This window comes from Aedes albopictus, chromosome 2, assembly GCF_035046485.1.
Source record: "Aedes albopictus strain Foshan chromosome 2, AalbF5, whole genome shotgun sequence".
Taxonomy (NCBI): Eukaryota; Metazoa; Arthropoda; class Insecta; order Diptera; family Culicidae; genus Aedes; species Aedes albopictus.
Genome location: NC_085137.1, coordinates 150522352 through 150740723, shown reverse-complemented (window position 1 = coordinate 150740723; position 218372 = coordinate 150522352). Strand labels below are relative to the sequence as shown.

Genomic DNA, 218372 nt, shown 5'->3' with positions numbered 1-218372 from the left:
ATTTCTCCACAAAATGTTTCCGGCATTCACCCAGAGTTTCTTAGAGGAATTTCTTAAATGATTCCTTTTGGAATGCGCCAAGGATTTATTCGAAAATTATTCCAAGTATTCCTTCAGGGATTCTTCCAAGGCTTCCTGGAAAATTTTCTCCAATAATTCCTGCAAAAATACCTCCGAAGCTTCATCAGAAATTTAGGCATTGCTTTAATTTTCAGATTTTTTTTTAAGAATTTCAGAAATTTGTCCCAGGATTTCTCCAAGAAATACAACAGAAATTTTCCTTTGGGTTCCTTCAAAGTTTTATCAAGAATTACTCTAAGAATTTTTCGGAATATCGTCATATATTCTTAAAAAAAAACAAATATTCCAAGGATTCCTTGGAGCTTGGATTGTCTTATAAATTTTACTAAGAATTCCTTCGAAGATTTCTTTAGAAAACCATCCAGTGATTGCTTCAGCAACTTCTCCAAATATTCCCTCTGGAATTCCTCCTCGGATTTCTTCAGGGCCTTCTCCAAAGATTTCTAAAGGAATCCTACAGGAATTCTTCTACAAAAACCTATTACTCAAAGTATTTTTTCTGAAATTCCTTCAAAGTTTCCATCAGAAATATTCTCATAGTTACTAAAAAAAGGTCCAACAATTTCTTATGTAACTACTGCGAATAACCAGAAGTATTGCAACAGTAATTCCTTCTAGCAAAAACTTCTTGCAAAAACTTTTCCAAGGATTCATTTAGAAATTCATTCAGGAATTTCTTAAAGGCCTACTTCATGATCTCTATCAAGAATGTCTTAAGTATTTTTTCAATGTTTCCGCCAGAAACTCTACCAGTAATTCCTCTCCCAAGCAACACACATGGTTACAAAACAGTAACGGCAGCGCATGTAATGGTTACACGTAATCCGCAACCCTTACATGCGCTGCCATGACTGTTTTGTAACCACCTGTGTTGCTTGGGTAGAGAGCTCCTCCATAAATGCATTCCGAAATTCTTCCTAGCGTTGCTTCAGTACTATTTCAAAAGATTTTTTAAGGAGTTCATCCAAATATTCTACCAAGAATTCCTCCAAGGACTGCTTCAGCAAATCCTTCAATTATATCTTCTGAACCAAAGCAACACACATGTCACCACAGAAGAGAGTTGCCGTGTCACATGTGTGTTGCTTGGTGAACTTCTCCAAGTATTCTCACTAAGGTTTAAATCAAGAATATTTCCAACAATTCCTCCGAGGATTACTCCATAAGTGTTTTATAAAAATCTCTCTCTTAATAACGGCTACGCAGTCTTGGGATTTAAAAAACGAGTTATTTTATTCACCCGACGTTTCGACACGGAGATAATGTCTTCCTCAGGGGTAAAGCCTGTATCCGCAATAATCGGGACACAGAAATACAGTTGTAAATATGTAATAGATACATTAAAATTGCTCAAATTTGGCCTAATAACATCTTAAGATGTGCTCATTTTACCGACAAAATTTCATGTGAATCGGTGCAGTACTTTTTGTTGTAGCAATGAAAGAGTAGAATGTGCGCCATTGAATGTTGTACAGCCCCTAGTTTTGCTTGCCAGCGCTGCAACTTTTGAATTTGGCAAAGTAAATGGCTGAAATTTTGAACACAAACCTCTCAATCTACATTCGTCGCATAGGCAAAATTTCAAAAAAATCGATGCACTATCAACAATTTTATAGTCAAAAGATGTATTGTGACTGAACGTGATTTTAGCGCCTCAGACAGCAATTAGTCAGCACCCTTTATTGTTTCGATTGTACTATTGAAAGTACTATACAGTCAGGTTTTTTTTTACGCGGGGGATACGTACCGCGTAAAAAAAAAACTCAGTTCAAATTTCGAAAAACCGCGTAAAAAAAGTCTCACCATTTCTCGACGAATCACGCAAAAATAAGACGATGAAATTTTTTTTTGTATGGAGTTTTCATTTACGCGGCCGCGTAAATCAAAACCGCGTAAAAAAAAACCTGACTGTACCAATAATCATCAATTTTTGCAGACATAAAATACCCATAATCAACTACCTTCTGTGAAAATTTCATGAAATTTGGCAGAGAAATTCAAAAGTTATGAATAGGCAAACATCGCATATGAAAAACCCGAAAAATTTTCATTAACAGTCACCTCTATCAACACCAGGAGCTTTCAAACCAATTGATAAAAGTTGATGAAATTTTGCAAGAAAGTGTCTCTATAAGTATCATAACTGCTAATGAAATTTCATAATTATCGTCACAGAACTTTGAACTGTAGCGTAAAAGAGCCATCTATCATGCGAATGAAAATTGGTCATGATTGTACAAAATGCCTAAAAGCAAGTCTGTTTGTTTTTTATCCACAGTTAAAAGTAATGCATCGATTTTAATGAAATTTGGCACAAATAATAAACATACACCAGAGAGTTCTCAGTCAATTATTTGACCAATTTTACCGATTCACTACAAAGCTACAGCCGTACTTCTGTGTCCCGATTATTGCGGATACAGGCTTTAAACGTGTCGAAACGTCGGGTGAATAAAACAACTCGTTTTTTTTTAATCCCAAGACTGCGTAGCCGTTAATCAAGGGAGTCAACCATACAGTCGTATTTCAATAGCAATAAAAAATTCTAAGGATTTCGGTGGAACTTTTTCCAAAAACTACTTCAAGAATTCCTCCAGTGATTAATTCTGGAGTTACTTTAAATGATTCTTCCAATAAGTCCTACACGAATTCCATAGTAAGTTTCTTCAGGAATTTCACCAAAGATTCTGTCAAGCATAATTCTCCCAAAGATTCCACAAGGTATTTCTTAAAAAATAACTCACGAATTTCAATAATCATTACTCCAATAATTCTTTTGAAAACTCCTCCGAAGACATGTTCTGAAATTCTCTCCAGAGGAATTTCTTAAAAAACATGTTTTAAGAAATAACTCCAAAATTGATTTTAAGAATTCCATCAAGAGCTGCTTTAGAAATTTCTTCAAGTATAACTACTAGAACTCCTCCAATCATAAGGATTTTTTCCAAGAATTACTTCCAGACATCTTTGAGAATTATTCCATATTTTTAGAACATTATCTTATGGTTTCTGCAGACTTTGTCCATAAACAACTTCGAAAAATGCCACGATTAATTCCAGAGTTACTTTTAAGGACTCCTACAAAAATTCTATTATATTTTTTTCAGGAATTAATCCAAACATTCGATCAAGAGTAAGCCTTCCAAAGATTCCTCAAGAAATGTTTTAAAAAGTTGTTCAAGAATTTATTAAAGGATTCTTCCCAGAATTCCTTCGAAAACTAATCCAGAAATAACTTCTAAAATTCTCCCTGGAGTTGTTTCCTAGAGGAATTTATTCAAAGAATTTGGAAGAAATACATTCAAAATTATTTTGAGAAATGCTCCAAATGGCTGCTAATGAAATTCTTCCAAGTATTAATTTTTGAACTCCTCCAAGGATTCATTCATCAGGATTTTTTTATAAGAATTCCTCCAGTAATTTTCCGAGGATTACTACATAAATCTTTCAGAAATTTTTTTAAGGAACTCTACAGAACTTTCTCAGAAAAAACCTCCGATGATTATTTCTGGAGCTACTTTCATCAAGGCTTCTATCAAATACTCATCATAATTTTATTCAAAGATTTTTTAGGAAACTATCCAAGAATTCAATCAAGAATTTCTCTAAAAATTTCTTCCAGTAAGTTTTCAATAGTTTATTCAAGAATTGCTAACTTCGATGAATCCTCTAAAGGCTCATTCCGGAGATCAGCACAAGGTTGCTTCAGAAATTCCTCATTTTTTGTTGGAGCCCCTAGAAAAATCTGGCGAAATTTGAGAAATTTCTGGCTGAACTTTTGAAAGAAATTTGGAAGTAGTGATAAAATTTCCAGCATTATTGAAATTGGGTGACTTCAATATTCTAAGCAGTTTTGTTCTCATTATTATAAATGGTTTTGCATTGACTAAATTACTTGAAAATGTGTTCGTATGATTCAGTTTTGTAGCCAATTTTGAGTTCAGCATATTTAAGAAAACACCTTATGGCGAAGAAATAGGAGCTGCTGATAATCTCCTGTGACAAATTTATACGGAACCTAGATGAAAATGTCCAAAATTTTCGACAACATTCTGACAGAATTTTTGATTGCATAGGTGGAACAATTCTGGAAATTTTTGTGCAATGCTGAAGCTGCTCCTCCTGACAATTTTTGTCAGTTTTGAAAATAAGTTCGCTAAATTTGCTAGTACAAAACACAAAAAAAGAAAGAAATTTAGAAAATTTGGAAGACCATTACAACTGAGCAGCTCCAGTCAAATGTCAAATACTTTTCAAAATTCTTTCAGGGTTTCCATTGAGACTTCAATTATATATTCAGATTAAAATATTCGACAAAAATCTATCGGAAATTCATGCTTGAATTATTTTGGGAAATCCACAATTTTCTTTAGAGTTCTTTCTCCTGTTGTTCATGAAATTTCGCCTCAAGTTCTTCCAATTATATTGTCTGGAAGAGACTGCTCTAGGATTTTTGTTAGATGTTTTTATGGGACTATGTTCGAAAAATATTCATATGGATCTAACAGACAACACCAGTTAAATCTTGTATTAACGTTGACAGATTTACTAGAAACTTCTCTAGCCTCCAGCAAGCGTTTTCAGAAATTACAATAGAAATACATACAGTTAGATTTTCTCTCAAGACTTTCCTGACAGAACCTTCAAAAAGAGCATTGAGAATCCTTTTCAGAATTTTGTCTTCAAGCAATTCAGAGATACCTTAAGAATTTCTCAAAATTCTGTAGAAATTGTCAAACTATGGGAACTCTATTAAAAAAATTCAGAAAATTTGCAAGAATTTTATAAAATATTAATTGCAAGCAATACAAGTTATTTCACCAGATTATTTTTAAGGTGAATATAGAACGAAGCCACACCTTGAACTTTTGAAAGCACAAATCTGAGGAACCAAACATCGCACTAAGCTGAAAAGTTGATCGATTGGTCACCCGCTGGTGGTGACCAATCGATCAATTTTTCAGCTTAGTGTGATACTTGGTTCTTCAGATTTGTGCTTTTAAAAAATCAAGGTGTGGCTTCGTTCTATATTCACCTTAAGGAAATTCATACTAATCGTCGAAGTTTTTGCTGAAACTTTCATATAATTTGTCCAGGTACAAGAATCAGAAAATCTTTACCGAATTATTCAACTTTATTACTTATCAATATAATTTTATGGTTGCCTTCAGATTATTCAAAAAATACCAGGATTGGTCATAGTAAACTAACAGGTTTTCCAGATTTGTGCAAGTAGTAGAAACTTTGTGGATTACTAACGTGTTTTAAAAATAAGACTGTATCTTGAAAATTTCTTTAAGAATTGCGCATTTACATCAGAAATGAAACCAAAAGCTTCATGGTTTCACCTAAATATTCCTGCAAGCTTTTCAACAAACACGTTTATGAAACTCTGCCTGAAACCATCCCAAACATTTGTAACGCAATTTTCAGGGATTTCAATAGGAATTTAACCGGTTTTTTGTTATTACAAAAACCATTTAAAAATGAGAAACAATTTTTATTGGAAAAACGAAAAACATTTTCAAAGAGGAAAAAAATCAGGACCTTCCTCTAAGTGTGTAAGGAAACTGACTTTGAAATTATTGCGCCGCTATTTTATAAAAAAAATCAATCACCATAAAGTGTCCCATCCGAGGACGAAGAGCTTCATTGGAGTGACAATAACTTTCTTAGCAACGTCACTCCCAACGATTTTGCTTCACATCTATAACACATACCTTCTACACTGAGCGGCAGACGAAATGTCGCCGATCTATGGTTTTGTTCATTGTATTCAATAACGCTGCACAGTAGGCCTGGCCATTTCAATACTTGTAAGGCATTTTCGATTAGTTGCAAGTATTGATAATGACAAGAAAATTCTCTCGACTTCCTGGGCATATTCTTTATTACACCAACGAACCTAACCTCAAAATGACTGACAATTCACAGGTCATTTTGACAGATGTAACATGAGCATGAAAAGGACGGCAACAAGATCGATAAAGTAGAATACATGATCCGTCTTTTTCATGCATGTGTGTGGTCTGTCAAAATGACCTCAGAAGTGTTAAACATTTTCATGGCTAGCTTTGTTGGTGTAATGAAGAATAGTGTATCATTGTGCTTGCCACACAATGTACATTATGGCAGGGAAAGGAAGCCCTTCAATTAATAACTGTGGAAGTGCTCTAAGAACACTAAGTTTAAGAGAGGAAGGCCAAGTACCAATGCGAACGTCGAGCCATAAAGAAAAGAAGGAGGAGAAGAAGAAGACGAAGAAGAAGAAAAAGAAACTTGATCGAAAATTTATTTGAAGTTCAGTTTCTCCAAAAATTCCTACTAAAAATATTGAATTATTGAATTTTTCTTCAGGATAAGAACATAAATATGATCTCATGCAATTGGAAAACTACAACAACAGTTCGAAGTTGAAACATAACCAAATTTCTAAATTCTTTTGTTGTTGTTGTTGTTTTGTTGTTCGACACATTACAATTCATTTAGAGTCATATTTTCAAATGTTATACTTCGGGAAACATTTCCCGTGTAAAACAAGACATCCAATTCAGGTATACTTCGACCTTATTTTACGTCCATATATTTTACATCAAATCGATATACATCCACATTTTAACGTCAAAAATTTGCAGAATGCAGCCAATGTACATTTTCAAGTGACGGGCCCGTGTATGCATTTTTTTTAAAGGTTGAACAACAGCTGCGAATACGGACCTGTCATCCACATCGAAGAACTGTTAAAGACCCAAAAAATAGTGGATTTAAGACGTCAAATGAAAAGGCCCACATCAGTCAAAATACATGTGAAAAACATCGCATCGCTTTTGATGTTTTGGTTCGATTGGATGGCGGTACGATAACTGCAAAATTGTTACAATTAGCGGACTTTCAGTTAAAAAGCAATGCAGTTAAAGCGTTTTCACCAAGTGAACGTACACTGTAGTTTGAATGAACGTAACACAAACATCCATTAACACGGATAAAATACCGAGCTCGAATGTTTAGTAAATGTAGATTATGTAGAAAACCGCGTGTAAAGTGTACGCATATCGCCTCCACTTTAGCACCCAATTCAACATCATATGCGATCGTGTGTTGGCTGTGTTCCAGTTAATTGGTGAATCACCAGAATGGTCTTATCCTTCTGAAAAGCTCTGCCGAAGACGACACATTTTATCTCCTTCAAACCCACAGATAAGGAAATCTAAAACTTCACTTCATAACTAGCGCCACCTAGCAGCGAAAGCATTATTTAATTTTTAAATCAACCAAATGATCTTGTTCTTCTGAACAGCTTTACCATCTGAGGTCACAATTCCAAATAGAGAATGGCCACACATGATAGCCCTTGGTCAATACTCTCTATGAATATTACTGTGGGGTGTGAACAACGATTAGTGACATTCCCTTTGGGTGTCCTTCCCCTAGCAAGCGTCAATGGTAGCCAGCATCGTGACAAGGTGGGCAGTGTGATGCTACCACCTTGATGAATGGGGCTTTGGCGGAGTAAGTTGCTTGGCATCGCGAGATACCGTATCATGACAAATGATTCTACTGTACTTTGCTAAGATGGCTGGATAAGGATTGTTTCCGATGAGTTACGCAATATTCACATTAGCGATTCTACCAGGAGTAATCAAAATTATTTTTTGAAAATTAAAAGAAGTGCAATGCAGCTTCAAAAATATTTCTTTGGTGGATAAAACGTTTTTAAATCTCTTAAATATTTGAGAGCGGTAAGGAAAGTCCGACGACTGTTGGGGTATTCCACATAGCCTCATGAATTTGAACATGTTATGCAAATCAATTGAAATTTAAAGTTCTGGCAATTATTTTGAAATACTAAATCAAATTTGCAAGTTCGTAGCATGTTCACTGAACAGACTGAAAACGGAAAGAAACCCACTATGAGTGCGTAACATGTTTCCTTCAAATTGTTCAAACTTCACTACCATTCAAGATGACTAGTTGAATGACTCGAAAGCTGACAGCAAAACATCATCTTGAAGTTGAATTAATCTACTCCATACACTCCATAACTGAGTACATACTTCCCCATGTCTTCATGCAAATGACCTTTTTTTCACCGAAGCGTGACCGCAATTTGTGAGATCATGATACCGGAAAAAACCGCACTCAACCGACGGAAAGCGCCTCCCTCCACATCGGATGCCAGGAAAACAAAAGAATCACACCTCTCTTGCGCTCCATCACAAATTGGATTCACTTCTAAGTTCAATTATCAACCCACGGTAATTGCACCATAATTCACTATCAAAACCACACTTCAGTTGGGGTTGGGGGCGTTTGATGGAAACAACCTGGCGAAACGCCACCACCTTCCATCAATGAATTCAACATCGCTTATCTCCATTTAAATGCACCACACGCTGAAGTATGGCACGGTGCCATAGTACAGTGCTGGAAATATGGCGGTGCAAAAGCGAAAACTTGCAATAATTCTCCCATTATATAATAACAACAACACCAAACCAACCCCTTGGAGAAGAAAACAATAAACTGCAAACATTGCTGTACACCCACACAGACAAATCACAACCGCTTCGATTCTATGCAAACATACAAACGGGTGTGGGGCGGTGAGAAAACAGGTTTTCTCATCTCCGTGTTCACTTGGAAGTTGTTGTTGTTGTTTGGGGAGCCCCGACCCAAGCTCCATAACTTTGCGAAGACGTCGACAAAAACGGTGGAAAACCACAACTACATTCATCCAGGTACCCGGGCGAGTGTTTTGATTGCGGCAACAAAAACCAGTTCTGCTCCATCGCACACACACATCGCCGGTCGAACCAGCAGCAATGCCCAGTTTGGTAGCGTCCCCCCTTTAACATCTTGGAAGGTGGTAGCTGCCGCTCTGTTCCGTTGTTGTTTGAAGATCGCGGCAGAAGAAGAGTTCACGTTACACGTCTACTACTAACTACCTATAGCGATGTGGCGGAGTGCAGCATTCCACTCTCGCAGGTGCAGGTGTAGTCGTGTGATGGAACATGGGTGGATACCTTCGGCAGAGGGTACTTCGAACCCCCCTGCCTTGCGGGAACCTCAATTACCCCGAAGAGTTTTCCATTTTCGGGGCGTTTTGGGTACGTGCAGTCCAATTCTACCCATTCATTGTTCCCATTGTATTCGAAGTGAAAGTTTTCAGCAAACTGGAATTGTCACATCGTCGTCCAACAATAATTGCGATGGAATCTTGATGTCTACCTCGCTCGGGGCGATGACGTCGTCAACATCGATATAGGCGTTCCTCCCTCTGTGGCACGTAATGGATCTGACTCATCCGACTATCGGTAGCAGGTCGTTGTATGCAAAATAGAAAACCACTTGCTGATTTCATTATTTAAAACCAGCGGCACATTTTTTTCCAATCCCGATTAGATCATACGACACTTCTTGAGATTGAGATTTTCCCAATAACACGCGAAAACTAGGTTACTCAAAATCGAGGATGGTACACACCTTAAAATCGACCTTATTCCAACTGAGCTTGCTCCGTACAGTTCCCCACTGCGACACTATCCACTGCGATGACTTTTACTTTGCATTCAGCATACCAAACCGCGTCCGTCCAACAGAAGCATAAAATCGACACACGTGAAGGGGGAAAGGCACAGGATAGATAATCACACGTTCATACACCGTCCAAAAAACTAAAACAACCGAGGTAGCTATTTAGATGCCTAAGGTGACGCGTCGTCGCGGCGAGCGTCGTCCACACGCAACTTGTAACGAACACGATTCTCTCGAAACTGACGGCACTGGTTGGCGCGTGTGGTGAGTTGAGGCCCCACCGTCGTCGTCGTCTGCAGCGGACGAACAGTTTTCCCGGAGAAGCAGCAAACAGCGCGGTCAAGCGAGCTCCCCACCCTCTACCATCACTCAATTCGCCTTGACGGAACTCTTTGAGAGAATTGCTCTGTGCGTGAAAACATTTTTTTTTAACATGGGAAAGGATAGGAGCTGCATTTTCAAATGCTTCTAAAATATTTTAGGGACTTCAGATTGAAAAAAGAGTTAATGTTTTGCAATATACTTTCAATTAGCTACACTATAACTGGTTTTAGACAAAATGTTTTTAAATCACAATGTTATGTCTATAATATTGCGTATCAAAATCTCATTCGATAACATTAAGAACGTTTTGCTTAAAAAAATTTCTATAAAGAATTAGAAGCATTTCGCCTTGACGGAGGCTCTCTGAGAGAATTGCGCTGTGCGTGAAAACAATTTTTTTTAACATGGGAAAGGATAGGAGCTGCATTTTCAAATGCTTCTAATTCTTTATAGAAATTTTTTTAAGCAAAACGTTCTTAATGTTATCGAATGAGATTTTGATACGCAATATTATAGACATAACATTGTGATTTAAAAACATTTTGTCTAAAACCAGTTATAGTGTAGCTAATTGAAAGTATATTGCAAAACATTAACTCTTTTTTCAATCTGAAGTCCCTAAAATATTTTAGAAGCATTTGAAAATGCAGCTCCTATCCTTTCCCATGTTAAAAAAAAATGTTTTCACGCACAGAGCAATTCTCTCAAAGAGTTCCGTCAAGGCGATTTGAAAATGCAGCTCCTATCCTTTCCCATGTTAAAAAAAATTGTTTTCACGCACAGCGCAATTCTCTCAGAGAGCCTCCGTCAAGGCGAATCAAACAGACCTCAGCGCGGTGCGGTGCGGTGTAGACGCAACAACGCCCGACAACACCCATCGCGGTGCGGCGCTCACCGCTCGCGCGCGACGCGCGAGTGCTTCCAATCAACAACGGAACTCACCAGGTGTGCGCGCTTAATCGCGGTGGGAGCGAGTGGTGAATTTCCAGTCGTTGACTGACTGATGAACTGATCGGTCATTCTCGCCGTTTGCTTGCGCGATCTTCCCGCATAAACTCTCTTCTCTCTTTGAATCTGGTTGTGGATCTCCATCGTCGGTCGGACGGACGGTTGGTGGACGATCAGCATCGGACTAATTTATGTGGAACCAACGACTCCGGCTGAATCAATGGATTATAATTATTCTCGCGTTTAATCGTTTCAACGGACACGGGTGCGAAACGTTCGTTCTGAGATATCTGTCTGTCTGTCTATACGATTTGTTGGAGTTGCATCGTTTCATTGGAGTCGACACAGATATGTGACTACATACAGTCAACTAATGCTGCTTAGCACGTTGGGGAAATTGGAGTAGAATGCGCACACAAAGGAAATACTCAATTTAGACACTTCAAACCTACATGGACATCGATTGGGAGAAAATCTCTTGGAAGATCGATTACCGATAATAACATCGAATACCTAAGAGGAAGGGTGAATAAAAAATCCAAGGGTTCTTTCGATGGAGAAGTAGATTTGTAGTACTGAATTGATTTTTTTATCGTGACAGTGTGGGTTGTGTATTATGCTTTCCTGTCTAATTTACTGTTGTTTGAATAAAATTTGATCACTTCATTGTAATCCCCATTTCTTGCTTTTTTTTAATACCATAGTGACTCATAGTTCTGCTCAAACAGCAACAATGACATGGGATTGGGGTTTAAAAATTAGACGAACTTGTTGGTCTAGTGGCTATCGCTTCTGATTCCTATGCAGAAGGTCATGGGTTCAAACTAAACTGGGTAATCCTCTGGGAACCCATAAATTGCCCCAGATATTCACTAAAACGCCCCTGAGACTCACTGAAGCGCACCTAAGACTCCATAGAACCCATTGAGAACCACTGGGGAGCCCATGAAACGCACATGAGACCCGTTGAAACGCTCCTGAGATCCCTGGAATTCCCCTGACACCTAGGACCCCCTGAAACACCCCTGAGATCCCCTAAAATGCCCCTGAAACCCTTTGAAAACGCTGCTGTGATCTCAATCATCCCTGAGATCTCATGGATTCCTCTAAGAACTCCTGAAACCCCCGTGAAAGCTCTTGGCACCTCTTGAGACCCCCTGGAACGCTCTGGGAACTCCTAAAACGGCCATGGAACCCCCCTGAAACCCCTTCTCTTCTTAACCATGGGAGGATAATCTACTCAACAGTCACCTAGTAACAGGGTGGTCCAGGTAGTGTGGGGTTAAGGACCGTATTCTACAAAAAAAGTAAACGCCAGGAGTACTCTTTCCTCGACCCACCTAACAACATTCCCATGGTCGCCAAACCCTTTGTCTCTCCGGAACCACCAAGAAGGCATTGCTTTAGAGAGGGGGTAGTAATAAACCTCCTTGGATTCCCTGAAATGTCCTCGAGACCTCCTGGACTCCACTCGAAACCTCCGAATCGCCCTGAGAGGACCCTGAGACCCCTTAAACGCCCCTTAGATCTATTTGTACCTCCTGAAGCGCCCCTACAACCTCCCATTATAAACGCCCCCTGGCAATCGGGGCTATAGCCACCGTTATTAGGGTCTGTCCATACGCTACGTAGACTCTGAGGGGGGGGGGGTCTTAAGAGAGGTTCAGAGCAAAGTCTACGCTCCATACAAATTTTCAAATGTTTGTATGAACAAAAGTCTGAGGAGGTGTAGGAAGAACAGGCTAGAATCCTTATTACTGAGCAAATGTTCCACTATCAGAATGATAGTGCTGCTAATGTTAAAAACCGGGTCCTAAACTTCTACTGGGGTAAGTAAGGTAGTTTCAACATTAAGGTTACTCTTTCAACACCTTTGCAAGAGTAAGTTTCAAGCAGTGTTGCAAAGTTCATCTCATTCATTTTTGCTTCTAGTCATCTTTTATTTAATTTATCATATATTAGTTTGTTTTATTTCAGTACTCTGCAATCTGCATACAAGCTCTTGAGACCTCCAGGTAGCCCTCTGAAATTCCTTGGGAACCCATGAATTGCCCCTGGGACTCCACAAACTCCTTGAAGCGGCCCTGAGACTCTGGGGAGTCCTGACATGCTTCTGAGAGCCTTTGATAAACTCCTGAAATCACTGGTACTCCCCTGGAATTCCCTAAAACGGCCCTGAGACCTCCTGGATCCATCTGAGAACTGATGCAACTCCCCTGGAACCTCCTAAATCCCCCTGATACCCCCTGAAACCACCGAGTTCCCTCTTTATCCCTCTGAAACCCCATGGAACAGATCCCCTGAAGCGTCCCTGAGATCTCCTGGTACCATCAGAAACACCCTTGGATCCCCTAAAATGCCCATAGAACCACTTCAAACGCCCATGTGGCCCCCTGGCTACCTTTGAAACGTCCTTGAGACTTCCTGGAACCCACTTAAAACCCTAGAAGACGCGGAGACTCCTCAAAGGACTCTTAGATCCACTTATACCTCCCTGAAACTCCGTTGGGACCCTCTGAAATACCCCTGCAAACTCCCATTGCACAATGGGTCCAGAGTCGTATTTACGAAGACAAAAATGTTTGTGCCTAAACCATAAGTTTTAGATACATGGTGTCTTCGGGAAATTTTCTTCTTATTTTTCGACCTTTTTTCTCATTATTGCGAAATTAGGGCGGTCGCTCTAGTTTCGCTGATCCAAACATCTGGTTTTTAATAGTTTTATGTATGTTCACAAAATATTCTACAAAGTTGTAAAAGAACTTATTTGGAGCAAGTTTGCCGAAGAAACCATTATTCTATCTATTCTGTTGGTTTTTGTTCTGGGCACTTTTAGAGCAGCCAAAAACTCACAATTTTGTCGAAGACGCCAAAGTTGTATCTAATCGATTTTCAAAGCTTCAACTGCATTTCCATGAAAAAAAATCGCATTTTCAAAATTCAATAAAAAGTTTTAAACAAAAAAGGTACCTGCAGTTTTTTCACCATAAATAGAACAGAGTACGATCTTTCCAATGCAACCGAGAGATTGAAAATCCATTTGCTCCTTTTTGAGATATGACATTTTGAAAAAAAGTGATTTTTCGAAGAAAAATGCCAATATCTTTTTAACTATGAGAGTTAAAACTTTGAGATCTTTGGAAAAAATATGCGTCGTTGATAGTGCTAAAAGTGCTCGGAACAAAGTATTTACTAAAAATGAACGAATTAAAAGATATTTCAGGAAAACTGCAATTCATGGATCACCCTAACAAGAATCTTTTAAAAAATTATAAGTTAGGAACCATAACAGATAGAATAATGGTTTCTTCGGCAAACTTGCTCCAAATAAGTTTTTTCACAACTTTGTATAACATTTTGTGAACGTATATAAAACTATTAAAAAACAGATGTTTGGATCAGCGAAACTAGAGGGACCACCCTAATTTCACAATAATGAGAAAAAAGGTCGAAAAATGAGAAGAAAGTTTCCCAAAGACACCATGTATCTAAAACTTATGGTTTAGGCACAAACATTTTTGTCTTCGTAAATACGGCTCTGAACCCATTGTGCATTGTTTTCCGTTGCCGTTGCCATGGCCACCCTTATTCCACAGACAAACAGACGTAACACCTTGAACGGTTTTCATGGAAATCCATCGCCCAGTCCACACTACCACCACCTGGTGGAAAAGTTGCACGAATCACTGTGTTGTGCAATATCGTCAACAGAAGGCGCTAGTGTGAAACGTCAAACGCATATAAAAACGATGCGCGCGCCTCTGGTTGTGAAAGTCACAACTATGAAAATTTAAAATGGTCGGTAAAAGCGTGGTCGATGGAAATTTCGCAAGTGTTACGTCTGTTTGTCTGTGCTTATTCTTACATTTTCTTATACTTCGGAATGTTGGCTTTTGGGGGAATCGAAAACACTAGCTTTTTTATTTTTCCCGACGTTTCGGTCCGTATGGGACCTTTTTCAAGGGTTCTAAAATATAATTATTCAACTATCAATACAAAATTTTTAACATTTAATTAGTTTTACAATTTACCAATCAGTCTAGGTTTCCTAGTCAAGATGGCTTTGCAAAACTCAAAAATGTCATGTGGAAGTTTTAGTCTAAATGGAAGACTCAAAGGTCAATTTTCATTAAATACATATTTGTTGTCCTGCACTGTACTCGAGTATTGTGTTGTCCTTTGCTGTGCATGCATCGCTCCTGTAAGGGGTGAGTATGGCAGCATAATCGATCGCGTTCTCACTTGTAGTTACTGGGTGGGCACAAACGCGAGTGTGTTATGGATTGGCATCTTAAGATTACAGTTGTCCTTAATCTTCCTCAGTGTCAGTTATCATCATCAAAAAATAATAATAATGTTTCACACTTCAAAATCATTGTAAGGATGATTTGAGAAATTGTTATGTCACTCATGAAATACAAAAAAAAATATTTGGGATTATTCCAAATATTTCCATTATTATTCCTACTGGAGTTCCTTGTAAAAGTTTTTCAGGAATTTCAGGAAAAGAATTCTTCAAAAGCGTATTTCTAATATTCATCAAAAAGATACGCGATCATTCAATAAGTTTCTTCTGCAATCTTGGAAAGTAATTGTAGAAGATTTCTGGGGGAATTCCAGAAGATGTCGAGGAGAAACCCCAGAAAAACCTATTCTGAAAAGATTCATTCAGTGCATTCTTCTGGGTTTAGAGCTCCTGGATTCTTCATAGGAATTGCTCCTGGTATTCCTCCAGATATTTATCCTGCGATTCTTCAAGAAGATACCTCTGAGATTTTCCAAAACTTGTTTGTGCTATTTCCTCTAGAGTTTCTTTTTGGACATTTTCACACTTCCTCGAATTATTCTAGGATTTGAGAATTTCTTTAAGGATCCTCAAGAAGTTCCTCCTCAGATTCTGCAAAGAATTCCTATTTCGACCCTTAGTTGCTTCGGGGATTTCTCCCGACGATCCTTCTGAAATTCCTTAAGGTATTTCTCAAGAAGTTACTTTTGGAATTTTGGGAGGATGTACAGGAAGAAAACACTATGGATCTAATGGAAGAGCCCCAAAACAAAATTCAGTGATTCTTGAAATTCCAAAAGAATATCCAATAGAAAGCAGTAGAAAACAATCTTCTTGTGTTAAAAATATTTTCAGAAAGAAGAACTTTCTTGAGGAATCCCACCACACAAATTGTGAAGAGGAATTGTAGAAGTACCGTAAACCGGGATCAAATTGATCTCAGGTTCGAAATTGATCAGATGTTTTTCAGTTAGATAGAGCATACTTTAAATAGTTTCATTTCAAGTATCGTTTACTATTTGATTCCAACAGCACGACACTTGATAGGGAACTACTAAAAGTATAAATTATCTAACTGGAAAAACTTGATCAATTTCGACCCTGAGATCAATTTGATCCCGGATTACGGTACTGAGATATCCCAAAGATAACTCATTGAAAAAAATAATAATAAAACTTTTGGAGAAATTCCTGCAGAGATATCCTTAGGAATCTTAGGAATTTCTGAACAAAAATCAGCGTCAGTATATGACTGGAAAAATTCCAGGCTCTTATTGTACAAGAATCTTTCAGAATAAACACGCTGCAAGCTTTATTAAGGAATTCCTAAAGCAATATCAGAAGCAATTCAGGAAGAATACTGAAAGAAAGTCCTGTAAATCCCAGAGAGAGCTCCCTGAGGAGTTTCAGACAAATCGTCTGCAGAGGCCTCAGAAGGAATTTCGAGGAAAAAATAACAGAAGGAACTCCATGAGGAATACTATAAGAAAGTCCAGTTGAAACTCCAGAAAGAAAACGTTGCAGTATCTGAGAAGGGTCTTCTGGAGGACTCCCACAAGAGTGTCTAGAGAATTTCCGAAAAAGTTTCACTGTAGGATTTTCAGGATACATAAATACATCCTAGGAGAAATGTTTAAAAGAACTTCTGAAGAAATCTAAGAAAATTCTTCTGGAGGAATTGCAAAAGAATTTCTTAAAAAAAAGTCTGGATGGATGTAATAAAAAATGGTCGCAATATCATTCGTAGCTTTGCTGCACGAATTAACAAAATTGGAAAGAGTGAAGATTTTTTTTTAGTTCACGAATAAAAAAAAGAAAAAAACGAAATTTAAAAAATGACAAGCTAGGATATAATACGATTGAACTCAAACCACTTCCCCGAGGGAATCAGATAGCGAAGATCCAGGACTAATGTGGCAAAAAAATGCACGAAAAATCCTTCAATGAATTTGTTTCGTAAATTTAAGAAGTTTGACATAACGCATGAAAAGTTACAAAACTGTTTAAAAACTTGTCACTTCTCTGGAGGAACCAGGTGGCCGGAAGATTCGGGAAAGTGACCAATATGACCAAAAATGCTCTGAATAGCCCTCAGTCAAATTGTAAATTCCCAAAGTTTCGCAGATTTCAAAACTGATCAAACACTGGTCACTTTCCGAGAGAACCAGGTGGCCAGGTGAAAGAAAGTGAAAATGGTCAAATAAAGTTTTAGCTAGATGTTCGACAGTTTTAACTACAAATTGTCTTCATCCCAGGATTCCCGGGATTGTCGCGATTTCTGAAACTATATCCCAGGATACGGAAAATCCCGAAATCACTCAAATCCTGGGAACCCGAGAATTCTTGTCCCAGGATGTTTCGGGATGGACACTCTAGTGATAATGCCAAAAATACTGGTTGATCTAAAGTATCATTTGAACTGAAGTTTCCTAGAACACCCATATTGAAGAATTCGCAGTGATGCTGCATATGAACTCATTGAGCATAAATAGATACGTGATACTGGTAAAAAAAAAAAATGTGAATGCTTTGGATGATATTAGTTGATCACTTGTCCTGAAGTTTCGGATGCTATAAATGAACCTAGAATGTGTTACACTGTCTCGTTGATAGGAGACATCTAAAAATAATCTGGTTGTTGTGGTAGATCATGTGACCTACATATCTAATGTGTTGGAAATTAAATCGGTTCTCTTCACAGAACCAAACTTGATAAATGAAATAGCTAAAGATACTACCGATAGATTGGTCGATCTAATAGACTATTTTGGCTAATGTTTCAGATTATTTGAAGAGTATAGAACATCTCATATCTACGTGACTACAGTATCTATGCTAATCTTGCATAATGGGATACATGTATATTTAGATGTAGACAATGATTAAAATGTTCGGTTTTCATCAGGTGCAAGAGTATTTTATTAGTGCTGAAAATTTCCGAATGTTCTGGATGCCTGGGATGTTATGGTGTAACTAAATAGGATCCATAATTTTCCGAATGGCAATCATCTGGTGATACAACTTTGTCAAAGAAACCATAGAGCTATCTAATGTCCCTGATTTTATACAGCTCATCATAGAAGGAGGGCTAATAAGATCCATCCGTCCTCAAAGAATTAAACCCTCTGAATATCCCCGTTAGCCCCCCAGGAATTCTCTCATAAATCCTCTGAAACCATCTGAAACACTTTGAAGCTCTCCTTAAACATTACTGAAATTTTCCTAAACCCCCTGAGCACTCGTTACGTAAACTCCCTGAAGCCTAGCTTAAACCCCCCAAATTCCTCCGGAAATCTCATTTGAACCCACTGAGGCTTTTTGACATCCCTATTAAACCGTTCAGCCCAAATGATACCCTCACAAATCTCCTTGGAAACTCCTTAGAACTCAGTAGGAAACCCTGACACCCCTTGTAATCTCATTTGACATTTGAGAATCCCCATGAACCCCCTGAAACCTTCCTAACCCATCCTTTCTAAAACCCCCTTTGGTTGCTTCTCTTGAGCCATCCCGTGTTTCTTTTTTGCCACCCCTTCCTTATATACCTTGAGACCCACTTTCCCAGCAATCAAAAACCCCTAGATGTTGAGGAGGCCGTTTATAAATCAAGTGGACCTAGATGTAGACTTCTATAGAGCAGCGGGGGGCTGGCTCATGTCTACGCTTCAAACGAAATTCAAAAGTTTTGGATAGACAAATGCCTGCGAGAGGCTGAGTCTGAGATGGCCAAATTTTGGTCAACATGGTCTATGAACGGTTCCTAACGGAGAAACGCAATTCTACACATGATTGGTGGATAAAAAGTAGTTAAGCTGGTCTTTATTTCGTTTATATTATGAAATAAGCTATTTCTGTGTAAAATATCAAAGTCATCAAAACATTAGACTCTTTGGCGAGCGTTCGTGCGAGACAGTCGCAACTTTTCGTTCGTCCGGTTTGTCTCCCGATACTATCCAGTTCGGTGGCTTTTTCCAGTGCTAGTTTTCCGAGTGATCAAGTGTTGAAGTGAAAATCCCTAGTGGGACGCGTGCGGTTGGCTAGGCCACAATTTTTGCCGCAAAAGTTCGTTTAGTTTGAGTAAAGTTCACGTTTTCATTTTATCACGTGGCGCATTGACCGATTATCGAGCACATCAGTGCAGCACCCCCCGCACACCGCGCCGCTCGCGCGGCCGTGATCAGCTTCTTCCAGTGAGTACCCAAGCTCATCGTCGTCGACAGCAGCAGCCCACCGAGAGAAGAGCAGAGAGCGTTCAACCGCCGCACACCAGCGCAGCGTCGGGCGCTCAGCAGCAGCTCGCTTCCTCCCTGTGCGGGCCATCCGATCGCTTGGACCTGTCGTCGTCGAGCCTGTGGCTAAACAGAGTGCACAAAGATAAGTACATAAAGTTACCTCTCGTTGTTCCACCCTCTCCACTGACTCTTTGATTAGATTTAATTTGGTACATAAGCAGTTTTTTTCTCACTTTTCCTGTAGCGTTAATTTTGTCCCTTGTTTTTTGATTATTTCTCGTCCCTGTGATAGTGGTAGTTTAAGATTTTTGAGTGACCCGTGGTGGTAGTTAGCTACCACAATGGGCGATGATGATGATGGCGGGGGAACATCGTACCGCATCAACGAAGCTTCGTTATTGGCATCGGACTGCTCGAGCCAACAAGGCGATGTAAATGCTAATCCCTTTGTCTCCCTTCACCCTGGTGCTTCTGCAATGGACACCAACAGTAAATCTGTTTCGACGTCCCCCCGCCTCAAGGCCTACCCTCCCGACTTTGGCGGGCCATATGTTGTTTTCTTCCGACCCAAAGGCAAACGTTTGAACACCGTTCAAATCAGCAAGGATCTGACTAAGCGGTATTCTTCCGTTGTCTCCATTGACATGGTCGGTACAGCTAAGCTTCGGGTGACAGTAGGCGACCGAAAACACGCTAATGAGATTGTGGCCTGCGAGTTGTTTACACTTGAGTACTTCGTTTACCTACCAAGCGCGTCGATAGAGATTTCGGGGAAGGTCGCCGACGCATCTTTGACCTGCGAAACGATCATGCAAGGCTGTGGTCGTTTCCATAACCCTTCTCTCCCTCCTGTCCAGATACTGGATTGCCGGCAACTGCATTCGGTGTCCCAGGAGGGCGAAAAGAAGGTTTACACACCATCTGAAGAATTTTCTGTGACCTTCTCCGGATCTGCATTACCAGATCTGCTGGTGATTGGCAAACTTCGGCTACCTGTGAGGCTGTATGTACCGAAGGTAATGAATTGCATCAATTGCAAGCAGCTGGGCCACACCGCCCAGTACTGCAGCAATAAACCTCGCTGTGCAACATGCGGGGAGAGACATGTGGACGGTGCGTGTAAAACGCCGCCCAAGTGTGTTTATTGTGGCAGCGACCGTCCACATGATCTGATTGATTGCCCAAGGTACATACAGCAGAAAAAACATCAAAAACGATCGCTGCAGCAGCGATCACGGCGAAGCTACGCCGAAATGCTGAAAAAAGCTGCCCCGACCGTTGAATCCCGTAACATCTACTCGTCTTTATCTCTCGATGATCAGGGCTCTGACTCTGAGGTCGGGGACGGGGTTCCCTTTGTTTTCAAGGGTGAAACGAGGAAACGGATGAGGCTCCAGAGACCCACCAAAAAACCACGGAATCTGCCTAGCAGCGACCCCCAACCCACCATGACAAATTTGAAGAGTGGTAAGAAAGCCACAAAACGTTCCCCTCCGGGATTCAAAATTCAGGACGAACGAGACTTTCCATCACTCCCGGGAACATCTAAAATCCCAGATGTCCCACGTTTTTCGAATTCTCAACCGGAAAGACAGCATTCGGAGCACCAGGAGCAACCTCAGGGTGCGCCATTGTTTACGCTCTCTGGCATTGTAGACATCATCCTCAGCTTCTTCAATGCTTCAGACTCCGTGAAGAACATTGTAAAAGGACTTCTTCCTTGCGTGACCCCTCTTTTGAAGCAGTTGGCTTCTAAAATGCCCCTCCTTGCGACAATCGTATCTTTCGATGGCTAATTTAACCACCGAGGTCGAAGATACGATTTCGGTTCTACACTGGAACTGTCGTAGTATTACACCGAAATTAGACGTTTTTAAATTTTTAGTTTACAATTTACAATGCGATGTTTTTGCACTATCCGAAACATGGCTGACACCTGATGTAACCTTACCTTTTCCCGATTATAATATCATTCGCCTTGATCGATCCGACTCTTACGGAGGGGTGCTTCTAGGGATCAAGAAGCAGCACTCATTTTACAGAGTCGATTTTCATCCGATGAAAGGCATTGAAGCCGTCGCATGTGAGGTGACTATCCGAGGTAAAACCCTCAGTGTTGCCTCCATATATCTTCCACCGAGAACTGCAATATTTCGCAGGGATCTCGCCCACATCTGCTCGGTTATGCCCGAGCCTCGGCTGCTCATGGGAGATTTCAACTCCCATGGTACAGGCTGGGGGGAACTGTACGATGACAGCCGTTCAACGTTGATATATGACCTCTGCGACGACTTCAACATGACAATTTTGAATACCGGAGAAGTTACACGAGTGGCACCTCCAGCTCAAGATGGCAGCCCTAGAAACAGCCGATTAGACCTCTCAATCTGTTCGAGCTCACTATCGCTGGAGTGTACATGGAAGGTTATCCAGGATCCTCATGGTAGTGATCATCTGCCGATTGTTGTTTCTATTTCCAATGGGTCACATCAACCTCCATCTATCGACATCGCCTACGATCTCACCAAGCACATTGACTGGGAGAAGTACGCAGAAGCAATTATCGACGGTGAACAATCGGTAGAAGTCCTTCCACCGCGGGAAGAGTATCAGTTTCTATCAGAACTGATCATCAGTAGTGCGCGTCAGGCACAACGTCGACCAGTGCCAGGTCCGTCGGTTCGCAGGAAACCCCCCAATCCGTGGTGGGATAGTGAGTGTACAGAAATATATCGCGAGAAATCCGCGGCGTTCAAAGAGTTTCGGAAACGCGGTTCGGTCGAAAACTTCAAGCGGTTCACTTCCCTTGAAAGCAAGTTCAAGAACTTGATCAAGGCGAAGAAAAGCGGTTACTGGCGTCGGTTCGTCGAGGGTTTGTCGCGCGAGACTTCGATGAGAACTCTTTGGAACGTCGGTAGAAGAATGCGTAACGCGTCGTCGGTCAACGAGGATCGAGAAAGCTCTCCTCGATGGATCCTCAAGTTCGCAAAAAAAGTTTGTCCAGATTCCGTGCCCGTGGAGCGAATAATTCGTGATGTTTCCGACGATAGGGACGACATGGATAGGCCGTTTTCAATGATTGAATTCTCACTTGCTCTTCTTTCATGTAACAATTCCGCTCCAGGAATGGATCGAATCAAGTTCAACTTGCTTAAAAACCTCCCCGACGTCGCTAAGAGGCGCTTGTTGAACTTGTTCAATCAGTTCCTGGATAACAACATCGTTCCGGATGATTGGAGACAAGTGAGGGTGATAGCTGTTCAAAAACCCGGGAAACCCGCGTCGGATCATAATTCGTACCGTCCAATCGCGATGTTGTCTTGTCTACGGAAGCTGTTGGAGAAGATGATTCTCTTTCGACTGGACAAATGGGTTGAATCGAATGGCATGTTGTCAGACACACAGTTTGGTTTCCGCAGAGGCAAAGGTACGAACGACTGTCTTGCGTTGCTTTCTTCAGAAATTCAGCTTGCCTTTGCTCAAAAGCAGCAAATGGGCTCAGTGTTTTTGGATATTAAGGGAGCTTTTGATTCAGTTTGTGTCGATGTTCTTTCCGACAAACTACACGACTGTGGCCTTTCCCCAATTCTTAACAACTTTTTGTATAATTTGCTGTTTGAGAAGCAGATGAGTTTCGCTCATGGTGACTTGACAGTTTCACGAATTAGCTACATGGGCCTCCCCCAGGGTTCATGTCTAAGACCCCTTCATTACAACTTTTATGTTAGAGACATAGATGATTGTCTCATGGAAAACTGCACGTTAAGGCAGCTTGCGGATGACTGTGTTGTCTCTGTAACGGGATCAATAGCAGTCGATCTGCAAGGACCACTACAGGATACTTTGGACAATTTGTCTACTTGGGCTCTCAAGCTGGGTATCGAGTTCTCTCCGGAGAAAACTGAGATGGTTGTCTTTTCTAAAAAACACAAACCGGCAAAGTTTCCGCTTGTTCTGATGGGTAAGACAATCACTCATAGCATGTCTTCACAATACCTCGGTGTCTGGTTCGACTCCAAATGCACCTGGGGGAAGCACATTGTGTATCTGATACAGAAATGCCAAAAACGAATCAACTTTATGCGAACTATTACCGGAACATGGTGGGGAGCACACCCGGAAGATCTGATCAGGCTGTACCAACCAATCGGTTTTAGAATACGGTAGCTTCTGTTTTCAATCCGCGGCGAAAACACACTTGCTGAAGCTTCAACGGGTTCAGTACCGTTGCCTTCGGATCGCGTTAGGTTGCATGAACTCGACTCACACAATGAGTTTAGAGGTACTTGCTGGTGTACAGCCTCTGACAGACCGCTTTGCGGAGTTGTCGTTCCGGTTCCTCATCCGATGCGAGGTTGTGAATCCGTTGGTCATAGAAAACTTCGAAAAGCTGCTCGAACAGAATCCCCAAACTCGTTTTATGAGTGTGTACTACTGGTACATGACGCTGGAGGTAAGCCCATCTCCGGTTAACACCAATCGTGACAACTTCTCAGACTTCGACAGCTCCTCTGTGGATTTTGATCTCTCTATGAAGGATGAGATCACCGGTATACCGGAATCTTTTCGTTCCATAGGTATTCCACAAATTTTTGCAAGTAAGTTCGGGCATGTTAGCGGGGCCAGACAGTTCTTCACAGATGGTTCCAAAACCGATGATTCGACTGGATTCGGTGTCTACAACGAATTTCATAGCGCCACCTTTATGCTTCAAAAGCCATGTTCGGTATATATTGCTGAGCTAGCGGCTATATACTACACCTTAGAGTACATTCGCACTCTCCCACCTGAGCACTACTTCATTTTTACCGACAGTCTAAGCTCTCTGGAGGCTGTTCGGTCAATGAAACCGATGAAGCACTCAGCGTACTTCCTGAAACGAATACGCCAAGTCTTGAGTGCTTTGTCCAAACGCTCATACATCATCACCATAGCTTGGGTCCCTTCACATTGCTCAATTCCGGGCAATGAGAAAGCGGACTCTCTGGCTAAGGTGGGCGCTAGCGAAGGCGATATTTATGAGCGTCAAATCGCCTTCGACGAATTTTTTGAATTGGCCCGTCAGGAGACCTTGATCAGCTGGCAACACAAATGGAGAGATGGAGAGATGGGTAGATGGTTGCACTCCATCATTCCACAGGTGTCGAAGAAGCCATGGTTCAAAGGGTTGGATTTGAGCCGCGATTTCATTCGTGTAATGTGTCGGTTGATGTCCAACCACTATTTGTTGAACGCACATACCTTCCGTGTTGGGCTCTCAGAAAGCAATCTCTGTGTCTGTGGTGTGGCTTACCAGGATATCGAACATGTCGTGTGGGGATGCAATGAGTATCGTGAGGTCAGATCTGAGCTACATGAAATTCTCCGGGTCCGAGGAAAACAACAGAAACCCGTTAGAGAAGTGTTGGCAGGACTTGATTTGGAATACATGAACCTGATTTACCAGTTTTTGAAACGTGTTGATGTCAGAGTTTGATGTAGTACGTTCCTTGTTTTCGTTGTCCGCCTTTTGGTTTTGTTGTTCGCCCCTGTCTGTCGTCACCCCCTTCCGTTTGTTCTCTTCTTCTTGTCGTTTTCGTTGTCCTCTTCTTGTCGTTTTCTACCGATAAAGTCCTTTCTTTTTGGTTCCGTTACAGATATGGACAATTTGTCCCATCAAAGTTTTAGTATAAGTTAGCAAATAATTTAGTTTTAAACCCATAAATCCGTCCTTCCCATTTTTTTTTTCTTCAATCCTTAACCTCGAAACAGCCGCGAGTACTTCGGCTTCCCAAACTAACATAGTTTTAAGGCAGTAATAAATTGTAAAAAGTATAACCATTGTAAAAAAAAAACAAAAGATTTCGGCTCAGTTATGCCCATGTGGCGCCCGAGCCTTCCAAATAAACGAATAAGTAAAAAATCAAAACATTCAGCTACACTAATTAATTTAGCCCGAAGGTGCATTCAACGCCGTTTTCCCCAATGTACGAACGTATGCGCCGAGGTCATTTGGTATGCATCGCAATGCATTTCCTTTGTGGTGGGTTGAAAACTTCAGGCTCAATCATCGGTATGTGGCGATGCGAAATGTCAATCTCTCTACTACTCCAGCAATAGTTAGCATGAGTATGTGAGAAATATTTATACATGTATTTCATTAGCATGGAATTATTAATTAGGAACAGTTGGTTCAACCGTAGGTATCAGCTGTCCGTAATAGTCGATCGCCGGTACATGGTTGTCAAACCACATACATACCTCGCGATCATTAGGCAACCACTTGGGCAACCACGATATGTGTTTAAGAAGCTAACACACAATGATAGCATAATTTCTGTTAGTCAGAGAACGACTGCAGCATAAAATTTTGGGAGCAACATTTTGGCAACGAAAATTGTGGGAAGCAAAGAAACAAATTCTGCAAACCAACAGCCAGAACGAACAGAACCTGTTTTCATGCGGGTTAATGACTATTCCCAGTCTGGACTCGTGTATAGGTTAAGCCAATATAATGAGTGGTTTGTAAACACATGCGTCATCATCGTTTGGTATACATACCGGGATGTTTGAATGTTATTGCAGAAATATTCAATAGAACGTAAGGTGAACTCAAGCATAATGCAGGCAAAACTGAGGTTGAGGAAACCAAGTAACCATATTCACTGTATTTTGGGCATGGGCTTTTAGAGCTTACCGGGATAATATACGACTAATATAGAGCGTGTTAGTTCTACAACAGCCCTATATTACCAAGCAAGGTGAATTACAGTGCCATTTGACTGCTTGCCATAAAAGCTACTGGCATATGTATATGATAACATTTCCCTAGTCAGCTCTCAATAAGTAGCAATGTGGAAATACTATTGTCATACTCAAGTTTGATGAATAAAGTTGTAATTACACAAGGAGTAGAAGAAAACTATGCACAAATATCATAACAAAGTTGTTAGGACATCCCAAGTTTAGTAATCATTTACACAATAGTTTACCTTTCAAAGCTTACTGGGATAATATACGACTAATATAGAGCACGTTAGTTCTACAACAGCCCTATATTAGAATGTATGGTGAATAACAATGCCATTTTATTGCTTGCGAAACTGACATATGAAAATGATGACATTTCTCTTATCAGCTCGCAATGAGTAGCAAATCAATGTGGGAATACAATTTGCATATTCAGTTTTGAGGAATAAAGATGTAATGTGAAGGAGTTATTTCACGACATCCCGAGTTGAGAAACTTCACTCACCATCACCTCACCAATATATTCTAGATGGTTATTTCTGACTTGACTTTATTTGTACGATAGTCTTTGCAGAAAGACATATTTCCTTATTTTATCGGCACACAACAGGAATGAAATTTAATAAAGAAGAACTAACAACAGAATGAAACTCTTGAAAAACACACCTAAACCTTCAATTTAATCCTCTAAAAGATTCATACCCATCGCCAACCAGACGGCAAATTGTTTACTTTCCTAACACTAATTGGCCCTCGGACGAGCGTCGAAGCCAGCAGCAACCATATGTGCGTCCGACACGGCGTCAAATTCGGCCACACGCCCATAAAGTGACCGGTTTAATTGGACTAGTGACACATTTAGCCGATATATTTATGTTGCAGCGTTCCATCCCATTTCGTTCCCCAAATCGAGCGCCACTTTCCTCTGGCTGTCCTACTGCTGTTGCTGCTGCTGGTGCTAGGAAGATCATAGTCAACACGTGTTGAAAAGCATCCATTTACAACACTCGTCGTTGTCGGTAGTATTTACAAGCGGAACCGACCGACCCATTGGGTTAGGTCAATTCGATTTTCTTGAAAGATTGCGTGATAAGTGCAGGGTTAGGGTACATTGGGGTGAAACTTCAAGGCTGATTGAATGAAACTTTGCTTAAAGAATACGCTTAGTTGAAGAAACAACCCATGTAACATATTTATGATCAATTCATCTTGTAGAGGTTTTGAGAACCATCGTAAAACCTTACACCTTTTTATATGGTTTTATGATGGATCTAAAGCGGCTCCAATCTATTCAGTCAAAAGGATTTTACTTGGGAATGATATTTCAAGAAAATAAAACTTAAAAAAAAAAAAAAAAAAATATATATATATATATATATATATATATATATATATATATATATATATATATATATATATATATATATATATATATATATATATATATATGTATATATATATATATATATATATATATATATATATTTCTAATTTATTTCGTTTTTTTTTCATTGTACAGGGGATGGCCAAAATGTTTGGGATAGGCAATTTTTTTTCTCCCTCACAAAAATTCAACATGCTGTAACTTTTCATAGAGTGCATCAAAAAATCTCAAATTTTGACTGTTTGTAAACCTATTACATGTGCATCATTGGTACAAATTTGGGCTCGATTGATTAATTTTTCGCGAAGTTAGAACCGTTCGGGTAAAACACTATTTTTAGACAATTAATTTTTGTACTGTCATATCTCGGAAACCAATGAACCGAATTGAATGAATTTTTAAACGTTTATCAACAATATATTGATACTTAATACGACGTTATATAATGTAATATTTTTTCACGGCGAATTAAGTTATACCGAGTTGAAGTTTTTACCCATATAAAGGAAAATAAGTCAAATTTACAATATCACACAAAAATTATAATATGTGTTCTTCCTTCAAACTAAATAGGCTCTAATATATCTGATAAGAGATAATTTGAGAACAGAAGTGGAAAATCTTTGGATATCAACACTAAAATTTATTGACATTGATGTAAAAAAATACATTTTTTCGAGAAAAATCCAAAAAGTGTCAAACCATGATAACTTTTTTCAACGTTCAAAAAGTATCTATGTTTTAATAGTTTGTGAAGCATTTACATAGTGTTAGTGTACGTTCAAAATTTCATTCAATATGGTTCACTGGTTTCCGAGATATGACAGCTCAAAAATGAGTTGTCTAAAAAATAGTGTTTTACCCGAACGTTTCTGACTTTGCGAAATATTAATCAATCGAGCCCAAATTTGTACCAATGATGCACATATAGTAGGTTGACAAACAGTCAAAATTTGAGATTTTTTGATGCACTCTATGAAAAGTTATAGCATGTTGAACTTTTTTGTGAGAGAAAAAAAAGTTGCCTATCCCAAACATTTTGGCCATCCCCTGTATATAAGAAAAATTACAAAATACAACTCTGGCTTACTCTTAAAACCTTCCCTTACGACGGAGTTCCCTCACAGAACAACGACATCAACAACTGAATGAATCACTGACCTTTCGATGTGATGCACGATACCAGTCACCAGTCACAGAGCGTAGTCGTCTGCTCAGCAGAGTCACGATGTGTAGTAATTGTTCTCGCCCAAGCAAGCTTTAATTAAATCAGATTACTTTAAATTGATTTAGCTCGTTGATGTGTGTATTTTTTTTATTTTGTTTCTTCGCCACACTCGTTATCTTGTTTCGTCGAAGAAGACAAATGAACCCATTCGCCAATTGGTGCCAGTCTACTAAGGCAATATGTAGTTTTATGACGATCACCAATTGAACTTTTTGAACTTTCGGGACTGCCGGAGATTAAAGTTGAGATTCGTCTCATAAGGCATTGCTGACGCAGAAGATAAACGGTTGTACTTTTCACGGCGAATTTTTTGCACAGTCTGTCCGATCAGTTGGAAATATCTGTATAGCTTTATAGAAATAAGAGCTAAAGTAGTGAAACCCTTTACCAAAAAGTTACAAATAGTTATCATTCAACTTATGTTATTACAATAATGAACAATGGGTCTGTAATGGAATGATCCACCTTGTTAGTGATTTGATATTTCGGAACACATTCTTGCTAAATTTCTGTAATTATACCTCTTATTACTAGCAATTTTATAGTTGTTTTAGGAATGTGTACTTTTATGTATAATTGTGGCACTTTCTTCTGATCGAGTACTGATTTTCCTCTGTTGCAGCGTCCGTATCGCACAGAGATGAGTATAGAGATGTATTCTGATTCAGACCTGGGAAGCACAATGTTAATGAAACTGTCTAGAGTGCCAAGTGCTCTAGACCGAGAAAAGACTGCCATTTACTTTCTATGCTGGCAATGGTACACCTAATGGTGCCCGAGGAAACATCGAGTCTGAAAGTGAAACCATGTACGAGGCTTGTTTCCAATAATGTCTGTCTGGGTCTGTCTGGTTTGGGTTTCTACCGAAACGGATGGGTCGATAAAAGGTGGCGGACTACGACATCGTTATACACGAAAGAACAGGTTGAAATTAGTTTCTTACTTTTATAAATTTCGTAGCCTGAACATTTTTGAGACATTCATATTATCATAAACATACAGAAAAACTTGTAATTAGAAGGCACAGATTGTTGGTAATTGACAAAATGAGAGATAAATTTGTGAGAAAAAATCCCGTTCTGGTGGGATTTGAATCCACGACTTCGTATTCGCTAGACCGACGCTTTAACCAACTAAGCCACAGAACAGGTAAGGATTTTGCGGAATAGAAAGCCAAACTGAACCCGAACCCTCACCATGAAGACTCTTTTTTTTGTCTGTATTAACGAGATTTTTAACCCTAGGCTAGTTCATCTCGGGACCCACGCTTTACTTCCCTTCCGAAGGAAGAACCCACATTTTGTGAGCATGTCGGGAGTGGGATTCGATCCCAGGTCCTCGGCGTGATAGTCAAGTGTTCTAACCACCACACCAGGTCCGCTCCACGATGAAGACTCCTTTTTTCACAAACCATTGCTCTTTCGGCTCTGATGCCAATCCACAACACACCTGTGTTTGTACCTACTAATTACAAGTGAGAGTTGATTGTTTATATGTAGAAGTTGTTTAAACTCTGTACACTCAACGACTTTTTCGTTCAACATGAGTTTTTATTGGGGAATTTCTTTTTCGGTCAAGTGAACCGCCGCCGGGGCCCGTGGCGTAGTGGCTACACGTTTGCTTCATAAGCAGATGGTCATGGTCATGGGTTCGATCCCAGCCCCGGCACTTTCGTCAGTTGCTCTTTACCCCCTGAGAGCAGCTGACACTGACCCTCTTCTGAGCCCATGGCTCAAATAAACCCGGATATTTGGACATCGGCGAACGACAACTCATAATGGACCCCCAATCGGACTGAAAAAAAAGGAACAGCCAACACAGCAACATCCTCGTGCTCATCATTCTACCATGATAGGGTAGAAAGTGAAAGCAGCGCAACACAACCAGTTCGATGTAGTATAATTGAAATAGAATACATTAAGGCGCTGTCCAAATTTGTAAGTACAGTTTCCAATTGGAATCGCTCACGCAGTGTCCTAGTGGACAAAAGAGCTGTGATTGAAGAATAAAAAAAAATGAACCGTTCGGTACCTGGAGATTTTAAGTACGAACAATTAAAAAAATGCAAATCGATCAAGTTTTTAAAATTCCGTGATCACCGTAATGACACTTTAAAAACCCTAATTTCGAGAAAATCACGTTTAAAGTTTAGCATTTATGCAATAAAAAAGATCAATTTGTCTATTCCCTGCAGGGTACGTAATCTCTTTCTCAATGAATATCTGGAAAATTAATCAAGTTTGGACTTCTAAAAAAATCTGTAGGAGTTCCTGGAGGATTTTCTGGGAGAATTCCTGGAGAAACCCATATAAGAATTTTCGGGGGAATGTCTGAGAGAACCATTTTTTTTAATCCTCCAAGAATTTCTTGGAAAATCCATGCTGGATTTTCTACCAAAAACTAGGTGCGGAAATTCGTGCAAGGATCACTGGAGGAATTCATGTACATTCATGTACTTCTAGAGAAATTTCTGAAAGAATTCCTGGTAGAATTCTTCAGGCAGGGGAAATTTCTCAATGTATCTCTGGAGAAATTCCTGGAAAAAATCCTGTATAAATTCCTGAATGAATCCCTGGAGTAATTTCTGAAAGAAGCGCTGGAAAAGATTATGTAGGAATTGCTGATGGAGAAAATCTGAAAAAAAAACACCTAAAGAAACTCCTGTAGATACCTCTGGAGAAATTGCTAGAATAATTTCATGATGAATTTCCGGAAGGAAATCCCTAAAGCAATCTCTGAAGTAATTTCTGAGGGAATTGCTAAAGAAAATTCTGCCAAAATGTCAGAAGAAATTCTTGGAGAAATTTGTGAAAGAATACCTGAAGGATTTTCTGTGTGCCTGCAGAAATACCTGAAAACCACTGGAGATATCTCTGGAGTAATTCCTAGAAGATGTTTTTGACAAATTTTGACAGGGTTTCCTGCTAAAATGCTGAGGAAGGAAGCATTGATGGAGAGATTGCAAAAGGAATCTATATAGAAACTCCTGGAAGAAATTCCTGCAAAATTTTCAGGAAATGTCCCTTAAGGAATCTTTGAAAAAAATTCTGAAACAATTCCTGGAGCATATTTTGAATGTATCTTTGGACGAACACCTGATGGAACTCCCGGTGATACCTCTGAAACAATCTCTTGAAGAAAATCTTTAGAAATTCCTCAAGTTTTGCAAAAAAATATCCAGGATTTTTAAGGGAATTTCCATATCAGTTGCCTGAGAAATTTCTGGAGATATGCTTGAAAAATTCTTGAAGTAATTTTCAAAGAACTCTTTTCAAGAATTTCCGAAGAAATCCCTGGAGAATTTTCATTTCATTTCATTTCATTTCATTTCATTTCATTTCATTTCATTTCATTTCATTTCATTTCATTTCATTTCCTTTCCTTTCCTTTCCCTTCCTTTCCTTTCCTTTCCTTTCCTTTCCTTTCCTTTCCTTTCCTTTCCTTTCCTTTCCTTTCCTTTCCTTTCCTTTCCTTTCCTTTCCTTTCCTTTCCTTTCCTTTCCTTTCCTTTCCTTTCCTTTCCTTTCCTTTCCTTTCCTTTCCTTTCCTTTCCTTTCCTTTCCTTTCTTTTCATAGAACGATTCATACATTTATCTGACTGTGTAATTGAAGAACAATCGCGGGCTAAACTGACGACACACAAAAAAAAGTGAATTGATGCACATCATTATAAGAAATAGTATGAAACGAGCTCACCAATTTATCTGAAATGACTCCATATAATAGTGCGCTTGTGCAATCCAATACAATCTATATATGTACTATAGATATGCCAGCAAATCTTTAGTGGTTTGGCAATCAAATTATCCCGAAACTTCCTTATATGTGCTGCTAGAAAACAGTAGCTAGCCAATAGTCCTGTTCAACGACGTAGGTTGAACTTGCTCGAACTTGCTCCATCTCGCTCTTTCCCGTTTGTTGGCAAATGGGTAAGAGTAGGATGCAGCAACTTCGAGCAAGTTCAACCTACGTCATTGAACAGGACTAATGTTTTCAGTCATTTTCCAGTAACGTGAAAAAAGTTAGAATAATGATCAAAATACACTCATACATCCTTTTATGCAGGTTTTTCTTATGCACCTTTTTTATGCCCTGCATAAAAAGAGGGAGATCTATTCAGAACCTATATTGAGCATAGGAAAATTTAATGATGACGATAACTATGGCTACGGTAGCTAGGGGGTGTTTATAAGGGAGGTTGCAATGGCGTTTCAGGGGGTACCAGGAGATCTAAGGGGTGTTTCGGAGCATTTCGGAGGGTCCCAGAGTTCCTTTTCGAAGCTTTCCGAAAGTTTTGATGACGTACAACTCGACATTAACCTTCTATTGACCTGTTTTAAGTTTGGCCACCAAACCCAACATAGTCAATTTGACCCGACGTCCGATAATTTTTCAGTCTAGCGTTTTTTTTTTGTGTTTCAAGCCGTGTAAGTCATTTGAGTGACCATTCATTCATATTACAAGGAAAGGCTTCTTATTTGAAGAGTACTCTTGTTGATTGAATTTGTTTTAAACATTTCTAGAAGCAAAAAAGACTTAAAACGCTTGTTGGACTGTTTCAATGAATGATATGAATTTGTGCAACACTGCGGCAAAGAGATTTCAGGGGGTTCTAGGGAAGTTCCAGAAGGTCTCCGAGGTGTTTCAGGGGATTTTAACAGGTACCAATAGATCTCAGAGGATTTTCAGACGGGTTTCAGGAAGTTACAAGGGGTACCGGGAGGTCTCTAAAAGGGGCGTTTATCTTTTTTGAGCCGGATATAAGACCCCTTGGGCCTCAAAGGGCTCAGGGGTCTCGGAGATTTCAAAAGCATTTTAGGGATTTCCAGAGGGTTTCAGGGGGTTCCTGGACGTCTCAGGAAAGAGTTTCTCAGGAGAGAGACTCAGGGACATATTCCAGGTGGCCTCAGGTGCATTTCATGGTAGCCCAGGGGGTTTCGGGCGGTGCCTAGAGGTATCGCGAGCGTTTCAGAGGGGAATCCCCCGCTGTTATTGGTCGTGTGCTTCCCATGACGATGAACAAGTAGGCCCTTTCATCGTCACAAGACAAAACGAGCATTCTCGCATTTCGTCATGTCATTTTGCTCTGATCATGCGTCACGACGGAAACATTCATATTGTATTGAAATTAAAATTTTCTCCTGGTCCAGGCAAATTTATGCTAGTCGTTGTATTTAACTGCGAGAGGATTTACAATTTATGCTTTGAAGAATTTGAACAATGACAAAATCCATGAATGTTGTAGTAATTGCCTTGTTTACAATTATGTCACGTTCCATCATGACCGAAAAATGAGCGAATATTGTTAGCCTCTCTTGGTCATTGGCTCCCGATTCGATGACATTGAGAGAGGCACTTCTGTAAAATTCGCGTGACGACCCGTATTGACGCTGACGTTTTCCAAGCCTGTTCAGGGCATTTCAGAGGGTTTCAGGGTGTCGCACGGCAACGTTTCAGGAGGTTTCCGAAGAACGCTCCTGAAATCTGCGTAATCTCTTTGAAATACTCCTGAATACCCTCTAACACCTGAGAACTCTCCAAAATAAAAAAAACAATGAAACCCCTGGAAACGCCCCTGAAATTCCTAGAACCGCCAAACCTCCATAGCCCCATTGAAATGCCCTTGAATTCCCCATAATCCATTTGTAATGTCCCTGAAACTCCTTAGAGGACCTTTAAAAGGTTCCTGTAACCCCCCTGAAACGACACTGGAATTTCAATGATGCTTCCCTGAAATTCGATCAAACGCTCTCGGAAAACCCTTAAATCGTTTTTGAAACCTCCTTTTATCATTTGCCAATAATGGGGACGTAGAACCACAAAGAAGAAGAAGAAGAAGAAGAAGAAGAAGATGAAGAAGAAGAAGAAGAAGAAGAAGAAGAAGAAGATGGATGACAGCCAAGCAGTGGAACCACCAACGTTGGGAAGACCCTTAAAAAGCTGAAAAACAGCAAGCCTGCTACGAAGGACGAGATCCCGGTTGAACTTCTTAAGCGAGCAGCGACTTCAATCAACCCACCAGATTCATGTAAAAAAATTGGGAGGATGAAGACATGCCCACCAGCTGCAGCTGTTTGGATGGCCTCAAATGCTAAATCTACAAGAAAGGGCACAGACTAGAGTGTGTCAACCCGAGCAGAGTAAAAAAGCTGAATAATAGCATATTTTGATACGGAGATCAAAAAGTGATATTTGTTTGTTTGAGATAAGAGGTAAAAGTACTGAAAATAATATCTCAATTTTACTCCTGGAACATCATCATCATAGCACATTTAGCTCTTGGTATGATCTAACCAATAGCAGTGAGCTATTTGATTGAACTTCAAATATCAAATTTTGCTATTGGTTAGATGGTTCAAGAACAAATTTTTGCTATTATTTTCAGTACTTTTACCTCTTATCTCAAACAAACCAATATCACATTTTGATCGTCAGTACTTGAACTCTCCCCGGGAACTACAGAAGGATTACCCTTTCAAATTCGGCGTATAAGATGCTGTCGCGTATCATGTTCAACAGACTGAGACCTCTTGAAGAGTCCTTTGTCGGCAAATACCAGGCTGGATTCGTGAGGCCCAATGATTTTAAAGAAGCGTATGATTCAGTAAAAAGAAATGAACTTTGACAGACAATGTCAGAACACGGTTTTCTGGCGAAACTAATTAGGCTGATTCGCACAACGCTGAATGGATCAAAATGAAGTATTCGGATCGAAAGTTCATTTCTTTTGTTTGTGACCTTGGATGGACAGAGGAATGGCACTATCATCAAAAATTCTTTAGAAAGTATTTTCTATGAATCTCTAAAATCAGCAAGGTGTTTCACAACATTACGGATCCCCCTCCAAATCTGCGAGAATAGTTTGAGGCATAACATTAATCTTTATAACGATTCTGGAGAAATCCTTCTTATGGTCGAGAAAACCCCTTTCATAATTCTAGCACATCCTTCTCGGGTTTCTAGGTTAGTCCATCTTTGAATTCCGATTTTTTTTTGTTCTGAGAATCCCTCTCAGGATTCTAATAAAATTTCCCTTAATAATGTGGCAGATCCCCTCTTGGAATCCCTCTCAGGGTACTGGGGCAATCTCTTTCAGGATTCTAATGGGATCAATCCATCACAGGATTCAGGGATCCAACTCAGAAAATTGAAGTAATTTCTCCCAGGATTGAAGGGAAATCCTTAATAGAATTCAGGGAGAATTCCTATCGGAGGAGTCTTTCTCTCTTTTCTTGGATAAGGTCTCTTAGGATGGTGATGTGATAATTTTCAGTATTTTGAAGGAATCTCTCACAGAATTTTAGAGGAATCCTCAGAATTATGGAAGAGTCCCTTTAAAAAATTTGGAGAAATTTTTCTCAGCAGTATTGTATGGGAATCCCTATGAGATTTCTAGGGGATCTCTGGATTCAAAGGGAATTCAGTTTAATTCCGTCAGAATTCTAAGAATTCTCTCAAGATTCTGGGGAATTCGTCTCATGATTCTGAAGAAATCCTTGGGATTCTGGGGCTATATTTTTTCAAGAATCTGCGGCACTTTCTTTCGCAATTATTGAGGCTGATACAAATTTAATTTTGACTTTTTGTCTCCCCCCCCCCTTCAAAATTTTTTGGCTGGATTTTGCATTTTGAGGGGGCAGATAAAAAATTATTTATCAAAACATCAGACTTTGGTGAAAATTCTTTAACAAAGTCGATGAGTTTTAAATATTTTTCAAATTAAATGCTTTATTATTTTTATCCCCCCCCCTCCCTCGACCCGTCAAAGAGTGATGGGACAAAAAGTGAAATAAATATTTGTAACCGCCTAATTATAGAAGAATCTTTCAAGAGATTCTGGGTAGAATTCTCTAGAGAAATTTGGATTTAGGAGAATCACCTGCATAGATTTTGTGATTCCTCTTAGGGTTCGGAAGAAATGCTTTTCAGCTGTTGAGAGTCGGTTTCTCTGGCTGAAGGGATACTTTTTGACGGCAGTGTTCCTTAGACACAGCTTCAAAGCTGAAATTTATTTTTAAATAATAAGGCTGATACAAATTTAATTATGACTTTTTGTCTCCCCCCCCCCTTCAAAAATTTTTGGCTGGATTTTGCATTTTGAGGGGGCAGACAAAACAATATTTATCAAAATATCGGGTTTTGCTAAAAATTCTTTAACAAATCCGATGAGTTTTTAATATTTTTAAGATTAAATGCTTTATTATTTTTATCCCCCCCCCTCGACCAGCCAAAGAGTGGTGGGACAAAAAGTGAAATAAATATTTGTAACGGCCTAAATACAAAATCTAAATACAATTCATTAAAACTTACATTCTAGTATACAATTCTTGCGGCCCAAAGGAACATACTCCCATCTTTTCACAGTCTCTTCTACTTTACAACTACCTTATCAATTATATCGTTCTGCCTGCAAAAGCAATTGTTGCAGTGTTGCCAGTTTCATCGCAAACTCGTCGCAACATCAGCATTCTACGAGAATTTCAGTAGAGTTCTGTTTTCTGTATTCTGGAGCAGTCCCTGACAAGAATCTGGAACAACCCCTTGTATGATCCACCTCATGATTCTGGGGGAATCACTCGTAGAATTGTAGGAATACCTTTCGGGATTTTGGCAGAATTATCCTCAGCATAGCATTCTAAAGAATTTCACCCAGGATTTTAGGGGAATTGAGGGAGAATACTTAAAAGTTTCTTTGGCAATCCCGCCCAGTATTTTGAGGGAACCTTCCTCATGATTCTTGAGTAATTCTTTTTGGGGTTCTAAGCTACCCTTTTCAGGATTCTTGATTATTTCTTTTAAGTTTCTTGGGGGATTCATCTTAAAATTCCGAAAATCTTTATTTGTGAGAATCTCTCAGTATTCTAGATGAAGTTATCTAAAAAATGTGGAAGAATTGCTCTTGGAATTTCTCTCAGGATTTTGAGATAAGCCCTTCTAGGATTCTGGAACATATTTGGAGAATCTCAAGGGACAATCTATCAGAGGATTCTGGGAGAATTCCTCTCGGACTCTGAGACAATCCGTCTCATAGATATGGAGTAATCTCTCTCAGGATTCTAGGAAAATTCCTAATAAAATTCAGAGGGAATTCCTACCAAGATACCGAGAGAGTCTTGCTTTATTTTCTAGGTAATGTCGCTCAGGATTCTGGTGTAATCATTTTCAGCATTCTAAAGAAACCTCTCTCATAATTCTAGAGTAACTCCATTCAGAATTCTTAAGGAGTCTCTTTAAAGATTCTGGGAAAAATTGTCTCAGCAGTCTGCGGGAATTTTTCCCGGTACTATATGGGAATACTTCTCAGAGTTCTGGGGAATCTCAGGATCTTAGGATTTTTCTTTGGATTCAAAAATATTAGTTTCATATTATTTTTCAAAACGCACTGTTTCAATGTTAAATTCGTTTTCGTATCAGAGGTGCGAAATGTTCGATGCGCAATCTCAAATTTTGATATTGAATTTATTTAGACAAATAAAACATACTATGAACTTACTACATGCAGCAAACGAATCATTTTATAGTTTTGTAATATCGAATCGATGTGAAAACATCGATTAAAAGCATTCGATTAAATCGGTGAATCGATTCTGCTGAACCAATTAAACCAATCACAAAAACCGATGCCTCAGCCAGATTTGCCCAATGCTACATTCACTTTTAAAGAGTTTTTTTATTGTATCTCATCATAATATTCCATTATGGCTTCACTCATAATTATATTATCAACAGAAGCTTTCCAAAAATCAAAATTATTTTCATAAATGTCATTAAGATCATCTCAAGAAAACGAATAAAAAATTTCTCAAATGTGTATAGGTTCATCAATAATCCCATAATTTATGGATCCACCAAATACTTAAAAGTAATTTAGTATTGTAATGGAACTGTGTTGTGTAATGTACCATAAGCGTATACCCGATTACTAGATAATAAAAAGCTGAGAGATTGTTTTGCCTTTCCAAACTTTCAAATTTCTAAGTCGCAGTTTGTTTCAAAAATCCTAGATATTCTCTTTGACGCGTAACATTACCTAACAAACAACAACACTAATATATAATTCAATTAACACATTTTGACACACATCAAACATCACCAGTCGCATTGAATTAACTCATGTGTGCATCGTCATCATCACTCTCGTCACTCGTCTGTAGCGAGTCATCTTCTATGTTTATGTATCGACTGACGACATGCTCCGTGAAACTCAAACTGTGAAACGACGTGGTTTATAAATAGTTCATAAAACTTCAAACCCAATGAATTGGACATGAATGTCAACACCAGTGGTGAAGTGTAACGATAATAATAACTTCAAATGACTCACCTTGATCATTTGCGTAACGGCGGGGTTCTGCAGTATGCCTTGCAGGAACACCAAATCCGTCTCGTTGGCTTCCGACTTTTCACTGAGGTCTTCCACATTATCCCGAACATGTTGGAAGGCGGCTGAAATCAAAGCAGAAGAACACGGAAAATATGTTAATGGCCTAATCGAAACGAAAACAAGTGAAACAATTGAACAACAATACTTTCACAATAAACATCTCGACAGAGAGATAACAATCAAACACTTAAAACATCATCGAGCTCTTACAATCGGAAGTATAGGAATAATAAAAACGAAATCGTTCGAATACATCAAAGCCCACCCGAGGAATGTTTACTCTTCTTGCTCTCGCCCTCTTACGAACGATGCGAAAAAGCATTTCACACCGAAGATCACCAAGCCGCAAGAATAAGAACATCATTGGCGCGAGATGCGATTGTTTGTTTACAATCGAATAAAAAGTAACTATAAACGTGCGAAGACCTAAATACATATCTACGAGCCAGCGCCAGCGGTGGCAGTAAAATCTAATGACCGTCCAATTTCCCCTAGGTATTTGATTCCGCACGGTGCTGCTGTTGCCGAAGGCAACTGAGACTCTCGTGATACGCTTAGAGATTCTTTCGAAGGTGGTCCTACTTACTCACTGCCACTTCCGGAAAATCTCTGACGGGAAAAGCCGCCGGCGGAGATTTATGATCGGCCATTTAGAGCGAGGGCATGGTGCGCGGTTGCGGTTGTTGCTTAGAGGATATATATGATTATGGTCTATGGGCAATAAAACTACACATATGATGACGGACACTGGATGCTCTGGAAACGAGAGTGGGAGTTCACCAATCATTTTTCATTGCGAGATAGATTCAGCTGTTGGCTACGAGGCTGTTCATAAATTTCAAATGAGCTATTTGGAGACTGATGATTGGTATAATCATGACTTCTTAAACAGGGGTTAGACCAAATGATCGGAACAGAAAAAATGTCACTTTTCAAAAAATGGTCAAAAAGATGTAACCTTTTTAACATTGCATCAAACAATATAAAATTTTACTGTAACGTATCAATGGTCCAAATTTGGAAACAATCGGACTATTCCATATGAATCGAATGCAATGAAATTTTGAGAGATAAACACTATGCTTTTAAAAACTTTTAACTTAACTTAAAATTGTTAACGCGGAAGAAAATTATAGAAATTATATTATTTTTCTAATAATCTAATATAACACCAAATTAGCAAAAACCTTAACGTCATGTCAAAATTTGAGATGATAACTGTAATTCAAAATAACCAAAAAAATGAAAAAAAACTAATGGAATGCATTATAAAAATTGGCCAATTTACTAAAAAATATCCTAAAATAAATTAAATAGCTAATACTTTTTTTCCTTATTTATAATTTCAAGTTAAACCTAACTTTTTTTAAAGTCTATCATAGAAGTCATAAATGGTCAAAATTTTATTGCATTCGGTGCATTGAATCCGGAGATATATCAGCTCATAGTTGACTATCTGATAGTAATGTATTGTTTTTGTCGAAAATCTTTCTAACACTTAGAACAGTCTGATCTTTCCCAAATTTGAGCCATTGATTGATTGACAACTAGTTGATTAACTTGCATTAAAAATTTGATTTTGTTTAATGCACTTGTCGAAAAGTTACAGCTAGTTGGCATTTTTATTAAAGTAACTATTTTGCCTGTCCTGATTATTTTGTTTATCCCCTGTAAATTTCCAGAACCGGATAGTTACAATAAGATGAAACATTAGACCAAAATCTAAAGTTGTTGTAAGTAGTTTTAACCGCTGCAAATCATCGTGACTATCACGACACAATCGTTAAATCACACCACATAAACTGAAAAACATTCAACTCTGACGCCAAATTTTCTGAATTTTGTGATAAAAATATATAACCAAGGTACCCCTTTGGGCTTGAGACGTGAAAAAATCTAATATATTTTCAATTTTGTTGCATATTCACACAATTTGGCTACTTCATCGATTTATTCCTTGAAGCTAGATATGAATAACTTTTAAACAAAAATCGTTGGTTCAAAAGTTATGATTTTTTGAAAATTTGTTTCAGGGACTACTTGATTTTTACCCACTTTTTGACTCTTCGAAAATAATAAGACCCGTATTTTTTTTTTTAATTTATCATTAGGGTGACCAATTTTCAGATAAGGTGGTCCTAAAAATCAAGGTTTTAAAAAACTAAAATTTCAAGCGATTTTAAACTTCTTTTTGTTTTAAAGCTATTGAATTGTATTTTTAAGAAGGAAAAATACGTTGAAGGGGTAAAATTGTGTTTTGGGTTAAAAAATGCATTCATTTATTTTTAACTTTTCATGGTACCAAATGACCAACCCTGGTTTTCCCAGCCAACCACATATCGTAAATCATTGTGTGGAAAAAATCGTATATTTTCATATATATTGAATCAGAATTGTATAATCATATGTATATTGGTTGACAATGATTGCGTAAAATCGCATTTCATGCCAAATTAAATTTCAATTGCGATTTTGTTTCATATAGTCGTCTCCGATCATAAAAGGTGCAAGATACTATCGGTAGGATCGCACAGAGTCGGATAGAATCGTGGAAAAAACATACATTCTTAGTGTCAAGCTGCAAGTTCGCTATCATCGTATGTATATATGATTTCTTTGAATCGTGGAAATCGTCGCTTCACATCGTATATGAATCTGCTAAATCGAGCTTGCTACCTAAAGGTATGATGAAAATCGGTGAAATCGTATACAACTATAACAACGTTTGCGTCACACTTGCGTCGTATACTAAGTGAATAAAATCGTAGAAATCGTATATTCATTTTTACAGTCGCTTATGATTGTTACTGCACTTTTAATAGTCGAATCTTAATCTCGGAAATCGTAAATGGTTTTGTTTACATATTTGTATGATGGATAAAAAGAAAAAATGGTATTCATAACAAATTTGTATTTTTGTTGTTGTTGACACATTCCAACCGCCATGGTAGCCATAATTTCAACCAATTATATAGGTTTTCATACTATTTATTTACAGCAGATGACTTACAATAAGTGATGTATAGATTCCAACAACGATGTGAATTCCGGGCCTCTTGCACGGCACCACCTTTGGTGCCACTCAATGCACAACAACAACGCTCCCACCACAAGTCTCGCACCGTATCATGCTAATTTTTATTCGTTTCATGTCATTCACTTTGAACTCTCTATTTTCAACTTGGCAATATAGCCAATAGAGATAACGCGCAGTTCTCAATCAAAGGACCTAAGTTCGATTTCCACTGAACACCAATTCATTTTTTTTTATTTGAAAATCTTGAATCGTATATTGGTACACTCAAACCTCCATTTAGGTAGGATCCATTTAGGTAAAATCTATTTAGGTCCCTCCATTTAGGTAACGTTACCTAAATGGAATTTGATTGTGTTCAAATCAGTTGGAGTACTTGAGATTAGGTATAAGACTGGTTTATGGGAAAGAAGTAGTGAAGTGTTAGGGGGTGGGTATGGGGGGAGAGAGAGTGCAATGTTGCCCCCTAAACACCCCCCCCCCCCATGCAGTGTTGAAAAGTGGCAGTAGGTATCCAGCGTCATTTCCAGCTGAAATTGAGATAATCAACCATCCTTCCATCATTCCATTGATATCAGCACCAGCATTGATGACGTCAAACCCGACATCAACCTATCATTCACCTGTTTTTATTTTGGCCACCAAACCCAATATAGACTCAACAATTGTTCGATGTTGGTCCAACAATGGCCCAACATACGATAAAAATTGACCCGACATTCAATATTTTTTCAGTCTGGCGGAATTTTTCAGGGTTTTTCACAAGGTTTTTCGTGTTTCGTGCCCAGCTAGTCATTTGAATGACAATTCTGATCTAAGACCCTCCAAAACCCCCGAAAACGCCCCTGAAGCCCCTCCCCTCCTGAAACTCATTGAAAGCCATCTGAAACTCCGCATGATCTCGTTTAAAACTCCTAGTAACTCTCCCTTGTTGAACTTCTTTGCAACCTTGTAATCCATTTAGGTAATAAACTGAATCCATTTGGGTAATGAATCCATTTAGGTAAAATTCTATTTAGGCAGTCCCGACTCATTACCTAAATGGAGGTTTTAGTGTACTCTCAATCGTAATAAGATCATGCATTATCGTATATTTAGACGGAGAAAATCGGCGGAATCGTAGAAATTTTTCGAGAAATCGTAAATCGCAGCAATCGTATGTATGTTTCGATATGGCCTCCACTTTAGTATGTATATGCCTGTTTCGTGCATTGAATACGATTTCTTTGGTTCTATATTCTGAATATTCTGATAAAAATAAAAAAAAAACCAGGGTACCCGTTTGGTACCAAGACCATGAAAACATAATAAATGTATATTTTTTAACCCAAAACACAATTTGATCCCTTAAATGTATTTTTTTTTTCCTAAAACTACAATTCAATAGCTCTCAAACAAAAAAAGATGTTCATAATCGGTAAACTGGTTCAAAAGTAATGATGTTTTAATTTTTTTTTCAATTTTTTAAAAACCTTGATTTTTAGGACCACCCTATCTGAAAATTTGTCACCCTAATGACGAAATAAAAAAATACGTTTCTAATTATTTTCGAAGAACCCACGATCCCACCAAGTCACTCAGAGTTGCACTATATCGTTGTTTCTATGGAATGGCTGTAATATATGACAAACAAATTCTTTTTATTTTACCCGATTAAGCTGACACAAATTTCGATTTTCTCTTATGTCACCCACCCACGCAAATTTTTTGTCGGAATTCAACATTTTGAGGGGGGACACAAATGAATTATTTAAGAAATTTAAACATTTTAAAGCGAAATTAGAGTCGCCAAGGAAATTTCTTAACAAATCCGATGACGATTTTGCCTAATTATTTCGGTAATTTTCCATCAAATACATTTATTATTTATCATCCCCCCCTTGACGAGTCAACGAGTAAAGTGACAAAAGAAGAAAATGGGATTTGTTTCGGCCTTATTTGCATGTGAAAATTATTTACAATAATGGACATTTTTTCCTGTGTTCTCCAAAAATGATAAAACTTTCTATTTTTTTTTAATGTTTCTTCCGAAACCCTTATCCCATGGCATGGTACGGTAGACCGGCCCACATTTGTATGAAGCGTAAAAATAGTTTTCAAAATTCACGGGGCACCCTCTAGAATCGTGCCTTTGGATGGGAAGAACAATCTGTGAAAGATTCAGCTCAATCGGTTGAAAACTGAGCTGGCGCAAATGTGTTGAAGGTTTGTATGGGATGTTCAGTCCAATTATATGGGAAATTGGATGACCTCCAGTCTCTCATACAGCACGCCGGTTTGGCAAGTTCAATTTGACTCAGAATTGAAAGAATAGCAGTTGATACCCTAATGAATAACTTTGTAGAAGACCATATCATGATAAAACTTAATTTAGTTGCGGTTTTAGCCAACGAAACCAGGATTAGGGCATCTTCCCCCGTTTACTCTCGGTTGTTATATGCAGCACGTGTTTGCCGTTCGAAACTTGCTCACTACATCATAGGCGGCTATGTTGTCCTTCATTTTCATTGCTCACGCATGTGGGTGAGTATCGAGACAAAGTAGAATTACATAGCTGCCTATGATGTAGCGCGCAAGCTACGACCGACCAACACGTGCTGCATATAACAACCAAGAGTAAACGGGGGAAGATGTCCTCATGCTGGTTTCTTTGGCTAAAACCGCAACTAAATTAAGTTTTATCATCATATGGTCTTCTACAAAGTTGTTCATTAGGGTATCAACTGTTATTCTTCCAATTCTGAGCCAAATCGAACTCGCCAAACCGGCGTGCTGTATGAGAGACTGGAGGTCATCCAATTTCCCATATAATTGGACTGAAAATCCCATACAAACCTTCAACACATTTGCGCCAGCCCAGTTTTCAACCGATTGAGCTGAATCTTTCACAGATTGTTCTTTTTATCCGAAGGCACGATTCTAGAGGGTGCCCCGTGGAATTTTTCGACATTTTTGTATTTGGGCCGGTCTAATGGTACGGCTATACGCTTGATGACGCTGACCGCACGGCCCCAAGGTTCCAGGCTTCCAGAAATTTCTTCAAAAATAAGATTAAGGATTCCTCCATATTTTTTTCCAAGGAGTCCAATATAAAATGTTGCACGAATTGATTTTACTTTTCAGAAATCCTTCAGAAATTACCCAAGGGGTTTCTTCTTAAAAATTTCAAGGCAATCTTTAAAAAAAATCTTCAATGTTTTACCATAAAAACTGCTCCGAAAATTCCTCCAGATATTCTTCTGCACAATCCTTCAGAACATTCTCCAACGAATCCTTTAGAAAGCTTGTCATTAATTTCTTCAGTAGTAACTCAAAGGATTTTTATGGAAATTTATTGATGAATTCCTCAACTAGTTCTTCCAGAGATTCGTTTAGGAATTCCTCTAAAAATTCCTCCAGATTTTTTCTAAAGATTCCTTCACAAAATCTTCCATTGCTTCCTTCAGAAATTACACCATAGTATCCTTAAGGAATATCTTCAGAAATTTCTTTATCCATAATTCTTACCCCTTCTATCTTTTCTCCGAAAACTTCATTACAGAATACATAGATTCCTTCCAAAATTGCAAAAAATTCTTTTGTTTTTTTTTTCAAAAAATATTTTATGGAAAGCTTCTGTAGAACTTCTTCGGAAATTCATCCAGAGTATCCTTTAGAAACCCTTCTAGAAATCCTCCAGAAATATATCCAAGAAACCCCTTACCAAAGCTATCATGGAGATTTCCTCCTTAACTTCTCCATTTTTTTTAATCCGGTGATTTTGTTTTGGAAAATCGTCCATGGATTCTTTTGAAAAATTATCCAGGTTTCTTCAGATCATAAATTCAGAAATTATTCAGAAGTTTCTCGTCGTATTCCTTTTAATTTTCTTAGAAATTCATCCAAACTTTCTTGCAGAAATTCCTTACAAAAATCTTCCCACAAATCAATAAGCAGTAGGCTGTCCCAAAAAAAACGATCTTCGAAAAGTCAAGGTGCACAACCCTTAAATGAAAGATATGCATATTTGAAGCATTTTTGTAGAACATTTCGATTTTTTTAAAAATCATTTAGAGGTTCCGCTAGGGCGATTTTTGAAAAAACGGCCTTTTTATGAAAAGTCTCAAAAAAATATTTTTTTTCGTAATATTTTTTCAACTTCTGAATTTTTCCAATATTTTTGTATTTTTTATGAACCTCTATACATTCTTGATGGGGATAAGTTTTTCAAAAAATATTGTATTTATAATGACGGCAGAACCGTTTTTGTGCTGATAAAAAGACTATTTTTTGAGAGTTTTTCATCTAAATTTGAAAACAAAATTCATGCACGTTTTTTTTATTTTCAATTTTTAAAGTTTTATTTGAGTACTTTTTGTATGCGTCATTTCTCTAAAAAAGATTTAATTTTTTTGTCTAGAAGCTGAGATATTACGCTTTAAGTAAATGAACAATATTTCAAATTTTTGTAAAACTTTCTATATTTTGTTCATTGTAAGGTCCTTGTGACACTCCAATGTACGTACAATATTAACTGCTTATTAAGCAGTTCCTTTCAATACATTTTTTAAAGGAATTCTTCCTTCATGAACATTTCCAAGGTTTTTTTTATTTTTTTTTTTTTTTTTCAGGGAGAATAAAATCCTTCAGGGCATTCTTCAGATACTGTTCTAAAATTTATTGAAATGAGTTACTTCAGACTTTCTCTAATGATTGCATTAAAAACTTCCACGGAAACAAAATTGCATTAAAAACTTCCATTGAAAACAAAAATGAGTCGGTATCGTAACAAAATTGGCCGTAACAATAGCCACCTTGTAAAACCAGACAAAAGCGTCGCCAGTCACAGTAAATAATACACAGAACTGAAAATTTCACTCATTGCTTGCTTTCTCTTTGTAAACATTCAGTAGAATTTCCAGCATCGCGGGTTCTGTGTTTGACGAAATTCGTGTTAATAAAAATGCACCTGGATGCTCTCCCGTTTAGCGTAAAAAATTTCACGCAGGTTTTTTTTAGAAAATCATTCAGTAATGCACTCTTTCAGAAATTCCGCCAACGATTCGTTAAAAAATATCTAGAAACGGGTTTTATTTGAAAATTCTTACAAGTTTTTTTGTACTAATCTTTAATTGATTTCGCCATAAACTGCTTCAACGATTAAAGTTTTTTTTCATAAAATTCCTCAGAACACTAAGAATTACTTTACAAAATCTTCTATAGATTTTTAGAATTTCCTCCAAAATTTTCTCAAACAATTCATTAGACATTCCTCTGGAAAAATTTACAAAATTCCTTTAGAAAATCCTCCAAAATTGTTTCCATGGATTACTTCCGAAGTTGAAGATGCCTTTAGAAAATCTTCCTGGGATTCCTTTCAGAAAATTGTCCTTGGATTTTTTTTTTGTTTTTTTTCATAAATTCCTCGGCGAAGATACATCTAGTGATTTCTCTAGAAAATCATAAGTTCAGAGGCTCTTCAGATTTTTTCACAAAAGTTCTTGTAGAAACTCTTTTATGTCTTTTATGCGAATTACAAAGATCCTCCAAAGTTTCCGTCAGAAATCCTTTCAAGAATTCCTTGTGAAAATTCTCCACAAATTTTATAAGAAAATCCTCTTGAGATTGCTCCGATTATTCTTTAGAAAATTTTCCTTCGATCCCTTCCCAAATAGCTCTAAGGATTCTTTCAGAAAATCTTGCAAGAATACTTTTAGACGTTTATCCAGCGGCTTTTATCCTCCACAAGTTCTTTTGGGGGTTCTATAAGAAATTGTGCCAATTCAGAAAATTATCCCAGGTCCAAAGTCTTCAATAGATTTATTCAAAAATTCCATCAAGGACTCCGTCAGAAATGTCTCCGGGCATTATTTCGGGAAATTCTTCCAATGTTTCTTTCGAAAATTCCCTTAGTGGTTTTCTCAGAAACTATTCCAGAGATTCCAGATTCCTATTTAGAGAGTACTTCTTCACAAACTTATACAGGAATTTCCATAGGAACTATTGGAATTAGCCCCAAGTTTAAATTCATGAATAAAAAGAAATAAAAAAAAGTCTCCAGAAATTACTGCATGAACGCCGTCACCGATTTTTTCATTATTTATTTCAGTGATTCTAGCAGAAATGTATTTAAGCAGAAATTCTTCCAGAATTTTCTCCAATGATACTTCCAGGAATTTCTTCAGAAAATCCTGCAGAAGTTTTATAATTATATTTCACCAAGAATTGTTTCAAAAGTGCCTCAAGAGATTCTTCAAGGATCTCCACCTGGATTTTGGCAAGGCTATTTATCCATAGAGGTATGGTGGTATTCCCTCAGAAATTTCTTCAGAAATTGATAATGGTACTAATGTATCATGTATGAGAAGTATGATAGAATTTCAATGTTTTATTTTAAAAATTCAACTTTTTCTCATGTTGAGATAAACTAATAAGGGATGATAACATAAGGCTGAATCTCAAAAGGCTGAAATTAAAAAAAAATTAACAAAAGGCTGAAATTACAAGTATTGGGGTGGTCTTAGCATTATTCTTTTCAGCTGGCGCCGTTCAAAAACTAGTCGAATCACTATTTCAGTCTTATGTTATTTCAGCCTTTCGATACATTAAGCCTGTCGTAATTTCAGTCTTTTGTAATTTTAGCCTTTCGTAATGCAGCCTTTTGTACGTAACCCACTAAAAAATTTTGCATGTTTTTTCAACAAAAAAATACACTTCAGAGAAATAAGTTTCACTGGGTAGTTTGAAATTTCAAATTACCCAGATAACCCAAAAACTACTTATTCTGAAACTGCCAAAATTTATCCTAAGTAAAGTGTACCGGAATTTCACTGTGCGTTTTTAATGAACCTATCCGAGCTTCCCAAGAAAGTATCCCTTAAATACGTTCATGGATAGCAAATTTTTGTAAACTTTTTGAAGACTTTGCAAATGAAACTCATAAGAACTTTTCATTTGAAATTCTTGAAATCTTGAAATAATACTATTATTGTAAGAAAAAGGAATATCTTCTGAATTTCGCATATTAAATCTTAAGAAATTGAGATTTTTCCATCCATAACTATTGATAATTTTTTAATCAAAAATCCTGGGCAAACCCGAAACAAATCTGGAGAAAATTTTGGATAAAATGAATAAAACTATTAAGATTATCAGGAGATGAACCAGCCATAGGCTGAAAATCTCGATAATAAAGATAAAAAAAATTAAGATTATCATTTATTTATGAAAACCCATGCAGGTTTTGTCGAGATTCACCGCATAATTGTTTCAAACTACATAAAAACCGATAGAGAAGCACTAAGACTTTTTTGTTTTTTTTTTCAAAAATGCACTTATGAAAAAAAATCCGAAAAGTTAACCTAATATCTGTTAGAAATACAACCCCTGTTAGTAAGTAGCCCGTATTTATATATCCTGTAGTGTACACCCTATGTGTCCTACTTTTTACTACCTTCAGTGTGACAGAGGTAAACATTAGTAATAAGAGATAACCCTGAATATATGTGACTAAGCGTTTTATCGAGTAGAGTTAAATCCGTGTTTTATCCGTGTTCTCGTGTCCATCCGAAACCATTTCAGGTTTTGGCCCCAGTACGTTTCGCGTAGTATCGGTCGAAGTGGTTCGCGCGATGGAGGAAAAGTCGGAACGGATGTTTTTGCCACTGTTCGACGGCACCAATGGATCACTAAAATAACTAAAACGGCCGCTATGAAATGAACAGATAGCGCCACCGTAGCCGTGTGTGTTTGACGTAACTCGACTGCTGTCACTGTGTTACCGTCCATATACGGAGGCGCTTTTGTTTTGATGCGGTGAGTAGCGGAAAAGTCGGCTTCAATGATCCATTATTCCGCATGGAAATTCCGAATGGAAATCCTGCTAGAAGAACACGAACTACAGGAATGTATCCAGACGCTAGCTAGTGAGGTGGAATCCCTGCAAGATGTGGTCGGTGATAGCCAGGACGTGAAGAAGCATAAGGAAGTTGAACGTGAAAAACGAGCCAAGCTGGATCGGAAATGCAAGTCACTGCTGGTGTCCCGAATTCATGACTCACAGCTCGAGTGTATTCAGGACAAGCAGTATCCCAAGGATATATGGGATGCCCTTCGACGAGTTTTTGAACGACGCAGCATCGCGAGTCGAATGCACCTTAAGCGAAGGATGTTGACCCTGCGGTTCGAACACGGAAGGTTGCAGGATCATTTTTTGCAGTTTGACAAACTTGTCCGGGAATATCGTTCGACGGGTGCAGATCTGGATGAGCTCGATGTCGTTTGTCACCTTTTGTTGACGCTCGGATCATCATATTCGGCAGTAGTTACGGCGCTGGAAACGATGCCGGAGGAGAATCTTTCCCTCGAATTTGTTAAGTGTCGGCTGCTTGATGAGGAGACGAAACGGAAGGGTGTCGAATTGGGTGCAACCAATAACGATGGGACGGCGTTCGCCGGTTCGAAGCAGCCCCAAAGGAGGACGAAGATTAAGTGCTTCGGATGTAAGAAGGAAGGTCATATCCTATCGGAGTGTACGCTGAAGAAGAAGAAGAAATCTGGTGGCGATGCAAAATCAAAAGCGCATATGGCTGGCGATGGTGGTGTGTGTTTTGTAGGCGTGAGCAGGGGTGAAAAAGTGCGGGATGAGTCCAGTCCTATACGATGGTATATTGATTCCGGATGTTCCGACCACCTTGTGAACGACAAGGCACTCTTCGAAGACCTGGAGCCGTTGCGTGATCCGATCGAGATTGCGATCGCTAAGGATGGCGAATCAATTGTCGCAAAGTGCTCTGGTACAGTGAAAGTGATTTCGTGCGTGGGCGGCAAGCGTACTGAGTGCACCGTTGAAAACGTTTTGTATGTTCCTGAACTACGGTGCAATCTATTCTCCGTTATGCGTATTGACGAAGCAGGTATGCGTGTAGTGTACGAAGGTGGAAAAGTGAAAATCTACCACCAATCGAAGATCGTCGCGTCTGGCACGCGTGTCGGAAAATTGTACCAGCTGGATTTCTGGAAAGCGGGACGAAGCAAAAGTGAATCGTTGTTGTCGTGCGGTCGAATTCCGAAAGACTTGGAGCTGTGGCACCGTCGATATGGACATTTGAACGCGAAGAGTCTGGACCAGCTTTTTCGTTGTGAAATGGTTACTGGAGTGAAATGCCCCGTTGGTGCGAATGACAATAACATTATCGTGTGTGAGCCGTGCGTTTTGGGGAAGCAAACTCGGAAACCGTTCCCGGCGTGTGAAACGAAAAGATCGTCGCGAGTGCTCGAAGTGATCCATTCGGACGTATGTGGACCAGTCACTCCAGTCGGACTAGATGGAGTTAAGTATTTTGTGACATTTATCGATGACTGGTCGCATTTTACGATGGTGTTCTTGATCGAGTCGAAGGACGAAGTGTTTGATCGGTTCCGAAACTTTGAAGCTCTGGTGGCAGCAAAATTCGGGAAGAAGATTAGCAAATTGCGCTGTGATAACGGCGGCGAATATCGCAGCAAGCAGTTCGAGCGGTTTTGCAAGGAGAAAGGCATCGAGGTAAATTGGACGGTTCCGTACACCCCCGAGCAGAACGGGGTGGCTGAGCGGATGAACCGCACTCTTGTTGAGAAGGCTCGTGCTATGATGTTCGATTGCGGAATCAGTAAGCGATTTTGGGGTCAGGCAGTGCAAACAGCGGCTTACCTCGTGAATCGTAGTCCGTCAACTGCGATCCAATCAGGAGTTACTCCGTTCGAATTGTGGGAAAGCAAGAAACCAAACATTTCCAAGTTGCGTACGTTTGGATGTAGTGTATTTGTGCACATTCCGAAAGAACATCGGAAGAAGATGGATTCCAAAGCTTGGAAAGGAATCTTTATTGGCTACGGCCATAACGGCTATCGTGTGTGGAATACAACCTCCCAGCGAATTGTTCACGCACGCGACGTTGACTTTGTTGAAGCTGAAGGCGGCTGTTCCGAAGAAAAGCTAGTTCGTTCGAGTGATGTGTTCCAGTATTCTGTGCCGGAGAAGTCTGGTGAAGAACGATCTGAAGAAGTATCAGATGAAGAATCAGTGGACGAGTTTGACAGTTTTCGAGGAGATAGCGATGCTGAGCCTGGAGCGGAAGACACTGCAAGCGGAGGACGTCGGGATGAACCAAGGCAGCAGCGTCAGAGGTGCCCACCGAAGTGGCACGAAGATTTTGAAGTGGAGTATGCAGCGTATGCGTTGAATGCTATGGGATACGTCGACGAGGTTCCGAATAACTTGGCGGAGGCGCGGAAGCGACCAGACTGGCTGAAGTGGAAAGACGCCGTAGAGGATGAGTTAGCATCGTTGCAGAAAAATAACACTTGGAGTCTGACGAAGTTACCCGAGAATCGTACTCCAGTCACCAGCAAGTGGGTATTCCGGATCAAGCGTGGAATTGACGGGAAACCCGACCGTTATAAAGCTCGCTTAGTGGCGCGCGGTTTCAGTCAACGACGAGGCTTTGACTATAGCGAAACTTATTCACCAGTCGCTAAATTGGACACTTTGCGGACAGTTTTAGCAGTTGCCAATCAGGAAAACATGGTCATACATCAAATGGACGTAAAAACAGCTTTCCTGAACGGAGAATTAACGGAGGAAATCTTCATGGTCCAGCCAGAAGGGTATGAAGCAGGTGAAAATCTGGTGTGCCGTCTGCAAAGGTGTCTATATGGGCTGAAACAAGCATCGCGAGCTTGGAACGAGCGGTTCCACAATTTTGTGAAGAAGCAGCTAAAATTTGAAAGAAGCAAAAATGACCAGTGCCTGTACGTGTGGAAGTCTGACAAGGGAACCGTATTGATGGTGATCTACGTCGATGATATCGTGGTTGCTGGTTCGTCGTTGAAACTTGTGGAAACGGTGAAACGCTGCTTGGCTAATGAGTTCGAGATGACTGACGGCGGGGAAATTAGGTGTTTCCTTGGATTGCGCATTGATCGGGATGTGAAAAATGGTTCGATGCGTATAAGCCAGAAACAATATCTCCAGGACATGCTGAAACGCTTCAAGATGGACGATTGTAAACCGATTTCGACGCCCATGGAGAATCGGCTGAAGCTCCACCATGGTGAGGAGAAGAACCGAACAACGCAGCCTTATAGGGAGCTAATCGGGTGTTTAACCTACGCAGCCATGACTACAAGGCCGGACTTGGCATCATCAGTAAACTTTTTCAGCCAGTATCAGAGCTGCCCGACGGATCTTCATTGGGCATACCTGAAGCGAATACTACGTTACGTGAAGGGATCGTTGGACGTGGGCCTGGTTTATCAAAGGAACCCGAATGCTGTAGCGGTAGAAGTGTACTGTGATGCAGATTGGGCCAACGATGTTGCAGACAGGCGGTCAGTAAGCGGTGCTATTTTTAAAGTGTTCGGTTGTACGGCAGCGTGGATCACACGGAAGCAGCAAACTGTGTCTCTCTCTTCGACTGAAGCGGAACTGGCGGCACTATGTGTAGCAGCTTGTCACGAGCAGTGGTTGGTGAGATTGATTCGTGACCTTGGTAATGATCCGGGAGAGCCAGTTGTATTCTTCGAGGATAATCAGTCTTCGATGCGCATTGCTGAGGAATCCAAGGACTTCGGACGCCTGAAACATGTGGATGTTAAGTTCCATTATCTCCGGGATCTGGTTCGACAGAAGAAGATCGTACTGCAGTACATAACAACAGTTGATCAGCAGGCAGACATGATGACTAAAAGTCTTCCTGTTTTGGCGTTTCGTAAGCATTGCGCTGGCGTTGGGCTGGCTAACTCCAGTGGTTGAGCAGGGGTGTTAGAAATACAACCCCTGTTAGTAAGTAGCCCGTATTTATATATCCTGTAGTGTACACCCTATGTGTCCTACTTTTTACTACCTTCAGTGTGACAGAGGTAAACATTAGTAATAAGAGATAACCCTGAATATATGTGACTAAGCGTTTTATCGAGTAGAGTTAAATCCGTGTTTTATCCGTGTTCTCGTGTCCATCCGAAACCATTTCAATATCTCTAGGGTTTTTCTTGAAAAGTTACTTAAACGCAACATATTTTTTCGCTATATGATTGCGTAAATAATTATGAGCACAAGAATATTGTTTGTTGTGATATTAAAAGTCGTGTTAGTTAAAAGTACAGCAGTTTAAATTTTGTGGGAGTTATCAAAATATGCTATAATTCAAATATTTAAAAATCAACTCCAGCGTGGTTCACATGATTACCGTACCAGAGTTTAACACAAGTTTTCTGGGCCAGATCAAAGAAAAAAAAACAAAAAAAAGAAATACTTTGGTGTTTTGAGCAATTGAAGCTTATACAATGTCAAAAAATAAAAAATAAAAACACAAATAAGGCTGATACAAATTTTATTTTCACTTTTTGTCTCCCCCCCCCCCCCTTCAAAAATTTTTGGCTAGATTTTGCATTTTGAGGGGGCAGATGAAAAAATATTTATCAAAATACCGGGTTTTGGCAAAAGTTCTTTAACAAATCCGAGGAGTTTTTAATATTTTTCAAATTAAATACTTTATTATTTTTATCCCCCCCTCGACCAACCAAAGAGTGGTAGGACAAAAAGTGAAATAAATATTTGTAACGGCCTAATAAAAATAAAGTTACCAGCTTTTCAATCCAGTTTCCCTGTCGTGTTGAAAATTAGGTATGAAAAATATTTGAAATTATATATTTTTTCGGATTGCTGTGAAAAAAATAGAATAAGCTATCTTGGCAACTTATGTTTTATTTAATTAGTAGTGAACTATACTATCAATATGATGAAAAAAAAAATATTATGATATATGTTCTACCGAAACATAAGAAATCCGCAAACCATTCCATTTGAATCCTGTAGCAAATGCCAAGTTATCATATGTCATCATATTTACCGATAAATCTTGCAAACCCACGACGGAAGCACGCACCACTCGCATGAAATCAAGAAGAGCCGGCGACATAGAGCACCTTTTCCTCCTCTTAAAAATAAACGGACTGAGTCAAGCGTATTTTGTTTCACTCGTCGTCGTCAATGTCACTCATACTCGGGGTACCCCTTTTCCGCCGTTTAACCTAGATACGCGAAATGGAGCTTGAACAACAAGGATTAGTTTCAGAACGACGGTAGACTGTTTTTGCGATCAGTTAAAGTTTATGTTTACTTGTACTAAGAAGATTTCTCGACAATTTCACGTCAATTTCATTGCAAAAAGTAACAAGGTGATGTCAATTTTTTGGTACAATTTAGGCTTTGACTTGAAAATAAATAATTACAAAATGTATGGATAACACATAAAAAATATACGAAAAAATAGTTTTTTCAATAGAAGACCAAACTCAATGCATTCTATGGGTGCCCTCACAGTTCCAAACCAAAATTGATGAGCAAAAACTTAAAAATAAACCACTTCAACTTCGGTAGTGCTTGTTCATGCAAGTTCCTTTTCCCATTTACTAATTGATGCTGGCTGGGAAAGTACTAGCGCATGATTTTATTTTGCTTCACTGCGTTAGCTATTCCAAGAAAATTAGAGAAACACACTTTTTAAAAACTCACCATTATCGATCTGCTTGGAGCTGTTGTAGTGCATCGAGCTCATACTGGCCAACAGCTGGCGCCTCTCGGCGCTTTCTTTCTTCCCAAATCGAACCATTATTTTCGGGGGAAAGTCGGGATATGGCGCGATGTCGTCGTTGTTATTGTTGTTCGGAAGTCGTCGTCGATTCAAGATAGATTTAGATCATTTTTCATTCACACGTTCACCACACAGAATAGCAGCATCACCAATGGATCAACAGATTCCGGCAACACGTGAGCATTTGATATGGTACGCACAAGAAAGAAAACAATTCACTATATCAGCTTCACACTTTATTGTGGCCTTGGTGGCGACGGTGGGTGGCAGCAATTTTCACTCTCATTTTCTCGTCAGTAGATAAACAGAATAACAAAAAAACGGCGCAAACTAAAACCGACAAAACAAAACTTTTAGCACAGCCCTGTGGTGATGACTATGAAATTTACACTAAAACACTTCAGGTTCTCCTTTAACCCATAAACTTTGTAAATATGTTTAAGCAATTCTTAAAATTTAGGAAAAAAAAAGTTCAAAAGTTGAGCATTAAAAAGATTTAAAACATTAATTTGTGTTCTTACATAACTTGCCCAATAATAATTATAGTATAGTAATAGTATTTATTCGCCCAACAGGAATTGAAATTCTTTGCAATAAAGTACCCAAGTGGCACAAATTTCCCAAATGGAGGAGAACGTGTCTCTGGAGCCGACCTACTGATACATAAGTAGCATATATTCATCTGAATCCTACATAGTTGAATTGTCTTCAAAGAATAAAACACTATCTACATATTCATCGTAAATTCTTGTACTCATGAGACGTTCTAGAGGAATACCTCAATGAAAATGTTTATGCAGTTTTTGTAGACTTTTGGGTAAAGTTTTTGTTGAATAGAATTCTTATCTTGAGACAACATAAATGGGAAGGTCGAGCACAATTTGTAAAACAGTTAAATGTGGATTGGTAGATAACACTCTTGAAGCAACTCTTGGTGAAACATACAGGGGATAAACAAAATGATCGGGAAAGGCAAAATTTTTAAATTCAAAAAATGGTCAAATAAATGTAACTTCTAGAAAAAGCATCAAAATTTCTCAAATTTTTACTTAAGGTTGATTGTGGTATCAGTTATCCAAATTTGGAGAAGATCGGGCTATTCTACACAAAGTTAGAAAGATTCTATAATAAGGTATAATTATCCGATAGCCAACTTTGAGCTGTCATATCTACAGATTCAATGAACCAAATCCAACAAAATTTTGAGATTTTGTTGAAATTCTTAACACGGAAGAAAATTATAATAATAAGATCAATTTTCGGATGTAACAACAAATTTTCTATGAAATGGTGCCAAGAGTAAAACTTAAATAACCCCCTCTAATCTGCACATCGTTCATACTAAAAATGGTTCAAACTCCATACTGTTCATGGAACGGGGTGAAACGGAACGCAAAGTCAAAACAAAACAGCAAAAAGAGTTACCATCAGTGTGTTTTTCGATGCCCACAGGGTTACTAGAAGTTCAAATTAAAAAATGAACCCCGTTGGTTTGCATGAGGTGTCTCAAACCAACGGGAGTGGACGGTAAACACTTTTGTAAAAAACTAGTGTTTTTTTTTTGTTTTCCCAAAAAAAAAGAATATAGATTTTTTTGTAAAATTTCGCTTGTAAATAGAAAAAAAAATAAACTATCAGAAACAAAAAAATATAGCACTCTGATCACGCTATGAGTTACGCCAGAATAAAATTGTTTTAAATAGGCGAGCACACTGATTGCCTTATAATCGTTCTTAACTCGTGCGTAGAGAAAGACCCACTGCGAACTTTTGCCCCTCATTACTCTAAGTGTTACACTTAGCGATGACCGCTCCTCGTCGCAGCTTTTGTATATCGGAGCATCTTCTTTGTATTCCTTCGTTAACCATACAACTCAAATTCGCACGTGGCGATTGAAACAGAACCAACAGAAGGGGAGAAAAACTGCCGATTGGTTCATTTATCACTTCGCCGTCCAAACACTGCCTTTCTTCTCAGAATCGTAACTGAAAAATCTCGAAAGTTTATAAAAAATATCCCAAATTGTTTGTAGAACGCCTAGCGGAATATTCCCAGGAATACTAGAGAAAGTTACTGCCTTACTAATGAGCTCCACGGTGATTTCTAATGAAGTAGCCTTAGTCACTCGACGTAGAGCTTTTCCATGACCTCATGTTTTTGCAAAGAAAACAAAACATAAACCGATAATCACATTTCTGGGCAACTAACTTAATTTGCAGCAAATGTGAAGAATAAGCCCAAGTTAAAATTCACGAATAAAAACAAATAAAAAAAACCAGCAAAATTTTTCGAGTATGATTAAGAAGCATTTTCATTTATTGTTTATTATCACACCTTTTTTGTTCTGGGCTAACTAGTGAATTTCTGCAGCGTTAATACAGTTTGAAAGTTGGGGTGAATGAAAGTGACCAATGGAATCAAAAAAAAAAGTCTTTGGAATTTGCATTAAAAATCCGGAAAATTCTGAAGTAAAATTCCCAGAAGGAAATTTCTAAAAATTCTCAAATATTTACCTGAAACATCCAGACTTTAAGATAGTTTTTTTGTTCTATGCATAAGAAAATAAGAAGAAAATGTCGGAATTAGAATATCTCGAGGTCTCGATAAAGCCTAAGGGTTTCCACGTCCATTTCATATTCTGTTAAAAAATAACATTTGAAATCAAGTGCAGAATCAGCCGTGATTCATGATCGCAAATGCGGCCTTACTTCAATAAAAAAAAATAAGTAGAACTTTTCACTCTGGGGGAGCGGACCTGGTGTAATGGTTAGAACACTTGACCATCACGCCGAGGACCTGGGATCGAATCCCACTCTCGACAAACTCGCAAAATGTGAGTTCTTCCTTCGGAAGGGAAGTAAAGCGTGGGTCACGAGATGAACTAGCCTAGGGCTAAAAATTTCGTTAATACAGATAAAAAAAACTTTTCGCTCTTTCAAAGTTGTAAAAAAATGGCAAAATTTTATTTGTTCCGGCGTTTTTATATTAAAAAAAAAATACAATGCGAAAAATGTGGGTGCTGGTTCATAAGACCTGAAACCTAGGGCTGCCTTTTGGCGATGGCAAGAACTTGTTCCAAGAAATGCTTCAGGAATTCCTTCAACGCTCACTTCAAAAAATTTTACAGCAACTTATGCAAGGAGGCATCGACGAATTCCTCCAGGAAATTTCCCATAGTTTCCTTCAGTGATTCCATCATGAATTTCTCCAGAGATTTCTTCAAGAATTCCTCTAAGGATTTCACCAGACAATTATCTGGGAATTTCCCAGGAATATCTTCAGAGGTTCCTCCAGCTATTGTTCCAGTGCTTTTTATGAGGATTCCTGAAGGAATTTATCCAGGGATTCCCAAAGAAATTTCACCAGAGATCCTTTAATGTTTTCTGCAGGTATTTCTTTAGAGATTTCGCTAGAGATTGCTCCAATAATTCCATATAAAATAATTCGAAATATTTGTTCAGGAATTATTTCAGAAAATTTTACCTGAAATTATTGGAAAATTCTGGAATTCCTTAAAAAAAACTTGTACAAAAAATATCCAGGAGTTCATTTGAAGGAATCAATAAGAGAATGGAGAGATTCCTCCAGGAATTTCTACAGTCATTCCTCCAAAAACTCCTCCAGGGATTCCTCCAGGGAATCCTCCGGCGATCGCTACAGTGATTCTTTATGGAATTCTTCCAAGAATTACTCTATGGATTCCTCTAAGAATTCAAACAGGGATTTCTCTAGGTATTCCTATAGATATTCCCCCTAGAATTTCTCAAAACATTCCTCCAGGAATTCTTACAGGCATGTCTTTAGAAATTTCTCCAGAAATAGCTCCAGGCATTCTTTCAGGAATTCAGAATAACGATAAGGATTCCTCCAGGAATTCCTCCAGGTTTTTTTCCTGGAATTCCTTCAGGATTTTTTCCAGGAATTCCTCCAGGGAATTCTATTAGGATTTCCAGGAATATTTCCAATCATTCCTCCAGGATTTCATCCAGGAATTCCTGCAGTGACTCCCCCACTATAATAGCTATACTAGTATATGTTACTTAACTTACATATGACTGAATTTGGTCGTATAAGAGTTTCATAGACTAATGTAGAATATGTGTGCTACTGGGGCAGGAATTCCTCCAAGAATTCATCCAGAAATTTCACAAGGAATTCCTCCAGAGATTTCTTCAAGATCTCTTCCAGAGATTTCTCCAGCAATTGCTTCACGGATTCCTTCAAGAATTCCTACAGAAGAAATACCTACTGGAATTGCTACAGGATTCCTCCAAGAATTCCTCTAGGGATTTCACCAGGAATTCATCCAGGGTCCCCTCTTCAAATTCCTCAAGGGATTTCGTTTGGAATTTGTTCAGAAGTTCCTCCAAGCATTCCTCTAGAATTTGCTCCAGAGATTTATCAAGGAATTGCTTTAAGGATTCCTCCAGAGATTAAAAAAAATCCTCCAGATATCCCTCCAGGAATTCCTCCAGAAATATCTCAAAAGATTCCTCCCAAAATTTCTCTAGGGATTCCTCCAGGAATTTCTTCAGGTATACATTCAGAAATTGATCAGAGATTCCACTAGGAATTCCCCCGGGAATTCTTTTAGAGGTTTTCTCCAAGAATTGCTTCAAGGTTTCCTCCAGAAATCTCCCCAGGGATTTCTCCAGGAATTCCTCAGAGGATTCCTGTAGGAATTTCTCCACGGTCTCCTTCTCAAATTTCTCTAAGGATTCTGCCCGGAATTTTTCCACAAGCTCCTCCAGAGATTCTACCAGGATTCCCTCATGCATTCCTCCAGAGATTGCTCTAGAAATATCTTCAAGAATTCCTCCAGGGATTCATCCAGGAATTCCTCAAGAGATTTCTTCTGTAATAGCCCCAGAGATTCTTCCAAGAATTCATCGAGTGATTTCTCCGGGAATTTCTCCAGAGTTTCCTGCAGGCATTCCTGCAGAAATTCCTCGAGTAATTCCTTCAGGAATTTTTCCAGGGGTTCATCCTGGGATACTTCCAGAAATTCCTCCTGGGAATTCTCCAAGAACTTTCCCAGGTATTGCTCCAGGAACTCCTCTGGTGATTTCTTTAGAAATTCATCTCGGGATCTCTTTAAAAATTTATTCAGTGGTTCCTTTAGAAATTTCAGAAATGCTTCCATCATCTTTATCAGGGATGCATCCAAGAAATTCTCCAGGATTACTTGAAGATTTCCAGAAACTCCTACAGCGATTTATATTTGAATTCAATAAGATAATTTTAGAGGGATGCATATAGAAGCCTGGGAGGATGCAAGATCTTCAAGAAGTCATCAAGGAAGTCTCACAATTATCTCCAAAACAATTTAGAGGTTCATCTATAGATTCAGAAATCAGAAATTCGTCCTGCGATTCTTTCAGGAATATATCCTGATATTCGTTTTTTCACCAAGAATGCCTTCAAGAAGTAATCCATTGACTTTTTTCAGGAACTCCTTCTGAGACCCCTCTAGGAGTTATTCCAGGGCGGTATTGAAGATGTTCCTCTGAAAAGTCCTTCAGGGATTCTTCCAAAAAAATGTCAAGGAACTCCTTCAGAAATTCCCCCGCAAATGTCCAACGGACTTATCCTAGGATTTTTTCAAAATTTTTATTAGGGATCTTTTTTCTTATTTTGTGTAAGAAGTTGCCTAAAAAATTTCCAGGGGTTCCAGCAGTTTTTTTTTCATGAGTTATTATTATTATTATTATTTCTTTATTAGTGAGGCTCCTATTCAGGAGTTTCAGGAGTTTATTTAGGGATTCCATCAGGAATTCTAATAATAAGTCCTCCAGGGATTCTTCTAAGCAACACACATTTCAAATAAGAGTCACGGCAGTGCAGATTTTGATTACGTAGAAATCACTGTGACTTAATTTAAACAAATAAGAACTAACATGCTAGAAGCGCTTTCAGACATTTCTCCAGGGAAGACTCTTTCGGAATTCTCCCAGAGTTTCCTAATGGAATTTATCTAGGAAATGCACCAGGAACGTCTCTAGGAATTCCTTATTATATTCTTCCAGACATTTATTTTTGAATGCATTCTAGCGATTTGACCAGGAATTCCTTCAGGTGAATTCCAGGATTATTTCTAGAATTCCATTATATGAGAGTTCTCCGGAAATACCTTCTGGAATTCTTAGTAGAGTTTCTCAAAAGTTTCTTCAAGTGATAGTTTCAAGGCTGTTACGAGGTATTCAAGAATTCTTAGAAAAAGATCCTTCCAAAAGTACGTCGATTGACATTTCTACAGGATTATGATCTGAAATTAGTATATGCAGTACATTTTCAAAAAAATCTCTGGACAAGTTTCCATTATGTTCTACAGTTAAACTAGAGAAAATGTTGCAGAAAATCATGAAGAAAATTCTGGGTTAGTCCAAAAAAATAGTTCGTAATTTCCAAAAGAGTTCAGCTATGATTTATTACGAAAGTTTTGTAGATTTTAACAAAAAAAAATATGAGCATAGCAGAAATTATGTACGACTAAAGAAAAATCCTTATTATTCCAGAAATTGGTCACCGCTACCAGCACCACACTGATTTATGTAAAACAAGCGAACTTTTTTCTACGCATTGTACAAAATATAATAAACGTGTGGCTTATTGAAGGTGAATCTTGCTGCGGAAATGTTGCGGGAGACGATTACATACAAAAGTACGTTTGAAAAATATGCGGAAAGTGATATTTTGATTTGTTTTGCCGTGAGGCGCCGGGATTTTTTTTTGTCTTTATTATCGAGACTTTCAGCCCGAAGCTGGTTCGTCTCCGTGCCGGGAATTGACGCGGATGCCCAAGTGGTTCGAAACTCTATTACATTCAATTTCACCGTATTGCGATTAGTTATATAAGAGGTAGTAGGTATAAATTTTCTAAGAGTACTCGCCCCCCTCTGGCCGAAAAGCTGGCTACGCCCTTGACCTTGCTCGATGTTTCGACACTAATTTTTCATTTGGGCCTAACTGACATTTTGGAGTTCTCTTTATCTCTTTGTGTTCTCCCAGAATGTATTTTGAGTTTTCCAAATATTTTTTGGTTGAAATGCGAAGAAGACTACATGTTGCTATAGAAACAAAAAGAATAATGATTTTGTTTGTTTTGATCAAGTTATTAGCGAAAGATAGGGATCTCCAGTTAGCCTAGTGGTTAAGGCTGTGGATCGCCAATCCGGAGAAGGCGGGTTCAATTCCTGTTCCGGTCGGGAACATTTTCTCGACTCCCTGGGCATAGTGTATCATTGTACTTGCCTCACAATATAAAATTTCATGCAATGGCAGGCAAAGAAAGCCCTTCATGTAATAACTGTGGAAGTGCTCAAAAAACACTAAGTTGAAGCGAGGCAGGCCAAGTCCTGTTGGCTTTACGCACAATTCTTCAACAAAACTAAACAGGGACTTGCGTTATAAGAAGAAGTACAAATCGAAACTACTGCGTATAAAACTTAAACTTATGTATTTCAACGTTTAAATAACCAAAACAACAATCTTGCTTCCGCAACACTCAACAACCTTGAACGAGCTAACGCACTGCTGGTGACGTTTCAATCTTCGGAGGGTCGGACACCTATCTCCAATTAAATGCATATCTGCGAGGGGTTGGACACTACCCAAACTCCGACACTCCTCCTTAATGTCAACACCTCGCCACCATTACTACTTTACTCCTCCTGAAACACAGCTACTCCTCCTCAATCCAGTATCCTTCTCCTCGTCGTTCTCCAACAAATACAGCTTCAGCTCCGTCCAGAACCATGCAACGTTCATGTCCGAAAGAAATGTTGTATCCCGCATCAACCATACGGCTCACCGACATTACGTTAGCTGCAAGTCCGGGTACATAGAGAACGTTTTTCAATTTCACGTCAATCTTCTCGCCAGTCACTCCTCGTTTCGAGAATTCACAGGTTCCGGTAGCTCTAACCGACGCCATCTTGCCATCAGCCAAGAAAACGCCTTTATTACACGGTACTACATCCTTCAGTTGTTCAATTTTCCCTGTCATGTGCATCGAACTGCCACTGTCAATCAACCATCCTTCCGTTTCGATACCTCCTTTCACTGTAGCTGTGAAGCACACATTGCGCGAGCCACTTTCCCTCGAACTGCTTCCGGTAACGGGTGCCTCCACATTTTCCATCCTGCCTTCTTCATCAGTTTGCCTGATTCCTGCCAAATGTGGACAATACCGACGAATATGTCCTTCTTCGTGGCAATAATAACATTCGCGTTTCCAATAGCCAGACCTTATTTGTTGCTGTTTCGCTGCTCTCAGTGCTGTGTCATGATGAAAGACCCCGTCATCATTGAACTCGCAACGCCTCCGCCATTCATCGAGTAGTTTGCCCTTAACGTATTCCAGCTTCAATTCTTCCTCAGATCGGCCTTCCAATGCGGTAATTAATGGATTGTACGTCTCTGGCAAACTTGACAAAAGTATTGCCACAACCCAGTGCTCTCCCAACTTCTCTCCCATTCCAACCAATCTTTGTACCAGTTCTGTAATTTCTGTTAGATGCTTCGACATGTCACCTCCCTCAGTCAGCCTCAAAGAGCATAGCTTTCTCAAAACATGAATCTTATTACAGAGCGACCCTCGCTCATGATATGCTTTCAGCCTTGACCACATTTCGTTAGCCGTTTCTGCGCCAATCACATGAGTTAATTGTCCGTCATCTAGTGTCAAACCAATCGTCGCCCGAGCAGAAGCATCCTTCGTAATCCAATTAGCATCTGCTGCTTCCGGTTTAGGCTCGCTCACTACTGCCCACAGTCCGTCCTTCACCAGCAACAGTTCCATACGGAACTTCCAGCTGGTCCAGTTAAAGTTGTTCAGCCGTTCCATCGCCACCTTCGTGTCACTCATTTTCACTAACTACGTTTTGTCCAGTTCTTCCAAAATGAATTTTCAGTCCGCCGAAGTAGCGCCAAAATACACAAACACAACACTGGAAAAAATGTCCCACGACTCTCACTTCCAAACTTGCAGAACCACTTTGACTTCTTCTCAATTCTGGGCCATAACCTGTTGGCTTTACGCACAATTCTTCAACAAAACTAAACAGGGACTTGCGTTATAAGAAGAAGTACAAATCGAAACTACTGCGTATAAAACTTAAACTTATGTATTTCAACGTTTAAATAACCAAAACAACAATCTTGCTTCCGCAACACTCAACAACCTTGAACGAGCTAACGCACTGCTGGTGACGTTTCAATCTTCGGAGGGTCGGACACCTATCTCCAATTAAATGCATATCTGCGAGGGGTTGGACACTACCCAAACTCCGACAAGTCCAAGTGCGGACGTAGAGCCATAAAGAAGAAGAAGATTAGCGAAAGAGAGAGTCGACGAAAAGAAATCGATCAAGTCAGTTAGACCCTTATGAAAATTCATTGTCGTTTTTTTTAGTTTTGCTTGTTGACAGAATGCAACAACTACGGGCGACCTATCTCATTGAACAGGACTATTATTTGCGAATTTCTTAGACGATTTTGGGATAGCTCTCTTCCATGATAAATTTTTGTTTCCGCGGTGGCTTGTTTTTAAATTTAGTTTTTTTTTTTAAGGAAACGACCTTTACGGCTCATCTGAATTTTTTTTCGAGAATAAGAATTGAAATAGCATCATATTGAAATAGCATCTTGCAGATTTAAAACCGTCCATATTTTTTTTCAGGCTTCAAAAACAGCTTTTTCGCGGCTATGGAAAATTTTGTTGGATTTTCGGTTTAATTTTACTTGGTTAAGATGAGTTATAACCCTGTTTGTGAATAAATCAATGATTCTGATACCCTTGGCACATCATCTGTACCAAAAAAAAACATATTTAAAATAATAATTTCAAACTTTGGTTACGAATTCGACGAATATTGTCTTTCTTTATGATTACTGTAAGGTCGTAACAATTTGAATTTCATGTAATATCGTCTTGATCATTTTCGTAAACACAGCACTGAATGGATGTGAAACCAACTTCCTACAATTAATTCAACAAAAAACACACTCGACTGACGGGAATAAATCATAATCTGTTTAACATCATCTTCAAAGACATCTCGCACCGTAAACGCTTGAACATAGTTTTCACTCATCCCTCCAATAAAGCAAAACACACACCCGTCAATCGCACATCAAACGAAACGTAAAAAAAAATCGAACGAACATATTTGCGTAAACCGGAGTGAAAATAGCTGAAGTTTGAGTAGAAATTTTCCTCTATAAATACAACCAACCAACCGCGGAAGAGAAACGGCACCAAAACCAACCACTTCAAATACTCCTCTTGATCTCTTAATTAAGCGCCACTTGTCCGGCACCGGGGCTAAATAGCTTCCACTTGGTCCACACTCCGACTATAGAATCCGTCCGACGACGACGATGACGAGGGGAAAAACTATCGGTCAGATTAAAACGCTTCCGCCCCCGGAAGATGAGCCCGTCCCGAACCGCACAATGAAAAACCCGCACTCGCGCGTGTTCTTCCTTCGTCAAAAGGGAAAAAGTCAACCCACACGCCCGAACCGGTCGAGAAAAGTTTGGATACTGACTCGACTAACTCTGGCTGAGATTGAGGGACCGAAGCCAGGCTGCTGGCGGACTGTTCACTGTTGTTGGTGCTGTTGTTGCTGCTGTTGATGATGCTGATGGTGCGTCAAATTTTTCGTTACACACGGTGGAAAATCACGCTTTTCCGACACCGCGCGCGGCGCCGCACACCAATGAAAGTCGTTCTTCCGATCGGCCATCCGACCGACCACGCTCGCCCGTTTGTTAGCCGGCGGCGACATGTTAAAGTACAGTGGTGGTTCCGAAGGTGCGAATTGTAAAATACACAGAAAAATCGATTTTTATACCAGGAATAATAGGTTTCATTTCAGCCAGTATTATCGAAGGGCTACAAAATGGTAAGTCAGGAAGGAGCACCCAACATAGCTCTGGTCCTTAGGAGTTCCTGCCTTATGCGTCCACGGGTCAAGCGATGACAACGACCGCCAACTAAGAGTTGTGTGCTTAGCTGGTAGTGCAGCCTGGGCACTGTTGTCCTTCAACTAGATTGAGAAGGTACGACCCGAGCGTCTGTTCACCAAGGAGGTGCGGCTCAAACAGCGTCTGTTCTGGCATCCAGCGGCTGAGTATGAAATGCTCCTCTACCGGAAGATATACCTAAGGTGGCAGCCCCACCACAGTGGATAGGAGACCTTAGGCCAACCCTACTGTTTCCGAAACCCAAAAAACTGGCACAACTAGCCAATGAGGCATGCCGTATGAAGCTTAAGATCCTAGGACTGAGCGAAGTCCGTTGGCTGATCTTTGGAGAACACAGATTGGCGTCGGGTCAAATTCTGCTAACTCTGGCCTACGAGGTGAACATGCTCCTCGCCACCGTGGAGTTGGTTTCCTGCTCAGCGCTCACGCCCACTTTGCGCTCATAAAGTGGGAGCCTATTAAAAGGAGGATAATTGTATCCCGATTCAGAACGCGGGTTCAAAACCTTACCATGATCCAAAGTTACGCGCCAACCGATGCTGCCGAACTGCAAGACAAAGAGAACTTTTACAGTCAACTGGATGCTGTCGTGGACAAGATTCCGAAAGGTGATATCAAGATCCTCATGGGCGACTTCAACGCGAAGGTTGGGTCCGACAACTCGGACTAAGAGCACGTCATGGGACGCCATGGTCTCGGAGAAATGAGCGAAACCGGAGAGCTGTTTGCAGAGTTTTGTGGCAACATTGACATGGTGATTGGGGGATTGCTCTTACCTCGTCGACCAGTGCACAAAGTGACATGGGTTTCCCGTGCTGGCGTCACGGAAAATCAAACCGACCACAACTGCATCAGCCGAAAAAGGAGACGGAGCCTTCTCGATGTGCGGAACAAACGCAGCTCCGGCATTGCGTCCGGCCATCATCTCCTAATCGGCGAGATCCGACTGCGCATTGCTAAGATCCAGCGACAGGAGGAGAAAATCGGGCACCGGTTCAACACACGCAGACTGGAAGACGCTGCGGTGAAAAGTCCTTCGTCGAGGAGCTAGAGAACCGTGCTGCGGATATTCCAGAAGGTGGAAGCGTAGATGATCAATGGAGCACCATCAAGAACGCCTTCATCGCCACCGGCGAGAATAATTTGGGTGAGTTACGCACCAGAAGAAAGCAGTGGATCACAGATGATACCTGGAGGAAGATAGAGAAACGAAGGAACGCCAAAGCCGCGAGAGAGCGAGCGAAAACACCAGGAGCCAAAGCCGTAGCCCGTCAACGCTATTCGGCTCTCGAGAAGGAAGTGAAACGCTCATGTAGAAGGGATAAAAGAGCGTGGGCGGGCTCCCTAGTCGACGAAGGCGAGAAAGCCGCAAACACCGGCGATATCCGTCTCCTCTACGATGTCTCACGTCGCCTTAGTGGGACCAAGATGAATGCAACACCCTAAAACGAAACAACACAGGCTTGTGTACAATGTACACAGATTTGTGTACTACTAGATCAGCCTCCACCCCTGTATCAAATGTACACAGTTACATTTCTGGCTTTAGCGCTGGTATGGGAGCAAAGTTCATAATTGTTTTTCTCTGAACGAAGACATGCATTATCAAGAATCGATCAGTGCAAAAATAATTGTTAATTTTGTTTTCATGCCAGCGCTAGAGTCGGAAAAGCAACTGTGTACATTTGACACAGCGGTGAGGTTGATCTAGTAGTACACAAATCTGTGTAACTTCTGTGACCGTGTACGGTGCCTGTGAAAAACACGTCTGGACAGTTACTGACCGACCCGGCTGATCAGTTGAAACGCTGGTTCGAGCACTTTGGAAACCTTTTCAAGTGTCGGCCACGCCATCAACACCTCAGCATGATCTGCCAGGGGTTCGACGCATTACCCGTGTCAATACCGAAGCTCCATCAGTGCAGGAGATAGAAACAACCATCCTTAGCATGAAATCGAACAGGGCCCCAGGGATCTATCGCATATCAGCTGAGATGCTCAAAGCTGACCCCGTAGTAGGGTAAGGGAGGTATTTTGGACCCCTTTAGGAAGTGAATGAACAATAGAGCGAAAAAAGAAGGTTCCCACTTCAAAATATGGATAATTTCAGTAGGCATTACTTAGAGCAACATGTTTTCTGTCGAAAAAGGCCAAACAGAACTCAAAATTGTTGTAGTATATACAAGAAAAATCAAAACTCCTGAAGGATCTCGGGCTTCTATTTTGGACCACCAAGTGCACATATTTTGGCCCACCAAATTTAACTTCAATTAATTGATGAAATGAAAGCCACCTCAGCAAAAATTCAAACATAGTTAAAACTACGTGAAGTTTACATCTTTTCTATTCATTTTTTGAGGCAGGGAACGTTTAAAAATTACGTAACGGTAAAACATGAAATTTTGCTGCAATTGCCAGTTTTTACGCATTGTAGTATGATGTTTCATAAAAAATGTTACGCAAAACGTGTATTTATTAACCAATAGTTACCAATAGTTGGTGACGTCAGTCACCATGCATAAATTACGTAACGCTTCATAGAAAGAGTGAAAGTCTAGTGATTTTGCTAAATATAAGGGCGATCCGCACATATTGTAATGAGTGGAAAGGCCATCAAAAATAATTTGAATGATATGTAATTTGTCAAACATACATTAGATAACACATTGTCTCAGTCATAAACTAATTGCCGAGAAGGGCAACTTTTGTAAACTGGATGACTGAACACCTGAAAATTTCATCGTTGTTAGTTGTTAGGACACAAATCGAATTGAAATTTTTAACTTGGCGAAAAGCTGTTGGAACAAATCGAACCAACAACAATCACATTGTAAAATAAACGTATAACAACCCAGATCACGGGAGGTCTCAACTTATTCTATTTATCTGTTTTCAGAGAAGGTACATTACATTGGCATGAATGTTTTCTCCCTTTAGAAGGAACTGGAGAGATGGATCTGACAGGTGGTCCAAAATATGTCCACATCTGATTATGTTGAACTTATTTTGGCCATACGTCAAACCACCATTTTAGTGAATATTACCGCTCCACCGAGGTCAAGAACAGTTTATTTTGAGTTCTTACAAGGTCTTAACTACATTCACATGAAATAAATATTTATTTGTAAAATTTAAGACCTCTTCGAAGCCGACTACAAATTTGTCACCTCCTTTGTTTTTAGTGCTTTTCCGTGCGTTTCATTGGAAGTGAAAACATTTTCTCTATTTTTGATACTAAACAGCATATTTAACTGACATCCAAAATAAAAGTCATCACATAGTTGAATACTTTTCGTGTTCCAATAAAAATGTACTAAGATTTAGTAGAGATTTATTTATTTATTTATTTATTTATTTACATATAATCCATCTGACCTGAAAGTCTTAATGAATAAAAACAACATAACTAAACACAATAACATTTACAATATGGACGAACGATTAATCTTATTTTTAAAGCTTTGCGACGATTCTTCGAATTCAAAAAGATCCTCAACCAACGTGAATGTTCGTATCATCTTCGACATCGGATCATTAAAACCATATGTTGTTCGGTGAAACCTGGCCGACAGTAATGCGCGTTGCCGGAGAGGTCGCTGAATAGCACGGATGTTCATCATGGAGAGGAGATCAGGAGAGTCAACTTCATTCCTTAGCAATTTGGCCACAAACATCGCTTGCTGAACTTTACGCCTTTTCTGTAGGGTGTCTATTCCAAGCAATTGGCAACGAGCAGAATATTCCGGAAGATTCAACGGATCACGCCACGGTAAATGACGAAGAGCTAGACGGATGAACCTCCGTTGTACCCTTTCAATCCTCAGTGTCCAGGAAATATCATTCGGCGTCCAAACAATAGCAGCGGTCTCCAGAATTGGACGGACTAGTGCGCAGTACAAAGATTTTAAACAGTAGGGGTCAGTAAAATCTTTAGCAACTTTCGAAATGAATCCCAATTGTCGATTGGCCTTGGCGATTACAGAGGCATAGTGGTTTTTAAACGTCAGCTCCGGGTCTAATACTACTCCGAGATCGGTTATTTCTAGAACTCTTTGCAGTGTTGATCCATTGATTTCGTAGTCAAACAATATTGGCTTCTTTAAGCCGTCATAACAGAGCACTTTGGAACACTGATAATCAATTTATTCCGTTGGCACCAATCAACGAACTGATCAAGCAAACTTTGTAGACGGTGGCAGTCTTCTACTGATCGTATTACCAAATAAATTTTAAGGTCGTCGGCATAGATCATTTTACAGTTCAAACCTAGTCTCGCAGCCACGTCGTTGAAATAAAGTACAAACAAAAGCGGACCCAAATTGCTCCCTTGGGGCACTCCAGGTGAGCTACAGAACGTCGACGAAACGCAGGAATCGATTTTGACTCGGAGTTGCCGTCCATTTAGATAGGAACTGAGCCATGATGTGAACGTGTTCGATGCTCCTAACCGCTTAAGCTTAGCTAACAGCATGTTGTGGTCAATTCTATCAAAAGCCGCTTTCAGGTCAGTGTAAATGACATCAACTTGCGCTCTGTCCTCCATAGCACTTATACAAGTATTGGTGAAGCAAAGCAGATTCGTTGTCACTGATCTCCCGGGCATGAAGCCGTGCTGATCGCTTGAGATGTAATGCTTCGACTGACTGAGAATTGCATCGCTAACGATGATCTCAAACAATTTCGATGTTGCTGACAAACTTGTAATTCCTCGGTAATTTCTAACATTTCTCCTATCACCATTTTTGAAAACGGGAAACATAAACGACTGCTTCCAAATTTCCGGAAATACGCCATCAGCGAGAGACCGTGTAAAAATGACAGAGAGTGGTTCAGCCAGAACAACAGCACAGCGGCAGAAAAGTACTGACGGAATGCCATCGGGACCTGGTGATAACGAGCTTTTCAACTTTTTAGCGGCAGCGATGACCATCACTGGTGTAACAGCAATTATGTGATAAATATCATAAAACTTCCTAGGTGGTCCAAAATACCTGCCCGGTCCAAAATACCTCCACTACCCTATCCGCACAAGTACTGCATCAATTATTCTGCAACATATGGGAAACCGCGATATTTCCGGCCGACTGGATGCAAGGCGTCTTAGAAAAGGCACCTAAAAAGGATGACCTGACTGTATGCGATAATTGGCGTGGCATCATGTTACTGTGTATCGTTCTTAACCCTCGAGCGATCGCGCTGTTGTATTTTGTACAACACGTTGAAAAAATCTCACTTTTTGTACTCAACATTAGCGTGATGCTGACACAGGTAGCCAACCGCGCGAGTCACGGAAGGTTAAAATCCTCTGCAAAATGATCCTTAACCGGATACACGAGAAGATTGACACAACTCTCCGACGGCAGCAAGCAGAATTCCGTGCCGGACGATCCTGTGTGGACCATATTGTCACGTTCCGTATCATTCTGGAGCAAATCAATGAAGTCCAAGAGTCTCTCTACCCGGTGTTCATTGATTACGAAAAAGCTTTCGGCCGTCTCAATCACGGAAACATGTGGGAAGCCCTGAGACGCAAGGGTCTCCCTGAGAAAATCATCGGCCTCACTGAAGCACAGTACAAGGCATTTTCATACAGAGTACTGGGCAACGGTGTTTTGCCGATCCCATCCGGGTTATTGCTGCACTTAAATGACTTCGAACTGGCTGATGACGTTGCTCTCCTAGCTCAATGGCGCTCTGATATGCAGAACAAGCTTGATGATCTTGCCAATCGCTCCTCAGCGGCAGGTCTTACCATCAACGTCAACAAGACCAAATCGTTGAATGTAAAGACGGACAACTCTTCCAGCTTCGCGGCAGCTGGGCAAGCAGTGGAGAATGATGATTAACCTGGGCTTGTTAGGGGAATATCTGTAAATAAAAAGAAAATCGCGTTAAGTACTGTTCCTTTGAATTCCACTAAGAATTTGCATCCTTTGACAGATACGTATTTCGACCTCAACTATAAGGTCGTCTTCAGTGTCTTGTACTTGACTCGACTGTCATTTTAAAATGAACTTCGCATACTACACAACAGGTATGGCTGTCTCAGCGAGTGCGTGGGTGGTACTGGTGCAAGAAATCCGACAACTTTCTATGGGTGACTGTAATCAACACTGACATTTAAGCGCGGTAGCAGCGTAGCCATCATCACCACATTCATTCTAGAACAGAAAGTGAACACCGACTCAAAAATGTACATACTTCATAAATTTAAGATCTCGGTTGGACTGATTTATTTTACTGCACACGAATAAAATTTGGTATGCAGTTAAACAGCAGAATATTTCTTGCAGAGGGAATGAATGTTGTTTTGATCACACTTATGGTTATAGGATTTTGAATAACCAATATACTGAATTTCCCGAGAATTGTGAGTTTTATTTTACTTGTCACAGGAATGAGTCTTTGTCCCTTCTTCTTCTTGACCATCTTACATATACAAAATATATGCTGTAACTATAAAACTTATAACAGAGTCTACATAATACCCTAGACAGCGGATTTCCTCAATAAGAAAGCATAAGCACAGTGCGTATCAAATTTCTTCTCCCTGAATCACTTGCCAACCAGTCGCCATAGACATCAATCCCACACCATCTGATGGTGACCTACTGCCAAGGCCATGCGACAAACAACGGATGTCCCATACAGCAGCAGCCAGCGTAGGTCGCCGTACACGTGCTACACTTCGTTTACCGTTGGCATCACCATCACTCGAATATCTTCCCGGCTCTGATCCTTGTCCGACCCGAACCAGGGTGACTGACAACATTGTATTTATCAGAGTGAAACACCATCGAAACATTTTTCATGAACAGGAAAAGATATGCACCTTCTACCTTCAGCGTGGTTTCTCGTGGTCTGACTCAGAACCAAGAAAGTGTTTGGCTCACATTGTCCACCGAGACCAAGACAATACAACCAGCAGCATGGCACAGAAAATGACAAAAATACTTTGCATAGGAAACGGCGACGACGACGCTCGCTAAGCGTGTTTACACCGCCGACGTCATTGTATAGTTTTTCCGAGCAAACACATTTTCCCACCGCCTTCGGGGATCCGGCGCCCACCACCGTCAACACTGCGTCGTCATCGCCGCGGCAAGCGATGAACGTGCATTACTAGGGATAGAGTTTGCATTGCTAATCTGTATGGAATACATAGTATATAATTCTTAAGTAGATATTTTGAATTTTTAATTTTTTCGAAAAAGTTTAAGTTGAAAATTCATATAAATCATAAAAGTTCTCTGAACATTTAAAAATGTTCATGGATTACTTACGCTAATACGATAAAACACTGCAAAATAACTAAAAAACGGTTCAGCAAGACACCTCCTGTTTTAGATCACACTCATGGAGGCGCATGCATGGTTCTTTGACCTTTTACCTACCTCATACCTGAGGAATCAAATGAAGAATGTACCTAATCTGTTCGTTGTAATGATATTCACCATATGTCGATAAAAAATGTAAAAATAACATTTTTTTTATTTTTTTTTTATTTCCTACGTAAGATTAAACTTTACAAATGTAACAATATTGATCGTCTTGGTTGGATTTGGGAAACACATATGACACATTCGTAAGACCCTTAAAGAGAAACTTCAAAGAATACCAATATGGCTGCCACAATGGCCGATTTAGACCCCTACTCACGTTTTCAAGAGTACAAATCTTAAAAATTCGAGCGCATTTGCTCGATTTGGAAAAGCTGACTCTTTTTGCAAGTGAGCAAAGCCAGGAAAATCAAGTGCGGCTTGGTTCGATGCTTCGTTCGTCAGATTTGTGCCTCTAAAGTTTGTATGCAAAATTGCAATGGGATTTCTTGATGTTTCACCTCAAGGTAAAGCTGCAGACATTGCCTCATTCTTTGTTTTATTTATGTTTTGTTATATAGCGGAGCAATATTTTCAAAATCAGTTTCCATACACATTAAGAGAAAAGATCCAGATTTTTTTCCAGGTGGCAAATGTTTATCAGTTATCCAAAAACATTTTTTACACTCGTTTAAAAATAGTTTCTGTTAAGGACAAGGTATTTGGAGTACATTGCTCAAAATTTCTAGCGCACCGTTTTTTAGAACCGTTGAACGGATTTGGATGAAAATGCATCAAGCTAATTGTTCAGTGGTTGTCAACAGCGTGATGCATTTTAATCCAAATCCATTCAACGGTTCTAAAAAACGGTGCGCTAGAAATTTTGAGCAATGTACTCCAAATACCTTGTCCTTAAACTGTAAAACAAAAACTGAGAAAAATCGGAAGATAAATTCATCCTTCCTCTAATTGTACATGGAAGCCGATTGAAAATATTGCTCCGTTATTCAATAAAAAAATCAAACAAAGCGAAAATGCATCCAATCTCGCATTATTGGATTGAACTTTTAAGAGAAGCGTGAATTCAAATGATTAATTACGAATTTGAATAAAGAAGAATCAAGCACCAGCTTCACAGTCGTTGCGTTCTGCATCGTTCTCCCCTCAATACAAATTCGATCAACTGAAAATTTGGGTAAACATCACGAACTGTGCTTCATACTCCCACACTGAGTTTTGACGTAATGGTTTTTCATTCATAATCACAATGCCCATTACAACAATATTGTATATGTATGATTGAACGACGCCCTTGAGACATCCCATTAGAATCCAACCAAGACAATAACTATATGTATACAATCATTCAAAGCAGGTCCTATTTTTAGCAAGTAACAGCTGCTTCGGCGAGTATGGATACAAAATGTAACAGATTTGAAAACAATAAAACCCAATAGTTACGCCCGAGTAGCCGACGACCCTTCAAGATCCACCCACAAAACGAACCAAACGATTCGGGGGAATGTGTGGTCGGTCCCAGTCGTCCCAGTCTAGCGAAGAAGTAAACTATAAATCTCTCTCCGCATTCCGTCATAAATTATAAACGAAATTCGGTCCCAGAAGAGTTTGTTATAGTTTGCAATTCTGAATGGGCGAAAAGGTTTCTGCGTCAATTGGAAAACCACAAATGAGTCAAAATCGATTGATAAATATGTATTTGATTGAATTTTACTTTAGGACTGATTGAATTTTACTTTAGGACTCTGGCGTAGTTTTGGCGATCATTTATGGTAGTTTTTCTTAAGTAACCAAAATTTGTTCGAAGTGGTCCTGGAGCATTCTAAAGCAGATTCATGAAAATATATATACCAGTGGTACGTATACAAATTGGTGAGTTCGTTTCATCTTACTAAATAACAAAAACTCCTTCTCGTGAATGACGTGAAGAAGCAGAGGTGATCTGGTCGCTAGTAAGCAACGCGCGTCACACTAATATTCCTTTTCTTCCGGGATGAGCGTAAGGGCGTGGCCAGCACCGTTATTGACTTAGTAAAGTTTAGAATTATCGAAGGCGCACATTAAGACCAGTCAGCTACTCCCAAGCTCCGTTTGTTGGATCTTTGTACGATTTCGATGTTCTGTTCAATCAATAATTATAAATTATTTTTCATATATGCTCATGCTCAAAGAGTTAATGGACGCAAAAAGTAATCAGTGCCGTGAGCGTGGTTAGTTGTGGAAGGTTCCATTCCGTGAATGCTTGAACGTAAAAACTGAAATAAATCGAGGCATGTACGCAATTGTACGACAAGGTGAAACTTGGTGAAATCTTTTCAAATATTCAAAAGAAAATCCCACAATCGTAATAGCAATAAGTAAAGTTTGTTTGTAAAAATAATTTGTACAATATTTGAACTTAAATTTATGTTTCTTTCGAAGAAGTACTCTGCAGAAAAACTGCTCAGGAATAAATGGCTCAGAAAACTCGTTTCTGTATTTTCAAAACTTATTATAAACAAAATCTATTGACACTTTAAAGTCACAGAAGAGGTGAAAGAGGTGAAACGCATCAAACCATGAAAGAGAAAATGTAATCATCCAAGTGTATTTGGTACCCAACCAGGAATCTAAATTATTTGAATCCACAGACGATTGCAAACCTGTAAACTCTTGTCCCGAAATTCCACGAAACATTCACAGAAAATAAATGACAACTTGAGCCTCAAATTATTTTGAAAATTTGATCGAACACATTAAAATTGAAGAATTTCAACCTTCTAGCGCCCATTTTTTAAAAGTTTGATCTAAATGTCATGCTTTATCATCTAAACGCGATTTGAGCGGGTTTCATCACCTTCCAGATGAAGTGTAGAATTAGCGTTTAAGTTAAAATACACATAAATATAAATAAAAAAAAAACCTTCCAGATTATTTCTAAATCGCGATTATGTGATTTTTTGGTTTTTATTTTTTTTTTTATTTAGATTTATGAACACTACACTTTTTCTTATCTTTTCCTGGAAGCCTATTTGCGCTACCGACTTTTCAGGAAGAGAACTATTTTTTATTTTATGATTTTTGGTAAAACATTTACATATTTCATGGAAAATTTTATTTCCGTGTACTTATTTTAAGAATAATAATATAAGAGTGTATTCAACTCCACTAAACTCTTCGTGGATCGGGTACTAAGGATATCCAGAAACTCTCTTAAGCATAGATCATTGGATCTATTTTGTTTATTTGTTTATTTGACTATGTCTTCAGCAGTAGCTGTACAAACTGAGTAATTATCCTATTACCTAATACTAGCTTTAAACCTATTTCTACTTATTACGAAATCAAACGATTCAACAGTGTTCAACAATTTAAAACATTTCTCTAAAGGATTGTTCTGACCAAAGAGCGTCCGATGTCCAGGGATCCAAAACGACAACCTTTGACGAGTACGGCGTACAGGTAGTAAGAAGTTAGCTTGTTCCAGTAGCGAAGGGCAGTCGATCCGGTTTGTTACAATATCGTAAGCAAACATTCTTTGCAGGAATACTCGTCGATCTTTGAGGGATTCAAGTTCGATCAGTTGGCGCCGCTGCTCATACGGGGGCAGCCTTAGCGGATCATTCCAAGGTAATCTCCGCAAAGCGAAACGGACGAAGCTACGTTGCACTCTTTCGATATGCATGATATGCACTTCATGATGTGGCGCCCAGATCTGGACAGCATATTCGAGCAAGCTGCGAACAAGCGCGCAATACACAGCTTTTAGGGCATACACATCGCGGAACTCGGAAGCATTTCGACGAATGAAGCCTATCACAGCAAAAGCTTTTGCCGTGGTCGTCGTGATGTGTTCATTAAAGCTCAGCTTACAATCCATTATCACGCCCAAGTCCTTAATCGTTGTAACGCGTTCCAATATGACACCGCTGGCTGTGTACTCAAAGTTTAATCGTCCCCGCGATTTGTTGAAACTTATTACCTTGCACTTCAGAGCGTTCATCTCCATTCCATCTACAATCATAACTAGTTGTCATTTGAAGCACCATGAACCAAGGTCATTCTCACACAGCATCACTATATGGTCGGCCAAGCAGTGAGTTCAATAACTGTTCAAAACTTCAAGAAGTATCGAATCTACAAAAGTAACAAGCGATATTTCACTGTATTTGAATAAGGTATGTACTCACTCTCTGAAATTTACAGGAACGCCTTGGAACGCCTTGAGCTTCCGTGAAATGTTACGAAACGCCTTGACACTCCCCCCAGTAAACCGCCTGAGATTCCGTTATACTCTTCTGAAGCCTACTGAAGTCCGCTGAAAGCCCCTGAAGTCAATGCAAATGGCTTGAAATCCCTCATAAAATTTCCTGAGAGACCCTAAGTCTTCCCGCAAACCCTACCTGATCCCTTTGAAATCATCTAAAACTCCTTGAAACGCCTTGAAACCCCCTGAAACCTGTCTAAACGACTTCAAAAGTCTTGAATTCTGTGATACTCCTCGAAACTCCTTGAAGGAAGGGAAATATCTATAGTTCTAGAGATGTCTATGAACATACGTTTAAACATGAGATGTACATATGAGTAGAGAAGAGAACATAGAGAAAGTTGATAGAAAGATTCAAGGTAGTAGGTAAGGGACGAGCCAGGAATTGAACCCAGGTCCTGCTACATATGAATAAGCAGCGGTAGTTACTAGATCACCAAGCCACGTCCGCTTTAAGACTTCCTAATATTTACAGAAAAACTTGTAGCTAGAAGGCACAGCATGTTGCTAATTGATAAATTGAGAGACAAATTTTTGTGAAAAAATCTCGTTCTGGTGGGATTGGAACCCACGATTCCGTGTTCGCTAGACCGAAGCTTTAACTAATCAATCCACAGAACAGGTAATGATTCTGCGGAATAGAAACCCAAACTGTACCCGAGCCCACACCATAAACACTCCTTTATTCACGATACGAACTATCTCTCTTTCGGCATAGATAGTTTAGGCATGAGGAACTCCTTGAGGAATTTTTGAAGGAATTCCTGGAAGAATTTCCGTAGGATTTTTTTTTTTGAGGAAAGAATTCATGGATGAATCAACGATGGAATTCCTGAAGAAATTCCTGGAGGTATTTCTGCAGGAATTCATGAAGCAATATTTGGAGGAATTTATGGAGGAATTCCTGGAGAATATTCTGACTCTTTGATCAATTTCTGGAGAAATGTCTCGAGGAACTTCTCGAAGAATTTTTCAGGAATTCCTGGAGGAAAATCTGGAGGATGTTTTGAGAAATTTCTGGAGACATTCATGGGTGAATCCTAGGAGGAATTCCTCAAGAAATTCCTGGAGAAATTTCTGGAAAAAATTCTTGAGGAATCCATTGAGGAATCCCTGTAGGAATTTCTCTAGGGATTCATGAAGGAATTTCTGAATGCGTTTCGGGAGGAAAGTCTTTAGGGTTTTCTGGAGGAATTTATTGATAAAAATATTTGAGGCTTCTTGAAAGAATTCTTGGAGGAAACTTTTCGAGGAATTTCTAAAGGATTTTTTCGGGAATTCCTCCGTTGATTCATCCATGATTTTTTCCAGAACTTCCTCAAAAAAATCCTACAGAAATTCGTTCAGTAATTGCTTCAGAAATTCCTCAAGGAGTTCCTCAAGGAAACCTCAAACATTTCTCCAGAAATTCCTCAAAGAATGCCTCCAGAAATTTCTCCAATAATTCCTCCAGAAGTTGTTCAAGGAATTCTCCAAAAATTCCTCCTAAAAATCCTTCAGGGATTCCTCTAGAAATAGTTCCAGGAATTCCTCCAGATAATTCTTCAGAAAATCCTATAGGAATTTTTATCAAAATTTCTCCAAGATTTCGTCTACGGATTACTCCAAAAAATCCTAAAAAAAAATCTCCCGGAGGTCTTCCAGAAAATTCTCTTGGAATTTCTCGACAAATTCTTCTAGGCATTCCTCCAGGAATTTCTCCAGGATTTTTTTTCAGGAATTTCTTCAGGAATTCCTCCATGGATTCATCCATGAATACCTTCTGAAATTCCACATCAATTCTTCCAGAAATCCATCCAGATTAGATTCTCTTAGAATCGAAAATGGCCGTTTCTATCGGAGATTCCAAGGTCCCCAGAAACTGTTACGGGTGACCAGAATCAATCAAAATCATTTTTCTTTGTTTTACTGAATTACGCGCGGCATTCTGCGAAATTTAATGTGTCGCATGATGGGATTCTTTTAGAATCGAAAAATGGCCATTTCTACCGGAGATTCTAAGATCCCCAGAACCTGCTCCGTGGCCACCGGATGACCGATTGACCTAATCAGGTCCGAAAATACATGTATAGAATAATCTGTCACAAACAACGACAATAACATGCTGTTTTCCAATCTATCTGATGACATGATAATATTATGGATCATGTCACACTTAGATCCGCCACGCAGAAAAGGAGAGAGGGTCATAGAGATGAGTGATATTTTAATACACGAACACTAGCGTAAGTTTTTTCTCACACAAAACTGCACGCCAATTCAAAGGCTATTCAGAATTCATACGCAAATATTACCCAATCGAATGTTTTCCTCGCAGTTTCACAACTACATCTACATTTGAACGTGATTACCACTATTCTTCATTACACCAACAAAGCTAGCCATAAAAATGTTTGACACTTCTCAGGTCATTTTGAGAGACCACACACATGTACGAAAAAGACGGAAAATATATTCTACATTATCGTTCTTGGTGCCGTTCTTCTCATGCTCATGTTACATGATGATAAAATCTATCGAAGCCCCCAGAAACCCCTGAAACCTTTCGAGATAAATTCTCCTACGTGAGTCTGCTGTCGTTACGCTGCAAAATGGTTTTATTCTCATATAGGTAGCATTTAGGACCTTCATCAGAGAAGGTCCGATTCATTCAGGGATTCATGGTGGAGGTTCCACCAAAAACTCCGGGGAATTGCTTCTTGGCATTCCTGAACGAAAACTTATCCCCCAGAATACTTATCTAGGAACTCGACCACGGCATTTCTCCAGAAACTCATGGAGAAATTCTCAACAGAACTAATGGAAGATTCTCTCAAGTAACTTCTGGAAGATTGCTGAAAAAACACGTTGAAGATTCCCGAGAGGAACTTCTGGGGGATTCTATTCCGTGTCGGGTATTTCCATCACTGCCACCATTTTTTTGATCAATTGTGAACTTCTGGGGGATGCTCAGGAGAAACTCCTGAATGGTTTTCAGAAGGAATTCTTGAAAATTTCTCAAGTAGAACTATTGAACTTAGTTATTATAGATAAAATTCTATAGAATTTCTATAGGGAATTATCTGAATGATCCAGCAAAACCTCTTGGAAGAATTATAGAACGAATTTATGAATGATTCCCAGAAAAAACTTCTGCAGAAATCCCAGAAGAAACTTCTGTAGAAATTCCTGAACGAGTTTCAGAAGAATCTGGGATTATTCCCTGTTTTGCAGTCTTTGGTGTGCAATCCCACGAATAATTCCAGAAGGGACACTTTGATTATTCTCAGAAGAAACTCTCAGACAAATCTCAAAAGGAATTTTAAGAGGACTTTTGGAAAAAAATATCTTGAAAGAATTCCCGTAGAAAATCCCGAAACCTAGTGTGAATTCCTTAAGGAGATTTCCAAATTCATGGTGAAACTTCTGATAGAATTTCCATAGAAATTCCGGAAGAAATTTAAAAGTTGGTTCCCAGAAGAAATTTCTACAGAATCGCATAGGTCAGAAACTCTTTTAGACATCCATACATAAACTTCTAATTGATTTCCATGTCACAACCAAGCATTATCGTAAATAGAGAAATCCCAGAAATATTCTTGAAGGAATCCTAGAAATAATTACTATGGGAAACAAAAAAATAGTTCAGGGGGAACTCCGGAAAATTACAAAAAAAAATCCCATGAGATATCCTAAATATATTTCAGAAAATAAAACATCTTAAAGAATTCATGCAAAAAAAAACTTAAAAATCTAAAAAACACATGCTGCAATTCCAAAGCCAAACCCAAAGAAACCTGAAGATTTGTTCTTCTTAAGCGTATTAAGGTGTGTTTCTGGTAGAGTCTAGGACCTTGAAAATTATGTTGGGGGGAGGTAATAAATTCTTGGACAAATTTTATGTAAAACTCAGTATCCTGAACGCTCATAGAAATTCTGTTAATTTGTTCAATAAAACTTTTCATGTAAATTTATGAGAACATATCAAAAACATTACGTGATGTGTTATATAGATGCATTGAACAGTCTGCCATTATAAACACAGAATAGTCTCTACTTGGAAACATCACCTCCATCTTTCAACCCTGCACCCAAGGAAGATTATGTTTATTTTAAAAGTCAGTAAATTTCTAGTGTCATAATTTATTCCACTCGTGCTTTGATGAACGCAGTTCTTCCGGGACCTTGTTTACGCTTCTCGGAATGAACTTTGGCCAACTTCAATAAGTCACCGCGTGACAACGAAATGTTTTGATTTCGTTGTGCTATGACAAATATTGGCACGATTCCGAAGAAAGCTGCTTTTTACTAGAGGGTTACGCATCGTTAGATACCGGAAAATTTTCCACACTACAGGTTGTAGTTTTGATGCAACTTACCCAACTACAACCGGACCGGATATGGAACAGTGAACTGGAAGAAGTTCAGATTTAGATGTATACCCAGCCAACACACGATCGCATATGATGTTAAATAAGATGCTAAAGTGGAGGCGATATGCGTACACTTTACATGCGATTAAATGGAAGCATGTACGCATATGGCCTCCACATTCGCATCCTATTTTACATCTTATACGACTTCGTGTTCGCTGGGTACCTGCTGCTTCTGTAATCCATCCACTTGGCCTGTGTGGGCTATAGAATCGGCAACTGTAAAACACGGCTGCTGGCTACACACACATTATGCTTGGCTGCACTCTCTCCCTTCGACCAGTTCAGTTATACCTAGACCCTAACGTGGCAGAGAGTGGTCAACGCCGGCCGGTAACTGTGAAATCATAGCAACATAAAGCTCAACAATCAGACCAGATCTGCATTTCATTATCTTTTATATAGATACTGTGTATTTATTTGCTGTAGTCTCAACAGGTGAGGCGTATACGCACTCCACAGTGTGGTATATTGCTGTGTTTAAACATGTTATCATTTTTTTGGTAATTTCCAACACGAGGATCATAAGTTTTTAGATGAGTGTCCTAAAAATATATAAAAAAAAATTTACTAGATAGACTTAAATAATTTAAACAAAATATTTGAGACATACTGATTTGTACATCAATTCAATGTTCATAAAGTGTATATAAAAATTACTTACGAGCAATACATCTTCAAATAGCTATTGTAACAGTTGAGGCTTCATAATAATCTCCTTTAACAAAACTATAACTCATAAATCAATAGAGGAAAAACATATCTTCTGTACAATAGAAGAAAAATCAGATAATATTTCTCTAACACTACAGTGCAGAACAAAATCCTCAAAATCGTTAAATTAGAATACAGTAATAGATGGACCTTCATATTGACATCTGTATTTTTCCAACGCAACAAGCATCTGATTTTATCCATGTATAAACATGTAAATTACTATTCTTCTCGCAACAAAAATCTGGAAAAATCTGGCCTCATTAGACCAGTGATAAATATCTTCCCGACACAACACACGCCTGCATAATTTCACCCGAAGAATCCCACACGATCCATTTGTCACCTCTCGAGGAAACAAACAGCCACCGCCCATCATCATCCCATAACGATAATCATTCACCACAAAGATGACAATTTTTCCCAAATGAAAGTATGTATGCCACAACGATCTTGCTGCTGTTGGGACCCGGCACATGCCTAACAACACCCACTTCGGAGACAGATACTCACACAACCCTACCACCCCATATCTTCCGCTAGAATACAATCAGCACCTTTTCTCCACCTAGCCAGTCGTGAGTGGCTTACTCTCTCAGCTTAACCCAAACAAGCAAAGTGGCCACACGCTGGTCGGCGACGAGGTGCGGCAGACCCCGAAAACGCGCACCGCTGCAAAATCTCACCAATCATAAAAAAAACAGGTTCCAAACAGGGGACAAAGGGTGGAAAAATATGGTTTTGGTCAAAACTGTTTACCATAAATTGTGAAAATAATATAAAATGAGTAAATTCTGAAGTAAATTAAGAATGTTTCTAGTTTCCTAAAAATAATTCAATAAAGCGATCACACAATTGACTTTTTCTTGTAACCTAACAATTCTTATTTTCTTCTTATTCTATTTTATTCTTCTAACAACTCGAACTGTTGATTACTTTGAGAAAAACCGCATTTTCAGTCAAGGAAAATTTTCAATTTTTTCAATTGAGCCATCATAGGATGGACCCCGTTTGGCATAAGGACGTTTAACCGAACGAAAGTTTGACCTACACAGCTAATCGCGTTCGGTAATGTTTACCGAAATCTCAACCGCTGAGCGTTCGGTAATAGATTTTTAACGAAATTTTGTAAAAAAATAACAAATTTCGGTAAAATGTTATCGTGTATCTGTCAAACTCTAACGAACTTCGGTAAAATTGGCTACCTTTACCGAAATTTTTGTCCTGTAAAATAAACTTAACGGTTGAGATTTCGGTAAAAAATTACCGTAGTCAGTAATTTTTTTTTATAACTGTGTTTCACTAAAGCATGGTTTACTTAAGGAGTGTATCGGAAAGTAGTAGAAAATGTTCAGGATGCTCTATCTCGAAGCTGGGTTGGTCTTTTCATTTCGGTTCTTCTATGAAATCTTCACAATATAGTTAAGTTTAGAACAGCTTGGAAAAATTTGGAAAATGTTTAGTATTATTGAAAATATGATTAAATGAATACACCTCACAAAATAAAAATCTGCACAAAATGCAATTTTGTTAAGATTTTTCAACATTTCAAAAATGTGTAGTGAATAAAATTTGTACGATAAAAAATCTGGAAAATATTGATGCTTGTTAACAGTTATGTACACATAACATATAATTCAACACCAACATTCAAAATACATATTTTCGATAGAAAAATCTCCTATATCCTCAAAATGGTCCATTCCAAAAAACGTATATTTTTTGGTCAAATTTTGAAGCTCTGCTTTAATATCTTAAAAGGTTATATATTTCCATTTTTTGCTCTAACTAACTCGCCCATAAAATAAAAAACATACCCTATTTGAAAAAATGAGAATTTTTCATTTAACGTATTTTTTATTTGCGTAAACATGATTTGGAGGAGCATATATAAAAGGGGTTCCTCAAAATTGGCCTTTTTTTCATTTTTAAGAATTGTGCTTAAATGCAGTGGAGATTTTTCTTGAAAAAAATAATTTGCCTATAACATGAGGATTCTGGAGCTTATTATATTTGCACAAAAAAGTTAACAATTTTCGAACATTATCGAACTTTTTTCGCAATTTCAATTTTTAAAAAGGTGTGCAAAAATTTTAAAACATGTGTTCAGTAATCTAGGTTAAAAACCCAGTTAAAAGAACATTTTTAGAAAACCATTAAAGCCATTTCTTTTTTCAAGGATTTATACAGTATCTCCAAAAATAAAATTACTTAAAAGTTGTATTAAACTATTTTTGAGGCTATTGTAAACATTTTCAACTACTTTACGATACACTCCTTAGAATGGGTAGACATAAGTATACGACTTTTTTTTTCAAAAATTGTTGAAAATCGTATACTCTATTTTGAATCTAATTTACATAAAACAGCAAACTGACATTCAGAGGTATCACAAACGCCTCAAAGTTAAATTTTCGTGTAATAAAAATATGCTTTAACTTTGAATGTTATAACTTTCTCAATTCCATTCGATCCGCAATCTCTTTGCATGAATCTTTTTGTAATAAGCTTTTGAATAAACTTGTAGAAAATAACTTTTTTTCCAAAATCATACAAAATATGAGTTTTTATAATTTAAGATTGCTCAAGTCTTTCAACAATTGAACCCAAACTAATGAACTATAGTACGTGTTAAAACTTAAAAGACCAGTATTAAATCTACTTACTCCACACATATTGTATCATAGTAAGTTATCACAGATGTTTTCCTTTATTCTGCTTGAAATCTAACCTAAAATTGTCTCACAGATACACATATAACATAACATATAACATCCGTTGCAATCGAGGCAAAGGATGAGGCAAATTCTCAACATGGTCAGAACCGTTCAATGTAAGTTTAGAACGAGATCATAACTTTTCGTACATAATGAACATGAAATTTACAGCTTTCAGCTGATTCACACCCAAACAAACGGAGTTTGCGATCTGCTTGAAATAATTCTGAACGATACCACCTCCCCCCCCCCTTGCTCTCGTAACAATGCTCTTACAAGATATTTTTGTTGCCCAAAAACGTTACGAACAATCTATCAATTTCAAACATTCATGTTTATGATACTTTTCACAAAAAAAACTGTAAAAACATGTTTGAAAACTTTTTTGTTCAATGTAAATTTAAAGTTTAGGAAGATTTTTTGGCAGGTTTTACTTAAAATCACACTCTAAGCATCATATTTAGGGATATGGAAACTGGAGATTTTTTTTTGTTTTCAAAATTTAGCTGCAATTCTCACTTTTCTTGTAAAATACGTGTTTTTGAAATATTTTTTTATATTTTCCCATGTTGACACAATTTTCTACAAATACAGTTTATTCACAACATTTTTAGGCAAATACTATTTGCAAAAGTACGCTAAAAGATTTGAAACTGATCAAACAGTTAAAATGTTTAGTAAAAAAATGAAAAAAATAAAAGAAATCCTATAAAACTCATATTTTGAGTGACTTTGAAAAAAAATGCATGTTTTATAAGTTTATTCGATATTCGAAAGAGAACCATATAAAATGAAAATCGTTTGAAAATTAAGAAAGTTATGCCACAAGTGAAAGCACGTTTGTATTTCTTGAAAATTCAACACTGAGGCTTTTGTATTACCTCTTAATCTCAATATAATTAGCGCATACTCAGAGGTTTTTCTTTTTATGTGATTTGAATCTAAAAGAGCATACGGGTTTCAGGTTTCAACAACTTTAGGAAAATAAGCCACACCCTGGTAAGCACGGTAGGTAGGTGCATTCGAAGGTGACACTTAAGATTATCAAAATTATCATTTTAATATTTTTTTTTTCATTTATTTTCTACCAGATCAAATATTAAAAATAAAAAAATGAAACTTTTAAAATATGGTCTATTTTTATTTTTGTTTCGTTTTTACACAGATATTTTGTATGTACAGATTTTTTTTTTCGAATACCGTCCCATCTGGATCAAAGTCTGCTTCTAAGCTTAGTGTTCTATGAGTTACTGTTCCTGGATACCTCGACATAATGATAATGTCTCCAGCACATTTCCCAGCTCTTTTACTAGGATTACTGAAAATCCGGAAGTGTTTCCAAGCAACGAAATTTTATCAACTATGTTACCATACTGCATACATTCTAAACCACCGCAAGATATGTGGAGCGAACAAAAGAATCCCTGAACAAACCATTACCATGGATCAATTTTTGAAAGAATCGCTTAAGAATAACTTTAGAAACTCTTGGTAGAGTTTCTGCGGAACTTTTATGACGATTCTCCAAAACTCTGCTAGACTTAAACGAAATTACTTATGCAGCAGTTTCTCCTAGACCTTCATTTTGGGTTAGTGTGTTTTTCTCAGAGTTCCAGAAGGCAAAACACACAAAAACATCAATGTTTGGGAGAAAAATCTGCAAGAATTTATGAAAGTAATCGCAAAAGAACTTAAAAGAAATTATCTAAAATAATCTGAAGGAATTCCCGAAGGGTACTTCAGATTTCCCCAGAACTAATTCATTGTTCATTCAAATAGGTAACAAATTTGTTATATCTTGGATATTACGATATCCAAGATGTTTACAAATAATGTCTATAATTTTTTTTACTAAATGTGCTGAAGAGCTTTTGCAGTGTTTTTTTTTATTTGAAAAAAATATCGACTTCCTGAAGAAATATATCAACAACTTACATAAAAAAGCTCTACAAAGAGAAAGTTTTGGTGCCAGGCAAATTCCAGGAGAAAAACTTTTAAAAATCACTTACGAAACATTACATGAAGTGAATTCTTCCATAAATGCCAATGATGTATTTGTCAAGGTTTTCCAGAAATTTAGCTATAGATGCCTGGATGAATCTCCCTTTGAGTTTTTCAAGGATTTCTCTATGAATATTGCATTTATTTTTACCTAAATTTCTTCAACAGTATCTTAAAGGCTTATTCCAGGGATTTCTTCCAAATGTCCTCAAGGCCACTGGTGTTCTTTCAGCAATTCTTCCAGTGATTTTCCATAGGGATGCCTCCTGAGATTCCTCCAGAGGTATCTTCAGGTATTCCTCCAAGGCTATCTCAAAGATGCCTCCATTAATGCCTTCAGAGTTGCCTTCAGAGATGACATCAAAAATGCCTCCAGGGATTCTTCAATAGAATTCTCCTGGAGTTCTTCAAGGCATTCTTCCAGAGATTTTTCCAGGGATTCTTTCAAGGACTTCTCAAGTGATACCTCCAAGGTCTCCTCCTTATATCTCCTCAAGGATTTTTATATGGATTCCTACAGGAATTTCTCCTAGGATTTTTCCTGAGACTCCCACAGAAATATCTCCAAAGATCCCTCCCGGGATGGCTCTTCGAGATCATTTTTTAATTTCTTAAAGAACTTTTCCGAGTTTTCTCCGTGAATTTTATCTAATGCTAATTCTTTACACATTCTCCAGAGATTTCTATCACGCAGGATTTCCTCAGAGATTTCTTCCGAGATATATTAAATACTAGACATTCCTCCAGAGATTCCCATTGGGAGTCTCGCAGGAATTCTTTTAACTATTGTTCCATGAACTCTTCCAGGGATCTCCGGGAAAAGATGCCTCCAGAGATTTTTATACCGGGATTCCTGAGAGAATCATCCATTGATTCCAGGTGAATTCCATCAGGGATTTCTTCAAAGATTCCGTCAGTGGTTCCTCATGGAATTCCATCGGGGGATTCCTCCATTGATTTGTATTAGAATTCCTCCAGGGATTGTTCTAGAGATTCCTACATGGATACACCCTGGTGTTCCTCCATGGATTTCCCTAAGCTCCCTACATATTCCTTGGCCAGCAAACCTGGAAAAAGCGCGCGATATAGCTGTAATTCTTACAAGCTCCTAGCTCCCCTCGCGAGACGCCTCAGGGGATTCCATCAGAGATTCCAAAAAAACAACCAGGGACTCTTCTAGGGATTGTTCCAGAGGCTCGGATACTGCCAAAGATTGTTCTGAGGGATTATGTACACACTCAGTTAAGCTCGGCTAATTTCCTGTGCGAATCTCGGCAAAAGAGTGGGAATTAGCCGAGCTCAACTGAGAGTGTATGTTGATTACATCGTTTACATGTTGATTACACGTGTGTTATTTATGACTCTCGAAGTCACATGGAATCTTAAATATAGGTTCAGAGTTTTTGGTTTTTACTTTGTTTTTGAAAGTTTTGTTTATACCTTTGCCGGGATCTGTAGCTTAATTGGTTGAACATTTGCTCCATAAGTTGGTGGTCATGAGTTTGATTGTCAGCCTATGTCGTAGTAATTTTGGAAAATTCGTCTGTGCATCGAATAGGAAATGCAAATTATTTGCACAACTTTACCACAACCAAACTTCATACTGGCTAACATCCCAAGTAACAATGAATTCTGAACAGTGAGAGTATTTGCTGCACATTGCTTGGTTAATGGTGTCAATAGCTGAACACAATATCAGCTGAATATTGGTCTGACGTATTGCTTGCTTTGCCTTTTGAACCAGCAAACTCTGGGTGGATAAATATCATGCTGAATAAAGTATGCATAATCTCTGTAATCATATTTGAAACATTTACCAAAATGTAGCATAAATCATCTGTTGTTCAGCTGTTAATCAAACAGTTTTTGACAGTCGCCTCATGCAAGTTTTCGTAGTGTCAACATCGCTTTTTCAGCCTGAATACAGGCTTAGTTCGGGGGTGGAAGCTCAGGTAAAATATTATCTCCTGGGCGCCCATTAAAAACACCACCCCCGGCGAAGACTGGCGCTCGAGCCTAGCTATTTAGCACTGTAGTTGGAGGAAATGCCAATGCAGAACCCGTAGCTTCCGGGAAGGTAAGCCCAGCACCCTGGGTTAGTGGGTTGGTGTCAGGCCCTGCGAGCCAGCCGTAAAAAAGACTAGCACCGGAAAATCAACAAGAGAATAATGCGAACCGATACCAATGGCGACGACCACAGCGACGAAAAGGGACTTGCGATTGGAAGCTCGGTACGTGGAACTGCAGATCTCTCAACTTCATCGGGAGCACCCGCATACTCGCCGATATACTGAAGGACCGCGGGTTCGGAATCGTAGCGCTGCAGGAGGTGTGTTGGACAGGATCTATGGTGCGAACGTTTAGAGGTAATCATACCATCTACCAGAGTTGCGGCAACACACGTGAGCTGGGAACAGCTTTTATAGTGATGGGCGACATGCAGAGGCGCGTGATCGGTTGGTGGCCGATCGACGAAAGAGGATCAAGGGCCGATTCTTCAACATTAGCATAATAAACGTGCACAGCCCTCACTCCGGAAGCACTGATGATGACAAAGACGCATTTTACGCGCAGCTCGAACGCGAGTACGACCGCTGCCCAAACCACGACGTCAAGATCATCATAGGGGATCTAAACGCTCAGGTAGGCCAGGAGGAGGAATTCAGACCGACGATTGGAAAGTTCAGCGCCCACCAGCTGACGAACGAAAATGGCCTACGCCTCATCGATTTCGCCGCCTCCAAGAACATGGCCATTCGTAGCACCTTCTTCCCGCACAGCCTCCCGTATCGTTACACCTGGAGATCACCACAACAAACGGAATCGCAAATCGACCACGTTCTGATTGATGGACGGCACTTCTCCGACATTATCGACGTCAGGACCTATCGTGGCGCTAATATCGACTCCGATCACTACCTGGTGATGGTTAAACTGCGCCCAAAACTCTCCGTTATTAACAACGTACATTACCGGCGGCCGCCCCGGTACGATCTAGAGCGACTGAAGCAACCGGATGTCGCCACCGCATATGCGCAGAATCTCGAGGCAGCGTTGCCGGACGAGGGTGTGCTCGATGTGGCCCCTCTAGAGGACTGCTGGAGTACAGTCAAAGCAGCCATCAACAACGCAGCCGAGAGCACTATCGGGTACGTAGAACGGAGTCGACGAAACGATTGGTTCGACGAGGAGTGCAGAGCGGTTCTGGAGGAGAAGGATACAGCGCGGGCGGTAATGCTGCAGCATGGAACCCGACAGAATGTGGAGCGATACAGACAGAAGCGGAAGCAGCAGACCCGTCTCTTCCGGGAGAAAAAGCGCCGCCTGGAAGAAGCGGAGTGCGAGGAAATGGAACTGCTGTGCCGTTCACAGGAAACACGCAAGTTCTACCAGAAGCTCAACGCATCCCGCAAAGGCTACGTGCCGCAAGCCGAAATATGCAGGGATAAGGAAGGGAGCCTCCTGACGGACAAACGTGAGGTGATCGAAAGGTGGAAGCAGCACTTCGACGAGCACCTGAATGGCGAAGAGAATGTAGGCACGGAGGACCAAGGCAGCGGAGGAAATGACTATGTTGGTGCAGCAGAGGACGGGAACGAACCAACTCCCACGCTGAGGGAAGTTAAGGATGCCATCCATCAGCTCAAAAACAACAAAGCGGCTGGTAAGGACGGTATCGCAGCGGAACTCATCAAGATGGGCCCGGAAAAGTTGGCCACCTGTCTGCACCAGTTAGTAGTCAAGATCTGGGAAACCGAACAGCTACCGGAGGAGTGGAAGGAAGGGATAATCTGTCCCATCCACAAGAAAGGCGACAAGTTAATGTGTGAGAACTTTCGAGCGATCACCAATTTGAATGCCGCCTACAAAGTGCTATCCCAGATCATCTTCCGTCGTCTTTCACCTAAAGTAAATGAGTTCGTGGGAAGTTACCAAGCCGGTTTCATCGACGGCCGGTCGACAACGGACCAGATCTTCACCGTACGGCAAATCCTCCAGAAATGCCGTGAATACCAGGTCCCAACGCATCACCTGTTCATCGACTTCAAAGCGGCATACGACAGTATCGACCGCACAGAGCTATGGAAAATTATGGACGAGAACAGCTTTCCCGGGAAGCTGACTAGACTGATAAGAGCAACGATGGACGGTGTGCAGAACAGCGTAAGGATTTCGGGTGAACTATCCAGTTCATTTGAATCTCGACGGGGACTACGACAAGGTGATGGACTTTCCTGCCTACTATTCAACATCGCCCTGGAAGGTGTTATGCGACGAGCCGGGCTCAACAGCCGGGGTACGATCTTCACGAAATCCAGCCAATTTGTATGTTTTGCGGATGACATGGATATTATTGCTAGGACATTTGGAGCGGTGGCAGAACAGTACACCCGCCTGAAACGTGAAGCAGCAAAGGTCGGACTGGTGGTGAATGCGGCTAAGACAAAGTACACGCTGGTAGGTGGGACTGAGCGAGACAGGACAAGCCTTGGCAGCAATGTTACAATAGACGGGGATACTTTCGAGGTGGTAGAAGAATTCGTCTACCTCGGTTCCTTGCTAACGGCTGACAATAACGTGAGCCGTGAAATACGAAGGCGCATCATCAGTGGAAGTCGTGCCTATTATGGGCTCCAGAAGAAACTGCGGTCAAAAAAGATTCACCCCCGCACCAAATGTACCATGTACAAGACGTTAATAAGACCGGTGGTTCTCTACGGGCACGAGACGTGGACGATGCTCGAGGAGGACATGCAAGCACTCGGAGTTTTTGAGCGACGGGTGCTAAGGACGATCTTCGGCGGCGTGCAGGAGAACGGTGTGTGGCGGAAAAGGATGAACCACGAGCTCGCTGCACTTTATGGCGAACCCAGCATCCAAAAGGTAGCCAAAGCCGGAAGGATACGATGGGCAGGACATGTTGCAAGAATGCCGGACAACAACCCTGCAAAGTTGGTGTTTGCTAACCATCCGGTTGGTACAAGAAGGCGTGGAGCGCAGAGAGCACGATGGGCGGACCAGGTGGAGCGTGATCTGGCGAGTGTTGGGCGTGACCGACGTTGGAGAGCTGCAGCTGCAAATCGAGTATTATGGCGGCAAATTGTTGATTCAGTATTATCATGAATTTGATGTTAACTAAATAAATGAAATGACAGGCTTAGTTCAGGGGTCTCCAGTTAGCCTAGTGATTAAGGCTATGGATCGCCAATCTGGAGACGGCGGATTCGATTCCCGTTTCGGTCGGGAAAATTTTCTCGACTCGCTAGGCACACATTGTACAAATTCATGCAATGGCAGACAAAGAAAGCCCTTCAATTAATAACTGTGCTCTAAGAAGTGCTCAAAGAACACTAAATTGATGCCAAGTTCATTACTGATTAAGCACATATTAAGTCTTAATTTAGCCTTTTAGAGAATTTTAAACCAGCTAATGCCTGAATAAAATCATCAAGTTTAACAACTAAATAAAGGATTGCACCAGCAATGTCCAGCCTTTGTTCAAATGATGCATGCTTTGAATAAGTTAGAACAACGCTTGTACAGCATTACCTGAGATATTCCTTCCTACCGATATCAAATAGTTTTACTATAAAAAACCTGAATTAATCCACCTATGGTGAACAGAACCCTTCTTACACTTATTAAAATTATTGTTGTATTATTATTCGTATGTATAATTGTGATTTTTGGTAATTCTAGAAAATATTGTAGATTTGGCATCAAGTTGATTGCTTTCCATAATAGAATCATCGACCATGGACTCAACTACCATAAATCTCCTAGAATCTTGTAAATATTATGAAGCATTTTGTCAAAGACCTCTTAAAAAGTTAAGTTGTATTACTCCAAAGTATTCCCCGAAAAATATCTCGGTTACAAAATGTCCAATCGGAATGAAATTCAAAAGCGTTCTTCTAGGATGCACTAGCTTTCGTTTGGGGCCTTAAGAACCCGAATCGGTTGATAGACGGCTGAGAAATTTATGGTGATACACTTTGTCAAAAATATCTAAAATAATTAAGTCGTACTACTCCCTAACACTCTTTGAAAGATATCTCGGTAACCGAACGTCCAATCAAAATAAAATTCAATAGCGTTCTACTAGGATGTAGTAGCTTTCATTTGCTTCTAAGAGAACTCAAGTAGGTAAACAGACGGCTGAGAACCGTGAGTGACATTTTTTTGTAACATACATACACACACACACACATACACACACACGCACATACAGACATTTGCTCAATTCGTCGAGCTGAGTTGATTGGTATATGTGACTCGGCCCTGCGGGCCTCGGATCGAAAGTCGGTTTTCCAAGCGGTATTTATACCCTTCTTATGGGTGTAAGAAGGGTAAAAAGGTAAAAACTGCTGACTCACACACATCAAATAAAGGAGACAAAGAATCATGAATCATGATTTTGATCTAATCAATATAAAATGACATAAACCATGTGGTTTGACACAAAGCATCGAAACTGGAACCAAATAATCCGAACATTTTTAAAAACTCTCACTAATATCTAAGAAAACTTAGGTAAAATAGCAATGAAAGTGTTCAAGAAAGTCAGCTGTTAGTTTTTTTGGCCAGCCTCCGTCCACTGTGGCTCGCTGCGTGTAGTCAGTTGGCGAGGCGAGACGTTGGTTTGAATCAGCATCACCAGTCAGCATCAACAGCAGCGCAAAGAACGGTCTGCCCAAGTCACAATTCGCCTTGACGGAGGCTCTCTGAGAGAATTGCGCTGTGCGTGAAAACAATTTTTTTTAACATGGGAAAGGATAGGAGCTGCATTTTCAAATGCTTCTAATTCTTTATAGAAATTTTTTTAAGCAAAACGTTCTTAATGTTATCGAATGAGATTTTGATACGCTATATTATAGACATAACATTGTGATTTAAAAACATTTTGTCTAAAACCAGTGATAGTGTAGCTAATTGAAAGTATATTGCAAAACATTAACTCTTTTTTCAATCTGAAGTCCCTAAAATATTTTAGAAGCATTTGAAAATGCAGCTCCTATCCATTCCCATGTTAAAAAAAATTGTTTTCACGCACAGCGCAATTCTCTCAAAGAGTTCCGTCAAGGCGAATAAATATTGAATGAGCACAGCGACACACGGGCGTTGATTGTAAATAACCTGCAGTTTTGCTGTTGTGGACTTCTTGGCAAAAAAAATACTTTGAGAGAATTCTTTTCACTCCACGTTCAAGACGAATCTTCAACTGACATGCTGGAAAATCACTATGTAGTAACACATTCTAGCACTGATCAAATACCTCCCGCAGCACACACACTCTTATTCACCAGCCCTCCCCTATAGGGGCACCATCACTGGAACAGGTTTCAACTGCCAAAAACTTTGGGAGCGAGCGAAGGCGCGCGCGAGCATAAACCAGCACACAACAAAGAACTCAAACGATCGCGGCGTCGAGATCGAGAAGGTCCGTCCGAAACTCCCGCGCGACTCACCACGACTACGTAACGTTGCGTCGTCACCGATAGTGTGCGATGTGGAGGCTATCTAAGCGTCATCTGAGTTCAACAACACTGGCAAGACTAAATGCGCTCCTCGTGCGCGAGGCCAACCGACCGAGGGCTCCCACCAGCCAACCAGCCAGTCACGCCGCCACGCCGTATTCTCTCTTTTGCTCGGGTGTGCTTTAAACCGGCCCAGACTAACCAGCCGACCAAGCAACCGACCGACCGACTAACTGACTGACTGGCTGGGAGCCAAACATCAGCTATTCGAATCTCAACAACCAGCAAGTTAAAAGGAAACGTGAAGGAAACTTAAACTAGGTATAGCAAGGAGGGCCACGTAGGGCTTCTCTGCTGAGCGCTGCTGCAAGGAGGAGATGGAGGGCTCTGGTGTATAACGGGGTCCTACGTCGTCGAGACGAGAGCATACACCGATGTTGGTTGCCTTGCTTGGCTCCACAAGGATGGATATTATTAGGGATGTCGAAGGCCATCTGCTATCAACAGTGCTGGACAAAAGATTAACAATTTAATAAATAAGATATCTACATATAGGTATGCAATATTTTTTTTTTTTAGTTTTCGAAATAAGGTTGATAAGAATATTTTTTATTCTCTTAAATCATTAACCTGTGTTGAGTTGAGTTTCAGTGGTGTGGTGCAAAGGGCCGGCATCAAAGATGTCCATACATACATACATTTATTTGTTCAACATCATTAAGACAAGACATAATCAACAATAGTACGCCACAATACTCGGTTTGTGGCTGCCGCTCTCCATCCTCGGTCGCTCCCAATGCTCGCCACGCTCCACCTGGTCCGCCCATCGTGCTCTCTGCGCTCCACGCCTTCTTGTGCCAACCGGATCAGTTGCAAACACCAGCTTTGCCGGGTTGTTGTCCGGCATTCTTGCAACATGCCCTGCCCACCGTATCCTTCCGGCTTTGGCCACCTTCTGGATGCTGGGTTCGCCGTAAAGTGCAGCGAGCTCGTGGTTCATCCTTCTCCTCCACATACCGTTCTCCTGCACACCGCCAAAGATCGTCATTAGCACGCGTCGCTCGAAAACTCCGAGTGCTTGCAGGTCCTCCTCGAGCGTGGCCCATGTCTCGTGCCCGTAGAGGACTACAGGTCTAAAGAGACAATTACACCGTCTTCGACCTTGCGCCCTCTACAGACTGAACATTACAAACATACGACAACGGACAACACATATAACACCCAGTGGCCCAGAGGAGAATTTTCCGTTGACGAAAAGTTTTCCCCGACTGGAGCGGGAATCGAACCCGCACTCCGAGGCTTACGAGACACCTACACGACTGCCGCCGCTAACCGCTCGGCCACGAAGCCCACAAAATTATTAGAGTTTGTCTTATTAGCGTTTTGTACATGGCGCATTTGGTGCGTGGGTGAATCTTTTTCGACCGCAGTTTCTTCTGGAGCCCGTAGTAGGCCCGACTTCCGCTCATGATGCGCCTCCGAATTTCACGGCTCACGTTGTTGTCAGCCGTCAGTAAGGATCCGAGGTAGACAAATTCCTCCAACACCTCGAAGGTATCCCCGTCTATCGTACGATTACTACCCATACGGATCCGGTCGTGTTCGGTTCCGCCTAGCAGCATGTACTTTGTTTTTGAGGCATTCACCACCAGTCCGACCTTTGCTGCTTCGCGTTTCAGGTGGGTGTACAGTTCTGTCACCGTTCCAAATGTTCTAGCGATAATGTCCATGTCGTCCGCAAAGCACACAAATTGACCGGATTTTGTGAAAATCGTACCCCGGCTCGTCGCATCACACCTTCCAGCGCGATGTTGAAGAGTAGACATGAGAGTCCGTCACCTTGTCGCAGTCCCCGGCGAGATACGAATGAACTGGATAGTTCACCCGAAACGCTTACGCAGTTTTGCACACCGTCCATCGTTGCTTTAATCAGTCTAGTCAGCTTCCCAGGAAAGCCGTTTTCGTCCATGATTCTCCATAGCTCTTCGCGGTCGATACTGTCGTATGCCGCTTTGAAGTCGATGAACAGGTGGTGCGTTGGGACCTTGTATTCACGGCATTTCTGGTGGATTTGCCGTACGGTAAAGATCTGGTCCGTTGTCGACCGGCCGTCGATGAAGCCGGCTTGATAACTTCCCACGAACTCATTTGTTTTAGGTGACAGACGACGGAAGATGATCTGGGATAGCACTTTGTAGGCAGCATTCAAAATAGTGATCGCCCTGAAGTTCTCACATTCCAAATGGTCGCCTTTCTTGGGAATGGGGCAGATTACCCCTTCCTTCCACTCCTCCGGTAGCTGTTCGGTTTCCCAGATCCTGACTATCAGCCGATGCAGACAGGTGGCCAACTTTTTTGGGCCCATCTTGATGAGTTCAGCTGCGATACCATCCTGACCAGCTGCTTTGTTGGTGTTGCTCACGTCCGTCCGTCAAGAGGCCTCCGTCTTTATCCCTGCATATTTCGGCTCGTGGCACGAAGCCATTGCGGGATGCGTTGAGCTTCTGATAGAACTTCCGTGTTTCTTGGGAACGGCGCAGCAGTTCCATTTCTTCACACTCCGCTTCTTCCAGGCAGCGCTTTTTCTCCCGAAAGAGGCGGGTTTGCTGTTTTCGCTTCTGTTTGTAACGTTCCACGTTCTGTCGAGTCCCTTGCTTCAGCATTACCGCCCTCGCTGCGTTCTTCTCCTCCAAAACCGTTCTGCACTCTTCGTCGAATCATTCTCTCTCTTTTTACTGGCTCAGACCTTTTGATCCATAAAGATCGAACCATTCGTTCCGTCGATTCCGTTCCACATACCCAATGGTGCTTTCGGCTGCGTCGTTGATGGCTGCTTTCACTGTACTCCAGCAGTCCTCTAGAGGGGCCTCATCGAGCTCGCCCTCATCTGGCAACGCGGCCTCGAGATTCTGCGCGTATGCTGAGGCGACATCCGGTTATCAAAGATGTCCATCCTGGCCAATTTTTCGCCATCTTGGCCTGTGATCATTAGACTGCGTCAACCAGGTCGATTTTTTAGAACGTCCGATTCCTTCTAGCGTCCGAAACAACTGTGCAAAATTTGGGTGCGATTGGTTGCGTCTCAGAATTCCCCATTACGATTGAAAATTGTATGGGATTTAGTGTAAAAACGTACTTTTTTTGCATTTGAAGTTGAAGTATATCCTAGTATATGTATGCCGATTTTTTTTATCGAAGCACTTTGAGGTCTTGTTTTTGTGAAAAATGATATACGCCAATTCAGATTTTTTTATTAATGAAATTCCTTTGTCCAATTTTTTACTTAAGCATCAACACTTTTCGACACTTCTGCACCCCATGTTTTTTTTTTTTTGTTTGAGTTCAAATATATCTGTATGAGACGTAAGATTTCTCAAGGGGCTTTGCTAATTCTAGTATTTCCGATGGGCGCAGTATCATAACGTCCGAGGCCATAATGTCCCAGGACTTTATGGCGCATTTTTTCGGGGCATAACGTCCAAACGTGCAGGTATGTCACGATGTCCAAGGAAAGAAGGCACATAGGATATTATGACGCATCCAAACTTTTGGACGTTATTTCGCAAAAAAACGCGACTTAACGACCGGGACTGTATGACCTCGGACGTTGTGATCCGGCCCCTTTCCGATGAAGTTCTGCAGAGATTCGTTAAGGACAAGCTTATATGAATTCCTCTAAGAATTCTTTCGGGAATTTCTTCTAGGAACTTTTTTTATATTTTGTTTTTTTTTTAAATCAAGAAAAAATTTCTAAAAATTAATGCCATTTATTTCAACAGATACTTTGTAGTATTTCTACAAAGCATCTTTTGTGCGGAATCCTGTCAGGAATTTCCTCCGATAACTTGGGGATTCTATAGCCGAGGCGGTAAACGACCATGCTAAGGGTGACGGGTTCGATTCCCGGTCGATCAGGATCTTTTCGTAAAGGAAATTTCCTTCACTTCCTTGGGCATAAAGTATCTTCGTGCCTGCCACACGATATACGCATGCGAAATGGCCATTGGCAGAGGAAGCTCTCAGTTAATAACTGTGGAAGTGCTCATAGAACACTAAGCTGAGAAGCAGGCTTTGTCCCTATGAGGACGTTACGCCAAGCAGAGAGAGAAGAAAGAGAGAGACTTGGGGATTCTTGGAGAAATATCTGCAGAGATTTCTAGAAGAACTTCTCATTCTCAAGGAAATTGTTGGATTTTTTTTCGGAGATTTTTTCAGGAATTTATGTATGGGTTGCATTAGCAATTTCTTCCAGAATTAAAACAAGAATTTACCTTTGTTGAAAAGTATTAAACAAGAATTTGTTGAGAAATTATGCCAGGGATTTCTTTCGGAAATCCCTTCAATGCTTCCTTACGGAATTCCTTGATTCTTTGTTCCAGGAATTCTAGAAAATCATTCCTCCAGCAATTTATTGAGGAGATCATTCAGAAATTCCGTCGGGAGTTTCTTCAGCAATTTCATCGGATTTTTTTTAGATCCTTGAAGTTTTTTTGGAATAATTTGTAGAATAATACTTCTAAAGATTTCTTCATTTTTACGACAACCCATTTAGAAAATCATTAGAAATTTCTGAAAGTATTATTTGGGAAGTTCATCTAAATAATTTCTTGCGGAATTCATGAAACGGATCCGTGAGGATTCCCTTTGCATATTCCACTGGAATTTGTTGTAGCATTTTTTAAAGATATCTTCCTGGGGATTCTCCAGAAATCTTTGGAGAATTTCCTCAGGAATTTCTTTGGGAAGTCTCTTTTGGGATTGTTTGGGGTATTTCTCAAGAGATTCGTTGTAGAACTCCTCCAGAGATTCCTTGAGGACATCAACGCTTGATTTGAATCGTCTCTGTTTTGTTCTGCTAATTTTCACCCAAGGAAGGTTTATAAAGCAAAAGAAATGAAGTGTTTTTAGAAATCGATACTTCATTCGTTCTGAACAAAGAGACTTTGACTTGAAACGTCAAAAAACGCAGTAGGCAAGACAAAGATTGCCGGGGATAGCTAGTTTTATCTAAATTTTCTGTAGGGGTCAGTTGGGATTCATTGGTGAATTTCATCAGGGATTCTTTAGGGGATACCACCGAAGACATCTTAAAGAATTCTTCCAGACAGTCTTTGAGAAACCCTTCAAAAAATCATGGAATAATTATCGAGAAATTTCACCAAAAATTTACCAAAAGATTCTTCAAGGAATGTTTCTAACAGAATTTCGTCTGGGTTCGTAAAAAATATGTTATCCCAATGTCATAATGTCCTAAAGTGCCAAAAATGTGCTCAGAATTGCGATATGTCTCTTCGTTTTCGAGTTATCGGGCAGGTTTCCTCAGGAATCTAAAAAAAGGGTCATGATGTGCATTTTTCGGTAGTTTTTCGTCAATAAAAAAATAAAAAAATAAAAAAATAAAAAAAAAGGAAATAATCAAAATAAATTTAAAAAAATCATGTTGTTTTGTCCCCATACATTTTTTGAGAATTTTGAGCCTCGAAGGGGATCACTTTAGCCCTGGGATATGGACTTCAAATTTTGGCATGACGGTTTATAGCTAAAACGATCGTTTTGCAATATTGAACTTTGAACATTCCTTTGAACATTTTGCAGGACGACCTAATTGGCCACTTATTCCATTTATTCCAGGGATTTTTTTTAGGATTTGGTTACGAAAATCATTCAAACATTTTGTGGAGAATTTATCCAGGATTCCATCGGGAGCGTCTTCGAATATTTCGTGAGTAATTTCTCAAGAAGTTTGTTGGGGATTTCATTAGAAGCTTCTCTAAACATTTTGATCAAGATTTTTTCACGAATTCTTTGGGGGGTTTCTCCAGAAATTTCTTGGGAAATTTAGCACTGTCTTTGGATAATGGTTTCCATGATTTTCACGACAACTCATCCAGGGATTTCATCGGGAACCCTGTGCAGATTTTATTACGGGAATCTTTGAAAAATTACCCCAGCGATTTCATTAGGGATTCAGGTAAAAGTACTGAAAATAATATATCAATTTTACTCCTGGAACATCATCATCATAGCACATTTAGATCTTGATGAGATCTAACCAATACACGCAGAGAAATAAATTGTAAACACAATTAAAATCTAGTTCAAATCAACCAATTTTTCAGTTTACAATAGCGACAAACTAATTTCAAGTTTAAAGTGAACTGTGCCATTGTTTGACAATACAAATATTTTCATTTGTCGAAATTTTTACAGTTTGTTAGAACAAACAGAGATTTGGTAGATTCAATATAAAATAACGGTTTGTTTCAAACGACTGCACTTTTGCTATTAACAAAGCCGGAATGTGATTGTGTTGGTGACGGCAGCTCCTGCGGCAGCTCGGAAATCTATTTTTAGACGCTCGGCAAGTGGATGGAAAGGAGATCGAATAAAAAGGCGAAACCGACCAACTTTTTGCGAATGCCGTCTTTAGTACCTGCGCGTTATCCATCACGACCAAAACTGCACTTGGAAGTTGCAGTGATGGATTTGCTACACGAGGTTGGGGCAAGTTTTTCAAAGATGTGTGAGTGTTTTATGGTCCCCATTTTGTAGAAACAAATGAAGTTTCTAACGTTGTATGAAATAATGGTGATTGGTTGTTTTAATCGATAACCTCTAAATAAAAACAGAGAAATATAACTTTGGTATAAGTAAATCCTCAGTTTGAAAATCAACCAAGCGTTTTATTGTTTCAAACAAGCGTCATTTTTCTGCGTGTAGCAATGAGCTATCTGATTGATCTTCAAATATCAAAATTTTCTATTGGTCATCAAAATTTTGCTATTATTTTCAGTACTTTTACCTCAAACAAACCAATATCACATTTTGATCGTCATTAGTTGGCCTCTGCCCGGGTATAGATGTATGAAAAATATATCATCAATTTGAGAGACGAACCAGCCAAGGGCTGAAAGTCTCTTTAATAAAGACAAATCAATCAATCAATCAATCATCAATTTATTTTAAGGTCGAATTCTCAACCTACCTACTTCCATGGATTTGAGAACACTTGACAGTAACTTAATGTTAGAATCTATTTGTACTATAATTGTTTATTTATCTGGATTAAACATGTCCTTAAAAGAACATTTATTTAACAAAAACATCAAAGATATGATAATTTGTTAGAACAGTAATTTCTTTATTGCGTATTCTTTCAAGAATAATCAAAATGCACAATTACACACAATAAATATGCTATATTCGAATAACAGGGAAACAACTTTGATGTGTAAGATGGGTTCTGTTCACCGTAGAAGGATTAAATCAGTTTTTTTTTTATTTGTGAGACATTGAATTGTTACATTTAGGAAAATATGTTGAAAGGTCCAAATCATGTAAACGTGCAGCAAACAAATGCCTATTTTTTCACGTTTTAATGGAATAGGGACCCAAGGGGTACACTGTTTTTAAATTATTATCAGAAAATTCAGAAAATTTGGCGTAACATGTCAAAAAAACAAAGATGTTTGTCTATCAGTTTTGAGCAGTGAATCAAAATTCAACCATTGCGCAACAATTATGATAATGTCAATGTCGCAACCTGTATTTGTTGCGACAAACAAACCCATGCGACATAAGTTTGTCCCAACTTGAAAATAATGGGATTAACATCGTACACCACGAGTTTAGAGATTTTTAAGCCTTGCATTGCGATTTTCGAACGGTAACTTCGAGTCGGTAAACACTGCAACTCTGGTCAAGCTCTATCATCAAACAGTTTCGACTTTGGGTTAGCAATAATTGATTATTCACGAGTTGAAAAGTACGCAACAAATTCAGCTTCCGTTTTGTCTGCAACAAAAACTTTCGAGATCATGTCATTATCTGTTACCAGTAGGGATAAAGAGTAATCGTCGCACCTTCTTTGTTGCTTGTTTTGTGCCTCTTTTGTCTGACAATTCTCTTCACTGGTTTTGAGAAAAAAATCATATTTTCCCATACTAGACACTTTTTTAAATTTGATTATGCTTGGAATCCTTTTAAAACAATGTATACAAAAACCACCAGGGATCACTCAAAACTTCAATATAATGCATGGTTTTATGAGGAAACAAAAATCGTCTTTGACAGTTATTTTGAGTACCTAATCCCTGTATAATAAGTAAAGGAAAGTGTAATTATTATTTATAATATTATGCTGAGAGATCTTGCAACCGGCGGGACGTTAAAGAAAGTTTCGGGCATCCTCAGTTCACTGCAACCGCGCTCGTGGATAAAGATGCTCTCATCAGCTGTGAAATGTATTACATATGTCATGTATTGTGTAATTTATGGTGCCCAACAGGCGAGTCAAAAAGTCACTTGTCTATACTGCGAGTACATAGGGTCTTGCACCATTTGGGCAGGTGTTCCTATTTTGGGCACTTGCCGCTATAACTAAGTCAATTACAAACCGATTGATTTGAATTTTTGTACAGAGTTAAATACTGTACGTGCCTAACTCTGTACAAAATTTCAAATCAATCGGTTAGAAATTGACTTAGTTATAGCGGCAAGTGCCCAAAATAGGTACACCTGCCCAAATGGTACAAGACCCTATATGTAGATATATTATTTCTCCCAAATCGTAGTTGAAACTCGAAACTAGTCTTGGTATGCCAAACCTTATATGTAGATTCACATCGCGACGGTTGTTACGTTAATCATAGTACGATTATGAAGACGGATTATCTGGAAGAAGTGGATCAAATAACACGAGACCCGAATATGTATTGAGCTGTTTTTCCCCTTCCAAACTATAGCAATTGTCTATCTGAAAAACTGAGTCCCATTCCTTCCAATTTAAATCCCTCGCACTCACAAGGTGGTGAGGAACATAGTATGTAATTCACCTCAATCAAGCACTCTTTGAAAACATGCTGTCCAATGTATCGGGAATTGATTAACCCTCACCACAGCGGACGGTTTCCAGTGAGTGCCTTGAGGCTCTCCTCTTCCACGTTTTAACTGCACTGACCACACCGTGATCGGACACATGTATTGCCGATTACACCGTACAAATCGTCTTTGGTCGTCATGTTTCTACGTTCTCATCCTTTGCTTCGCCATCAGCTAAATCGTGTACGGTGTTTTATTACGATATGCTCGTTTGTCACCGTCATTTTGGGAATGGATTTACTCCAGGCATAAAAGTAGGTATATGAACGTCGTACTATATCGCAGTGTGTATCTCTTTAGTACACTAATCCGAACAAGGAGAAGCCACATAGCTACACAGAAAAAAATATTCGTGTAAAATTCAGCGAGAAATCATGCACATAAAGGGAATGCTAGAGTTAGTGCATATTAACATGAGATATCATGTAAAATTACGTTACAATCGTGTAAATTTCCGCTAATAGTCACGTAACCGGTTGGAGTCCATGATGGTTTACGCGATGGTTGGCGGAAATTTACACGATGGTAATGTAATTTTACATTATATCTCATGTAAAAGTGCACTAAATCTAGCATTCCCTTTATGTGCATGATTTTTCGCTGAATTTTAATTACATATTTTTTTCTGTGTAGAGCTAGTCACATACGTAACATAAATAAATTAGAAGCAGAAAAACTATGCCCTACAGAGCAAGTGTGCGCCTAACCGTGGAGGGAATTTCGAACGTTCACCTGTTGGAATGTCAACACTGATGTGAAGGTTTCTTGGAGAGGCTACGAATGGCGGTAGATAATTGTGTCACAGACAAACAGATGTTCGTTTAGTGGGATACGCATTCAGTTTCTGTCAGTTTCAGTTTCAAGAGGGGCTAGTGTACACCGTACCCTCAAGGTTACACGCAAAAAAAAACGTTCCGATATACGTGAACTCCCAATCACGGCAACGGGAACGAACGGGAACTATGCATAGCAACGATAACAACAATAAGAAATGTACACCGTGAACTAGATTTCACGTTTTCTAGAACGCCCATATTGACAGCTGGAACCTAGTTCCAGTTCATGGTGTATATTTTGCTTGTTCTCATATTTGCGTTTGTTTGTTCACGTTTATCAGAACGGTTTTCTGAGCGTGTAGCTGCGTAGCCTGCAGCAACGAACTTCGATGACTCGCTTTGGGGCGCTTAGCCAGTTTCCCGAGTGGTCTCACCACTCCCTTTGTCCTCGGAAGGTAGGCAGGGTCGACACCACGCTTTCTTCCAACTGCACGGCAAGTATCAAGAGCTGAGTATTCGGAAGTCTTGAAGGCGATGAAGAACGACGCATAGGTCGTGGATCTGGCAGCCGACGTGCGCAGTATTAGATATACTTTTACAGGTGAAATGATCCTCGAGCTCAAGCGCGATAAGGAACGCAAGGGAGTCGTCTACAAATGTCTGGCGGAAGAGGCCTTTGGTAAGGGCTCTTACAGTGGAGGCGACTTTGAAGGGTAAAAACCTAGACGAGATCACTAGCGCGGAAGAGCTCGCCAAGGCAACAGTGCAAGATGCAGGTGGCCACTGCAGCCGTTACACTACGGAAGGGCCCGGCAAGGACACAGGTGGCCTTGGTACAGCTAGCTGTGGCAAACGCTAATAAGTTCGATAGAGTAGGGAAGCTGACTGACCTTGCTTGAGCCGCCGAAGGTTTGCTTCAGGTGTCTGGAATCAGGACACAAGTCATGGGATTGTAAAGGCCCTGACAGGAGCACACTGTGTAGGCGATGCGGCGGTGAACGCCATGAGACACAAGGCTGCACGATGAGTCCAGAGTTTGATATGTTCCGGAAAATCCGTGAACAACAGGCACCCAACGGGTGCTTCAAGGTGCCCGGCCTTTAAGAAGGCCGCAGTGAACGAATCACAGTGCAGGTAATGCAGCTGAATCTGAACCCCTGTAATGAAGCTCAGAAGGCGCTGTCCATAAAATACGTAGACTCAATTTTGGGAATCTCAGACCCCCTCCCCCCTCGTAGACTTTTGTTCATATACATTTTTCGATATTTGTAAGGACCGTAGACTTTGGTCAGAAATCCCCCCTCAGAGTCTACGTAGTTTATAGACAGGCCCGAAGCTGCTTTGTCAGTCAGGCAGTTTCTGAGTGGCCTTCATAGCAAACCCATACCGAGTACTCGCCAGAAACGGCATAAATACCCCGTCCAGAAGTTGATATCTACTATCTACGAGGACTTCGTGGGCGTCAAAGTAAACGGGGTCTTCTTCTGTAGCTGTTATGTGCTTCCGCAGTGGCCGATCGAGCAGATCACGGAGAGGCAGTACTGCATGACGGCAGGGAAAAGGTGAGTGGTAATAGCGGGAGACATCAATGCCTGGCCCGTGGAATAGGAAAGACGTTTACGACGTTTACGAACCAGCGGAGTCAGATCCTGATAGAGGCACTGGCCATGCTAGATGTCGATCTGGCTGACTAATATCGATACCAATAGAACCTTTAGTCGGAAGAGAGCGGAGTCGATTATTGACGTTGCTTTTTGTAGTCCTGGCCTAACAAGTACAGAACAACAATAGAAGGCAACGAGTAGATGAAGTGGCAGCTAGGCCAAGGCCAAGCCCTCGCAGGTGGAAGAAATCATACTTCGACGACGAGGTATTTAGGGAGGTATTCCGCCGTGAACGAAACTCACTCGAGCTAAGCGGTGATGAGCTGGTAGCGGAGCTCTCGCGTGAGTGCGATGCGACCATGCCTAGGCAAGTCCACCCTAGAAATTGGAGACCACCGGCTTACTGGTGGACTCAAGCGATTGCAGACCTGTGCCGCGCCTGCCTACGGGCTTGGCGGCGGATGCAGCGAGCACGAGCTGAGGAAGAGTAAAACGAAAGACGAGAGACCCTCACCGCAATAACATCGGCCAGTGCTGCTCGAGGCGTGTGGGCTGGCAATGGCGTGACACGCAGGCACCACCAGCCCGGAACTCGCTTAATCGCTGGTTCTACCATCCTGCTCTGGTCCGATACGTGGGGTGGTTCTTGATAATGCTCAACAACCACTAGCAAGGGACTCGCCGGAACCCAAAATGATCAAACCCGTGGTCCACGGGGATGGCAACGATCCGGGCCACAACCAGAGAGGGGTCCACTTCTGTCTGGAAGGCCACTTCCACTTTCGATCGACTGGAACCTGGTCGATGACGTCACGTTCTCCGGGACGATCCTCCGGTCCCCAAGAGATCCCACCGTAGGCAATAGTCTTCCTGCTTTGTCCTGGAGTTGTCGGGAGGCGCAGGAACCATTCGTTCGGATGCAATCCTCTAGGAACCTGCTCACACCCAGACACGTGGGGCCACTCAACTTGCAGGAAACTGGTTGACCCGACGTTCCGATAACAGCGTTCCACTATTCCGGCAGGGTGGGCAAGGCCTAATCTCACTATACCGTTCACAAAACTTCGGAATTTGGGGAGGCAATTTGCGTTTTTACCGGGGCCATAACTTTCGTTTACAGGCCTTATTGCGTCCGTTTTTCTCCCTTACTTTTTCCATTCGATCCTCTACATTGCCTACCTATCTCCCTTTAGCCTTCTCGCTCTCTTGTGCATCACTGATGACAACCATGACGACTCATAATTGACGTAACGACGAGGGGTTAGTACTTTATGGTTTAATTATTTATGTGCACGGAAAGTATTTACTCTTAAATTTTCAATTTACTTATTTATAGAATTATTATTTATGTTAAATTTTACAATTGTTTTTTTTTTTTGTGCCATGGAAAACTCTACTCCTATTTATTCAAATTTAATCAAAAGCTGCTATAAAGGTTTCTAATGTTTAAAATAAAAAAAGAAAAACTATCCCTAGCTTTTTAAAACAAAACCCTAGACACTCTGCATTGACCTGGACATTTGTTCCCAAGCATTTGGTAACAAGGTACAATGAGGGTGTAAATAGTCTCTCGAGCAACCAGGAAGGGATGGTCGACCGTAGACGCTAACCTGTCGGTTACAAAATATAGCACTACAGCTTAGGATTGGGGGATTCACTACTGTGCAGTAGTGACTCTGGATGTAAGGAACGCGTTCAATAGCGCCAGTGGTCCGGCTATTGTTGATGCGCTCCTGCGTCTAGGAAGTTACTTCCAGCATCGAGTACCAGTTTGCGACACAAAGGTGGGTCGAAAAACTTTCACATAACCTCAGGAGTCCCGCAAGGTTCCATCCTGGGTTCGGTGTTATGGAATGTCATGTGCGACAAGGTGTGGTGGTTAGAGTTCCCGGTGGGGGTCGCCGGTTTTGCTGACGACGTTACGCTGAAAGTCTACGGTAAGACGATCGCAGTGGAGTTGACTACCACCCACTCGATCGGGGTTGTGGAGGCGTGGATGAGGTCCAGGAAACTGGAGTTGGCTCACCACAAACTGAGGTGATGGTTGTGAACAACCGGAAGAAGCAACAAACGGTGATCAGTGTAAGCCAGCGGTTTTCAGATCGTGCACCGCGCTGCACTTGGTGCACCGTGAAGCTTTGCTAAGTGCACCGCGTGTCTTCCAAATATAATTAAACCACTATATTTTGTAGTTACACAGAAGATAGGAGGCCTGAATTAACCATCATAAGACCAAAATGAAATGATTAGGGTTCTATCGTAGTATTAAGTATCTAACAAAAAATGTTTTAACTAAAAATAGTTGCTTGTTCACTGGACCTTTAATGTAAAATACTAAATATTTTTTTATATAATTAAGAAAACTTCAAATATATTCAGAACAAAGCGATCTTACGGTGGAACTGTAGGAAAGTTGTCACCGCTCCGCAGAGGGCGCATGAGACTCGGAGACAAAAATGATAAATTAGATTTCTATTCATGCGAGTATTGGTCCCCCGACCCAATCACTTGAATTGTAGCATGAATCAGGTTCGAGACAAGCGGAACCAACGCTGACTTAAACGAGCCCAATCCAAAGCAAAAAAGAAATTCTCGTTTCACAAGATAAAATTGGAATGATCATATAAGTGTGCTTACGTTTATTAAGGACTTAACCTACTATCCTTATCCTAGGGTTCTGTTGGTGGGTGAGAATGTGTGGGTGTGTATCCCTCGGCGACGGCAGAACAACCAGGCCTGTCCGGACAGTTTGGGGGAAAGACCACCGGGCATCATGCCGGCAACCCCGCTGCTTAGCACGCCAATGACATGCTCACACCACGACATCACCACCATCATGATTTTAGCGCACAACCATGAATCTTGCTGGTAAGAAGAAAGGCCTATGGTAGGCATCAAGAACCGTGCATTAGTAATGCAATTGGGTTGGCTTTTTGGGATGTAATTTAATCAATTCGAGCTCTTCACTTTCTTACCGATTCCAAAGACAAATGATCTACTCCCACTGCATTATTCCACACTTAGTTTTGGCCATCACTAATATCAGCTACGTTCTGCGGAAACAATTAAATTAGCCAATGTAAAGCTCCACACAACACTGCGTCCAACTCACATCGGTCAGACCCTACAACGCACTATGGAGAAAAAACTATCTTGCGCACTACACACGGTCTGCTTCACGTTTAACCGACAACTGGTGGCTCTCTTGTTATCGTGGATAGATTTTATTTGCAATCTGGTTGGTGTGATCATGAGTGGTTTACGATCAAGGAGGTACTCATCTTAGCTCGGCCTTAGTGATAACGAGATATGTGCGGGTCTCTTATCAGAGAATGAGCGGACCTGAGTTAGGGTTCCTGCTACTGGTGCATGGCTTTTTATGGCAAAGTTCTTCATAATTGGTGATATTTGGTGGTATGATTTCGTGATGTTTGTGAGATGACGTCGGGTGCCAATGTATATTTAAGCAGCTCGCGCCCAGCGGAGCACACGTTGAGGCATGCGGCGCTATCGATCGACGATTAGCTACGATCGATACGTTGAATGTGTTCTGTTGTTTCTGTTGTAGTGTTGTGATTTGACATGGTAATAATTGACCAAAAACTCCTTTGTTGATTGGCAAGGTTGAAGGCCCATCACAGGCTCAATGCGCGAGTGAAACGATTGCACGCCAGGGACTTCAAGCTAAAGGAGTAGGTTACAAAGTTTCTGATAAGACCAAAAAACAAATCACAGTTCTGGAGATCTTTGGATATCTCAAAAAACACCGAGGAAAATCTACAATGGGTCGTATTGGAAATCAACCATAGTTTTTAAGATGAAGTAAGGAAACATTCCTCAAAAACGCGAGATGGAATCTCAGCATCAATTCACAAGGAATTTACCAAGTTAATCTCAGAGAACATGCTCATTATTTTCGAAGAAAATGTTATCAAATATTCTTATAAGTTTGGCATGAAATACTGAGGGGGATCTTCCAAAAATCTTACCAGTTCTTCTAAATATCTCCAGGAATTATGAATAATAGTCTTAGGAGCTATGTAACATATCTGTAATGTACAGATGCATAACTTTACCGAGCCTTTCACCAGGAGACCTCCCAAAAATTTAATTTTTTATTTTGGAAAGTATTTCACCAGGGATCTGCTGAGGATTTCACTAGGAAATCTGAAAAACCTGGGCAGACATTTCGGAAAAAAACCACCAGCAGAAAAGTAAAGGTCGACAAGAAATACAATCAATTTATATTCATGATCGATGAAAGAAAACCTTTTCAACGACATGTCTAGTGTATGTACCAGGAAGTGGCATCGAAAAATACACTAGTTTTGTAACAAACAAATAAAATCTTTTAGAAATTTTGAAAAAGTGCACCGTGCGACGATATATTCCCAAAAAGTGCACCGCGAAGCAAAAGGTCTGAAAACCCCTGGTGTAAGCGATTGCACTATCACGTCGAAGCGCTCCATCAAACACTTGGGCGTGATGATCGAGGATGAGCTCACCTTCGGTAGCCACATTCATTACGCCTGTAAAAGAGCCTCCACAGCTATAGTGGTACTCTGTCCCGAATGATGTACATTAGCTCTGCGGTGTATGCCAGTAAGCGCAAGCTTCTGGCTAGTGGCGCTACGTCCATATTTAGTGCCCGGCGTGGCGCACAGCGCTAAGTACCGAAAGCTGGAAGTACTTATAGCCTGATGTACCTGAGGGTTGCGAGCGCGTACCGTACTAAGGGTAAGGGCCGGGGCAGGTGGAGACCCTACTGTCAGCTATCATTTGGTGCAGCTGATAGGGTCTGAAGGGTAGTGATACTCTTGCCTTCAGCAGGTGACCTCTGGTTGCACGTAGGCATCAGTTCTTGATGCCTGCAAAACAGTTGGGCGCGGGCATGGGGTTGATCCTGTCCGCCTTCCGAGAACAAAGGGAGTGTGAGGAAAACTTGGGAAACTGGCTAAGTGCCAGCATGCTATCGTGAGGGACTCTTCAAAGCGAGTCATCGATGTTTGTTGCTGCATGCTAACCTTGAGGGTGCGATGTGCATTAGCCCCTCTCTGAGGCAATGCCTTCTTGGAGGGACAAAGGGTGTGGTGACCCTGACCATACTTTACTTACCGATCAGGCCAAGGCCGGGGTGGCCTCTGCTGTACATAGTAGCCGTCTCCATTCCATTTGGTCCATGGCTGTTTGTCTCCAGTTCCGCACTCTGCGTAGGGTCCGCAGAGCATCCTCCACTTGGTTGACCCACCTAGCTCACTGCGCTCCACGTCTTCTTGTACCGGTCAGATGACTCTCGAGAACCATTTTAGTCGGGTTGCTATCCGACATCCTGATGAAGTGACCCGCCCACCGTAGCCTCCCGATTTTCGCAGTATGAACGATGGTTGGTTCTCTCAGCAGCTGATGCAGCTCGTGGTTCATTCGCCTTCTCCAAGTCCCGTCTTCCATCTTCACTCCGCAGTAGATGGTACGCAACATCTTCCGTTCGAAAACTCCAAGGGCGCGTTGGTCCTCTGCACGTAGGGTCCATGTTTCGTGCCCATAGAGGACGACCGGTCTAATCAGCGTTTTGTAGATGGTTAACTTCGTGTTACGGCGAACTTAATTCGATCGTAGAGTTCTGCGGAGTCCAAAGTAAGAACGATTTCCTGCCACAATGCGCCTCTGAATTTCTCTGCTGGTGTCGTTTTCGGCGGTCACCAGTGAGCCCAAGTACACGAATTCTTCAACCGCCTTGATTTCATCACCGTCGATATGAATTCGGGGTGGCGGGCGCGGTGATTCCTCCCTGGAGCCCTTTGCCATCATGTACTTTGTCTTCGACACATTAATGACTAATCCGATTCGCCTGGCTTCACTCTTTAGTCGGATGTACGTTTCCGCCATCGTCTCAAATTTACGAGCAATAATATCAATATTGTGGTGACGAGTGCCTCACTCATTCATGTGCTTATGCAGAAATAACATTCTTCACTGCACTCGTATCCATGCGCACCTGAGTAGTGGTACGATCGCGCACATGCACTCTGCAACGTGGCAGTATAGCGCTTAGTCTTTGACGCACGCTCAAGCTTATCACACGCGATTACCACAAGTGGCGACGATGATAAAAAAAAATTGACGCGGAAAATGTGAATGATAATTAATTTATGGAATGTTCTTAAATAAATTGTTCTGGGGGAAAAATGAGTGCACAGTGAAGGTAATAATAATAATGAATTAGTGATTGCAATTGCATTTGGAAGAAAGTGGAAAAAAATGTGATGTCCAACGCTGCTCTTGTCGCGACATGTTTGCGCGTCTATGCAGAGAGAAAAGAAAATAAAAGTGAAAGAAAAGCAGTAATGATTACGTTGTGTGAAGAAGCGAAGAATTTAATGAAAAAGTACAGTTGTTGAATTTGATGTGGTTTGCGTCCGTTTGGACACTTCGCTCTCATGCGGTTACCGATGGTGACCTTCAAAAGACGGGCGGGTGGAAATCGTTCATGTGAAAAGGCATATTCGCTGCAGCGCTTCAAAGATCGGTGGTGGCGAAGCACTATACATGTAAACAATTCTGCTTTTCAAAGGTATGTACGTTGCTAGTATGTTAAACTGTGGTATGGTGACAACAACGATTATATAAATGATGCTGCTCCTCTGTTCTGTTAGAATGGTTTGGTACGATTTGAGATACGCTCAAATCATAGTTGATCAATTAAATGTTTGATGATTCAGCTTTAATTGACGATTCGCATCATCATTGTGGCTTAGGATGTTTTATTAGAAATTTGTCAAAATTCTGCTTGTTGTAGATTGTGTGTATGGATTTATAATAAAGCTAAATTCGTTTGTGAGACGACATGATTAGTTCGTGGAAGATGGTGAAATCAATATGATACAAGCAGACATGCTGAACAGAACTATGTTGTCAGCCTAATTATTTCGGCGTTGTGCGCCTGACGTGTCATCCCTCAAAAATATTCATCGTGATCGATATTGTCGTGATATTTTGAACAATATTGAGTCGTAAAAAAAAATCTTTATGTCAGAGAAAGCAGTTAAAACGTTGATGGAAAGAAATTAGAAGATGAGAAATCAATTGATTATTCTATGTGTGCAAGCTGTGATTAAATTCACTTTGTGGAAAGTGATTTGAGAGTTTTCGTAAAAGAAAAACAATCACTACTGATTTGCAAATAGGGTAAATGGGAGTCTTGTGACGATGTCAGCTCAGAGATATCACTGCTATAATTCGTTACGGAGCTAAAGTTTTCTTCAATTTCTTTTTCATATTTTGTTTGCAGCATCATTTTTGCAAGGCATACCCATCTGTACAAAGCTTATATCCAGCCTTCTCCAAAAATGCCCTGCCCACCATAGGCTGTTAATTTGCCCCACTCGCAGGCTGTTTGACAGTGCACGTATTGGAATTGAGCGAGCACGTGTATTCAGATACCTCTTTCTTGCATACCACCAAGGTAGAATCGAGGCATGCGGTGTTTGTCTACATCCTCCTCAAACATGGTTTATGTCTTTTGTCACTTAAAAAAAAATACTCATCGCAAGGGTTTATATATTCGAAATTATTTCATGTTGTGTTCAGTTCTTCCACAGCTCTATTTCTCCGGTTCACATTACCCAGATTAGCCAGGTGCAACAATTAGGCTGATCAGTATTTGATCTATGAGAGCATGATAATTCGTCATCGTGATGAACCCTCCTACGGAGGAAAATCACTTTAATAAAGAATAAAAAAAAAAGTCATCGTGGAAATACCCTCGACAACATTTGAAATGACTTCATTTCTTGCTCGAAATCTTCAGTTAGTTGGGTATCGTTAGTTTGATCATTCTTGTGGATTATATTCTTTGGTTGTCGTAAATAAATGTCGTCAATACCTTTACATGGTAGTTAATTGCACTCACTATGTTGAAATCAATAAACAAGTGGTTTGATAAAAAAAACTGACATTCGTGGCTTTCGTAAAAGATTGTGTGCAGAGGAACGGTAAAAGTATGATCGACTGTCATTGGTTGTCTTGAGAGTAATGGAGGTTTGACAAGAAAACTTATAGAGAGTTAATTTGTGGAGTTGTGATTATATAACTGAGAATACAAAAAGTATTGTCATTGAATTTACTTGGAGAGCACTCAGAACGCTGTGATTAAATTCACTCATAGTAATATCACCGAGAGATGATTGACTTCACTGAAAGTGGATAGCACTGATACCATAGATTAATTTCTAGACCTCGATGTATCAAAGAAAACCATTAAATTTTGTGTGTCCAGTCCTGTACCCAATAATATTCATTACCGTGTATTTTTTCCATGTAAACTGCATTTTGTGTAAATTATATTTAGCGTCTTACACCGATCCGACAGTAAAGGGCTAAACATAAATTACGTAATTGGGTACCGATGATTGTTCACAATCTGCGAACTTGACTGCGGAAAAAAATCGTGACCATGACGCTGCTGCTGATACTGAGGAGATTGTGATTGAATTCACTGCTTGCGAAGTTATAATGCTGGAAGAGCCGTGATTAAATTCACTGATGTAAAAACGATGCTGATCGAATTGTGATTAAATTCACTGAGAATGTCGGAGTACAGTTTCTAAGAGAATGTGTAGACGGTTCTTGACTGGATTTAATTGAAAACACGAACACTGAAAATAGAAGGAACTGATACTGAGGAAACTGTGATTAAATTCACTGAGTACAGAGCAAAGACATGACAAAAGAACTGTGATTAAATTCACTGAGTACACAAAAAGATGATACTGAGAGGATAATGATTAAATTCATTGAAAAAGGCGAAAAATGTTTTTGAGAGTGTGTGAAAGGTTCATGATTAGGTTCAGTTGGAAACACGAAGGCAAATGTGATCACTGATACCATAGCGTCAAGGAGATTATTCTGGTCTTTAAGATTTCACTGTTATTATATACGAAAACATACGATTCAATTCACTGATTATTTCATCCATTTTATTGCATGGAATCACTTTTAATTCAATTGATCAAAACAAACCCTGTTATTGAAATTATTTCATTGCGTGAATTAAACTAAGCACATATTTGGCAGTTCCTTAGAAAGAGCTGAAGATATTATCAGTTTGAAGAAAAAAGCAGCTTCGGTGTTGTAGGATGGTGGTATCTACTTGCAGTCGGTCTAGGATAAATACGCCGGAATTTCTGAAACAAACATCTTTGACGCCATTGTAGGATTCCTAGAAAAAAAATCGTTTGCCCTGGCTCATGTAAGGTAATTTATTAAATAAGGCTTCTTGTCAATGTTATTATGGGATAAACAAAATCGGTGCAAGTGTATATGTATAAGGGCTCATATGGCCGTGCTGGTGAACGCGCGGTTATTCAGCAGGACGTTTTAAATTCAGCAATGACGGTTCGATTCATGGTTGGTAACTTATTGCAAGAACGATTTTTTGGACATAGAGTGCCTGGCGCATGGCACAACATAAATACATATACAAATGCATAATGGTCATTGTCAAAACGGCATCACAGTTAATAGCAGCGGGAGTGTGCTCATGTAGAACTAGGCTAGGAAACAAGCTTTATCTTTGAAGAGACGTGGCCTCGAGAAGAACAGGAAAGAGTATCAGTGAATCATTTTAAATGGAGGATCTTCTTTCACCACCACCGAAGGGAAATAATATGGAAGACATCATCAAAGGGAATCTCAAGAATGACAAAAATGAGACTTGGTTGTTATAAAGTATGACAACATCAAGCACGCTTATCTTCATTATTATTTTGTATCAATGAACCATTATTATTATTTTGTATCAATACCATTCTACCAATTTGATACTTGAACCTGAGAAATACCACTATATAACTATTACTATTCCAATAGCTTCATCATCAAACTGTGGTGAAAAATACACCTGGGTGATATTTCCGCCTAGTGAAAATGCATGTTTCCTAAACTTCATGTGTTATCATTATCGTTACGATAACCATTACAGCATAGCTATGATGGTTTTCCCACTGGTGGATTAATGAGAATCAGCTCAGGTTTCCAAATACTTTAATACATGTTGTAAATGGAATTGTTTGATTGAGTATCTTCTAAATAGCGTTTTTTGAGCTGTGATTGAATTCACTGAGATCGTACGGAAGGAACCGCAATTGAATTTGCTGAAAAAGTTATCAATATTGTTACTTGCCAGCTCAGGGTTAATATGCTCAAGGTCGCTTATTGACTTGTTCCCTCAACACCCACACAGAGGAAGGGCACTCACGAAGAGCAAGCAACTGCTCGAATTACACTTCTACCCACTGGGCTTTACCTGGATCAAAATTAACGGCAATTAATGTTGTACACAATGTTGTACACCGAGAAAATTCAAATCATAAAAGGAAATTGCACGGGAAATCCAAAAGTGGAAGCAAACTGGTTCCTCTATGAACCCGACAACGCGGAAATACAACAAGAAGTGGAACTATTAATTACCAGGGCTATGTTCCTTGAAAAGAATAGCTACTGAGGCTAATTACGGTAATAATTCTTACAATTTATTGACGTCATGTCACAGGGGTACTTGCGTGATTTGGGCGGATATTCCTGGCGGGCTTGGTGGTGGTTTCGGTGGCAGGCGGTTGTAGGCGTCGACGGCTCCTACGGTCTACCGGACCAGCAATCGGAATGGGGATACCGACGGCCGTAATGGTCAACGGGACTGGCCGGGGGCTGGCGGATTGGATCCCGCGACGCACTTGAAGGGTTGATGGTGGGTTTCCAAAATGGCGGGGAATCACCACCCGTGTCGGATGACGATGTCGTACCGTATCCCAGACACGGAAACGAAAGCGTGGTGTATCGGCGACGTGGCGAAGGCGAGGCGGTGGACTACGGTGGCTAGTGGCTTGGAAGATGGCGGCGGTGGCTACCAATTCTTGGCCGGGCTTGGCAATGGCCGGACGGGAGACGGGATTCGCTCCAACAGCAAGGGTCACGTGGCTGTTTCAACCTGGATGCGCGGCGTATCGAGCCTCTTCCGATCACACCGTGTCTTGCTCGGTCCTCCGGAACGTTGTCTGCCGGAAAAAAGCGAATAAACAGAAAAAGGCCCGCTTCGTGGACCTCTTTCTTTTGTTCTTCTTAATATAATCGTTGTAGCTTCTCACTTTTCTTCTAACTCTTGCATGAAATCGTACTAATTTTTATCAATGCACGCGTACTAACAATTTTAACAATTAACGATTGTTTCCTTACAATTACCACCTTTTGAAAAAAACTAGATTAACGAATTTCGCGCACTTATCACTTTCAGGATTTCCAGGCAAAAAAAAAGAGAGTTTCCTCTGCGATTTTATCCTTTTTATAAAAATTGCAAATCATGGATGGAGCCGAAGTTGTTCATCAATCGTTCCCGTCGTACATTCGGGAACGATTTTTGACAGTTATGCTCTAAACATAGCCATAATTGATTTTGGTTCCACCTATGGGACAGTAGTGCAAATCCGGGCGGGATTTTTATGTTATCCTGTCACGGAGAGTAGCTTACATTGCTCAAAAGCACCCACCCATACCGATAGAGTGTTGTGAGTGGAGCAGCGATCACTACACACATCAAGTCACTGTGTGCAGCCACTGACCCATTTAGTGTTAGTCGGATGTGTATTTATTTAAAGGGCGTGTTATTTTTAGGGATAGAGGGAATATGAAATTGCGGTGGAGCCAGCAAGTAATAATTGTAACCGCTGGTTACAATATACTGTTCATGTTTACGTACACACCCAAGACAGATTACCGGTACATCAGCACTTCTTTCAAAGTTTTGTCGAGATCCACATAGCCGAGCAATCAGCAAACAACGATTTTGTCGGGATCTCAGCAAATTCGGCAGTTCTTGGCTGACATTCGGAAGTCGTTCTGCTATACTTTTTGCTGAGATACCACTTAGAGATTTATCTGAGCATACGGCTGTGCACGATATTGCCGAACCCGCAAACTTGTTTCAAAAGTGCAGGATGTGAGTGAGGAAACATTTCATTTTGATCCTGGAAAATTGTTGACGAATTGTTTGTAAATAGGTATGTAAAGAGAGTAATCACAAGCACGACACTAGATAACATACTGTTATGTAACGGCGACTGGCACACACTATATGCATCCCGTTATGTATGACTTATGAATATGTTTTTATAATGCCTTTGAGTTATCGACGGAAAAGCGTAAAAAAAAAGAAAAAAAGTTGAATTGGTTGTAGAAAATATGATTCACAACTTTGACAAATCATGAAGAATTATTGCTAAACATCTGAATAGTGGTGTTTTTCCCTTTGACTGTTGAAGCGAGGTAGCTGAGGTGATTGAACAATTAGTTAAAGCTTTGAGACACGAAATAAGTATGCACAATTGATTTGTCTTTTGTTTCACAATGAAGTAGTAAGAAGAAATGGCGGTAATATAGGGATTCTGATGCTCGATATCTGAATTCATAAAAGTGTAAGAACTGTTGAGGGTTTTGCATGTTCGAGTTTTCTAGAGATGATATTCAATTATTGGATTGAACTGCTGAATAGTGACGGTTAAATATTGATATATATAGAAATGAGTTCACAGAGCTTATAGGATTAGGCGGTGGAAGTATTTCAGGCAAATATCAAACAACTATATGCATAAGCGAATGTAGATTAAAGAAAGGGGGATGTGGTGACGAGTGCCTCACTCATTCATGTGCTTATGCAGAAATAACATTCTTCACTGCACTCGTATCCATGCGCACCTGAGTAGTGGTACGATCGCGCACATGCACTCTGCAACGTGGCAGTATAGCGCTTAGTCTTTGACGCACGCTCAAGCTTATCACACGCGATTACCACAAATATCATCGGCGAAACCAAGCAGCTGAACGGTCCTCGTGAAAATCGTCCCACTCGTGTTTATCCCCGCTCTTCTTATTACACCCTCCAAAGCAATGTTGAACAGCAAGCACGAAAGACCATCACCTTGCCGTAACCCTCTGCGAGATTCGAAGGGACTCGAGAGTGTCCCTGATACTCGAACTACGCACATCACTCGATCCATCGTCGCCTTGATCAATCGTATCAGTTTATCCGGGAATCCGTATTCGTGCATAATCTGCCATAGCTGTTCTCGATCGATTGTATCATACGCCGATTTGAAATCGATGAACAAGTGATGTGTGGGCACGTTGTATTCGCGGCATTTCTGCAACACCTGGCGGATGGCGAACATCTGGTCCGTTGTAGCGCGTTCACCCATAAATCCAGCCTAATATTGCCCCACGAACTCTCTTGCAATCGGTGATAGACGGCGGCATAAAATTTGGGAGAGTATCTTGTAGGCAGCGCTCAGTAGTGTGATCGCGCGGTAGTTCCCGCAATCCAACTTGTCACCCTTTTTGCAGATGGGACACACGATACCTTCCATCCACTCCTCCGGTAATATTTTCTCCTCCCAAATCTTAGTAATGACCCAGTGTAGTGCTCTCACCAGTGCTTCTCCACCGTATTTTAGAAGCTCGCTTGGTAGTTGATCTGCTCCAGCGGCTTTGTTGTTTTTCAACCGGCCAACCTCCTCCTCAATCTCTTGGAGGTCAGGGGCCGGAAGTCTTTCGTCCTGTGCACATACTCCTAGATCTGTTACCATGCCACCTTCGGTACTTCGGTGATTATCTCGGCACATGTCGGCTTGTGGCACAAAGCCTGTGCGCGAGCGGTTAAGCTTCTCGTAGAACTTTCGTGTGTCCTTAGCGCGGTACAGCTCTTCCATCGCTTCGCGATCTCGTTCTTCCTGCTGGCGCTTCTTCATCCGGAAGACTGAGTTCTGGCTGTTCCGCGCCTGTTTGTAACGTGCCTCGTTCTCTCTCGTACGGTGTTGCAGCATTCTCGCCCATGCTGCATTCTTCTCACTTTTCAACTGTTCACATTCGCCGTCGTACCAGTCGTTTCTGTGATTCGGAGTCGCGAAGCCTAGTGCTGTAGCCGAGGTACTACCTATGGCGGATCGGATGTTCCTCCAGCCATCTTCAAGTGTAGCTGCGCCAAGCTGCTCTTCCGTTGGTAGGGTCACTGCTAACTGCTGCGCGTAGTCTTGAGCCATTTCTACGTTACGCAGCTGCTCGATGTTGAGTCGCGGCGTTCGACTTCGACGCGTGGTGATAACTGTCGAAAGTTTTGAGCGCATGCATACAGCTACTAAGTAGTGATCCGAATCTATATTCGCACTGCGGTATGTGCGGACGTTGGTTATATCCGAGAAGAATTTATCGTCGATTAGAACGTGGTCGATTTGGTTTTCTGTTTGATGGTCGGGTGATCTCCAGGTGGCTTTGTGGATATCTTTGCGGGGGAAGAAGGTGCTTCGGACTACCATACCACGGGAGGCTGCAAAGTTTACGCATCGCTGGCCGTTATCATTTGATACGGCGTGCAGGCTGTTTCGCCCGATTACCGGTCTGTACATTTCCTTCCTTCCTACCTGCGCGTTCATGTCGCCGACAACGATTTTCACGTCACGCGGCGAGCAACCATCGTATGTTTGTTCTAACTGCGCGTAGAACGCTTCTTTCTCGTCATCGGGTCTCCCTTCGTGTGGGCAGTGGACGTTAATGATGCTGTAGTTGAAGAAACGGCCCTTAACTCTCAACATGCACATCCTTGCGTTGATCGGCTGCCACCCGATCACACGTTCTCGCATCTTGCCCAACACTATAAATCCTGTTCCCAGTTCATTGGTGGTGTCACAGCTTTGGTAGAAGGTAGCCGCTCGATGCCCGCTTTTCCACACTTTCTGTCCAGTCCAACAAAGTTCCTGCAACGACACCATGTTAAAGTTGCGGGGATATAGTTCGTCGGAGATTATCCTGTCACATCCTGCGAAACCTAGTGACTTGCAATTCCATGTTCCAAGTTTCTAATCGTAGTCCTTATTTCGTCGCGTGGGTCTTTGCCGATTGTATCGAGTCGTATTTTCTCCTATGTTATTCGCAATGGGGATTTTTACGGGTGGCTTATTGGGCCTACGCCAACACTCCTGTCTCGCCGGAGGGCCATCGTGCCAGTTCTGTTTAACGTCCCAACCATGCCTTACTCAGCCGCTGGATGCTAGAACAGACGCTGTTTGAGCCGCACCTCCTTGGTGAACAGACGCTCGGATCGTACCTCCTCAATCTAGCTGAAGTCAGAAGGACAACAGTGCTCAGGCTGCACTACCAGCTAAGCACACAACTCTTAGCTGGCGGTCTTTGTCATCGTTTGGCCCGTGGAAGCATGAGGTAGGAACTTGTGAGGACCAGAGCTATGTTGGACGCTCTCCTTATCGACTCACCGTTTTGCAGCCCACCTGAGCCTCCCACTCAGTTGTTTGTTGAGTAGATCCAGATTTTGAGCATATGCAATTAGAATATCAGTATTGACCACAGGTTTTCGAAGTAGGGGGAAGTGGGATAAGATGTGATTTTTCAATCTTTCATCGTTTTCAATGATACATAGCCTCGGCTGTTAGGCTTTCAAAGTGGCAACAGCAACTAGATAGTATTTGCTTGATAGTTCAGTATGAATATTCACGAAACTAATACATTTTCAGCCGTTTTAAAAGTTGGTTTCGGAAAACGGAAATAGTAAAAAAAAGCCATCTGCCATGGGGTAAGATGACACTTCATGAAAACATTCAAAACAATACATGGAGTGTCACCCCCCTCCCAGCTAAACGATGGTTGTCATGTTTGAATGACCCTTAACATGGATAGCGTAGACATCAACAACCATGCGTCTCCATGTGTGTCATGTGTCTCCATGTGTGTAGGACCATGCGTCTCCATGTGTGTCATAATCTTTTAAGAAACACATGGCTGGTAATAAAATCACCAGAAAACTTCAATGGCAAGCACCAAAAACCGGAAGTTGTCAGTTTTCATTGAGAAATCGAAAGATTTTCCGTGGATTTGGCAGCCTAGCTTCTAGACGAATGTTATATGCAAACATATCTTGACACCATTCACCTATAACAATGATCAAATCACACTCAGGAATGATTTTATGAGTTGGGGTATTTTACCCCATCTTGGCATTTTGGACTTTGTTGCCCTAGAATTGTTTCTTAACGAACGATGAAAACTCACACATTTTAAAACCCCGCGTATTACTTCGATAAAGCATGTAGCGCAATTCTCACAAAACAGCAGTATCATTCTACATAAATGGATTCCAAAGCCTGTCTTCCAATATTGTACATATATTAAATGCTGAAATTGACGTAATGATAATTATAACTCTGTCAAGCAGTATTTTGTTCATTTAGAGTTTGTTTTTTTTTTCTCCCTAAGGCATGGTGCTTCATTTACACCTGTATCGACCAACAAAAATATTGAACTACAATCCTTGTCCAACCTTCCGCCAACAAAATCAATCGATACAAAACGTTAGCACAGGTGCATGACTTATTCACAACTAAAACATAAACTATACACAGGCAACTCATTGTCCGCTCGTCTTGGCTGGCTGGCAGTGATGCAAACAAAAAAGGCAATGCGTCTCCTTTGTGGTTCGGTCAAACCAGGCAGCATGGCACATTGGCTCAGCTCAGCACACAAACCGCACGGTAATTTACTCGAGCCGAAATGGAACAAGGCTGTAATGTAATGGAAATGGTAATGGTACTTACCATATCCGTTGGCGAACTCGACAATCTTCTCCGAGCTCCGAAGCAGCCCGAAATTGCTCCACAAGTTATTGATTCGACGGCCAAATGACTTCCGCCGTTGTACCGGTTTGCCGCCACTTTTGCTGGATTTGGTTGTTGATGTCGAGTAGGACGATTTTCTTTTCACCGCTGGCGGTGGTTTCCTAATTTCATAACGATTCGCATCCACCGGTACTGACACTGTGGTGGTTGTTGACGATTCAGGTGCGTTTGCACTGCTTCTGATTCCCCCAATATTGTTGTTTTCTTCACTACCGGAGGCATTGCTCACCAAAGAAGACGGTTCACTCGGCTCAGGATCTGCTATGGGAGCTTTCCCACTGCGTTTGGAAGGCACTTTTAAGGATTCGGGTTGTCTGTTCCTGCGGAACAATGCTTTGAAACTGTCTACAAATCCTGAACCTTTACGTGAATCACTGCTTTTTATTTCATACGATTGCACCATTTTCACTGATTACGAACCGAACATTCCAGGAGCACTGCCCATCACATACTAAACACTTCCTATTCCTCGATGCAGGTCAGCAGCACTTTAACCCTATCCAGAGACCAGCTGACCGCCGGTTCACTGAACCGCCTGAACAGAAGAAAATGTAAATTTTCTTCACCCCGTTTTTGAACTTACAAGACTCCACGCTAGTACACACGCGATACTACGAGTCGTTGTGCAATTTTCACACTACTGTCCCTAAGTGCTAAACAACTCACCGAATCAACGACGACGACGCGTGGCAGTCTCGGGGCCTGGGTCAATTGCCCAAGCCAAATTGAAGAATATAAAAAAAATAACCCGAACCTCGCGCACGGAACGTTCTTCCTGTTCTGAGTCACTATCAACAGCAAAACAACGCGCGGTGGGCTATGATGGAGCATCGTCGTTGTCGTTGTCGTCGTCGCGAAGGCACGCAAATGGCAATCCTCCTCCCTCGCGCATCGAGTGCCCCTAAGAAGGGAGGACTGATTGGAACAAAAACTCGACCAAGCCACCCACCTACCCGGCGCGGCGATCCATGAGGGAGGCATCGGTACCACCCAACCACCCATAAAGAAACACATGCTAATAGTGCGACGAGCGGTAACCATAATCAACCAGTAAGCTATAGCAATGAGTTTTGCCGGCGGTTTCTTGGCGCGGAGAAAGCGTATTCTTACCATTCTTACGGATGAAATGGCTAATCAGAGTGTTTCTCAAACTAACGGCAGCGCATATCACAAATCAAGTGAATTAAAATATATGAAACATTCTTCAATGTTCCAGTGCTGGGAAGTCCGAAATTGTTTACTTGTACTTGTGGATCCCTTTTATTCTTATCCATCAAAGTGTAGTGAAAGACTGTTCGTTAACTCAAAAACAATAGTACGCCACAATACTCGGTTCGTGGCTGCCGCTCTCCATTCTCACTCACGCTAAATGCTCGCCAAGTCACGCTCCACCCATCACTGGTTCGCCCATCGCACTCTCTGAGATCTACGCTTTCTTGATCAACAGTGAACTCCAATTTTGCAGGGTTTTTATCCGGCATTTTTGCAACACACCCAGCCGGCTTTGGTCACCTTCTGGATGCTGTGTTCGCCGTAGAGTGCAGTGAGCTCGTGTTTCATCCTTCTCCGCCACACACCATTCTCCTGCACACCGCCGAAGATCGTCCTTAGCACTCGTCGCTCGGAAACTCCGAGTGCTTGCTGGTTCTCCTCGAGCATGGTCCATGTCTCGTGTCCGTAGAGGACCATCGGTCTTATTAGCGTTTTGTACATGGTGCATTTGGTGCGTGGGTGAATCTTTTTAGACCGCAGCTCCTTCTGGAGCCCATAGTAGGCACGACTTCCACTGATGATACGCATTTGTATTTCACGACTAGCATTGTTGTTAGCCGTCAGTAAGGATCCGAGAAAGATGAATTCCTCGACCACCTCGAAAGTATCCCCGTCTATCGTAACATTACTACCCAGACGGATCCGGTCGTTTCCGGTTCCGCCTACCAGCATGTACTTTGTTTTTGAGGCATTCACCACCAGTCCGACCTTTGCTGCTTCGCGTTTCAGTCCGGTGTACAGCTCTGCCACCGTTCCAAATGTTCTGGCAATAATGTCCATGTCGTCCGCAAAGCACACAAATTGACCGGATTTTGTGAAAATCGTTCCCCGGCTGTTGAGCCCGGCTCGTCGCATCACACCTTCCAGAGCGATGTTGAAGAGTAGGCATGAGAGTCCATCACCTTGTCGCAGTCCCCGGCGAGATTCGAATGAACTGGATAGTTCACCCGAAACTCTTACGCAGTTTTGCACACCGTCCATCGTTGCTTTAATCAGTCTAGTCAGCTTCCCAGGAAAGCCGTTTTCGTCCATGATTCTCCATAGCTCTGCGCGGTCGATACTGTCGTATGCCGCTTTGAAATCGATGAACAGGTGATGCGTTGGGACCTGGTATTCACGGCATTTCTAGAGGATTTGCCGTACGGTAAAGATCTGGTCCGTTGTCGACCGGCCGTCGATGAAGCCAGCCTGATAACTTCCCACGAACTCATTCGTTTTAGGTGACAGACGACGGAAGATGATCTGGGATAGCACTTTGTAGGCAGCATTCAAAATAGTGATCGCCCTGAAGTTCTCACATTCCAAATGGTCGCCTTTCTTGTGAATGGGGCAGATTACCCCTTCCTTCCACTCCTCCGGTAGCTGTTCGGTTTCCCAGATCCTGACTATCAGCCGATGCAAACATGTGGCCAACTTTTCTGGGCCCATCTTGATGAGTTCAGCTGCGATACCATCCTTACCAGCTGCTTTGTTGGTTTTGAGCTGATGAATGGCATCCTTAACTTCCCTCAGCGTGGGAGTTGGTTCATTTCCGTCCTCCGCTGCACTGGCGTCGTCGTTTCCTCCGTTGCCGTGGGCTCCCGTGCCTACGTTCTCCACGCCGATCAGGTGCTGATCGAAGTACTGGGTCCACCTTTCGATCACCTCACGTCCGTCCGTCAAGAGGCCTCCGTCTTTATCCTTGTATATTTCGGCTCGCTGCACGAAGACATTGCGGGATGCGTTGAGCTTCTGATAGAACTTCCGTGTTTCTTGGGAACGTCACAGCAGTTCCATGTCTTCACACTCCGCTTCTTCCAGGCGGCACTTTTTCTCCCGAAAGAGGCGGGTTTGCTGTTTCCGCTTCTGTTTGTAACGTTCCACGTTCTGTCGGGTCTCTTGCTGCAGCATTACCGCCCTCGCTGCGTTCTTCTCCTCCAAAACCATTCTGCACTCTTCGTCAAACCAAACGTTTCGTCGATTCCGTTCCACGTATCCGATGGTGCTCTCGGCTGCGTCGTTGATGGCTGCTTTCACTGTACTCCAGCAGTCCTCTAGAGGGGCCACATCGAGCACGCCCTCGTCTGGCAACGCGGCCTCGAGATTATGCGCGTATGCTGAGGCGACATCCGGTTGTTTCAGTCGCTCTATGTTGTACCGTGATGGTCGCCGGTACCGTACATGGTTGATGACGGAGAGTTTTGGGTGCAGTTTGACCATCACCAGATAGTGGTCGGAGTCGATAGGTCCTGACGTCGATAATGTCGGAGAAGTGCCATCCGTCAATCAGAACGTGGTCGATTTGAGATTCCGTCTGCTGTGGTGATCTCCAGGTGTAACGATAAGGGAGGCTGTGTTGGAAAAAGGTGCTACGTATGGCCATATTTTTGGAGATGGCGAAATCAATGAGTCGTAGGCCGCTTTCGTTCGTCTGCTGGTGGGCGTTGAACTTACCAATCGTCGGTCTGAATTCCTCCTCCTGGCCTACCTGAGCGTTCAAATCTACTATGATGATCTTGACGTCGTGGCTTGGGCAGCGATCGTACTCGCGTTCGAGCTGCGCGTAAAATGCGTCCTTGTCATCATCAGTACTTCCAGAGTGTGGGCTGTGCACGTTTATTATACTGAAGTTGAAGAATCGGTCCTTGATCCACAGCCTGCACATTCTTTTGTCGATCGGCCACCAACCGATCACGCGCCTCTTCATATCACCCATCACGATGAAAGCTGTTCCCAGCTCGTGTGTGTTGCCGCAGCTCTGGTAGATGGTATGATTACCTCTAAACGTTCGCACCATGGATCCTGTCCAACACACCTCCTGCAGCGCTACGATGCCGAACCCGCGGTCCTTCAGTAGATCGGCGAGTATGCGGGTGCTCCCAATGAAGTTGAGAGATCGGCAGTTCCACGTACCGAGTTTCCAATCGCAAGTCCTTTTTGTTCGCTGGGGTCGTTGCCGTTGGTCTCGGTTCGTACTATTCTGTTGCTGATTTTCCGCTACAATTGTTTTTTACGGCTCGCTCGTAGGGCCTGACACCAACTCCCTACTTTCTGGAGGACCATAGTGCACAGTTGAGCTTAGAGTCCTTCCCTGGCACTCGGACGTAGATCAGCCGCCCCTAACATGGGGATCAGACGCTGTTGTGAGCCGCTCCTCCTGAAGAACAGACGCTCAGGTTTGCCGAAGCAACCCCCCCCCTTCCCTGTCAGCCTACAACCAAAGTTCCCACCGCGGTTGGTTACCCCATCTTCCCTAAGGGTGCTCGTAGTTTCCAGCCGGTACCAGGCGGAGGTAGAGATAGGAGGAGTTACTGGGCCAGAGGCTAGTGAATCACAATGGAATCTGAATTGCGCAGCATACCCAGCCTTTACCGTGCCACACTCATTGCCAGCTGTATTACCGTTCTTGAGCTTGTGGATGACATCCCCAACTTCCAGCAACGTAAGAGTTGGCTCATTCTCATCCTCTTTTACGCTAACGTGCATTCCTCCCGTGTCTACGTTCTGCGTGCCGTTTGAGTGTACATACTCTTGTCTATCCACAAACCAATTGCTGGATGCTCTGAGCTTCTGGTACAACTTCTATGTTTTTTAGATTGGCACAGCAGCTCCATTGCTTCACACTTCGCTTCTTTCAGGCGTTATTTTTTGTTCTCCTTAATAAGACGAGTCTGTTGCTTCCGCTTTTGTTTGCATCATACTACAGCTATTATGTCGAACATAGCTGACTGTCATCGGTACCGGTTATCGTTGATTACTACGAGCACTGGGCGTAGTTTGAACATCACTAGGTAGTGAATGAAGTTGATGAAAGCGCCATGGCGTCAATCATGTTGACCTCACTGTTTAACCCTCCATGGATGTTTGAATAAGCGCACCAAGCTGGTGCGTTCAGCGTACCATGTCTGAGTCAAATTGGCCCCAACATCTCGAACATACGAACATAACTGAATAGATTAAATGAATCCAATTCTAGAATATGGGAGAAACAGCCGAAAAGCTCCCGGAATTTGAATTTACTTAGCCAAAATACACATCTCCGGTTTACAACTTGTGAAAATTACATAACATTCTCCAGACATGCCTCCAAGAGTTCCTCCAGGAAGCCTCAAGTATTTATCCAGAAATTCCTCAATAAATCCCTCCCTTAGTTTCTCCCGTAGTTTTTTCCTAATTCCTCCCGGAAATCCTACAGGGATTCCTCCAGGAATTTCTCCAGGGATTTCCAGGTATTTCTCCAGAAAATCTTCTAGGAATATCTGCCAGAATTTCTCCCAGATTTCCTCTAGGGATTTCTCCATAAAATCCTAAAGACTTTTCTCGCGAAACTTATTCAGAAATTCCTTCAGGAAATCCTCGAGAAATTCCTACAGGTTTCCGCAATAGATTTTTTCCTGGAAATTTTCCAGGAACTTCTTGAGGAATTCCTCCTAGGATTCACCAATGTATGTCTCCAGAAATTACTCAAACCATCCTCCAGATTTTCCTCCAGGAATTCCTTCAAAATTCATCGAGAAGTTCCCCCAGACATTTCTCCAGAAATTCATCAAAGAATCAGAATTTCCTCTAGGAATTCCTCCAAATGTTGCTTCAGGAATTCTTCCAGAAATACCTCCAGGAATTCCTCCAGGAATCGCTCCAGGAACTCCTTCAAGGATTCCACAGGAAAATCCTCTAGGAATTTCTGCCTGAATGCCTCCAAAATATCCTCTAGGGATTCCTCCAGGAATTCCTCCACGGATTCCTCCAAAAATCCTAGAGGAATTCCTCCTGGATCTCTTCCAGGAATTCTTCGAGGAATTCCAACAGGGATTTCTTCATAAATTCCTTTAGAAATATCTCCAGGAATTTCTTCAGGAATTCCTCCGTTGATTCATCCATGGTTTTTTCCAGAAATTCCTCAAAATCCTACAGAAATTCTTCGAGGAATTCCTTCAGAGATTCCTCAAGGAGTTCCTCAAGGAAACCTCAAATATTTCTCCAGAAATTCCTCAAAGAATACCTCCAGAAATTGTTCAAGGAATTCCTCCAAAAAATCCTCCTAAAAATCCTTCAGGAAATCCTCTAAAAATACTTCCAGGAATTCCTCCAGATAATTCTCCAGAAAATCCTATACGAATTTCTGTCAAAATTTCTCCAAGATATCGTCTACGGATTACTCCAGAAATTCCTTTAAAAAGTCTCTAGGAATTTCTCTTGGAATTTCTCTTGGAATTTCTCTAGGCATTTCTCCAGGAATTTCTGCAGGATTTTTTTCTGGAATTTCTTCAGGAATTCCTCCATGGATTCATCCATGAACATCTTCAGAAATTCCTCATTAATCTCTCCAGAAATTCATTAAGATGGAGTTCTTTTAAAATCGAAAAAGGGCCACTTCTATCGGAGATTCCAAGCTCCCCAGAACCTGCTCCGCGGGCACCGAAATTACACGTATAGAATAATCTGTCACTAGCAACGACAATAACACGCTGTTTTCCAGTCGAAATTATGATGATATGGTGATACCATGGATCATGCCACACTTAGATTCACCCCGTAGAAAGGGGGGAGGGTCATAGGGGGATACACTCTTCCCCTAAAGATACTTCAAACCGAATGCAATTTGGTGCCCTAGTTTCGGAGTACGAGCCATTTGAAGTCAGAAAGAATCGTCCCGGGTGGTTAAGGGTTAACACCATAACTTTGCGGAAAATTCAGGCCAAACATGTCTAAAGGTCCAATCTGCAGAAGAGAGGCTCTCTTTGGTTTCCCTCTCTTTCGTTAATATCTCAGCTGTTTCTTTGTATTATGATTGTCTCCTTGCATTGAGCGATAGTCAAAACAATCGTCTTTTGATTTGTACTGCAAAAATAGTTGAAAAGTGTGCCATTACATTGCAATAATTGAAAGAGAAATTGAACAAAGAGAGCCTCTCAAATGCAGATAGGACCTATTGAAATGTTTGGCATGAATTCATGCCAAACATTTCAATAGGTCCTATCTGCATTTGAGAGGCTCTCTTTGTTCAATTTCTCTTTCAATTATTGCAATGTAATGGCACACTTTTCAACTATTTTTGCAGTACAAATCAAAAGACGATTGTTTTGACTATCGCTCAATGCAAGGAGACAATCATAATACAAAGAAACAGCTGAGATATTAACGAAAGAGAGGGAAACCAAAGAGAGCCTCTCTTCTGCAGATTGGACCTTTAGACATGTTTGGCCTGAATTGTTAAGGGCACTGTGGCTCCAAAAAGTTTGCGAACCACTGCTGTTAAGTTGAAGCTAAAACAAAGTGTAGTTATCTCAGTTATCCATAACTGATCATTTCTTTAAGAATTTGGGGAAACAACGTAAATATGTCGACGTGCCTTATAGTTTGAAATAACGTACGAAGTTCATTAGTGGGAGAATTTTCGCACAGATTAACGCTTGTAGAGAGAGCATATCATAGAAGAACGCAAAAAAAACAACTGCCTTCTCGTTCAAGGAAACATTAATTTACAATGGAACGCTAATCAAAAGTGTAAGCAGTCAACCGCTCAAACGCAAAGCAGCGTAGATTTGTCACGCTATGCTTGTTCCTAAGTATGTGAGAAATCCATTTATCAACCGTGGGTTGTACTTCTTTCACTTGTTGTAACTTTTTTAACCTTCAGTAATTTATATGTTCTATTTTTATAGACAAAAATGGCCTCAATAGGAGTAACTGAACATTTGCAACTTATCGTATGTTTTCAAAGAACGAAAATTTTGCCCGTTAGTCTATTTCCTGTTTGTAAAAACGGTAACATTATTCTGATATTTAACTTTGCTTAATATTTCTTATGAATCACGTTCTTAGTCATTTAATTTCTAATGCATTTCCACAGTGAAATGCTAATGCATTATACGGTAGACATGAAGATAGTTTTGTGTTTGAGAATGAAACTCACACTTTTAAACCTTTCCCAAGGTAGCTTTGCAATAAAATCGAAAAAGTGTAAAGTCCACATCTTATCATCACTCGTCAATTACACATTCCTATTCGTATTCACTATACACTATCTTCATTACCATCTTATCCCACTTCGACGTTAAATCCTTGTTCAATCTCCGTTCGACCGGAAGCACAACATTTTTCAGCGCGCTCGTAAAGCCTACGAATACCGACCGAATGCACTGCCCGCCAAATCCAAACTGCCCTCGATGGGGGTGCTCAGGTCAGGTCCGTCCACAAACACCAAAAGTCCTGCCAGAAGCATTGATTGAATTCTCATAATGAGGACTCTAGCCAGTGAGGACAAAAACGAACGAAGGTCGTCACCCTTCTCAGTCCCGATGCCACAGACGGAAGCAGAAGAGGGGAATCCTATTTATAAACATACCGATTATTTGCCTCTAATTCTTCGAAGCCATCAGCGTGGCGTGGTTGTGGGTTATTGTGGTATGTTTTCGTCCTTGTCCGGACATCTTCATGTAGCTAAGAACTAGGATACCACCATTCAATGCAAGAACATGCTCTGGAAAACCGAGGTTAGTACCCAGGTAACCACTAAGCATTTGAATAAGCCGTGTATCAGCCCGTATTATGCATTTAAACTGCTTGCTGCCCTACATAAGCAGTTCAAATGCACAGCTGCCTTGAGTTAGCATAAGCTGTGCTGCTCAAAAGCTTTCGGCTGTTAATTAGCATTTCAACTGCTTGAAGTGGTTTCACTTGGGAGCATACAGAATGCTTTTCAACTGCTCTTTAAATGCTAGGAGCAAAAAGGTTGGGAGATTTCCTATCTGGCTTCAATCTTGTGATTTATCTCACTAAAGTCGTACCGGAAGTCACTATGTACACTAGCGCCACGTGGTGGTGAAATTCTGAACTATGCTATTCATGACCTGGAAGTACTCGTAGTCCTGAACAACTTTGTCGAAGATAGTTCCTTCCTATTTGGCTTCAATCTCGTGCTATATCCCACCAAAGTCGTACCAGAAGTCACTATGTACACTAGTGGCACGTGATGGTAAAATTCGGAATTATGCTCTTCATGACCTGGAAGTACTCGTTGTTCTGAAAAACATTGTCGAAGATCGCATCTTCCTATCTGGCTTCAATCTCGCGCTATATCCCTCCAAAGTCATACCGGAAGTAGCTATGTACACTAGCGCCACGTGGTGGTGAAATTCTGAATTATGCTCTTCATGACCTGGAAGTACTCGTAGTCCTTAACAACTTTGCCGAAGATCGCACCTTCCTATCTGGCTTCAATCTCGTGCTATATCCCACCAAGATCGTACCGGAAGTAGCTATGTACACTAGCGCCACGTGGCACAGTGCTTCGCCCCATAGACAAAAGTGAAAAAATCGACTTCAAAATTATGTTCAATCTAGTATGCCATGCTGTTCATACATGCTTGAAGTATGTTGCTCGACCATTATATGCTTGAAGATCGTGTTTATTATACCAAAAAAACCTAGATTACCAAACAGTGTTTTCGTTGTCCATAGAAAAATAATATTTTATAAAACAGATTCATCTTTGGCCTAGCTCAGCATTATTAAACGTTTCAGTTTTCAGTGAGAATCAAAATGGAAGGTCTACAACACATCAGAAAAATTTATTTTTTCGTTTAGCGCGGCAACATGTTTTGATATTGTGAAAATCAAATGTCATAATGTTAGTACTATATCCCTTTCGTGACGAACCAGCACAATTGTGCTGTTGAGCGGTAGCAGTTTTGCATATTTTTATCATCTGTTAAGACTTTGTTTAACGTTATGTAAACTGTTTCAATAATTCAGCCACTACTTATACTTGTTTATGTGAAAGTAAACTTTTGTTTACGTTGCCTGTGTGATTTGCCACCACAAGGTAAACAAAAAGTGGACAAAAACCGTAAAACATGAAAAAGTTTTGTCTGTCGCATAATTTTTATTAACGATTTGTCTATGTAGTCAAAGCTAGAAATCGAAAGATAAAGAGTAGTTCTTTCAAATGAGGTAAAATAATTGTTGTTTTGTTGGGAATTCTTAGAGTTCTGGAGAGCCAAAGTTGAGCTATTTGTATGGAGATGTCAATTTTTTGCGCTCCGTCACGAAAGGGATATGGCGTAGAGGAAAAACGACCCCAATTTTCAAATTGATGAAACAAAAAATGACCTCAAAAGACCTCTCTGAATTTTTCACCATTTTTTCTTTACAGTGTCCGCTGAATACTGGATTCGACTCCAGCTGCTTTTATTTGCTAATTTGAAATCGAGCTTTTCCCGAGTGATGTATTTATAGTAAACATCGAAGATATTTTTTATCAAGTTTTCTTTTCTGATCCTTTCAAACGAAAAATGTATCCGTTTATATAGTTCCCTCGTTTCCTTATGAAACTGCTGATTACTACGAAGAATTTGAGGGTAAACTTCAACGATTTCTCCAGTTTTAAAGTATGCAACTAGACAAGAAATGGCCAAACGCACGACCTTCAAGAAACACCGAAAATGTTCGGTGAGAATAAAGTTTGGGGATTAAGTCATTCTTGCAATTACCTTTTTATTATGATCTATATATGTTTAACCAGTTGCCTAAATTGAATTCTAGAAAAAAAAAACAGCAAGATTTGAATAAATTGGCGGCTAAGACACTTAAGCGATTATGAATTATGTATAGGACATTTATGCAAATTGTAGCTTTTATCAAGTTTGTCAACTTCACCGAAGACACTATTTAGAAAAAATGTATGGTACGTTAGTTACGATTTTTGTCCTGCAGTTCCATATATTCGCAGCGAAATTTTGAACTACGCTCTTCATGGCCTGGAAGTAATCGTAATCCTGAACATTTTTGTCGAAGATCGTACCTTCCTATCTCGCTTCAATCTTGTGATATATCGCACTAGCACTAGCGCCACGTGGTAGTTAAATTCTGAACTATGCTCTTCATGACCTGGAAGTACTCGTAGTCCTGAACAACTTTGTCGAAGATAGTTCCTTTCTATCTGGCTTCAATCTCGTGCTACATCCCACCAAAGTCGTATCGGAAGTAACTATGTACACTAGTGGCACGTGGTGGTGATATTCGAAACTATGCTGTTCATGACCTGGAAGTACTCGTAGTGCTGAACAACTTTGTCGAAGATAGTACCTTCCTATCTGGCTTCAATCTAGTGATATATCTCACTAAAGTCGTACCGGAAGTCACTATGTGCACAAGCGCCACATGGGGGTGAAATTCCGAAATATGTTTTTCATCACATAATAGTACTCGTAGTCCTGAGGGAGCATTCATAAACCACGTAGACTTTTTGGAGGGAGAGGGGTCTGGCCAAAGTCTACGCTCCATACAAATTTCTAAATTTTTGTATAGGCGAGAGTCTACGAGGGGGGAGGGGGGTCTGAGATGACCAAATTTTGGTCTACGTGGTTTATTAACAGCCCCTGAACAAGTTTGCCGAAGATCGCACCTTCCTATCTGGCTTCAATCTCTTGCTATATCCCACCAAAGTCATACCGGTATTAGCTATGTACAGTAGCGCCACGTGGTGGTAAAATTTGGAACTATGCTCTTCATGGCCAAGAAATACTCGTTGTCCTGAACAACTTTGTCAAAGATCGCATCTTCCTATCTGGCTTCAATCTCGTGCTATATCCCACCAAAATCGTACCGGAAGTAACTATGTACACTAGTGGCACGTGGTGGTGAAATTCGGAATTATGCCGTTCATGACCTGGAAGTACTCGTTGTCCTGAACAAGTTTGTCGAAGATCGCATCTTCCTATCTGGCTTCAATCTCGCGCTATATCCCTCCAAAGTCATACCGGAAGTAGCTATGTACACTAGCGCCACGTGGTGGTGAAATTTTGAACTATGCTCTTCATGACCTTGAAGTACTCGTAGTCCTGAACAACTTTGTCGAAGATCGCATCTTCCTATCTGGCTTCAATCTCGTGCTATATCCCTCCAAAGTCATACCGGAAGTAGCCACGTACACTAGCGCCACGTGGTGGTGAAATTCGGAACTATGCTCTTCATGACCTGGAAGTACTCGTAGTCCTGAACAACTTTGCCGAAGATCGCATCTTCCTATCTGGCTTCAATCTCGTGTTATATCCCACCAAAGTCGTACCGGAAGTCACTATGTACACTAGCGCCACGTGGTGGGGAAATTCGGAAGTATGAAATCCATCACCAGGAAATGGTTGTTGTTCTGAACAACTTTGCAGAAGACAGAATGTTGCTATCTTGTCGAGGTTCCGAAAGAACTCGCTACAAATGGTACTCACAACCAATCCAGGAACAAAACGGAACCGGAAGAAGTTAAAAATGTGGAACTAATGTTTTCGCCTGGTTCTCACCTGAAGCTGCATGAAATTCCAATCGGCTTTCACTACACCTCTCTAGGATAGTGTAGGATTCCGTTAACGCTAACAGATTGAAATTGGGTTCACTAACTGCTGAGATATGGATGTGCAAAAAAATTAGTTCCACGTTTTATTGCCTGTCGGTACTTTACGTTACAAAAACCCTGTTGGTATAAGCAGTGTTAATAAAATTTTAGTCGAGTTTCCTATTCATTTTTTCCCACTGTGCAGTGCTGGGTCAATAGCAGGCCCCTGACACGGCCTATATCAATGCATTGGAATCATGGTAGACAGGATGTCCTGGGCGCTAATAAATAGCGCCCACTGTCAAATGCGAAAACATCAACAATTTTTTGTTTAACGTTTGTTTTGGTTTGTTGATCAGTTTTTGGAATCATTTTTTCCACCGCTTATGATCACAAAACACTTCAAACTCGCTTTTATATTAATGTACGGTAAGAGGAGCATGCGATTAGTTGAATAAAGCAACCCAACAAACACGCATTGTGAATGTGATTTCGTGTGTGGCTCACAACATCAAACAAAAGCTGCGTTTGTTGATTACATGCTCGTTACAATTTGCACGAATATGAGTATGAAGCAGTTAGATGTTGGCTACGATAAATTTCATTGATGCCAGGGGCCTGGTCAATAGAGATAAGTGACATTTCAACACACGAACACTAGCGCGAGTTTTTCCTCACACAAAATTGCACGCTAATACAAAGGCTATTCAGATTGCATATGCAAATATTACCCAATAGATTTGGGTAAAACGGGTAAATAGTGATAAAACTAACGTCCGGGGTAAGAGTGCAAATGTTTTCCTCACAGTTTCACAACTACATCTACAAAAAAGGCACGCATACATTTGAACGTGATTACCACTATGAGAGTATATTGTCGGGCCGCCACCAAACCGGACTTCGCACAATCAAGTCGCGACGCGACCCAACTCGCGACGTTTTTTAATCATATCAAAAGTAGTGCGCATCCTTCCCGTTGTTGTCAGCAACACAGCGCACTAGATGCGAAACAGTTGCGACACTTGTGGACCAAGAAAAAGAAATTTTTTGATTGAATGTCGGTCTTGATTCCAACCGGATAGACAATATTACAGGTGGGGAAGAAGATACTTCGTGTGCGTGAGATCCGTGTCTGGTGCAAAACATGTCACTACTACAAGCAAAGCGAGCTCCCATAGTGGTTTCGCAGCTCGGTGTCACGAACACTAATGCAAATCTACTGGTTGAAAATATGCCCATTTGATTTTGCTGGGAACAGCTGATCTTTGTTTACTATTTTCAACCAGTAACTCAGGTGGGTTCGTGTAATGCAGCGTGTACGTACACGCAACACCACTAAAAGCAGAAACCACTATAGAGATAAGTGACATTTCAACACACGAACACTAGCGCAAATTTTTCCTCACACAAAAGTGCACGCCGATTGAAAGGCTATTCAGATTGCATATGCAAATATTACCCAATCGAATTGGGTAAAACGGGTAAATAATGATAAAACTAACGTCCGGGGCAAGAGTGCAAATATTTTCCTCGCAGTTTCACAACTACATCTACAAAAAAGGCACGCATACATTTGAACGTGATTACCTCTATAAGAACGCGTGTCAAATAGTGACGTCACTATATATTTGTGTTTACATTTTTCTTTCCTTATAATGCATAGCCATCTCTTCTTCTTCCCCACCTGTAATTCTTCATTACACCAACAAAGCTAGCCATGAAAATGTTTGACAATTCTCAGGTCATTTTGACAGCCTGCACACATGCGCGAAAAAGACGGATCATATATTCTACTTTGTCGATCTTGTTGTTGTCCTTTTCATGCTCATGATACACCTGTCAAAATGACGTGAGAATTGTCAGTCATTTTGAGGTTAGGTTCGTTGGTGTAATAAAGAATATACTCTCATTGGTGCTGGGTCATCTCAGATTAGCGTTACTAGCCTTCGGACCCCTCGTCAGAGTCGACATAACAAAAAAAATCGATGCAATACTTTGACAGCCGACATCGCTTGCGTTTTGATCAGTGATGCCACATACACAGATTTACCTAGAATTACACAGATTTTTCCCCATTTTCGCCTACAGATATCTGTGATCACAGATCAAAGATTTTTGCAATAAAAAAGATTTTTAAGATTTTTAAAACAATGACAATGACTTTCGTGAAAAAAAAAAAGCTTTATTATAATTTTCAGGTACTCAAATTTAAATAATGGAAATTAAATCTTTTAGTTGGATGGTCTAGGCCAAGCCTCAGGCGCATTGTTTTCGACGTTCTTGTGATTTCTGATGATCTTCAGATGCAATCTGGAAGTTTTTTTGTCTACGTTGTTCTAAGAACATTTTTTTCCGTTTTTTTAACAAATTGTTTAAAAATATTTGACTTTGGAGACATGAACCTATCACAGATTTTTACTAAGATTTTCTGAAATTTCCTACAGATGAAAAAGATTTTTTTGACCAAAATCACAGATGAAAACCGAAAAAAATGTGGCAACACTGGTTTTGATGCGGGATCGGGCTCGTCGCTCGCTGTCGATGAGAAAAAAGCAAAAAAGTCAATGAAAGTGCAACAATCGCGCCGCCAAAATCGGAATTTTGTGGAAAAAACGCTGGTAAAAAGTAAATTTAGCGTTCTCGAAAAGTGCGGCAAGTGAAAGCCGGATCGTGTCAGTGAAATCGAGAAGATTATTTCCCACGAGCGATTGTTATTCGAAGCGAAATATCAGGTTTGTTTTTCAAGTGGTGTCGTCGGTGACCTCGAAGCACTATCACTGTTCTGGCTTGAGTTGTATCGGAATACCGGTGTACCGTCAGATCCGGGGAAGACAATCAAACGAGTCCATTATTCGGTTAGGGTTTCAGAAGAATAGAAATTATTGCAAGAAAGGGGGTAAAAAACAGTATCCGAACCGCCGTCTCTACCTCGCTCCTCAAACCGAGAACCAAAACAACAAAACACTTCCGGCAGCGGCAGTGATGCTATGCTAATTGTCATTCTCATCGGAACAGTTCAGCTTGGTCGGTTCGTTAGAGGACTTCTGTGGTCGTCGGAGGAAAGAGCGGCGAGCGAGCAGCAGAGTAGCAGATCTCCGGTTCAGGTGGTACGTCGCGTTGGAAGTGCTATTCGATCTGTGCTTGGTGGAATGGACGGCGTCGTCGGCAAGATGGGAGGAAGTGTCAGTTCCAGCGCTAGTGGAACTTCCGGCACAAAGACAATGTGAGGACTGGGGAGAAGTTAACATATTAAATATTTTGTCATTATTTAACACATGATTTTGTTATTTCAGCATATTCAACAAGGACAAAAAGCAGCAATGCATTGAGGTCGGAGGCCAGGATGCTACCATCGTTGGAGGAACCGGAAAACATGATCACGGAAGTTCGCGGGTTAAACTGGTTAACATTGTAGACTATAAGTGGGAACAGAAACATTACCCCGGAAGGCTGATAGCGTGTCACAATGAGGGAAAGCTGATTGCCTATGCCATTAAAGGTATATTTTGGGTTTTTATTTAAAAGTCAAATCAGTTTGCAATTTTCTTTTATCTTTTCAGTGCCCAGTCGAGCTGTTCCGGAAGGAATGGTCCGCATCTTGCACCTGGTAATTGGTCAACGGGCCCTGATCAAGGGCATGAAGAGTGAAGTGCTCGATCTGCAGTTTGCCCACATCTCGTCCAAGGTTCTGCTTGGCATTATCGATAAGGTGTCCCTGCAAGTTCACAAGGTGGACGTCGTGAGCGAAAAAGTGGTCTGTACACTTTTGCTGAAGATAAACGATCCCATCGAAAGTCACATTCCAGTGTGCGATAAGATTAGTTGGTGTCCCTACCTGTCCGGAAGTGGATTTGTGGACGATTATGCCAGTCAACTGTTGGTGTGGACCCGAGGAGGTAACTTGCAGTGCTACAGCGTCAGTACGGTGATCCGCAACTATGGAACGGGAGAATTGGCCGGGAGTGATATCTCCGATGGAGGGTTCAAATTCCGGGAAACCCTTCCGTTGATAACCGGTGCGATATTTTCGGCTGATGGAACGACACTGGCCGTCAGCTGTGACGATGGAGTCATTCGGTTCTATCAAGTTTATCAGCACACCAACGACAACAATCCGAGATGTTTGCACCAGTGGAAGCCGCACGGAGGAAAATCCATCAGCAGTTTCTTCTTTTTGGATAATTACACCGAGGAAAGCGGAGAGTAAGTAGTACTATTGCTTCTTTTGGCTCGGTCTGGGGAATTTATCCTGGCTTTATCCTTTATCACCGGAATAATGAAAACCCTTTCTAAAATTTCCAGCCAAACCCTTTGGAAACATGCCATCACCTGTGCGGAGAACAACACCGAAATCAAGGTGTGGTCGTGCGAAACCTGGGAGTGCACCCAGACGATAAAATTTTCCCCCTCGATCGATCAACCGTTGAGCTTCCTGGCGGAGATCGACTCCACCTCGTCCTACCTTATCCTGGCGGACATGGCCACCCGAGAGCTGTACGTGCTTCAGATTCGCAAGGAAGCGTTCCGATCGGCAGGCAGCGAACCGTCCTCCATTACCAACGGGAAGTCCTCGAATGATAATAGCCTTAACGGTTCCAAGACCGGGGACGGTAAGGAACCGAACGCTACCATGGCATCTATGGTGAGCTCGACGACCTCCAACACCAATGCGGTCGCCATTACCAAGGCATTTGTGTCGTCGGTGGCGGAATTCCCGCTTCCATCGCCGATCCTAAGCTTCGGTATTCTGAACGTGGCCGTCCGGAAGTTCAAGACCAGCGATGCCTACTTGATCGAAGCGCTGGACGATTACGACGAGGAGGAGAACAGCTCCTTGTACAGTGTAGTCAGCGTAGTAATCCGGATGTATCTGGTTCAACCAAAAAGCGTCCAGGAATGTATGCTCTTCTATCAGCCTAGTGTGGCTCTCGGAACCGAAGTTCTCAGTACTCTCTCCAGCAACAGCAGCGAGTACCGCAATATTTCCCAATCTTCGTCCGGATCCGTTAGTTCTTCCGCGAAAAAAGATGACCAGTTGACCACGGCAGCGGAAATCGCCAACCGAAGTCTCGGAAGTGGCGACGGAGATACACTACTGGACAAGAGCGGTTCCAAGCTGGCAAGCGAATCGTTACTGACGGAAGTAGGAGGAGGAGGAGGAGGAGAGCTCGGCCGAATACGGTCATCGCCAAATGTCACGGTTTCGGCAGCAGTGGCTACGGTGCCCTCATCCACTGGTTCGTCAGGTTCCAACGGTGCAACTGTTGCCATTGCAGTAGCGGTGTCCGCCACCAACAGTTCCGGCAGTGTGGGCAGTAATGCTGGCGTGCCCCAAAAGCCCACGATCAATCTAATGACACCGGATTCGTTTAGTTCGTCGGCAGAAAAAACGGGTAAGTAAAAAACACGAAAAAAACGTCATATTTGGTATTACCTAGGGTCTTGTACCATTTGGGCAGGTGTACCTATTTTGGGCACTTGTCGCTATAACTAAGTCAATGTACAACCGATTGATTTGAATTTTTGTACAGAGTTGGGCACGCACAGTATCTAACTCTGAACAAAAATTCAAATCAATCGGTTTCAAATTGACTTAGTTATAGCGGCAAGTACCCAAAATAGCTACACCTGCCCAAATGGTACAAGACCCTACTTTTAACTTCTTTAGTACTTTGTTACACTCCGACATTCATACTTACTACTATTATCAGTCATGGGCACCCACGGTGGTGCAGAGGGCCGAATTGAAAGATTTCCATCCTGGGCGATTGCCAGCCATCGCCTTGACCTGTGGCCAGGTCAAATTTCTATCGACTTGCTTGATTTCGTTTTTTGTGGCTGCGCCGCCATGAGCCTCTGGGTTTGCCTCTGTTGCGATATCCTGCTGGGTTCCAATCTAACGCTTGTTTGCAGATTTAGTTTCCGCCCCTGTGTAAAGTGTGGCCGAACCAGCTCCACTTTCGCTCATGAATTTCTGTCGCTATCGGCTTTTGATGACACCCATACTATGGAGATCCTATTGTGAGGCCTCCATGCACGAATTATATACCGCAGACCATTGATGAAGACCTGCTAGCAGCCGTTGAGTGTTCTCCGCTACAGCATTTTTTTTTATCTGTATTAACGAGATTTTTAGCCCTAGGCTAGTTCATTTCGGGACCCACGCTTTACTTCCCTTTCGAAGGAAGAACTCACATTTTACGAGTTTGTCGTCAGTGGGATTCGATCCCAGGTCCTCGGCGTGATAGTCAAGTGTTCTAACCATCACACCAGGTCCGCTCCACGCTCTACAGCAGTAAGCAGTACAGATTTCAGTTGAAAATTCGAATTTTGGTGTGTCGGTTGATCTTATTGTTTTTTCATACACTTCCTAATGTATAAATTCCGCTTGAACAGTGCATTTAGGCACAAATCTCAAGAAGCAATCTTCAAACAACAGTTCATTTTGTTATTCTGTTGAAACTCGCTTTTGACCCCGGGAGAATCTTGATGCTCCAGAAGGGAACGTCGTTAGGCCCCAAGCAGCTGGTCTGAGCCGCGACAGCTTCCGGGGCACAGAAGGCCGCTTATGCTCCCGGGTCCCAGGGCGTTGAAGTTTGGGGAAGTTTTTGGATGTGGGTGGTCCTGAAAAGTGGTTACACAGGTATTTCTATTACGTACCTACTTTATTATATTCTCCATAGGGGGGGTGGTATCTTGGTCTGGTTTGACGCGGCGTGCATCATTCGAGGCGGCATCCTTTGGGACGACACTGAGAACCGAGGGCGGCGAAGCTGGACACACGACGCTTGGTATAGTAACGTTGGTTGAAGGTTTAGCAGGGCTTCCTTAACACGAACCTCGGATTCGGCAACACGGCGTGATACAGGTTTCGTTTTTCGCAGAAGGATATCGGCAACACGATGGGTCACATCCAGAGACTCAAAAAGCCCATTGTTCCTTGAGGCCAGGGCTGTACTAGTTTGTCCTTCAGGTACCGCCTCGTGAATAGGCGTGAGGTCCACGAAGGTGTGGAGGGTCGTAACCGATCGGTCGGGAGAGTAGTTGACCACTGGTGTTGAATCACTACGCTGGCTTTCGCAAAGCGCCGCCCCCAAAAGGGGGGAGGAGGGGGGGGGGGGTGTTGGTAGTTCGAAACACTGGGAATCCGCATGGCACCGCTTCTTGGCTAGCTCCGGAAAGTCGATCATTGCGCGGTAGATCGTACCGCGGCACCGAGCTTGAGGACACGAGAGATGGTGGGTAGTATAGAAATCGCTCACGCGAAACTGTTTCGGCTTTACGATAGCCGTTCACTTTATTTCGGCCGTCCCATTAATAAGGGGGGGGGGGGTCCGTTCTGCGATATTATTCCGCGTGTCGCTGTGCCCAAAATGGCCCTTACAACTTAGAACTAACAAAATCACGTAGAATCACCTGGAGGTCCTATTGCGAGAACATAGAAAAAAAACCCCAGATGTTGCAAAATTGCAAAAAGTTCTTTCCAAGGACCAATCAAATGGTCTGGGAAATTTGATGAAAACGATAGTTTTACTATTGACACAAACGAAACACTTAAAATAATTATGGAAACATATTTCCCGTGTTCAAATTTAGTTTTGGAAGATGATGTAAAAGATGCAGCAGTTGTGGAAAATCATAGGCGTTTCAGGACTATGAATGACTATCTATCCGTAACGGATACTATCTTCACCCAATCAAAAGTTGAATGGGCAGTAAATTCTTTCGAACCTTTCAAATCTCCTGGTAAAGATGGTATTTTCCTGCACTTCTTCAAAGGGTGAAAAGGTGCTTCTTAATTCTCTTACGAGATGAACCAGCCGAGGGCTGAAAATCTCGATAATAAAGAAAAATAATAATATAATAATTAATTCTCTTACCAGAATATTTAAAGCTAGCCTGTCACAAGGTTACATACCTACAATATGAACTCAAGTTCGTGTTGTATTTATTCCTAAAGTAGGAAAAAGAGACAATACATATCCAAAAATTTTTAAGCCTATTAGTTTCACATCGACCATACTTAAAATTATGGTAAAGATACTAGACGAATACATAAAATCAAACTATCTGTGGGAAATCTCCCGGTTCGCACTTCAGCGAAAGAACCCGCGAATGAAGAATTCGGATGACACACGCGACGACTTATGTGATACGTTCACGAGAAATGATTTTATTAATCGCACTGGTTTAATTAGCACACGCGTTTATTTTAATTATAGTGGACTGTATTTTTAGTCACCGACGTGCGATCCAACGATCGCAACCGACACGTCCGATGATCGAAATTTAACTAAAAACTGTATTACAATTTCTCATGGTGGAGATGCTGCGAGAGCACATCATCATCTTCTGCTCTTATCTGCTGCATGTACTTTAAAGATGCGGTCACTCAGAGACCGGTCTATCTCTTGGTACAGTGGCGCGGAAGGGAAAAATTCAAAACCTAAATATATCTAACATACCGGCCCCCTTGAGTTCACTCAATTCAAAATTCAAACATATCTTAAACTAACAACTTATATACAAGACAAGCCGGATCTTCTCCAGATCATCAACCTCCTGCCACCGTCGTATGGTTCCCGATCTGACCTCCTATTGTACGCTGTAGACGATTCTTGCCCGTTCACCAGTTGACTACGACTGATCCTCGTCCGATGCCTTCCGATGATGCCATCAGACCCTGACGCTGCTTCTCAGTCATAACTTCTTCCAGTCGTACCCGTATGCTGTTGAAGAGTGACACGGTTTGATTCCGGAATGATTTGAAAATTGGAGGGACATAACTTATCTGTCGCCCCCTGGCGATAACGGAACAGGTGTCCATTCGTGCCAAAGTGTGCCCCTATGGGGGCGTAAAAGCTACGGAGAAGTGGCCGTCATGCTGAGCTTGAAGTCAACGTAGAGGATGTCTGTCGAAGAGAAAGACCGATTGGGCTCCGAACAATCTTTTAGGCTTGAAAAACGTAACTTTGAGGGCGGCCCCTGGCGTGTGCGGCAAGAAGCGCCGCCTTCTGCCAATAGTGCCCCTACTGGGGCCATACTTAGCTGTAGTTGTTGAAATCCGTGGGAGAACACATACTAGATGAGCGATGATCGTTGAGTGCGTGGGTTGATCCTGATGGAAGGAAAATCGATTGGCTTCCGAATTGATTCTGACTTAGTCTAACGTAACTTGAATAGCGGCCCCTGGCATAAACGACTTGTGCCGTCGTAAACCGCCAACTTTGCCCCATATGGGGCCTAACTTAGCTGAGCTGATCTTCCTTGATCATATTGATGGACGAAAACGATGATTGGTGGATCCAAATCTGCCAAAGAATGATAACGCGTTTGGATCCGGAATATAATTCAATTGTGCTAAACATAACTTAAACGTCGGCCCCCTCGGCAGTTGTGGCCAGATTGCCACGAAGTTGCCAACGGTTGCCCCCAATGGGGGCGATGATCACTTAATTGCATTGTAGTTGGTTGAACAGGATGTCCAGGAATACGTAGAACGGGATATTGCTGTCGAAGGAGAGCTGATCAGTGGGTTGCCGGATACATACAGATGAAATACATAACTTAGGGGTAGCCCCCTGGCGAAAGCGGCGGAAGTACACCGCAAGATGCCAAAGTGCCCCAACGGGGGCGATAATACTTATTGTTGAACAGCTTCACTGTTTTTCGGCAACTGCGCTGGTATCTTGCATAGGCAGAATACAAATTTTCGAAATGGCTCGACGATACGAACCATCCTTCGTGCGGACGGTGACAACTCTCGTATTTCCGTCTGGACCGGGATGAATCTCCGTTACTCTTCCCAACCTCCACTTCAGTGGAGGAATGTTCTCTTCCTTAAGAAGAACCATCGTCCCAACGTTCAGGTTATTTCGCTGTCTTGTCCACTTGCTGCGGCTCTGCAGCGTCGACAGGTAATCCGTTGACCAACGTTTCCAAATCTGCTGGCTGTAGCTCTGGACACGCTGCCATCTGCTGAGTCTTCCCTCCGGTAGTTCACTGAGGCTTGGCTCAGGTATAGCGGTAAGAGGGCGCTGAATTAAGAAGTGTCCAGGCGTTAGAACTTCCAAGTCACGCGGATCGTTGCTCAAAGGTGTTAACGGCCTTGAGTTGAGGCAAGCTTCAATCTGCGTCACGACAGTGTGCATCTCGTCTAGTTTCAACGTTCTGTTACCGACTACTCTCCGCATATGCCCTTTCAGCGACTTTACTGCGGCCTCCCATAGGCCGCCAAAGTTCGGGGATCTCGCTGGGATAAACTTGAACTCTATCAAGTCTCGCATTGCACTCGTTGACACTCGTTCCTGGAATTGCTGTTGTTGAAATAGTCCATGCAGCTCGTTCAACTCTCGTCGGGCTCCGACAAAGTTGGAGGCGTTGTCGCACAGAATCATCTCAGGCCGTCCACGCCTTGCGACAAATCGCCTTAGGGCGGCAAGGAAAGCTTCGCTTGTGAGATCCATCACAACTTCAACATGAACTGCTTTGCAGACCAAGCACACAAACAGACAAAGATAACACTTCACCGGTGCTCCTTTTCGGGTGGCTGGTTGCAACTCGAAAGGGCCACAATAATCGATGCCCACACGCTGGAAGGCAGGGGCTGGCGATACTCGCTCCAGTGGTAGATCTCCCATCAATTGCTCATGGCTACGTGGCTTTGCTCGAAAACATTTCACGCACTCGTGCATGACCTTCCGTGCAAGGTTCCGGACGCTTAATGGCCAGAACTTCTCTCGAACGCAAGCTATCATCAGCTGTGGTCCTCCATGTAGTAGCCGATGATGATAATCCAACAGAATCAATTTTGTAAGCGGATGGCGACTGTCCAGAATCATTGGATGTCTACGGCCTGGTGAAACCGGAGCGTTTCCCAGCCGGCCGCCAACGCATAGTATCCCATCGATCATCATGGGGTGTAGATTGTGCAACTTTGAAGTTGGTCTCACCTCGTTCTTAGCTGCGACGTCTGCCAAGTCCAGCGGAAAGCATTCGGACTGGGCTAGCTGTACCAAAGCTAACAGCGCTGAATCATGCTCTTCTGCTGTCAATGACCCTATCATCCTCTGTTGTCCACTCCTCTGTCGACAATTGTTCGCAAAACGACGAATCCAGGCAATCAGACGCACAAGGTTCAAAAGAGACGAGCGAAGCATGAACACTTCACTTGGAGGTAATGCCTGTAGAACTGCAGACACGAGCGGTCTTTCCTCCAGGGTCACCGAGTCGAAGTGTTTATCTGGAACTTGCATATTCTTCGGCCAACATCCGATATCCTTTCTGAGCCACTCTGGTCCGTTCCACCAAAGGGAACTGTTTGCTATCTGCGCTGGCGTTGCTCCTCTCGAGATAATATCAGCAGGATTCTCAATTCCTGGCACATGATTCCACACGCCACCTTTCGTGGCATGCTGTATCTCAGACACACGATTTCCGACGAAAGCTTGCCATCTTGAGGGGTGCGATGAAATCCAGCATTTAACGATTGTCGAATCCGTCCAAAAGAATGACGTTGCTGCAATCCCCAGACTGCTAATGACGGATTCGTAGAGATGGGCGAGCAGGAGTGCTCCAGACAACTCTAGACGAGGCGTAGATTGCTTCTTTTTTCGTCGGCTGAGATCTTCCAAAGGTGCAACCTTTGATTTGGCCATCACCAGGTTCACCGTTATTTCTCCATCCAGGTTCACACATCGTAGGTAGACTGTTGCTCCGTAGGCCTTGTCGCTAGCGTCACTGAATCCGTGGATTTCGCAAGAGGTCACGTCTTTTCCGAATGCAATCCACCGGGGTACAGAGATTGCATCAAGCTCGCTGAGGTTTCTCCTGAACTCCAACCATCGTGACTGGAGGTCGCCACTTAAAAGCTCATCCCAGGAGTACTTTGCTTGCCAAAGTTCTTGCAGGAATAGTTTTCCTTGAACTATTACTGGACCCACTAGCCCATATGGGTCGAAAAGCCGTGCGATCTCTGAGAGAACGATTCGATGCGTTACTGGCCCTTCAGGCTTCCAGTTGGGAACCTTGATCCGCAACGTATCCGTAGCTGGCTCCCAAGTTAGACCCAACGTCTTCACCGTCGCCTTCTCATCCAGATCAAGAACTTCACGATCGTCACGTAATTGAGAAGGGATTTCCGACAAGATTTCCGGATCATTGCTGTTCCACTTCCTCAGATTGAAACCTGATCCTTGCAGAAGTTCTCGGACGTCCTTGCAAACAAGTTTCCCTTCTTCAACACTGTGGAAACCCGCTAGCATATCATCCACGTAAAAGGTCTTCTTGACTATCGCTGCAGCAACTGGATAACGTTCTGCCCCTTCTTCGGCACATCGATTCAAACAGCGAGTGGCGAGGTATGGTGCAGAGGATGTACCGTACGTAACGGTAGTGAGTTTGTACGTCCGCAGTGGCTCCTCCGAAGAATCTCTCCAGAATATCTTATGGAGAAGTTGGTCTGACGCTTGCTGCCATACCATTCGGTACATTTTCTCTGCATCTCCTATAACAGCATACCTAAACAGTCGAAAACGTAGTAGGATGCTCCGCAGATCATCCTGAACAACAGGCCCAACCATCAGAACATCGTTGAGGGACACACCCGTATCCGTTGGACAGGATGCATCGAAAACAACTCTTAGCTTAGTTGTCGTGCTGTCCGGCTTCAGGACAGCGTGATGAGGAATGTAGTACTCTAGACCTGATTCTTCCTCTTCCGCCTTTATCTCCTTCATATGTCCCATCTGAAGATACTCATGCATAAATGCCGTATACATGGTCTTTAGTTCTGGGTTGGCATCTAGTCGCTTCTCCATTGACAAATAGCGTTTCCTAGCTATTGCCTTTGAGCTTCCTAATTTGTCCAGCATGTGTTTCTTCTTTGGCAGCTGCACTCGGAACTTCCCATCCAGATCTTTGGTGGTTGTCTCCTCGAAGATGGTTTCGCAGGCAGACTCCTCGATGGACAGACAGCTCTTCGTGTTGCAAGCTTCCAATTCCCAAAACTTTGTCAGCTCCTCAAAAACCTCTGTAGTTGTTACCGACGATGAAGTTACTGCACTGTAGCTCACGATAGCTGCTTCCGGTAGCTCTCCAGCGACGATCCATCCTAGTTCCGTGTTGTGGAGAATCGGACCTGACCTGGAGAGTTTCAGCTGCTCACATAGTAGCAACTCGTAGAAGACAGCTACTCCCAGTATCACATCGATCGAACCAGGTTCATTGAAGCCGGGATCCGCCAGGCATACTCCTGATGGCAGATTCCACGATGACGTGTCGATGTATTGCTGCGGTAGACTTGTAGTAATCTTCGGTAGAACCAGGAATTTGACTTCCCCTGTCACGTACGACGAGTTGCATGACAGAACTATTGCTAATACAGCTTGTTTTGCAACTGAACACGAACCACCAACTCCGTTCACCGGCATGTTCTCCCGAATCCTTCGGAAGCTCAACCGTTGAGCGAGATTCTCAGTCATCAGACAGACTTGAGAACCATTATCCAGCAAAGCGCGTGCAAGTACGGTGTTTCCATGGTGATCACCGAGCTTCACAATTGCAGTAGATAATAAGGCAGTGTTTGAATGGTGGTGTGTTTTTGATGGTGTAGCAGTGTGGTGTACAGTAGAAGGATTGGTGGGAGGTGGTAAGCATGCATTTTGCGAGGATGTACTTGGGGTTGGTGTAGTCTGTGAGTGTTGAGAATTGTTCCGGTTTTGGGCTTGATTGGATTGCAGAGATTGAGAGTTCGCGGCTTGAGGTCCTTTCGTGTGTTTCTGGGAGGAGGGCTGATTCACGTTCTGCCCTTGGCCTACAGGGTTGCTGTATGGATGCAGCAAATGGTGATGCCGCTGACCACACTTTCCACATGATGATCTCGAACAGTCCGCAACGAAATGTCCAGAACGTAAGCAGTTCAGACACAATCCAAGCTTCCGGGCTAGCACCTTCCTATCCACGATCTTCATTCTGCCAAAACTCGAACACTGCTCAACGGAATGTGGACCTCCATTGCATACCGTGCAATTTTTGGTTGATACCGCAGCATGAACAAATGGGGGTTTCGAAGCTTTCTTGAACTCATTGATCTTCCGTGCCGACGTTGATTGAAGGATGGCACAATGATTCTCGAGAAAGTCAACCATCGCTGTATACGACGGAATGTTCTTCGAACTGTGGTGAGTTTCCCAAAGACGAAACGTGTCATCATCCAACTTCTGGGAAAGCATGAAGGCTAGCAGCGTGCTCCACTGCGCAGTATCTTCTCCCAACTTCTCCAACTGCTGAAGGTTGATCTTAAACGTCATCAGGATATGATTCAGGCCTTGGAAAGTCTCAGACTTCATTGGAGCAACATTGAACAATGCCTTCAAATGCTCCTGGGCGATCAACTTGTGGTTCTCGAACTTTGACTCCAGAATGCCCCAAGCAAGATCGTAATTGGCAGCTGTAACCTGAATCTGGTTGATCTGATACAGAGCGTCGTCCTTCAGCGATGTGCGTAAGTAGTTGAACTTATCAATCGCACTGAGCTGGTTGTTATCGTGTATCAGTGATCTGAAGTTGTCCCGAAAGTTCATCCACTCCGACAGCCTCCCAGAGAAAGTGGGTAGCTTCAGTTCAGGATATCTCGTTCGCGATGACTGGTAAGTCTGGACCTCATCCCTTCGGCGTTCAACAACATCCGTTGATACACTGACCTTCGAAAGTAGCGCCTGCTTCAATCGAAAGTACTTATTTTCGAACTCCTTGAAGATCTCTTCGTTTTCTCGTTGGCGAGCCTCGGCCATATCAGCTTGTCCTACAGCTCCATCCTCAGAGGTATTTTCCGTTCCTTGATCGACGTCCAAGTCATCGGTAATCACTTCAATATTCACTCTCACTTCACAGTATTTATCATACACTTCATCCAGTTTCTTCAATCGTAGATTCACTGCACTTCTATCTCGATCCGCCTGGTACAACGACAAGAACTCCTCGATATTCTCCAAAGATATCCAAGCAAGTCGTTCTTGCTTCACAAGTTGTCTCAGCTCAGGCACCGTCATCGTTAGGCAGGCACTTATCACGCACTGTGAATCACCACAACCACAACTCACTCCCGAGACCTCAAGCGACCGAACGATTGACAGTTGACAGATTAAATCTACCAGAATTTAGAAATCTCTATGAAATCAAGCAATCTTTAATCCCAAAATCATCAAACCGGAGAAACTCAAACACTTTCTCCACAGAATGCTACTGATGAGTACAGTGTCGCATGCAATTAAGTCTCAATCAGAGCTTAAAATTTCTCTACCGCTCGTAGAGCTTTCGATCTAGCTGGCGAATGTAATAAAAGCCAGGCTAAACCACCTCAACCACACAATCTCACGCACACTGTACTTATCTGAATTTCGGCGAATCCAACCGTCCAGGGGCCTTGGGTACCGATGGTGATGTCCACAGCAGACGAACAAGATCCTTCTCGATCCTCGATGGCAATCAACTGCAACCACGCATGCAGTTATCCAAGCACCGCACCGCGACGACGACGACGTATCCAACAGCAGCAACAGTCAGCACCAACCACAGCAGCAACAATCAGCACCAGCAACAACAGCAATTAATCCACTTTCCCCAGCGTTCTCCACGCCGGCGGAGTAATATCACTGTGCACTGCGCCAATGTACAATGGCGAACAATCAGACCGCACTGGTCTATTGTATATCACACCGGGTCGATAACCGAATCAAACCCAAGCGACGCGCACTATCACCGATAATTCTTCTTCACAGATCTGGCAAATCCGGCTCGAAGGACCAAAAATGTGGGAAATCTCCCGGTTCGCACTTCAGCGAAAGAACCCGCGAATGAAGAATTCGGATGACACACGCGACGACTTATGTGATACGTTCACGAGAAATGATTTTATTAATCGCACTGGTTTAATTAGCACACGCGTTTATTTTAATTATAGTGGACTGTATTTTTAGTCACCGACGTGCGATCCAACGATCGCAACCGACACGTCCGATGATCGAAATTTAACTAAAAACTGTATTACAATTTCTCATGGTGGAGATGCTGCGAGAGCACATCATCATCTTCTGCTCTTATCTGCTGCATGTACTTTAAAGATGCGGTCACTCAGAGACCGGTCTATCTCTTGGTACAGTGGCGCGGAAGGGAAAAATTCAAAACCTAAATATATCTAACACTATCTACCAAACAATCCTCTCAACAGAAATTAATTTGCTTATCAACCCAACAAATCAACGGTGACAGCTCTTCATGAGCTAGTTACAAAAATTGAAAGCACACTTGACAGAAAAGAAATAGCTCTTGCAGCATTTCTTGATATTTAGGGTGCTTTTGATAATGCATCTTACAATTCTATTGAAAACTCAATGGGAAAGAGAAATTGCGAGCCTTGGGTCAAAGAATGGGTTATGGAAAGGCTTAATAGCTGAAAAGTATCTGCTGAATTAGGAGAATATTCTATTACAGTAAAGACTACAAGAAGTTGTCCTCAAGGAGGTGTACTCTCACCCTTGATATGGTCACTTGTTTTGTAGATGATCTTCTCAATAAATTAGTGGAAAAAGGCTTCGAAGTTATCGGCTTTGCAGATGACCTAGTTATAATAGTTCGTGGAAAATTCGATAATATCATCACAGATAGAATGCAATCTGCATTGAATTACACTTGGCGGTGGTGTCAAAACGAGGGGTTAAACATCAACCCTTCAAAAACAGATTTGGTACCGTTCACTCGCAAAAGAAAAAACACTATTAAAGCTTTAACAATAAACGGAACTGTCTTACAATATTCGTCGAATGTAAAATTTATAGGAGTAATTCTTGATGATAAACTAAATTGAAACTTACACTTAGAGAAGGTAATTAACCAAAACTTAAACCAAAAATGATACATTGGATTTATAGTCAGACCTAGGATAGTTTATGCGTCATTTGTATGGTGGCCGAAAACTAAACAGCTTACTGCACAAAAAAAGCTTGAGAAATTACAACGTTTGGCTTGTATAGCTATAACAGGAGCAATACATACTACACCCACCGACGAACCGACGTGACAGCTAGAACAAATAAATTCAAATTTGTTGTTCCCGACGCCATGATGAAAAATAGCCAAACACTACCGCCACCCCTATAACGATTCGCGATGGTTCGATAGCTGGACGCCAAACCCCCGTGTGTTGATATAGGAAAAGGTTCGCGTCTGCGCTGATTTGACAGAAGCGTTCGCTCGCTTCGCTGGTTGACCGTTAAATTGGGGGGGGGACAGTTTTGAAACACCACTGTCACGTCGGTTCGTCGGTGCTACACCGTCAAAAGCCTTAGAGGCGGCTCTTAATCTTTTCGGGCATCTGAGTATACTGAAAGATTTTCCAATCAATCCATTACTAGTGATGAACGGAGACTGGATGGATAAAAAGCTGAAAGATATACCGTTCGAAGTGGTTGATACTGACCGCCAAGTATGGGAATCTGGGGGGGGCCAAATATCTCACCAGGATCGGTTATATTCTATACAGATGGATTAAAAATGAATGAAGGCACTGGAGCTAGAATTACAGTCCCAGGGCTTAATAGTTCAATACCAATGGGGAAATGGACAACTGTTTTCCTTGCAGAAATATATGCTATTTTAGAATGTGCACCTGTATGTCTAAAGCGAAGATACAGGCATACACGAATATGCATATTCTCAGATAGTTAAGCGGCTTTGAATACGCTAAAGTCGTTCATATGCCAGTCCAAACTGGTGTGGGTAGGTATAGGACTGTTGAAAAAGTTGTCCGCTATGAACCAGGTTAATCTCTACTGGGTTCCAGGTCATTGTGGAATAGATGGTAATGACAAAGCTGATTCACTTGCTAGAGAAGGTTCAGGTGTTCAATTCATGGGGCCTGAACCTTTCTGTGGTGTTTCTAAATGTGAAATACAGTTGGAAAGAAATGGAAACATCAAATGATACAGTCGAATTGGATTGCAACGAAAAATGCAAGGCAGTCAAAACTGTTTATAAAGCCAAATAGTAAAATTACAGAAAAGTTACTAAATCTAAATAAAAAACCTCTTAGCGTAATCATTGGGCTCTTCACAGGACATTGCCCAGCCAGATATCATTTGCAAAAGATTAACCGGTGTCAAACTGATATCTGTCGTTTTGTAACTGTGAAATGGAGACCTCAACATTTATTATGTGACTGTCCAGTTTTAATTGTGCATAGAAGACAATATTTCAACAAGGAAATCGAAAGTCCTTTTGAAATTTAGTTGAAAAATCCCAATTTAGTTGTAGAGTTTATTCTTAGAATTATACCAGATCGGGCAACTTTGCATCCTCAGCAAACGGCGGTTACCCTAAATGGTGACTCGTCGTCTGAATGAATGCAAAATTAGACAGGGATATACCACAATAGATCACAGTAATGGTCGCAGTGGTTCAAATCCCAAAAAAAAAACGTTCCCAATTGCATTTTTCCTTTTCTTCTTATTTGGCGTTTTGGTATATCCGTTGTTTGGGCCGCAGCTAGTGAAGAGTAGTTTACACCACCCCATGTGTTTAAATTTTGGCAATCGTTATGTCGACTAACCCATTCAAATTGGACGTTGATTTTGAATATTATGTTCCTACGACGACGACCCACATCAGATGTTCATTAATCTAACTAGAGTTACCGTACGGTAACACTGTTCTTGCTCACAATAAGCTTAAAATAAGAAGATCAGGTGCGCTGATTTTGTTTACGAAGAGATTCGTGCGCTCAAAATCGTGAGTAGGTGCCAAGGTCGGCCATTGTGGTGGTCATTTTGGGATTCTAACAAGTCTGTCCTTGAACTCGCAAAGGCAGTAATGCTTGGAATAGCTGAATGTATAAGCAATGGCAAACAGTTCTGTAAAAATCAGATCTTCAAGTCATCTGATAAGTTATACTGATCATGCTGCTGCATAGCATATCGAACATTTGACAAAGTCATTTATGTGAGAGCAAATATAATTCCAAGTTGGTGAAAATATTACAAACTGAGGGAGGGTAGGCCCCAGTCAGACTCCTGAATGGGCAATGTTGGTTTTGTTGTGGGAATCCCATTGAAGGTTTGTTATATTATCCGAGGCTTTCGGAATCCAACAGGGCGCATTGATTTCTTTTTGGACCAAGGATGGAAGAAAATCACTTCTAACGATAAATGATACACCATACGAACAATCAAAGATAGCCGTTGCTCTTACGGTAGCATGATACGACACCCTCGCGCTGTGCTCGTATCACAGAGCAATCAAACATCTGATGCACGCTTTATCGCGGAATCTACCGTTATCGGATCATGTTACAAGTCGCGATAAACTTTATTCATCACGATTATGGCCACTTTTGCACCCGGAACCAAAATTCATGATCTGGAATATTACATTCATATGCAGATCGTAAAGTTTTAGCAATAAGAATGCACAAAAAGTGATCGAAAATCGAAATTTATCATTTCGACTTCATGATAACGATCGCATCGCAACCGCACATGCCGAGCGATTCATTATTCGCGGAGCATGGTTTGATCATGATCACTAGATTTCCATCCTTGTTTTGGACAAATATTTGACCCTGTGTACCTACTAACAGCCTAATTATTTGACTCGCTCACTAGGATGAATTTGTATCCCTCCAAGCCGAAAAGGTTGATCTGCCTTCTGCAAGTGAAAGGGACAATTTCGACTTTTGACGGGTTGATGCTAAGGCCTGAATGTGTAGATTAGTGCCCTTTGCATTCTCTCCGAAACAGTTTCGTCATACTTTCCTCTCACTATAATGACTACATCGTCTGCAAAGTCAATTTCGAAACCTGTTTCCTCTTCAAGCTACTTAGAAGATCGTCTACATCTAAGGACCACATTATTGATGAGAGGACTCCTCCTTGAGGGCAACCCTTACTGTTATAGAAGAACTTCCCAGCTCAGATGTGATTTCTCATTTTGCAAGCACAGTATAAATCCAATGTATGATACATTGGTCGAAGTTTTTATTCTCCATGGCTCGCTTCATAGTTGAATAGGAGGCATTATCAAAAGCTGCTTCTATGTCTAAGAAAGCGCATAGAGCTATTTCTTTTGCTGAAAACGTTTTTTCCACCTTTGTTACTAGCGAATGAAGTGCCTTGGGGTCATCCATTAATTACGTAAGGGTTTATGGAGAGAGGGGGGTTAGAGAAATCTTACGCGTCATACAAAAATATTTGGGCTTTCATACAAAAAATCTTACAAGGGGGGGTGGGGAGGTCAAAAAATCGTGAAAATTGCCTTACGTAATAAATGGACAGCCCCTTTCCAGATTGATAAGCAAACCTTCAAAACTTTTTCCATAGTCTTCGACAAAACTGAAGAAAGACTTGTTGGCCTATATGGTTTCGGATGCGTCTTGTCTTGCTTCCCCTTTTTTTTTTTGGTATAAAAATAACTTTTACAAGTCTCCTTTTTTATGGAACGTAATTAAAACTCAAACTAGCCTTGAACATCTCAATTAGGGATGGAACCAACACCACTTCTCCGTTTTGAATCAGTGCTGGAAATATGCCATTAACTACTGCAAATTTAAAAGGCTGAAAAGATCTAATTGCATTTTCCATTCTGGCCTTCGTGAAGATAGAACATCAGCTATATCGAAGGCGGTGTTTACTGTACATAAACTTCCTCCAGAAGGTTCTTGCGGTGAAATAGGCTGGGATAACTCTTCCTCAAGGAGCTACTTCTGGTGTTTCTCCTATAGTTCTTTTTTGTCAATAATTTAGAAATGCGTTTCATGATTCCTTCTGTTATTTCTTCTGGGCTTCTAACATAATTCTTTTTGAGTATAAATAGTTTTAGCTTTCGTAGAAATCACACACACAACTTTATCTTCAAGCCTATTCAACAAACTGACGAAATATACTTTTTCCGTGTCATTACAGAAAAACACAAAAACGACGATGCCGTTAATCCAAACGTTCTCAGTACTCTGTTCATGCTGGCTAACGTGACCAAACAGCAACAACAACAGCAGCAGCAACAACGTCAATCAACCGGCGAATCTCCCAACGATAGCTATAAGGACAAGCCTTCACCGTTGAACATGCTGAACATAGTCAACAGCACCATGATCGAAGAACAGGAACAAGCCAAGGTTCGACAATCGGTCGAACTGCAGCAGAAGGCCCTCTTGGAAACTCCACCCGTTCCACCGATGCCATCGGCCGAAATGTTGGCCAGTGGCGGATCCAGTCCCAGCAGGGAAGTACAGGAAATACTGTCCCTCAAGGATAACGATTGTCTGAACGAGTACTACGATTCGGATAACATTCTTTTGGACGAAACCGACGGAATCGGAGCCGACGATGACGAACTGAACGATCTTGAAAACGAGATTAACGATGACGACGATGAGGATGAAGGTTATAACTTTAAGAACATTGATGACGATGACGACGACGATGTGCTTCAGCAACGGAAGGTGCAAAGTGTTTCGGAAACATCCAAAGCCGCGCAAAACCTAAAGGAAATAAAACCGATCAACAAAGAGCAGGGACCATCTCAGGAAAAGTTGGTAAAATCGGAACCGACCAATAACATTGACTGGCCTGCTGTCCCGGAAGTGCCACATCCTCCGTCAGCCCAACCTCTTCCACCGCCGCCACAGCCTCCGATGATTGTCACTGTACCCCAGAATTCCAAACAGTTGGATGACCTCACGCAGAAAATGGACCGACTGCTGGATGTCGTCCAAGAGCAATCTCACCAGATCTCCGGCCTCCGCTCGCAGATTCACGAACTGAACCGAGCCCGTCTGGAAGACGCCAAAGCCCATCACAGCGAGATCACAAAAATTCAAGCGATGATTCCCGGCGCAATAAGTAAGACCTATAAGGATGCTCAAGCATCGACATCGATCCTCATGCAAAGGCAGCCGCCACCACTACCGCCCCAGATGCCCCATCCGCAGATCCTTGTGCAGCAAATCGTTGAACACATCCGGCCGATGATTGCCATGGAACTGCCAAAGCAGGTGCAAATGATCGTGGGGGCCAAACTGGACGGTATGGTGAAGATGTTCCAGAATGACCTTCTCAAATGGAAGGTGCAGACCAACGACAACCTGGTCAAGATGAACGTGGAGCGGATGTGTCGTTCGCAGGTATGTACATTCTACTCGTTTCAAAAAAAAAAAAAAAAACTAGATTCATTCGTGTTGCAGGCCCTAATCGACGCGCTGAACCATGCTGTTGAAGTTGGTGTGAAGACGGGACTTGAGAAGCTGTACGCGGATTCCCTGCACAAGATCATTTTACCCGCAAACGAACGGGTTCTGAGGGAAATATTCATTCAGCTAACATATACATTTGCTGCCGGAACGAAGGAATGTGAGTATTTGGTCGAAAATAATGCTATATTATGTCTTATAACAATTGCCATTTCTCTTTGAAGACCTCCAAAAGCTGGATCAATACATCGGGCAGAAGAAACAGTTTACAGATCGAACCGACGATGTACTCGAGCTGGTGAAAAAGATTCCCGATCAGGTTAACACGAACACCGACCAGCAGTTTAAAGCCAACACAACGATGTTGCGGGAAGACATTACTAGGGACTTCAAGCTGCTTCAGACGAGTCTGCTGAAGGTGATCCGCGACAACATCCGACACGAAATCGAAAAAGGTCTGGAAGCACAAGCATCATCCCTGGAAGATTCCGTCCTGTCGGCGGTCAGGTCACAGGCACAAACTCCGGCTCCGTCGAGCGTGGACATTCACGAGCAGATCCGGTTACTCCTCGCCTCCGGGCAGATCAATCAAGCCTTCCACAAAGCTCTGCTATCGAACGATCTAAGCCTGGTGGAATTCACCCTGGAGAAGGCCGATTACAAGCAGGTGTTCAATCCGTGCCCCTTGGAACAAACGGTGCTGCTGTCCCTCATCCAGCAAATCTCTGCCGATATGGCCAACTACAATGAGTTGAAACACAGGTATGTACAATTTACTTCGCATGTCCGACTGGGCTTTTGCTCATTCGTTTTTCCCTCCACAGGTACCTCTCGGATTCGATCGTCAGTCTGAACTTTTCCGATCCCATCACGAAGGAGCACGCCCCGAAGGTGATGCGCGAGCTGACGCAAAACTGCCAAACCTTTCTCAGTTCCAACCCGGGCCACCCGCTGGCCACCAGCATCAAGATGCTGATGATTGCCACCCAGGGGCTACAGGTGTACAAGCAGTTCTGATACCGGTGGAAATAGTCGGCGATCGGGGGATCGTTGGTTGGTAAGGATCGAAGACGATGACGCGGCAACAAGTCTGATTTGCGTAAATATTTGTTTTCATGTTCGGATCTTTCTCTGGAAAACCTTTCTATTTCAATCAATTTGACTCCATTATATTTTTATATGGAAGCAGGAACTATGCTTTCTACAAAAGCATTCAACGTGGACGATGCTTCCATTTCAAATCTGATCTCTTTGGATTTTTCTGATTCCAGACGCAAAAACACTTGATAACAAGCGGTGTTATTTCTCATATGAACCTTTCCTATCCTTTGATTAAACTTCGACACAAGCTTTCCTATCAAAAGCTTAAAAACGCAATGATGTTTCAAAATGCTTCCAACTCTCTCGCTAATGTTGTAGATTATAATAAGCAAATGCATTTCGTTTGTTCCTGTAACAACGGTCGTCTTTTGTTAAGAACACGATGAGTGGAATATAACGCGAAAAAAAAAACTATTCAGTAAATATATTTTGAAATTTATTCATTATTCATTTTATCCAAATTAACCTCTCTAAATCCAAGTTAAATAACAAACAACATTCTGATGACCACCAAAATAGAAAGGATTATTTTTTAATGTAGTGTAGTATCACTGAATCGATCTTCTACCGTTCTACAGTTATTTATTGGTAACATTCTTTATCAACTGACTATTTTTGCATTCGTTATACATATCGTGTGGTCCGGTTTGTCCAGGTTTAGAGGAAACGGCGGAGCACGTTTTGATCGAGTGCCCGCATTTTCGCACAAAGCTTGACCACATGCTTACCACATGTGGTTGGAATACGTCTCGAACAATCTTGTTCAGAGGATATGCAACCTGAATCACTGTGAAATCGCACAACAGTCCTAGAAAACTAATTTGCACCTATAATGAAGTGTATGACCGTGTTATACATACTTTTATGTGGTAAAATTACATCGCATAAGATGTATGGCACAAATTTCCCAAATGGAGGATAACGTGCCTCTGGCGCCGACCTACACCGTGTCCAATAAGTTCTCATACAAAATCTAATTGTATGTTGTACAAAATAAAACGTAAATTAAACAAAAATGCCCAATTCACACCATTCTCACTTCTAAAACATGTTTGTATCCCTATTGTGATAAATTTTATCCAAAATTTACGTTTTATGATGTTTATCTTTAACATAACGATCATTTTCAAGGAAATCAGCCCAAGTTGAGCTTGTTTGCATATTTGCATCAATAAAATTGTATTATGTTTTACCTTAGTATATGCATTTGTTACAACACTTTGGATAGAAACTCAAAATTTAACCTTATGGACTTTTTTTAGCTACCGTAGAACGAAAATCTTTTTGAACATTTTTCTTGCGTGTCAAATGGATTTCCGTTCTGCTAGGCTTAGTAAAACAAATAAAAAATAACATTATTCTAAATCATATGCTCTATTTAATCAGCATCATGTGGCCCTTCAATACATGCATTTATTTTGAAAATATGAATCATAGAAGTGAAATAAAATTATGTTTTCTAAATTTGTATGTTGTATGAGAACTTATTGGACACGGTGTACTGATACATTGCATAAGATGTAGCAAAAGTGCTTATGCGTACAAAAGTAGAGATGATATACGTGCATTGGTGGGTATAACGTTATATGACTTGTTGAAGCGACATCTAATGCGATGTACGGCGTGCACTACTGCGACGTAATATGCCATCTTAAACGACTCAATAATATTCGAAAAAAAAACTTATCACCTCAGTGTCGAACTAATGACCTTTGGATTATCGAGCCACACCCAGCTAACATTTTCAGCGCTATGAGCTTCAGTCATTAGCTTTCTGTTGTGTAACAATCGAATTGAAGCATTCAACGCTGAATAAAAGGGTTGCTAGTCAAATATAAAATCATTAGCTAATACACGGCTGCAAAACAAGCACCATACAGCTACCAAATTCGGTTTTCAGAAATCGATCACTTCTCACTGGGACTGCCTTCCCAACTAACATTTTCAGCGCTATAAGCTTCAGTCATTTGCTTTCTGTTGTGTAACCATCGAGTAAAAGCAGTCAACGCTGAATAAAAGGAAAGCTAGTCAAATATAAAGCATAAGCTAATACACGACTGCAAAACAAGCACCATCCAGCTACCAAACTCGGTTTTCAGAAATCCATTGCTTGTCACTGGGGCTGCCTTTACTCTATTCCAACTCCGGGAGATTTCCCGGAAGATGTGAAAACTTGAACACATCGAATAGGAGTCCCCACTAACAAAACAGCTGCTACTATATAGTACAATTCGTTATACTGACAAATCCCCAAACCAGCAGCGCTTTAAAGGCCGTTATGCGATTTCATTACAACTAGAAGCTGTGATAAAGAAACTGTTGGTCCTACCAACATGGCTTGTCGAATGTAAACATTATTGTCAAAACAAACTAAACGGGATATACCTATAGCTACTACACAAATACTTTACAGCTGTCCATCTCTGTGCTGTGAAATTATTTGAGTTGCTTTTATTGCACTTTAATACAACTCTGGAAGATTTGCCGTAGGATGTGCAAATCGAATAAGAGTCCCAGCCAAAAAAGCAGTCGCATTTATACAGCACGTTTTGTAAGGTTGACTGTCTGAAACATAGGCTAGAAAAACTTGTAATTAGAAGACACGAAATGTTGCTAATTGACAAATTGAGAGATGAAATTTGTGAAAATAAAACCGCGTTCTGGTGGGATTCGAACCCACGACTCCGTATTCGCTAGACCGGCGCTTTAACCAACTAAGCCACAGAACAAGTGGTCGGAGTTAAGGACAAGGTATTTGGAGTACATTGCTCAAAATTTCTAGAGCACCGTTTTTTAGAACCGTTGAACGGATTTGGATGAAAATGCATCACGCTATTGACAACCACTGAACAATTAGCGTGATGCATTTTCATCCACATCCGTTCAACGGTTCTAAAAAACGGTGCTCTAGAAATTTTGAGCTATGTACTCCAAATACCTTGTCCTTAAGTCAGAGGGGACTAAGTAACAAATTTGACGAAAATGATATTTTTAAGGCATTTACCTGAGTATTATATTATCTACATGGCACTTCTTCCCGATTTGCTTAATATTACAAATAGCGAAAGTTATAGTTAAATTTCATTTTGATTGATCTGCGAATATCGATTATAGTGTGCAGTCAGAGTGCTTGATGCCATGAGAAGTGAAAAGGTATGTTTTGGCTGAAATCCAAAAATCGCAAAAAAATAAATTGTTAATGTCAATTAAATTCTAGTTCAAATCAACCGATGTTTCTGTTTGCTATAGCGACAAACTTATTTCTAGTTTAAACTGAACTGTTCCATTATTTGATAATACAAATATTTTCATTTGCTGAAATTTTTGACAGTTTGTTAGAATAGAGATTTCGTAGTTTCAACATAAAATAACAGATTGTTTTAAACGACTGCACTTTTGCCAGTAACAAAGCCGGGAAGTGATTGTGTTGGTGACGGCAGCTCTGAAATCTAATTTTATGTCGTTTTCGTTTTTGATTCAGTTCCAACCTGGGTTGGAACTGGATCAGATCAAAGTTTCAACCCCAACCCGACTTTGGTTTCGCTTGTACTAAAGTTTGTTTGACGTTGTTTGTTTACACATTTTCCGCCGATCCAGTTCCAACCCAGGTTCAAAAACGAATTCGACATTAGACACTCGACAAGCGGATGGAAGCGAGCACGAATAAAAAAGGCAAAAAAATCGAAACCGACCATCTTTTTGTGGATGCAGTCTTGAGTACCTGCGCGTTATCCATCACGGCCAAAACTGCACTTGGAATTTGAAGTAATGGTTTTGCTACACTTTCTTCGTTGTGGCGATGTTGGATCAAGAATTTTAAAGATGTGTGAGTGCTTCTGGGTCATGTTTATGGTCCCCATTTTGTTGAAACAAATGAAGATTTTAACGTTATATGGAATGATGGGAATTGGTTGTTTTGATCGATAAACTCTAAGTAAGAACAAAGAAATCTCGCGTTCAGTATCATACAGGCGTATCTACAATGATCGATTTCTCTTCATCGATTTTCTCTTCGGATTATTCCGGGAAATACGACCAGTACTCAGATGGTCTCTTTGTGTATTTCGGTAAATGACGACTAGAACTAGCTTCTAAAACAACAAAAACAACCTAAAATGATTTGCCGGCCAAGTTATTAACCAAAGCGAAAATCGATGAAGAGAAATCGATCATTGTAGATACGCCTGTATGATACTGAACGCGAGAAATATAACTTTGGAATAAGTAAATGCTTAGTTTTAAAATCAACCACGCGTTTTGTTGTTTTAAACAAGCCTCATTTTTCTGCGTGAATCATAATAATACATCATCACCAGACTTTGTCATGAGATTATCAACCATCATTGTTGCTGGGTTTGCCGTAAAGTGCAGCGAGCTCGTGGTTCATCCTTCTCCGCCATACACCGTTCTCCTGCACACCGTCGAAGATCGTCCTTAGCACGCGTCCCTCGAAAACTCCGAGTGCTTGCAGGTCCTCCTCGAGCATGGTTCATGTCTCGTGCCCGTAGAGAATGTCTTTTTAGCGTTTTGTACATGGTGCATATGGTGCGTGGGTGAATCTTTTTCGACCGCAGCTTCTTTTGGAGCCCGTACTGCCGTGAATCGCAAGTCAGTCCCATATGTAAAAAGTAGGCATTGAGAAAATGGCCTCTGAAGTTTTCAAATTCGATTTCTATACGAAACTCTAAAAAATCGCTATGAATTGAAAACTTCTGCGATCATCATGAAACTTTCACATATTGTTTCAAACGTTAAAACATAACAGTGAAAAATGTAAAACTAGCTAAAATAGTGTTAGGTCTTGTACTGGAGGGCACACAAGTTCGTAATGGGACTGACTTGCGATTACATTTCATTATGGGACAATCTGACTTGGTGTTGTTTTTCAATTTTACTGAACAAACTATATATTTTTATGCACGCAGCTGAAAGATCATCCGAAGAAAGCTCGAAAACGGCCATTAACTCATTTTTGCCCAAAATGCAGATGGGACTGACTTGCGATTCACGGCAGCGTAGTAGGCTCGACTTCCGCAGATTCCGCCTCCGAATTTCACGGCTCACGTTGTTGTCAGACGTCAGTAAAGGAATTCCTCCACCACCTCGAAAGTATCCCCGTCTATCGTAACATTACCACCCAGACGGATCCGGTCGTGTTCAGTTCCGCCTACCAGCATGTACTTTGTTATTGAGGCATTCATCACCAGTCCGACCTTTGCTGTTTCTCGTTTCAGGCGGGTGTACAGTTCTGCCACCGTTCCAAATGTTCTAGCGATAATGTCCATGTCGTCCGCAAAGCACACAAATTGACCAGATTTTGTGAAAATCGTTCCCCGGCTGTTGGGCCCGGCTCGTCGCATCACACCTTCCAGAGCGATTTTGAAGAGTAGGTAGGCATGAGAGTCCGTCACCTTGTCGCAGTCCCCGGCGAGATTCGAATAAACTGGATAGTTCACCCGAAACCCTTACGCAGTTTTGCACACCGGCCATCGTTGCTTTAATCAGTCTAGTCAGCTTCCCAGGAAAGCCGTTTTCGTCCATGATTCTCTATAGCTCTGCGCGGTCGATACTGTCGTATGCCGTTGTAGACCGGCCATCGATGAAACCGTCTTGATAACTTCCCACGAACTCATTCGTTTTAGGTGACAGACGACGGAAAATGATCTGGGATAGCCCTTTGTAGGCAGCATTCAAAATAGTGATCGCCCTGAAGTTCTCACATTCCAAATGGTCGCCTTTCTTGTGAATGGGGCAGCTTACCCCTTCTTTCCACTCCTTCGGTAGCTGTTGTTCGGTTTCCCAGATCCTGACTATCAGCCGATGCAGACAGGTAGCCAACTATTCTGGGCCCATCTTGATGAGTTCAGCTGCGATACCATCCTTACCAGCTACTTTGTTGGTTTTGAACTGATGAATGGCATCCTTAACTTCCCTTAGCGTGGGAGTTGGTTCATTTCCGTCCTCCGTTTCTTGGGAACGGCACAACAGTTCCATTTCTTCACACTCCGCTACTTCCAGGCAGCGCTTTTTCTCCCGAAAGAGCCTGGTCTGCTGTTTCCGATTCCGTTTGTAACGTTCCTTCCACGTTCTGTCGGGTCCCTTGCTGCAGCATTACCGCCCTCGTTGCGTTCTTCTCCTCCAAAACAGTTCTGCACTCTCCGTCGAACCATTCGTTCCGTCGATTCCGTTCCACGTGGTGCCCTCGGCTGCGTCGTTGATGGCTGCTTTCACTGTACTCCAGCAGTCCTCTGGAGGGGCCACATCCAGCTCGCCCTCGTCTGGCAATGCGGCCTCGAAATTCTACGCGTATGCTGAAGCGACATCCGGTTGTTTCAGTCGCTCTAGGTTGTACCGTGGCGGTCGCCGGTACCGTACATTGTATTGTTCATGTAGTTGAAAATCGGAATTTTTGACACGCGAAAATCGATGTTTCTCCTAAACCGTGTGTCGGACGTACGTCGGGCACAGTGCGCTGGATAGAGGGCCAGGTCCGCTGTCCAGCGCACTACGTCCGACGTTAGCTTTCACGTACGGATTTTAAGAAAATTCGATTGTCGGATGTGAGAAAACTTCGGGTTTCAACCGCGACGACAATAGATGACGGAGAGTTTTGGGCGGAGTTTGACCATCACCAGATAGTGGTCGGAGTCGATGTTGGCGCCACGATGGGTCCTGACGTCGATAATGTCGGAGAAGTGCCATCCGTCAATCAGAACGTGGTCGATTTGAGATTCCGTCTGCTGTGGTGATCTCCAGGTGTAACGAAAAGGGAGGCTGTGTTGGGAAAAGGTGCTACGTATGGCCATATTTTTGGAGGCGGCGAAATCAATTAGTCATAGGCCGTTGTTATTTGTCAGCTGGTGGGCGCTGAACTTTCCAATCGTCGGTCTGAATTCCTCCTCCTGGCCTACCTGAGCGTTTAAGTCTCCTATGATGATCTTGACATCGTGGCTTGGGCAGCGATCGTGCTCGCGTTCGAGCTGCGCGTAAAATGCGTCCTTGTCATCATCAGTGCTTCCGGAGTGTGGGCTGTGCACGTTTATTATGCTGAAGTTGAAGAATCGGACCTTGATCCTCAACCTGCACATTCTTTCGTCGATCGGCCACCAACCAATCACGCGCCTCTGCATATCACCCATCACGATGAAAGCTGTTCCTAGCTCGCGTGTGTTGCCGCTGCTCTGGTAGATGGTAGGTATGATTACCTCTAAACTTTCGCACCATGGATCCTGTCCAACACACCTCCTGCAGCGCTACGATGCCGAACCCGCGGTCCTGCAGTAGATCGGCGAGTATGCGGGTGCTCCCAATGAAGTTGAGAGATAGGCAGTTCCACGTACCGAGTTTCCAATCGCAAGTCCTTTTTGTTCGCTGGGTCGTTGCCGTTGGTCTCGGTTCGTATTATTCTGTTGCTGATTTTCCGTTACAGTGGTATTTTACGGCTGGCTCGTAGGGCCTGACACCAACCCCCTACTTTTCGGAGGACCATAGTGCACAGTTGAGCTTAGGGCCGATCTCTTCACTTCGGCTTAACTGGTAAGCCAGGCTTACCCATATAGTTAAACCTGGTTTAAGGACGCATAGTGCGTCATCAGTATCATTGAAATCTCGCTCTAAATTTCAAAGTGATAAAACTCTGTCATCAAAGCGCATATTTGTATGAAAATGTATCATCCGAAATGCTCACTCGTGGTAAGTGTAATTATACTTTTTCTGCTGCGTAACTGCAGAATTTCCTGTTTTGTAACACTTCAAAAACGCCAGGCAAACAATCATTCAAACCGAAAAGTCAATGATTCCTATGAAAATTCTGTGACGCACCAAGTCACCTTACCCGGGCAGAAAAGAATAACAAAACAATTACAAGTTTTACCATTCAAAAAGAATTGCTGAATGGTTAAATTTGTCATTGGTTTGTTTGAAATAAGTGACAAAAGGGCAAAAATAATAACTGACTGTTCCATGAGATAACTAAAGAATGTCAACTTTTGACATTACAATGGCAAACCAAGAACAAAAAAAGTAAGGTTGGGAATTGCAAAATATACCATTATTGAGTTATTGAAAACAGAACAATATCAAAATTAGTTTTGCCTGTCACAAAAAAATATCAAAAGTTACCATTAGAATAACCTAATTTCAAAATTTGTCATTATGTTGTTCTTCTTCGAGTGATGTGCGTAGTTCGAGTATCAGGGACACTCTCGAGTCCCTTCGAATCTCGCAGAGGGTTACGGCAAGGTGATGGTCTTTCGTGCTTGCTGTTCAACATTGCTTTGGAGGGTGTAATAAGAAGAGCGGGGATAAACACGAGTGGGACGATTTTGACGAAGTCCGTTCAGCTGCTTGGTTTCGCCGATGATATTGATATTATTGCTCGTAAATTTGAGACGATGGCGGAAACGTACATCCGACTAAAGAGTGAAGCCAGGTGAATCGGATTAGTCATTAATGTGTCGAAGACAAAGTACATGATGACAAAGGGCTCCAGGGAGGAATCACCGCGCCCGCCACCCCGAATTCATATCGACGTTGATGAAATCGAGGCGGTTGAAGAATTCGTGTACTTGGGCTCACTGGTGACCGACGACAACGACACCAGCAGAGAAATTCAGAGGCGCATTGTGGCAGGAAATCGTGCCTACTTTGGACTCCGCAGAACTCTACGATCGAATAAAGTTCGCCGTAACACGAAGTTAACTATCTACAAAACGCTGATTAGACCGGTCGTCCTCTATGGGCACGAAACATGGACCCTACGTGCAGAGGACCAACGCGCCCTTGGAGTTTTCGAACGGAAGGTGTTGCGTACCATCTACGGCGGAGTGCAGATGGAAGACGGGACTTGGAGAAGGCGAATGAACCACGAGCTGCATCAGCTGCTGAGAGAACCAACCATCGTCCCGCGAAATTCGGGTGGCTACGGTGGGCGGGACACGTCATCAGGATGTCGGATAGCAACCCGACTAAAATGGTTCTCGAGAGTCATCCGACCGGTACAAGAAGACGTGGAGCGCAGCGAGCTAGGTGGGTCGACCAAGTGGAGGACGATCTGCGGACCCTACGCAGAGTGCGGAACTGGAGGCAAACAGCCATGGACCGAGTGGAATGGAGGCGGCTTCTATGTACAGCAGAGGCCACCCCGGCCTTAGCCTGAGCGGTAAGGTAAGGTAAGTTGTTCTTAATAAGTGCCAAGACTGCGATGGTTAATCAAACTCGTAAGAGCTCGTAAGACTCGTAAGACCTAGGTCAACAATACCTCACCAATTGCAAATTTTGTTATGATAGCAAAATAAGACATTCAGTAGTTATTCTTCCAAATTTGATAAATGACAAGCGAATTGCAAATTTTGATATGATATCATATTATGCTATTGACATATTATTTTAAAAGCTCTTCAAGAAGAACTCATGAATGACAAAATAAGTTATTCTTTTGTTTTTGGTTTGCCATTCACCTCTATCCAGGTAACGCTTAAGCCAGGGTGAAGAAATCGCCCCTTAGAGTCCTTCCTTGACACTCGGACGTTGATCAGCCGCTCCTAACGTGGGGATTAGACGCTGTTGTGAGCCGCTCCTCCTGGAGCACAGACGCTCAGGTTTGCCGAAGTAAACCCCCCTTTCCCTGTCAGCCTACGACCAAAGTTCCCACCGGGGTTGGTTATCCGATCTTCCCTAAGGGAACGTCCATAAATTACGTCACGCTTTTAGGGGGGAGGGGGGGTTCAGTACAGTGTGACAACCCATACAAAAATTTGAGAGGTCTCATACAAAAAGTGTGACATAGGGGGGAGGGGGGGTCGAAAATCGGCAATTTTTGCGTGACGTAATTTATGGACGTTCCCTAAGGTTGCTCATAGTTTCCGGCCGGTACCGCGTGGAGGTAGGGATAGGAGTTGCTGGGCAGAAGCTAGTGGATCACAATGGGATCTGAATTGTGTAGCATACCCAGCCTTTACTGTGACAAACTTTTGAGTTATTAGGGACCATTCAAAACCACGTAGACTTTTTGGGGGGAGGGGGTGTGTCCGACCAAAGTCTACGCTCCATACAAATGTTAAAGTTTTTGTATGGCCGAAAGTCTACGAGGGGGGAGGGGGTGGTCTGAGATGCCCAAAATTTGGTCTACGTGGTTTATGAACAGCCCCTTACGGTTTAAATGAGCCACCATTCGACCAAAATCGAGGGGTCTGCAAAAATTGTTGTGGCTCTATCCAACGGGGGGGGTCCATCAGTTTGATTAACCAAATGTATTTTCCTTACTTTTTTGGCGAGGACGTTCAGAAACTAAAAACATTTTTGAAGACAAGGTGTAAATGTTGGGCCGGTCTCAGCGAGTTACTCACATACTCATTAATTATACCAAGAACACCTACCTTCCAAGCGTATGCCAATTATAAAAAAAATCATAAACCAGGACCGCATTGCTGTTCTTGATATCGAATTCAATTCAAAAGTAATTTTCATTTATCAACAAACAGCTTCTTTATTCGCCTTCAAGTGTTCGATCACATGTTTCGGCAGTTTGACTCGTTTTCGTTTTTTCTTCTCAATCGGATGATCTTGCACGCCCGGTTGATGCTGCGATCCACCTTCGTGCCCCTCACCACGATCCTTGAACTTCTTGGATTTTTTGCACGACAACGGATTAGGATTTTTCTTTTTCTTCTTCCTTTTCGGCTTTGGTTCCGTTTCCACGAGTAGCCCTTCTTTCCTTTTCAACGAGGTCAGCGTCTTCTCGTCCACCTCTCGTACCTGGACCTTGGCTTGCGTCTTGTTGGTCGCAGCTCGGGTGCTGGCATCCGACGGTTGCACCAGCGTCGGTACCAAATTGTTGTGCAGATAGAACAGCGGAACTCCCGCTCGGGATTGGATCCATTCCTGCAGGTTGCGGTCCTGTGTGGCCACAATGTAGTTACAAGTTCTGGTCATGGCTTTGATGCAAGCCGACCCTGCAATGGGGTTCTTCTCGTGGCCGCATTTGTGTAGGAGGAACTTCTTCAACAGTTGACAAACGGCAACCAGAGGGCCGCCGATGTTTTCCGTCTCGGTGATGATGCATGCCGTTACGATGGGCTTCAGCTCGCATTGGAAGTACTTTTTGAGCTGGTCTTCGATCTGCAGACGAGCCTGTGAATCGTGTTCATTAGTGCTGAAGGTTAAAAATTTACCTATATTTTTTGACCCACCTTGTAGGCAGCATGGCAGAAGGTTCCATCGACAAGCACCAGCAGAGGTTCGCGAAATCCGAAATTGTTGATGTAAAAACTCATATATTTCCGTGCCTTTTTATGTTTTGTTACCTTCATTGTTAGCTTCTAATGTTTACACACTTCGCAACATTATTAATTGAACCATTAACAGGAAAATAAGCAAAATTTAAGATGGTTCGAAAAAAATGCAAAGTAAACACTCTACACCAGACTTTGTTTTGAATTCGAAGTGTCAAAAATCTTATGTCGACCTTGAGGAACGTTCAAAAATTACGTCCGTGATTTGGGGGAGGGGGGGTCTAGAAAAGTGTGGCAGTACGTGTATTGATTGATGCACCAAGCGAAAAGAAGAAGAAGTTTTGACATCCAAGCGGTGTGCCATCGATTAGATCCTCGTCGCTGATTGGTCGATGGATGTAAACGGCACACCGCTTGGATGTCAAAATTCTTCTTCTTACCGCTTGGTGCATCAATCAATTAGGTATGGGCCTTTTCATTTGACGTCTTAAATCAGCTGATTGTTCGGGCGTTTGACAGTTCTCGCGTTCAGTATCATACAGGCGTATCTACAATGATCGATTTCTCTTCATCGATTTTCTCTTCGGATTATTCCGGGAAATACGACCAGTACTCAGATGGTCTCTTTGTGTATTTCGGTAAATGACGACTAGAACTAGCTTCTAAAACAACAAAAACAACCTAAAATGATTTGCCGGCCAAGTTATTAACCAAAGCGAAAATCGATGAAGAGAAATCGATCATTGTAGATACGCCTGTATGATACTGAACGCGAGAGTTCTTCTATGAAGATGACACGTTCTTGCCCAGCACGGAGGAAGTTAGGCGTTCGACACTGTTAGGCATTTGTTAGATATGTTGCTCATCGAAAATTTCTGGAGAGCATAAATCATAACCCCGAAATTATGCTCAGTGTTCGATTCTTTCGCGCATCGTTGACAGTTGCCTGAACGGCAGTTAAAAAAATAACTTTGTTGATTGCGGCAGCGTTCGTCGGTCGGGAAAATGATAAAAACTGCGCGTTTCAATTAGTTAAAACCGTAACAACCTGGTAAGAACCATTTTAGTCGTTCCGTCGTCCGACCCGTCAGCTCCTCGCCGCTGCTACTGGCCAATAAGTCCGGTTCGTTCTCGTCGTACCGTTGCCGGAACCAGTCATCTCCAAAACAGTGTCCGATTCCGTTAAGTTTGGCCTCATCGTGTCGGTGAGTCATTTTAATTTTAATTTGATTTATTTTTCATTTAAAATTTTTCATTTTCATTTTCAAATAAATTTTAATCAAATTTTAATAACATTTTAATTAAATTTTCATTAAATTTTATTAAAATTTTAACAAAATTTCAATAAAATTTTAAAAACTTTAATAAAATTTATATAATATTTTAATAAAATTTTAATAAAATTTCAATTAAATTTTAATTAAATTTTCATTTTTTTTTTAATTTTAATAAAATTTTAACAAAATTATAATAAAATTGTAATAAAATTTAAATGAAATTTTAATAAAATTTTAATAAAACTTTAATAAAATTTTAAAAAAATTTGAATAAAATTTTAATAAAATTTAAAAAAAAATTTTTTAATTTAAATTTAATTTTAATGAAATTTTAATAAAACTTTAATAAATTTAATTTTAACAAAATTTTAATTAAATTTTAATAAAATTTTAATAAAATTTGAATAAAATTTTAATTTAATTTGAATTCAATTTTAATCTAATTTTTATTAAATTTTAATTAAATTTTAATCTAATTTTTATTAAACTTTAATTAAATTTTAATTAAATTTTAATTAAATGTTAATTAAATGTTAATTAAATTTTCATTAAATTTTAATTCAATTTTGTTTTGATTTTAATTTAATTTAAATTTAATTTAAATTTAATTTTAATTTAATTTTAATTTAATTTTAATTTAATTTTAATTTAATTTTAATTTAATTTTAATTTAATTTTAATTTAATTTTAATTCAATTTTAATTTAATTTTAATTTAATTTTAATTTAATTTTAATTTTAATTTTAATTTAATTTTAATTTATTTTTAATTTAATTTTAATTTTAATTTTAATTTTAATTTTAATTTTAATTTTAATTTTAATTTTAATTTTAATTTCAATTTTAATTTTAATTTTAATTTTAATTTTAATTTTAATTTTAATTTTAATTTTAATTTTAATTTTAATTTTAATTTTAATTTCAATTTTAATTTTAATTTTAATTTTAATTTTAATTTTAATTTTAATTTTAATTTTAATTTTAATTTTAATTTTAATTTTAATTTTAATTTTAATTTTAATTTTAATTTTAATTTTAATTTTAATTTTAATTTTAATTTTAATTTTAATTTTAATTTTAATTTTAATTTTAATTTTAATTTTAATTTTAATTTTAATTTTAATTTTAATTTTAATTTTAATTTTAATTTTAATTTTAATTTTAATTTTAATTTTAATTTTAATTTTAATTTTAATTTTAATTTTAATTTTAATTTTAATTTTAATTTTAATTTTAATTTTAATTTTAATTTTAATTTTAATTTTAATTTTAATTTTAATTTTAATTTTAATTTTAATTTTAATTTTAATTTTAATTTTAATTTTAATTTTAATTTTAATTTTAATTTTAATTTTAATTTTAATTTTAATTTTAATTTTAATTTTAATTTTAATTTTAATTTTAATTTTAATTTTAATTTTAATTTTAATTTTAATTTTAATTTTAATTTTAATTTTAATTTTAATTTTAATTTTAATTTTAATTTTAATTTTAATTTTAATTTTAATTTTAATTTTAATTTTAATTTTAATTTTAATTTTAATTTTAATTTTAATTTTAATTTTAATTTTAATTTTAATTTTAATTTTAATTTTAATTTTAATTTTAATTTTAATTTTAATTTTAATTTTAATTTTAATTTTAATTTTAATTTTAATTTTAATTTTAATTTTAATTTTAATTTTAATTTTAATTTTAATTTTAATTTTAATTTTAATTTTAATTTTAATTTTAATTTTAATTTTAATTTTAATTTTAATTTTAATTTTAATTTTAATTTTAATTTTAATTTTAATTTTAATTTTAATTTTAATTTTAATTTTAATTTTAATTTTAATTTTAATTTTAATTTTAATTTTAATTTTAATTTTAATTTTAATTTTAATTTTAATTTTAATTTTAATTTTAATTTTAATTTTAATTTTAATTTTAATTTTAATTTTAATTTTAATTTTAATTTTAATTTTAATTTTAATTTTAATTTTAATTTTAATTTTAATTTTAATTTTAATTTTAATTTTAATTTTAATTTTAATTTTAATTTTAATTTTAATTTTAATTTTAATTTTAATTTTAATTTTAATTTTAATTTTAATTTTAATTTTAATTTTAATTTTAATTTTAATTTTAATTTTAATTTTAATTTTAATTTTAATTTTAATTTTAATTTTAATTTTAATTTTAATTTTAATTTTAATTTTAATTTTAATTTTAATTTTAATTTTAATTTTATTTTTAATTTTAATTTTAATTTTAATTTTAATTTTAATTTTAATTTTAATTTTAATTTTAATTTTAATTTTAATTTTAATTTTAATTTTAATTTTAATTTTAATTTTAATTTTAATTTTAATTTTAATTTTAATTTTAATTTTAATTTTAATTTTAATTTTAATTTTAATTTTAATTTTAATTTTAATTTTAATTTTAATTTTAATTTTAATTTTAATTTTAATTTTAATTTTAATTTTAATTTTAATTTTAATTTTAATTTTAATTTTAATTTTAATTTTAATTTTAATTTTAATTTTAATTTTAATTTTAATTTTAATTTTAATTTTAATTTTAATTTTAATTTTAATTTTAATTTTAATTTTAATTTTAATTTTAATTTTAATTTTAATTTTAATTTTAATTTTAATTTTAATTTTAATTTTAATTTTAATTTTAATTGGCACCGAGTTTTTTTATTAAACATGTTTTGTCCAGCTTTCATTCGAGGCAAGAGTACGGTTGTAGTAGTGAACGTCGACAAAAGTTCACTACTACAATCACACTTCTTGCTCGAATGACAGCTGGAATGGAAACAAGCAGCATAAAATCTATGCCTAACATTTGTCTAACAGCCCATAGTAAAACATGTCTAACGTTAGTCTAATGTTAGACTACACTCAGCGAAAAAAACTAGCGAAATTCATCGAAATACCTTATGAAAATTTGCTATAACTAATTCTTATGGATGACATAAGAATACCTTATGAAAATTGATCGTGCTTACTATGACAAATTTCATAAGATAGACTTATGAAAAGAACAAAAAAATCTTAAAATGATGCAGACTGGATTCGATCCATGAATGTCGGGATCACCGAGCCCGTGTTTTATCCACACGGCTACCGACGCTTAAGAATACCATGTTGCTAAACATGAATAAAAGCCAAGCTGTGAGACGATTTTACGTCATAGAGTGACCTTATGAAATTCATCCGAGTCATTATGAATTATTTAAATGCCGTTTCATAAGTTGGGCCTTATGGAAATCTTAAGGTAATTTGGCTGAGTGTAACAACATGTTTCGAATTTGCAACATGTCTAACAAAAGTGTGTCATATCTGTCTAATTTTAGACTAACATTAGCCAAAAGTGAGACAAAAAGTTAGCCTAACATGCTGGCCAGTTAGTCTCACATTAGGCTAATGTTAGGCTAACCCTCCGTACTGGGTGTTAGCAGCTGTTGTTCAAGCTTTGTAAACAAATGCATGCACGGATCTGTCACATGAAAAGGCCTATAGGAAAACAGCGTGACAGAGGGGGGAGGGGGGGTCTATAAATCCCAAAAAATGATGGACGTAAAATAATATTTCTCGCGTTCAGTATCATACAGGCGTATCTACAATGATCGATTTCTCTTCATCGATTTTCGCTTTGGTTAATAACTTGGCCGGCAAATCATTTTAGGTTGTTTTTGTTGTTTTAGAAGCTAGTTCTAGTCGTCATTTACCGAAATACACAAAGAGACCATCTGAGTACTGGTCGTATTTCCCGGAATAATCCGAAGAGAAAATCGATGAAGAGAAATCGATCATTGTAGATACGCCTGTATGATACTGAACGCGAGATTTGAATCTTCCCCTTGGCTCAACGCGCGACCCGCGAAAAAAAGGAATCGACCAACGAGGGGTGCATGCACGGTTTTTTCATGGGCAGACACGCTACCCGAGCAAGAGAAAATAAGCTATTTTACGAGACGTTCTGCCGGTGGGCCGCTTATTGTTATTGTTTACATTTGATGTTTTTGTTTTCGTGAAAAGTAGCATAACATGTGATGAGCGCCAATCAGATATTTGCTGGCAGAGCAAAACATTTCTAATGTGGCATGTATCAATCCCCCGAGCTGCGTGATGTCACTAGCAGATGAAAAAACATCCCCACGGTCTATGGATATTAGTTCAGGCCAAACATTTCAATAGGTCCTATCTGCATTTGAGAGACTCTCTTTGTTTACTTTCTCTTTCAATAGGCTCCTAAAGTCCTATCGGGATTCTTGGTTCAAGAGTACATATTTACTCAATTTTTGACGTTTTTATTAACCGTAGTTGAAAATTATATAATTTTTATTTTTTTAGCCTTTTGTCTCGTCCCTAGTGATTTTTTTTCACCGTGTATGTCAGATAGGGACATTTTTGAAATCCCAGTGCGAAAAATGTCGAGCTCAGTCACACAAGGTTGACCTCAAATGTCAAAGTAGAACTATTTACCATTTTACTTATTTCGAATTTTCTCATTATTCCTCTGTTTTTCAAGTTCGAGTTAAGTCCAATTCCGATTAGAATACCATGCTTGATCGTATTATTCAATATAAGCGAGATTTCGTCTTTAATTTTAGGACCCTATTATTGCAATGTAATGGTACACTTTTCAATTATTTTTGTAGTACAAATCAAAAGACGATTGTTTTGACCATCGTTCAATGCAAGGAGGCAATCAAAATACAAATAAACAGCTGAGATATTAACGAAAGAGAGAGAAACCAAAGAGAGCCTCTCTTCTGCAGATTGGACCTTTAGACATCCCGCATAATCACTAACTTTAAACGCAACGTTTCTTATACTGTAGATGACCATTAGCAATTGTCATTTAACCATTTCTCAGACTGTGTGAGATAACAGTATGATAACCATACCATGTACAGATTTGCCAGTTTGACAAATGGTAATCCGCCAATTGGGTTGTTTAGTGAATTAAATATTGCCATTTTCTTTAGCCTAATCGAAAGAGCTCACTTTTCTGAGTATAAGGTGATTTTATTGCATCCCGATTCATTTGTTTTGATGGTCAAATAAACAAAACAGTTTTAATTTCCGTGGATAGAATGACAGTTCAATCGATAAAGTGACAGTTCGCCCCGAACAAAAAAAAATCCCCATACAAACTTTAAATGCATTTTAAAAATAGTTCCCGGGTACCAAAAATGATGAAAATTTGGATTTCGACTAATTTTTAGACGGAGATTCCGATTATGCAATAATCTGTATACCCCTAAAGAACCCAATTTACAGTATGTGGAATAGGCGGTTAAGATTGGTTACCATAAAAAATCTCTCGTTTTCTCGAACAAATTTTTCGCAAAGCCGTAAAGCTTACTGTCAATATACTATCCAGTTTTTCAGACAATTCACCGCATAGCAAATGGTAAGAGAACAGTTTAACCATAAATTTGGAAGGAAAACGAACACTGTATGTGTTATTATTGATTTATGATCTTCCATGGTTATTTAAGCTTATGCCATATGGGTCTAGTGTATTTAAACCATTAAAAAACAAAATTGCGGTTATGCATTCAAGATCTTTTTATTCATTAAATAATTCATTAAATAATAATCATGGTCTTTCTGATAGGATGGGCAGTGATGACTGCTGAACTTCCCCGATTCGTGACGCGTCCCGTTGTGGCCCCGGTGGCGATGAAAACTTACTGTCGTCCTTGCTCCGGTGGGAGCGGATTTGTAGTCGCAAGAGAGTAGAGACACACATCCGATTTTTCGGGGTGCGTCTGCCTCGTTTACTTCGAGCTTGTGTATTTCGTGACGGCCTTGATACCGTCGGACACAGCATGCTTGCAGCATGCACTCTCCGGGGAGCAGCAACCGGACGGCGGTTTGAATTTCCCGAGAGGTGGCCGTCGACCGCTTGTTGTAGTGCGCCAGACGGGAGGCTTCGGCGGCAATGCTTTCGGAGATGTCGTTGAAGAAGCTGTTCATGATGCTCATAGCCTTCGACGAGACACCGGTGTCCGGATGGACTTGTTTCAGCACCTTTTAACGTACACGCTAACCCTCAGTTACCCAGATTGGTGTCAAAGCGACCCAGACTGAGCAAAACTGCAGTTACTCTAAACTGAGTAAAGGCACCTTTACTCAAATCTGGGTTACCGATGTTGGTGGCAAAATCTGGGTAAACGATACCCAGCTCCTCCGGGGCCTTGATTTTGTTAATTTATTTTCAATTTAGATTTTAAATAAAAAGCTCTTAATTTCCATGTGCTGTTCACTTACCTGAGGGAAGATTCAAAAATTACGTCCATCGTTTTTCGGGATTTCTAGACCCCCCCTCCCCCCTCTGTCACGCAATTTCCCTATACCCAATACACGTACTGTCACACTTTTCTAGACCCCCCCCCCCTCCCCCAAATGTTGGACGTAATTTTTGAACGTTCCCTGATGCTGGAAAACAGTTCCCCGGAATAATTCCACTGTTTTCCCGTCATTTATCGGCATATTTTTCGCGAAAACATTCATAGTTTTCAGCGTTCTCCTGACCGCTGCCATATTCTCAAGCTGAAAAGTGACAAAGTGCCGATTACCCAGATCTTTACCCAAATTCAACGAATCTGGGTTTTCGGGTTACCCGGATTATGACAACTGCTAACAACATGAAAATCCGGGTCGAATCGACCCAGTCGATGGGTAGTTTCAGGTTAGCGTGTAGCTTTCCTTCCGGCGTGGCTTCTTCTTCTTCTTTTCGCCCTTCACGATGTTCTTCTGAGCCTTGCCGGCGAACGACTTCTTGATGGCCTTTCGGTGCGGTGGAGCCGAGCTTTTCGCGGTGGTTGTCGGCCACTCTCCTGTTCCTACTGGAATACGGAAGGAACTGAGCACCAAAAAAACAAAATAGAAAAATCATGCAAAACTTACCCTTTTGCTCCCTCTAGTTGCTTTGGACAGCTTTGGACCGTTTATTTACCGAAACAAGTTTTCAAGTTTTTTTTTTCTGCAAACTGCAAAAGTTCAATCGGTACATACACCAATATGCGCAACTATTTGGCAAACTGTTGGATTTAAGTGGCATATAGTGAAATACACTTGTGTAAGTGTGTTGCGAAAATATAATCGCAAACCATTTGAGAAAAGGTCTTTCTATATTGCCACCATATCTCCTGAGTTGTCATCCCTATATTATTTGACAATTTCTGCACAATATGACATATTGTTACAACTTGGTATGGGTTACATAGACCGTTCTTTATGATTGAATGATTCGAGTTTCATAGTTTCAACAGAAAAGCACCTGTTCGTGGTACAGTAACAGTAACAGATGAAGGGGACATACTGGGTAGAGTGTAATACAAATTGTATTTTTCTATGCGGGATGTTTGGCCTGAATTATAGTGGGCGGATTGACGCATTTTTGCAGATAAATGAACCTCGTTTATTGGATGGGCCTGTATCACATGTTATGCTAGCGAAAATGTAAATAAATGGGCCCACCGGTTGGACTTCAAAACTGGTAAACATTCAAAAAACAGCTGATTTGAAACGTCTCATAAAATGCCTTATAGCTATCACGGAAGTACAACACTTATTAAGTTGTTTTGGCGCAATCCCGGTCTTCCGTGGAATCAGAAGAACGACATATCCTTTTCTAACTAGAAAATCCGCATTTATCCGTTCCTAACCATCGCTAACCGCTGCTAACTAAGCAGCAGTTAAACACGGTTAATGACGGTTAGCGACGGATAAATGCGGATTTTTCCGGTTAGCACAGGAAGTGTCATTCCCCCTGGGAATTAATCAATATGCGTCAAACGGGGATAATGGTGATTATAGATTACTGCACTAATTTATACTGGCCTGCTTACTCTCACAGGATAAACTAGAGGAATTTATCAGGCGGAATTTATTTAGATCTGAGAGAGAGGAGACAGCTCACTGACAGCCACGATGTTTACATGTCTTCTTCTTACATCTTTTTACAACTTTGTGCGCCACACAATGGTTTGAGAATGTATTATTGGTCAAAAATGATTTGCATATTGAGTACGTTGCGACAGAGCATGGAAAATGAATGGATTCGTTGCGCATGGCGTGGAAAACTGAACATTAATATTTTATCGTTTTTAAATACAACAAATGGAGCAACAATTTAATAAGATCTTTTGGATATTTGGCCACTCCACACCATCAATGTGCAATTTTCAGCTCGGTTCGCGGTGACAGTTTGTGACAGGTCCTCTTTGACATTAAGTAGCACGCAATCGAAGCCAGCTGTCTCCTCTCTCTCAGATTTAGATGAATCCCAAGTAACATTTCACGGTGTGCCAAAAACCGTTATTAACAAATAAAAATGTCCAAACAAATGGCACCCCGCATTCGAAAGATATACTATTCTAGTATCTCCTCTGAAAATTTGAAAATGTTTCATCGAGGGAAACTAAAGTTTTTGTGATTTGAAGATTTTGAGTCATTTCTATAGGATTTTCTTATTTGGGTAAATATGTGCGCACGGTGTGCCTGAAACCGCTCTTAACGAATAAAAATAAACACAATATTGACACCCGCCATTTGAAAGATATACTATTTTAGTATCACCTCAGAAAATTTGAAAATGTTTCGTCGACGGAATCGAAAGTTTTTACTGTTTGAAGATTTTCCTCTATTTTCATAGGATTAGCTCATATATGGCAATATTGGCATAAAGTGTTTCATTGGCTTTTCAAATCATAAACAAATATTATTAAGTTTAACAAACACCATTCCAAAGATACAACATTCAAACAACTATGTGAAAATTTGACAACATTTCTTTGAAACGATCGCAAATTACAGTGGTTTGAAAATATAAGATATGATAAAGTACAGTCGACTCTCCACATGTCGATGTTCCACATCTCGATATCTCTCCCTATCTCGATGGTTTGATGGGTCCTTTCAATCTGCATACATTTAACCTCTCTGTATGTCGATATCTCTTTATCTCGATATCTCCCTATATCGATGCGATCTCGTTCGTTTTTGTTCTAGACTATCTCTCCATATGTCGATATGCCCATATTCCCAGGTTGCTAGATCTCGTTTCGTGGGTGCAAACATTCTGAGAAAGCGAGGTGACATCTGTTTGTTGACGGTTTCAGCATTACAAATTTTCTCTGCATTTCAATCTCTTCCTATCTCGATGGTCCTTTCAATATCGAGATGTAGAGAGTCGACTGTATATTGAAAATGTAGTAACTTCAGGGAATATTATTTCATTTTCACATGTTAATCATTCCTCGCAATGAATATATATATTTTGTAACAAACGATTAGCATTTATGTTTACTTTAAGATCTTCAATATCTGAAACATTATACCAACGATATACAAAGCCTCCTAGGAATACCGAAACCTTGGGCTGTGAATTCACTTTTACTCTCGTTTCACCATGAAACGTTTTCAAGTTCACCGGCAAGATATCAACATATCACGTGCTTAAAAAAAAAAAGGTTGCCATACTCTTAGAAAGTTTATGTAATCAACGCTCACAGTGTGTCACATTGTTATTTGTATTCGAGTAGCAGGTAGAATAATAATTAGCTTCTCAAACCACGGTAATTTACATTCCTCTCAATGAAATTTTGTAAATTTTCAGAGAAGTAGTTTGAATATTGTTTTTTTTCGAATTTGTGAAACTCATTACACCGTTCAATACTAGTTCGCGTTATTAAAAGAGAAAAAAAGAATAGGGGTTTGGGACCCTAGAAACCCTAATACGTATATCAATTGAACACTCCAAGTTCTCAATTCAAACTTTGCTCATATACTGTGAGGTGCCGTTTCAAAATTTATCGAAAATTCTTTCACTATGACACTTCTAGGGTTTCAAAACCCTGTACTTATTTTCTCATCCCATAATACGAACTTTTTTAAAATTTTGTCGAGCAGTGATATTATTTGTTTATGATATGAAAAGCACCGATTGACCGATATACGAGCTACAGTCAGGATTCGTTATACACGATGGGTGGTACTTAACGCCCACCGCAATTTTTCGGTTGCCTTACATCCGATTGAGCTCATTTTTTGTGTATAGTTGCGGCATATCGTAAGCTAACTACCTTCCAAAAATGAACGGAATTGGTTGAATGACAACAGAGAAATTGCGGTTGGCGTAAAGTGGGTGGCACCGTGTATAACGAACCCTGACTGTAATTCTATGAAAATAGAGGAAAATCTTCAAACAGTAAATACTTTGGTTTCCATCCATAAAGTATTTTCAAATTTTCGGAGGTGATGTTATAATCGTATATCTTTGGAATACCGGGTGTCAGTTTGGTGTACATTTATATTTGTTAATAGCGGTTTCAGACACACCATGCACGTATATTTACTCATATAAGAAAGTCCTATAGAAATAGCTTAAGGTGAAACATCAAGAGATCCCACTGTAGTTTTGCATACAAACTTTAGAGGCACAAATCTGACGAACGAAGTATCGAAGCAAGCCGCACTTGTTTATCCTGGGTTTGCTCACTTGCAAAAAGAGGCTGCTTTTCCAAATCGTGCGCATTTATTTACGAATTTTTATGATTGGTGCTCTTGAAAACGTGAGTAGGGGTACAAGTCGACCATTGTGGCAGCCATATTTGTTTTCTTTGAAGTTTCTCCTTAAAATATTCAAATCACAAAAACTTTAGTTTCCCTCGATGAAACATTTTAAAATTCTCAGAGGAGATACTAGAATAGTATATCTTTCGAATGCGGGGTGCCATTTGGATGGACATTTTTATTTGTTAATAACGGTTTTTGGCACACCGTGATTTAAGTTAACTAAGTTAAAAACTGGTCGCAGTGACTTATATACCCAACAAGGAAACATTTAAGTTTTCTCATAGCCCACAAGCTGTTGTCACAGAGAACAGACGTCTATCTTCGCTTTCTGCCTTGTGTAAAACTTTGTAACGGTCATATCAGAGTATGTGGTTATGCTCCCGTTGCGCGGCGCTAGCGTCCCGTCACTTACATTGTTGTGTTGTCATTTTTGTTTCCAGTGCTCGCCGTTTTTGGCCGTTTAGCGCTCGTATCGCTTTGTGGGCTAGTGTATTTTAACGATGAACACTGCCATCGTGGAGTCAAATCGACTTTATATGTGGGGCAGTCTCCGTTGGTGGCGTTGAGGTACACTTAAATTCTTTACACACGATTTCAACGCATTTTTGTTCGAGCTTAAATGTCTGTTCTCTGTGCTGTTGTTATAATCAAACCGATAAAACTCATTTTAACGCTTAGTAGGCTTAACAGCTCTAATAAACCCGTCATAAAACCATATTAAACCCAAAAGAGCTCACTCTACAGGAGGTTGTTAAAACCATTCCTTAAAACGTTATATAGGCTACTTGGTTTTGTAACAATGTCAAAACAATATGTCATATTCTTGTAGTATACTATACAGCATAGATAAGATCTGTTGTGTAGGTCGCAAAAAGATCAACTTGCCGTTTTAAAGTTCTAAGAACGACTTAGATGAACGAATAAAACCAAAGACTTAGAATGTACCTGAAGCTGAAATCATCACTGAAATTGGCAGTAAATTACAAATTAGTAATAATGTAAAAACGAATTGGTCATCGATGTCAACAATATTTACTTGTAGATTTTCACGGGGAAAACTCTGTTACCATGACAAAGAAATTCTTGCCAAAAAAGTTTACTGGTATAATGCGATATATTGCCTCTAAATAAAGCGAAGCGCCACGTCATTTTGATATTTTTGGCAAATGAAAAATAAAAATTTCAATCCAGCTGGCAAAACCATGTATTCAAATCACAATCCAAACATCAACATGGCGTACACACTCTGCAAGCAGGAATTGATCGTCGTGATGAAAAAATATGAACGCCGTCTACCGTCTTACCCCTCTGGTTCGACACGTTTTAATACGACACTAGTGCCATTTACACTTATCAATAAGTTGATTCAACCAAGAGGTTCAATCTTTCCTTCAACTTCATCAAGAAACACAATTTGATGGAAATATTGCTAAATGTATTGCATGCATTTTTATTGAGGAGAACATGGATGATAATGTTGAATCTTGATGTAAATACTGACCAACCTGCAAAAGCGAGGATTGAGGTTGGTGGTCATATCCTCAATATTTCCCCTCCGAAAGATTGATCCAACCAATCCAACCACCATCATCCAGTTTGACCAAACCATCAAGATCATCCGAGTTCGTCAAACTTTCCTCTCGTCTTGTTTGATTCGATCAATCCACACTGCCTACCTTGCCTTGTTGGCTACAAAGTAACTTTACTCCAATGCCGAGCGTATAGTAGAGCACCATCTTCGTCGGTCTTGGGCGATGTTCCTCCAGTTTCCCCGAACGTGTAGAGATCGTAGATCTTCTTCAACCGCGTGCAGCCAGCGAGTTCGCGGCCGCCCACGAAGTCGCCTACCTCTACCGGGTTCTCTGCTGAATATTGTTTTCGCTATTCTTTCTTCCGACATTCGCACTACGTGTCCAGCCCACTGAAGTCTGCCGTATTTTATACGTTTCACAATATTCGCATCTTCGTACACTTGGTACAACTCGTGATTCATGCGTCTGCGCCACACTCCATTTTCTTGTTTCCCACCGAGAATTGTCCGCAGCACTTTGCGCTCAAAAACTCCAAAAGCTTTTCGGTCTACCTCCTTTAACGTCCACGCTTCGTGACCGTAGAGGGCAACCGGAAGAATCAGCGTCTTATACAGAGCGAATTTTGTTTGCGTTTGCAAGTTACGGGACCTAAGCTGGCTACGCAATCCGTAAAAGGCCCTATTCGCAGCTGCAATACGCCTTTTCACTTCACGGGAAACGTCATTGTCACATGTCACAAGTGTTCCAAGATAAACAAATTCTTCAACAACTTCAAACACTTCCCCATCAATCACTACCTCAGCACTAACACCACTAGGCCTGCTTCTGTCTCTACCCGCTATCATGTACTTCGTCTTGGTAGAGTTAATCGTCAAGCCTATCCTCGCTGTCTCTCTCTTCAGAGGAGCATAAGCTTCCTCCACTGCCCTACGATCGATGCCGATGAGATCAATATCGTCCGCAAAACCGAGGAGCATGTGCGACCGTGTGATGATAGAGCCATTCCTCTGCATGCCTGACCTCCTAATCGCTCCTTCGAGTGCAATGTTGAACAATAAATTTGAAAGAGCATCCCCCTGCTTCAATCCATCCAAGGTCACAAACGACGTAGACACTTCGTCCGCGATCCGAATACTTGATTTTGATCCATCCAGCGTTGCGCGTATCAGCCTAATTAGTTTCGCCGGAAAACCATGTTCTGACATTATCTGCCAAAGCTCATTTCTTTTCACTGAATCGTACGCTGCTTTAACCCTTATGTGGCCGGCAGGGTACCCGGGTACCCAGCACCCATTTAAAATACACGGTGTAGAAAAAAGCAAAAAGTTTGCCGGCCACATAACGGTTAAAATCAATGAACAGATGGTGGGTCTGCAAGTTATATTCCCGAAATTTATCTAGGATCATCCGCAGGGTAAACATTTGATCCGTCGTTGATCGGCCCTCACGAAAACCAGCCTGGTATTCGCCGACGAAGGACTCCTCAAGAGGTCGCAGTCTGTTGAACAGGACACGCGACAGTATCTTATACGCCGAATTTAAAAGGGTAATACCTCTGTAATTGGCACACTCCAGTCTGTGCCCTTTCTTGTAGATTGGGCATATGAGGCCATCCAACCAACTAGTGGGCAATTCTTCATCCTCCCAAATCGAGCGTCTGTTCACCAAGGAGGTGCGGCTCAAACAGCGTCTGTTCTGGCATCCAGCGGCTGAGTATGAAATGCTGTATTGCGTCAGCTATACCTAAGAAGGCAGCCCCTTCAACGCAATGCACACTGGGCCAGGAACAGAGATTAGCAAGACAAAACCTCTAGCACATTGGGGTTACGTCCTATCAAGTTGGTGTCTTCGGCAAAGTTGTTGGGTTTTATCTGCGCCTTAAATTGCGCTTCGAATTTAGTTCGCAAAACCGCCGCATAGGTGGCGCTGCGGTGCTAACTTTTTTATTTTACATCCTAGAGCTTTGGCGTCTTCGGCAAAGTTGTAGAACAGGCAAAAATATGAAAAGTTGTCGAAGACACCAAAACTGTAGCTCTTAAAATAACAAAGTTACATTGAATTTTATAAACGAACAACTTAAATTTTCTGGTTTTATGTCATTCTCTTGTTTTTCAGCCTACATGTTGCCATATCAACAGAAAACAATAATCGCAGTAGTCGAACAAGATCGTACATTTGATATTGTATTTCACTCTTGCAACAATCATGCGTTTTGAGGAATAATACACTGAAGTTTTTTTTACGACGGTAATGGTCCCGCGTAAAAAAAAACCGCGTTATTTAAAAAAAAAGGTCGTAAAAAAAACGCGTTATTTCAAGACCCGTCATAAAAAAACCGCGTTATTTAAAAAAACGTCGTAAAAAAAGTCAAGTCACGTTAGATGTGGTGCTGACTATTTTACGCGATTTTTTTTACGACTGTTTTTGAAATAACGCGGTTTTTTTTTACGACGGGTCTTGAAATAACGCGGTTTTTTTAGGACGGACCGCGTAAAATATCCGCGTAAAAAAAAACCGCGTAAAAAAAACTTCAGTGTGCATATATTTGTCTAGGTATTAGTAGAAGAAATTCCTGTTTTAGTGTATATGAGTGATATAGCGTAATCTGCACCTTCCTGATTTTGCCAGAATGAAACACATATAGGTGAGTAAATTCACTCCTTGAATCATTTTGAACATTCGGGACTGCTACAAGACGCTGCCACTCACTTTACGTCCACCAAATAAGTTTATTTTCAGTATTTGTTAAGTCTAAAGAGGAGCCTAATTTGAGCCCAAACGAATTAAAAAAATATATAAAAAATATAAAAATATAAGGTAGCTGAGATATTGTGGTTGGCGTAAAGTGGTTGACAGCGTCTTATATGAGTCCCAACTTTACCTTTGTTTTATCCGTTTTCACGTCAAATCTGAAACAATATCAACTGCAACAGAAAATCTAAAAGATTTGTCAGAGAAAAGTTTCCGAATTATTAATTTTACAATTTTTGTGTGATTTCAAAATAGCAGAATGGCTAAAGGTAGATTTTTTTAATTTACTAATAGAGTATTCGTACCTTTTTTAAGCATATGGCTCCCATTTTCATCTTACGAAGATCACGGGTTTGAAGCGTTGTTTGTTTTGTTTCTTATTTTTGTATTTTTATTAGAAGTGAGCACACAAAAAAAACAAAAAAGAACGGAATCAAACGGTGCCGTAATCGCTTGTTTTCAAATAGGATGAATTTGGATGCGTGAGGTTACTTATGACACTTACACCCTAACTAGTATATCAAGCGTAATGCGTTTGCTGAGATATTTCATGAGTATCTTTTAAAACATTTCACCTTCGGGGCAATTGATTTTAATTTTCTTATAAGATTCCACCTACTTCATCGACAGTTTTATGTTCAACAAAATCCCGCAATATTCCGCTTGCTAATGCTGCTTACTTCAATCATACTTAATATAATAAATATATTAGTGAATTAAAATAATATACTTTTTGTGCGCTATATTGACAACCCACAAAGGCCGTGAATGGATAATTTGTTAACTTTTATCTGATAAATTCTTCAGTTTTGCTGAAACAAAAGTATAAAAGATACTAGAAGTGAATTCACCTACGAAAAATGCGTTTGATTCGGGCAAAATCAGAAAAGTGCAAATCGACAGCTAGCGATATAACCATATACATTAAACAGGAATTTCTACTAGTATTTCAAATGTATAGATTATTCCTAAAAACGCATGATTGTTGCAAGAGTTAAATACAATTTCAAATGTACGATCTTGTTCGACTACTGCGATTGTTGTTTTCTGTTGCCATGGCAACATGTAGGCTGAAAACAAGAGAATGACATAGAACCGAAAATTTAGGTCGTTCGTTTATAAAATTCAATGTAACTTTGTTATTTTAAGAGCTACAGTTTTGGTGTCTTCGACAACTTTTCATATTTTTGCCTGTTCTACAACTTTGCCGAAGACGCCAAAGCTCTAGGATGTAAAATAAAAAAGTTAGCACCGCAGCGCCACCTATGCGGTGGTTTTACGAACTAAATTCCAAGCGCAATTTGAGGCGCAGATAAAACCCAACAACTTTGCCGAAGACACCATTTTGATAAAACGTAACCCCAATGTGCTAGAGGTTTTGTCTTGCTAATCTCTGTTCCTGGCCCAGTGTGCAATGTAGGCAGCGCGGCCCCGGTAAGGTAGCCTGCTGAAAACCTTCAAACACCCAGAAAAGCAATAGTAGAGTAAACGGATTGATTCCACACTGCAAAAACTGCAAATATTTATTTCATGTGAAATTACACATCGATCCAATCGACCTTCCCACACATATAATTTATTACCCAAAATATAACTAACATAGTTATTATTTATGCTTTTGATTTGTTTCGCAAATCATTGGTATGTGTGATCACCCATAGCAAAAAAATATGTGTGTTCACACATAATACCAATGTAAAGCGAAACCGTGTTTGCGTCAGTGTCTGTGTCAGTCGCCGGCCCAGCCGCTGGCGATGCGCAAAATGAAAAGATGGCGACTAAAACACGTTTACCAAATATTGTGCTGGCGGGAGTTGCAGTTCGTAGTGAAGTAATTTCCTCCTAAATCATCGTCCTTCTCAATCGCTTCAAATTGACCAATCTTTGGAAAGTCGGGAAATCTTAAAAGCGCAACTTTAAAGCATCATTCGAAACCTGGTTCGGAACCGAAAAGTTGAACGATTGGTCACTCACCGGTGCTAACTAATCAACCACCTTTTTAGTGAAATACGATGTTTGATTCTTTCCTAATGAGCTCATCGCTATGTTTTCAAATCATGTTAGGCTATTTGCATCAATATTGTAATATTAATCCCCGATAAACTTATATTATCTAATATAAAAATCATTTGAGCACATCTATCAAATATATAAGTAATGTTATTGATATTATGTGCCATACTGAATTGTTTTTATGTGTGATCACACATCAAAACAATAAATACCAAAAAATAATTCGTTATGTGTGTCACACATAAACATCATTTGTCCAGACACATTGCAAAAATATATGTGTACGAAACATAAAATAAATATTTGCAGTTTTTGCAGTGAGCAGTGCAAAAGAGTCAACAGATTGAGCGAAGACCATGCCATCAGTGAGGAAGAGATAGCAATTCACCAACATTTAGCGCGTGGTTCACGGCGTTCATGGTGGCCAGTTCAATTGAATTTTATGGAATGCTTTCAAAAAATTTCTAGAAATAAAGTGTCACGTTTTTGCTTTGTAAATATAATAAAGACTTGATCATTAGAAAAGTGCAAATTTCGATACTTCGCTTGCTTATTCAATTCCATTAACCCTCTAATACCCAAATTTTAGATTTTAATCTAAATATCATTTTTCGTCATCTAAAATCGATTAAAACATGTTTTGGAAGATGATTCTTCTTAATTCTCGATTTCGTGAATTTCAGTTTTTGATTTTTCTAATTTTTATTTTTGAACATCTCCAAACTTTTATATTTTTCCAGAAAGCCAATTTGGGGAACGGATTTTTTGAGATGAAAACATTTTGACATTTTATGATTATTGTTGATATATAATTATTTTAAATTTTTTTCACAGAAAATTTTATCTTCCGTGTAATTTTAAGGAAAATAATTTTATAGTGTATACGATTCCCTTAAACTATTAAACAAGGATAGAATGATTTGGGAAACATTTAAAATATGTTAATTGTAGCGATTCAATACAAAATAAACAATGACTTCTAAAAGGTGACTAAAACATCAATTTTTCAATGATTTTTAAAAAATGTAAATACGCTTCAAAATACACCAAAACCCATTTTGAGATGTACAGATCAGTCCGAGGGGAATGGCAGATCCGGATTTTTTGTGAATCTCGCTATGTTTCCTCTAAACCCGCACATGATAGGCTCGTAAGAAATTATTTTGTTCATATCCTTCCTAAACTCCAATCTATCCGTCGCAATCCGTTTCTAACCGTGTCCAACCCTCCAACGATTTGAAAGCGCTCACGGTAGTTTCATCATGAACGCACTCCAATAAGGATGTTTTTACAAAGAGAATGTCAAAACAATAGAGATAATAAACTATAGAGGAAGAATGTCGCTGGCGTCGCTGCCGAAACATCTCTTGCTGGCGGAGATAGGCCGGGCTATAAGTGTCAAAGCGAAAAAGTATGCAGTTTGACAGATAGATACCCGACATGTTTGCGAGCGAGAACAAAGGGAACAGCAGCGACATTCTTCCTCTATAGTTTATTAACTCTATTGTCAAAACGAATAATAAACTCAAAACATATAAATCAAAACAAGTCGAATCGGCTCCAAAAACTCGCTGATCTCTACCCGGAATCTACCCATGGAATCGCCGGAATCATCGCAAGGACTTAACGCTAAGATCAAAAGTAAGTGTTTTTAGTATTATAAAGTTTAAAAACAGACGGACCATTGAATCTACTGAAAACGCTCACATTTATCACCCCCACCTCACGAATCAACCTGCAAGCTTCCTCCCCCGAGTAAATACGAGTCCAGCATGCAACTAGAACTGCGAACAACTCAAAGATGATCCGAAAGGTCGTGGATACAGCTAATTGCTTTCCCTCAATCGACTAACAGCACAAAAGTATGTCCAGGAGTGAAGGCAGATTTGAACCTATTTGAACTACTGAGACACACCATCATCATAAATCTGATTTTCTGCCAAAGGAAACATACATAGGAAGGAACGAGAGCATTGGAGCCTTGATTTGAGCATGGTATTCGGCGAGGTATTCGGTATGTACATGAATCATTCAATTTACTTTGGTAAAAGACTGAGAGTAAAAGATTGTCGCACAAGCTGAATCAAAAGATTTAATTCATCCATTCGGGTGACCATTCGGTTTTACTGACCCAACAGCATGTTCTATTGACCCAAGGATTGACCACTTTCTTTCTGGCTCTACGATCCCAGTGGAACATGACCATGCCTCTGTATACTCTGTATGCTTGTATCAAAACAAATACGAATAAAATCGATGGATTAATAGCGAGCATTTTATCTTGTTAATTAGCTGTCCCGGCAAACGTCGTAATGTCACTTTGCAATCGTGTTAAATTCCTTCCCCGTACAAGCTGTCCGGTCATCCGTTCGTGAGTTGTATTATTGCCTCAAAGGAAACTGTCCCGGCAAACATCGTACTGCCTGCCTACTATGTTTCTGACATGCAGATCTGGAGAGAAAAAATTCGCTGACGCGGTGCCAAATTGGTGACATGCAAACATCATTCCATTTTTATTTACATAGAGAGTATTTAGACCCGCAATATTGTCAATTTTTTTTATACGAAACGCCGCGCAATCATTGGTGCTGTGATTGACTAATTTCACGTGGCCTTGATGTGTATTAATGACGCGCTGCGCTTGAGGAAACACCGCAATGCTATTCTCCCGTAACAATCAATCCGCGTGATTTTTTGGGCAAATACATACCTCATATGTATAATATAAGAAATCCTGTAATATGAATCAAACGAGTATTTTCAGTTATTAAAATGAATTTCAAAAGCAGCAATACATGATTATTTGATTTATTCATTGTTTTCGTCTACTTGTTATTGCAAAACCAAATTCTTATTTTAGACTTTGTATGTATTCTGCAGTATCGCTCGAGTAATATAGAATCATCGATTCTATTAATGGTTTTTTCAAATGGGATAAGTAACACTTAATGTCGACTTGCTCCACATTTGAGAGCTCCAACACAATATCGCTACCATACTCAACCAGATCAAAAAAATTACCTATGATTCCTATTCCTCTGGGGTTCACTCCAGAAGGGGCTACCAAAGGAACCGTAGTGAGTGAGCAGGACTGATTTTTACCTTTCAGGAATTTGAACCCGTACACTTTGACGACATTGATCTGGCTATTGCTGCGCACCAAGAGCAGTGAATCAAAATTCAACCATCGCGCAACAATAACGACAATGTCGCAACCTGAATTTGTTGCGACATTCTACCCAATGCGACATAGGTTTGTCCCAACTTGAACAGAATAGGACAAAGATCGTTCACCACGAGTTTAGAGATTTTAAGGGCTTGCATTATGATTTTCGAGCGGTAACTTCGAGTCGGTAAACACTGCAACGCTGCTGAAGATGTATTATCAAAAAGTTTCGATTTTGGGTTGGTAATAATTGATTATTCACGAGTTGAAAAGTACGCAACAAATTCAGGTTCCTTATTGTCTGCAACAAAAATTTTCGAGATCATGTCATTATCTGTTACCAGTTGGGATAAAGAGTAATCGCTGCGTCTTCTTTGTTGCTTGTTTTGTGCCTCTTTTGTCTGACAATTCTCTTCACTGACCAAGAGGAATTCGCCCAATGACACGTTCTCACAGACTCCGTTGAGCGATCGTGGCTGTCCGGATTTGGAAATAACATCTCCGTCTTTGAATCGATGCACTCGATCAGTGGAACATTTGACTAAATCTGACGTTAGCATCCAAGGAGAATACATTTTACTAAGGTGGCGCAGATAAACATTGCAAACCACTGGTTGTCTCTTCCATTCTTCTGGTGTTCTTATGGAACTGAAATAGTGACGTCACTATTTTAGTTGCATAAGAACACCAGAAGAGTGGAAGAGACAACCAGTGGTTTGCAATGTTTATCTGCGCCACCTTAGTAAAATGTATTCTCCTTGGTTAGCATCCACAAAAAGGTTCTCTTTTTCACACTTACAATTCTGCCGTTGCGGTTCCTAATTTTGAAAGTGTTTTTGTAGGATACTGCATCCTTCAGATGGAGTTCTTTTCCGACATTTGCAAACACCTCGGACGCTTCAACGACATTGTCCTCGTCATCCTCTGCAATTTCAGGCACATCAACAAATTGAAATGAGGGACATTTGTCGGAATATAGTGATTCTGGATTCTCATGTACGTGCTCGTCTGGAACATCGACATACTGGAATGTTGAGTTTTCACCTGGTAGTTGGCATTTTCGACGAATTGTGTGCTCGAATGATAGATTCGATTCCTCAACTCCCAAACCGATCAGTATTTCTGACGCCGCTCTCATAGCTTCTTCGACGGTGCGCGAAATATCGTCTTCATTAGGTAGAACGGTTGGTGACTCGTCAACTGATTCGCTTTTTGACCGAGGGAAATTCAGTGAGGCCTGCTGTCTAGCCATGATGTCCCTTTTCATTTGAATTCGGTTCAAACGGGATTCAAATCCTTGTATAGTGAAATTTACCACGGTTGATGCGGTCGATGTCAATGATCGTGTATCCCGTGCTGAGAGAGAGGAGACAGCTCACTGACAGCCACGATGTTTACATGTCTTCTTCTTACATCTTTTTACAACTTTGTGCGCCACACAATGGTTTGAGAATGTATTATTGGTCAAAAATGATTTGCATATTGAGTACGTTGCGACAGAGCATGGAAAATGAATGGATTCGTTGCGCATGGCGTGGAAAACTGAACATTAATATTTTATCGTTTTTAAATACAACAAATGGAGCAACAATTTAATAAGATCTTTTGGATATTTGGCCACTCCACACCATCAATGTGCAATTTTCAGCTCGGTTCGCGGTGACAGTTTGTGACAGGTCCTCTTTGACATTAAGTAGCACGCAATCGAAGCCAGCTGTCTCCTCTCTCTAGGGTTACCAGACGTACTCTTTTTAGAGTACATGTACTCTATTTCAGCAAAAAATTGGGCGTACTATTCTTTTTGGTAAAATGGGCCCAATTGTACTCTTTTTTTTGCAAAATTACATTTTTCTGTTAAAATATACATATCAGTAAAAATAAACTTACAAGTAGTAAAAAAATCAGCATGCTACAAATTAGAATCACTTTTAACGAGAGGTCTTATCTGCAGAAGAAAGGCCATCTTAATTTTCCCTTTCTTCCATCGAAATCACTCTAATTCATTCAGATTATGATTCGCTCCTTGCTGAAAAATGTTGTTAAAACTGTCGTTTATTAATTTGTTTTGCAAAAATGGTTTCACTTTGACGTGCAATAATCGGAAGGGTAAATAATAATAAAAGTATTTCGTTTCTGTAATATGCTAGCTTTTGAAAGCAGGCTCAATTTTTTAAACTGTTTTGAACGAAGCAGTGAGTTACATTTTCCATTGAGATCTTAAAAGAAGTTTGTAATCTGTATTAACGAGATTTTAGCCCTTCTGAAGAAAGAACTCACATTTAGCAAGTTTGTCGGGATTGGTATTCGATCCTGGGTCCTCGGCGTAAGCGTCACGTGTTTTAATCATCACACTAGGTCCATTTCACAAAAAAAAATGAAAGTCTTACGAAACCTATTGCACGAAATCCATCTACGGGAGAACAAAAATTTGACAGTTCTCGCTAATTCGTAACGAAAGAAATTTGAAAGCAAATCACTAACACACAAGTATTTGGATTGGTCAATAGTTGGCATGAATACTGAAAAAATGTGAAATTAGAAACTGCTGTAATAACTATCCAGTGATGTCTTAAGTAGACACTTTTTTCACTTCGTTAGAAAATTTACCTACCTTTAGGTGTCAAGTATGGTTCACAGAATTTAAATATAAAAAGCTTCACGAGTGTCAAACAGTATTTTATCGATTACTGTACTCTTTTGTACTCTTTTATCAAAATTCTTGAATGTACTCTTTTCATGTGTGAACAATATGGTAACCCTACCTCTCTCTCAGATCCCGTGTATCCCTGAAGGCTGCCTCACACGTTTGACTGTGTAGGTGGTCTACCAGAAACTGGATGTTCTCTCTTTGACAGAGATCTATGTAGCTAATGAACTTATCCACCGATGAACCGAATTCATCGCGGTCCGAGAATTTTGACACTAGAGCGGGGTCTGTTCCAATCAGAATCGTCCAATTCTGATTGGAACAGACCCCGCTCTAGTGTCAAAATTCTCGGACCGCGATGAATTTGGTTCATCGGTGGATAAGTCAATTAATGCGTGAGCATTAATTTCAAGTCCCCAATATGCATTTGTGGTTATGCATTTCTGCAAATTTCCATGTTTGGCATAGCACCAATTTCGCCAGGCGCGAACAATAAGCAGTACTTTCCTGCAACATTATGGCATAAAAAAAGAAAAAAAAAACATCAATAAGCTATTTTACGAGACGTTCTACCGGTGGGCCGCTCATTGTTATTGTTTACATTTGATGTTTTTGTTTTCGCAAAAAGTAGCATAACATGTGGTGAGCGCCAATCAGATTTTTACTGGCAGAGATGTTTTGGTTTCTAATGTGGCATGTATCAATCCCCCGAGCTGCATGATGTCACTAGCAGATGAAAAAAACATCCCCACGGTCTACGGATATTAATTATAGTGGGCGGATTGACGCATTTTTGCAGATAAATGAACCTCGTTTATTGGATGGGCCTGTATCACATGTTATGCTAGCGAAAATGTAAATAAATGGGCCCACCGGTTGGACTTCAAAACTGGTAAACATTCAAAAAACAGCTGATTTGAAACGTCTCATAAAATGCCTTATATGCATACTGTGGACATAATGTCACACAATAAGATTCTTTACTTTCTCTATGCGCTATGAATGATGAATATAGATAAGAAAAAATAGACACTATGAATCAATTGAATCAATATGTACTCTTTACTAGATCTAAAGGCTATATGCAAATGTCTGTGGATCTACACTATGATTTGAGTAAAGAGTATTGATTCAGTTGTATTCATACACCCCATTTGCTTACCATATATTATATACTCTTTGTAACGGCGCCATATCCGAACTCATGTACGAAGACATTATCTCGGACATCATTGTCAGAAACTGCACGGTTCCGCCAGATAAAGGAACGTGCTGACGCAAGAGTTCAATGACAGAATCCTTCGTAATTTTCTCCACTGGCCGAAATTTCATTTTATCGTTCTCGTTCAAATCGGTTATGGTCAAGCCATGTTGGTCTTTCGAGACACACTGTATCAGTTCCATTAGGTGTTGATTGGAAATTCGCATGGTACCTGTTGAAAAACAAATAAAAAAATACTAGCTGTCTTAGTATTGCATACTGCGTTTTCGGTCTTCCAAGTCCAAGTCCCTCATAAAATACTAGCTGTCTTAGTATTGCATACTGCGTTTTCGGTCTTCCAAGTCCAAGTCCCTCATAAACCTTCCTTGGGTGAAAAGTAACAGAACAAATCAAAGACCACCCAAATCTAACGTCCCATTTGTGAGTTATGCGCGATCCCACGTATGCCATACTGCATTTTTACCCTCTATTATAATTTTAAAATGAAATTTCGTTTGTATGAGTGTAAGACTTGTATGGCACGTAGGGGCCATCCACACATTCCGTTACGCTTTCAGGGGGGGGTTGCAGAATTTAACTAATAAATTGGAATAAAATAACTATCATCCTTACCTATTTGTAGCTGCTGGTCCGTTTTCATTAAACGTGTTCGAAATTTATTAACCAGGTGTGTTGTGTCTTGTACACATATTTTACTGTCTTTGACGGTCGCAATGTACCAATCACCATACGCATTATCTGGTCTGCTTTCTGAATCGGTTTCTGGGGGAAGTTTCATTTGCTCCATCATCCCACCAATAAACCGGCTGTCTCCATCTGTGGACTTTGCAACTATTTGTATGCCCTCTTTAATAAACTCCTGTTCCACAAACTGCCATCGCTTTAATACATCTTGTGTTGTGAACTTGTTATTTGTACAGTAAAAATTCACGCAGAACGGAGAAGCATACCGGGCCAAAGGTTGGACCATGCATAGCTGCACGTAGCGCGCGATTGGGTACTGTTTCAAATCATTCACGATTTTCAGAGGGGATGAGCAGTTGAACAGATCCATTTTCGGCATTCCATTGTCATCCATCGGTGCAACCAGTCCAGTGAGTTGATCCAGAATAGAGTTGTACTCCACCCCACCACTAATGCGGGTGGCGTCTTCGCTCCAACACACCGCCATTGGATATCCATTTCTTTGTGTTATATTCGAATTTGAGCTACTGTCTAATGACAGTGAGCAATACCAACCTTAACAATTAGAAGTGCCAAAATGTGAATAGCATAAAAGAGGAATAAACTGAGGACCCGTCCTCTTTCGTGTTTGGAACGTCAACGCAGAAACATCTATTCTTATTCTACCAACCTCGTCACATACCCCCGGAGTTATATAGTGAGACTTCATCGTCAGACATAATAGTGGCTGCGAGGAGAAATCCACGTGAAAAGATCGTTTGTGCTTCATTGTGCGAAACAAGTGAATTTAATAGACTAAACCCGATAGTGGACGCAACAAAAGGCTACAGTCGGTAGCGTCAGGGGTGAAGTGATATTTTTTTTTTATCGCGTGCAATATTCTTTAAGGCAAATAAAGCATAGTGGAAATCCCATTGTGAAACGTAATTTTGCCCCCGCACAGTGGTGCAATCGTGCTGCCTTTAAATTACTTTTCTATTGTCCAATTGACATTGAAAAGTCAAGGTCACCATCGGCCACGCAATTAATGCTAATAGAACGACAAAAGAAACTGTGGTTATTATTTATGCTAAACGTTGTGTTTTCTATTTTTATTCAATTAGATATTCAACAGTTTAAGTGAGGTGAGCCTACGGTGGACCAAGTAGGTACCGTACAAAGTTTTCGCTAAGGCTAGAGCGAGTTTGTCTCGACGAAAGGGTGTACGTACTGTACGAGTGGATTTGGTTGTGTCTTTCTGGACTTCATCTGGTAGCGTCATTCGAAGGAATTGATCAAAAAGCATCGGTCCTGTGGTGCCATACAAGGTAGCTAGCTGGTGTAGCGCATACTACGTGTCGCAAGGTGACCCCAAAGTAATTGGTGAGTGTTTTTTAATTCCATTTCTATTCAACATTTTGGGCTTTGAGAGTGATCCATTTTGTAAAGTATACCATTGTTAGTTGACAAAAGCTATTGTTTTATCCTTTATAATACAATAGAATAATGGCTCAATCCAACATGGCGTTTACCATCGAGCCATACCGCCGGGGCGGAAAGTTTTCGGACTGGGTTGAACGTTTGACCTATTTTTTCTCAATGAACAAGGTCGAAAAAGAAAATTACAAGGCGTATTTCATTACGATGAGTGGACCAACCGTTTTTACGGAATTGAAACTATTGTTTCCAAACACCGAGCTTACTCAGGTCTCTTATGATGAGATGATCAGGAAATTAAAATCCAGGTTGGACAAAACCGAGACCGATTTCATTCAGCGTGTTAAATTCAACAATAGAGTTCAATTGCCCAACGAGTCAGTAGAGGACTTCATCCTTGCGGTCAAGCTACTTGCGGAGTTTTGCGGTTTCGAGAATTTTAAAAACTCCGCCATTAGAGATCGCATTGTAGCAGGGGTACGGGACAAAAGTTTGCAACAACGGCTTTTAAATGAAGATAACCCCACTTTGGAAACAGTTGAGAAAGTAGTTGCAACCTGGGAGATAGCAACCAATAATGCCGTGTCCTTGAATATCGATACCGAGATAAGCCAAGTGGGAGCTCTTCATACTCCAGGTCATCAGGGCCGTAGAACGAGTTACGATAAATTAGCTTTGACTTATCAAGCTGCAAGAAACTTGAACAGAGGCTCGGTTAAAGATAGGTTAGGGTTCAGATCTACTCCGCGAGGAACCGGAAGGATCGATTCATCCAGCAGAGGAGGACTACTGAGGACGCCGCGGAATAATAAATCCAAGTACGCCAATATGATTTGCGATTTTTGTAATATGAGAGGGCACATCAAGCGCAAATGTTATGCGTTGAAAAATTTGCTAAATCACCGTGTTCATTCTATTGATGAGGATGACCCCAAAGAAGGACCTAGTACAAGACCCAGTGTCGACGAAAACCTGAATGAGCTGATGGGAAGAATGACAACTCGCGACTCGGACGACGAAAGTGATGGATACAATTCAGGTGACGATCAAAACTATTTACAGTGTATGCATGTAGGTTCCATTAACAAGATAAGCGATCCATGTTTAATTAATGTAAAAATAGAAGGTAGACCGGTCCAAATGGAAGTCGACTGTGGCTCATCGGTTTCGGTTATGGGAAAGAAGCAATACTTCAATACTTTCACTAACCCTTTAAGGAGATGCGACAAACAACTGGTAGTGGTTAATGGAGCGAAACTAAGCATTGAGGGGGAAACAACTGTTTCAATTAAAGTTGGTCAAAAGACTGAACAACTAAAACTTTTGGTATTGAATTGCGATTACAATTTTATTCCACTTTTTGGAAGAAGTTGGTTAGATGTATACTACCCAAACTGGAGAAACTCGTTTACAAATTCGCTCATGATTAATAATTTAAATGAAAATCAATCTGCTTTAACTGACGATGTCAAAAACAAATATGCTAAGGTATTTATTAAAGATTTTTCTACACCAATAATTGGTTTCGAGGCAGATTTAGTTTTAAAACATGATATCCCGATTTTTAGAAAAGCTTATGACGTTCCCTACCGTATGAGGGAGAAAGTTTTAGATTATTTGGAAAAACTGGAGAGGGAGAAAGTAATTACCCCTGTGCAGACGAGTGAGTGGGCATCCCCTGTTATAGTAGTTGTAAAGAAAAATAATGAAATTAGACTGGTTATTGACTGTAAAGTCTCAATAAACAAGCTAATCATTCCCAACACGTATCCATTGCCGGCGGCGCAAGATATTTTTGCCAAGTTAGCAGGTTGCAAGGTATTTTGTGCCTTAGATTTGGAGGGTGCCTACACCCAATTAGCTCTGACGGAAAGATCGAGGAAAATAACCGTTATCAATACAATCAAGGGACTTTACACGTATAACAGGCTACCCCAAGGTGCCTCATCGAGCGCCTCCATTTTCCAAAAAGTAATGGACCAAGTGTTGGAGGGCATTGAAAATGTGTCATGTTATTTAGACGACGTGCTTATTGCCGGAATTAATTTAGAAGACTGCAAAAGGAAACTTTGTTTGGTTTTAGAGAGATTGGCTAAAGCCAATATAAAGGTAAATTTAGAAAAATGCAAGTTTTTTGTAGAAGAGTTGCCATATCTTGGACATGTTATCAGTGAGAACGGTTTGTTACCATGTGCGGATAAAATTGCTACCATTCGTAATGCTAAACCTCCTAAGAATGAATCGGAGCTCAAATCATTCTTGGGGTTAATCAATTATTACCATAAGTTCATACCAAATCTGTCTTCAAAACTGTTTTTCCTGTATAATTTACTTAAGAAAGACGTTAAGTTTATTTGGGATGAAAATTGTAGCAAAGCATTTGAGTCTGCAAAGAACTCACTGTTAGCCACTAGTTTCCTTGAGTTTTATGACCCAAGAAAGCCTATAGTGGTAATGTCCGATGCATCTAGTTACGGCTTAGGAGGGGTGATTGCTCATGTCACAGAGGGAGTTGAGAGACCAATTTGTTTCACATCCTTCTCGTTGAACGATAGTCAGAAGAAATACCCTATCCTTCATTTGGAGGCTTTGGCGCTGGTGTGTACTATAAAAAAAATTCCATAAGTATCTGTATGGCCAAAGCTTCGTGGTATATACAGATCACAAACCATTGTTGGGTATTTTTGGGAAGGATGGGAAAAATTCCATATATGTGACAAGGTTACAACGGCTCATTTTGGAGGTATCCATTTACGATTTTGAAATAAAATATAGACCATCTCGACAATTAGGGAATGCGGATTTTTGTTCGCGTTTCCCTTTAGAACAGGAAGTCCCAAAGGAATACGAGCTTGTTAGAAGCATTAATTTTGGAAATGAGTTGCCAATTGATAATAAGAGTATAGCTTTAGAAACAAAACGGGATAAATTCCTATTGGAAATTATGCAATTTTTGCAAAATGGGTGGCCATCAAAAATTGAAAACCATTACAAAAATGTTTATACGAATCAGCACGACTTGGAAATTGTGGACGATTGTTTAATGTTTCAAGATAGGGTGGTCATACCACAAAAATTGCAACTTAGCATACTGAAACTCCTTCATGCTAATCATGCAGGAATGGTTAGAATGAAACAATTGGCACGTCGGACCGTGTATTGGTTTGGAATTAATGATGATATCGAGAAATACGTCCGTTTGTGTGATATTTGTAACAGCATGGCCATTGTTCCTAAGCAAAAAATTGACTCTAAATGGATACCTACTATAAAGCCTTTCAGCCGAATCCACATTGATTTTTTTCATTTCCGCCAGTCTACGTTTTTACTGATAGTTGATAGTTATTCTAAATGGTTAGAGGTTGAGTGGATGAAAGATGGGTCGGATTGTGAGAAGGTTCTTAGGAAGTTAGTGGCTTATTTCGCCCGATTTGGTCTCCCAGATGTTCTGGTATCTGACGGCGGCCCACCGTTCAATGCTTTTAAATTTGTAAATTTTTTAAAGAACCAGGGAGTTGTAGTGCTCAAAAGCCCACCGTACAATCCACCAAGCAATGGACAGGCGGAAAGGTCGGTAAGAACTGTGAAGGACGTTTTAAAAAAATTCTTATTGGAACCTGAAATGAAGGGTTTGCATTTAGAAGATCAAATTAATTTATTCCTTTTTAACTATCGAAACAATTGTTTGGCAGAGGATGGTACCTTTCCATCGCATAAAATTTTTAATTATGAACCGAAAACAATTTTAGATTTAATTAATCCTAAGAAACTCTTTGAGAATAACTTGTCTACACCACGGTATGATGATACTAACAGATCGAAAACTATTGGTTTGCAAAAAACCGAAAAGGATTTGTTGGAAAATCTGACTTCAGGAGAGGAGGTGTGGTACAAGAATCATAACTCTAATAACACTGCCAAATGGATCAAAGCAATATTTCTAAAAAAATATTCTAAAAATATTTTCCAGATTCAAATTGGAAGCGTGGTAACTACCGCACATCGCGTACAACTGAGGATGATCAATAATGGCATTCAGTCGGCACGTCCCAACGTTGTGGTATCGTTCAACAGATCTGGCCAAATGGCAGAGGCGATTATTGAGCGTTGTACAACGGAAGGAGTGGATAACGGGTCTGATAATCGGACAACGGGAAATTCCATTGAGGAAGATCGAAGAAGACGAAAACGTAAGGCGGATCCATCGAACGAACCACCAAGGCGATCCAAGAGGACACGTCGGCCGAATTTAAGTGATGATTTTGTTTACTGAAGATTAGGAGTCATTTAGTATAAGAGTAAGATCGGTTCCTTATGGAACTTTCTGAATTATTGATCTAGAATTAGAAAGACCTTGCTGACATATCAGCTATCGAACATTTGTAACTTTTCTTAATTTGTATTTTTGTGTATTCTTTCTTAAAAGGGCAAGAAGTTGTTATATTCGAATTTGAGCTACTGTCTAATGACAGTGAGCAATACCAACCTTAACAATTAGAAGTGCCAAAATGTGAATAGCATAAAAGAGGAATAAACTGAGGACCCGTCCTCTTTCGTGTTTGGAACGTCAACGCAGAAACATCTATTCTTATTCTACCAACCTCGTCACATACCCCCGGAGTTATATAGTGAGACTTCATCGTCAGACATAATACTTTGAAGGAAGTTTTTCAGCTCCCCCACCAATAGCTGCCCCTCACGAACCAGTTCGGAGTTATGTTGAACTGTGCGCGGGTGTGGGGCCGGTGCGTTTGCTCGGTCAAAATCGTACAATTCCTTGCCGCCTTGGATTAGCCTGTTGAGGAATATCATTAAATGATAGATGATTATCATGTTTAAACCTCGGTTAGTTGATTCAGACATTGCTTTTTGACCTTCTTTTTGAAAGAATGGAGTGGGACAAATGGTCGGCGTTCGGTCAGAGTGGACTACGTGATTTTTTGGATAGGTAATTGAACACGCAGTTGAGAAGTAATTCTATTTCACAGACAAATAGACGTTTGATTCTAATTGCTTTTTGGTTTTGTATTTTGATCTGAACGGAGATTATTCCCTCGATGTAACCTGGTAGCTCAGGGATTGGGGTGGTAAGGGATCTTCAGGGTCGTAAAGCGTGACTTTGAGTTAATTCGTTCTGTTTCTGTCAGTGTTCTCTTGAGATGGTAACAGGAGTCGTATGAAGGTGCCTATTGAGGAAACTCAGGGATGCTAGAACAGTTGAATAGTAAGAATGATGTCGGATGGGGGGGGGGGGGTCACAAACACAAAAGGGCTTTCACTGGACCACTAAAACGACGAGGCTTGGTGGCTTCTTCGAGCCCGGGACAACGACACAATCACAAAAGATGGTGGAAAGACTATTCAAGAAGATTCAATTCTAATATTTGGAATACCCTGTGGCTTCTATAACTACTATATACAATGGTTTATTGGTGACGTCACATACTTTACATAGAGAGGTACTTGCGCATTGTGGTGTTTGATGGTAATTGGCCATTGCATCGATGCAGATCGTTCACGAAACACTGGCCTAGGTGTTCGCCGGTAGGTTGCGTGTGTTGGTTGTAGAACGTAGGTGATGTCGGGACCTGGCACTAATAACGAGCGGTATAGGCCACCGCTGACAAAGATGGCGGCGTATAGCTTCATCCGAAGCCGGGAAGTATCGGTTTTGTCCGCCGATAGAGAAGATGGCGGCCCATAGCATTTAACCTAATTTTCATCCGCAGACGATCGGGACAAACTAGGGACGGGTATCACTTTCGCTGTTTCGATCCTGGGCGCATATTACCGGATTTCTCAGCAAGGACGATTCGCTGATAAATAAAAGAAAAAGGCCCGCTCTTTGGGCCTACCCAGCATATTAGACCCCTGTGACGTCACTAGTTTTGTTCTTTAGCACTATTGCTCACAATTTTAACTTAGTTCTTTACCTTTTTCTTGACGTTTTCTTTTATGTGGTGAAGGTTTTGTTTTTTCGTTTGTTTGATTGCATGATAATACAATAGCTAGAATTTAACACATTTAACATTAACCAACATTTTAACGATTTTTCTTATACACAACTCACAGTAATAATTTTCGATATTTTAATCACTAACAATTTTGTTACTCTAACGAACTATTATTTCGTACAAAACCTATTTGTTTTAAGAAAAGAAACTATGAATAATATTTCCACACAATTAGGAGGTATCACATGCTAACCTCAAATAACGGAAAACTTGACACACGCGCGCACTACGAATCGGTTCAGGATCACAGACGAAAGAGAATCTTCTACTTGGACCCCTGTCTTTTTATATCAAACGGCCACATATCTCAATCATTAGATATTATTCATTTTTACGACGCACCCTATCTAGCATTACACCTGCGCTCCATCTGTTGGCTGGTGAACAAAGGCTTAGTAATGTTTTGCCCTCTTATTGCTCAAACCGCTCGACATCTCATAGATCTCATCTGACAGTGACATTAAAGTGGAGCACCCATACACTTACACGTCTACCATGAGTGCCACAGACCCGAAGTTTAATAGGAAATATTTATCAGGGGCGTATTGAGGGGAAATCTAGGAAGGAAAATTGGGAAAATCTATAATTGTGGTGGAGCCACAAAACTACTTTGGAACCAACGGTTACATCGATTGTTTCGGACTGATAATTGTTCTGATAGTTGATCTTCTTCACCTGTGTGACTCTACGTTCCCATATCGGATTGACGATCGAAATCCTTATCCGCCAACGGAACCCAACCATATAAATGTTTAAATAGTGCATCGACAAAGAGTAACCTCTGTTCACAATTGTGGAAGTATACAAAGAAGTCATTATTTTTAATGCTCACCGATACGTGAAAAAATCCTTCTCCAGCTCGGAGTACCGCTGAGCGTGTTTGCTTTTTCCTACGCTACGATTCAAAATTTGTCCCAACAGTTCAGCAGATCCTGTTTTGGTGCTTGCGACCTCCCTTGTGGCCACTGTTTCGCTAGTGCTATGGTCGGCCGAACCATAGCACATCACCAGTTTAAAGGATCCTGCCCGCATAATCACAAACTGTAAATGTAAAGTTTCTCATACTGTAGATTACCATTAGCAATGGTCATTTCACCATTTCTCAGACTATCGGAGCGAACAGTAAGCTTACCATTCCATGTACATATTTGCCAGTTTGACAAATGGTAAGCCGCCAATTTACAGTATGTGGAATAGGCGGTTAAGATAGGTTACCATAAAAAATCGCTCATTTTCCCGAACAAAATTTTCGCAATACAGTAAACAATACGGTCAATATACTATCCGCTTTTTTGGACAATTCACTGTATAGCAAATGGTTAGAGAACATTTTAACCATACATTTGAAAGAAAAACTAACGTGTATGTGTTATTATTGATTTATGGTCTTTCATGGTATTTTTAGCGTATGATATATGGTTCTACCACATAATGTTATATGTAAAGAAACAAAAAAATGAAACTAGCAAATACGTTTTATATAGTATTAATTTATTTGTTACAACATCACATGAAAAAATGGATTATCATTATAGAACACTTAGGCCACGTAAACTTCTATTCCATGCTGCAGCAAACATCGAGAGGGGCGGGATCTTCCGGAGCATAAGCATCTTACCCAGTTTCCACGGATTTCTTGCATTTGCTTTTTGACTGCTCTACCGGAGGCTCTGCCGACGTGCACTTCTTCTGCATTCCCTGGCTGATTGTGCTGCCTAGCCCGTTCAGATCCGGTGAACCACTCATGAAGACAAAACCCGCTGGTGTCCTACCTATGCGAGCAACCGGAATGCATGACCTTGTAATGTGCCGGATCCGGAATTCCTCCAGCGGGTGCTTATCAAATTCATTCCGAACTTTGATTTCGCGAAAGTTTCCATCTGCAACGGGCAAAAGAACACTTGAATAAAAAAAAAAACCAAAATGTTTCGGAAATGCTTACCTACGATTCCATCCTCATCGAAGTCACGGTGGGGAGTTTTTTGATCAGCTTGTCGGCCTTAGGCGCTGGAATAGATTGCCGGGAAGGATCCGCAAAATGACAAAGATCTGCAATTCCGAGGAATGAAAAAAAAAATACAAGCGCTGCTGGCAGCGAACGCGGTGCTTTTTTGTTGCTTACAAATACAAATGTGCCAAACTGTATGCCATACTGTTGAAAAAATGTGATACATAGTGTGATGTGTAGGTGCTAGTGTGTTGCGCAAACACAAAAATTTACCATCTGATAGAAGGTGGTGATACTCTGTCACCATTTCATGCAAGTTCGCATTCCATACCGTTTAACAAATTATGGATGCTTTAGTATACTGTCGTTATTTGACATAGATCATTCTTATTGTTATTTATTGTTATCATTCTCATGCTCCATATTGTTCAACACAAAATTAGCCATGGAATATAATGTCATCTTAACAGATACAGGTAACTAATTGTTTGGAATGTATGACATAATGTATTTTACTATGCGGGTGATTTTCAGGCGAATTTTCAGCAGACACTCGTGGAGACATCTCCGTAGTAGCACCACAGAGGAGTGATTGTATCGTCTCATCGGTTTGTAAAGCAGCGGTCATATTCGGAGAAATTGTTACGCTCGTCTTCACAATTTCTTCGTATTCGGTTAAATACTCTGGGGCATCGAACTCCAAGCTAACGAGGTGTGCCGTTCTTTCCTGTTTTATTTCATTTTCATGTTCCAGACCCCGATCCAAGCGCAAAATTTTGTTGTCAACTGGAGACGAGCCGGTTGGGTCATCGGTTGGTTGAATATTGAAACGCTTGCCGGTATTCATTGAACCAGATGGCATTGGCGTTGGGGGGAACACTATTTTGTGGACGTTGGTAACGTGGCTCACAAAGTTGCTTATCTTCCAGCGTCCGGATGGTTCTGGACGACACGTTATGTTCCTGGTTGGAACACAAAGCGAGCATTTCACGATTGCCACAGCACCAACCGAGCCAACACTTACTTCGACATCGATGGTTTTCAGGGAATCTATAATGTTCCGTTGCGCGTGTGTGCCATCGAACCTGTGTGCAGTGTGAATTAAAAAGATTAGTGGATATTGATCAGAATTCATTTTGACCGCAAGACATACCGCTTTTCGTAGAAGTCGATAATCTTCGACTTCACCAGACTCTCGCTATCTGCCTGACCGATTTTGGCAGTCGGGGAAACAGCTGATGAAACCAACGATTGATTGGAAACGGCTTTTGATTTTTTCAAATAGCATCGGATCCCCTTTTCCTTAATCATTCGTGCAATGAATTTAATTTCGGTGCGCTCTCCGGTCATCAAAATGAAATTTTCCGGGCGATAGGCAAACCTGCGGAAGCATTCATCCAACTCAGCTGACATTCCCACAGTAACACGACGCATATCACTTTCGATCCCATCCAGCTCAACGTCCCCTAGTTCCGCCAAGGCACCATTGACAAATCCGGTATGGCTTAGAATCGTTTTGATGTTCTGTGGAACGATCCCGACGTCTTTCTCAACAAAAGACCAGAATTTTTCTTCTTGAGTTTTCTGTTGAGGGATTCCATCCACTTCAATTAGTTCTATTCAATTGATTTTAGGATATGCTTACCATACTGCTCAAGCTTAAACGCAATCTGTCACGGTCGTATTAATTAAACGGTACTCTAAAATTTGTTCAAGCGCCCTAAAATATTAGCACTAGTTTGTATATACTGAGTTATAAAATTTTTGTAGTGAAACCTGACGTGAAACTCCAACAAACTAAAGCCAACAAAATTATTTGTTTTTGATCACATTTGACAGCTCGTTTGACAGTTTGTTGACGGGATGATGAGAAGTGAACTAAAATATCCGCACATATCCGCTTTTAATCGTTCTATCCTTTTTGCAAGCGTTCACAGTCTTCTCCATCCCATGCTAAATACACCGAAAGTAATCATTACGACGATATCCTCTGAGGACTTTTCAAAAAACATGGTAAGTTTTTTGGAAAACGGAAAAAAAATGACAATATTGCGGGTCTAAATACTCTCTATGTAAATAAAAATGGAATGATGTTTGCATGTCACCGATTTGGCACCGCGTCAGCGAATTTTTTCTCTCCAGATCTGCATGTCAGAAATATAGTAGGCAGGCAGTACGATGTTTGCCGGGACAGTTTCCTTTGAGGCAATAATACAACTCACGAACGGATGACCGGACAGCTTGTACGGGGAAGAAATTTAACACGATTGCAAAGTGACATTACGACGTTTGCCGGGACAGCTAATTAACAAGATAAAATGCTCGCTATTAATCCATCGATTTTATTCGTATTTGTTTTGATACAAGCATACAGAGTATACAGAGGCATGGTCATGTTCCACTGCAGACGCGCCAACTTGGTCAAATTATTGGGGGGGCAAAGCCTGGTTTTTCAGATTTTTTGTATGGGAAAATCGAAAAATTGTCAAATATTGGGGGGGCAAAACCATGCTTGCCCCCCCTAAGTTGGCGCCTATGTTCCACTGGGATCGTAGAGCCAGAAAGAAAGTGGTCAATCCTTGGGTCAATAGAACATGCTGTTGGGTCAGTAAAACCGAATGGTCACCCGAATGGATGAATTAAATCTTTTGATTCAGCTTGTGCGACAATCTTTTACCAAAGTAAATTGAATGATTCATGTACATACCGAATACCTCGCCGAATACCATGCTCAAATCAAGGCTCCAATGCTCTCGTTCCTTCCTATGTATGTTTCCTTTGGCAGAAAATCAGATTTATGATGATGGTGTGTCTCAGTAGTTCAAATAGGTTCAAATCTGCCTTCACTCCTGGACATACTTTTGTGCTGTTAGTCGATTGAGGGAAAGCAATTAGCTGTATCCATGACCTTTCGGATCATCTTTGAGTTGTTCGCAGTTCTAGTTGCATGCTGGACTCGTATTTACTCGGGGGAGGAAGCTTGCAGGTTGATTCGTGAGGTGGGGGTGATAAATGTGAGCGTTTTCAGTAGATTCAATGGACTTATCCACCGATGAACCGAATTCATCGCGGTCCGAGAATTTTGACACTAGAGCGGGGCCATTCCAATCAGAATTGGACGATTCTGATTGGAACAGACCCCGCTCTAGTGTCAAAATTCTCGGACCGCGATGAATTTGGTTCATCGGTGGATAAGTCCATGGTCCGTCTGTTTTTAAACTTTATAATACTAAAAACACTTACTTTTGATCTTAGCGTTAAGTCCTTGCGATGATTCCGGCGATTCCATGGGTAGATTCCGGGTAGAGATCAGCGAGTTTTTGGAGCCGATTCGACTTGTTTTGATTTATATGTTTTGAGTTTATTATTCGTTTTGACCTGAGAGAGAGGAGACAGCTCACTGACAGCCACGATGTTTACATGTCTTCTTCTTACATCTTTTTACAACTTTGTGCGCCACACAATGGTTTGAGAATGTATTATTGGTCAAAAATGATTTGCATATTGAGTACGTTGCGACAGAGCATGGAAAATGAATGGATTCGTTGCGCATGGCGTGGAAAACTGAACATTAATATTTTATCGTTTTTAAATACAACAAATGGAGCAACAATTTAATAAGATCTTTTGGATATTTGGCCACTCCACACCATCAATGTGCAATTTTCAGCTCGGTTCGCGGTGACAGTTTGTGACAGGTCCTCTTTGACATTAAGTAGCACGCAATCGAAGCCAGCTGTCTCCTCTCTCTCAGGTTTTGACATTCTCTTTGTAAAAACATCCTTATTGGAGTGCGTTCATGATGAAACTACCGTGAGCGCTTTCAAATCGTTGGAGGGTTGGACACGGTTAGAAACGGATAGCGACGGATAGATTGGAGTTTAGGAAGGATATGAACAAAATAATTTCTACGAGCCTATCATGTGCGGGTTTAGAGGAAACATAGCGAGATTCACAAAAAATCCGGATCTGCCATTCCCCTCGAATTAAAATGAAAAAAGAACGCAAGACACCTTCCATCAAACTAGACGGCTGCCGACTGATACCACAATCAGCAATCGCCGCACTCTTTATTCATTACAAGTATATACAATTTGACAATCTTCTTTAATAGCATACCTATGCCAACAAATTTATATTTAATATACCTCGCTCCAACACTTCAAACTAGTACCTGAAGGTTCGACGCTACACGAGCGTTCAACGCTACCTAACTTCCAACAGAAACACCTTCAGCCGTCTTGCTAAATTACCTTTATATTTCAACATTACACAAAATTACTACTGAAGGGTGTTATTTGTCAGAAGGGGGTATTTCTAATTTATAGGCAACGCAAGTAAGCCACCATAATGTGCAAATTATTAATAATTTTTTTATCCGTACATATTAACTAGATTTTTAGCCCTATGCTAGTTCATCTCGGGACCCACGCTTTATTTCCCTTCCGAAAGAAGAACTCACACTTTGCAAATTTGTCGGGAGTGGGATTCGATCCCAGGTCCTCGACGTGATAGTCACGTGATTTTACCATCACACCAGGTCCGCTCCACGAATTATTAATTAACTGGTGTTAGAGACCGCCAGTGCACCCGTAATTTTTTTTTGGAAAAGTTGGGACACCAACCGACTTATAAGATTACACAAAAAATGTTGTGAACTGTTAATTACCACTAATGCATTGTAATCGTTGGATTCATTACATTAAAAAAATCTTGGAAAAAATATACTTCTGCATAAATTGTTTCTTTTGTTCGTTGATTTATTACATCTGAATTCAGTTTTCTTTTTTGTATGTATTTTTGTATCATACATTTCAATAGCTGTTTATTTAAATTTAAGAAAAAAAATATATATATGGCAACACGGCAGAATGTTCTGCAATGATGATGCTTTTGATCACGCGCTGCTGCATTGAAGGGATGATAGGTTGATCTGGAGGGGAAATATTGAACCAATCAATAGATCCATGGAATAATTTGTCCCATGGTTTGAGCAATCTTCGAGAGGATTGATGTTAAATTTTTGGAGGTGGGGAAATATTGTAGAGAAAATTGAAGTAAAATGCGCTATGGAGGGGAAATATTGCTGCGTGGTTGATCAAACGGAAGATAGGGGAAAAGTTGAATGATTGATATCAATTTATTTTTGAACAATATTATACATTCAATGTATCCATAAAACGGTCAACTATTGATCAATATATGGATCGTGTTACTGGCGCTACTAAGCCTTTTTAATTCGTACCCCGCTTATACGACACATGTCGAATTAAAAAGTGTTCAAATGTTACAGCGATGTACACTGTAAATGCAAAACAGTTTGATATTGCGCTTATACTCTCACCCGCAGAAACTCCTCTTGCACCCGCAAATTTCGGAAGTTATGAGTTGGTGCTATTCAACACCCAAACCGCCTGGAGACCAACCGGAATGAACTGAGGATGGCAACAATCGTAGAAAGAACGAGCTTTTCATTCGCGCCACCGCAATATTTGATAAAATCTAGATTGAGTTTAAATAAGGGCGAAAGTAACATGAGAGAGTTCTCTTCATCGACTCTCTCTTCTGCTAATTAAAGTGACAAGATGCAAATATGGTTGAACTCTTTGGTCATAAATCGCTAGGTTGCGATCTAAGTGTAAAAAAGTTCGATTGAATTTGCATCTTGTCACTTTAATGGATCACTAAAATAACTAAAACGGCCGCTATGAAATGAACAGATAGCGCCACCGTAGCCTTGTGTGTTTGACGTAACTCGACTGCTGACACAGTGTTACCATAGACTAATTTCAAGACCTCGATGTACCAAAGAAAACGATCAAATTTTCGGTGACCAGTCCGGTACCCAATAAATATTCATAACCGTGCATTTTTTTCCGTGTAAATTGCCTTTTGTGTAAATTTTATTTAGCGTGTTAAATCTGTTCACCAAATGAAGATCGTATTTCAGTAGCATTCTCAAGTCAGCTTTAATGCTTCCGTTGGTAATTCTGAAGAGGTTTATGGTTACTTTATCGTGACTTTATGCAGTCAATCAGGTTATATTACCGATCGGATATAACATGCATGCGGCTTCAAGAGAAGTTTTAGCAAGAAGTTTTGTTGCGTAATAAACAGTTTGCATACAATAATTTTCTTGCTTGAAAAAAAAAAGCAAATGGATAATTTTTATTCGATAAACTTCTAGGTATCTACAAAACGTTTTAAAGTTGCAATTGTTGCTTAATCGTCATTTTCTTATAAACTTCTTTAGTAAACCTTAAAGGATTTACCAAATCCCTGACAAAACGTCAATAAATAATATCTAAGAGCAGAAGGCATAGAAATTGTTGCTTGGGATTCTTGGAAGAATTTTTAAGGAATCCGTGCAGGAATACCCAGAGGAATCCCTGGAAGAATTTCTGGAGAAATTCTTGAACAAATTTCTGGAGGAATCTCTTAAGGAGTTCGTGAAGGAATACCAGGAATAACCCCTGAAGAAATCGCAGATGGAATTCTTGAATAAATCCTGATAGAAACTTTAGGAAAGTTCGTGGAGGAACTCCTTGGAGAATCCGTGTAGCAGATCCTGACGAAATCCCTAGTGGAATTCCTGGGGAAACCTCCGAAGAAATCCGGGAAGCAATTTCAAAAGGAATTCCTAATGGAATCCCTAAACAGTTCCTGGAGGTAGTACTGGATTAATTCCTGGAGGATTTTTTTGAAGAATACAAGGAGGAATTCCTGAAGGAATCCTAAGAAGAGTTCCTGGGGGAATCTTTGGAGGATGTTTTGAAATAATTCCTGAAGTTATTTCTGAAAGAATCACAGAAGGAATTCCCGAGTAAATCCCTGGATAAATTCTTGAAGAAATCTCTGGAGGATATCCTAGAGGAATAGAATTCTCGCAACAATCTCTAGAAGAATTTCTTAACGAATTTATGGAGGAATTCCTAGAGGAATTTCCAGAGGTATATCTACGCCCATGGTTACTGAAACATAGGCATGTTATCGTACGAATACTGTATTCCCATCAACTCTCGCAATAAATAGCATGGAACGAACTCACCAATTATGAACCAACATGCATTGTTCAAGTCATTGCTGGCTGGACGCATGTTAAAGACAGGAAAATTAATGCAAAGATGATCAATTGGCAAAGAAAACTCTCACTGATAACTGTAGAAGAGATTTCATAGGACACTAAACCGGAAACCTGTTTAGTATTATTGAAAAGGGATGTAATTATTGAAAAGGGAAATAACCTTTCAAAACATACAAGAATTCTTAAAGGCTTGAAAAGCAACAGGCAATATGACAATTATAATATTCTGTATTAATATAATATTCTGTATTGTATTCGGAAAATTCAGATGATTCATACTGACGAATGACAAGACTATATTACTTTGTAGCACATCGTATATTCACGTACTTGTTGTCCGCCCGTATCTCACTCACTCATAGACTGACTCCCCAAACCTATGACATACTATGTTATTCAGATACTACATTCCCCCTTTACTTAATCCTCAAAACAATTGTTTTTATTTACATTAGTGATATAGTTTTTAAAATACTGTGGAGTCTTCATGACACGCTGACTACGTCGAACTGCTTCAGTCGCTGCCCTTACTCTTACATTTACTTCGATGTTGTCGTCTCTCTTCGCTTGGCATTTTTCTACAAATCGCTTCAAGTGACCTACATTTCGACAATATACCTTTCCAGATTCCTTGGAACGAATTTCAGCTTCCACATCTTCTCTGCTGAGTATGTCGAACAGCTCCGATCCATAATTTGTGGAGAATTTGTTATCTTTAACGCTACGCTTGGCCACTACAGTATCTCCTTCCTTCAGGTCACTTTTTTTTGGCACCAATCTGAGTGTTAGTTTTTTCTGCTGCTTCGAGTTCCTTCTCCCAGTCACGATCCCGAACATTTTCAGATACAATATCAGCTGTAAACTGAAGACTTGTCAGTTTACCCAATTTCGAACATCAGTGCTGATGGCGCGGTTCCAGTGATATAATGAGGCATTGAGTTGTACATCAGCAGGAAACTTCTCAGGTCCCACTTCCAGTGTTTATACTTCTCTTAACGTTTCCGAAGGCGTTCCATTATTACACTGTTTATTCGCTCTACCTCGCCATTAGCCTGTGGCCAATATGGAGTTATTTTTTTTTGATGAGTTATTTCGTATTCTTCACAAAAGAAAACTTTGAAGGTTCACTCACGAACTGTGGTCCGTCATCGGACCGCATTGTTTCCGGAATTCCTAACCAACTGAACGTTTCGAAAAGCGCATTAACCATTAACGGTTAATTTTGCTGTCATTTGTTTCATGCCGTTGACTTCCGTGAACCTATTGAAATAATCGACCAACACCAGCAAATACTGTCCTGATGGTAAAAGTCCTACGAAATTGATAGCCACATCTTTCCACGTTTTTTTTTTCAGGCATTTTTGTGCGAAGTATTCGTTCCGGCGGTCCACGCTCTACAACTACAACGAACCTTTCCACCGTGTTATCCATCTTGGGCCACCACATCTTCTGCGTTATATCAAACTCATCCCTGGATGACCATCATGAGCACACTGAAAAGACCTGGTGTTGATAGATTCTGGAATTACCAAACGATGTCATAGTTGTATCATTGGATTCAGAGTACCCATCTTTCGATTCTGAGGCAAAGTCGAGATCGTGTTGTGTACAAGAACTTTAAAGCTTTGCAGCCAGTGATAAGTTCAAATTTGCTCCCAACAAGATACTGCTTAAAATTCTGTACTCCCCAAACTATCGCCAAGGCTTTTCGCTCCGTTTGAGAATGCTGCTTCTCTAGGTCTGTAAGAGACTTACTTGCAAAAGAGATAATTCTGTTCTGGCCCTCCTTGTTCTCCTGAACTAATAACGTTTCCAAATCCTCTGGACTAGCGTCGTCAGTTTTGTCTTGTCCTTTCTGCCAAAAAAAATCCTAAAAATTTGGTCTCACAAATGGCTAGCTTTATAGTTTTAAATTCTTCCTGTTTTTCCTTCTTCCATTGAAAACTTACTCTGGCTTGAAGTAACCTTCTTAACGGCTCTGTCCTTCTTATAAGGTTGGGAATGAATCGACTCGAAGAAACTCCTCAACTCTACAATCGTTCTCTTTTCTCTGGAGTGTTTGACCGCTGCAATGCGACTCTCCTTAGGCCGAGCACCTTGTTCATTCAGAACATACCCCAAAAACTCAATCTCTTCTGCTCCGAAAATGTATTTGCAGTCATCTAACAATATTCCATACTTCCTCATACGACCAAACAATTTTTCTACTCTTCTATCATGCTCTTCTCGACCACATCATCCAAATAGACAATAACACCTTCAAGACCTGCTAGTACTAGTTCCATAGTTTTCTGAAATATCTCTGGGACACAGCTTGCTCAAAACTTTAGTCTTTTGTATCTATTACTGATGAGTATAAATAAATGAAGATAAAAATTCTATCAATTTATTTGATTTCCCTTGACATATTGAACCAAATTAAGTTGTTATCGAGCAAGATCGTTCCGATATTTACACCTGATGGACTTGACCTGATCCTTGACATCTACTTTGGAAAAAAAATATTTTGCTCCGCCGAGCGAACACAGAATTTCATCCACCAACGGTAACGGGTGCGTTTCCCGAATTACTGCCCGAATTGCTTGACGCATGTCCACACATAGCCGCACGTCACCAGAATCCTTGAGGACCGGTGCGGTACAAGCGGTGATACCCACGGCGATGGTTCAATAACTTTTTTTTTTGATCCGTTGATCCAACAACAACTGTATCTTCTCGCCAACTTTCTCCTCCAGTGCATACGGTACACGTCGATAAGTCTGCTGTACGGGTTGTACCTGATTGTCGATAGGAATTCCAACAGTCACTCCTTTGAATTTGGAAAACTCTGCTATACTAATTTGAGAAATATTCGCAATATCGAATCCTTTCAGCACGTGGAGCAATTTCCCGGTTTGATCACCCAGCAAACACTGTTGCCCCTCATTAGCTACATAGAATTTCGCATCAGCTTTTCTTCCTCCGTCCTCTATTTCTGCATAAGTGAAATGTCAATCAGTTGACATTTGCCACATTTGTAGCTTCAGTTGTTTTGTTTGCTCTCAAGCCATCTGACTAATATGATGTTTGCTGCCACGTCGGAATCGATGATCTTCGGTATTTTCCCACTTCTAACTTTGAGCAGGAACGTGTTCTTTCCCATGGCATAGCAAATGTAGTCCTTTTCCATCTCAGCCTAAATCTTCGAATACCGCTCGAATCTTGGCTCGAATACACTTGGGAGGTAAAGACGTCCGATCTTCGTTGTTCGCTCTCTTCCTGCACTGTTTTGTGAAATAACCGGTTCCACTACATTTAAAACACGATTTATCCTTTGCCGGGCAAATGTCCACACCATTGCATTGACGTGACCTCGTTTACCACAGAAAAAAAAACATACATGTATCGAAATGCTTCTTTGAAAACATTTTATCTCCGATTGAAACTGGCTTGCCAATCTCGGCGAGCTATCTTCACTGCGTCGTAATTTCAGGTAAGCTTCTTCGTCACATCACTGATATGATCACTCTGGGGTTAACGAAATGAACTTCCAAATTCCTTCAACTTACGTGCACTTTCTTCCAAATTAGTACCTAGACCTTCTACCTCGCTAAGAAGTAGGATTCGATACAACATGTGAAACGGTTTCGACTTCAGGCAGATTGTCATAGACATCCCGCAGGTCTGAACCACCAAGGTACAAAAGTTTTGAACACTTATCATATTGAGAACAGATTTTTTTTCCTGACTCAAAACAGCATTGCAAATCTCGTTTCCATTTTGATCATGCCAAAACGGCAGCTGAGGCAGCTCGTCTGAAACAGTTTGATACGAAGTTCGCCACTAGTCCTATTTAAGAAAAAAACAACCAGGCAATGAAAATACCGCATTTCATGTTAGATGTACATTTTTTTCTGTACATGTCTGTTTATACATACCTAATTAATTTTTTTTTCGTGAATAATAATAGTAAATTTCATAATCATTAATCATTAACAATTTGTTAACAAAAACACAAGCATGACAAATATAATCCAAATCTCTTTTTTAGTGCATATGTCATTTATGTGTTTTACCGGTTTTACTTTTAGCTATTCCACCACTCCTGCAAACCTGCTGTTACAATTTCGTCATTTAATCTCTAGCGAACCCGCTCTGACGATTCAGTTATTGATATTCTAGCGAACCCGCTTAGACGATTCTGTCGTTCAAACCTTTAGCGAAACCGCTCTGACGATTCCGCCTTTAAAAAAAAAGTTTAGCGAACCCGCTTAGACGATTCCGTCTTTCAAGATCCTTAGCGAAACTGCTTAGACGATTCCGCCATTCATTTTCTAGCGAACCCGCTTAGACGATTCCGCCGTTCAAACCTTTAGCGAAACCGCTCTGACGATTCCGCCATTAACAAAAAGTTTAGCGAACCCGCTTAGACGATTCCGTCTTTCAATATCCTTAGCGAACCCGCTCAGACGATTCCGCCATTCATTTGCTAGCGAACCCGCTTTTCCGTTTAACTACATACCTATGTGTACTTTTGGCGAATCCGCCAGGTATTCAATCACCGCAAAACTGCAGTTTTTTGTGACGATACCGCCGCTCATTCAAAACAAACATTTTCCATTCAAAATATCATGCTCACATATTTATACTGCTGTGTTCTTTTCAGCTCGAACCAATAAAAAACATTTAACGTATGAGTTTTCACCAAAAAAATGTTTCATTCATTTTTCTTTATTCACAATATATAATAAGAAAGCTTACCTTGACTTGTAACTCGTTTACACGCTGTTCTTCATTTGGAATCAATGCACTCCGCTTTGTCAATTTTCCCGATTTCCTTTCCATTCAATCTATTGTAACAAAAGTATCCTTTCACACTTGATAAACAATAAACAAAAACAAACAAATCCATTGATCAACTAAATCACTTGATGTGATCCGAACCAAAATTATTTATCAATGAAAGAAGAAACACAATCACATTTTTGTTTTGATTCATTCTTCTTTGATTCACCGTTTTGACAGTTCATCTTTTCATTCTACCCAAGTTGTGTTACATGCGTTACCACTCTCATACCTCTCATAGCTTTATCCATTTTGATAACCATGAAACATTTCAAAAGCTCATTCATTGAAGCTTCGATGAAACTTTTCGCAGTGGTTTCCATGGTGAATTTTCACCCTGATTCAACAATTAACGAAAATTCTATAGAATGGCGATTTCACGAATTGCAAATTCAAACTCT

The 218372-nt window shown here is 40.5% G+C and overlaps 4 protein-coding genes, 1 long non-coding RNA gene and 1 pseudogene across 13 annotated transcripts; 2 read left to right on the top strand and 4 right to left on the bottom strand.

Annotated features, from left to right (window-relative positions):
* Positions 1 to 36531: 36531 nt before the first annotated feature.
* LOC115258720 (uncharacterized) lies at positions 36532 to 125243 on the bottom strand. 7 transcript variants are annotated; one of them, XR_009997526.1, is made up of 3 exons: positions 95468 to 98065; positions 55697 to 55775; positions 36532 to 39190 (listed from the first exon to the last, which is right to left on the bottom strand). XR_009997526.1 is itself a non-coding variant. In XM_062850610.1 (3 exons), the coding sequence occupies exons 2-3, from the start codon at positions 124057 to 124059 to the stop codon at positions 38982 to 38984; spliced, it is 693 nt and encodes a 230-aa protein (XP_062706594.1). In that variant the 5' UTR covers positions 124060 to 124191; positions 124323 to 125243; the 3' UTR covers positions 36568 to 38981. The 7 variants fall into 7 exon arrangements, 2 of the variants coding, with proteins under 2 accessions (XP_062706594.1, XP_029714933.2); XR_009997525.1 differs by having other exon boundaries at positions 36546 to 39190; positions 55697 to 56105; positions 95661 to 98065; XR_009997524.1 differs by lacking the exon at positions 95468 to 98065 and adding an exon at positions 66015 to 66884 and having other exon boundaries at positions 36546 to 39190; positions 55697 to 56105.
* Positions 125244 to 138762: 13519 nt separating this feature from the next.
* On the top strand, positions 138763 to 160089 carry LOC109428433 (enhancer of mRNA-decapping protein 4 homolog). Of its 2 annotated transcripts, XM_019704203.3 has the most exons (9): positions 138763 to 138971; positions 139255 to 139462; positions 139533 to 139738; positions 139800 to 140442; positions 140542 to 141632; positions 157191 to 158410; positions 158471 to 158636; positions 158701 to 159238; positions 159301 to 160089. In XM_019704203.3, exons 2-9 carry the CDS (start codon positions 139389 to 139391, stop codon positions 159491 to 159493), a joined length of 4131 nt encoding a protein of 1376 aa, XP_019559748.3. In that variant the 5' UTR covers positions 138763 to 138971; positions 139255 to 139388; the 3' UTR covers positions 159494 to 160089. The 2 variants fall into 2 exon arrangements, with proteins under 2 accessions (XP_019559748.3, XP_019559738.3); XM_019704193.3 differs by lacking the exon at positions 138763 to 138971 and having other exon boundaries at positions 138999 to 139462.
* Positions 160090 to 170037: 9948 nt separating this feature from the next.
* Positions 170038 to 171000, bottom strand: LOC109429368 (rRNA-processing protein UTP23 homolog). The gene is made up of 2 exons (XM_019705266.3): positions 170767 to 171000; positions 170038 to 170707 (listed from the first exon to the last, which is right to left on the bottom strand). Exons 1-2 carry the CDS (start codon positions 170884 to 170886, stop codon positions 170048 to 170050), a joined length of 780 nt encoding a protein of 259 aa, XP_019560811.2. The 5' UTR covers positions 170887 to 171000; the 3' UTR covers positions 170038 to 170047.
* A 6866-nt stretch (positions 171001 to 177866) lies between these two features.
* LOC115258503 (histone H2B-like) lies at positions 177867 to 193384 on the bottom strand (annotated as a pseudogene).
* A 3804-nt stretch (positions 193385 to 197188) lies between these two features.
* LOC109413561 (uncharacterized protein K02A2.6-like) lies at positions 197189 to 202756 on the top strand. 2 transcript variants are annotated; one of them, XM_062850608.1, is made up of 2 exons: positions 197189 to 198047; positions 198167 to 202756. In XM_062850608.1, the coding sequence occupies exon 2, from the start codon at positions 198171 to 198173 to the stop codon at positions 200724 to 200726; it is 2556 nt and encodes an 851-aa protein (XP_062706592.1). In that variant the 5' UTR covers positions 197189 to 198047; positions 198167 to 198170; the 3' UTR covers positions 200727 to 202756. The 2 variants fall into 2 exon arrangements, with proteins under 2 accessions (XP_062706592.1, XP_062706593.1); XM_062850609.1 differs by having other exon boundaries at positions 197189 to 199140; positions 202072 to 202756.
* Positions 202757 to 205585: 2829 nt separating this feature from the next.
* LOC115264338 (uncharacterized) lies at positions 205586 to 206581 on the bottom strand. The gene is made up of 2 exons (XR_003896134.2): positions 206058 to 206581; positions 205586 to 205995 (listed from the first exon to the last, which is right to left on the bottom strand). It is a non-coding gene; the product is annotated as an uncharacterized LOC115264338 (long non-coding RNA).
* Between the last annotated feature and the right edge of the window lie 11791 nt (positions 206582 to 218372).

Excerpts from the sequence above, each read along its gene's own strand:
- LOC115258720 (XM_029859073.2), bottom strand. The coding sequence starts at position 124,059 with ATGGTGCAATCGTATGAAATAAAAAGCAGTGATTCACGTAAAGGTTCA. Across the intron at positions 39,191-123,575 it reads CGAGTTCGCCAACGGATATG|CCGCCTTCCAACATGTTCGG; the intron begins GTAAGTACCATT and ends CTTTGATTTCAG.
- LOC109428433 (XM_019704193.3), top strand. The coding sequence starts at position 139,227 with ATGCTAATTGTCATTCTCATCGGAACAGTTCAGCTTGGTCGGTTCGTT. Across the intron at positions 139,463-139,532 it reads ACTTCCGGCACAAAGACAAT|CATATTCAACAAGGACAAAA; the intron begins GTGAGGACTGGG and ends TTGTTATTTCAG. Across the intron at positions 140,443-140,541 it reads TACACCGAGGAAAGCGGAGA|CCAAACCCTTTGGAAACATG; the intron begins GTAAGTAGTACT and ends TAAAATTTCCAG.
- LOC109429368 (XM_019705266.3), bottom strand. The coding sequence starts at position 170,886 with ATGAAGGTAACAAAACATAAAAAGGCACGGAAATATATGAGTTTTTAC. Across the intron at positions 170,708-170,766 it reads TCTGCCATGCTGCCTACAAG|GCTCGTCTGCAGATCGAAGA; the intron begins GTGGGTCAAAAA and ends CACGATTCACAG.
- LOC109413561 (XM_062850608.1), top strand. The coding sequence starts at position 198,171 with ATGGCTCAATCCAACATGGCGTTTACCATCGAGCCATACCGCCGGGGC.